At 32.7% G+C, this 288358-nt stretch overlaps 4 protein-coding genes and 1 non-coding gene across 6 annotated transcripts; 2 read left to right on the forward strand and 3 right to left on the reverse strand.

Annotated features, from left to right (window-relative positions):
- Positions 1-3993: 3993 nt before the first annotated feature.
- Positions 3994-222846, reverse strand: LOC132713803 (hemicentin-1-like). 2 transcript variants are annotated; one of them, XM_060696479.1, is made up of 13 exons: positions 222586-222846; positions 59196-59462; positions 52993-53280; positions 34597-34872; positions 31394-31699; positions 14104-14427; positions 11882-12199; positions 11599-11724; positions 10112-10139; positions 9739-9788; positions 9388-9406; positions 5203-5282; positions 3994-4499 (listed from the first exon to the last, which is right to left on the reverse strand). In XM_060696479.1, exons 1-13 carry the CDS (start codon positions 222836-222838, stop codon positions 4423-4425), a joined length of 2412 nt encoding a protein of 803 aa, XP_060552462.1. In that variant the 5' UTR covers positions 222839-222846; the 3' UTR covers positions 3994-4422. The 2 variants fall into 2 exon arrangements, with proteins under 2 accessions (XP_060552462.1, XP_060552463.1); XM_060696480.1 differs by lacking the exons at positions 3994-4499; positions 5203-5282; positions 9388-9406; ... (7 more) ...; positions 52993-53280; positions 59196-59462 and adding exons at positions 193545-194980; positions 195386-195419; positions 197821-198003; ... (3 more) ...; positions 202248-202535; positions 219747-220013.
- LOC132713807 (uncharacterized) lies at positions 113210-120570 on the forward strand. Its single transcript, XM_060696483.1, has 2 exons — positions 113210-113330; positions 119605-120570. Exons 1-2 carry the CDS (start codon positions 113270-113272, stop codon positions 119964-119966), a joined length of 423 nt encoding a protein of 140 aa, XP_060552466.1. The 5' UTR covers positions 113210-113269; the 3' UTR covers positions 119967-120570.
- A 13439-nt stretch (positions 222847-236285) lies between the features above and the next one.
- Trnaa-ggc (transfer RNA alanine (anticodon GGC)) lies at positions 236286-236361 on the reverse strand. Its single transcript has one exon. It is a non-coding gene; the product is annotated as a tRNA-Ala (tRNA).
- A 30780-nt stretch (positions 236362-267141) lies between these two features.
- On the forward strand, positions 267142-275103 carry LOC132713805 (uncharacterized). The gene is made up of 2 exons (XM_060696481.1): positions 267142-267965; positions 274637-275103. The coding sequence occupies exons 1-2, from the start codon at positions 267144-267146 to the stop codon at positions 274970-274972; spliced, it is 1158 nt and encodes a 385-aa protein (XP_060552464.1). The 5' UTR covers positions 267142-267143; the 3' UTR covers positions 274973-275103.
- A 1990-nt stretch (positions 275104-277093) lies between these two features.
- On the reverse strand, positions 277094-287897 carry LOC132713806 (G2/M phase-specific E3 ubiquitin-protein ligase-like). Its single transcript, XM_060696482.1, has 11 exons — positions 287569-287897; positions 285092-285766; positions 284481-284543; positions 284132-284212; positions 283568-283654; positions 283016-283110; positions 282246-282458; positions 280999-281239; positions 280182-280312; positions 278947-279182; positions 277094-278266 (listed from the first exon to the last, which is right to left on the reverse strand). The coding sequence occupies exons 1-11, from the start codon at positions 287671-287673 to the stop codon at positions 278019-278021; spliced, it is 2175 nt and encodes a 724-aa protein (XP_060552465.1). The 5' UTR covers positions 287674-287897; the 3' UTR covers positions 277094-278018.
- Positions 287898-288358: the final 461 nt, after the last annotated feature.

Consider the following 288358-nt stretch of genomic DNA (forward strand, 5'->3'; position numbering starts at 1 on the left):
AATTTCGTTTATAGCGGGATTTGGACACAGGGCGATTGTTTTAATGACATAAAAATAACAAACGCCCTGTGATAACGTGACTTTTACCTATAGGAGTCGGGGAAAAAAATCACGTGTACCGAAAAAAATGAGTCGGTGACCCACTATTTTGTTTAGTCATTTAGACTGAGTATACATTTTAAAGTACGTTTAAAGAAAAAAATCAAAAAAAATATTTCAGGAATTTTTTAATAAGCCGCTTAAAAGCCAAAACATGCGGCTAAACTGAACGTAAAATTTTACACAAAATTGACAATTTTCTTTCCATTTTTCAAACATTTTTCGGCGCAAAACAATAAATTTTTATCAGCTTAAAGGAAAAAAATAATTTACATCGAATGCTGTAGAATTTGAGATATTTTGTCCGCCAATGGCGTTGAAATAACCGTAACAGTTGCCAAGGATACACAAAGACGTCATGTTCAAAAAACGGGCTTTGATGGTCAACTTTGACGCCGTGTGTTCAAAAATTGGCTAAAACTATTGAAATAAAATCGACGGAACCTAATCAGAAATACATGTATAGTCAACTTTTTGCATGCCAATTTTCAAGACGCTACTCAAAAGTTCGCAAAGTGTCGCGTTCTACCTTAATGAATTATTTTACGCAACTTTCATTCCCGAAATCTGTTACTTTTATTCTGTCTTTATTAAACGTTATAATTTATGATTTGTTTCTGTAAAAATTGCATTTTTTGAAGAGATCATTAAATCATATAATTTGATTCTTTTGAATTAAGACAATCTAATTATTAAAATTTGTGTTTCTTAAATATAAGAAATAACAAATAAAAACAAGTTGTGAATGATAGATATGAAATATCTTTTTTAGAATCCGGTTAGACTATAACTAAACATTACTAATCAGTCTTTCGGATAGGCTTTAGTTTATTCAACACCGCTCTTCCTTGTTTATCATGTGTTTCTTTTTATTATAATGGTTCCCATGTCTACGAGTTCTTAAACACTTGGCACGCAAAAGAACCAGGAGAACCTGGAATTAATGGCATCCTTTTGTGTCTATATCTTGCATTATCCTCCAAAATCTAAAAAGTCTAATACTTTCTGGAGGACTCGCCAATTTTGGCAACCGATGGCGAGTATAAACTGAGATTGTCACAAGTGCCGTGCCGAATGACACTCGCTTCTTAGTTAATAATTTTGCACAGAGAGAGAATGTTTTAGATTATAGTTTATTTTTCAATTTCTTTTACCTATTTGTCCTACACTTATAAGATAAATTAAAGTTTGGATTTGAAGTTTTGCATGGCTTCTAGTAAGGGAAATATGTTCTTTCTCCCTAAGATTACTGAACTTTATTCAGTGAGATCTATCGACCTGCATTGTTTCATATTGATACCTTTGATAGTTTTCAACATATGTCCTTGACAAAATTGACATTTTAAAAATAAAAAATGCGCAATACAAGGCAAAGCAGAATTATGGTTCTTTTGAACTTCACTTCTTTTCAATGATATATGTCTACATACAAAGTTTCTTGTTAATACCCCTGTGGGTTTAGAGATATGTCTTTTAAGATGTTCAAAGTGTAAAAATAAACAAAAGGAAATAACTTCAAAATAAGGCTAGGCAGAGGGTCGGTTCCTTTTCACTGCACATCTTCTAAATGAGATTGACCGACCTACAAAAATTTTAATTGATACCTTTTATAGTTTCAAGTTATATTCCTGACAAAGATCAAAGTAAATAAATGAACAAAAGGCTATAACTCCAAAAATAGGCCAGGCAGAGTTATGGTTCTTCTGTATTGCACTTTTCCTAAATGAGATCTATGTTCCTACAAAGTTTTTTGTTTATACCGCTTATGGCTTTAGAGTTCTGATTCAGTGTAAAAATAAAAAAGGCAATTACTCTAAAATTAGGTAATGCAGAGTTACATTTCTATCGCACTGAATATCTACCCAATGAGATATAACTACCTACAAATCTTTAAATCACAAGTTATATTTTATGTTTAATATGAATTTGGCATGAAACATTGCCTTGTTTACATTTACAAATTTTTTATAGATCATGCTCCTGGGGTCAATAGATCCCCTGTCTAAGGTGACACTTATGGAAGCTACAATGTATTGATCATAGAGAAAAATATTTCACAACATGTTAATACATGGGTCTGCCCAGTAAGTTAGTGGGGTTGGGGGGGTAGGTCTCGCAGAATTTACACGTACATAGATTAATATAGCATACATGTCTTAAAAATATTTTTCTCCAACCTTCAGAGCACAGATACTTAGCAAATTGCGCCACTTTATGTGGTCGCAGAGCTAATTTTGTTTATTAGTTTGTGTCAATAGACCTGATTTTGATCAATTAATCCTTTTGATTAACAACTAAAAATTAATCCAGAACCATATATTCATTCCGATAAATATTATTTAAAGTCATATATTGGGTTTCCCTTCGATGAGTGAGAACAGGAACAAATTGCACGCCTCAACCGCTGGAAAGGCAGTAAAAAGGCAAAGCAAAACAAACTAAACTTAAATTCCGCAATATATTTCTATCATTTGTATCTTCTTTAATAAATACTAATTATTTTTAGTACGCCGTGGGTTATGTGTGTATTTTATTGCTGAGGAAAATAGTTTTATGTTTGTGCCTGAAACTGTTTTAGAAAATAATTAGTCGGGTAATATAGACTGCAAAAATAATGATATTGATCAGAGACTTATATTACAGATCAAATACAGCTAGATATGTACGTATGTAAGGGAAACTAGTAGGTAGTCTCCCTTCGCCATATGGGTGTATTCGATTTGCCGTGAAACATGTAACTGACATTTCAAAATATAAAATCGACGAAAGTTTTTGTTTTGGCTTATTTACAATTGTGTGTGTTTTTTATTATTATTATTATTATTTCTTACCATGATTAGCTGTTGATATTTGTAGAAAATTATTAGCATTTTATGTGAAAATTTACATACTTTGTGATATTTTAATATCATCCTTTTTACTGACTACTGTCAGAGACAAAGATAACATGTTATCTTCATCTCTGCTACAATAGTGACACAAACAGACCAATATTGCACTACTGTCATTTTGTAAGCTTTGTTTGTATTAGAATTACATTCCTTAATAGGTAGGCATTAATTAAAGCATATTTTGATTACATATCTGGCCCCTCTGTCATTAGTATTATTATGTTTAATTATGCTTATGTAATGGACAAAAGTACTTATTCTAATTGGAAAATGACTTGCTGCGTAGGAATGATTTGGTGAGGTATCTGTAATGAGCGCATTTATTTTGCGCGGAGGGGTCTAAATTGCTGCAACTCTGTCATTAGTATTATCATGTTTAATCATGCTTATGTAATGGACAAAAGTACTTATTCTAATTGGAAAATGACTTGCTGCGTAGGAATGATTTGGTGAGGTATCTGTAATGAGCGCATTTATTTTGCGCGGAGGGGTCTAAATTGCTGCAACACTTGTGCATAATGTTTTTTTTCTTCTTTTTTACTGTCTTGTTTAATATTATTTGCACGTTTCTTTATTATTTTTTTTTCATATAAGAACCAACATTATGGTTGTTTTTTGGCATGTATCAATGGTTTTAAAGCACACTTATACAAGTCATATTGCTCTGAAAAAGGGAAGATGACTTTGACTAACCTTAGATTTTACAAACTTCAAAAGCACCTCACCAACTGACGCTAAGAGATACAAAAGCCCAGTTATTCGAACCCGTTAAATCGCCTCGTACTATAACGCATGAATAACCGGCTGCTGCAATTCTTACGCCTGAACAGTGACAACTATACGATTGATATTTGACATTAAGCTTTGGTTATAATCATCTTTATTTGATATAATTAAAAATTATGGTCTTTGGGTAATACAAATAGGAACATAATTACATTACTTATTTCATTTTTACGAGATTATTATGTATAAGACATGAAGTATAATATAGATTATTATTATAAACGATAAATGCTATTGTTATAATTTTCGTATGATATGAATATACATGTATAGATTTTAACAGTCATGTAAACAGGAAAATTGTTTACCAAGCATCAACAATGAGTTTTTAGTTAGACCATACGTCGCACTAAGACAGTAATGGTCTTATATGTCGATTCTATCTTTACTGGTGTACCATCAGTGCATTTGTTCTGGCACGAACGGGAAACTGACCAGAGCCACAGATGATCCATAATTAAGTGATGCATATTTGCACACACATATATACGTGTTTATGAATATACACATATTGTTTAATATAATTGCAACATGATAGCGGCGGTATATAGAAAAATTCAGTCCATAATGAACCGCTGAGATGAAGCTTTACTTTCAAAGACAAAATTAATTATTTTCAACAGAATATTTGTTCATCAATACTCTATTAATTCATCTTTGAGCTTCCAATTTTCAGGTTTTCGTACATGTTCACATTGTCACTGGTATCGTACGTTTGAAGGGCTGAAAAGTAAAGATATTTTTGATCTTTAAGAAAATATATCACTAGGCAATTAAACATCAGTTTTTAAAGGTTTTAATAACAAACTATTTTTATCGTAACGATCTTGCATTAGTTTGCAACTTTGAAAACGAGTTTGATATCACTATATTGTGCTTAAGAAAAACTAATCCCTGTATTCTCTATATTTTCATGTAGCAGAAAATATATGTTTTTCCAAGGTAACTGAGTTTTGCTTCCGTAGAATCGATATTTATTTACCAAAATTGAACGTTAAAATTTTAATAATGAATTATATGAATAATACAGAATGCCTCATGGCCGATGCGAACATTTCAAAAAACATTTATGTGCGAATTGAACAAACTTCGGACTTGAGTTCTCAACAGGTGCAAATTTTTGCCAAAATGCTATTTTTTTCTTAAACTCAAATATTCAAGGTATGCAACTAATAAAAACTTAAAAAGTTATGCATGCACGTTATCTGTACCTGGTCCCTTTTTTCAAGTCGTTTGCAAAAATATCACCATGACGCCTTGTGAATGCATTGACAATCTGTATTCAAGTATTTATATTGCACACAACTTAATCACATTTTCAGGTTGACATACCCTTGTTGTGTGACTTGTGCATTGACTCAATTTGTTTAAATGAATTTTGATTAAAATATCATACTTTTTGGTTGTTTAGCATAATATTTCTTACCTATGTCATTTTTGCTGGTTGAGGCGGCTTGAAATCGAGAATCGTCCTTTCTTATATCTAAACTGTCATAGGTTTCTAATCTATGGAATGTATGTATTTAAACATAATAAACTTCTTTTGACAGCAGAGTACAAGATATTTGTTATAATTTCGAACAAGAATAATTAGAAAATAAATACATGTAAATAGAAATATGTTGGTACTTTTTTCTATTTTTTTTCTTTTTTTTTCTTTTTTTCTATTTTTGCTAAACGGTTAAATTCCTATTTACAATAGCATAACACTTTGTTACGGTACGTTTTATTCTGTTTAAGTATAGTATACGTTTGTAATGTAACTCTTTCAAAAATCGACCATATGGTTATGGACATATTGCATGATGATTCCAAAACAAGCTGTAAACAATGTCACCAGATTTAGCTTAAGATCCTTACAAATTTATTTCATTCTGAACAGCGCGCTCCACTTTTTTTCAATGCTGGATATTAAATAAAATCAACACAGAAAAGAGAACAAAACTCCGCAACCGTATTATCAGACTTAAACGGTTTTTGAGAAAAATACATTTGAAATAATAAAGAAAAATAGGTTTTTGGACTATCTCCCCTTATTTAATTTCATTTCAAATTTGATAGTGAACAAATTCTCCTCGTTAAAAGTGAATATTTTCACACTTTAAAGTATTGTAGCAATTAAACAACAGGGCCTTAGTTTGCTCACCTGACGAATCGAACTCATCCGAGCAATTACTTAGACAAGCATCCTGGTAATTGAGTAAAACATGTGACCACTAGAGTTTTAACAAAGTTGTGCCATATTTGGGCAGTGTGACCTAGTTTTTGACCCAAGGGGATGCATATTTTATCTAGACTTAGAAATCATCAAAACAAACTTGCAGACCTACCAATTTCCAGGATATTTGGATAACAAAAGTAGCAACTAGAGAGTTAATACGATTTCTCTATTTTAGTTTTTCAACAGAGATGACCCATGTTCGAACTCATACGAGCAATTAATTAGACAAGTATCCTGACCATGTTTGATGACAATTGAGTCAAATTGTGAACAATAGAATGTTAACAGGGATTTTGGATATTTTGACGGTGGTGTTGTGATCTAGTTTTTGACCCTATGTGACCCATATTTGAACTTGATCTAGAAATCATCAAAACAAACTTTCAGACCAACGTTCAGGATATTTGAATCAAAACAGAAGCCACTAGAGTGTTAACAAGATTTTTCAATTCTATAAATAGAAACACACAATTCTATAAATAGTAACATGCAATTCTAAAAATAGAAACACGCAATTCTAAAAATAGTAACACGCAATTCTAAAAATAGTAACATGCAATTTTTATAAATAGTAACACGCAATTTCAAAAAATAGAAACAGGCAATTCTAAAAATAGTAATACGCAATTCTATAAATAGAAACACGCAATTCTAAAAATAGAAACATGCAATTCTAAAAACAGAAACACGCAATTCTATAAATAGTAACACACAATTCTATAAATAGAAACACACAATTCTAAAAATTAATACACGCAATTCAAAAAATAGAAACACTCAATTCTAAAAATAGTAACAAGCAATTTCTATAAATAGTAACACGCAATTTCAAAAAATAGTAACATGCAATTCTATAAATAGAAACACGCAATTCTAAAAATAGAAACACGCAATTCTATAAATAGAAACACGCAATTCTAAAAATAGTAACACGCAATTCTAAAAATAGTAACACGCAATTCTAAAAATAGAAACACGCAATTCTAAAAATAGAAACACGCAATTCTAAAAATAGAAACAAGCAATTCTAAAAATAGTAACAAGCAATTTCTATAAATAGTAACACGCAATTCTAAAAATAGTAACACGCAATTCTAAAAATAGAAACACGCAATTCTAAAAATAGTAACACGCAATTCTAAAAATAGTAACACGCAATTTCTATAAATAGTAACACGCAATTTCAAAAAATAGAAACACGCAATTCTAAAAATAGTAATACGCAATTCTATAAATAGAAACACGCAATTCTAAAAATAGAAACACGCAATTCTAAAAATAGAAACACGCAATTCTAAAAATAGAAACACGCAATTCTAAAAATAGTAACACGCAATTCTAAAAATAGAAACACGCAATTCTAAAAATAGAAACACGCAATTTCTATAAATAGTAACACGCAATTTCTAAAAATAGAAACACGCAATTCTAAAAATAGAAACACGCAATTCTATAAATAGAAACAAGCGATTTTATAAACAGAATCACGCAATTCTAAAAATAGAAACACGCAATTTCTATAAATAGTAACACGCAATTTCTAAAAATAGAAACACGCAATTCTAAAAATGAAACACGCAATTTTATAAATAGAAACAAGCAATTCTATAATTAGAATTACACAATACTAAAAATAGAAACAAGCAATTCTAAAAACAGAAACACGCAATTCTATAAATAGTAACATGCAATTCTATAAATAGAAACACGCAAATCTATAAATAGAAACACACAATTCTAAAAATAGAAACATGCAATATACGTTGTTGTTGTTCTTTTTGTTGATGATGATGATGATGATGATGATGATGATGATAGCTATGTATAAATATAAATATACACACACACACCAATAAATATATAGTTATGGTCATTTAATGCACAAATCTGAAAAATTCAGAAATTTAACCTTCAAGGTCAAGGTCATTAAAGAGCCCAAGCAAATTTGGGTTTGATAAACAACAATGTTCCGTTATAATATGAAGTTGATCCCTTCAATAATAGCAAAGTTACAGTCAGTTACAGCCAAAACAATGAAAATTTCAATAATTTGACCTTCAAAGACAATGTCATTAATGAGTGAAGGTCAAAGTATTTCGGTATATTTTTAAGAGTTATCCTTGAAAATTATTATGTTCAAGTTTCAAGACAATCCATTCAAAAATAACAAAGTTACAGCAAATAATAGCCAAAAAAATGAATATTTCAATAATTTGACCTTCAAAGTCAAGGTGAAGGTCAAGGTCTGGCTGGTTATTTTTAAGGGATATCCTTGAAGATTATTATGTCCAAGTTTGAAGACAATCCATTCAAAAATAACAAAGTTACAGCCAATAACAGCATGAACAAGAAAAAATTGGACTTTTAACCTTGAAGGTCAAGGTCATTTATGGATGAAGGTCAAGGTTAGTGTGGTCTACTGAAAGGTCCAAGGATTCTTGTGGCCAAGTATGAAGACAATACACCAAAAAATAAAAAAGTTATGATCCAGGTACAAGTTTGCGGACGGCAACGGGAACGGCAACGGGAACGACAACGGCAACGCCGACCCGACTATAACAATACCTCTACTTAAAAAAAAAAAAAGTCGAGCTAACAACAAAAAACGCCAAACATATCGTATATCTTTCATTTTAAGGGTCGATTCACTAAGTTCTTCCCTTTTGTTATTTGAAAAGAGGTGTGTTGGAATATTATCAAACAATAAATGAAAGAAGGGTCGATTTACTACGTTCTTCCCTTTTGTTATTTGAAAAGTGGTGTGTTGGAATATTATCAAACGAAACAGAGGAAATGGGTAGTTACATTGAATAACTTATTGACTGATTGAAACCGGTATCAGTCCGTTTAGTCAAATATGAAGAGGGTTGAGTTAAAACTCGTAATATTTCGGCCTCTATCTTCGGGGCATCGTTATATTTTCAATAAAACTATCTATACACTATTCTGAATATTTGCCAAAAATGTTTACTAATGAAATATAAAAATGTCAGGCAAGCTGTTAAGCCATCTCTTTTACACACATTTCACAATTTCAGGGGTATAAATAAAACTACAAAATGTTTCTTAACGTATTAGTTTTGTCAAACTATTGACATCGAAAATCATAAACTAAACAGAACTAGAAAAAAGAATGTTCACCAATTAAACTAAGTTTCCTCAATAAGATTACACATTTCTTTTGATTTCCTTTTTTAAATTATCATTATTATTGTTTCTTTTAGCAAGCATGCAACATTGGCAAAGGAACCATTTTTTGCTATTATAACAAACCCTTATGAACTCATTTCTTAACAAAGCTTATAACATATTATTGTGTATAAACTGTGGTGATCTCAAAACAGATAAAATTAAACGGAATGTTAATATAAATGGAAATGTATAGCTTACTTGTTTGCATCCGTTAAACCTGTTTGTATAAAAATGGACAAAAAAAATCAATTCTCGATTTTCAAATAGAATGTAAAGAATGCTTTAACCATAATTATGTTTATTGAACTGTTATTGTTTCTTTTAAGTACGTACAGAATGTTTCAATATTTAGAAACTATGTATGTTTTCAAACACAGTTGATTTATCTTTACAATGCAAGATTATTGAAAAATTAGCGAATATAATGTTGTCAAATATTGTAATTCATAAATTCAGCAATTGATAACTGATCCATTTTCTTATTTTATCAATAACATATAAAATGATCGGTAGTTCACTTAGTGTTTTATCAAGTTTTTCAAGTCTTACCATGAAGGTCTTCATATTGTACATTTGATGTTGAATCAAACTGAGCTGTTCTGTGAAATATAAATGAATTCCCACAAGAGTGATTATCATGATACAAAATAAAGTACTAAATGTACATTCTAGTGAGTTAAAACTGAAACAAAATATATATGTAAATACCTTTAAAATATCTTTAAAGACTAAGGAAACGTGATATTATGTGTATATCGTTACATTTTCAACTATCTAAACAATATTCTGAATGTTTTCGGAAATAGAGGTTTACTATTCAAATATAAACATGCAAATCAATTCAGAGCCAGCTAAATAAATAAATCTTTGAAATATATTTGTATGTGAGCTCTGTTTTACGCATTAACATAAAAATACTTACGATTCATATAAATTTTGCATAGTTTGTTCTGTTGGGAAGAAAAGACATGTTTTATTAAAGGTGTCAAACATATATATGTAAACTAAAAATGTCTCAATAAATATTTATATAATAAGGTATATCGTGAACAAATTAAAATATATACGAGGGGTGTTCGGGAAGTTTAAGGACTTTTGATGTAGTTTGATAAATAATAGGAATTGAAAAGCAAGAAAAATACCATAAAATATTTAATTCTTTAACAGCCAGCTGTAAAAATTACAATGAAATACATTAAACAATAAGTAAATTACATATAAAACAAAACATACACCGAAGCAAACCCGGAGCACGCTAACTTCACGTCAGTGCTAAATATGTTAACGTCAAATTCCCCGATCGTCATATCGACTCACTTCTCGACGTAACCTCCATTCACAGCGATACATTTTTAATGCCTCTTGACTCATTTGTCGTACGTGTCCTTGTACCAGATGTTGTCGAATGACGAAACTATTCTCTGGGTTTCAATTGTAATTCCAACCCGGAATAAAAGCGTCGACCATGCAGCTGTGCTTTGATTTCCGAAAAAAAAAACAACGGAAATCCATCGGTCGACCGCATCGCTTGTCATCCTATATTGACTTTATTCCGTTTCGGAACATGCCGTGCCATCTAAATACTAGCGATCTGCAGCATTTCTTTGTTGTTCTAGATGCTTGAATCATTTTATACGTCTCCGTTGGTGTCTTTTCAATTCCTACACAAAACTTAACGATTTCCCTGACTTCAATGTGGCCTATTGACGTCATTTTTCTCTTGATTTGTGTAAGCACCAGTGATGTTAAAACTGTTGTTATTAAAACAATTGTAACGCTTTACAAGTAGAATTTTCAGAAAATGACATTGACGTTGTATTTTACGCTCGTGCTTTTTCGTGACGTTTTCAATTGTAATTTAAGAAAATTATTATCAATTAAATATATCGGAACCATTTACTTAAATACGATAAAATCGGAGTGCTCCGGGTATGCGTTATGCGGTTCCTAAATAAAACAAGTTTCGAGCGGTATTTGTCTATTCTTGATAGTGAGCGTTATACTACATATTGAGCACATATTTAAATTACATTTTGTGAAATATGGATAAAACCCACCATAAGGAATAAAATACAGCAAAAATCCTTAAACTTCCCGAACACCCCTCGTATATATATATTCAGAAAATCGCTCTATGATTTTTACTGTTAACGTACCAAACTCTAGCCTGGGATTCATGCGTTGATAGTTTTTGCTTATTTATAACAATTTTTTTTATTCATAACATTTGCGCTAAAATATTCCGTATCCGTTCGTTGTTTTGATACTACTATGTCGATTTGCAAAAACATAACAAAAAATCGACGGACTGGAACCCAGGCTAACCAAACTCATACATAATGCGTAACATATAAAACACATAAACATGAAATTGCTTACTCTGTTATATATTGTACAAATAATGTATACCTTTTGCTGTTTTTCTTTTCTTCCAAATGAAAATCCCGATGCAAATAGAGGAAACAATTAGTACAACTGAAATAATCACAGCCGCTATTACTCCAGTTCTATCATCTTGTTTGTCGCCCTCAAATTCTAGAATGTAAATTTATCACTTTAGTTTCCAAAGTAACACAATAAATTTAGATTGATTTCGGTCTTATTATAATCGTTTAGAACACGTAAGCACTTTAAAGGCTTTTATAAGAAGTAAACATTTTATTTTGAATATTCAACCAAAAATATTTGTTACCTGTTTCTAAAACAACATCAAATGTTGTTGCTAAAACAATATGTTCAGATCCTCCTTTTGAATTGAGAGAAAATATTCGAGCAGTATATTTTCCTGGTGAAAGACCCGTTATATTTACAGTATAGAAAGTACTGTTAACTCTATATTTACTGTCTATCTCGCTAACATTTAACAGATTTGTCCATGTTTCTGTACCCGCTATCGATGTTTGTATAATAAAATATTGTTGAAGTCCTCCATTGAAATCTTTTTGCCACACAAATTTCAGTATGTTATTTGCAGACAGGAACTGTAAGAATTTAGGTGGCAATGGTGGACCTGAAAATTTGAAAATAAATCTCCAGTTCCGACATGTATTAAAACACATATCTAAACAAATCAGACCAATAATATTTTTGAATCAAAGAAAATTCTCTCAAAACGCCGGTGTATATGACATTTATTTTATGTGACTCCGACACTATGTAGTTCGACATTAAGAGATATTATGTCGGTTTTAGAAAATAAAAGAAAACAAAAACGAAATAACAATTTAGTTTGCTTAAATGGTATAAAGTTATATCCTATGAAATATTAAATAAAACTAAAAACATATTATCAGTAAAATTAAATTGGATCCATTATCAAATGGGAAAAATTGTAACATAGAATATCCTTTATATTTAACACATATGAATATTGTTTAAATTGTCTAAGTAAATAAATGCTTGTCGTAGCAAACAGTCTTTTTCACTTCTAGAAGAAGACTCTTTTCAAGAAAATACGACTAACTGTATCTAACGTATACAACGATAAAGTGTAACAACAGATATGTTAATACACACATTTAATTATAAACAGATCTAACGGAAAATAATATAATATCGTTCAAAAGTCACATGGCCTTTAAGCCTTAAGCAGTACATCATGATAGTTAATTTTATTCGCACGGTATTTAGAGCTCCTAATTCAATCGGACATAAAACTCTTTAACCATTAACAACCAAAATGTTAAAATGAATGTTTTCAATAAAGAGTCATATTAACTAATCAATTATGTCGCTCTACATTGAAAAAGACAGTTAACATGTACTAGTATTGCGTCAATGTTATATGGATAACATTTTGGAACTCGATTTTGGTACGTTTACACATTTAAATTCTTAACGCAATGGCAGATATTTTTTTAGGGGGATGGCAGTAAGTGTAATGCAATCTTTTAAAATCAGACGTTATAAAAAAATAGTAGTTTTGTGAAAAGCAAACATACAAATAAAAAAGTCAGTGCTAAGTATTCAATAATTACTTGTTCCTGACAATTTTGCCAACCATTATACAGAGCATAAAAGTAGGTGTCACTTTCATAGACTCAATACTCTCATAACTATTTTCATTTTAGGACTTCGAAAAGTCTAAATTATCCAGGCTGTTGTTTTACTATCAAGCAATGAATAGTTGAGCACACTGTTCTTGTTAATAGATAAGTAGCGAGATGTAAAATTCTCTTTCGGATAATTTTCACTTTAGTTACAGTGCAAATACGCTAGAGCCATCGTAAGAAACAATAGTAAAGGTTGATCATCGCGAATTTTTTTACATATTATTTCTCGAGAGGATTAACATTGAATGGCGCAAAAGTTTCAATCGAATATGTATAATTTCACTTCTTTATCTATAAAAATACAGAAGGGCGACACAAGACTTTTGCAAAAAGAATGACACCGTATATTGCAGCTGCATTAAATCCAGACGGAAGATTACAGTTACTTAAGACGTCACTTTTTAACAGCTCTGCTGTCGTACAATCGTATAAAATTGTACACACCTTAAAGTATATGTAGTTACAGTTTTAACGTATAAATGAGATTATCCTTTTCCGAAAAAAAGAATGTCTCAACACAGAAAAAAGTACTTCGTTTTAGAAAAATGCACCTTTATATAATATATGACACAGATTTGAAGAATAAATATCTGCACTTCCATTTTGTACAGTTTTAGTTGATAAGACCATACCCAAACTTGCCTTTAAAAAAATGAAAAAATAGAAATCAAGTGACACCAATAAGGCGTTCTTTGGGGGTATTTTTGTTGATGTTTTTTTATTCATTTTTGCCAACCATTTTAAACACTTACAGGGGATAATGCTTACTTGTTTACCGCGGATGTAAGGAACCCCACATATGAAAATATTTAGGGCTTCATGGTGAATATTGATGATTGTAAATGAAATCATGTCTGCTTACCTTCCGCTATCACATGAAAAAAAGCCTGCGTTGTATCAAGAACATTTGTGATTATGAATGAATAATTTCCGAAATCTTCTTCCTTAGCATCATTCAACGTGAGATAAATTACATTCCCTTGTAGTGTTACATCTTTTCCGTAAAATTTTGTCTTTACAGAATCATCCATGACAGTAAACATATCACTAGAAATAGACTGACCGTCATATCTTTTAATTTCTATACTGTCAAGTACAGGATTGCTGTAAATTGGGATTTCAATATTTATTGCGTCTCCCGTTGAACCAGAAAATCGAAGATCATCTTTAAGAATCTTTGGAGACACTGTAATTAGAAAAAAAATATTATAATATACATCGATTACACAGGAATGTGAAAAATATTGAGGAAGTGTTCAGCAAAAACACGGATATATGGACGAAAGTAGCAACATTTTAAGTAAACGGACCAATATATCTAAATATATAATTATACAAACTTTCCTGTTTATCGCAACTAATCAATTAAATTCTTGATGGATAATAGAATTAAACCCTATCAAAAATGTTTCATGACCTTGCAAGTTACCTAAATACCAACTGTAGAATAATGTATTTTCTCTAAGTCATCTAAAGGTAAAATACTCAACAAAACTTTTCACTGTTGCTTTCAATGTTGTTTTGACAGAATAAACTGTATCAAAATATAAGAACAATTTAGCAAATGTGATCAATTTGAAAATTATACCTTGATTAACAATGCCAGTGGTTTTGGCTGGAGGCAAGGGCTTTATAAGAAACTGATGAAAAAATGCCGGTCCAAAAAAGGAGCAACTATTTTTGCTGAAATCAGCTCTAAGCAAGATTTTCTTTAAATAAATAAGACATAAAAATGCAAGTGTGCGGAGAAGAAAATGTTGAAGGAAGGTCGTACGGGTAATATAAAATCACAAAAACTCACACTAAAAACACCGACTAGCTTAAAATGCAAATTGTGTGTGTTTGAGCCTAATCATTGATAAAAGCGGTACGTGGAGCCACTCTCCGAACATCCGCCACACATTTGATTGGGTAATCAGAACTTGCACTTAAAATATGAAAACAAGAGCGATCACTGATCACGTGTGTTGCCTCATGATAGACAATTGCATTTATTGTGTAGCAGGTGACACAAAAAACATTGAAAAATGCGTTTTTATTCAAGGGTTATATTCAAGCGGAGAACCCGTGTAATATGCGCGACTTCTTGAGCTACCGATACATTCTGTAGAGTTCCATTAAAATTGCATAAAGGGTAAAAGAGGAATAGTCTAGCCAAATTCTAAAAAAATAAAAACATTAAAGGGTGATAACTCTGACAATAATCAATGAACCCATTAAGGTATGATCACCCTTACGCTAACTTTTAAAAACATACATTTTGTCATAACATGATATATCAGTTTTGTATAAGACATAAGATTATGCAATATCAATTAATCAGTTTCAAATACGGCCGCCCATTTGTCAATGCTCTTTAAAAAATCTCAATAAAAAACTAAGAAAATAAGATTGCTTTTGGTTTTTATTATCAGTATTAATGTTAGTCCTATAAAATTTATAAATGAGGTCAAAAATGCATTGGCACCACACATAAGTAATAAATTATCAAATAGATAAATACAGAATCCCTAAAGAAAGCCCAACACAGCAAAATTGAAAATGTTGCAGGCTCGGTTTGATTGAGCCTGTTCATGGACGGTACTGGAAAGTGCAAGTAACAAATATGTACACGCTCTATATTCAGATTCTCGTATTTTCAATTTCAACGTAAGGACTTCAAGAAAATGCTTTTCTGAACTTATTTTAAAGTCTTATTATTTCACACCTTAAAAATATAACCAATCTCAGCCTTTGAACCACTTAAAGTTCTAATAGAAATCATTGGATCCACTCTAATCAATTTAGTCTGATGTCAAAACATTGATATTAAATACATACCATACCCCATGTAGATTTGTTTTCATTTACAAAGTCCATAAAATCTATATCAAATGCATTGTCATAATCCATATAGCATTGTTTTCATTTACAAAGTTCAAAACATCTATATCAAATGCATATCATACCCCATATAGCATTGTTTTCATTTACAAAATCCAAAACATCTATATCAAAAGCATTTCCTATTTAGCCTCATTTCAATATTTATGACCAATCATTAAATATATTCCGTCTTGTATTTGAAGTAACAAAGTTTTGACAAAAAGTCAAAAAATGTGAAATAATGAGGTTAATTAACATTTTGTTGAGAACAAAACTGATTCTGGTACACTTAAACACAGCTGAAAAATCAGTATCAGACGCTGCTAGCGCCCCATCCAATATTGTTTGATAGCTGTGTACAATGTCAAACAGAACGAGTATTGTACCCGACAATGCATTATCACCCATAACATAGATATGAACCCCTGAGTAATTTTTATGGCCGAAATAAAAGAATTATTCGATATTTGTAAAATGGCTCCCTAATTTTGGGACTATTGTTTCTAGAATTTTTCCGAACATGTGTCACCCTGGGTTGCCCTTGACAATTTTTCATTTGAAAAACAATGTACAGTCCATCTTCTCCATGTCGCTCATATATAGTTTTTAGGTGAAATTTATTCAGTCCAGAACTAGCAATATTCTCTGCGTTGCACATATTCATGGTTAAATTACTTATTAGAGACCGTTTACAACCATGTCTGAATTATTTCGCATGCAGATTTTTGTTACCCTCTCAGCTGATGGTGAAACTGGGATCTTTGGTACCACAGACTTATCAAACTTCAACCCTGATCCCATGTCGTGTCCAGCTATTTGCATCAAATGTGGTAGTTGATCTCCTCTGACTGAAAAATCACATAGAATAATATGAATCTACCTATTATAAAATGTTACATTTTATTTTACAAATATATGGCATACGTTATAGAAAGGATAAGAAACGATATCTGTAAATCTTGATATTGTTAAAAGTTCTGAAAATTGAACAATTACAACGCGATGTAAAAGTGCTACATCACAAAAATGTCACAAACATCAAAAAATGTGATAAAGTTCTTTCTTACATATCTCAATATATAATCGTTTTAAACAGACTTGGCAATCTAGTGCATTTTTACATGAGATATTGACAGAAAAATAGAACAAAATGTTTACACACTATAGCACGTTTATAAGATTATTTCATAAACTATCCCACTCAATGTTATTTACATATTTCATAACTTTGTATTAAGATGTAACAATGGGAAAGGGTATACATTTTTTCCTGCATGTCTGTATCGAGGGGTGAAAGCGAAAAGGTTCTAACTCACTTGTTTTACAAAATTCACTTTTTTTACATATTTGTAACATAAACACCCATATACATCTTATGTCAAAATATATAAGATTTATTTAACTTATAAAAGGGTGAAATGAAAAATTGTCCAAAGGTTCTAAGTGAAATTAACCTTGTTTTAAAAAGCGAAACATTGAGTATAAAATGTACAGGATTAAATAAAAACAACTCAAACTGCATTAAAATAAGTGAAATCAAAGCAAGTTTGAAAGCTAAACCTTTTATTGGTATATTATTAAATAATATCACATAAGAAATTCATTAGTTTCAGAGGAGAATGTCTTGATTTTGGAAGAAATCTTGAGTACTTAGAACTGTTTCGCAGTTAACTCCACTCATGAAATTATCGATTTTTTAAAAGGGAAACAGTTCTAAGTGTACATGGCCAGTAATGATCATGCACTATCTTTAAGGGTTTTAAGTGCTTGTGAGAAATTGTGTGATGATATTAAAGGTAGGGCTATAGATGACGGTAAGAAATCTGATAATGTTACTGAAAGTGATGCTTTAGCTGGTTGTAATTAATCCAGGGACATAATTGAAGAAAATTTTAGCTTTAAGTTGTGGTCTCACATCCTGGTAGAGCCCTGGTAGACGTCCGGGGATGATCCAGGAACAACCGGGATACATTCATAACTCTTCCTGCAACGTCCGGGATGATCTGGAACATTCGGCATTCAACCCCGGATGGAATAAAATATTTAATATCACCGGAGTGATCCGGGACGGTATAGCTTTACTGGCTTCATCCTTAGCCCTGCCGGGAACGACCGGGTAACGCCAGGGAAGCACTGTAGCTCTGCTGACACAAACTAGGAATGATCTTGGGTATGAAATAGCTAGTAGAGCTACAGAAGAGCCCCGTTGAATGCCAGCAGAGGCCCGGGGAATGCCAGCAGAGCCCTGGTGAATGCTGGCAGAGCCCCTGTAAAAGCCGGCAGAGCCCCGATGAATGCCGGCAGAGCCCCTGTGAAAGCCTGTAGAGCCCCGGAGGATGACGATGGAGCTATCGTTGATCCCTGTAGTGTACCGGCAAAGCCCGCTTCATTTCAAAAGAATTACGGCAATTTGCAATGATTGCACTTGTTTGTAATAAAACCCTTCCCCATTTCCCTTCTGTCCAGTCTTGTATAAGGATTATTCAGAAAATCATCATGAATTACTTATTAAATAGGAGAAAATATCATTTAGAATTATATTAATGAAAATTATGTATCAACATCATCATTTTTGCAAGTTTTCAATCCACTGGGTTCGTATAACCGTGGCTCTGCCAAAATCGTCCTGGGTTCTGCCTGGATCGACTGGGGCTCTGCCTTGGTCAACTGGGGCTCTGCCGGCGTTATCCAGGAATGACCAGGTAAGCACCGGCATGAACCAGAGCTTCACATGGGCTCTGCCTGGATGGGTCCGGGGGCATCATGGGTGTTAGTTGGGAATTACCGTAGTGTTGCCGGGGTAAGTGTGACCGCAACATAAAATTATACCCTGGATCATCCCAGTTACTTACCTGGGTGGTTCTGGGCTCTGCCAGGAGTAAATGAGACCACAACTTTAGATGACAATACAATATCAGGTGATGTTCTTGAAAGTGAGACTACAGGTGATAGTGAGATATTTAGAATGGTTAAAGGCGATTTTTTTATGATAATCAGAAATCTGGGTATGATAAGGTAGGAAAGGTTATAGACAAAATTACAAGATATTATGACTTTGATATATTGGGCATTGCAAATGAACTTGGAGCTATGTGTGAGTCCAAGAAACTGAGTTGTGTAAATATAGCTGGTGCTATGTGTGACACTGAAATATTAAGTAACATGAATGAAAGTGGAGCTATGTGTGCCTCTGAGATATTGAAAAAATGTTAATGTTATGGGTGACTTTGATGTATAAACAATGAAAAAGAAAGAATAGTTATGGGTCACACTTATGCTAATGAAGGTGGCCTTCGGGACTCGGCCTTGAGACATATCATCTATTCTATGTATTGTTGCTACATAGGGGTGTCTCAAGTGTGTTACCCATATTATAAAAAAATAATGTGCAAGTTATTTGTAATGCACAATTTGTAAAATATATTTTCAGTTCAAATATATTCTGGGACGGTTTGTGAAACTGTTTATTGCAAAGATATTCTTGCACTTTGAATGAAGTTTCAGACAAGTCCAACAAGTTTTTCAGAGAATATTGTTCACTATTATATGATTTAAAAATAGCTGTAATCTCATTGGTTCAAACAGTGGTAATCAGAACAAAATTATAAAATCATATTCACTGGCTGAATCGGATTTTCCCTATCTAAATTAGAATCAGACTCATATCCTGAATAACCCTACAGCATGGGGATGCCAGATAAGTTGCGTCATTTGAGCGCATTTTATTTATGAACAGTATAAAAGTGTCATTTTGGCGCATTTTAAAATGGAACTATGGGCTAAGGATGACCTCATTAAGCCGCTTATAATATTTAAGTTGTTTAAAAATGAATGCATAAACTATTGTTAGAAAATATTTGTGGATGAAATTACATTATTTTTTTTCCATGAATAAATATCTTATTGAAGGTAACCATTTTAAATATGAAAGAATATGAATGTAACTGTTTTATTTTGAATATTAAAGAATATGACAGGAAATGCAAGAAAACAAGAGCTGTCACAGAAGACAGCGAAGCTCGACTTATCAAATACTGGAGTAAGGAAGATGAAACTATGAAAGAAAAATCAATTATGATATAAATATATTTTTGTATCAGTATCAAGAAAGCAGTCAAATGTTCTATATTTTGCACAACCTAATGATCTTGTCAATAAAATTAATGCTACTTTAATGGAAAGACAGCAATTTGAAATCTGAAGTCAATCCCTTCAAAAACAAAAATTATAAAAGCAAAGAGAATTTAAAGTAAATTATAAGTTCAAAGTGGAAACAACTCTTGAAAAAAGAAACTAGAATTATGAACCTTGTCATGCATGATGTGACTAATGACAAATAACAATTATTTATCTTAAGTCTAGAGCAGATACCATTTATAACAACAAAGCGGCATGGCCGAGTGGTTAACGCGTCGGACTAGTAATCTAAAACTTTAATCTGAAATCTGGACGCGGATGCCGGGGCAAGGAGGACAGCTCTCCATATACTTTGTATAGTTCACCTGAAAATGATTATCAAATTAATTGGCTTTTGTTTTTGTTTTTTTTCAGGTGTAATTAATGCCCATCATTGTCTTTAAAAGTTGTGTACACTATCAATCATGACCTTTATTTATATTTCTAATTTAAACACAGTCAAACTTAAAATTTCATGAACTTGAAAGTGGAGTAAGAGAATGTCTCATACCTAAAATATGAAATCAAAATAAAAAGTAAAATTTAATGCGAAACAGTCCTATCTGGCAATTTATACTCCATCTCTTACTGAATAATTAGAAATGCCAAAATGTTAATCTATCTTAAATTAAATAAGAAAAAAAAAACATGTTTTTGTTCTATCAAAATGTCACTTGGAACTTTTTCGCTCTAAACATAAAAATCAAAATATGAGAAATTTTAAGTGCGAAACAGTTCTAAGTTACATTTGATTAAATATCTTGTTTGCCAAGTCTTTCCTAGAATTTTTATTACCATTGACATGTTTCTTTAACTTTTTTATGTGTAAAATCAAAGTGTTGTGGAATTTTGCTATTTTACAAACATTTGAGACAGTTTTTTGCTTCTCCTGTAAAATTTTGGAAAATGCACTTAGAACCTTTTCGCTTTCACCCCTCGGTATGTAGAATTTAAAAACAAATGCATTACTTTAGAGCAATGCATTCAGAACTGATCTCTAGAAATGCCTTAAACAAGGAGTTGAAGAGGCGTTTGCATAATATCTTATAAACCGGCAGACACACAAAACAAATACTATATACTGTATTGTTTCAGAATAATTTTTGTGGATGATAAGCTAGTGACTTCTCGGGCATGCTTCAAATCATGTTTGCACTTCTCTGCATGTTTAACGGTGTAAACTCCCGGTGAGAGACCACCTTCAGTATTCATCTGAGTCAAAGCAAAACTATAACTTACGATAAAGTCCGAATATTACTACTGCATATAATTGCAAATATGACCAACTAACTTACAATCTAGGTGTCTAATTAATTATTAAATTATTTACTTAAAAAGATCTCTAAATATCATCATTTGAAACAAAGTACAGTATTAACATATATGTTTCGAGGGAACTAAATGTGCTCATGAAAATATTGCCATTGTTTTCATTTTCAATTTATTCACAAACAAAAGTTATGAAAAGGAAACAAATTTGTTTTTCTAATCTATGCCTATAAATATCAAATAAATTACTGTTTTCAACAAGATTTATAGTAACTTATAGTAATTTTTTTGTTTGTTTGCTTCCTTTTACGCCTTTTTCAACAGTATTTCAGTCATATAGGCGGGTAGTTTCCTAACCATCGTTCCTGGAGAGTTACACCAGTACTAGACTACCTTCCTCCGCGCTAAACTACCAAAGCATCTCCCGGGGATCGAACCCACGCCAGAGAGGTAACTGGATTAGAAGTCATCGACTCTAACCCCTCGACCACGGAGGCGGTCTACTTATTGTAATTTAAGAAAAATATGTTATATAGAGTAAGACAATTATCTAATCTTTATATCACATATAAAGCAATTACTTCCAAAGGTCTTTAGAACAGTTTATAAACAAGGCAACATCAGCAACAACTGTAAAAGAATAAAATTGTAACACATAACATAGGTAGCTTTATTAAACTTACAACAGAAAATAAGAATTCAACTAACTATGAATAACTCCTTAATAAACATAAAGAAAAGCAATGGTAACTGTTTAAATTCTTGAACAATTAATCATAAAAGAAGAAAAGCAACAACTTTTATTTTGTATTCATCTAACTATACCTTTGAAATGTAATTGCGTCCTTCATTTATGAAGTTGAAGTAGTATGAACACGAAAATGCAATGTTTCATTTTAACCATAATGTATGTTCTTGCGGGCTCTTAGTGTCACCTCACGACTTGCATGTTGACACTGTTGACTGCTGCCCAAGTCAATCAGCTGACCAACTTTGGCAATAATAGGAGCCATTATTTCATCAAGTCTTGAACGTAACTTTTCACCAGATAATTCATTTTACCAGGATAATCATAATAAATCAGTACATCTTGTTTCATCTTGTTACGTTTTCTTTTCTTTGTGTTACTTCATCGGCTGCGTCTATCTCTAGAAGCCATTTTACTAGGAAGCGTTCGATGGTATCGGTCTATATTGTTAAACCTTTATACCAACACCGGGAACCAGAGCCTCGTTTTCGTATTCATGCGGAAAGAAGGGAAATAATATTCGTGTGCTTACAGGAAAAAAAGACGGATAATGTCGAAATCCGACGGAAAACTACAAGATCGACAGCGGCGAGTAAGGATGATCATACATTGAAGTTGATGATATGCAAAACTAGACATGGTATTGATCATTACTTTCAGTTTTGATGATTGCAATAAGTTTCTTTGTATACGTTACTTGCAAAACACGCAAAACACCTTTTTTATTCAGGCCATAACTCTGCCAAAAACCATTCAATGTTAAAACCCGTTTTATATGCACAAGTACTTGAAATGCAGATAAATTGTAGAGTTTAATTGCAACTGCATTATTGGTTTAAGAGGAGCAGTTCGGACAAATTTAAAAAAAAATCACGAAAGGTTCATAACTCTGACAAAACTATTGGACCAAAAATGCCAACGATATGCACAACGTAATTTTGTACTGATTACTGATTACTGATTTGTTCTAAGTTTTTGTGGAATAGTCCGGACAAGTTTAGTGACTGACGTAAGGACAGACAGCCAGACAGACAGACTACGGAGAAGAGAGTGTACGTTGCCACTACTCTGTAGAGGCGGCATAAAAAGACCTACTGCAGAACTAAACAGATTCAATTTTGAACGGGTATCAGAGGGAATTAAATGCCAGAGTTCACAAAGAGTTGAACACAAATAAATTTTTGTCGCTTAAACATAACTCATGTCATGTATTTAAACTCCAGGCTTTGTAGATTCTGAATAAGAAATGTAAAGCATTTCCTAATGTATAATTGTTAATGTTAACAAAATATCCACCATAACCTCTCACTGCGTCATTTATATATCTTTCATACGAGGAACGTTCACATACGTATGCATCTAGAACGTAATATTGTTCGGTATTGCAAAAGCACAAAGAAATGAAGGTTACTAGGTAGATTTTAGCGTTACATTAACAGCAGATTCAAATTAAATCCGACTTAGTCCGTGTTAATATATCTCGCTATTACGGTGTTCCGTTTGGACAGTCGTGATTTTTTATTTAGTCTGTTACCGCGATGCACGATGGTACGATGGTGAAAACGAGATGACACGATGGTACGATGGTGAAAACACGATGTTACGATGGTGAAATCACAATGGTACGATGGTGAAATCGCGATGGCGCGATAGTACGATGGGGAAAACGCGATGTTTTCACCATCGTACCATCGTGATTTCACCATCGTACCATCGCGTTATCACCATCGTACCATCGCACCATCGCGCCATCGTGTTTTCACCATTGTGCCATCGCGTTTTCACCATCGTGCCATCGCGTTTTCACCATCGTACCATCGCACTTTCACCATCGTACCATCGCGTTTTCACCATCGTACCATCGTGTTTTCACCATCGTGCCATCGCGATTTCACCATCGTACCATCGCGCTTTCACCATCGTACCATCGCGTTTTCACCATCGTGCCATCGCGATTTCACCATCGTACCATCACTTTTTCACCATCATGCCATCGCGATTTCACCATCGTACCATCGCGCTTTCACCATCGTGCCATCGCGTTTTCACCATCGTACCATCGTGCATCGCGGTAACAGACTATATAAAAAATCACAATTGTCCAAACGGAACACCGTACGCTATACATTGTCTTCTCGAATACTGTAATACAACAAAAACCATCACAGGGCGGGGGCAACCCTTGTCTTTTTTACGTTTACTAAGATAATAAAATAAATGTAAATAAAATCTATAAAAAGAAATTAAAGAGAAAAAGTCGATTTTCTTTTTTTTAAATTCTGACAGATTGGTCAGTTCATACATATTGTTTTGTCAAATTATACTTATTGTTTCATGCAAGTACGGATTATTTCAATAAATAAATAGCAAATTCACAATATAAGCCAAATGCATTTTCTTAACTTAACAGAAGAAGTCATGTAAAAGTTATGGTCATATTTAAATTATTCAACATGTCCATCCGGTTACAAGTGCAATGTTTCTACACATATAAATGATATCCGTTAATAAATAACAAAACTATGACAACTTAACCAAATATAAAAAAATGACATTTAAAGTCAAAATCATGTAAAGATCAAGACCAGTTCAACCTTTAAGACTTGTTGGTTTGCTTTTAGTTGTCCAAGTATGAAGATAATTATTTAATTAATTAATTACAAAAATATAAATATCAGTGAACATAAAATAATTTGACGTCGACTGTTATTTGTGTAAAAAAGTGAAATATTTGTTTCACGGTGCATATCCATATCGGTACCCTCTTTGCGAAATTTGCTCAAACCGGTACCCTCTTTGCACATGCATAGGTCATTCTCTGCTATAAACAAACCAGCGATAAAGAAAATCCAAGGAAAGGAGTACATGTATATAGGCTTTATTTCAAATGTATTGGGTGTCTTTTTCCTGAATAGTTCATTAGGTAGAGCGCAGGACTGACAATCTCGAGATCGCGGGTTCGGTACCTACTCATGCCACTATCATTTTCTAATAATTTTATTTTGTTTATATAAAGTTTAGTGATATTCTTTCTCAAAGTAGTTTAGTATTCTAGATTGTTCATCGATAGTATATATATGATGAATGTTTGTACTTCAGGGTGTGTGCTAATTTGTGATATTGTGTGATGTTTATATACTGATTGTGTGCTATTATACTGTTATATATAAGTTTTGATTCTGTAATTCTGTGTGGGACATATTGGACACTTCGGGCATATTGTGATATGTTCTGCTGCGGACATTGGACAGTGTTTAAATTTGAGTTGTGGACAATTTAATTTCGAACTGCGAGTTGAACTTTAGGACATTTATTTAATTCGAATCGTGGATAATTGTGAGTTAAACTACTTTATTTTTATGTTTTTTTTGTATTATTGTAAATTATTGTTTTTCTTTAATTAAAAATTATTTAAATTTGTTGCTGTGTTATCTTCTTTGTTGCGTTTAGCTCGTAACAGGAGGTATGACACTATGGAAAGATGTATACCACGGAACACTAGACTGTTTTATTTATGTGCTGATTTGTCATGTTCCCTTTTTTCAAGTACTGCAACTTCATAATAAGCTACAAAACATCTACATGTCTTGTCTCGCCCATCACCTCGACATATTTTTCGGGCTGAAATGAACAGCGGCACGGGCTACCTCTCTGCTTTTGAATTTTTATATCACAGGGACCCTCTCATTTTTAACATACAGGTACCACCAAAGCACAAAATAAGCTTTCATTTGCATAAATTGTTAAGTATGTAATATTTCTTTTTTATGTACGTATATATACTATAGTGTAATGATACGGAGTTCTTTTATTCACAAATGTGTATAAATAAAATAGAAGAACACAACTGTAAACTTATGATGCTTAAACTTAGAACTGGTCAGTTGCAATAAGAACTGCCGATTCAAGCATTCATGGAATTATACTGCATGTAGAGGTCAAAGTAACGAATCAGATTAAACTGATGTTTCATTAATTTACAAGGTATGCAGATGAGAACGCCAATTTGAACCATGCTTTATAACATTTAACTAACTGGTTAGTGTTCATGATTAATGTCACAAAATATAAAAATTCATATAGTGACTAGTGTATGAATGGAAGTAAATCTAATATGCCTCCCTTTCAGTATTTCAGGAAAACCAACAGAATATTGCCAGCTTGCTGTGTAGCTTCCTTACATAACAAATTGATCCACTCAGGATTTGAATCAATGTGAGCTTCTATCAATAAAACTGCAGCAATATAAATCTATAGCACTAATAAAATATTGCACGACAGGTGCTGTTATCATATAATCGAATCGAACTCGTTGTCAACTTATGCAAGCGTTTTCCCCGGTTATGACATTTTAATACTGTGCTGTTACCAAGACAGCACAATACCACGATGACCCATATGAAGCGCCGTAGTTATAGGAAATATTTTATACTTTTCAGATATACGTGAGTGTGTGATGTATATGTTATAGCACGGTGATTTTTGTGACCTTTTTACATGTTCTTTCATTGGCCTAGAACCTAATCAATATTTTGCTTCAGTATGTTGCTTACAGTTATAGTATTGTCCAACAACATTGACCTGACACTCTTGCATTTGACCATTTAGTCGGTATATTCCGTAAACTTTACGATCTACTTGTAAATCGACATGAATATAAATATCCAATTGTTAAAATAATTTAAATCAAAACTCTATATTATCGCAGTTATTAAAGTAAACCACTTGCAGATGTAGACGTAAACGTGTAGGTTCAAATCCTATATCAGCGTTTTCTTGTTGTTTTTTTTAAATTTAATTTTCAAATTGCCACTTTCTTAAAAATATTGCAAACATTTTTGTGGTATATACTATAAGTGTAGTATTTTTAATAGCCGCCTTTAAAGCGTGTATGCGCTTATGCATATACAATTGCATAATGTCACAAAGAGAACCGTTTATAGATAATGTAATGAACTAAAAAATATAAATGTGTTAGATAACTACTTAATTAATATGTTTTCTAAAACTAGGTGTAGTAAACGATTTCAAATTAAAACTTGCAATTAATTGAAAGGGTCACAACATGGTGTTGTTAAGAAATCGAACCAAAGACCTTCAGATTCGTAGTCCGACAATTTTACCAGTACATCACACCTCTTTGACGAGTGAAGTTAGCAAATATATAATTAGATATATTCGATATTCAATAGAGACTGGTCAGTGTTTCTTTAAATGACCTTTACGAAAGTAAATGAAGTGCCAGGAAAATAATTTAGTATTTTGTAGGGAAGTAAAAACATTACATTGTTAAATACATGATGGTGCTATTATGACAAATAACTGAGCATTACTTTCCCTCACCTCGGACATTAGAAAAAAATAAGATTCATACTGTGCTGCTTTATAAGTTTCATCAATTTTTACTTCCGCTTATGATATATTACATGTATATATAAAGTATTTGCACTTGTTTATTTATTAATTTGTTTATTTATCTATTTATCTTAATTATTCATTTATTCATTGACGAATAATTGCTGTCGAATTCCGACTACCTGTATCATTAAGTCTTATTCCATCTTTTGCGTTACTTACTTTTTTACTTACTGTGCTAAATCGGGTACCGTGTATCAAAAACATTGACAACTGGTTCATTGCAACCCGAAAAGAATGTCGAGGTAATGGGTGAGACAAGACATGTCGATTTTATGTAGCTAATTCTGAGCTTGCGTTAATTGAAAATGGACACACTACAATAAGCACTCTAAGATAATACATTCTACTGTGCCGTGGTATACATATTTTCCACATGACATACGTCCTTGTGTCAGTTGAAGGAACATTAGCTGGATTGTTATCAATCTTTGGTTTGCTTTAAGCAAAGAATAGCCTTTGCATGTGCAGAGAGGTTACCGTTTGAGTAGATTGCGCAAAAATGGTACCGGATATGGATATGCACGTGTGTTTATTACGAGTATTTGAACGGCCTTGGTCACTTGACTATACTTATATGCAACTCTTTTTTTTAATTTTAACTTTATAAATGATTTTCATTTTAAAGTTGTAAATCAAAATTAAGAAAGTAGGTAATTAGATTAATATTTAGGTCATTAAATATCGGATTTGAGTTTCATACCTTAATCTGGACACAAAGTCAAAATGTTATAGCTTCATGTAAGAAGCTTAAGTAGGCCACTTCGTCAAAATCTATGTCAGCTGATATCACAAAGTTATTTTTTTCATTTAAAAATGCGCACATGGTGCAAAATTCATAGTTGTACATCACACGAAAAGAAAGTACGCAATTTTGTCTTAATGTAGGTCAGCTAATATCAATATCTATTGTCACCTATAAATCTCTGTACATGGTCTAAATTTTATAGCTGTTCATCAAAGGACAAGAAGTTAGGTACTGTCATAAAATAATCTAGGTTACATCTTAAAATGTGTATATGGTCTTAATTCCAATTTGAAAGCTCTTCAACAAAAGTTTTAAATAGGTCACCTTGTCAAAATCTAGGTCAGCTAATATCAAAATTCAACATTGCAACTAAAACCGTTCACATGTTTAACATTTCATAACTATCGGCCAAAACAAAAGATTCATTAATTTAACCAAGACGGTCAATGTCAATTAAAGGTCAAGGTCAGATCTTAATTAAGTGTGTTTGGTAGCAAGGCTTCTTTTTGTCAAAGTACGATCGTACATACATAACAAAATTATAGCAATTTAGGAACATATCAATAGTTTGACATTAACGGTCAAGGTTTTATGAACGTCAAAGTCAGATCAACATTTTAGATGGTCTTGTCGAAAAATTGTTTTGTCGAAGGATGAACATTACTTAATTACGACGTTCCAGTCAATTAAAACAGAAAAGGTGAACATACAAATATATTTAACCTTCAAGGTCATAAATGGACCAAGGTCAATCTAAATTTGATGTATTTGAAGGTCGTATCCAAAAAAATGTTGTATCTGAATATGAATTCAATCCATTCATTAAAAATAAAGATATAGGAAGTAACAACAAAAACTAAATTAATCATTTGACCTACAAAGTGAAAGTCATTTATGAGTAAAGGTCAAAGTTTGTTTGGGTAACTGGATGGTCTACCTTAAAAGATTAGCCATCAAAATTTGAGCAAGATTCAGACATTTCACCTTGAATGTCGATGTCATTTATAAATGAGGACAAGGTTATTCTGGTCACTTAAGGGTCTTGTCCGAAGGGTTGTTGGGGCTAAGTTTGAAGACAGTACACCAAGAAATAAAAAACGCTATGACCAATATTAAATTTTGACGACGGCAACGCGGGAAGCATACATGACTATAACAACAACTCTCTTTTTCTTCTTCGAAAACAGTCGAGCTAAAAATGGTTGGTTGTCTCCTTGGCATGTGGTGTAAGGACAATTTTTAATTATATCTGTTTTGTTTACTGACAAAACGAAATTACTTTTTTACTTCAGTTATTTGTTAGTTTAATGAATACACGTGTGTGAGTTAATAATGGCTGAAGATGCACGCCATTCCTATCAGCCTAAAACAGCATTTTTATGACAAAAACAAAAATTACCAACACAATATTTGGGCGACAAAAATCTGGTAAAGTACCATGTTTTGCAAAAGAACGATTAGTTAGGTAATGTATCAAGAAGGTAATGTATGACAATTTGTTTACAATTCAGGGTCCTAACATACAGGTTTTAAGTTTTTGAAGGGAAAATGTACAAGACAGAATTTTTCCGACAACTAAACAAGTACTTTCGAAAAACGTCTGGGCAATGTCAGATTTGTGCACGCCAACGCGTCTATAGTGCAATTTTCTTTAGGCAGAAAAAAGCGTTGCGCTATCCAATACTCAAATGATTTTGCTCCTTGTGACTTTTTTTTTTTAAAGCTTAACAAATATCTTTCATGTCAATAATTTGTTCAGCGCAAAAATTTTACTTCTGCAAAATCCCGTATTGAATTAAGCGAATCTATTTTGAAAGATATTCATTGCACGTGAATGTAGGGTAGATAAGATACCCGCGAAATTAATAACAAATATACGGTAAATTGAAGTAAATGTATATTACGGGGTAATTTGTAAGTTTTAAATGTCACAACTTTATCAAAATATTTTACTACTGTATATTGATTATTCTTTATATTAAAATGGAAGAATTATAATAATACGGTTCTTTGATTTTGGTGATATATCTATACATATAAAAAAGATAAATACAGAATCCCTAAAGAAAGCCCAACACGGCAAAATTGAAAATGTTGCAGGCTCGGTTTGATTGAGCCTGTTCATGGACGGTACTGGAAAGAACAAGTTACCGTCCACGCCCCCTAGCACCGGCTTAAGCAGAATTCAACATTTAAACGTGAAATAGTAAAATTTTGAATTTAGAAACATCCGTAGATGTGTTCATACGGCGGATATCATGGAACCTTCAATGTGGCACTTCCGTCCCATTCCATGAAAAGCGGCGTATGGTCCCCAAGTAATAAAAAGCGTGTGCCCTAAACGAGAAAACAATGGTCGGAACTAAATAAAATGGAATTTTGAAAGAGGATCAGAGGTTATGAAGCCTGCGTATCACAGATAAGACGTCAAAAGACAAATTTAAAAAGCAGGCAACATATCCTAAGGGTGATTCAACATTATTCAAGTAGGAATATTGGAACCACCCAACTAGAAAATGCCGAAAAGTTGAAACTAAAAATACCACAAGCACAACAATAAAGTCGTGCTGAACGATCTTCAAGGATCGAAAATAAACTTCAGTATATTTCTTCGTTTCTTTAAAAAGGATTAATATTATTGTGAAAATTGTGAAAATGAAATTTGGAAGTCTGTTGTTTTTGCTTATTATCCTTTAAGATAAAAAAGAAATAATTTTATTCGTATATGTGTTATTGTTCAACAGAGTTGGATAAATGCAATAGGACTACAAATATAATTTGTTCGGGAGGTACAAAGTGATTCCTGTGGACCCTCCCCCTTCTATGCCCTCACACATACAAACACACTTCTACAACCAACTATATTGGTAGGAAGCATGTATGCATATCAATAATTTAAAAAAGAATTTTCTTTTAAATCATTGAGTTTACCTTGAACAATTAACTCCCTTGTACCACTTTGGTCAAGTATTCCTGATAGGTTTGATATTCCATTGTTTAATGTACACGTGTATGTCCCTGTATCGTCAAGTCGGAGTGATTTAAAGTAAAGAGAGCTATACTTCTCTGTATCATCTACAGCTGTATTGTTATTTGGTATAGCAACATTCTTCCAGCTTTGAAATAAACTTGTGTAGATATAGCTAGATGGTACACCATGGCTGTTACAGTATAATATAAGACTTTCTCCTTCTTTTACACTTCTCGTTGATAGACTAATATTTACATCAGGGGCATCTGTATTGAAGAAAGTAAAGAATATCTTAAACATGTATGATTTACAGTAATAATGTTTTTTCGAATACATAATAGTTCACATCAGATACGCTCCTACGTGTAATGTGATATGACTAGTTGTCGGCAAAACTATAATAGCGTACATCCATTCAGCAGTGAGATCGGAAATAAAAGGCTGGACAAATTCGCTATATTTAGATTCGCCCAATTATAACAACCTCATATGCTTTACATCAGGTAGATGATTTTTCTTATTTTGACTTAGATTTTATAATCATAATCATAGATATTTGTGAGAATAGTAATTATTTGTCTTTACAATGAATGTGTCAATAAGAAATGAATTTTGTGTTTATATTGCATAGAACTGTGTTGCTATGAGCATGTGAAAGTGACGTTGCTTTTTTGTACACAAAAGGTTACAACCTTTATCCTCTCTGAACCGGTAAAACAGGGTTTTTAGAAGTAGATATCATATAAGGTAAGAAATAGAATTTGAAATGTAACGATGGTTAAGTTGGTAAAGTCAATGCCCGGAATTGTTTATCAATTTTCGTCATTTAGTAGCCTGTTCTGTACGACGGCGTGATACTAGAAAAAAAACCCGGATGAAAGAATTACGTGATATAATCAAAGAAGGTATTTCCCGTTAGTGGAAATGCGAACTGTTTGTTTTCAGAGCAATAATATTAAATATGTACATTTTGAAGTGTCATTTTGATATCTTTCAACTATATAATGTTTTAGGGGGGGTGAAATATTAGCAAGACGGCAGTTTTTCTGCTATTTTCTGGAAGTCAGCCGCTTTAAGCTCTTTAAAGTGACATTATGCTCATATTCCCATTGTTAAGTTGAGCTATATTGACTTTATATTTCAAAAGATTGACTGTCAGAATGGTGTTTGAACAACAGTTGATATAGTTTAGGATAAAATTATAAATCTGCCTAAAATCGAAAAAGACTGCCCCACTTTTTACATAAACTAAGCGTTATAGGTAAATTATAATGGATCTTTACAGAAATTTCATTTGGATCTGTGTGTTATTTATTGTTCATGCGAGCTTAGTTATTACATTGAAATGAATTATGACAAAATGAAATTCTATTTAGATCCTCACGCGTAAACTCACTATATACCCTTGGATGGGCATAATGTCACTTTAATTATTACTAACAATATCATAGTTAGTCCTGTACATTTGCCTCTCGTCTGTTTTAATCTTCCTATTATAAATAACATTTTCTATAAGATCAAAGAAGAACTTCAATAGCTCACTTAATTTTTTACAAGTAGGTTAATAATCAGATAATAGATATTTTTTAATCTCTGTTTCCGCAACAGGCAATTCGGTTATTAATTCTTCTAAAAATATGTCACGGATTACGACGTTAGAAACCATAAGTCTGTCATCAATATCGAAATAAACAACAAAGAGTGTAGACATATGCTGTTTTATATAACAAGACGATAATAACATTAAAACGACGAGCAAAAAGGGTATAACCTTAGAAATGAAGGAAAAACAGAAGAACCTATAACTTAACTAAATTTAAGCGGGTAATAATTCCGTTTTTATGTGAAATGATGCTACACAAATAGCGTACAGCACAACAGGCAGCATCTGCAGTGAACATTATAGTACATTGAGCACATGATGGTATACCGACAAAGAGTTAAGAAAGTATGATTTAAGTCGAAGGTTTCTTCACAAATACTACTTAATATGGTACAATGTATGTTATTTTACCTCAGATAATAATGAATGTCTGATTCCTTTCATTTTCATGAAATGAAAATGCGTTTTCAGTATATTTTTGTATTGTATTTCAAGAGCCGCACAAAATATGCTTCTATAAGTTAGTGCACTGCAAAAAAAGAGGTTTCGGCGCTTCGGAAAGTATTTTCCAATTCAACGTTTCGGATTCCTGAGGTCAATTAACTTGACCTTAATTGGGCATACATTGCAAAAATGTTACCTACATTACACACTGACGACATTGTACATGTACAGCTAAGTGTGCGGAACAAACAAATTATCTTAGTAGCTGTAACACTATCGCATTGGACAGTTCACCGTTTACAAGCACAAATGTTTAAAAATATTAATTTATACAGACGCACACAAACTGAATTTGCTTGGTTACTGTTTTTAAAAGCTCGTTACTCATAGGTAATGGACGATTTTCAACGAAGGTGTATGATTGCGTGCGTGCGTGAGTGCTCTGGGATTTATATAACGCATTTTGGAACAGCATTACTTTAACAGGCCTGTGCTTCCAAATACAACCAATGAACACATAGAAATGTCGAATTTATGAAAAAGAAATTAACAGTCACTAGTGCCTATCGCGGACGTGTATTGTGTTCTACGTCAACGCAATACAATCTTCCGCATAAGCCATCGCTTCTTGATATCGCAACCAGATTGTATGCGTTCACCTATGTCGACACTGTATTGTATGCAAAACTGATTTTGTCGAATTTGAATGCAGATTGTACTTCGATGAACTTGAGATGTTTTATGAACCATCATGTGACTGCGGATGTAAAAAATAGGTAATAACCGCTTGGTAGGGAATTGGAAATTAAATAATTCGAAATGTTATAAGATATAACATGAGCCTTAATTGTAAATGACCTGTGTTTTAAAAACAATCTACCTTTAACACAACATTTGTTTTTGTAAAATAGTAAATTTTAATAGGGAGATCACTCATTATTTGGGATTAAATTTAAGTAGGACTTTGAATTTCAATAAATTAAGTACAGCTGGAAGCACATTGGATTAAAATATTCAATATCCTTGAAATCACACCCCAGTTTGAAATACGATTTTAAAAGTTCTGGAATTAAAACCCTATTTAATCATGCATTTTTTAATAAAACAAAAGCTTACATTGAACAATGATTTTTATAGTTGACTCTGCAGACTTTGAGAACTGTGATGTTGCTGTATTGGTACTAATGCATTTGTAATCTCCAGCGTTCTCTCTTAACACAGTGTTTAGTTGAAGCACACGAGAAGAAGTAATAACAGAGGAACTTGTACTTTTTGTCCACTTATAAGAACAACCAGGATAACAATCTGAAGTACATTCAATTTTTTCATCTTTATCCCCTTCTGTTACAGTGCGAGGTGATGTCTTGCCGAGAACTGCTGAATCTGGTCCATCTGAAAAGTGTAGTTAAAAATATGACATAGATAACTTGTGTAAATCATGTTTTTTAAATTACTTAAAAAGGTGCATCTGAATAATGTTAATCATTATTTAACAATAACCAATAGTTTAATAAGTCAGATTGATGTTGTGTACTGAAACAAGTTTAAAGACGTTTTCGGTAGTTTTTTTGTGCGCATCGTTATGCGCTTCCAAGAAAGATAATCACGGATAATTACTCTTCAAAAAGAAGGTCAAGTTGAATAGTACTCGGATAAATGTTTAAATTTCGGCTATAAGCAAATAATGAGTAAATAATACAGAATGTTCAGGAGGAGATCGGTTCAAAAGAATAAGAGGTTGTTTAGACAACATCAGATAAAATATTTCTCTTAGCATTAGTACGACAGCATTGATGATGATTCGGCGCGCGTTACCCCACCCACTTGTGGTATAGTGACGAAAATGCGTCGCCACTTGATTACTGGCAGACAACTGGGCAAAGAAGTTTAAAATGATATATTTTAAAAGTGTTGAATAAAAAACAAAAATAATATCTAAGAAATATTCCGAATTTCATTATTTGCTTTGTAAGTTTCTAAATACTAGCTTACTGTTCGGGTATGTTAGTCGAGTGAAAAAATAATATGGCCCTATATAACCTGTTTTGAAAACAAATTCAGTATCATTTACTTAATATAACATCAAAAGAAAAAGACATTTTTATTACAACATGTTTTTGTTGTATATATGGCAATACATTTAGTATAACACTGATATTTCTTAAGAAAGCGTGGTAATTTTGACAGTTGGCATATGCGGTAACAATTCGAACTAACACTTCAACATATATTTTTAGTTCTATTGTTTAATCCACCATAACATTTTACTTGATATATCAAAAATGTAGAAAATTCAATGAAGAAATGTGTTATATAGCTTTAATTTTTTACAGAACTCATGTTTATTTTTCTCATTTTCTGTTTAGTTAAAAAGCATGAAAAACTCTTTTTTTAAGAAATATGTTCCAATTATCGTTTGTTTTATACAGAACCCTAAAATAAAGCAAGCTTGTATAAGTTTATGTTTATTGTGTGTGTAATAAGCTGTCTTATACATTGTTATAACACAGTTTGGCTATTTTGACAATTTTGAGATGTACGGTTACCATGGAAACTGCCATTTTTTAAAAAAACCAACACGTCAACATATATTTTTCTTTCTATTTTTGAATTTGGCATTAAATTTCACACACCATACAAAAAAATTTAGAAAATCCTATGAAAGAAATTTTTCAATATCTTTAATTATTCACATAATTCATGTTTTTTTTCTCATTTTTTGTTCGGTTAAGGAACATGGAAAACTCATTTTTTAAAGAAATATATTCAGATTATCATTTGTTTTATACAGAATCATTATTGTTGCATAAAACAATGCTTGTTGTGTGTATTAAGCTATCTTATACATTTTCTTTTTGTTTTAAGACAGTTGGCTTTTTTGACAGATTTGAGATATACGGTTACCATGGAAACTGCCATTTTTTAAAGAAATCCAACCCGTCAACATATATACATGTATATATATATATATTTTTTTATTCGCCATTAAATTTTACATATCATACAAAAAAATAGGAAAATTCTATGAAAGGATTAAATTTTCATAAAACTGTAGAAAATGTCTTTAGGCGGAACATGTTTGCTTATAACATTAAACAGATATTAATAATATTTATCACACACGCGTGCCGATTTTGCGACTACGTAAATATGGTATTGCACGGCCGTGCACATATTTTGACGTGACGTCATTAGCGTTATACAAACATAGTGTAAGGACGCGCTAAATGTTAGCGTTATACTATAGGCGCGTCAAAAAAAAAACTGACTCTTATTTCCCTTTAAACGGTCTTTATTTTGGGTATGTGATATATAAAATATCAAATTCGTCTAAATTCATTACTGAATTTATTGCACTCGTTGAATAAAGTAATATTATGCTCGCCAGAGGCTCGCATAATATAATTTTATTCAACTCGTGCAATAAATTCAGTATTAAACTTACACTCATTCAATATCCTCTATTTTGTATCAAATAGTAAACTAATAAATTTGACTGATATTTCATGAATTGTGTCTAATTATCAAAGATAAGGCTAACACAATTGTAAGAAGTATCAAAGTACAAAACCCTAAAATTATCATCCATGCAACTTGGTGGCAAAAGTTTTGTAAAGGTTTAATTTTATCAATTGAGAAATGCAGGCCACCTGTTTAAATTAAAAACGTAATATCGTTTTTCACAAAACGTGGTTAAAATCTATTACACCCTTGAGAGTTATTTCGATAAAACTTCTTTTCATATGCGCTTTTATGTTTATTGTACTTACTTACTTATATGCGCTAATAATGTTTGTGAATACGCTTATAGACATTTTTCTTGGCTATTACTTTCAACACATTTATAGGAAAACTCAGTGCTTACGTAGGATGAAAAAAATATATCGAATACAGTCTCATATAAATCATTCATATAATTGCACATATACATAACTTGTAGCATAATTAGAATAATAGATTTCTATCTAACGGATTGTTAAAACACAGTTTAATTGTATCATTATATGACTTTAATCGCAGTTTCTACAATTATAGTACACAAGCACTGCGTTGGACATGAACAGATAACGGCGGATCGTTGTCGGTATTGCACTATGGCATGTTAAACGTTGCAATATTCGATAAATTAAATTTTTGTTCTATATCCAATATTTATATTGTATAACTCTAATTTTATATTCTATACCATAATATTTATTCAATCCTGCTGAATATTTGTTCATCATAAAAAATATTTGTGTGCGATAATTTTCTATATGTATGTTCTATATTTGAAAATATATATTGTATAATTAAAATATTTATTGTATAGATCTACTGAAAAATATTTATTCAATAATTTGAATCATGGGATAGAACACTTAGCATACTAAGCCCAGCCTATAAAGTTAGCACGAATGTCTCATAAAGCATTATCATCCTGATTAACTAGACTATAGTGTAGTGGAAATGATCAGCGTCCGTGTGAAAGTCACTTGTAAATAGTGCATTTTGCTTAATCCACCTTATGAATGTATATGTATATGTAGAAATGGAAATAGATTTTAAAGTCTTCAGGACATACAATCGTATAAATAAAGGATATTGAATGAGTGTAGGTTTAATACTAAATTTATTGAACTCGTTGAATAAAAACATATTATGCGAGCCTCTATAGCAATTGACGCGCTTACATTAGCGCGCTTTAATGCTAAGTTTAATGCAAATGACGTCGCGTCAAAGTGTTATTACACTAGTGCAATATCACTTGTATTATTAGGTAATAGAAAAAGCATCGAAATACGAGGCTATCTAATTTTTAAGAGGGGCGTAACCCCAGAGTATTAATCAGATTGCCGAGTGTTTTGATGTGCTTTCTCTTTTGTATCAAAGTCAAACATAAAACACGTTCCCTGTTGTCACAATATGAAACCCCCTGGAAAAAAATAACAAATGAATGAGCATCTGGATATGATATTTCTGTCGCTTTCAGTTTCTCTGCCGTCACAATAAGTAAACCCCAGCAAATGTGAGCCAATCAATGGGCATGCTCTGGAGTGCGGATAACTAATACCTGCACTCCAGTTAACGCACTTTGCATGTATATGAATGCGATTTAATTCTGACACATTTTCAACAGAAAGGTCCCCAATCTATGATACAAATGGCTTTATTACACTCCCGCACCGCAGGTTATGTAATAATAATGGTTTTTCATGTGCCTAATAATTTAACCACGATATGAACCTATGTGAGGATATCATGTAAGATGCATTTACAGAAAAATACACGTAACATAAATAGGAAAATATCCCCTATATGAAACGTAAAATACCAACAAGAAACATTAACAACTGAAAATGTTATGCCGTTAATGATTATAAATGAGCTCTTGTAATGACGCAAACTTCCGTTCTTTCCCTCTGTTATTTGATTGCTGGAAAATCGCTCATGTAATAAACTATTATATGTCTTATATTAATATAATTTTGTTGCATGATAATGTATCATACATATGAGAAAATAAAAGAATAATACAACTAAGAACAAAGTTATGATTATTTAAATAAAATATATAACGCATAACCAATTTTGAACGGGACTGTTAAATTGTAAAAAATTATCACGATAAGACTATTACGAAGAAAAGTAAAATAATTTATTGTAAACCAAGAACATAATAATCACACTGGTCATAGCTTTCGCAGAAGCGTTGGGTCCATCGAAGCGGCGGTGGAAATTTCATCGCAGAAGCGGTGGATAAAATATGGCCGTTTGCTTTTGTCGGTTAGTTTATAACTGAATTTTGCTTTATACTTTAAAGTTTTACTAGAAACACCTAGTTACACTGGAGCCCACATGAGTACTTTTCCAACTTGTGTACAGTTTGACGAGGGGATGCCACTTTTGCCTAATTTTGTTTAAAACACGTACACATGTGTGCAAAACGACCCCTTAATACGCCAACATTACATGGCATGTATGATTAATGTTCAAAATAAAAAAATATTTTGGAACTTTTGAAAATTGTTATTGCGTTTTTAAAGAAGACTTGACAAACATTGTTTACAACGCAGACGGCGGCCGATTTGATTGCAACGCAGTGCGTTCGTCCCGATAATTTATTGTCTATTATGAGGGTTTACTTGACATAACTCATTTTACAATTTAGAACAACCACTTTTCTTACTTTGACATCAGATAAAACGTGTTTCTTAAGTATAATTTAAAAGTATGATTATTTTTGCAAATAGATGTTTGAGTTGCGCTTCCATTTTCCTTCTATTGTAATTCCTTTAGTAGAATAGTAAACGTTCAACCTTGAGTAAAACAAATATATAAAAGAAATTCCCGTAAAGATTAACAGAACCTGCTTCTTAGATATGAAAAACAGTCTCAGTTTTGAATGTCACCTTGTTATATTACCATACTGAGAACACCAATTCATACTTGTATCATAGTTTGGGGACCTTTCTGTTGAAAATGTGTCAGAGTTCAATCGTAAACGTATACAGTCATAGTCCGTTAACTGAAGTGCAGTTTTACCGGCAGCCAGTGTAAGATTCTTATAATATATAATCATATTGTTTTAAACACTAAAAGAAAGCGTTTACTGATGTCAACGTAAGAAAAGGTTTGTTCTAAATTGAATAATGCGTTATGTCAATTAAAACCCTCAAAATAGACATTAATGGTATCGGGACAACCGCACTGCATTGTAATCGAATCCATTGCCGTCTGCGCTGAAAACAATTTTTGTCAATTCTTCTAAAAGAAAGGCAGTAACAATTTTCCAAAATTCCAAATTATGTTTGTTTTGGTGCAAGAATTATTCATATGATGTAATGCTGGTGCATTAAGGGGCCGTTTTGACCACAGGTGTACGTGTTTTAACCTAAAATGAGCAAAAGAAGCGTCCCCACGTCAAAGTGTAAGCAAAAATGGCAGTGAATTGCAAAAGTGTGCGTGTAATAAGTTGGAAACGTACACATGTGAGCTCCAGTCTCACTAGGTGTTTCCGGTAGAACACTCAAACATAAAGTAAAATTCAGTCATAAACTTACCGACAGCAGCAAACAGCCATATTTTATACACCGCTTCTGCGACGAAATCTCCATCGACACTGCGATGAACCAACCGCTTCTGCAAAAGCTATGGCCAGTGTGATAATAATTGCATTAATATTTATCATTTCAAATTCCTAAAATAGAGTTGATTGCACAGTCCCATAGCTACTGTCGAACATCATTTATAATGTCCGCTGTCAATCGCCTGTCATTTTTCAACGGCTCTCTCGGCGATTGACGTCACCAATGTCCTGATTATTTTTCTTTCTGCCTTTCCCTTATTTGTCTCTTTTCAATTTTTCAATCACCCTTTCTCAATCAAAAACTGTGCTGTGGCTACCTTATCGTTTACCCCTTTTCCATTAACCCTTTCTATGTTTAAGACAGTTTCTTTACTTACTATTGACACATTTTTTTAGTTTTTTCTTTTACAAGTGTCATATGAATTTTGATTGCAAAGATAAAAGTGGTTTAAATGAAGTCATTTTTTTTCTGACAACGTCAAAAAAGCTCATGACGTTTCGTATTTTAAATCTAATTGTGTCATTTTGTAAACTATGCCTTCATAAAGCGCCTATTGTCAGCTCAAATTTATGCACTGCGCCGGGTGTGCGTTGCCATAGTTTTTATTTGTTTGGGTCGTCAGATCTGTGATTTGATTTAAGTTCGCTGTTGAGTACAGTCTATTTGCGTTATCAAATTAGATATAATATAGTTTTCCGATTAATTGTGATCTATAACAATAAGGGAAAATTATTCAATTGGCAGTCCCATTCCGGTTTATATTCGATCATCCCTCGTATGTCCTGAATACTTTAAAATCTTTTTCCATTTTTAGACATAAATATATATGCCAGTCCAATTACGGCACAGCGCCTAGCAGAAGGAGAATTAAGCATATGCACTATTCACAAGTGACATTCACAGAGACGCTGATCATTTCCACTTCACTCTCGTGATTACTTTATAGGCGGGGCTTAATATGCTAAGTGTTCTATCCCATGATTCAAATTATCCATTAAATATTTTCAGTACTGTATCCAATAAACAATTTAAATTATACAATATATTTCAAATATAGAACATATATATATAGAAAATTGCCGCACATAAATATATTTTGATGAACAAATATATCCAGTAGGATATGATAACTATTGTGGTATAGCATATAACATTAGAGTTATAGACAATACAAATATTGGATATAGACCAAAAATGAAATTTAATGAATATTGCAACGTTTAACATGCCATATTGCACTATCAGTCATAATTTTGCCCTAAATTGGTAACTTCCTTTCGTCCTTTTTGTTATTACAACATTTCTTGAATTCACAGAAGATTTTCGGTAATTTTAAATATTTACAAAAGCGCAAAATAAGACATAACTTTGGTCATAGTTTGAATGATGAATTGATTAATTCATATTGATACAACTAGAGGAACATTGACAATGAATTTGAATGCTTCTACTGTGGGTTATGCATGTGTACCAGATGGGTGGTAAATGTTCCATTGACTGATTGTTCTTGGGTAAAATGAAAACTTGTACGGATCTTTAGATAGCTATGTTGGCAACTTCTTATGATATTAGATCTGTTATTTAGGACATGATGGAACATAGAAATAGCCATATGGAACATAATTTACCGGTTACTTTGGATTTCTTGTGGTTGCCAATTAAGATTATTTATCATACTGATGACAGAATGTGTGTTGTGATATTGATATTTGACATCTTTGCAGTTTTCTGTTTTATTTGTTTGATTATTATCCTTGGGATTTCAGAAAGCTCAAGCATATTGAAGGATGATGTTTAGATATTTTGCAGAATTTTCTTATCTAAGTTATTGAGATTTGAAGTCCATCAAAGAGTCTTGGTTCATGGTGATATAAACATTCAGGGAAATCATCGATTTTGAATGAGTAGAGGATCAATCCTAACCCCGTGGCATTGGCGTCGCCTCACCTAGTGTTACAGGCATTACTATAGGTACCTTGTCCTTCAACTCGACTGTCTGGGTCCTATCCTCTTAAACAAATAATTTATTACATGTGATGTCATAAATTTCAATTTTTGTAAGATAAGTGTATTAGGCACCTTGGCAAATGCATGTAAAATCCATTATAATTATGTTTGACTTGTTATTTGGTTTTATAAAGAGCAACTAATTTCTCTAAAGGAAATTAGTTTTGCAAGATCGGGACGAATTTAATAAATGTTAAACGTCATACAAGATATAAATCTCTTATCAAAGACAAAACATAAATTTATATTATATATTACTTCATGTATGAAAACAGATTTTAGGTAGATTCTTCTTTTAGGATCTTTCTTGGTAGGAATAGGAATATTGAATAGCATATTTTCAACGTGTTTTCAATAATTAATATACATTTGTATTTTATTTTATCTCAGATTTAAGGATTTTACTTTTTTATCATTATGTTAATTGTAAGGTTTGAAATACTTACGCTTACATCTATTCATTTGTCTTTTTAGTTCATTGAAAAATCCAGATAAGATTTTCATTTCTTTTCTTGTTTTGGAAAGTGAGATATTGGTTTAGGAGCTGCAAGCAATTACACGAAGAAGTTCTTGGAGATTTTGTTATGTATTACATATAGAGATGATTTTTGTTCAGTCAATATTGCGTTTGAGAATACTTTACTAATTGAACTGCCTACTTGTCGGAGGGAAATTTTCTCATAAGGTTGGTTGTGTAAAATAAGCATTTGATAAGCGTTTTCGGATTATACAGAATTTGTCTTAGTTCGATTGTGTAGGAAGCTGTATGCACACACTTTCAAATCCGTTCCTGCAACCAACCGATACTGAGCAATGAATGTAAAGTTTCTTGCTCAAAGAAACAACTACTTAACCCTGACGTGTTTGGACTCATTCGACAAGCGATTGATTACTAATGAGACGCGTTCAGCCCTCGGCTAGGCTGCCACTAAATAAGCCTTTGTGATATTCAGAAGTGTTTCTTGACCCAGACTTTTTCAAAATTGTTAATTTGGTAATAAAATTGTACTGAGAAGTAGATATTTTTATAAGCATGGATTGGCCATTCTAAATTTTGGTATTTTCGATTGAAGGGTTTCGAAATAACTCATTTCCAATAATCATAACTTTCGAAACCAAGTCTATAGGGGTATCTTACTCTGTCTTTTTGGTTCTTTATTGACTGAAAGATAACATTTTTAACTTTAAGATGAGTATTTACACATTTTATTGACATTGAGACAGTCTGTAGCCAATTTGTTTGCAATTTGTCTCGGGGATCGTGCGATGTAGATTGATATTTGAAAGTACTTAATATGAAGAAAGTAACATGACTACCAATTGGAGTGGTTGGCAATGTATCATAAAAAAGCTAGAAACGTATCGTAAAATAAAGAACGAAGAATCCGTAAAGAACGCCAAAAAAGACGATTCTGAAAATGCTATAGAATAGGTTTGAATGTCATGGACGGTACTGGAAAGTGCAAGGTACTGTTAATCACCCCCATAGCACCTGCTTTCCCAGAATTCAAGATTTAAACATAAAAATGTTAAAAACAACATTCCAGCTGAAAGAAGAACGGACTTATAAATTCAGGAGTTTGAAAGTATATGGATTGAACATCTCCTACAAAACAAAAAAATAATTCTTTTTGACACATTTTACAGACCACGAAACTCTTCATCACTTGTTATGACAAATATTGAGCATTCTATAGGGTTAGCATTTGATACTAATATTGACAATATATTGATCACGGGTGACTTAAATTTGGATATGTTTAAGTCTTCCACAAGCACAAAAATAAATAGAATAGCTTCACAATATAACATGACGTAAGTTATCAATGAGCCAACACACTTTACCGAATCTTCTCAGTCTCTTTTTGATATCTTTCTTTTATCATCAACGTGCGAGGTGACTTTATTTGGTGTAGGTGAACCGCTTCTTGCCCAAAATGTAAGGTATCACTGTTCTATCTACTGCTGTTTAAAAGCTTCGAAACCCCATCAAAAATGCTTCAAAAGGTCAATTTGGAAATTCGATCAGGGCAATTATAATAATTTTAAAATTGATGTGTGTACTTTTAACTGGAACTCTCTTTTCCATGAAGATATCAACATTTACGCTTCAAATGTAACTGATAAAATTTTAAAACTCTCAGAAAAACATATTCCTCATAAATCAATTACGGTTAGGCATTCTGACCCACCTTGGATGCACAATGGTCTAAGAATATTCATGAGAAAGCTTAAAAGAGCATATGACAGAGCAAAAAGAACACAACAAGAACAACACTGGGACATTTACAAACAATTAAGAAATAAAACTACTGAACTTCTAGGAAATGCCAAAACAAATTATACGATAAAATTTGCAGATAAAATAAAAAAAATAAAATATAAGCTCATCTGATTATTGGAAACTACTTAAACAATTTATTACACCATCCTCACATAACACTGGAATAAACACGCTAATTGACTTTGGTAAACCTATTACCTAAACTTAGTCACATCTTTATCACCATAGATGAGGTAACTCTAATATTAAAATCTTTAACATTAGGTAAAGCGTCTGGGCCAGATACCGTCAACAACAAAATACTAAAGAACTTGCTGAAGAATTAGCAAATCCTCTCTGTAATTTTTTTAATCGTTCCTTATCTATTGGACAAATACCTTCTCAGTTGAAGTTAGCACATGTTTGTGCAGTATTTAAAAAGAGTGACCCTCAAGATGTATCAAACTTTAGGCCAATATCTCTTTTTAGCACTATCAGCAAGGTGTTAGAAAAAATTATTCACAAACATGTCTTCAATTTCTTCGTTTCAAACAACTCTATAACTTCTTTGCAATCTGGATGTGTACCTAATGATTCTACTACAAACCAACTCGTATCTATCTATATCACATTCTGTCAAGCTCTTGATGTTGGTAAAGAAGTTCGTGCCGTCTTCTGTGATATTTCTAAGGCGTTTGATCGTGTATGGCATCGAGGTCTACTGTATAAATTGAAGTTGACTAGTATAGCAGATCATTTACTTGATTGGTTCTGTGATTATTTGTCGGAGAGGAAACAGAGAGTCGTACTTCCTGGAGCCATGTTCAGATATCATCAATATTTCTTCTGGTGTTCCACAAGGTTCTATTCTTTGTCCTCTTCTTTTTCTTGTCTATATCAATGATATTGTTTGTGATATAAATTCCACTATTAGACTATTTGCTGATGATACAAGTTTGTATATAATTGTTGAAAATCCGATTACAGCTGCGAATATTTTGAAGGATGACCTGAATAAATTCACTAATTGGGCAAAGAAATGGCTGCTTACATTCAATCCTAATAAAACTTAATCATTATTAATTTCTCGAAAAGTTGCTAAGCCTATCCAACTCCTCTAGAAATAACCGGTACTCAAATATCGGAAGTTACAACTCCCAAACATCTTGGTATTACTTTTACAAATGACGGCACTTGGAATCATCATATTTAAACTATCAAAGCGAAAGCATGGCAACGAATCAACGTCATGAGAAAATAAAAATTTATTCTTGATAGAAAATCTCTAGAAATCATAGATATTACGTTTATAAGACCACTTCTTAAATACTCAGATGTCGTATGGGATAACGTAACAATACATGAGGAATATGAAATTGAGAAAATACAGCTTGAACCTTTTAGAATTATCACTGGGGCCAGTAAACTTGTTTCTATTTCAAACTTATACACAGAAACAGGATTTGAACCGCTTTTAAAAAACCAAGAGAAGAAATCATAGACCTACTTTATTTTATAAGATGAAAAACAACATAACTCCGTCGTACTTATCCAACTTAGTCCCTGATAATGTTGGCGATACTACTACATATAATATCCGTAATTCTGCCAATTCTAGAATTATACATTGCAGCAAATTCTTATTCTTTATTCAAATTCTTTTCTTCTATTTACTGTTTCTGAATGGAATCAACTCCCAAATGATTATAGAAGCTCTTCATCCTTAAGTAAAGTAAGTTAAAATCAAATTCACAAAAGATCCCAAAGTACTATTATATTGGTTCGAGACGAAAAGGTTTGTCTAAATAATGTCCTTTATTCTCCTATCTTCCTTTCTATTATTATTATAATTATTATTATTATTATTATTATTATTATTATTATTATTATTATTATTATCATTATTATTACTATGATTATTACTATTATTATAATTTAACATAGTACTAAAGATGGTGGTAACTGTTGCCTTTGACACCTGTGCATAGAGCTTATCATGATGTCGGGGGTTCTCCTGGATCCCGACCACCTCGCACAAACTGGAACGCGTGTCGTCGCAGGAAGACCTTGGTCCCAGTTCGTGCTCTGGTTGAGGTCCACGAGAGAGCAGTCAAAGGCAACTGTTTCTAACCGATCTGAATTTTTGTTTTGCAAAATAATTTTCTTTCATTATGGTAACATTTCCGTACTGAAGTATGCATGCAGACGCTTTCACAATGCATATCAATGAACTTGAAATGTTACTTGAATCTGGAATTTGGAATATTTTATTTATCTTTGTGTTTAAGATACTTTGTAATAAATTTACAAGGTATTAAGCAAGTAAGGCCGCTCTTCATTTCTTTTCGTAAGAGTCACCCTTATCTTGCTTCCATAGCTTTTATTTTATGTGTTTCCTTATCATATGCTATAATAATTATAGAATATTGTCACAAGGAAACTCATTACTGTATTACTCATAAAGAAGTCATTTAAAGTGTAAATTCTTGGTAGCTAAAAGATTTAATTCTTGTAATTTTCTTAAATAGGACCTACACTTTCCATTATATCACAGTGAAACCACACCCCCCCCCATCCCTTCTACTCCACTTTTTGTCTCCATTCTGATCTTTTTTTTTTGTCTATTTATCTCCATTTCCACCATGTCGAAAAGTTATTTAAATTTGATATAGACATTGCTATACACACTTGACATGTTCAGCTTCTCTTTATGATCGTTATTACAATTTACGTCATACGTAGTAGATATTTATTATCTCCTTGTAAATATATGAAAGGAATTAAATGCAAGTACAATGAATTGTTGCTACAAAACTATGTCATGTTGTTACTGAAATAACTTGTTAATGTGTTTTTACAGGAAAGGTTCATATAAGCTCTAAGCTTTCTACTCAATACTGAATGTAATTTATATATTATAATTTTGTATGTGCCCCCTTCTGTTTTGGGTGTTTGAAGGGGGCGGTAGTCCCCCTCATCGCCAAGAAAATTTTGAACTTGTGAGAGGCTAAAAATGACCTCAGATCGATTATAAGGTAATGTGTAACCAACGCCGAAAAGCTTTTGACTCTATCTCAATCCCTTGAGAAGTTGCAGCACTTTGAAATAAATTTTGATGGAAAAAGTCAAGGCAAAATAGTGATTTTTGGCAATTTTTAGACGTCGCCTCGTTTCCATGGTAACAGAAAATTTAAGACTGAGCATGTCGTTACAAAGGCAATGGTCCAGTTAACATTTGTGCCAAGTTTGATTAGTATCGAAGCATTTTTCATAGTTCTTAGCAGTTTGAACTTGTAGCAGGAGACTTTTCAATGAAAACGGCCATTTTTCACAATATGCACATAAGGGAAAGGGTTAAACCAAACATAAAAATGATGATGTTTTCATAAAAGTAGCTTTGGCGGTTGCCAATAATATTATATAAAGAGTTAAACATACAAATGTATAACCCTGGTATTAAAAGTGAAACCATGTTTTCAGAAATCACACACAAGTTCAAAAGATTTCAAAGCGACATTTTCACTACAGAACAAACAAAGCCATCTAGGTGACCTAATTCCGTGGTAAAATTCCTTATAATCAACAAGTATGTGATATTTATATAAGAATAACATAAACAATGCAAAATGTATGCCTGCGCCATGACTTTTCAATTTTGCCTTTGTGGAAGACATGGATGAACTATTGAGTTCTTAAGTTATCTATATCATCTTTAATTGTTAAGTTTACTATTTAACAAGAAAATTTAGTTTATAAAACATATAATCAAAATTTTATGGTTCATCTTTGCTATATTTTAGTAAATTTTTTGGACAAAATTCCAGCATTTTTATAGTGATATCAATATACATTTTTCTAAACAGACGGAAATACAATCGAACAGCAAACATTTAGACACCTCTTGTAGTAACCAATCAGTTTATAAATATTTTATTTCTCACATTTTATATAAACATTACAATTTACAATACAATATAAATTTTACAATTTTCAATGCAAACAAAGCATTTTAAATATTCTTTAAAGATAGGATAAGAATGACAGAGAACGTGTTTTATGAAATTCTTATCCTAATAACCAATAAGTTACAAAAAATGACTAACATTATCTCTATGTTGCTATATATTCGTATGTCAAGTTTCATGGACACAATAACGGATACATTTAAAGAATAGCAAAATTCAAGGATTGCCATTGAAAACAAAACTATGTATTTATAAATCAAATTCTATTTGATATCATAACAACCAGATTTTTCATAAAATAAAATGATGTGCATAATATTCATACTGCCATCTGTCTATGAGTAAACTTTTATGAAAATGTTTTGAGTACATCGTAAGTTAAGTTATATGAAATTGTTTTGAGTACATCTTCAGTTATCATAGGATCCTGCTCCTACGAATAGGTAAACAGACGGACAGAGGGCAAATCTTAAGTGACGAGAGGTCAAACTAGAAATCCATTTTATGAGGTTTAGGATGTATTCATTTGTCAAGTGTCAAGTTTCATTAAAGCAAGAAATATGTCAAAAAGATACGGATGCATTCACACTCAATTCGCTTTCTTGTCAGTATACCGACGTACAACAGGACAGTATGAAAGAGGGAAAGGCAAAGGACTATCTTCATTGCTCTACCTACCTCTAAGTCGTTAGGGCATTCAAAAACGACATCAGTCATTTTCAAAGATGACCTCTTGATTTTTTCCCATCATTAAGAATTACAAATCTCATTTTAATGTATGCTTAAAATATATAAAGAAATAAAGGCAAAACTCAGACGGTACAACTAATTATGTAGACGGAAAAATTTCTATTTCTACATCAAAACCTTTTTGAGTTACGCAATACACAAGCTGAATATTGCAAATATTTTAATAAGTCAGTAAGGGCAAATACTCTGAAATTCTGAATTAATCCTAAACCAAACACCTAGGGGTATACTTTAACATGAACAGTTATCTAAAGTTTCATGACTCCAGGTCAAATACCTTATTGGATAATGTTGTAAATAGAAAGTTTATATTAAGTCAGATGCTATGACTCTAACAAAACTGAATTAATCTTCACGAAAAGCCTCAGGTGCACATCGTCTCATGTTTATCAACATTCCTTCAAAGTTCTTTTTATCAAACATAAGCATTTTCAGTGGGACACATGACACGGAACGGTTTTTCAAAGACAAGGTCAATTACTTCTCAAATTCTGAAATAATATACAGGTAAAGCCTAAATGCTCACATTTCTGTAAAATATCATAATTGTAGGTCAAGTAATAGTTTGAGTACGCGCAACAAAAGGTGAACATTACAAAGGGAAATTCACCGACAAGTATTGTATACATTAACAAATTCCTGAAGTCTGTTGACTGTAGCTCAAGCAAATTTTGAGCTACTTTTACAAAGCATGGCAACGCACAAACGAACGCACGCACACGGGAACGGACGAAAGGTTAATTGAAAATTTTTTGAATCAATTTTTTTTTTTGCTATTAATTTTGCGAAACTTAACAACAAGTGTTTGTGTGTAACCAATTGAATGACTGTGCAAACTGAATTATGGAATTTTACATCTACATTTATATATTTAAGTTATGATTTGTAACAATTCTTTATCACATATAATGGTAAAATCATTTAAATTAATGCCATGTTTATCCTGGCGTCAATATCTGTAGTCATGTTTTTCATTTGTTTTTCTCAAAAAGTCAGTAATATAGTCACAATGTTAAAATTACATTTTTCCCGTTGAAAAATGTTGTAACCTGACGTGATGTCCATGTCAAAATGGAGCTTATCAATCAAGCGCGTATCTTACAAGAAAACCGCAACGCGTCGTAGGTAAACGGTACACTAGCTTGAAGACTATGAAAATATTCTTCTACGACCTCTCTAGTAAACTTAACAAAATAGCACTTTTATATTTTTATCATACAGTTACAAAAAGCATATAATTAATTATTTGCTTATGTTAACTTTACTTAATTTTGTAGTCTTAGATGTGTCCATCAATATATATCAAATCTTAAAAATAATTAAAATGACCAGGTCAGATGAGATACAATACGTAACCTTTTGTATTTCGGGGGCGATGTTCGTTCGCTTGAAATCGCCAACAAATACTACATTATCATGCAAATCTGTCAACAAATATATATAGAAAGGGGAACTGATTCACTTTATTTACAGCATTGGTTTGCATGTATCCACAGTCTACATAAACTAGGCCCCTCGCTAATGAGAGAACATGAACTCGTGCGCGGAAAAATGTAAATTATAAGAATTTGCGAGCAACCAAACGTTGGCCTACACACTTTAATTCACCCGTAGGGCACAAAATGGGCACAATTTAACAAAACTATTGCCATTTGTTACAAGCGTAACACTAAGTAACACCTACGTAACGCATGTGAATTCAGTAACATTTGTAACAAGTTTGTTGCTTGAATTTCTTATCTGTGAAATTTTCATTTCACTATAAACTCTCGTAACATTTGTAACAATGCTGTAACAATTCTGTAACAACCTTGTAACATCTATGTAACCTTATTAATTCCGATTTTTGGTCATTGTCAAGGCTTGTTCTGTAACATTTGTAACAACCTGTAACATTTGTAACAATTATCTCGGAAATTTTCATTTCACTCCAAATTCTTGTAACATTTGTAACAATGCTGTAACAATGCTGTAACAACCTTGTAACATTTATGTAACCTTATTAATTCCGTTTTCTGACCATTTTAAGGCTTGTTCTGTAACACTTGTAACAACCTGTAACATTTGTAATAATTATCTGTGAAATTTTCATTTCATTCTCAACCTTCGTAACATTTGTAACAATGCTGTAACAACCTTGTAACATCTATTTAACCTTATTAATTCCGATTTTTGGTCATTTTCAAGGCTTGTTCTGTAACAATTGTAACAACCTGTAACATTTGTAACAATTATCTGTGAAATTTTCATTTCACTCCAAATTCTTGTAACATTTGTAACAATGCTGTAACAATGCTGATCAAAGTTCATAAAATGTAATTCAGGAGTTTTTAAAGTCAGAAATAGGATTTTCTGAACTGGATAGAAGCTTGTAATAAAGAGATTTTCCGAATGTGAAATTTGTGGTAGAAAGATCTATTTAGAGATTAATCGATATTCTTCTCCGCTTAAAAGTAAGTGCAATTTCTATTTCATGTAACTCGATGTTCTTGTTCTATTATTCATTTTTTTAAAGTTTTGCACCATGTATTGCAACCTTGTAGATTTAGCTTTGTAAAATAATCATGAAACGACCCCGAGAACTTCGTGTTCATTTTACAAACATGACACGTGCTTTCTCCCGTTCATCTTCAAATGAAAGGTACTTCGGCAATAGCTACGTAAAATAAACAACAGAGAATTGCCATAGAGAATTCAAACTTTGCTTTTACAAGAAATGTAGATACTTTAGAGAAAAATTCTGAACAATCTCGACGGTGATTTTTTTTTAGTTTACAAAAATGTTTTTTTTTTTATAAATCATACCAGGCAAAAGATCAGTTCCATTTTTAATGGGACAGACTATAGGCCATTAGGACCGTATTATAAAATAAAATATCAAAGCCTTTCCGTTCATTTTAATCAATTATTAAACCGTTATAAATTACAAGATCGAACGAAAAAGCTTCCTGAAATTAATGAGTCTTAGGTCAATATTGCAAAATAATATACAGCCATTTTTTGTTCAAAACAACGTATTAATGATATTACTTCGCTTAAAGAATAGCTATCAGAAGTATGATTTTATTTGATTAGCGCTTATATTCGAATATGCACTTATTTACAAGATTCTACAGTAGTTTGTTTTCTTTGTAAATAATTTATATTTTGTTATTATTTATACCTTTCTTATTTCCATAAAAATCTGAAAATATATCTGGTTAAGCACGAAAACAGTTTAAAACTTTTGTTCATATGCAATAGTGATTGAGGTATCGGAATTGAGATATGCATAAATAATTCCTCATTTATTGCTTTAGATATGTACCTGAAAACAAAACAATTACAACATTGTCAGCTAACTTACTTCAATCATATTAAGTGTGTGAAATTTCTTACTGGCGCTGAACATTAATATTGATAATGAGACATAAAATCAAAGCCTAGTTGTGACAAAAAAATAAGACAGTCTACTTACATCTTACATTGACAAGAGTTTGTATTGTTGTTGTTGAAGATGAAATCTTTTCAGGATTTCTAGCTATACAAGTGTACAATCCAAAATTTTCACGGTGAAGTTTCCCAATAGATAAAACACTTGTACTACTGACTGTGGTTGTCTGCTCTTGTCTTGTCTTGCTCCATGTGTATATGCAATCAGGATAGCACTCAGCAGTACACGTGATATCATTTAGACTCTGTCCTTCATTTTTGGTGTAGTTTTGTGTTGATGGTGATAGTTTAGTTGATGACTGGTATGGTCCATCTTAAAGTGAAATAAACGTATAAAAAGGTTAATGCTGTTTCCATTTGCATGCTATATCCTTAGCCAAAAATAGCTGATAGTACCTACATCATAGTATAATACTAATAATAACCAAAGAATAAATTTAAAGAACTAAGCCATTATTTTTGTGTTAAAATGTTACATACTTAAAGATTATACTGTAAAGTCTTTTAAACTCATTTTACATCTAGACTAAGAATATTTAGTTTACTGCAGACACGAAAGCACCTGATGTAGCAGTGCCATATATAAAACAACATAATGGTAATATATCTGTAATATATTTCGGACTCACTCTCAGTTTCATTATCCATTCAAAAAATAGTTAGTCCGATAATAGTATGATAAATAAATAACTTTTGCGATTTCAGCTTAATCAGTCATTTTGGTTTTCAGGCCACGTAGGAATAAAAGGAAGTTGCAAAGTAGATACTTTGGCTAAAGAACCCACAAAATCAAAAACATAATATTAATAGCTACAAAATAGATATTCAACACTGAATAAGTAAACTGATCTCTTTTGAACTGTCATGATCAAGCTGTTTTTCTAAGACGTAGACTTTCATATATTTTCATATTTTCACGAAACATTATAGTTTTATGATATAACTTTATCATGTTAAGCGAACATGGTCCATAATTTATTAAAAAAAAACAAAGAAACTGCTTATTTGGGTTTACCAACAATTATTTAAAAAACAAAACAATAAGTTGTTTACGAAAAATTCATTTGCTACGTCAGTGCGCAGAAATACATTGATTATTCATAGTATTTATAACTCACGGAGGGTGAAGCCAATATTGATCTCAAAACTGAGCACCGGTAAACAATAAAGTCAATAAACGTGAATTTTCGCTGATGCTAAATTTTGATATTCATCTTAGAAGTATCATGTGGGTAAAAACACAATTCAATTTCAAAAAACGCGGCGAAATTTACAACGAAAACACGTCCCGCCACTCCACCAAGCGAAAGGTCGATAATTAACATGTTAAAATTGCTGGGGCGCTGAGCGAAAACATGATAATTAGCATGGGCGCGGGCAAAAGTTTTAGAAATAAAACTTTGCCCATCGGGAGTGCGAGCAAGATTTAAGAAATAAAACGGCGGGGTCGCGGGACGAAAACATGATAATCAGCGGGGGCGCAGGGCGAAGTTAAATAAATAAAACTTTACCGTGCGCCCTCGCTAATTAGCGTGTTTTCATCACATGGCCCATCGTCGGATACCCACGGCCGAACCATTAACATTTATCAGCCGTGGGATTTTTTGCCGATATTCAGTCGATTAGAGGTGTGTCAAAGGCAGCTATTTCATTGGCTGCCTCACGATTTCATGAGGCGATCAAAACCAATCAAAACGCTCGTTCTGTACGACGTTCGGTATTACAAACAATATTGCGACAACCATAGACGACGTGAAAAGTTCAACATCGAAAAATTAAACGATTTCCACCAAGAAAGTATAACAGCGTGATGTTTTCCTTTCTGATTGATATCTGCTTGCAGAAGAACTGATTTGGCGATAGTTTTTGCCATTGATTTTAGCAAGACACGTGCTAAAGTGTTTAACCGTGGGCGCTGCCATTTTTTTTTCTTATTGTTTTTTACCTCCGCTGTTGAAGAATATAGATTTGTTAAACGCAATGTCATTGGTAGATATTTTACGCACCTGTTGCTGTATATCGACGCAAATCGATTCATTTTACCCACGGTTGATTGCATGTTATGTGACATGTTTATCAATCGTGGGTATCCGACGATGCACATGGCCCGGCCAAGCGAAAAGTCGATATTTTACAAGTTAAAATGTCGGAGGGGCGGAGTAAATTACGCTAGTTAGCGGGACGCTAATAAGCGTGTTTTGCTCCGCGCCCGCCGTATTTTTTCTTTTAAACTAGCCCCCAACCCCTCGGGGCGAAGTTTTATTTATTAAACTTCGCCTCGCCCTGTCGCTAATCCCCCGTTCACACAGAGCTGCGACTTTAGGACGATCATGCCGATCAAGCCACGATCTGAAAAATTATTGGATCGGGGCCGATCGGCGTCGAAATCGAACAATTTGACAAATTTTGGTCTTCATTACGACTGTACTACGATGTTCCCACGTCAAACGCGCAGCTGACACGCTTCTACTACGATGTTACGCTGACCGATGCCGACCAGCGTCCGCGTTTACTGCGTTTATACTACGCTGCCGCTACGTCATTCAGGCTCGCACTACGACGCTACGCAGACCTAGAAGACTGTACGACGATATCGCTACGACGGTGCCGATCATTACACGCTTGTAGTACGCTTCTGGTACGATTTTGGCGATGATATATATATCTTGGGTTTCAAAAATTATTTTTCATTTACTTCCAAACTTCAAACATGAACGGACGTATTAATGCTGATCTGATTCATCTGGCTTTACTTCATCAAGAAAAAATATTGGTTGAAATTGAAATTGCACAGCTTGTTAACAGGCGGAGGCGCAGAAGGAGGCCAAGAAGATACTGCTATCTGCAGATAGGAGGCTCCAGTTTTGAAAATATGATACACTGATGAGAGAACTCCGAATGGAAGACACCACTTTCCTAGATTATGATTGGTCGAATAGCAGCGCTATAAAAATAAACTGCTACCTGACAGGTCTTGGTATGATCGTCGTAAGGTCATGGTAGGTCCTCGTAGGATCGTCATGAACGTAGAGAGATCGAAGTGGGAACGTAGCAAGAACATAGTGGGAACGTTGTAGAAGCGTACTCGGTATGTTCCAGACTGTACTACGCTTTTACTGCGCTTTTACTACGATCATGAAGAACTATCCACGATGCTTCCGCGCTGCTTGTACGATTACGGCGCTTCTTCCACGCTCTTTTTACGACTTTACCCCGATTCTTGTTGGCCACGATCCCGCTACGCTTGTTTTGAGCACGTTCAAAATAAACGTGGCGAGAGCGTAGAGCTTTCTGATCATGAAGACGCTACCGCGATCATACTGCGCTTATGTAGACTCCACTACGTTTCTCCTGCGATTTGCCACGATCGGCCACGTTTTCGGCCACGCTTTGATCGTAGTAGAAGCGGCGTCTATGTGTGAACGGGGGGTAATAAGCGTGTTTTCGCCGCGCGCTCCCGCCATTTTAACTTGTTAATTTTCGATATTTTGCTTTTCGGGGTGGCGGGACATGTTTTCGTCCTTAATTTCGCCGCGCGCCCCCGCTAATTAGCGTGTTTTTGTTTCGCGACCCTGGCACAAATCAGCCACCATTAATATTCCCATACGCATTATATCATTATAAACTCTAATAACTCTTTAATAACTCTTATAATTGTCAGTTGGAAACTACGGTAAGGATAGAACAAAATCATATTTTTTTAACATTTATGAGTAATAATGGTTAGCTCAAATTGATTACTTGTTTTTAAGACATTTCTGGAAGACTGCTTAATTTTTATATTGTGCACCTGCTTTTCGACTATTTTGGAACATTGAAATTTGGAGTAACTGTTATGAAATCGGGAAAAAACAAAGTTGGAATTTGATATCTTACATATGAATAAAATTAAGAAAAAAATAAACTTATAAATAAGTTTTATTTCCGCATGAAATCTACTACTTATCAATACTGTTAGCTTCATTGATTTTTATTATTGTGTGAAATTAATTTTGACATTATTAACATTTTTCGAGTCTGAGTCTTAAGTACTAATGAAGTAAGCACACATTTTGCTTAAACTTTTGAAATTGTTTGTCACAAAAACAAAAGTAACGAATCCAAAGTAATCGATTATGACTATATAAAATGGAACGATGATGATAAAAAGTAATCAGAGATGTTATATTTCCGATCCTTAAGGATCGTTCAGCACGACATTATTGTTGTGCTTGTGGTAATTTAGTTATTTCTATTTGGCTATTTTCTTGTTGGGTGGTTCCAGTATTCCTCACTTAATTACTGTTGAATCATCCTTAGGATATGTGGCCTGCTTTTTAACTTTGTCTTTTGACATCAGCGATGTTTGTGCAGTGTGGAGGCTGTAAAAAGTCTCCCCGTACATTCAATCACAGATGTTATATATAATTTTACTTGGGGACCATATGCAGCTTTTCGTGGAATGGCACTTACGTGTCACATTGAACGTTCCATGATAACCGCCATAAGAACACATCTGTGGATGTTTCAAAATTCAAAATTGTACCCTTTCATGTTAAATGTTGAATTATGCCTAAGCCGGTGCTAGGGGGCGTGGACGGTAGTTTGCACTTGATAGTACCTTCCATGAACAGGCTCAATCAAATCGAGTCTGCAACATTTTCAATTTTGCCGTGTTGGGCTTTCTTTAGGGATTCTTATTTTCTCTATTTTATCGCCACATCATCGTTGTTTGTGCCGTGTGGAGGCTGTAAAAAGTCGCCCCGTACATTCAATCAGAGATGTTATATTTCCGATCCTTAAAGATCGTTCAGCACGACATTATTGTTGTGCTTGTGGTAATTTAGTTCTTTCTTTTTTTTAGCTATTTTCTTGTTGGGTGGTTCCTGTATCCCTCACTTGAATACTGTTGAATCACCCTTAGGATATGTGGCCTGCTTTTTAACATTGTCTTTTGACGTCTTATCTGTGATAATGCAGGCTTCATAACCTCTGATCCCCTTTCAAAATTCCATTTTATTTAGTTCCGCCCATTGTTTTCTCGTTTAGGGCACATATATTGTTTAACTTGGGGACCATATGCCGCTTTTCATGATATGGCACTTACGTGTCACATTGTAGGTTCCATGATAACCGCCATATGAACACATCTGCGGATGTTTCAAAATTCAAAATTGTACCAGTGCATGTTAAATGTTGAATTCTGCTTAAGCCAGTGCTAGGGGGCATGGACGGTAGTTTGCACTTGACAGTACCGTCCATTTACAGGCTCAATCAAACCGAGCCTACAACATTTTCAATTTTGCCGTGTTGGACTTCCTTTAGGGATTCTTATTTTCTCTATTATATCGTTCTCTTTTAATATTTAAATGCTATATGTCTGACATGCGGTGAAAATATTGTAAAAAGTGAAAACAATACAAACAAAAACAATGCAGCAGTTGATATATATTTTAAATCGACATAAAATATACCAAATAACTCAAGAATATGATTTTTAATGTTTATTAAGTAATCTTGGTAAATTGTTTTCTAGCACTCTTGTCAAAATAATAACTGGATTAAAGTGCAAATGACAATTTTTTCAAAAGCTCAATTTGATTGATTTTCTTTTTCTTTTCTTTTTTTCTAAGATAGCTCTTCTACTGATGCTGTATTTATATAATTGAATTACATTTCAAGCAGAATAAAAACATTACAACGTTTAAACAAGTTGTTTTGATTCGATAAACATACATGCGCTTCGGTTTGATTGTTTTAAGATGAATTATGCTGTTTTGAAGGGTAACGATTATTTAGATAAATTAGTAGTAAATACAGTTATGTTAAATCTCTGTTAAATCTCGTGTTTTAAAGTGATAGTATATATTTATTTATATTTGTATATTTGTACATTTGTTTCTTGAGCATATAGAACTTTGTTTGCAAAATGATTTAAATTCTGGTAAACTCTTCGATATGTCATAGGGAGTAACCATCAATGAAAAAATAAGAATAAATACTGTTTTGTTATTTCAATCTTTTATCCTTTAGTGCAAAATGGAATTTTCAATAGGTTAAACAGCAACTTTTCTCACACAATGCCCAACCATACAACAATAATTCAATAGCAAATAGTCTTGTTATCCTATTGTAAACCCTTTTCATAGGATGTACCTACTGTTCACAAACGTTTATACAAAGTGTTATTATCATCATATATAATACTAGTACCAAATTTTGAAACAAAATAGGATGACATTTACTTACATCTAATGTAAATAGTGACCTTCTTTTCCTTCCATCTAGACTGGCTGTCTCCATTAGTAGCCCTGCATGTATAATTTCCAGCTGATGATGTTTGCACTTGGCCCAAAGACAGAGTTTCTGTATTGCCAATATTCTGACCATCTTTGGTCCATTTATATGTACATGCAGGAAAACAGTCAGCCTCGCACTTTATATGTTGTAATCTTGTTCCTTCATCGACAGTATATACGGATTTCCCATTTGTTACGTATATAGAATCAGGACCAACTGTAAAACAAGAATTATACTAGCGTAATGATTGAGTGCCTGGTACATTGAAATAGTGGGGGTTATCCCTTTTAAATCAAAAGATCAATATCGGAATTTGTTCTTGGACTTACAAAAAGTAGCCATTATTGAACATGGTGGATATCGAATATCATATATGATAGCAATATCATGAAATATAAAGTTTTAATGTTAAACAAATTTGCAACCAAGTGAAATCGTTTTATACTCATTAGTTTGTTTTCACTGGCAAATTTCGTAAACGAAATTAACGCAGTAAACAGAAACAGATACTTTATGGCAGATTATCGCAGAATTCCGTTGATAAAAATTTGTGGTTTTCTGTAACTACACATGTTTAGCAGAAGGCAACAAAAAAAATGAAAAAATACAAATATCAAAAATTGTAATTTGTTCAATTAATAAATCAAACAATGTACCTCCTTGCGCGTTTGTTTTACATATTTACTCTCTGAAAAACAAATGTAAGTAAAAACAGTGCCTAATATACGCTCAAAGAAACTTAAAATGATTAATTGCGTCACCATGTTCAGACAGACATCAATTTCATAATAAATAGATATTCATAAGTTGCTCTGTAAGTCTATTAATTGAAAAGGCAGTGATTAAGACACAACGTTAACACAGTGTCTTTTTAACAAAACAGAATGAATCTTACTCTTTTTTATTTGACGTGTCTTAAAATTGATTTTCAAATTATTGGTGATGAAAGTTTAATGTATATCAAACAATTTAATAGTCAAATTACTTTTTATAAAATGTTTGTTATAATCCCCCCTCTCTCTCTCTCTCTCTCTCTCTCTCTCTCTCTCTCTCTCTCTCTCTCTCTCTCTCTCTCTCTTGCTCTCTCATAGAGATATTTAACGTTTCATTACCTGCTATAAAAAGCACAAACTCAATCTTAAATTTCACCCGTTGGTATCTTTATCGATTGCATTTTATGATTATCATTACTCATTTTGCAATTAAGTATATAATATTAAAGAGATAATGTTTAATGGTGTAAGCTCAATATTTTATTTATTGAACAATTAGTTTGTATCCAACATTACTATAATAATATTTCTATATTAAGATGTTGATCAATACAAACAATGAACCACCACTATACAAATATCTGTTCACGCAAATACTTTACATCAGAACTGGTTACAGTCAAACAAGAGAATTAATCACAAAATCAGGCTTTAGATGTTTACTATTTTTTAATTACAGGAACTTCGACGAATAAGACAAAGTATAGTCGTAATTAGAAAAACAGTACGTATGTAAAATATCAACTTACATCTAACTTCAAATAGCAACTGTTTTGTTTGTAGTGGTTGTTGAGACAGTCTTACGTTTCTAGCAGCACATGTATATATTCCAGCCATTGACTTTGTTAAAGGACCCAGGTTAAGGACTGCTCCAGGAACACTAAATGAATTTGGTCCAGACCAACTGTAGCTACATTCCCAGCAATCAGCTCCACATGTGATTGGTGCTGGGTTATAGTTTTCATTATGTCGATATGACACATCATTTGGATTGAAAAATATATTCCTCGGTCCATCTGTAGAAATATAATCAATTATTCTAATTATCACCTTTCTTTGTCTTTTTCTCTTTCTTACTAAAAATCTGTCTTATTTTCTTTTTTTCCAATACAAATGAGAGTGTTAAATAATATCATATATTATAACACGTTAGATATGTGTTTTGTTTTAGCTATTTTTGTATTATATATAAGAATAAGTTAAACCTATAAATTATTATCCTGGAAAATTATTATTGGTGTGATCAACTGTCAAAGTTCTCTAGAAAAAGAATAACAAACACAGTAAAAATAAAACACAGCCCGTCACAATATATAGTTATCATACCCCAATCGACAGTATTTGCTATTTTCATTCTTCCTAACAATAGAATATTTCATCACTGTAAGTGATAATCTTATACAAACACAGGCTTTTTTTTCTTCACATATGGATTAACTACATTGTTATTAATAAATGTAATAACGGACAAAGTGAAAGGTAAGTAGAACATAATTAGTAAATATTAATTACATTTTCATTTAAGCGAATATCATTACAATAAAAGAATACCATAGTATTACATTTCTATCATATATATTTAAGAAAAAATGTACACAGCAAATTATTAGAGTTATAATGACCGATCAGTAAAGTCCGTTAACATTTAGCAGATCGAAGCAGAAATCTAATGTCAGTTCTTTTTTAGGACTGACTAGGGGTTCATTATAATAAGGTCAAAGGTAGGCTTCTGTGTGGTATTTCTTATATTATATTGCACTAATAACTATTTAAATTCACTCAGAAAGGAAATTATGTTTTTTATAACAATTACTGTTGCCGTTGCTTTTGACGCTGTTGTTCTTTTTTTTTTCTTTTTTTTTTTTTGTAAAATGACCTGACAACGGTTAGTATTGCTCGTTTGGTAAATTATCCGTTAAGAGGCCCGACAAACACGTAATAGTGCCCTTTCATGCGGTCACTTTACTTTTTGTCGTTCTGCTGACGTCATCGTGAATATTATACTATTTAAAAACCGACATACACTTACATAAATAAATAGACCACATTAAATTTATGTAATGCAACATTTTTAGAAAATATTGATTCATAAATAAGGTAAGTAAGATAAAACTGAATCAAGACGCATCTTGAATATTTGTAAAACGAATAGGGGGCGTATCATTAATACTCGAACACTTTGCACCCTTTTATTTTTACACGATTTGTTGTCACATTTTGCATTGTTATTTCTTAAAACAGATATAAATTGGTATATTCATTGAAAAAATTGTTAGTTGACTCTGTATTAATATTCTTTTTAGTTTCTTTAAAGAAATTTGAAACAAGGTTAGCTTAAAAGAAGCTAGTAACGGCTCGCTTTGTCACTTCTATTACAATGTGTGTGTTTAAATGTCAAATTGACAGCCACAACTTGGATAAATATAAAATTAACAAAGATTACTATTCCATTTTTATAAGGGAGAAACTGGTCCTAAAACGGTCACCTGAGGACCAGATATATCAAGGTGTATCTGCATAGAACGAATCAAGTCTCTATGTATACACACTTTCCCTTTATGACCCGTTGAAGTTTTGATATATCAAGTCCCAGTGACCTTGACATTTTGACCTGAAAATGTATGTGATAGGTAGAACCCATCAAGGTGTCTCCGAATATAAGTGTTGGAATAAGTGACAAGTCCGATACACGTCTATATAAATCAAGTACCCCTTGGGTAAGCCAAACGTATGGAGTTCCCTATAAAGTACATCATCCTAATGCATGGATTGTTCGTATAAAATGCATATGTAAAGTGGCATTATCCTCCAAAATAGTGTAATTAGTGTTATCTTTACTTGCATACTGTCGTACAACTATTGCATGGAAGCACTATGGAATGTTTGAGATGAAGTTATTTTGCAAAGAAAATTTGACGGCTACCCCTATAAAACAAGATCATTTTTATGTGTCAACCATTTCACTCATGGCAAAATTACCTCTTTGACAAGATAACTCAACTTAGACCATTTCTCATACTGTAAGTCTATGGGAAAATAAATACGTAAGTCTGCCCATTTTTACGAAAAAATAGCGGGAACCTACACATCGGAAAGTGAATTCACTAAATACCGGAAAGGATAAAATGTGCCGATTTTAATAAAACACTGACACAAATGCGTACAATTAGATAAAAAAAAACTTATGTTAATTAATCAAACGAAAACTTACTTTAGAGAAGACAGGTGAAATAAAGTAAATCAAACGTCAGCGTAAACATGATTGATTAAAATGAAATCATTTAAACTAACTTTTTTAATTTTACATGATCTTATCTTTGCGCTTAAATCAATCCTTGCTACTTTTTAAAAATTGCGTTAAAATTGAAAATTTTTAGTCCCTATGTAAGATCAAATTTGATTGGCCAAATAAACGTTTGAGTCCAGCTCAGACAGGATAATCATGTAAATAACTGGAAGCCAAGCCTCGGTTAAAGTTTGGATAGATTTTGAGTTTAAGGTTGTTCTTCCTAAGTAAAATCCTTACGTTAAACCGCGAGCCGACACAATACTTATGAACGAACTGCTTTTTAAACAAGCTCATTATATGAATCAATGAATTGAAATATCAATATATAAATTTCCGTGTCTATGCTCTTTGATCTAATGGCCAATATAAATGACCTTTTGGCCAGAAATCGGGTGTCGGAGTTTCAATTTATGAAGGTGTATTGGTGTACATTCTTGTTTTAAAACACACGTTTGATTTTATACTGCCTGTCTGATGTAACATACATTCGTTGTATTGTATTGTTTTAAATTTAAATGTACATTTTTACCAGCATTCATCCATCCGTAAGTTCATCCTTCGATTTAACATTTTGTACTAAAATGTAACTAACACAGCCGCAAACACCGACGAGTTGGTCATTAAAAGAGATGCGCATTTTATTCAAAACTGGAGCTTCTATACCAGCATTACAATTTAATGTTCACTAAAAAAGTTAAATGTATACTTACAGATTACGTTCACAGTTAAATCTTTGCTTTGTGATGAACCACCAGGTCTTGTTGCTGTACATCTGTATGTTCCAGCATCTGAACTCTGAAGACTCCCAAGATTTAATAAAGCTGAGCTACTAACAAGTGTTCCTGTTTCTGTCTTAGTCCATGTAAAACTACATGTAGGATAACATGATGCTGAACAAGTTACTTGATTCAGACTTTCATTTTCACCTTTCTCATAGCTTGTATTACTTGGACTAAATACAACATTATCTGGACCATCTGAAAATATATTAAAATGTATTTACACATTATTGTAAACTTATTAGAAATTAGCTATTAATATTAGCTTTTGCAATATTTGTTATATTTATAATCATTGATTATAATGGCAACAAATCATACAAACATCATTTGAATCAGTTCTTGTTTTAGGATTCTAGAGATTGTTACTGTCTTAGTCCACGTAAAACTACATGTAGAATAACATGATGCTGAACAAGTTACTTGATTGAGACTTTCGTTTTAATCTTTCTCATAGCTTGAATCACTTGGACAGAACGCAACATTATGTGGGTCATCTGCAGATATACATTTTCAAAATTTTTTTGTTACCATTGCTCATTACCCTTGTATTAGGGTAATTCTGAAACATATAGAAATGATCTAGTCTAGAACTACATAAAAGATGACTGGTTACAAATCTCTTGATTAAAATTCTTATTTTCATTTCTCTGATAGACTGCATCACTTAATGGACCATCTGATATTTATGATATTAGTCATAAAGATTTTTGACAGGTTATAAAATTATAAATAATATATATAAATGGTTGTTTGGAAAAATCACCTGAGTCGCCAGGCAAGGGCTATATTGCAAACAACAGCTTCTTTACGGCCATATAACCTGTCATGATTATTTATAACGAATTTTAATAGAGCATGCATATTCTTTAGAGAAAAAAGGTAAACTTTCTTCTTAAATTGACAGCACCCGTGTATATATAACTATATTAACTTCAAGAGTATTTAATGAAAAGCGGCGTAACCAACGAGCAGTAATATAACAACAGATGTGCAAGGGTTTACTAATAAACAATGCATAGTTCCAGTTAATGTTTTTTTTTAAGTTTAGAAGAATTTAAAAGAGATCCGACCCGTGATTGTTGCTACTCTTTTTATGCCCTTCATACTTCAAAATTTAGGAACTCATTAAAAGTATTTCTGGTGCAACTGATAAATATCAATTCTTCTAAAATCCGGAAATTGGACACACAAAAAAAACAACAAAAACATGAAACATTTTGATAATACAATTACACATGGTACTGTAAAATCTGCAAATGATAAATTACAATATGTAAAGAACATCTTGCTAAATCATTTTTTTTGAAACACTTCAAAATTAATATCATGTTAGTTATAGGTGAAATCAAATTCAATTTACTTGTTAAGAAAATATCCTAAAATTGTGTCATTTTATACTATCTTATAAACTACATATATTTCAGTCACATCTAAACGAAAACTGAACTTCTTTTTGTTCACTAAAATCCAAACTTCTGACAGCCGAAAACTGAAAAAAAATAGACCAGTATTAATAGTTCCACAGATTTCTTTTTAGATGTTACACTTATGGATATGACGCTTGTTCTTTATAGGTTGTATAATAGAGATGACAATAAATTGTAAGTAACAATACCTTTAAATTTAGAATAATTGCCTAACTTACAATATATAACCCAATAAAATGAATGAAAAGCAAACTTGAAAATATATGATTTTACTTAATTGGGATGTCTCAATATAATTAATAATAAATAAATATGTACTTATATAATTATCATTTTGTTGTTTTTTTTTCACTAACAAACTACCAACATAAGCGATCATAGTGAAAAAAAAAACACTTTTTGTTTATCCGGCAGAATTATCTACTAAACTGGTGATAGAAAAAGTTTTCACACCGGATAGAAATATCTGCATTTTTTTTTTAAAATAGAGGTGCTGCAAAATCTTATGTTGCATATAAGATATGATTTTCTTGCAAGTTGATTATTCAAACACTATAAAAAAAAGAGTTGCGAATGAAAAGACATCAATATAGTATTACATGAAAAAATGATTAATTGAGGTAAACAATTGAAAATATATGTGTTAATACTACCAATTAACAAAGCAACCGTGGGTAAAAATGTGAAATTGTTCAAAATGCACTAACTAAAACTAAACTAAATGTTTAACCTCATTTGACCCTGATTTGACGCCTCCAGCATATAGAAAACTGTTTAAAATAGAATGGGTGGAGTATAGGAAGCACATTTCACTTATCAGTTACGCCAATCAATATATAAATAGCAAAGGTATGTCTGCCCATAATTTACATCGAATACCGCTGAATTTTCTAACATGTTGCAATTTTCGGGGGAGTCCAACGTGAATGATTTTGTGATATTAACCAAAGCCCTTCCCTTTATCATTTTGCTGCTTAGGGATTTTAGGACGATTTCATGTGAAATAAACTTAAATAATTCATAAACAATGTGAAAATAGGGATGAAAGTATGAGCTTCATGTCCTCCATGTATGCTTCAATTGATTATTTTTTCAATCATCATCCAAATGTTATTTATGTTTATGAATGTTAGTTCAAAATGACCAAATGTTTCGGTTTTTCTATATTATCTCCATATAATTCTAAAACAAAACGACCCGCCATAAAAAGCGGTAATTAAAAAATTTTATAAAGAAACATGGACCTTGTCATCGCTTAGAATTTTACCAATATCACATCGTTTTTGTTAACCAGACTTTTTTCGGCCTGACTTGTTTCTGTCCGATGGGCAGGTACCCTCGGGACGGATATTCCGTTTCGAACCGTAACATATTTTCGGGATGACATTAACAGCTGAATATGAACGTCTGGTTTCAACGAGTGTATTTTCAACTCTCAATTCAAATGTACAAAACATAACAAAAAGTGACGTAAACGTCACGTCGCGGTAAAATGCTATGTACAGTAACAGCGCCAAAGTCTATAAGACGTTTAATAATTATAAGACGCGTAATATTAAACACTCCTGGCCGCGAAATAAATGACAATTTAAAAGAATGTTTAAGTCTACGGAGTACTAAATCACTGGTTTTTAAAACTTTACTATAATGTTTATCAATGTATGAATTTGCAATCGCGAGCACCGGTTAATAACAATTAATGTTCATTACACGTTTCCATTGGATACAACTGGAAATTGGTCGGATAGGCACGCCATTACTTGTCCGATCTCTAACAGCTCTCACCAAGCCATCTCCGCTAGTAATAAGGTCCTGTATTACTGTCCGAGGCCATTTCGTTATGTTGGTACTATCGTCCTGGATAAGCACAACATCTCCTATTCTGGGTGTGTCGTGTTGACAATTGTGGAGTTCATGGTATTCTCTGAGGGATGTTAGATATTCATTCTTCCATCTTGTCCTGAAATGTTGTCATGTTTTTGATTTAAAGTTTGCCAACCGTTTGACTGATTCGTGAGTAGGATCATCAGGAATAAAAGTTGGCCTGTCGTATAGAATTGTAGGGGAAGTAACTCTTCGACCATATAGAAGATGGGATGGTGTTAGTTGGTCTTCATCTAATGGATCCAATGATACGTATGTAAGAAGGCGGTCATTAATGATACACTCTACTTCTTTAATAAGCGTCTGTAGAACTTCCAGGTTTACAAGTGATTTTCCTAGTACCTTCTTTAAGCATGTCTTAGTCAATCCAATTAATCTTTCTCAACAGCCTCCGTACCAAGGGGAACGTGGCGGTATGAACTTCTAAGTAATGCCATAATCTGTACAGTGGGTCTTTAAAATGTTAGCGGTTGCGATGTAAGTTAATGCATTATCTGACATCATGATTTTTGGTGTTGATTCCCTACTGATAAATCGACGAAAGGCTACAATGAAAGAATCTATCGTCATATATGGTACAATTTCCAGGTGTACTGCTCTAGTATTCGCACATGTAAATAAACAAATATATGCCTTTCCGATAGTTTTTACATTTTATATTCAAAGCTCCCGAAAATATAACACCAGTCACTGCAAATGGAGGTCCTCCCTGTACTCTATCTTTCGGCAATGGTGGGACGTTGGGGACATGATAAGGTTTGTCAATAATGTCTCTGCAAATAATACACATGTGTATTATTGTCTTCACTTTTTGACGTATACTAGGAATCCAAAACTTTTGTCGGAAGAAGGTTACTGTACTCTCGGTTCCGAAATGTATTCGCCTTCTATGTGCGGATGTAACGATCAAATAGGTCAATTTGTGATCTTTCGGTAACAGAAAAGGAAACCTAATGTTAACGTCTAAAGGTGCATTTGAATATGACCGCCACAGCGTATAACATTCTTTTCATCAATATATAGGTCTAGTTGTTTCACGATGCTGGATTTTTTGTTCAATGTGTCATTTAGGTAGATGTCTGGAAAGCATGTACGCTGCGCATCTTTTAACCATATGTATAAGGCATTCTCTATTTCTTCTAGTATTGGTGGACCACATCGTTTCTATTTCTACAGTTGTATGCAAAACGCAGGACGTATGCCGTAACACGTAGATGTCTCTGGAAATTACTAAACTTCTCTATTCTCATTACATTCGATATCAGGAACGTATTCTTAACTGTAGCTTGGGGGACTTCAATGGGGCTTTAAAATGTTACATATAACAGTGTCATTGAAGATAATTCGTGAAATACTGGTAAGGTATCTTTTGCAGATCACCACTCCGGGCCGTGCATCCATAGTTTGTTGTCTTAAAACTTAGTGAATGTAACTCCTCTAGATAGTAAATCAGCCGGATTCGAATCTGTGGGACAGTATCGCCACTTGAATGTACTTGTCAACTCATGGATTTGCTTAATTCTATTTTTCACAAAAACGTCAGATTAATTTGAAGGTACAAGCCAGCTTAAAACTACTTGGCTATCACTCCACAGTGTCACATGTTCACATTCCAAACTCTTTGTAATATGATCTGCAACTTTTGCTCCAATTAATCCCGCCATCAACTCTAGTTTTGGTATCGTCCTTTTTTTGATAGACGCAACTCTGCTTTTTGTCATAATGAATGAACTCTCCTTCCCGGAATCGATGTATGTGCATGCCCCTTAGGCCTTCATACTTGAGTCTGTGAATGGCACGTGCATGAGTGTGGTTGTTGTCCGAGAAGTAGTATCTTCTTCTTTCCATAGTAAGTATTCCTTGCTCAATATCCGATTTTATGCGAGTCCATTCTGCAGTAACATCTTCAGGTAAGATCTCGTCCCACTCTAACTCACGTTGCCATAGCGACTGTAAAAGAAGTTTACTTTTAACGGTGAGTGGGTTCAATATTCCTAGAGGGTCGTATATGGAAGCAGACTGTTTCAGTAACTCTATTTTAGTCAAGGGGTGTGAAATACTAATCATATTACTTCTGTGTTGAAAGGTAAGTATATCATTCTCAGAATCCCATCGACATTCCAATACCTTTTTGTCTTGTGTTCTTCATCAATAACATCGTATCGCAATATCTTCGTAAATTTCTCGTAATTTGATTGCTGAAGGCCGTTAGATTAAATCCTGCCCTCTGGAAGAGCTCCCTACTACATCAAGGTTTCTTCATCAGGTACACTTGATATTATGTTATCAAAATATAAATCTTTTGAAATTTGTTTTGTGAAGTCACACTTTACTGTAGACAAATGCTTGAGAATGGTTGCATTTAGTATGAATGGCGAAAAAGTGACTTCAAATAACACTGATTTAAACCGGTAATTCTACAAGGCACTGTTAGGTTTGTCTGGATCTGACAACCAAAATAATCTTGTGACGTCACGGTCGTGTACATCAAGACCAATATTCAAGAAGGCTTTCTCAACGTCCGAAGTAACAGCATAACGATTTGCTCTGAAGCGTCAGGCCGTTTAATATTTGAGGTGTACTCTCTAAACAAGCATTTAAACTTGCGGAACTAGTTGAACTTTTGCAACAGCAGTCGAATACAATTCTAATGGGCGTTGTTGATGAATCTTTCTTTACGGGATGGTGGGGTATATAGTGTAGCTTATTGGGAGTGGTAACGTCATATGGTACCTTTTCTATAAAGTTACGGCGTTCCTGGTCTTCTGTGATTTTTCCATAAGCTTGTAACAATATTGGTTCCTTCTGGATTCTGTATATAACATTCTGTGTTCTTCTGCGGGCGATATATTCATTTGTCGGGAGAGGGGGTTGATCTTTTTCCATGGCAACCTGGCGATTTATTTGTATTCTTCATTACTGTAGGCGATACACGAATTCTGGTCATTGCTTAAATATTCTCCTTAACCTTTGTTCTGTTCTGTTGTATCTATACCTAAGCCCTCCACTTTCCAGAACTTTTCCAGATCTACCTCTTCCTTGATATGTGTTGTCATGAGATTCATAACGGATGTATAGGAGGAACTATTTTCAATCCGTTTGTGGAGGGGTCCTGGTATAAGATAACCTATTTTTGACTGTTCTGCCGTAGGTCGATTTCCTCTGATCACTTTATCCTGCACGATCTGCCAGTAATAATCAGCTCCTAAGAAAAGGGTGATGTCAAAAGATTCGTCTTTGTACAACGGATGAGCTAATTTCAGTCCTTTTTAGTATGGGATGTCACGGATTCTTTTAGGGTATGTTTTCAGCGGGACGGCGATTTCTGGAACAATCAGTACTTTAATAGGTATAATGTCTGTATCTGTTTTTTAAGATATGGTAGCTGTTTGTAAATGACGAACCTTTTTTATTTTATCTCCAAACCGAGATAAAAAGTGCGACTCTGTTTCTGTGGGTACAATGTTTAATTTTTGGGCTAAATTCTCTGTGATGAATGATTTTTGAGCCCCTTCGTCGAAAAGAATATTTGCGTCACAGCTTGTGGAGTTTGACTGTACGCTGGCTATAGCTGTCTTTAGATGTGCAGGTTCAACTGTATGTGTGTTTGCGGAGTGTTATTTTGACGCGACATTCTTTAATGCTTTCTTATTTGCATTGGTGCTTACTTCTTCTTTTCTTGATCATTTCCGCTTTCAGATTTCTGCGAACACAGACTTATATGATGGCGTCGTGAACAATGTTTACAACTTAACTTGGATTTGCAATCAGCGACTCCCCAAACAATAAAAACACAATTTATCACGTTTCACAATGTCATTTCTTTCTTGTTTTTATTGTGACACAGGTTACACTGGGGTGATTTTTTTGCAGAATACGCACTCTCGGTGACTGTATACCACGGTGATAATTTGGCTTGTAATTCGTAACAAATGCCGCAGTAGCCGGATACTTCATAGGGGTTTGTATTTCATCTGCAATTGGATAAGATGCTGGACTTTGCAATTCATTTCCTGCCTCAATGATGGTTGCCTCTTTCAACAGAAACTTTCTAACATCACTTTAAGACCTATTGGACGAGCCATGTTCACATGTAATGCTCTTTTTTATTTCGACAGGAAGTTTATTCAGCATTACAGGTACTAATAAAGATCCGTAAGTATCTTCACTTTGTCCCAATAAGTCAAGACCTCTAATATAAGTTTCGGTTGCGTCATAGAAGTGACGTAGAGACGAAAATGATTTCACGGGGGCGGGAACATCAAGTAGGGCTTTCATGTAAGTTTGGATAATTTTTTCACGTTGCCAATACCTCTCGTGCAAAAGTGGACTGCTTTCTGGTAATAGGCATTAGTTAGGCTAAAACCTATAAATGTATGAAGCGATTTTTTTCTCTTAGTAGTGATCTGAAATTCTTAAATTTCTGTTCATCCGTGAGTGAGTGAGTGATTTGTATGTATTGTCGAGTCATATTAGTACAGAGTGCCTGCAATTCAAGAATGTTTCCGGAGAAAACGGGAATATCTAATTTCGGTAATTTATGAAACACTGAACTGTATACAGAATTGAGTGAGTAAGAATTCATACCTGACTGGTAAGACAGAGCAGTAATATTTCCTCCGCCGGCGTTTAGATGTGCTTGGTTTATCACAAATAAGGGTGCATTTGTTCTTAGACTGTCACGAACGTAACTTGTGTGTTCGAAAAGTTGTACTGTTGAAGTTAAATTAGAAGTTTTCACCTTTAAATTCTTCTTGATCTTGTTAGTTGTTGACTGCAAAATGTAACTATAATCGTGCTCTGTGATCACCTCCTCCTCTGTCTCGCCTTCATTATCCGTCGAAAGTACATCTAAACCTTGATCATGAAGATCGTTGATAATATTCTGCTTTTCTTCCAAAGAATGTAAAATATTCTCCATTTCCTCAACATCGTTGTCTGATAGTTTGGCAAATTTTGAAGTAAGTTTTGTGACGGCTGCTTTACTTCCCTTTATTAGCGCTCGAAATTTTGACAAATTCAGATTAGCGGTATTTTCATTCCATCTGATGTATTTTGCTTGTTTTCGCTATATGTGTATCCGGTTCGCGGGACAAAAATGCTTGGATGACATTAACAACTGAATATGACGGTATTTTCAACTTTCAATTCAAATGTACAAAACATAACAAAAAGTGACGTCAACGTCACGTCGTGGTAAAATGCTATGTATCGTAACGGCGCCAAAGTCTATAAGATGTCCAATAATAACGTGCTAGGACGTGCTACGGCCGCGGTTAAGACGTAGTTACACGCGGTAGGACGCGAAATTTTAGCGGGTAATCGCGGGTAGAGCACGGTCATAGCACGTTTGTTCCGCGTCTGTACTGCGTTGTTATCATGTGCATTAGCGTGTGTACCGCCTGTAAGCACGGACAAACGCCTTTCTCCGCGTAAACAGCGCGCCCCAATACCGACCTAATCACGTTCAATGGCGTCTTGTACACGTCCCAAAAACGATTGTCAACGGCCTAATCAGGTCCGTACAACGGCTGATTTTAGGTATTAAACAGCGCAATTTGCCGAGCATTCGTCAGTTGTGCTCCATACGTCAAGGGGTGAACATGGATCCCCGACACCGTAATGACCCCGTCTTGCTGCTCCAGCAGCAGCAGCAGAACCAAGTGGTACAGGTCCATCAGCTCCTCATTGACAGAAGAAGACGAAGGAGGAGAAGGAGGGAGGTCCGGAAAATCTGGGTGCGCGACTCGATTGGCAGGTACGATTGTCTCATGGTGGAGCTCCGTAATGAAGATCCAAGGGCCTTCCAGAACTTCATGAGAATGAAATTTTGCAGAGACTGACACCAGCCCTTACCAAGGAGACCACCAACTGGCGAGCACCCCTTGATCCAGGCCTGAAGGTTGCCCTCACCCTGAGGCACCTTGCTTCTGGCGCCAAGTACCGTGAGATGAACTCGGGCCGGGGAACTCGACGTGGGATTTTTCTTCGGTGCCATAACTTGATCTTCACGGGACTGTGTCCTGAGCGGTTATGATTTCTACCGCCCGGTTCGGCTGCTTTATTTTACCCGTGGTAGGCCGCGGTACCGCCGCGCTTCACCCGCGATAAGGACGCGGAACAGTCGCCGGCGTCTGTTCCGCGGGCATACCACGGGGTTTTACACATTTAGTTTTCACATGTGCACTTTGTTTTAATCAAAACTATCAATTATTCGACTTTTTTGCCCGTATATTCCGTCCTGTGAAGTGTCTTGCTTGGCTTTTTGCCGGTGGTTCTGTATTTGGGTGGCGCTAATTGAATGTCTCCATCCCTTGTTGATCGTGTTTTTGTTTCTTTTGATATTTTGATAAATACCTATACACATAAGAAGTCTATTTTTTAAAAGAAAACAGAGCTATTTCATTGTTAGGCAAATAATGTTGGACACAAAATGATGAAACATGATACAATATGTAACAAAATATCTGACAGGTGTTTGCGGCTCAGATTTGAATATCCGTCCCCCGGGTACCAACCCATGGGTGGCATAACGGCCAGACTTGTTCCTGTCTGATGGGCAGGTACCCTCGGGAAGGATATTCCGATCCGAACCGTAGCATATAACACAGACACTTGGTTGTGGAGCTCAAAATGCGTTAAAATCCAGATCAGTTGCATATTTGTCAATCCTACCACATAAACCGGTCATATGTATCTAGAAAACTTCATTTAAGCTGTTTAAAAAAATGAACGTTTACAATAACGTTTACAAGATAAAAGTGTTCGCTGGAAAACATCCACACACCTTCACTCCAATTACCTAGTATTTTATACCATTTCCAATACTTACACAAAATCGTTTGGTCCATCGGTGGAGCAAATATAATTAGCCACGATAAGGGTCAGTTTTAAACTTTATCTTCAACATAAACAATACAACCCGCAAAAAAACATAAACACATTTCCGTTTCACTTCATTTACAATATCTTTCAACAAGGACAAAATCAAACGTGGCTGCTAGCTTTGCCAAATACAAAGGCACCGCGCTTTGAACGTGAGAACCAGTCTGGCTATAGTCGGAGCCATTCGGTAATATGTTGGTACCCAAAAAATATGATAAACAAGATCAACAAGGAAAGGCGGCGTTACATAAAAGTTAGAAAAAATGTTTGATATCTTCACTTTTATTGTTAATTATCTGCCCTTGGATTAAGCCAAAAATTTCTATTCAGGGTATGATTACTCAAAAACAAAAACGGTGATACATTATGCTTTCGCTTAAAATATTCTTAAAACATAGTTTAAATAAATTCTATTGTACAAATTTAATGTTGCCTATACATGTATGTCTTTATGAAAACTTCTGAAAATATAACAGTAAATATTTTTCACGATAAACACTCACGTTTATGTAATGGAAAACTCTCTTTTGGATGAAGCATCTTATTTGAATTTATTTTCATTGAATACTCCAAATTCACTGGATCATAATCTTATCTGTAGAACATCTTAAAAAATGTAAACTATAGAACGCCATCCAACGTCTAAATGCAAGAATGTGCAAATAACGTACGATTCGTGCAAAAAATGGCAGTCGTATGCGGTTATTCCTTTTTTTTCAGTTCGGTTAAATAAAAAAATATATTTTGACCAGTTTCCTTACTGCGTTGGAAATCCTGTCAGGTATCAGGCGTTTATCGGACATTCCTGCGTTAATTTTTGCATGAATCATGCGTTATTTTTACATTCTGGACAGCGTTAATGGATAAACACGGTGATCTACAACAAAAATAGTAGAACTTATATTTTATTAAATTTCATTTGTGGTAAGGTGATAAAATATTTAATCATTTTGTTTGGAAAGAGAACTGGGAAATCCGAACCCCTGTTTGAGCGACTTGGGATTTATCTATCGTCTATCTTGCCCAAAAATAAATTATATTATTCGCACACCTCATGTAATACAAGTTGCGTCCTTAAAATGACGTCATTCACGCGCGCCTTTTATGAATGACTAGCGTTTTTATGATTTCCAATTTGTTTCAACTATGAATGAAGTCCATACGCCGACTGTCGTCACAGAGGGTGATATCTAGCTCTGGTTTCACTGTTTATCGGCAACTGATTAAATTATATTTTACTTTATTTTATGCTTATCAGTGGATTACTGATTTATCCGTGAAAATTATATTTGATAATTTCACAGTGAAAATTATCAAAATATAATTTCACACTTTTCAATGACGAAACTACTTTTTTTAGATTTTTCCCATGTGGTACCTCAATTTTATTTTTTCTAACAATTCTGACAATGTCAGGCTGTTTAAAGAAAACGCAAAGCTGAAATTGATAATCAACTTAAATGTCAAAAGTAATAAAAAGAAGAAAACTTACTTCTATTCATTCAAATTCCAATCACCAAATTTCATCTCTAAATTTTTTGTTTCATTTTTACAGTCTGACAAATACATTCCTCCCACATGCAAGCTGCTCTTGATGACATTTGGGCATATTAAAGTATCCTACGAGCAATAACTGCCGTATGCTTTATGAAAAATTGAAAAGCAATGACAGTTATCACCTCGAAGAACAATTAAACCACCCAGCGTTCCGAGCAAGTTCCAAGTTTTCCATTTTCATAGCTGCTTTTTTTCATGTTTTCACATCTGTCAACACTTATTTTTTGTCTGTTTCAATCCTCAAATATGTTTTCTTTCTTTTAAAAAAGGTGTATGACTAACAAATCCAAATGTTATCCCTCTGAATCAAACACAATTATTTTCCTCCCGTGAAATACACAACTTTAAAAAATGGCTGCCGCTTACATTTAACAAAGCCAGGTCTAATATAAATACGCAGTAAGTAACAGAAATATGGATGGATGGTTGGAATTTTTCTCCTACAAGAATTGTTTGTTTTTATTATTAAAACAAGCGATCATTCATATTTTTTTAACAAAATAAATAATATCACTGTCATTTAACGTTGATTGTCGGACTTATTTTACAGCTCAAGACTTCTTGTTTTTAATGAGAAATTCCGACTAAATGGGGCTCTCAATGGGGAAAACAGATTTTAATATTTACGTTAATATTATGGAAATTTCGTTTTAACTTGTTTTTTAGCATAAAATAAAAAGAAAATGTGTTTGTTTGTTGTGTAAGATATAATTTTATTTCATCTCGTGAACTTTAAAAACAGTATTCTCGTGAGAATACTGTTTTTAAAGCCCACTCGATGAAATAAAATTTCATCTTACACACAAACAAACAAATATCCTCTATGTAATATGTAACTAATAATATTCACAGAAACATAGGTGTTCGAAATTATAAAAAACCAAAATGGTCGGGCCAGTGTTCTTTGAAAATAAGCGAAATGTCCCTCCGAAGCTTTGTTACCGTAGTTAACAGTTACCCGGGAAGGTAAGCTACAATGCAGCTACTTATCATGCAAACAACTCAGATGTTGTCAATTACAACTTGCATTGTATTGATTATTGATGTTGTTGGTCATTCAAAATTGTTTCTTTTCTGTTGATTTATGTGTACAATAAAATGTTATTTTCATTGCATTTTGTTCTATTTGAATGGAAAAGTTGGTATATTGCAAATGCTTTTGTCGAGAATACATTCATTCTTTAGCGGCACGTAGTTATTGTGACCTCCCTCCGTGCTCTCTTAAACAAAGTCCTGCCTTCTCTTAAACATGACTATAAACCAGCAAAATGACATTAATAGTAGTGAAACAGATTCTTCTAACAAATAATTGCAAACGATATTTGTGTTTCTTATAATTTTAGTAAAGAAATTGCCTAAATGATAGATTAAGGATTGTGCACAAATTTGAAATAATTTAAATCTTAGATGCACAGAACTTGCCATTAATAGAAAAAGTGTTACCAGAACAAACAAACATTTAATATTATCAGTGTGCCTATTGTTAATATCATTAAGAATGAATAACAAAACCTTGACTTCAAGGTTCAGTGTTACAGGTCGCCACAAACCTATTCGTTTGTTATTTATTTTCCAAAACCCATCATATGACAAAATATAAAGGTTTAATAATATACCAAGTGTTAGCTTGGCCTTAAGGATAAAAAACTTCTTAAGTACCAAATACTTTTGCCAAATAACTTCACAATCTAAAAATAATGACTCGACTGGAAATGATCAATGACCATATTAATGACTTTCACAGTTATCAATGTCAAGCCAGCTTAACTACAAATGATTTTAAACATGCGCATAGTTTTACAAAAGTATTTCTTAATCAATCTTAGAATCGTTGACTGGAAACCAATATTAAGCTTTTAAAGATATAGTGTGAAGCGCTTTGATGTGACGCCGACTTTCAAACTACAAACATTGGTCTTGCATTCGACATATCGTTTTAATACATATTTACCAACACTTGTTCAAAATATCCCCATCAATGCTTAAGTTATATAAAGGACAAACACCTACTAACAGTTATATCATGTCTTTATAAAAAAATGAAATGTGACTTGACATGAACACTAAATGTTGCAGGTAATTAGTCTTGGAGTTTCAAATTTATTCATTAATGAACTTCCATGCGGAATATCTCAGAAGATGCTTATTATTATTTATTTCTAAATAACAATCGATAATAATCATTTAAATATGGCACAAATAATAGGCTTAAAATCATTGTTTTTAAAGTCAGCAAAGCATAATCATATAAAGGTCTGAAAAATGAAAAGTGTCAGCATTTTTGTTATGTTTTATGTTAACACATTCTAAAGGGGCTCATGCTAAGGTCATTTAAAATTAAATTGACTTCTATTTTACAATTTGGTCATTAAGTCAATGTAAAATAGATGCAGCGTAAATACTGATTTATTCAAATATTATTTTCTGACATATGATTATAATAAGCATCAAATGTAAATTGATCACTTCTGTTTTATGTATACAACAAGTCACAAAAACATATTCTGCCTAATTTATAAGATAACCTTACAATAAACATCAAATGAGAATGTTTCAATTCTGTTTGTTGTATAGTATAAGTAACATAAGATATACTTACAATAAACATCAAAGAAAGATGTATCACTTCTGTGTGTTTTATATTAAAAGTGATATAGGATATAATTACAATAAAGTTTTACATCAAACAAGAACTTGAGAATGCATCACTTCAGTTTGATGTATAGTATAAGTGACTTAAGATATACTTACACTAAACATCGAATGAGAATGTATTACATTTCTGTATTGAATAGTATACGTGAGGACACAAGATATACTTACCAAAAACATCAAATAAGAATGCATCACTTCTGTTTGTTGTATAGTATATGTGACAGGAGATATACTTACCATAAACATGAAATGAAAATATATATCACTTCTATTCGTTATATAGTATAAGGAAAAAAAGATATATTTACAATAATTATCAAATAAGAATGTATCACTTTTATTTTTTGTATAGTATAAGTGACCTAAAATATACTTACAATAAACATCAAATGAGAATCCTCACATTGTTTGTTGTATAGTGTAAGTGGAATAAAGATATACTTACATTAAATCAAATGAGAATTATCACTTTTGTTTGCTGTATAGTATAGTATTAAGTGACATAAAACTTACTTACAATCATGATCAAATGAGAATGTATCAATTTTTGTTTGTTGTAAAGTATAAGTGACATTAGATATACTGACAATAAACAACAAATGAGAATGAATCACTTCTGTTTGTTGTATAGTATAATTGATTAAGTGATACAGGATATACTTACAATAGACATCAAGTGGAAACGTATCACTTCAGTTTGTTGCATAGGAAAAGTGATATAGGATATACTTACAGTTAACATCAAATGAGAATGCATTACTTCTGTTTGTTTGTAAAGTAATGGAACATGACTAAGAATAGTCGATAAACTTACAATAAACATCAAATGAGAATGTATCACTTCTGCTAGATGTATATCCACCAGTGACAACTTCTGTAGCTGTACATGTAAACTGTTATTGGCATCTTCCTTTTCAATGTTGTTTACAGTAAGTTTATCCTTACTAGAAGTGTATGTATATTTGGCGCCTCCTGGATTGTCTGTGTTGTCAAATCTCCAGGAGTATGTCAGACTGAGACTATGATTACTGGGCGTGGTTGTTGATGTACTGCTACATGTTAATGTTACACTGTCTCTACTGATGGTGTTTTTATTAACTGTTACTGTGGGCTTTCTTGGTGTTCCTGAAATTATTTTTTGTTTTACTTTTGACACAATCTTTCCCCACGTGATGACATGTAGCATTTTTCTAGAGTTTAAAGAAAGATCAATCTTCAAAATATAATTATATACATTAAAAATATTAAGCTTGCTTAATTGGGACACAAGGTTAGCTTTTAAAAAAAGCTAGTAGCGACTCGCTTCGTAATTTTTTTCCAGGGGTGTGTGTTTAAATGTAAAAATGACAGTTTTGTTAGCTGAATTGACTTCAGCGAACATCAAAATAAAAGTTACATATGGAAGCAAGTTTTACAAAGAGGAATATGAGTATATATGAAGATGCATGTAAACAGATAGACAGAAGTCCCTATGTCTATGCACATTTACTATATGCCTGTTGACCTTGACGAAAAAAAAAGTTAAAAATAGGTAAAATTCATAAAGATGTCTCTTTTTATACGAAGTTAAGTTGTAATATGTTATTTAGTATTGGAATGAGTGACAGACACAAGTCCTATACAGGAATATATTACTGAAGAACTCTCTTTGGTGTGGGCGAATTTAGATTCATGGGGCTTGATTAACATTTGATTTGTTACAAATTCTCAAGTCTCGTAAAATCCCGGTCAAAATAGACCGGGAGAGACCGGAAACGAACCGGATCGGAAAATAGTATATACCAGTAAATACATACACTAAATACGCGGAAAGGATAAAATGACGGAAAAAAGAGAAAAAGAAAAAATATGCACAGAACCAGATGTACACTTATTTTTAATTAATCAAACGAAAACTTACTGGCAGAGAAAACAGGTGAAATCGCTAAATCAAAAGTCAGTGTAAATATGATTTATTGAAAAGAATTCATGAAAACAAACATTTTAATCATCATTATATATTTGCGCTAAAAGCAATACTTGCTGTTTTTTAAATTGAAGGTTTTTTACGCTATGTAAGATTAAATTTGATTGACTAAATAAATTTGGATTCCAGTTTGTATGCAACAATAATACTGAAAGTATGGATATTTTTGAACAGATTCTGTGGAACTTTCGGCTCACGGGATGCGTGTTGTTATGTTTATGGAAGAAGGGTATTCAAGTAAAAATTCCATTCATGTAAATTACTGTTTTTACATTGTAAAGTAAAATCCTTCATGTAAAATACTTATTATTGCGTGTACACTACAAGGATACAATGCTAAATTTATATTCTAATAATTTCTGATGCTTTTTTTGTCCCAGTTTCTTATTTCTATGTCCCATTTTTCTTATGTGTTATATAGAAAATAAAAAAAAACAACACTTTGCCCGTATGGTTTAAATACTTAGGTTATTTTTAATTTGATCTGCATAAGATGTGTGTACTTTTTATCTTGACAGTTAAATACCATGCTAGACACGTATTCGTTTTTTTTCCTATTTTTTATATATTTGCTATATTTTAAAATCCTTGTATAACTTAATCCGTTTACGTGCCGGCATAATGTTATATTGTACATGTATGTTACGTTATATTGTATGTACATGTATGCTTCATTATTTTATATGTGCACTATGCTGCATTATTTTATATGATTGCTTTATATGTACATGTATGCTGCATTATTTGTGCACTATGCTGTATTATATGTACACATGTGTTGCATTGTTTTATATGTGCATGTATGTTGCAGTTTAACGTAACGTCATTTTTCCGCCAACGTATGTTACGCTATAATTATTACATCATTATTATTATCTTGATGAAGGTGTTGCGAAACGCGTCGATAACGAAATAATAATATTCGAAAAAACTGCACGTGTTGTTGTTGTTTAAACGTCGTTTATGGAAAATATAAATGATAGTGAAAAACATCATTTTGTCACACAAATCCTAAACGCAATATTTATTGTACATAGTTTGTAAGTTTAAACTTTGAATGCTGATGTTTTATCTTTTTACCTTTTATTTCCTTTCTTATGCGCTAATTTGATAATCACTAAATGTGATTTTCATACGACTCTCTAGAAATGATATATGTAGTCTCATTATTCGCTTATTATAACTTAACTTAGAAAATTATACATCAGGTGTACATCTACACATGCTGACCAATATTCCTGTAAGGTTTCATGACACCAGGCTTAAAACTGTTTGAGCTACGTGCAATAATTAAACATTATGTAGGGCAATAACCAACATTTATGTAAGTAAATTTCCATGACTCTTGGTAAGATACTTTCAGGGCTACGAGCGACACAATTTGAAAATTGCAAAATAATACTTGTTACTAGTAGAGGGCAATTACTCAACCAACTTTCAATAAATCCATAAGCGAACCTAAAAGTGCATAACTTCAAATGCTGACAAACATAAATAACATCTATAAAGTTTCATGACTCTGGGTGATATATACCCTTTGCGCTATGCGCAAAATAAATTGTAAATTGCAAATTTTAATTAAGTTAATGGCAATATCTTAAAAAAACGACTTTATCCACACGCTAAAAGGTCAAACGCAATAGCTTAACATGATGATCAAAGTTCCTGTTCAGTTTGCTGATTTCCAGCTTAAGCACAATTTGAGCTACACGTGTCAGAAAGTTTATGAACGGACGCACGTACGTACGCACAGACGAGAGGGCAAAACTAACCACCCGCATTTTCATCTAGAGTTAGTGCAAATAAATAAGTAAAAGATAATGCGAAAATTACTCTCTTATTTTTGAGGGATTAACACTAAATTCATATGCCCGCATAAAATACTTCATGGTTAATTCGAATAATCTGAACTATTTTTTAGCAATTGCAACAGTTACTGATGTTAAAGAAGGTCGTTGCTTTAATAAATCTTACAACTTATAGCGTCAGATAGACCAATCCTCTATCAGATTTCATTAAACGTCTAGCAAATGCAAACCTGTAATTTTCATAAACGCATAGTAAATTTATCATTACAGACTATACAGAGGATAAAAATGAAATATAACAGATTGATTTTACGTGGTTATATGATGCAAATAAAACATTTAAACGGTAAAACCGCGTGGGGTGTAAAATCATTCACTACCTGACTGGCGGACTTTTCTGTCACTTCGTGTCATCATTATACATAATAGCTAATAGAGATACATTGAACAGAAACTAAAAGTTTATGTTCAGAGTAACACTTAAATTTAGTTTTTCTGTATTCAGATAAATAAAAACGATGAAGTATCCATACATTTTAGCTTTAATTACTGCACTAGTTAATCAATGTCGGTAACGATCAAATATTTTAAAATTTAATTATATAAGCTCTCACATTTTTCTGTTGAATATTACCCAGTGATTTACCCACAAGTTAAATATGTCCTCTAGCTAATACTAAATTTGTTATACCTACCTAAGATATACAGACAGTTACATTTTGTTGAGAATCCTAATGTTATCAATGTGTAAATTCCAGCATTGTTTTGTAGGACATAAGTCAACGTGACAACTTCATTGCCAGCAGTTTTTCTGTTATACTGCCATCTGGTGCTGCAGCGGGTTTGAACTCTTGTTACCTGGTAACAAAATTTTAGATCGGACTCAAGTAAGATAAGTTTTACCTACCTAATATATACAGACAGCTACATTTAGTAGCAAACCCAGTACTGGTCATAATGTAAATTCCAGCATTGTTTTCTTGGACATTAGCCAGTGTAACAACTACATTGCCATCAGTATCTCCTGTTATACTGACACCTGGTGCTGCACTAGGTCTTGAACTCTTGTCTGGATTGTATGTTATACGAGCTTTAGCACTACCATCATAAAACCCGACCTCAAACAGTCTTGGTGTAGTTAGATCTGTTAGGTCAGCCACAAATTGAAGAGTTGCATTAGAGTTAACACGACTGTAAGCTTTTCTGATTGATGATTCACATGGCCATGATTTGACTGAAAAACAAAACGGATTATTTATAGTATAAACGAATTGCCTTTCAGACAACAAGTGTAAATAATAAAACACATTTATAAATTGCTCACTGTTGATCGTTGATCCTTGTATTTTTTTCAATAATAATAAGATATATGCCATTTAAATCAGAAATAAGTTTTCATCCATTTTTTTTTGTTATATTGATTTAAATTGATAGAACAATTATAATGTACTTACAGTTTTCTTGGCCGTTTTAACATGCTATGGATTATTTGATTGAAAATGTCATAGTAAATATGCAATGATAACTGTTATAGTTTATATAGAAATGTCTTTTTTTAATTTAATTAATGCCGCAAGATTCGCTTATATTATAATTGAAGAGTTTAATACAGGTGCATTCTTTGTCTTGTTTACAAGTTTCTTGAGATTTGTTATTGCAGGCCTTTAATGACATTTACATTTGTTTTTCTTGTTTAAAAATATCTGATTTCTAATACTTAGTTTGCACGGAGGCAAATTTACACGTGTGTATAGTTCAATTTTATTGACCATATAATTATGAATACATTATACATGTAGTGATCACTCATTTGAATGTTTGATTCAACATCGGCTCTGAGAATTAATATTGAATATAAAAGTGTTTTTATGATTGATTTTATGTTGATTGGATTAATGATATTTATTTTTATTGATATTACTCAATGTTATATAATTATGTATTTTACCAATATATGAAGTATTGAGAAAAGATTGGACGTTCGTGGCCGAAAAGCACTTGCTGTGAGAATAGGTTCATAATATAATATTAAAATAACACAATACAAACAATATTGAACAACAATAGATTCACGAGGTTCTTGACAAGTAGAAATAACAAAAAACATGTGTTACCCTATTGTACGAAAGATTGCTGGGGACATTTCAACTTCGTGAATTCACGATTTCAACTTCATGAATTCACGATTTCAACTGCACGAATTCACGATTTCAGCTTCATGAAGTTGTAATCGTGAATTCATGAAGTTTAATACGTGAATTCATGAAGTTGAAATCGTAAATTCATGAAGTTAAAATTATGAAGTTAAAATCGTGAATTCATGAAGTTGAAATCGTGAATTCATGAAGTTGAAATCGTGAATTCATGAAGTTGAAATCGTGAATTCTTGAAGTTGAAATTGTGAATTCGTGAAGTTGAAATCGTGAATTCACGAAATTGAATTCGTGAAATTGTAATCGTGAATTCATGAAGTTAAATTCGTGAATTCATAAAGTTGAAATCATGAATTCATGATGTTAAGATTATGAATTCGTGAATTTGAAATGTTGAATTCGTGAAGTTGTAATCGTGAATTCATGAAGTTTAAATCGTGAATTCGTGAAGTTTAAATCGTGAATTCATGAAGTTAAAATAATGAATTCGTGAAGTTGAAATCGTGAATTCGTGAAGTTGAAATCGTGAATTCGTGAAGCTGAAATTTTGAATTCGTGCAGTAATAATAATAAAAATAATAATAAAATCTTTATTTATAGAAGGTAACATCCAAAGTTTACACAGTAAGAAGTATACTTATTTTCAGTATCGCCTTCTGATTTAACAATAACAAAGAATAAAAAAGTAGATCTATACAAAATTTAAAATCTTTTTGTATAAATATATATATATATATATATATATATATATATATATATATATATATATATATATATTATATATATATATATATATATATATATATATATATATATATCTTTATATATATATATCTTTATATATATATATATATCTATAATATTCTTGAATGTAAAGGTTAGATATTTTTATTTATTCATCCGACTGACACTCATATTAATTAAAGTAATTGTAGATAAACTTGTAGTGATTTATAAAAAGGAGAACAAAGAATTATATCAGCATTTACAACAATTAAAATATAAATTGGTCAATTTTCATCATGTATCTAACAGTATAAGTTGAAATAAGGAATTCACGGAGCTGTTATCGTGAATTCGCGAATTCCGTATGTTGCAAACCAGGAATTCAGATACTTATAAAAGTGAATTCATTAAGATGAAATCAAGAATTCATGACGTTGAAATGGCCCTATCGGTCTTTCGTACATTTTTTTACTTGATTCAAAGACTCAATTGATATATGACATTGAGAATTTTGCAACTGCTATGTATCGGATGAGTTTTTTTATACCGGAAGTTCAAAGGGGGTGGGGCATAGGGTAACACATTCAAAATAAAAGAGAAAGAAAAAAGAACCGAGTGAACCGTATGATGCTCCCCAAACAGGTTTTTGACACAGAGAAACTACTTCTTGTTGATATATCTTGAAGTTTCAGAGTTATGTCCCGGACAATTGCAAAGCACAACTATTCAATAAAATCAATCTACCTACATACAAAGTTTCTAAATGATACCTCTTGTGATTTCACAGTTATGTTCCGGACAAAGTCCAGAATGTTGGTATGGAAGACAAAACTGTGAAAGAAAATCAATTATGTATAATTATGTATTAAGTTATAGTAAAAAATAACATTTGTTAACATATATTCCATAAATAAGTTCAGGGGGGGGGGTGAGTAATTCTGGAAATTGTCATGCTAAAGTTATGAACCTTGTCACATAACATGTGGTTAATGATATTTAAAGTATGAAGTGTATCTCTTAAAAAGAGATAAGTAACAGTATATAAATAACACATGGGTTTGTGGGTAACAGTAAAAATATCATCCCGAGGAAAATACTGTTACCCGAGGCGTAGCCGAGGGTAACAGTATTTTTACGAGGGATGATATTTTTTTCTGTTACCCACAAACCCATGTGTTATTTATTTTATTACCCCGAACAAATACTGTGATGATCTGAATTTGTCAGCTAAATCTAACTATAACATAAATAAACCAAGAGAAGCAATAACTAAACTGTCCTTACCTTGAAAGTTTTAAGTGTACTGTAGGCCTACTTGAGCTGGTTTTCTTTTATTCTTTAGGCAAGTGATGATATCTACCAGTCATTAACATAAAATAAGCTGTGTTTTATTTAGAAAACAAAACACTAACCCATTTATAAGGTTATGATCTGTGAAATCTGATCCTTCTGCATACAGAATATTCTTCGCATGGTTTTTGACAAAGTGCATTTAGAAAATAACGATGATATCCTACAGATGTCTGTCCACCAACTCTATCTGTAACGTTTCAATGGTTAAAATTGTTAAACAATCCTTTGCTGCATGCTTTAATCGTCTGCATGTTCCAGTTTGACACAAAATTATTCACATTTCAATTGCTTCCGTTGAAAACGGATGTTTCCTTTTGACTATTCAACAAAAAGATATTTTATACGCGAAAAGAACTCTAGGGTGCAAAGAACTAAATTTTATGAAAGTAATAGTTACTTCGGCGATGCCCTATCGTCGAAAATAAGAATGAATCGAGAAAAAAATGGCGGCCATTTTATTTCATTTTATTTAGAAAATAGACCACGTGACCAGATTTTATACTGTTAAAAATACTGTTACCTATGTAACAGTACAAAATTCTTAGTCACGTGGTACACTTGCATTAACAGTAAGAATAACTCCCAGAGGCCTATAGGAAATTAACATTACGAAAAAAGTGAGGGGTAATAATAAAAAATAATATTTTCAAGGAAAATTCTAAGTTCAAAGACAGATAAATCTGAAAATATTGGAGCAAGAGTTATGAACATTGTCACGTAGCATGTGGTTGATGATAAGGAACATATATTTGAGGATTGAAGTTACCTTAAGAAATATAGAAGAAACAGTAAAAAATAAAAAACAAAATATTTTTAAGGAAAATTCTAAGTTCAAGGGGAGATGACCCTGAAAATATTTGTGCTAGAGATGTGAATCTTGTCAAATAAGATGTGGTTAATAATAAGGAACATATGTTTGAAGTTTGAAGTTGATGCGTGACTTAAATAATTCAAGGGCTTACTCATCCAGTAAGATGGAAAATTGCCATATGACCTATGTTATATTGATGCGACATTACCCTCCCCCAATAATAAAACAAAAACAATAGATCAAACATTGTATATGTTTGTAAACATTTGGTTAAGCGTAAATGTTCACAACACTCAGGTTCAGTATGATGTTAATACAATTAAATATTAATTTGAAATATTAGTGTTTAAATGGTTCAAATTTCATTATTCCTGTAATTGAACTCTGAGATTTTTAAATCACATATTTAATGCTAGTATGAATCGATTAAAGTTGATTAGTCTATAATGGATAAGTATGAAAGAAATTGAAAAAACAATTAAATTTTGTCATTTGTATATTCTAATGAAATATAATTTGAAAAAAAGTGCTGATAAGTTCTGATTGATTAAGTATGTTCATTTAAAATTATGATGAATAATAATATTTTGTTCTAGAACATTTTATTATCTGAATATATGTCATTTCGGATCCTGTAACGCGCACTTGCCAACCACATCTAAACACAATCCTTTTGTTGTGTGTTGTTATATCTGATACTGAATACAATCAACATAATATCTATGTTATTAAAGACCTTCCATTATAGACCAATTCACTTTAATATTCATACTTCCGGGCTGTTATGATTTACATGTACATAGCATCCTTTCTGGGTGATGTATTATAATGGATGGCGATTTCTGCAGTTTACCCTCCGAATCACGGAAGTAATTAAAGTGAGAATAAAGATCAACAGGACAAAGCGACGTTCACAGAACGAAAGTCACGTTAAACACCTTGAATTCACCAGATCACTGTTATTTTTAAATAAACGCTTCGTTCTTGGGCAAGCTGTCAAACAATTAAGTAGTACTCTATGCCTTTACTTTTGCAAGGAACTGCTATTATTTTCTGTACTTGCAAGGGGAGAGATTATACAGTTGAAATGACCGAAAAAAGAGAAGAAAACAGACATGGGTCGTCCTCGGGTCGGCTTCACAGTCAAGTGCTCTACTAACAAGTGTATCATTGCGGATTATCACGTGACTGAAATCGTACATTTGGCTCTAACAATGGCTGCCGGGTCGCTCGGATAAAGTTCTTAAAACGAGGAAAGCATATATTAAACGGTAAATGTAAATATAAAACGTGACAGCATGGAAGCCCTGTATTAATCATATACGGTCCGGATTTTGTTTACTTCGTGGCTCACTCTGTTAACTCCTGAAAGTCGAAAAGTTTGCTTAAGATGTCTAGAACAATTAGCGAGCAGGCATATATTGTCTTGGTATTCGGATCATTAAATGTGTTTATAGTAATATTTGCAAAATCAAGAAGTGCATAATTGTAAATTTGCCCTTGATAAAAGTTTCCAGTTGTTTGTAAAGTTGCATAATAAAGTTGCAAATATATTTACAACACAAGCACAATGATCAAAATAGATGAAATGAATACAATGGTCGAAGGATTGTATTGCATATCTTAAGACTTTTTTCAGATCCAATTGATTGTTTTTTTTTTCTTTTGAAATTTAAAGGTAAAATATTTTTTATCTAATTTATCATACTGAATCAATAACACGAGTGTACATCATATTAAAATATATGTTTGCAGAATTCATTATCCTAGCAAATTTGTGTGGCAACATTTTATGTATAAATCCATTGTTTAATGCATGCTAACCTAGGTTGTTTGTGCCGCGTTCAAAAGTCGCCCGTACATAAAATCGGATATCTTTGATGTTCCTTCAAAACGACATTATGATTATGATTATGCTTGTGGTATTTTTTGTTATTATTTCGTTTGATTTTTATCTGAATGGTGGTTTCAGTAAACTGTACTTAAAAAATGTTAAATCTACGGTATACCTATTGTGCCAGCGTGTTTATATTTCATAATCCAGACGGCGACGGCAAAAGTGCAATGACGACAATCCGATAATTCGACAGTGCGATGACGACAATACGACATTGTAATGACAACAATGCGATAGTGCGATGGCGACAGTGCGATAGTGCGTTGACGACAGTGCTATGATGCGACAATACGATAATGCGATAGTGACAATGCGATTATTCGATGGCGACAGTGCGATAACGCGATGACGACAGTGCGATAATGCGATGACGACGGTACAATAATGCGATGGCGACAATACACTAGTGCAATAATAATGTCATGTTGATGCCATCGCGCTATCGTACTGTCAACATCGCACTATCGCATTGTCGTCATCGCATTTTTGCACTGTTGTCATCGCGTTATCGCACTGTCGTCATCCAACTATCGTACTGTCGCCATCGCGTTATCGCATTGTCGAGCAAGAAAGTAGTCCGCCAAGACGCAATTTAAAATACGGAAAATTTGTTTCACTTCAGTGAAGAACAAATGTTTGCAGTGTAAATGCGGAGAATGAAAATACGCATTTCATTTCAAATATAAAAGTTTTATCTACAAATCGAAATATAGTTCATTAATAACTCTAACTGGTCAGCTTTGTTAATATAAAATACTGTTATTTCTTTTATATTTTTAATTGGTCATGAGTGGTTTTGTTGTTTTGTAAGATGTAGAATTTATCATATTTAATAAGTAAACAGTGTAAAGAAATGTACGTCTAAACATAATTTTCTCTGTATATCTAAAAAAGTGGTTAGCAATTTTCACTGTAAGTTTGACTGGTCAGCAGATCCTTCTATATGTTTAACTGGTCAGCGGATTCTACAGTACGTTTAACTGGTCAGCAGGGCTTTGCATGATGTGCAGTACGTTCAATCTGCTGACCAGAATAAAAAGAAAATAAGGCAAGAACCACTTTAGCAATTTCTGTTTTATTTTAGTTTCTCAGCAGTGGTTTAATTGGTTTGCGAGATTTTGAATCTATTGTATTTACTAACATTACAATATAAATAAGAAATTCAAGGCGAAATAACGTATTTTGCTAGATAATTAAGTGGTCAACAGCTTTTACTATATGATAACCGTTTACCTCATATAGACGCCTTTTTCAACCAACCGCTTTTGAGACCTCAACTAGTGAAAGTAATATCGTATTTAATTCCTAAAAACTTGTATTCGTATAAGAAATGTTATTAAAAATGTGCCCATTCTTTTTCGGCGCCGCCCTCTTATCTAATCTAAAAGATACATCGGGGGTTCCAGCGGGAGTGTGTGCCTTCTGCTGCATGGGGGTTTGAAGGGGGACTGCCACCCCACTCAACTTCAAGAAAATTTTGGACTTGTGAGAGGCTCAAAATGGCATTAGGTCGATCTTAACGTAACGGGTAACGAACGCTGAAAACTCTTTAACTCTATCCAAGTCTATTTAAGTCTATCAGTTTTGATTGAAAAAAAAAATCAACACAACATAGTGATTTTGAAATGTCCCCTCGTTGCCAGGGTAACAGGACATTTACGATTGATCGTTGCATTACAAAGGCCATGGTCCAGTAAACATGTGTGCCAAGTTATAAGTAGTAAAGCACTATTCTTTATAGTTTTATAGCAATTTGATTTTGCGGTTATAGGTTTACTGGTCAGCAGATTCTACTATCCTTGTGTACGTAATGTACAGTACCTTAAATCTGCTGTCCATGTAGTGGAAGAAGAAATTATGGCATAAAAATCCAAAATATATTAGTGTTTCACGGCAAATACCATTTTACTCTGTACATCAGCAGTTTCTCGGGGTTGAGCTAAAACTACTTTGGCTATAATTATATAAAACAAGTGGCAGCTGGTAATTCGAGCTTTGCATGATTTCCCATTTAAAAAATCAGTAATTATTTTTCCCGAATAAATATAATGGGTATACGATAGCAAGATAGATGTGTTATCAAACATTGAAACACCTTGTCTCAATATGCGCACAAGGCTACAGTAGAATGTGCAATCCAGTTAAACTTAGAGTAGAATCTGCTGTTAAGTTAAATTTACACTTAAAATTGCTGACCACTTATATAGATATATAAAACAATACAAAGATATTACTTAAGTGATTTTAGCAGTATTTTTACAGTGACAAGTACTGACAAGTTAGATTTATTAATCATGAACTATATTTTTATTTGTCGGGAATACCTATGTATAACTGATCAATTAAATATAAGGAATCTTTTTATATTTTTTTTAAACAGACTGCTCAAATCTAAATTATAATCATTATCATCTTCCATTACACATTTTTATTTTTATTCATATTTTTGTAATATAATCTATGCATATAATATGTTTGTCTTTTTTATAAGTAATAAACAATTATTTTATTTCTTTGTGCATCTTTTAAATGTGAACATCTTTTAAATCTCAACATAACATCATTTCCATCTATATTGAAGTTTCTCACAATTTATTACATTTTCGTGTATGTATACTTTTTAAGTATTTCCCATATCTTTGGATATAAAATGTTACTTTCTTATTAATTCATAATTTTATTTAGACGTTTTAGTATACAGAAAAGAAACAAACAAAAAATTAATAAGGAAATGAAAAAAACAAGAAGAACAGAAGTATTGACAAAAGTAAATTTATTTTCCCTTATTTTATACCTTCAGCTTATTTGTCAGCAGTTAAGAATCGCCTACCGTAAGGCGATAGTCGACAATGCCATAACGCGATGGCGACAGTGCGACAATGCGTTGGCGACAGTGCGACAAAGCGTTGGCGACAGTGCGATAATGCGATAACGACCGTACAACAATGCAACAGTACGATGGCGATAATGCAATAGTGCGATGACGACAATGCGATGGCGACAGTGCGATAGCAATATCGCCCTGTCGTCATCGTACTATCGCGTTATCGCCATCACACTGTCGTATTGTCGTCATCGCACTATCGTAATGTCGTCATTGCACTGTCGCAATATCGAATTGTCGCCCTCGGTATTTTAACGTATAACAACGATGGCCTTAACGATATTCCGTATAAATCACATTCAGGATATGTTGTCTGCTTTTTAAGTATGTCTTTTGACATTTTGTCATAACCTCTGATCCACTCTCAAAGTACATTTTATTTACATTCGCCCTACTTTGTTCTCGTTAAGGGCACAATCATTTGTTTAAATTTGAGACCTTATGCCGCTTTTCACTCACATTGAAGGTTCTCCGATAACCACAGTATGAAAACATCTGCGGACGTTCATTACTTCATTTTTTTTCCTTTTCCGTTATTAAATATTCATTTCTACTGAAGCCTGTGCTTTAGGACGTGAACAGAAACTTCCACTTTTCAGTAGTCCTTGAACAAGTCGGCAACATTTACAATTCTTGCCGTTTTGAACTTTCTTTAGGGATTCTATTTTTCTCTTATTAACTTCGATTTTAGTATTTTATCCGAGTGATCCGGCAGCCACTTAATGAGCCCTTTGTAAGATTTGATAACGTGATCATCTGAAGTGATGTATATATTGTTAAAACATTGACACGTTTTATCAGTTGACATTTTATTTGGTCAATGATATATTGTGAATATAATGCCAAATCAACATTCGTTTTGTTAACATGTATGGCTAATCTGTAATATATACTATTATTCAACAGTGAATTAAATCGATTGAGGTCAGAGCTGAAAACTCGTTTTATGCGCCCCGAATCGATTGATTCAGTTGAATATTCTTTTGGTGAATCTGTAAGTCATTTTGTCTCTCAAAACAACAATTTACCTGGCTTATAAAATTATAAATTTTCTACAAAAGTCATTTAAAAACGGATACGGACAAAAGCCCCCCCCCCCCGGAAAAAACCCGCTTCTAAAAATGACAAGGTGGACAAAAGCCCCCCCCCCCAATGAAATTTACAAGTAGGACAAAAGCCCACCCCCGTCAAAAATACAGGAAGGACAGAACCCCCCCCCCCCAGTCCATCAAACAATTGTTATTAAGAATCTTGTCAGTTTAAATTCGGAACTTGATGTATTGAGACAAGACAAAATCGGTATGTTTAATTTAACAATTAATTGTAACTGGTTTAAAGATTAAGATTTAAATTCAAAAGTACAAAAGTTCCTATTTGATTTATTGTGTAATTCGTATATAATTTATTGATGATATGAATGTTTTTATGTTTATCATATATTGTACAGTACAAATGTAAATGAATATTTTCAGAGAATTGCTTATCAATACTGACCAAGGAAATAAAATTTAAAGGCGCATATCCGTTCAGATTTATTTGAAGTATAACCCAAGTTCCAAAACACTGGGCGTGTGAAAAAAAGATAGTAATCAGTCTATTAACATAAGGGGACTTTTGTTTGATGGACTGGGGGCCTTTGTCTTATCTGTATTTTGGATGGGGGGGGGGGTTGTCCTATGTGTAAATTTCATTTGTCCAGCTGAGCTTTTGTCCAGGGGGGGGGGGGGGGCTTTGTCCTTCACTCCATTCAAACATCTCCCACTATTTGGTGTTTCTAGGACAAAGGTCAAGGAACCTGTGACTTAAATCCATTTAATGTAAAAACAATTCTGTTTAGGGTCTTCAAATTTTCGGGACTTAAGATATGACCCACCTAATGCATTACCTCCACATTGAAGAGTATTCAAATAGGCTAGTACTACTGTAAACTGCATTGTCACTGGGGGCACGGGTTCAAGCCCCAGAATATGCAACTTTTTTTTTGAGAACATCAGATCACTCTTGAGAAGAGAAAAGTGTTTCATTTTAATTTTAAAAATATTTTTGGTATTTATTGGCTAAACTGTGCCAAATTTACTATTAAATATGGTACATGATATTTTCAAAGTCAAATAAAATAAAAACTAGATGGTAATAGTATTTTATATTTGACAAGCGCAACCAATATACGTTTAGGAAAATTTATGCAAACTTTGAAAACTGCCCCTGATTTGAGAAAATTTTAGGGGTATTTTGAATAAGGCCCTCCAAGTAGCACAAGAGCACCGCTAGGCAAAGCATTATATGGCCGAAAGTGATGTTTTGTTAAGATGAAGCATTTGTAAGACATGGGAATTAAATAAAATATTACCTCCTTCAAATAACAATCCTCCTATGAAGTTTGATTATTGTGGTTATGCCCCGGAAACTGGTTTTAGTTTTGAGGTAATAGTGACTTTGACCTCTGACCTTGTGACTCCAAAATCAAAAGGGCTCTTCTACCTAATATGGACAATCATCGTATGAAGTTTGAATATTGTGGGCCAAATGGAACTTAAGTTATGCCCAGATAACTGTTTTCAGTTTTAAAGTAATAGTGACATGACCACATGACCTTTGTCTTGTGACCCCAAAATCAATAGGGGTCTTCTTCCCAATATGGACAATCATACTATGAAGTTTGAACACTGTGGGTCAAATGAAACTTAAGTTATGTTCCGAAAACTGTTTTCAGTTTTAAGGAAATAGTGACCTTGACCTTTGACCTTGTGACCCCAAAATAAATAGGGGTCTCCTATCCAATATGGACAATAATCCTATTAAGTTTGAATATTTTCGGCCAAATGGAACTTAAGTTATGCTTAAGAAACTGTTTTCAATTTCTAAGTAACAGTGACCATGACCTTTGACCTTATGACCCCAAAATATATAGGGGTTTTCTACCGCATTTGGACAATCATCCTATGAAGTTTGAACACTGTGGGTCAAATGGAACTTCAGTTATGCCCAGGAAACTGTTTTCAATTTTAAAGTAATAGTGACCTTGGCCATTGACCTTGTGACCCCAAAATCAATAGAGGTCTTCCCTCCAATATAGACAATCATCCTATGAAGATTGAACACTGTGGGTCAAATGGAACTTGAGTTATGTTTCAGAAACTTTTTTTAGTTTTAAGGTTATAGTGACCTTGACCTTTGACCTTGTGACCCCAAAATCAATAGAGGTCTTCTACCTAATATGGACAATTATCCTATGAAGTTTGAACACTGTTGGCCAAATGGAACTTAAGTTATGCTCCGGAAACTGTTTTCAGTTTAAGTTCATAGTGACCTTGACCTTTGACTTTGTGACCCCAAAATCAATAGGTGTCTTCTACCCAATATGGACAATGATCCTTTTAAGTTTGAATACTGTGGGCGAAATAGAACTTAAGTTATGCTCCGGAAACCAAATTGCTAACGGACATATTATTTCGGGCATATGAAAATTATCAAACAACTACTTAAAATGGGTGGGGTAGGGTAACATTTATAAACATATTTCAAACATTTTGAGTAAAAACAATAATTTTGCTGGGTCATTTGTTAGCTGAATGCTATTATTTGTTCCTTATGTTTTATAGGAAATCATTTTTTCATAATGATTAGAATATTAAGAGTTTCCCATTTCTGAAAAAGAGCCCTTCTAATAGCCAATTTTTACCTTTTATTTTATAGTTCCTTATAAGGTCCATTAGGGGGCTCATACCTTAAACAAAACGCCATCTTACAGTGACATCTCTATGTATGACAATGTACATGCTTTATGTGTTGACAATATGTTTACGGATGCAGAAATAAATTCAATTGTGGGCAGAGTAAAAGTACACAAGCGGCTCAAGCGTTGTTGACACGGCCAAGAACCACTAGAAAAGATATCGGAATGGGGAAGGCCGAAAATCGATAACTAGAAAAGAATATGTTGCGTCAATGACAATAAACGAAAACTGGCAACCATGCGAAATTCTATGACCTTGCACATGAAAGCTATTTCACTATACAGATTTTATCCGAAGAGTTTAAGTGTTACTTAAAAGAATCGCAACTATTATTTGGATGTAAGCTGGGGAGTAAAACCAGTCGAAAAGACCATATCAACACACATCTGAAGACCATTTTACGTGAGAGCAATATACTTAGCCAGGAAGATGACTATGATGGTGACAGACTACTCATAATATTACAATTTTGTTTATGCTACTGATTTTTTTCATAGACATTGTGAAATGTTAATATCATTCAACATAAAATGACTTGGAGTCAAGGAAAAAATTGTTTAATATTTTGAAGAATCATTTACCTCCAAATTGTTAGACGAGATCTTATAAATTCACTTCGTGAAAAACGCCCTTAAAATTGCAGCGTGAAAACCATTTATAGAGCTTATAGAATTAAAAATATACGAAAGCATTTGATTTATTGTTACATGTCACCTTTTAGATTTTCTTAATGAACTTAAGAAATTTATCAACTTTTAAGTATCTATTAAAACAAAAGATCTGGAAACAAGATTGCATATAAGCAAAAATGCTATGCAACCGCATTAATAAACAAGTATAAAATTATGTTTGTTTCTATGCCATTGAACTTTGCCATAATGCAAAAGTGTCCAGTAAAATTGGTGGTCAATGTCATATTTCAGCATGTCAATGAAAGACAATGTGCAGATGTGTCTAATGTCTGATGATACAAATGCCATAGTGCAATAATTGATTCAAAAATACATTTTTTTTCCTTAACAAAACGATTAGTTATTTGATTATTTCATAGCTGCATTAAACATTGAATTGCAGCTAGAGATACTTTTTCTTAAATACTATCTTTTGAATTAAGCATTTCCAAATTCTAAATACATAAAAGAAAAGACATTTACTATTTAAAATCATCATTTAATATATGGTGTGAATCATAATTTCCTTATAATATGCTCAACTTGTTTCAAAAGATACTCGTATTCCTGAAAAAATTAATTTGAAAACAGAATGAATTTCAACCAGCATTACACAGATTTGTTTTAAGCATCCCTTCGTTTAAAGCTATCAGATAGCAAAAACACTGAACACGTTAAATCATATTTTAATGCGGAAAATACCGTATAAGTAACGAATATCAATAAAATTTAATGTGTACATTTGTAGAAGTACATTTAATGAAATAAAACTGTAAATGTGTGTACAGAAAAAAAACGGTAGATATCATTCAGCGCCTAAACAATTATCCTTATGAGGCATTCATGTGCTCTCGTGCTTATATCTGATTCGAGATAATCCACAGGTATAACATGAATAATAAAACAAAATCCCGTCAGCTAGCTGCTAAACTTTCTCACATAATAATGAGCATTTGCGACATTCCTTGAATCTTAAAAGAAACATGGGTTTACGAAGCTACGTAAAAAAAATATTGTTAACGGTTTGGGGTTGCCGGCATATGGTTCTTGAATCCAACAATAAGAAAATAGCATAAAAACACGGAAAACGGACAATCCCCCGAGACAACAAACGTAGATAAGCTAAATAAAGAATTTAAAATGGTTTACATGATGTAAAAGGCAATTTCACACCAGACACTTTATACAAATATACATTGACACGGTTTCTTAGAGGTATACATTAAAAAAGTTAAATACATCGACTCCGCTTATAAAAAACTCGTTATAACGAATTATCGTTAATAGCGTAAAACTGAATTTCACGACCGATTCCTACTTTATTTTATATTAGATCACATCGCTTAATACGTACCCGCTTAAAACGAATGTTCGGCTATAGCAAACTATGTTTAGTACCAAACGGCAAAAACACGTATATTCGGTCGGTTAAATCAAACTGTTATAATTGAAATATCGGATGCACTCGATTAAAGATTAGTACATAAATACCGCTGTCCGATTATTGTTCAATCGAGTGACTGCACAGATAACTTATGGCTCAAGGGAATAAAAATGTTGGTAAACTGTTCTCACAAAATATTGCAGTACAATTGCTCTGCTACAATCCAATAACTTTGTAACATTACAGTGCAAAATAGCAACGACACCAGAAACTGGATTGAAACGAAAGGCGATTCTTTTGATACTAAAACTGGAGTTCCTAATGAATAGACAGTGCCTAAATCAATGTGTTCATGTAGTTAAACGTTTTATTTCAATAAAATACATGTATAAATTATGCGTATTAACTGTGTAACTTTCGCCTACAATAAATCAAATACATGTACATGTACATAATATATTGTTCCATAAAATGGCCCGCATAAAATTATCACTCCCGTAAAATATCGATTACACCGGTGACCTGTGACAGGTATGGCTTTTTTGCAAGACAAATCTGCCAAACCAAACAAGTGAGCAGAAGTTGTTGCTACTTCACTTTTAGCGAACTTCGGATATAACGAACGATATTCAAATATCCCTTGAGTTCATTCTAAGCGGAGTCGACTGTATACTGTCAAAGTATATTGTTTATTGCATGCAATAGAAAGAAGTATTGCAGCTGAAGGTTAATGTGACGCGGGTACAAAAAATCTATGGAAAAAAACGAAATGGTAGAAAATACAATCTTTTGTAAAAAGTTTCAGGCAGATGGATTGAATTCAGCAATACATACAGGAAAAATATGCAGTACAGATACTGGAGATATGGGGCTTATTGCGTATTATTTAATTATTCAAAGTCACATATTTAAATACAATGCACACAAAATTCAAAGAAAAAGAAGTAAAGTACCTTCTATTTATGTTTAGTTTATTTAACCCTGTTGGTATTTCTTTACCAACTAGTTAAAAACACAGATATAAGTAAAATAGCACTCAAATTATCAGTGGCATCATAAATATAGCGATAAAAATGCAAAAGTGCGCAGGATCATGTGATAGTAAGTAACATTCAAGTTCAGATTCAAAATATGTGGCTCTACCAAGCAAAGCTAGGGGTAACTCGAGCCATTATTAGAATAATGCATTTCCATCAATTGAAAGCTCCATTTGAGAATATTTAACTGCAATGTTAAGTCTTGTCATGGATGACCATAAAAGCGATGAAAAATACACCAAAATGTAAATTTGTTTAAGTCTGTCAATAAGGGTAGAAACCCAAAAAAGAAACTTATCCGAAAAAAAGAAGGATGATGCACTTTTACATAACCCTCATGTACAAACTCAATCAAACGGAGTTTGTAACTTATGTTGCAGATAAATCACAAAGCTTGTTTTGTCTAAATTACTCTTACGATACTATATGACCAAGGTAAAGGCATTTTATACAATGTTATATGCCAAATATAGAACAGCCAAAATAGAGGCATTGCATTTTTCCACAAACAATAGGATGTGCTTTCCTATACCTTAGTCTATAAAAACGGAAGTGGCCATTTGACCTGAAAGTGATGATTAATATAAAGTATGTACACATTGATGCTACATGTCAGAAATCAAAGCTCAGGCCTTTGTAGTTTCACACAATAAGACTTAATGCCTTTCCCTATCTAAGTCTTTATGAATAAAGTGATCAAGGAACGAGCCAATACTGATTCAAGAAAAATTATAATAACAGTTTTGCAGAGGTTCACATTCGGTATTGTTACATACTTAATATCTTAGCTCTTTGTTTTTTAGTTTCTCAAAATAACACTTAAATGTTTTTTGTTTCTTATTTATATATACATTAGATGACTCCCAAAATATCTTAGCTCAGGACATTATAGAAATCTTTATAAAATGTGTAGTCCCCGGGGATTCGCAAATTATGTCCCCAATGACATGATTTACACCAATCTGGAGAGGTTTGCATGAAAAACAAATAAACTCTAGGCATTGTACTTTTACATAATATTACTGAAATGTTTTCCCATACAAAACTATATAAATTAGGTGATCCCAGGAACTGGGCAAATCTTGAATCAAGTGATATAATTAATATCAGTTTTGTAAAGGCCAATATATGCATGGTGGCTAATTTGGAACGCTTTTGTGCGTCGTGTTGTCGCTAGCGAAAGCAAGACAAAGAGCGTAACGGCACGTTGTAGGATTTCCGTCTTGTCGTACTGTCGCTTACGATGCACGACAAACGGCGCGTTTTATGCGGCGTGTTGTCTCGATGTCACATCTTCGCTCGGCTCAAATCGCAGGATTGGCGACAGGGCCAAGTGACCGGGCGACATCGCGCCCCTTGGCGTGCTTCGCCAGAGACAAGACGACAATGCGACAACGTCCCGTTTGGCGCGGTTTGCTAGCGACAAGACGACACAATAAAAAGGCAATAACGATATAGGTTGTGTTGCCGATATCGACAACCCAATGCGCAAAGTGTACCAAATCAGCCATCATAAATAGGACAATGCTACATGTTCAATATCTAAACGCTAGGCATTGTAATTTAACCTGACTAAGACTTAAATGACGTTTCCTATGCAAAGCTATGTTAATTAAGTGATCCACAAGGTGTGGCCAATAGTGACTCAATGGACATGATAAATAGGTATTTTATTGCAAAATGACGTTATTGGTCACAATTCTTACAAGTAGTTTCATTTTCCTTTCACCGGTCTTAAAAATAAAATCAGACCAGACACAAAACTGCTAACACACGGACGGACAACCAGGTGCATAACATTATTCGCCGAAATTTTTCTGGCGGATGAAAAAGCATTATTTTAAAGACTATTTCTCTTATCGATTATCTGGTTAGAGTTTATTTCAAGCCAACGAGTAATTTAAAAGTGACTCATTCAACCCCGATATCCCCTTGTTTATGTAGACTTATATCATAAAAATACCTCAAAATTTCTTTCTTCTTCTAAACTACAATGCGGAGAAAATTTGGCATGTTGCATCAGTTGGTAGAATTCTAGAAATTTTATATTTATCATGGCCCAGAGATGAAAATTTGCGATGCTCTTGGGGTACATACTTTTTATAGACTGATGTACAAGAAAACAAATCTACTTGTTTGATTGAAAACTACAGTGCTCAGAGCTTGTATATAATGCCTAGTATAGTAGACATCTACGAAAGTTAATAAATCATGCATATAAGGTAAACAAAATCCGTATTTTAACTTGTGTCTTGGACTTCATTCTTCTAAATTAGCCGATAAATAAAAGTAAAGGGCAAGTCTTTCAAATTGTAATGTCAAAAATAGAAAATTTATATAATAATACCGCAACTATGGCATGTTAAACGTTGCAATTTTCAGTAAAAAATTGTTGTTATATATCCAATTTATTCAATCCTGCTGAATATTTGTTCTATATATATGTGTGTGTCCTATATTTGAAAATATATATTGTATAATTAAAATGTTTATTGTATAGATCTACTGAAAAATATTTATTCGATAATTTGAATCATGAGATAGAACACTTAGCATACCAAGCCCCGCCTATAAAGTAAGCACGAATTTCTGATAAAGCGTCATCATCCTGATTAAACAAGACTATAGTATAGTTCAAATGATTAGCGTCCCTGTGATTATCACTTGTAGGTAGTGCATATGCATAAACCTCCTTATAAATGTATATGTATATGTAAAAAAAAGTTTTCATAATCTTCAGGACATGCAATCCTATAATAATGGTTTTTCATATGCCTACTAATTTAACCAAGATATGACCTTTGTGAGAATATCACGTAAGATGCATTTACATAAAAATACACGGAACTGAAATCGAAATTTATTTTATCTGAAACGAATGATACCAACAAGAAACATTAACAACTGAAAACGTTATGCAGTTAATGCAATGTGCATGTTAAGCGACCCGGCGCACGGTATAAAATTTGACATTAACGACGTCGCAAGCGTATTGTATTTAACGGAGCAGCTCTTTACTCATTTACAAAGTAGGCCAATACGTGTTTCACAGTCATGTTGTTAATTGCGGCTGATAAACTGCCTGTTATATATACGTAAAATTCCGTGTAATAGACTGTATGGTTATTAATGAGCTCTTGTAATGACCCAAACGTCCGTTCCTTCTGTAACTTGATTGTTGGAAAATCGCACATGAAATAAACTATCATATGTTTTATATTAATATAATTTTGCTGCATGATAATGTATGATACATACGAGAAAATAAAAGAATGATACAACCAAGAACAAATTGTCATTATTTAAGCCACTTAACTTGGCGTGACTTTTGACAAGAGGCAAACATGTAGATCTCACATAAATCATGTAGAAGGTAGGGCTCGGAAGAAACTTGCCATCATGCGTAAGCTAGCTGGAACAAAATGGGGAGCTAATGAACATATACTCAAGACAATATATCAGGGCACAGTGAGACCCACCATGGAGTATAGCTCATCAACTTGGGCAACAACAGCCATGACAAATCAGCAGACCCTAGACAAGGTACAAGACCAAGCTCTACGTATCATATCAGGAGTCACAAAATCTACACCTTTTGCCTTCATGGAAAATGTCACCGGTATACAGCCCCTACAGGAAAGAAGGCAGGCCAAGATTCTTCTTCAGGCAGAGAAGTTCAAGTGTATCCCTGATAGCCCCATGAAAAGCAGACTGGCAGGATATACAAAGAACAGGCTCAAGCGAAGCAGCTTTGTCCATGAAGCCAAGAAACTGGACAGGAAGTTTGCACCAGAGCTAACTATACCTACCACTCCCTTGAGCAGAAAACACATTCTAGACCCGTTGACAAATGACTTGTCTGGTATTAAGGTGAAACTCGACATCCCGCAGCTTGAAAGTGGTAAACAAGAATGTGAGAATATCAAAAAGAGTCTTACGCTTGCCATGATCAACGAAGACTACCCTAATGACAAGTGGACCCATATCTACACGGATGGGTCAGCCACAAGAGCAATCAAAGACGGAGGGGCTGGTATTCTCATCATACACCCATCATGATATCGAGAAACACAACATATGGCCACTGGAAAGCACTTCAGCAACTTCAGAGCAGAGACTGAAGCACTCAGAGACTGAAGGCAGTCTCCATGATCATAGACTCGTCAGAAGCTGTCTTTTCAGTGTTCTTTCTCACCGACGCACGATCAGTCCTAGAAGCCCTGATCAACAACAAATCACCAGACCTAGCCAGAGCAATGAATGAACTCAGCACTATTTGCAACGTTACCATACAGTAGATACAAGCACACTGTGGAATTACTGGCAACGAAGAAGCTGACCAATTGGCTAAATTTGAGTTTGAACAACAAACACATAAACAAAATTCCTGTTAAGATTAACAGAACCTGTTTATCACATGAAAAGTAAATAAGATCCATTTTCTTATTTTTAGTAGCTTACTTTCTCTGTATGTGTAACTAGTAAAGAACAGAATATTGAGTTATTCTTATTTTGATTAAATTGTGACATTCGTCGAAGAAAATTTTAAAGAATTAAAATTACCTCATATGAAAAAAGTAACAAAAATAGTTTATGGATTTTTTTTCATGGATTTTTTTGTTGAAAATTTGGAAAAAAAATATACTGAAAAACATTACAAAAGGAAAACAAAATTCAGATGTATGTATAAGTTATCTGCCCCCTGAGATAAAAGTCGATTTCCATTGGATTACCGTGCAGTAATATTAGTTATAAAGATTTTTGACCGTTTTTTTGACAGGTTATATTGCCCTTTGTTGCCGAACCGCTAAACTAAGGTTTTGTTGCAACCGTTAATATACGGCCATATAACCAGTAAAAAATCTTAATAACAAATTCATATCAGTTTCGTGATTTTGTTCTGTAAATAATAGATATGTAATATGCAAGAGAAAAGAATCAAACACCGGCTGTCGGTACAGACGGGAATATCATGCTCTCGGGTAACTGTTTAGCAGCAACTCGGCAAAGCCTCGTTACCGCAGTAAACAGTTAAACGTGTTTCTTTAGTTTAATTATAATGATATGATTTTTACGCAAATAGATGTTCGAGTTGCGCTTCCCTTTTTCTTCCTTCCCTTTTTCTTCCATTGTAATTCTTTTCAACCTGGTACGTAGAAAGACCTTGAGTTTGAACAACAAACACATAAACGAAATTCCCGTTAAGATTAACAGAACCTGTTTATCACATGAAAAGTAAATAAGATCCATTTTCTTATTTTTAGTAGCTTACTTTCTCTGTATGTGTAACTAGTAAAGAACAGAATATTGAGTTATTCTTATTTTGATTAAATTGTGACATTCGTCGAAGAAAATTTTAAAGAATTAAAATTACCTCATATGAAAAAAGGTAACAAAAATAGTTTATGGATTTTTTTTCATGGATTTTTTGTTGAAAATTTGGAAAAAAAATATACTGAAAAACATTACAAAAGGAAAACAAAATTCAGATGTATGTATAAGTTATCTGCCCCCTGAGATAAAAAGTCGATTTCCATTGGATTACCGTGCAGTAATATTAGTTATAAAGATTTTTGACCGTTTTTTGACAGGTTATATTGCCCTTTGTTGCCGAACCGCTAAACTAAGGTTTTGTTGCAACCGTTAATATACGGCCATATAACCAGTAAAAAATCTTAATAACAAATTCATATCAGTTTTCGTGATTTTGTTCTGTAAATAATAGATATGTAATATGCAAGAGAAAAGAATCAAACACCGGCTGTCGGTACAGACGGGAATATCATGCTCTCGGGTAACTGTTTAGCAGCAACTCGACAAAGCCTCGTTACCGCAGTAAACAGTTAACCTCGAGCTAGACATTCCGGTCTGTACCGGCAGCCAGTGTAACATTCTTATAAAAGATAATCATATTGTTTTAAACACTTAACTATAGCGTTTCTCTGATGTCAAAATAAGAAATGGGATGTTCTTATTTGAAAAATGTGTCATGTCAAGTTAAACGATCACAATAGACATTAATGGTAGCGGGACCACCGCCCTGCGTTGCAACCGAATCCACCGCCGTCTGCATTGTAAACAATTTTTGTCAATTCTTTTATAAAAAGGCAATAACAATTTTAAATTGCTCAATCTCCATTTCTTAATCGTTTATTTCAATCAAAAACTGTGCTTTGGCTACATTAACCTACATTTCCCTTTTTCCATTATCCCTTTCTTTGTTTTAGACAGTTTCTTGACTATTAACACAATTTTTATTGATCGAATTTCGTGACGTTCCGACGGCATAATTTTAACACGAGTTTTTCTTTTACAAGAGACATATGAATTGTGTTTGCGGAGATAAATATGGTTTAAAAGAAGTCATTTTTTTCTGACAACATCAAATATGGCTCATGACGTGTCGGCGTATTTTGAAATCTTATTGTGTCACAATGTTAAATATACGCTTCATAAAGCGCCTATTGTCAGAGCAAATTTATACACCGCGCCGTGTGTGTGTTGCCATGGTTTTTTAATTCGCTGAAACTTACAAGGTTATCAAATATGGGTTATCAAATAAGATATGGTATAGTTTTCCGATTATTTGTGATATTTAACAAAAAGTGATAGTTTGAAAATTCTTCAAATGACAGCACCAGTCCGGTTTATGTTTGATCATCCCTCGTATGTCCTGAAGATTTCTAAAATCTTACTCCATTTTTAGACATACATATATATTTAGAAGGAAGATTAAGCATATGCACTATATACACGTGACATTGACAGGGACACTGATCATTTCCACTACACTAAAGTCTATTAGGATTATAACGCTTTAACTGCACTACACATTGAAACAGGATCAACATTCGCATAATTATATAGAGTTTGTTCTCTGTTATCATGTCTCACAAATCAACGATGATATTTTTATTGTCTTCTTCACTGATTGGGACCAGAGAACTATATATCTATTTCCGAAAGTCAACTGGATCCCGTAAGATCAAGTAGATCCGTAGGGTACAATGAATTTACGCAGATAAAGTATATATAAAGGGATATCATTAAATTCAATATGGTTATACTTTCCCCTACGTGGGATCAGATAAAGATACAAGTGTGCAGATAAATTGTTATAGAAATGGGAGAATATATACACACATACCACCACATCGATATGCCAGTCCAATTACGGCACAGCTCCTATATATATATTTCATATCGCCTACCTTTTGATATAAAAGGTCACTTTTGTTAATTTATAATTTCATTTAGACGTTTTCAGTATACAAAAATAAAAAGAAAGAAAAAAGAAGAAAAAGTCTATTGACAAAAGTTCAATATTGTAACCTATATTGTCAGCTAATTCGTCAGCAGTTTAGTGCCGCTTAATCAGGATGTTAGCTTGTGTACGGGAAGGCGAGATTTGACAATGCGATAACGAGAGGGCGACAAATCGATAGTGCGATTACGTCCATCGTGAGGACGGCAGAGCGATAAGCGATAACGATACTGTGATACTGCGATAACTTGATGACGACAATGCAATAATGTGATGGCGACAGTACGATTCCGCGATGGCGATAAAGTGATAGTATAATCGCACGATCGTATTTTCGCCATCTCGTAATCGCACTATCGCTATCGCACATTGTTGGCATCGCATTATCGTATTGTCGCCCTCTTGATTATAAAGTATTACATGTACCACGATGATCCTAACGGATTACATTATTATTCGAATACTTTTTTATCGATGATATATAAATAGATAATGTATTTGATGTACGGTAAAGAGGTTTTCCAGTTTTTTTTTAAAGTGGAAAAATTCCCCTGCATGTTCCATACAATAATAGGGCAACTGCTCATAGACAGTATAAAGCACAAAAAAATGTGCTGCTCTATTGCGTTAAGCAAGTTTAACCAGTGACTGTATTATCTCTGTGTAGCCATCAGATAGCCATCATGGTGAGCAATGTGCAAAACATCTGTCAACTATAGAAAGATCCATTGCAATTTAATTTAAGTAAACGTAACAAGTTGAAATTCAGAATAAAATTTCTGTCATAGAGCTTATGTTAGGAGTAAGATATAACAGGACTTAAGACGTTAGTTCTACGAAAATTGTAAAATGAAAATATAAGTTGTTCAGCTTATAAAATCTGGACACATAAAACATATACAAAAAATGAATAATATACAGTATACAACCGTTGCAAAAAATGAAAGTAATGGAAAAAGTCGATAATAAGATAAATAACATATTTTTTCTCCAGCTTAAATAATAAACTAATGAAATTAATCTGATATTGATAAAACTTAAAACCTTCTTTTCTGTTAACTTATATGGTCCTTTTCGTATGGTGGCTGATTTGGAATGCTTTTGCGCGTCGTATTGTCGCTAGCTGAAGCACGACGTCGTAATATGACCTGATTTGTGTTAATATGTCGTTAAACGAAACAAAACAATATGTGGTCGATACTGAATAGCAAATTATGTGCAAATGTATCATAGCAGTGAAATCCTTTTCCTTTTCTCACCGTCATTTTAATAGAAACACAAATCGACACAAACGACTAACCAATGCACAGGTGAAATAAACCACAAATATTTTATCTTAACACACTTTTAAAATAATACGTAAACTTAATGTCACAATATGTAACGAATTGAAACTTAATTATAAAAAATTATTTTGAAGCACTTACCGGTAACGATAATTTCCATGACAATTATTGCAGAAACCAACATGCTGTAATCTTGTTTACTGTATAAATTAAACATTCCTTAACGCAAAAAGGAAGTTAACATATGAGAAATATACGTTTTTCACTACGTGAATGAGGAATTACTACACCTGGTATATTTAACTTTAATATTTATTGATAAAGTTTTTGCATGACTTTATCAGTAACTTTATTATTGATCGGTAAATAAATCTTGGGATTTTAGCGACATAGATGAATAAAACATTTTTTAAAGGACATGTGCATTGAAAAATGCTTATGTTTGTGTTTAAATATTTTGTAGTGGGTACACACTTTGAGTAATTCTTTAGATTATACGATCTCGACTTGTATGTGTCACATGGAAGGTTCCATGATAACCGCCATATGAATACATGTGCGGATGTTTCAAAATTGTACCAGATCATGTTAAATGTTGAATTCTGCCGGTGCTAAGGGGCGTGGACGGTTGTTTGCACTTGACAGTACCGTCCATAAAAAGGATGAATCAATTCGAGCCTGCAACATTTTCAATTTTGCCGTGTTGGACTTTCTTTAGGGATTCTTGTTTTTTCTATTTTATATTCTCATCAAAGTTATTTTTGAAGTGTGGAGGCTGTGAAAAGCAGAGATGTTGTAATTATGTCTGATGCTTAAAGATCGTTCAGCACGGTATTATTGCTGTGTTTGTGGTAATTTAGTTATTTCTAATTGGCTATTTTCTTTTTGGGTGGTTCCACAGTTCCTGACTTTAATACTGTTGAATCACCCTTAGGATATGTGACCTGCTTTTTAAATTTGTCTTTTGGCGCTCTCTTATCTGTGATATGCAATTTTCATAACCACTGATCTCTTTTCCATTTTATTTAGTTCCGCCAATTGTTTTCTCGTTTAGGGCACATGTATATTTTTAACTTTGGGACCATATGCCGCTTTTCATGGAGTGGCACTTAAGTGTCACATTAAAAGTTTCATGATAACCGCCATATGAAACACATCTACGGATGATTCAAAATTCAAAAACGTACCAATACATGTTAAATGTTGAATTCTGCTTAAAGTGGTGCTAGGGGGTGTGAGCGGTAGTTTGCACTTGACATTACCGTCCATGAACAGACTTAATCAAACCGAGTCGCAACATTTTCAATTTTGCCGTGATGGACTTTCTTTAATAATTCATATTTTCTCTATTCTAAATATATCAGATAAAATAACACAGGCATTATGACATTTTAGTTTTATCACCTAAGTCACTTCCCAGTAAAGAACTCTTGTAAAATCGAGTTGGACGTAAAGAGAGGTTCAATACTTTTTTAAAGGGATACTAAGGCAAATCAATGACATAAATATTAAAATGATTAAATTACTCAAGTCACGCTAAAATGACTTTTTTAAAGTCCCGTCATGGATTTCTGTATATCAAGCGTAAATATATCTAAATATAGTGAAGGAAACTTAGACGCCGACAAAATGGCTGAGTAGTTTGAAACAAGCCATGTGATGTTACAATAACAGATATCGTGAATATTGAATGATTGAAACAAGATTGACATGTCCTTAAACGTGTCCAGAGTTCACTGTGGCAACTATTGTGAAATCTTAACTCTCTTACCTGACACACGTGGGACAAGTTAGGAAACCACCATTTTATTCTTTATATTAAGGAGTAAAGTTTTGTTCCTATGACTGCCTAGTGTACTCATTTTGATTATATTTACAGATTAATGAATGAAAAAATTAAAACAAAGAATTGAAAATTTGCCTGTGTCTCCCTTTAAGCGAGGTGAAATTGAGAAATATGACGGATTTTAGGTTGTAAACACACGTCAGAATGAGTATGATATTAAATATAGTAGAGTAATTTACTATTTATAATTTCAAATTTTGTGTGAATCATGTTGGGCTCTGACCTACACGTATTTCCTCAAAATCATAAAAATTTGGCTTCAGTCGTGAAAAAGTTGATGAATTGGCAGTAACTGATTTTGTGTCGGTGAAAAAGGTTATACGATTTAAAGCCCAACCGTAAATGTAGGTAGCTATTTCTACAACTTATGCACACTACAAAATGTTCAATAACTTGATAATAACTAATTAAAACTATTACCAAAAATAATCTTTTATTGACTTAAAGTCTTATTTAAGAATTGCCTGTGTTTTTATTGTTCCGTTTTTGTTTCGGACGGCATTTTCGTTGCTTATACGTCTAAATAGTGACATGATTCTGTCACTTTCCATTATTTTAAGAATTGCCTCCCCCTTTGATCTGAGACTTTTTGTGATGTACTTTTACTCACTCTGCAGACTTTCACTTCTTTCTATCTTTTTACTTAAATTCTATGCAGTATATAAAAGTGCAGAAGAGAATTTTCATTTGACAACCTACATTTCACTCCTCTTGTTTATGTTTGACACTTTAAATTTTTCTTCGTATTTAGTAGATAAATATTATCAAACTTGAATTATCATTCTCCTTAACTCAAATATTTTACCATTTTACTACCTTCTTGAATGTAAATATTTTGATCACCAAGGAAAAAATACCTACAATCCAATTATTTATTATACAAGTTAAATGTTTGTGCTGCACATCAAAGACGCCGTCAAATAATGTAAACAGTCACAGGTAATGTAAAATCAGAATTAAAAATCTTTTGCTATTACAGTTGAATATCCGAACCACTTACCATTTTTGCAAATATTTGTGATACACTTTAAAATAAACGTACTTTTTTCACTAAGTTAATATGTTTTATAACTTAAATGTTAATTATTTTAATGAATTACATGTAGCACACGTTTTGCTTGTTTTGCAAACAGAAAAAATCTCGTAGCGCCACACAATCTCCGGTGCGTATTTTAGCCATACCCTTGTTCCCTGATTAGACTATTGAACTGCCTTCGATTGCCTAACCCGTGTAAGTAGTGTCGATACCGGAAAAGCTCATATGCGCATGCGTACCTTTAATAGCAATCGAACAAGCACGAGTTGATCGGGTTGTAAACAAATATGGCTGCGCCCAGGGAATTATTTGCACCTTTGGGCGGAGGAAATAATGCTTGAATTACTTTAACTTTTATATAAATAAATAAAGTAAAGATAAATTCAAAGGCTATATTAGATTCTATTAACAAACAAAAGCAGAAAAACTATAAAAATCCTCTCTATTACTCCTTTTCAACGTTGTTGGCCGCCATTTTAACACTTATGACCCAGCTGATAGGCAGTGTCCAACCCGCGTAACTCAGGTACGCAAAACTGATGACGTAATACTCAACTCTACCTTGTTCGATTGTTACCCGTGTCGAAAGTGTTTAACCCGCGTTAGCAATCGAAGGCAGCATAGAAGGGTTTGTGTTGAGGTAGAACCACCTCTCTGATAGTGGGCGTGGTTAAGGTTTTGTTGATTGTAATTTAAGTATTCGTCAAGTGATATTGGTCATAGTTGTCCTGGTCCCTTCCCTCGGCCAACGAAGACTAAATGCTAGCATATAGAGTATCATATTAAATTTGGCGACAATTTAAGGCGGTGTTGTGCTTCAACAGAGGCGAGAAAATTGAGTGAGTGACACTGCCTGAGTCGTTACCTCTCTCAACGGTTAAGTTTTAGAACAATCGACTATGGACTGGCTCATTGGCACGTTATTTATTAGTTAGATAATAAAGAAATTAGAAAATGATAAAAAGAATATGATATTCAAACATGGTACTATCACTTCAAATAAACGTTTATTTTAATTTTAATTGCTTAAAACTCTGTGACATGTTGTACATTCTTAAAACAGTGTGATTTTGTGAAATCAAAATAAAGTACACAATATCAAGTCTAAAATTTCCCCCATTGCTGAATGAACGAATGCATTTCTACTAGACACCGCGTGCACGCGGCGTTCATATTAGACGAAACATTTATTCTTCGATAAAATTATGGATTTAAACAACCATATCACATTTGAATATTAGAAATTATGGCTGTATATTAAGGATATTGTTGACAAGTTCATATAATGAAAATTGAATGCATATAACACGTGTAAATATATTTCATGCACATGTTTTGTATGCTTAAAGTACTTAAGGTTCTCTCCCTCTACATGAATTGTGTATGCAATTTTTTTTAATGTACCCAATTGAGTCTCGAAACATTGCTGATATTTATTTGCCTTACGTTGTCAATACCTTGGCCTGAGAGAAATAAAGATATTTGTACTTGTATTTTCGCAATATAATCCTTTGATTATCTCGACTAAAAGCTTTTCAGAGGTGTTAACACAAAGCGAACGGTTTAATAACACATGTAATAAATCTGGAAAAAAATCAACAAATTTATAACTTCAAATACGTAACAATGCCAGATCAATTACTTTCGATTTAAAAGTAAATTTAGATGCATTATGTCGTATTAATTCAGATGAAAAATGATTTTAAAAAATGGCCGCTTTAACTTTGCAACAATCCTTTGAGCCGTAAATGTGAATTTTTAATATAATATTCGTCTTTGAATTACTAAACTTGCCTTTTTATGTCATGTCTACGACAGAAAATCTTCTTTGACATTTTGAAGACTATATTTTGGTATATTTTAAGGTTTTCTTAACTATTTTAACGAAGCCCTAATGGTTAAATTTCCGTTGGTTTATTGAAAAATATTTAGCTATAATTTGCTTTAAAAATTATTTTCTAGAGAGATACTCTTGCCGCATAATGAAGAAAAAGTTTTACAACGTAGATAAAGGACGCTCTCTTATTTCATCATAAATACTTTCTTATTGCGATGACTAAATATGCCTTCTTCTAAACGAAGGATTTGGTGATATATAGTACCGATCATTTGTAAATACAATTTTCTAGCCGAACTGTAATCTAAGAAACCATAAATCATTTTGATATTATGTGACGTCTATACTTTTTTTTAAATTAAGTTAGATAATTTGATTCCAAGTCCGTACTTGTCATAACCTTACCTTTAATAACTTTCAAGCTTGTAAGCATTTACTTAAATCTGTTCATTGAATGAAACCCAAAGACATTTTGTTTCATAAACAACAGGAATTTTGAACCTAGCCGATATTTTCGTAATCGGCAAAATGAACTCATTGGGTGGTATTGTTAGCATTCATTCATTTGACAGCATAAAAAGCGGTTTCTTAGTAAGGACCAAATATCCCATACTTTAAGCATGTAGTTCCTATGTTTTAAGTAATTGCCCTACTATTCATTTGAACGCGAATTATGTCTATTTTGCATCTTTGGTGCCAGACAGTTATTATACTTGTTACCCCTTCAAATAACTATGCAAACAGCTAACTTACGAAATAAACTGAGATCATACAATTTACTCTACGGTGCACAAACGCATCTTGCAATTCTAATGTCATTTTTTTATTGTAATTATAACATTTGAAATGGTGCATGATTAAGAATATATTAGGTTTTCATAATTAAATACCAAAACGCTGTCCAAATGCGGTATAAACAAAGGTGGTTTTCCATAGAATACTAGTTACTCTAACTGCTTGGCTACCGAAACATTTTTCAAATTGATAAGTATGATTCATTGGTGATAAAGCGACATTCATTTGTGCATGCCATTTTCCGAAGCAAAGTTGTCATTTCAATACCAAGTTAACAATTATGGCTGGAACAAATTTTCTAAGGACCATCAAAGTTTTAACATGGATTTATTTGGAGTGCAGTAAGTATTTGCTATTAAGATGACAAGTAAATGGCGTATTTACAAGATTAATATTGTTTGCCAAATGGTTCATTGTTTTGAAATAGATAAAATAAAATGTTCCTAATAAATATTTCACAATAATTTTTCGTATTAGACAACACAATTAATTCCCAGATATGAATCAACATAATAACTATTCATGATTTAATATAATTAAATATTTTGTCGGCTAAAATATCTCATTTGATATGTGAATTCATAAAATATTCATTTAAACATGGGCACTATCATCTTGTTGTCTACGATTGCATTTGCTTAATTTTTTTCATAAAAGTGATGTAGTTATCATCAATCAGTTGTGTAAACAAAACTTGAACTTTTACAATTTCAAAGTAAATATACAATTTTGCTGATGCCGGTGCTAGAGGCGTCGACGGTAATGTACACATTATAGTCTATAAACAAGCTCAATAAAACCGAGTTTTGAAAAAATTTGTCATTTCGGTCATTCTATTCTTATTGAAAATTCATATTTTTGTTTCTTCAATTTTATTGCCACACCAGCGTTGTTTGTGCGTCAGGAGGCTTTACAAAGTCACCCGTACATTCAGTCAGCTATATTTCTGATCTTATAGAATCGTCCAGCACAACATACTTGTCCTCTTGTACTTTTGGTTCTTTCTATTTTTTTTTACAATTTCATTATAAGTGTTGTACTGTGCATAAGGACTTGACAAAAGTTTGCCTTATTAAGTACCGTCCGTGAACAGACCGATGATGCAACTGTTTCTACCTTCGGTTATATTATTTGTGATTATTCTTTTAGCTCATTTGTCAATCGCAACTACTCGGCCCTTTCCGTCAGTCTTCAGATAAGGACCTCGAACACAATAGTATGAATACACAGAACAGATGCGGTATTTCGGTCTAACCTACGCTAAGAAAATAAACATGTTAACAAATAGTAATTTAATGCTGGGAGTTGTTGACAAGTTTATATCCAATATATTTAGTAAATGTCCACCTAAAATAAGTGAATTCATAGGTACAAAAGCAAACAATGCATTATTTATATATTTATCATTATGGCTGTAGAAACCGAAAGTTCAAAAAACCAACTGACATTTAGTCGGATTTGTTTAAAATTGAACATCAGTAATATTTAAATATACATATTTTCAAGCATAAGAGTACCGGAACAGACATTAAATGTCAAATATATACATTCGTTTTACATTATCTCTGTTTCTGTTTACATCTGAAACCACGTGGTAGAACTACTTTAAATCCGTATTGTTTCCGAGGTTATTATAGATAATAGCCGAAGCAGTTCCGAATGGCTCATTTGTGTAGGATCTGTTGCCTTTTGTACTTTACACTCTGTTTTTTAACATTAGGGTGTTAACAATTTTGTCTCAATTATCACGCAACGTTGTCAGTATGATTGTATAAATAATTGCTGGGACAAAAATAGAAAATATTGTTAGCATTCTAGAGGCCACTGTTTTAATCCAAATATTATCAAGCTCAAGTTATATATGAATATGGGGCATTTGGGGTCAAAAGCTAGATCAAACGTCTAGATCATTGTAACTCTTGTTAAAACATGGTCAGACCCAGTGACCTGGAAATTAATTCTGTATATTTGTGTTTATTTAAACTCGCCACCGGTTGCCCATTTGAGCGAGCCTCAAGAAGAGTATTAGTAATTTTAGATTTTGGAGGATAATGCAATTACAGGTACAGAAAGGCGACCCTATTCCAGAAGCTACTTTAGCGTGCCAAGTGTTTAAGCAACCATACACGGGACCTTGATTTAAAGTCTCATCCGAAAGACTGAGTATTAATTTTAGCTGGCCAGCCCGGGAATCAAACCCGCAATGTCGAGATCACAAGTCTCGCACTCTAACCGATTGAGCTATGAAAATTAATTACAAAAGTTGTTTTTCTGATTTATGGCTCAAAATTGGAAAAATGGTCGTCTTGGTTTAAAAACTAGGTCACAAAACAAAAACATTAAATATACCTTGATAACACTCTAAATGTACTACTTTCAGGCAAAACAGTTTTGATTAATCTTGTTTAAAATTGCACTTTTTATATGTAGACATGAACGTTTAATATGAGTGTAAAATTTAGACTTAACATGGTGTACCTTTCATTCATTACATTTGTTTGTTTTCATTGTCATTCAGAGCCTAAATAATCAGGTGAATGATATAAGGCCCGTCATGTTCCTCTGGTTCTCTCTATTTACCGCCATATAAGCGTTGTTAATGCCGTAGAGATGCCATAAAAAGTCACACCGTACATTCAATCAGAAAGCTATTTTTCCTTCATTTTCTTTTTATTCTGCAATTGGATTGTTCCAGTATTCTTTACATGAATACTGTATAACCATTAGGACTAGAATACATTGATTTTTTAAATTTGGCTTTTTACAAATTTGTGATATGAAGGATTCATTACCTGTGATTCCTTTCAAAATACTATTTACTAATAAAAAGAATAAGAAAAGTGAAACACACGAAACAAAGCGGGTCAGGCTTCTATAGTTTTATTAATGACCTACATTTCGGCTATTCAATAGCAATAGCCTTCATCAGGGTACAGATATATCAGAAAATGCCACTTATAAATTTGACGGTTGTTTTTGTCAAGTGATCATATCTTTTTATAGAAGTTATTTTTAGGTGGTTCTTTTGTCCGTATATAGTTATTTATATGAGGAATTATAACATAATAATAATAATAAATTGTTACAGTTAATATGGAGTCATTGTTATTTATTTAAAAACACCATAGATCGAGTAGATCTTTATGTCCATGTATTTTGTGTAGACAAACTCGTCTTTTTCATCTTGGCATATTGTTACATCGCTGGTACTTTCTGAGATGTTGTGTGTCGGCGAGTTTTCATTGGATCGAAATGGAGACTGAGGTAATGTTGATAATGGTTCTCCCAGTGTCATTACCTTTATCAGTTATGTACAATTTAATTCAATTGTAAACGTTTTGGCTAGCCATTGTTTTTGTCCTTGAACAATTCTGAATTTTTTTATGGTTGTTGGTTTCTTGATTAAAGTGCATTCAAAAGGTGGTTGCCACGGTTTTACTGTTTTTTTTTTTGTATCTGTGCATTTCCATGCCGTGTATTTTACGGCAGTGCCTTTTAGGAATGTCTCTTCTTGTATATTCTTGATCATAATGGAAGCATATAAACATCGTAATCGTTTTCTCATGTGTTTTGTTGGTCTGTTGAAGTTTGATTTAGAGCCCTTGATGAATTTATTACTTTTTAAACATTGCCGTAAATTTTTTTATATTAAGTTTAAATGAATCCGCCGGTGCTGGTACTTGCTTATAATAGTTTTTCTTATCTGTTATTTCCATTTTTGGTGCAAGTTAAGTCCGTTTGGTGATTTCGTTTAAATAATTCAATGTAGGTTTCTTCTGTTCTAAGGCGGATGTTTATGTTCCTTGGTGTCGTTGTTAGAACTGTGACGTCGACGTCGTTTATGTTTTGTCCGTTGGCGGAAACATGTTAAGAGACAGGTATCACATCATTTTATTACGTATATCATTAATATGTTCATACACTCGAATTGTGTTACCCGACTTGCCTATAATTTGGATGCCGCATTTTAGGCATGCAATTAAGTAAATGATGCTGCTACACATCATAAGATCCTTTAATTTTGAACGTTTCTCCAGTTGTGGTAATTTTGACTCAATTTTAATGGTTTTGGTTTTAAGAGCGAACATGCTATACAATTTCGGTAGCGTACATTGGAACGTGAGGGTTGTGTTACCATTTTTGAATCGGAAGATCTCATTAAGATGTTCCTAAGGTTGTCAGGTTTACGATAAACTGTTAAAATTCTATGCTTAGTTAAATCTGCTAGGTGAGAGTCGGGTTTCATTAAATGTTCATACTTGTTAATGATTTTGATCATGTTAGGTAATCTTGGGTTGTGAGTGACGATTAACGGTATTAGTTTGTGTGAAAAGTGGTGTTTGGTGTCATTAAGATGGTTGATTTTCGCCTTCTTGATAGCTTTTCGTATAAGTGCTTTTGGATAGCAACGTGCATGCAGATTTTCGGTTAGTAATTTGCTGCATTCCAGAAATGATTCTTCAGTGCAGCATATCCTTCTAATTCTGAGTGCTTGACTATATGGTTGATGTTTCGGATGAAATGATGAGTAATGGCGGTACATATAAGAATCAGTAGGTTTATATAATGTGTTGGATAAGTTCCCTTAGGCATCTATTCTGACAGTCGAGAATGTGGCCAATCAAAAAGACGTCGTTTTTAGGAATGTTTGTTTAAATTCGTGCATGAATAATATTGTTAAACTTGGTGGTTCCCGATATTTGTTCGTAAGTATTTCCGTTAAATTTAAAGCATGTATTCTTTAGTATAAATTGTAAGAAGAGTGAAAGTATCCAAGATTTTTGGTTCTTAGAGATAACGTTTTTCAAGTGCTTGTTTTACTGCTTATATAACTTCTCTGTGTGGAATATTTGTGCATAAGGTTGTGACGTCAATAGTAACAAGTAGAGCATCTTTGGGTACATTTTTTATTGTCCTAATGCATTCTAGAAAATGATTTGTGTCTTTGATGTAAGAAGGTATGTCTCTAGATAGAGGTTATATAAAGTAGTCGACGTATTCAGATAGTATTTTGTTGGACTGTTGCATGCTGATACTATGGGGCGTCCAGGGTTGTTGGTTTTATGTATTTTTGGAAGTAAATAAAAGATAGGTGTTCTGCAATTTTTAGCAGAGAGATATTCAATGTGTTTATGGTCAAGTAATGAGTGTTTTTTTAGTTTAAGAAGGAGTTAATTTCTTCACATGTTTTATTAGTTGGTCAGTAGTAATTGATTTATACATTGTTGTGCCACCCAGTTGTCTGTTTGCTTCTGCGATGTAATCAGCTTTATTGAGAATGACGACGGAGCCTCCTTTATCTGCAGATTTGATTATGATTTCTGTGTTGTTTCTGTGGGTAGTGATAGCCTTGTATTCATCTTGAGTCAGGTTGCCCATTGTTCCGGTGCCCGTTGTGTCTTGAGTGTATCCTGTTGCATTATGGTACGAAATGCATCTAGATGTGCAGATATCCCCGGTTGTGGAGTCGTCCAGCCTGAATAGGGTTTGAATGGGTCTGTTGGTGTTTTTCATAAAAAAAATGTTTAAGTCTCATGGGTCTGTCAAATAATAGAATATCGCAGTGTAGTTGTAATTTATCAATTTTAAGTGGTGTGGGACAGAATGTGAGTCCTCTGCATGATATCATTTTTTTTTGCAAACTCAGGTTGATAACTAGAATGGGTGGTTAAGTATTTGGTGTAATTCTTAAGTAGGAGATCACTTTTGTATTTTTCAATCCGTTTAAATCGTCTATTTGGCATTATTTTGTGTATTTAGTTGTTAGTTAAAAATTACTATTTATTCAGTTCCGTCTTCACGTAGAGGATGCATGTGTTATTTTATTTTGGATACATGTGGCGCTTTTAATGAAATATAAATAACATTAGTCGGTTAAGGTTCCATGATAAACGCCGTATGAACACATCTGTGGAAGTTTCTCAATAACAAACAATTTCATAGGAAATATTGAATTCTGCTAAAGGTAGTACTTGTGTGGCTTAGAGGTAGCATGCACTTTCCAGTACCGTTGGGATTTCTTTAGGGTGTCTGTTTTCTGTATTGCATTGTCTCATCAGTGTTATTTGTACCCTATGGCGGCTGTTTAAAGAATCCCTGTATATTTTATATGCTATATTTTCGATTCTTGACTATCGTTCAGCAAATTATTGTTGTAAATGCATGTTTTGTGAACTTAAATTTCTTTCCAATTAAATGTTGTTTTTCATCGGATGGTTCCAGTTCAGCTCACTTAAAAAACTGATTAATAACCCTTAGGATATGTTGCCTTCTTTTTCATTGTCTAAACTTTACCAGTTATAATTGAATGTTGAATTCTGCCTTTTAGTAAGCCGATGCTAGAGGGCGTGGATGGTAGCTTGCAATTATATTCCAAATTGTTTCGTTAGACTATGATATATAACATTGTCTTGTTCTTTCCATGATTCATTTTCCACATACTTTTGGAATTACAGGTATGATATTACTGGCATCATAAATATACATAGCATCGTATTACTTATTTATATGTTCAAAGTGTTGTAGAAGTATAGTAGAAAACACAAAGACATAGATATTGTAATCTATATTAAGATGAAAATAATCTTTATTTGTTGATATCTCGAATCATTTTAGATGCTGCCATTTCTCCATTAGATGAGGCATATACAGCATCAGTCGGGAGTGATTTCACAATTCCATGGACATATGACAATGAAGCAGACATGTATTTTGTCACCTGGACATTTAAACCTCTATTATTAGCTACACCAACAACAATCATGTCAACATTTGGAACTTCTGCTGCAGTCAAGAACAATAACTTCAACGTACAGCATGTCTCAAACGGAAAAATTAAATTGAAGTCTGTTACTATTGAAAATGCAGGCATTTACTATTGTACAGTGGATTATTTTCTAGCATCTGGTCTTCCATCTTGGACAGGAACAGCTACGATTTCAGTTACAGCTTCAATGTCCCATGAGGGAGGTATTTAATTACCTTATCGCACGTCTGCTCGTCGGTATCTGTATCATGCAATTTAAAGACATTTTCTGCAGTTTTATGAAAATTTAACCCTTTCATAGAATTTTCTTATTTTTTAAGTATGATCAGTAAAATTTAATGGTGAATTCAAAAATAAAAAGAAAACTATATGTTGACGTGTTGGATTTCTTGTAAAATGGCAGTTTCCATGGTAACCGTTTATCTAAAAACTGTCAAAATAGCCAAACTGTGTAATAACAAATAGAAAATGTATAAGATAGCTTAATACACAGAACAAGCATTGTTTTATGCAAAGATAACCTAATCCAATGATTCTGAATAAAACAAATGATAATCTGAACATATTTCTTTAAAAATGAGTTTCCCATGCTTCGTTAAATGAACAAAAAATTAGAAAAATAAACACGAATTCTGTGAATAATTAAAGATATTGAAACATTTCTTTCATAAGATTTCTAAATTTTTTGTATGTTGTGTAAAATTTAATAACGAATTCAAAAATACAAAGAAAAATATATGTTGGCGTGTTGGATTTTTTGAAAACTGGCAGTTTCCATGGTAACCGTATATTTCAAAATTGTCAAAATAGCCAAACTGTGTTATAAAAATGTATGTATAAGACAGCTAATTACACACACAATAAGTATAGTTTTATACAAAACTTGCTTTATCTAAGGGTTCTGTTTACAAGTTATAACGGGCAGTTTCCATGGTTACCGCACTGGAGCATATGCTAATAGTCAAAATTACCACGCTTTCTTGAGAAATATTAGTGATATACTAAATGCATTGTTATATATACAACAAAAACGTTGTTATATAAAGTAATATTTCTTTTGATGTTTTATATAGTAAATGATACTGAATATGTTTTTAAAACAAGTTATATTGGGCGGTTATATAAGGCCAAATTATTTCTTTACTCGACTAACATACCCGAACAGTAAGCAAGTATTCAGAAATTTACAAAGAAAATAATGAAAATTGGAACATTTCATTGATATTATTTTTGTTATTTATTCATCATTTTTAAATATATCATTTTAAACTTCTTTGCCCACTTGTCTGCCAGTAATGAAGTTCCCATGAACTTTCGTCTCTATATTACAAGTGGGTGGGGTAACGCGCGCAGAATCATCATCAATGCTAACGTACTAATGCTAGGAAAAGTCCTTTATATGAATTTGTCTTAACGACCTCTTATTCTTTTGAACCGATCTCCTCCTAAACATTAAGAAATAATTATTCTGTATTATTTACTCAATATTTGCTTATAGCCGAAATTTAAACAGTTATCCGAGTACTATTCAACTTGACCTTTTTTGAAGAGTAATTATCCGTGATTATCTTTCTTGGACGCGCATAACGATGCGCACACAAAAAATACCGAAGACGTCTTTAAGAACAATTTGGTAGTGTTTTTTTGTGCTCATATTTTTGTTCAGTCATAAAAATACATAAAATACGCAAACATTACATTAAATTGAAGTATATTTGGGTCGTGTTAGAAATTATTTCGTTTACATGTTATTTGTTGTGTTGTATAACAGTTTTTGTCATCCACTGCACAATGTAAAATATTTCCAATTATGTGCGTTTTTAGAAAGTGTCATCCGTTGTCAACATTAAGTTAAAATTCTTATTTAAATTATGTCATTTAAGCACAATTGAGTGGTTTATATGTTCTTGACATAATAGTAAAATACATAAAATGCATAGTTATTACATTAAATGAGGAAATGATTGCGTCTTTTTTATTATTATTTTGTTTAGATATTAATCGTTAAAATTGGCACGAAAACATATACATAAAAAGAAAATATCTGTGGTAAAATGAGACAAGTTGTTCAGGTAATAGTTTAAATATATACATGTATATTGTCAAATAATGTTCGAAACAGTTACAAATAACTTTTCATTTTTCAAATGTACTTAAACAAATAAAAGCAGTGAAGTTAAAAAAAATATCATACTTATATCAAAATGTAATTAAGAGTGGAAAAACTTTGCATACTGAGCTTACTTGTGACACTTCATATATTATATAGTTTTAAGTGAATATCTGTTCTAGTTTCAGAAACATTTAAGTATTAATAGTTATACCAGACCATTTTCTAAGCCTAAAAGGGGCATGGCTTGTTTCATAATTCAATGGAAATGTAGAATTTTCGTCATCTAAGCTTGCTTGTAACCATTCAAGTAAATATCTGTTCTGGTTTAAGAAATATTATAGTAAATAAATTTAAATCAAAAAATGGACTTAACTTTGTCAAAATACAATACAAAGTTCTCCCCACTTGTTCTAGTTATGAAATTTGACCTGCATATCTTACTTGCGACACTTCGTATATTTTTGATGTTTCAATTGATTACCTGTTCTAGTTTTAGAAAAATTCAAGTACATGTTAAAATTTCAGAACATTTTCTAAGTCAATTTTTGACCTTTAACTGTGGCATTGACCTTAAGCTGGCACAAGGATAAGATAAGTTCTGCACATTGCCAAGTTGGGGTTAACATTTGAATCAAGTTTGAAGAAAATCCTTCCATTAGTATAGAATTTATAGAGCGGACACGTCATATTGTCTAGTACTGATTGTATGCAAATTTAAAGACTTAAACAGGGCCATAACTTTATCAAAATGCAATACAGAGTTAAGAAACTTGACCTGCATATCTTACTTGTGACACTTCATATATCTTTTAAGTTTCAAGCAAATACCTGTGCTAGTTTCAGAAATATTCAAGTAAATGTTAAAATTTAAGAACATTTTCTAAGTCAATTGTTGAAGTTAACATTTTAGTCAAGTTTGAAGAAATTCTTCCATTAGTATAGGATTTATAGAGCGGGCACGTCATTTTGTCTAATATTTGATTGTACAGTTAATTTCAAGTTTCTGCCGTCAATTTCCTACAAGCAATACGTCTAATAATTCTGATACCAAACCACACAATCTGGAAAAAGAAAACACATTTTGTTGAGAATATATATGGAAATCAACAAAGAAATCATCCCATCTCATGATCTGCAATAGGCAGGCAGTCAAAACAGTTGCAATTCACTCCGTTGAAGCCCAAAATCTACAGTGGCCCGAGACCCCAAACAACACATTCCGTCCCTCTGGCAAAAAAAAAATACCTGCAAATATACAAGCTAAAAAAACACCGTCTCTGCTTTAGCAACTCCCTATACATGCAAAATATCACAAAGAAACTGGTGCTCAACCTTGTTGATTTTTTGCTACTGCTAAAAGTTTGTACCCCCCTGTAAAATGACTTGTTTTTACTGTGCATGCTGTTTAAAAGCAATGTTTACAAAAAATGGCGGCCTTGACATTGATAATCAACAGCATGTCATTTCTGGCCATGTTTTTGAATTTGCCAGTGATCATATTAGATGTCACAAAAACAAATTTCATGCTGGAAATGCACTTTAAAGACAACCAGTCATTTAACCTTTTCCCTTATGTAGACGTGTTTTGACGGCTTTTTGCCCCCCCCCCTTTTTTTTGAGACCTCAAACAGTGAAAAAAATGCCAAGAAAATTTTGGACATGTGACAGGCTAAAATGGCCTCAGGTCGATCTCAGGGTAACTAGTAACCGACGCCGAAAAGCCTTTTACTCTATTTTAATTCATTGAGAAGTTGCAGAACTTTGAAATTAGTTTTAATGGAAAAAAACAATGCAAAAAAGTGATTTTTCGCAATTTTGAGACGTCCCTCCTCTGCCATGGTAACAGAAAATTAACGATTGAGCAGGCTGTTACAGAGGCTATGGTTCAGTCAACATTTGTGCCAAGTTTCATCAGTATTGAAGCAAATTTTCATAGTTTCATAGCAGTTTGAACTTGTAACAGGAGGCTTTTCAATGAAAACGGTCATTTTTAGCTTGACTATTTGATAAGAATAAGTAGAGCTATTGTAGTCACCCGAGCGTCGGCGTTTACGTCGGCGTCGGCGTAGCCACTTATGTTAAAGTTTTTGTAATACCTCAAATATTTGCACACTTGTACACCATCATGACCCCAACCTGCAGACTTAGAATTTACGTTAAAGTTTTTGTAATACCTCAAACATTTTCAAAGTCCATTGACATATGGCTTTAAAACTTTGCACACTTGTTCACCATCATGACCCCAACCTGTAGACAGGAGAAGGTAACTTTATCAAGCTTTTTGACAGAATTATGCCCCTTTTTCGACTTAGAATTTACGTTAAAGTGTTTGTAATACCTTAAATATTGACAGGAGGAGGTAACTGTATCAACATATGGCAGAATAATGTCCTTTTTTTCACTTATAATTTACTTTTTAGTTTGCATACCAACTCAGATATGTTCATATTCTATTGACATCTGGCTTTGAAACAAGTTGAAATTTTATACTCTTCTTTGAGAGCATAATAGGACTCTCTTCAAGGCTTATTACTGTTACATGGATTTAAACATGGATTTAAACATGGAAAACATTTGCCCTTTTGTTAACTTAGAAAATTTTACATTATCAAGCACTAAGAATAGTCGAGCGTTGCTGTCCTACCGACAGCTTTTGTTCACAATATGCTCATCGGGTAAAAGGTTAACTATATCCAAGAAATCCTCCCTGGCTATTCGAAGCTGTGGCTTACATTACTGTGGTGTGCTACCTATAAACTTGGATTAAATCGCCGCGTAGCATTGTATCCTCACACCTTGCGCTCACGGAAAATACCGAAGCGATACATGAGTTATCTCCCGTCTTTAAGATTTTGTGCTAGAATTTTAGGTCTTGTACCCAGCTAGGACACAAAAAGCAAATATTAATCACGTGGTTTCTAGTTTTTATTTGTTCTGCTGTTCTTCTTATTGAAATGAGTCAGTGTTATTTCGCTTAAGGCTGTTTAATGTTAATACTTTCATAAAGTTAGAATATGGATAAATCTCTATAACAACAATTCTAACTTAAGCGAATGAAAACAACAAGTAGAGTACTCTAGTCAAATAAATTAATACCCAAATTCTGCTCCATAGTAAAACCTCTAGATTAAGTAATACTAAATCGGTGATTCATCGTGTTTATTATAAGAATCTTACACTGGCTGCCAGTGTGGCGTGAATTTTGTCAGACCCGTGAGAAACGTAAGACTTTACGTTCTGCGCATGCGCAGGTAGTAGTCGGACGGGGCCGTGAGAAATGTAAGACTTTCTGGTACAATTGTGTGTTAACCTCGTTTAGAAGCTCATTAATTAATCCAAGTGCAGTTCTTCCTTTTATTCATGAGCATAGAGATATTTGTCTTGCATATCAAACAGGATTATCTAACGTTTACACACTCTATCGGTGCACCCCTAGAAGTTGCGTGTTTTAAATGGCGTCATTGAAACGAGAGCCTTTTATGAATTAATTGCGTACTTAGGATGACGTCACTTAACCGTTATGAAAGAAGTTGTAAGTTCAAACGCTACTATAAGAAAAAGTGCGTAATGAGAATATCCTTTTTTGTAATTTCTGCTCTGAAAATAATTGATATGTAATATGCAAGAAAAAGAATCAAACATCGGCTTTCAGCATCGAGACATAAAATATAAAGTCACATTGTGTATTCCCTTGTTTTATCAGGAATGAAAACTTTGGAAATATTTCTGATGTAACAGTTGCTCAACCTTATGACAATGAATCAACAGCATTACCTTGTCCTTGGTACATTGTTCCAACGAAACGACAACATGTGAACGCTTACAGTATTGACTAAAGCGTGCACGTTCTGTCACAGTATACCACGTGTACATGTACGGACGTAATGAAAATGTCCATGTCATAAAACTTCCCCTTTAATTTCAATTTCTTTACGTAAGGTATGCACAGCTGACCATTCCTTCGCAGCCACTTAAGGCATTCGTAAAACCTTGCTTAAAGTTTTTGTTGACGGGACGTAATGTGTCAATATTTTATAATGTTATTTTAACTTTCAAAGCATGCGTTTTGTTATTTTGTGTCAAATATGAATATTGCATATTTTAAACTGTTTAACAGAAGTGCTAAAGTTTCATCTTTAAGAATTTGTTTTAATCTTACATTATAACATGTATTTGTTTGTACAAGGTAAGGTAATCCATGTTACCTTTGTATGCTATATCTATTTGATAGTTTCCCTTCGACAGGAGGATAAACAGATTGAACTGACTTTCTATATCCAGAATGACTTGCTTTTGATGAATACATTACAATGTACTAATTAAATTTGCTATTTTTTAAATGTTATATGAGAGTGTGTCCAGTCTTTTAGTATTAATGCTATCTCTAATATATGAGCTTGTATCTAACCGCGTAACAATGATTTGTTATGTTCGGTCGATTTTGCTGTTCCTAGCAAGTAAGGCACAGATATGTTTGATTCATGTATTTAAGGCACATTATGCTTCAATAACCATACTCTATTTTTTCCATACAAGCACTAATTCACCAAAATTATACCAATTGCTAACAGAGGAACGAAAGCAAAAAAAATAAATAAATAAATAATATTCATGATTCATATTCAACAATGACTAACAGAAACTTTGTTGTTTTTTTTGTGGCGAATTACCATGTGCCACAAAAACAGCATTCAATAAGGGACAACGCCGTTCATCGGCGTCGCAAAGAAGTCAACATGGCAATGTAAAATTGTCTTTTGGGTAAAAATATGTTGTACAGGTGGCATGTATCCATAGATAAGTTCTATATATTTTCTTTTAATATGAATTTGGATTCCCAGTTATCATAAAACTGTATCAGACTGTTTTTAAACCTGAATAAAATCACTCAATCAACTCAGAACTTAAGATATTATTTTTGTTCAGCATTTCCAAATCATGTATTTTTATAATCATTTTTGTTTATTATTATATTTATTCAAATCTGTAAGATATCTATTTCAGTTAAACATTTTTTTAGATATGCTTTCTTTCTTCTTGGTTATTATTATTATTAATATTAACTTTATTATAATTATTATTATTATTATTATTATTATTATTATTATTGTTCCCTTATTCTATTATCATTATTATTATTATTACTATTATTACTATAATTACTATTATTGTTATTATTATTATTATTGTTACCTTTATCATTATTATTATTATTATTATAATTATTATTATTATTACTTTTATTATTATTATTTTTATTATCATTATTTTTATTTTTATTATATTATCATTACAAACCAGACCGTTATTGTCTGGCAATGATATACATTAATCATTGATTATTATAGTGACTATCCTTTATGATATTCAATTTGATACTCCCTTAATTATATGTTTCCTTTTTACTTCACGCGCTCGTATATGTGAATTACGCATCTCAACACAATTTTAACTCTTTTTGCAGTTGAAAAAGGAAGAGGGAAAGTTATCTTCTTTTCAATAGTTAGGTACATCATTTAAATTCATCCGGGTTATGAGTGTATAGTTAGGTAAGTGGGAAGTTTTCACAGTAGCTTAACTTTATTTTTTTTGCACATGCATTTTTAACTAAATAACCATGAATATATTGCAATCATATACAAAGTCATTTGTAATTTGCAAATAACTTGCATAAAACATTATAACAACTCCGGTCTTTTGTCATTTGGTTATTCATAATACAAATAATATTGCTTGAGAAGGTCCCTGATTAGTTTGAACAAAATTGAAAAGCTTCGGTTAGGCATTTAAAAATTTATGTTGCGAAAGTCATAAATCAAATTTGGGTTACTTCCTGATTAAGAAGGTCGATCAATATCGTGATAACATTGTTGAGGTATATATAGTACGCTGTTTGTTGATCTAGATACGTATGTTAAGATTAATGAGGTAAAATTTAAAAAAAAGTCAGATTGTACGTTGATATTTACTTTACCTGTTTACATACAATACATTTATATCGAAACGTCTTTTTTTGTTGATAATTTTAACAATTGAAGTGAGGCTTTAACGATGACGACTATTTGTTTATTATGTCCGAAACGTCAAAGTGCTTTTAATAACCTGCAAATATGTAAATAAAATGCTCACCATTATGTTTGCCTGAGTTCTAGATGTATTCTTTTATTAATCAGTCTGTTTGTCGCTTATAATTCTATTTATTAAAATATAAGTTATTTAGAACAAAAATCAATCTATCTTTATGAACTTAAAAGGTATTTTCAAAGAAAATGAGGAAGTGATCGCAATGATCGCAATACGTTTTGTAACAGGTCGGGTTATCATGGTACATTCACTTTTATACGAATACATTCAACAGAACACACACACACAATACACACAAAAGTTTCAAAATATTATTTCCGACATTTCCATTTTATAAAACACCATGTAAATTTCATTTTATATAATTAATAGCTGTAATTGTCCTTGTCTGATATAGATTGATCTACGTAACGATTTAGCTTTTTCATAATTTTGAATTAAGCTTCTAAATATGCTCAATAATTTTTGCCATTGTAATGTGGATAATAAGGCATTATTACCATTTTAATTTTTTGTATACGATGAAAGGTCCTTCCGCAATCTGATGTTAATCTTTAGTTCGGTAATATTACAATTTGTTTTTGGTCTGTGTGAAAGTTAGTCTAATGGGGTAGTTTTCAAACCTGATTAAATTTATCGCTTGTACGTGCATTTTTATTACTTTTTCCATAGATAAAGTGAAAAGATATCGTTGAATATTGAATATTTGCTGTTAACTGTCATCAAACAATTTACCGACAGCAATATTTGATCCTTTTTCCGATTTATCAATCTTTAGTTTATTGCTTGAAAAAAGTCCCCGTTTCAGTTGAACATATTTTATAAACTTTAGTTAGGTGTTTAATATTTATATCGTCTCCTTGTCAAGTTAAGTGTAAGTTGCTTCCGTATTATGAAGGTCAATTGACATCATGATAAAATGTCAACTGTTCTAATGATAAATATTATATATTTGCACTTACATACGTGTTGTTTCATGTCGACGACTTCCTTGTGAAATACATTTATTGAACAATATTTCAAGAGCACATGTAGATGAAGCGGGGGAAACTATTTTGTGTGTAATGCTTAAATGTGCGACAGGTTAAGTATTCTATTCCAAGCTTACCCGCGAAAAGGTTTAATTCTATTCTTACCAGTGGATGCATTTTCATTTGCAGCTCCAGTAGAATACTGTGATTTATTTTAAGCTAACCAGTGTAGCTATGCCAATGTTTGATTCTTTTCCTTACATTATCAATTGCATAATCATCATAATTGAATTGAAAAAAATTTAAGCGCCAGATGAGCTTCGTACACTTTTCAAATGACGTCATTGAAGCGTTTTTCGAAAATCCCATGTATAGGATAATGTAGTTTTTGAACAGATAAAATGACAATAATTTCTAAGAAAAATAATTTGTTTAGGTAAACTATTTAAAATATGGTACAATATACAGGAAAAAGATTTCTGCACGCTTCTACGGTTCCGACCGGAATATCCGTCCCTTGTGTATCAACTAATGGGCGGCACTCGGCACGGTACTGTCAAGACGGATATATTTCGATTCTATTGAGGGCTTTCGTTGCCAAAATTCCAGACATGTAAAATGTTCCTGTTAAAAATTACTTTTGCGAACTTGTATGCCTACCATTTTTATTGTGCCCGTGCATAGCACATAATATGGCTCTTAATTCAATCTTGTAATTGAAGGTTCCCGCCTTTATATAACAAAGTTTACATATAGATCGTAACAATTACCTAACATGGAATACAACAACAAATTTACAAGTTCGTTTCTTCCATTGCATGCAATACATATGCAAGTTTGCACACTTATAGATCTGAAATATACATTTGAAATGTAAAACTCAAATATAAAAAATAGAGTTTAAGAAAACGTGTTTTTAGTTGTAGAAATACAAGAGTACGTTTACACAGTAACATGTTTAAAATGACAAAAGTAGATTCACAAAGTTAACCGATTTTAAGTCAAGCATGATGCCCCGCCCTTCTCTGAGTATTTACGAACAGGTATAAAATGGCATCTCTCCCCTATTTCTAAATGAGACTGAAGGAAAACATGCCGCATTTTTCCTAACATATATTTGTAAAATTTGTTACAAAAGTTTTGTCACTAGCTACATCACTTTCAAAAATGCTGATTTTACCATTTATTTGATATAAAATGATGAAAATAACTTATGCACTAGCTTATTATTTAACCTTGTGTTTTCCTAAGAAACATCGGCGATTTGGAAATTTTTAGGGGAAAAACCAAGTTTAAGAGAGTAACTTTATTCATAATCTGAAGACCATCCAATATTTGTATTGGTATCATTGAAAAATGTATTGTCACAAATTTCATTTCCAACAAAAACTAAGCAAGTATTTGAATAAAATAAGATTTTAAAGCGACCACCAAGATTTCCTTTCCGAAATCAAGAAAATACTTATCCGTAGCACATATGTGCAATCATAAATAAGGTTTTTTTCAGTATAAATAAATACTTTTTAATATACTTGTTCAAAGCTTATTGTCTTAACTTTCATTCAATATTCATTTTCTATTTTAAAAATTGATTATTTTATAAAGTATCTAAAGGGAGCGACGTGATTTCCTTGCCGAATATATTAGTGGTGTTAAGAGAAAAAAAACAAACAACGATAAGTTTGAAATAAAATTTTTACTTCTACGTCATTTTTATTTTTAAAGCATCCCTTGAAAGTTCATGAAGGATTCTTTTACATGACTCTAAAATTATTAAAATCGATCAAGAAATAAAAAAGTAAGTAAGGGGCGCCATGTTTTTCTTATACTGAATTTCAGAGTGTGGTTTACAGTAAGTAACATAATCAACTTTGAAACGAAAAGTTTATTACTTCTCTTTAATTCATTTTTATTTTTAGGCATTATATAATTGTATATTATAAAACTTATGAAGCACATTTTTATTTCAATCCAAAATTATCAAAATTGATTACGAAATAAAAAAAAGGAAGGGACGCCGTGTTTTTCTTACCGAATTTGAGAGTGTGATTTTCAGAGGAAAAAATGACCAAGTTTAACACAACACTTTTAATACATCTATTTAATTCATTTTTGTTCCTGAGGCATTCATAGAAAACTTATAGAGTAATCTTTCATTTGGTACCAAAATTATTTGACTGTATAAAATAAAAAAAGTTGAAGGGACGCCGTGTTTTAAGAAATAGGAGAGAGGCGCCGGGTATTATAGCTGTCCGTACATTTCCATAATAGAAGTTCGTTAATACTCAGAGAGGGGCGGGACGTCATGCATGACTTGAAATCGTTTAACTTTGTGAATCTACTTTTGTCATTTTAAACATGTTGGTGTGTAAACGTACTCTTGTAGTTCTACAACTGGAAACACGTTTTCTTCAACTCTATTTTCTGCATTAAATTTCATGTGTATATTTCAGGTACAGATAGATACCTATAAGTGTACAAACATGATTATGTAATATATGCAATAGAAGATACGAACTTGTTTATTTGTTATTGTTTACACAGTATTATGTTTAAGATGACAAAAATAACCGATTTTAAGTCATGCATGACGCCCCGCCCCTGACTGACTATTTACGAACTTTCATTGTGGACAGGTATAATACCCGGCGCCTTTTCCATATTTCTTAAAAAACATGCCTCTTTCTTCCTAACATAGTTTTGTTTCAAAAGTTTTGTCTTTAGTTGCATCACTTGAAAATTGCTGATTTTACCATTTATTTGATACAAATGATTAAGATAACTTGTGCACTAACCTCATGTTTCCTGAGAAACATCGGCAATTTAGAAATTTTTAGGGGAAAATGACCAACTTCAAGCGAGTAATTTTATTCATAATCTGAAAAACCATCTAATATTTGTATTGGTATCATTGAAAAATGTATTTGCACGATTTCATTTTCAACAAAAACTATGCAAGTACTTGGAACTAGGATTTTTAAGTGACCACCGAGATTTCCTTTCCGAAATCATGAAAATACTTATCCGTAGCACATAATTATGTGCAATCTTAAATAAGGTAGTTTCAGTATTAATAAATTATTGTTAAAACTGATCAATGATCACGGAATAAAACAGTTTATTTCAATCCAAAATTATCAAAATTGCTTACGAAATAAAATATGTGTTGCGGGGACCCGTGTTTTTCTTACCGAATTTGAGAGTGTGAATTTCAAATGATAAAATTATGGAGTAATCTTTCAACTGATACCAAAATTATTTAACTTAAGTTAGAAGGGACACCGTGTTTCCTTCACTTTATTGAGAAATAGGAGAAAGGCGCCGGGTATTATACCTGTCCGTACATTTCGGTAATAGAAGTTCTTAAATACTCAGAGAGGGGCGGGGCGTCATGCATGACTTAAAATCGTTTAACTTTGTGAATCTACTTTTGTCATCTTAAACATGTTACTGTGTACACGTACGATTGTAGTTCTACGACTGGAATCACGTTTTCTTCAACTCTATTTTCTGTATTTGAGTTTTACAATTCATTTGTATATTTCAGATACAGATATATATCTATAAGTGTGCAAACATGTCAGTTGTTAAGATGTACATGTAAACTTGTTATTTAAAAGCGGATGCCTTCAATTAAGGGACATATTATTTGCGGTGAATGAATACAATAAAAAATGCTAGACATGCACCTTCGTATTTTCAAAAAAGGTTTTCAAAAGGAGCCCTTTACATGTCTGGAATTTTGGCAACAAATGCCCTCAATAGACAAAGGGCACAGGGAAAGGGGACAGGAGACCGGGTGAAGGGAGGGGGGTAATCAAAGAAATAAAATCTAGGGGTAAAGGGGGAAATACTTACCGTAGACGAGAAAACAAGGGACACAAGCAAAAGTGTCACCAAAACAGTATGAAACAACATAGACATACATCTGAAGAACACACAGGGGCGCCGACTTGGAACGGTCAGCAGCATGATAACAACACATCTGTGTCTCTTAGACGCAAATTGTAAACCCCAATACCTCAGGGTTTTTTCCGGAGATTTTTATGCCACCGCACCATCTGCGATGCAGTGGCAAATAGCGATTCACCTGTGTGTGTGTGTTTGTACGTGTGTTATATAGATTATATAGTGAACTTTAAAAATCCTCTTTTGAAAAACCACTTGTCCAATTTCAACCAAACTTGGCAAGATTGATCCTTGCGTGAAGGGCTTCCAAAGTTGTTCAAAGAATTTCATACCATGCAGAAATCTGGTTGCCATGGCAAAATGGATTTATAAGAATAAATTTAAAAAATCTTCTTGTAAAGACCCACAAGGCTTAGAGCATAGATATTTTGCATAAGGCATCGTCTGGTAGGACTCTACCCAGATTGTTCAAATTATAACCCTGGGGTCAAAATCGGCCCCGCCCCGGGGGTCATTGATTTTCACTATATGTACATATTGTAAAAACTTAAAATAACTTCTTGTAAAGACCCAAAAGGCCTAGAGCTTAGATATTTTGCATAAGGCATTGTCTGGTAGACCTCTACCAAGATTATTCAAATAATAACCCTGGGGTCAAAATCGGCCCCGCCCCGGGGGTCATTGATTTTCACTATATGTACATATAGTAAAAACTTAAAATAACTTCTTGTAAAGACCCAAAAGGCCTAGAGCTTAGATATTTTGCATAAGGCATTGTCTGATAGACCCTTACCAAGATTGTTCAAATTATAGCCCTGGGGTCAAAATCAGCTCCGCCCCGGGGGTCATTGATTTTCACTATATGTACATATAGTAAAAACTTAAAATACCTTCTTGTAAAGACCCAAAAGGCCTAGAGCTTAGATATTTTGCATAAGGCATTGTCTGGTAGACCTCTACTCAGATTGTTCAAATTATAGCCCTGGGGTCAAAATCGGCCCTGCCCCTGGGGTCATTGGTTTTCCTTATATGTATATAGAAAAAACTTTATAGTAAAAAAATTTCTTCTAGCAAATGCTAGAGGTTAGATATTTTGCATGAAACATTGTGAAGTGAACTTCTAGCAAGATTGTTCAAATTATAGCCCTGGGGTCAAAATTGCCCCTGCCCCGGGGTCATTGATTTTCAATATATACATATAGTAAAAAATAAAAAAATCTTATTGTCTGAAGGTACAAGGCTTAGAGCTTGAATATTTGTTAAGTGATATCATCTATAGGTACTCTACCAAAGTTGTTCAAATTTTGCCTCTTGTGTCAAAATTAGCCCCGCCCCATGGGCCATAGGTTTTCCTTATATGTACATTGTATATAGTAAAAACTTAAAAAATCACCTTCTCTAAATTTACAAAGGCTAGAGTTAAGATATTTTGCATGAAACATTATGTAGTGAACCTCTAGCAAGATTGTACACATTATAGCCCTGGGGTCAAAATTGGCCCCACCCCCAGGAGTCATTGATTTTTACTATGTACATATAGTAAAAAAAAAAAAGAAATATTTTTGTCTGAAGGTACAAGGCATAGAGTTTTGATGTTTGCTCTATAATATATTCTATGGGTTCTCTACTAAAGTTGTTTTAATTATGCCCCTAGTGTTAAAATTGGCCCTGCCCAGGGGCAGTGATTCTCATTATGTTCACATAGTAAAAACAGAAATTAAAACAAATCTTTTCTGAATAGGAGAAAGCTACAGCTTAGATATTTGACTTGAAATGTTGTTTGGTGGACCTGTATCAAGATTGTTTTGAATTAAACCCTTGGGTTCAAAATTTTGCCTTGCCCAAGGGGACAGTGACCTACTTTCTTGTCCTTTAATGTACAGCAATGAAATTTTGACCATGTGCACAGTTTTAGTTGTAAAATTGTACTTTGATATCAGGTGAACTAGATTTTGATGATGTGACCTACTTTCTTGTCCTTTGATGTACAGCTATGAAATTTGAACCATGTGTACAGATTAAGATGTTAAGTGAACTTTGATTTCAGCTGACCTAGATTTTGACAAAGTGTCTTACTATGTTGTCCTTTGATGTAGTCATGAAATTTAGGCTGTGTGAAATATGACCTTCACCACCAAATTCACTAGACTCAAGTGCATTGATATATTCCTACTCTGATCTTTTATTGAGTTAACAACAGATTTAACCACTAATCTGATAATAAGAATTAGATAGGTCAGGGATCTATGCATTATGACAATCTTCAAAATTGTATAGAAACAAAGAAAATCTGTTCCTACACTACTATTTAGTGTTGTATTAATGCGGTGGCATAGCATTTTTCTCAAATGCAATCTTGTTTAGTTTCAAATTAAAAATACTGCGGTTTACATTGTGTTGAGAGGTAGGAGGGTTGTAGAGTGGGTAATGGGGGGTGTTAGTGACCAATCAACGCGTCTCACACCTGTGATTTCATCCACACGATACGTTGTCACAGCTAAATAAAGTAGGTATCGTAAGAAATGACTTTATGCTCATGAATAAAACGAAACCTACATTTTGATTTATTAATGAGCTTCTAAACGAGGTTCAGACATAATTCTATCAGAAAGTCTCACATCTCCCACAACCCCGTCCGACAACTATCTGCGCATGCGCAGTACATTAAGTCTTACCTTTCTCATGGATCTGGCAAACTTCACGCCACACCTGCTCTGGAAAAGTTTGTTTCCGTTTCCCGTCGCTACGTAACTTTGATAAATATTGTTGCCATCATATAAAATGGATAATAGTCTATTTCTAAGCAATTTATTTATATGAACTAAAGTTGAGACGAAGCAAACAAAGGGCAGCCATTTAATTTCTTATTAACGTTTGGCCACCTCCTACACGTTGGTCAATTTAACCAGAAATTTACGCTGGTTAAATTTACCAAAATTTTGTACAATCGGTTAACCAAAAATTAACCCAAAAGTTAACTTAACCATTGATCAAACCCAGTAGTTGAAATTTACCAACGTTTATACTATTGGTGTCTAAGATAAATTTTCATTTGGGTATTTAAATTAAAAAAATGAAAATAATGTTTAATAACATTAAAATGCGACTTCAATGAACGTAGCAAGTAGACCGGTGATTTTTTGTTTGTGTCTTAATAATTTTGGATATTGTTAAATAATACTTCTTTTCTACACACCATGTTTGTATTAAGTGCTGATCAATACTTTATAATATATGTCGCTACGACTCGACATTTATTCATCGTAAATCCAAATAATGGGTTAATGACATCACGCACACCATGGCGCGCCTTCTGATTAGTAGAAATCGGTAATTTAGCGATTTAAATTTTGTTGTCATGCATTTGATATCATTATTTGAACGCAGAAAATTTGCATATTTACTATTTATAGTATTCTTTGTCTGATATTAATTTTCATTTTTACATTGCCTTTCCCTTTTACACCAAGTATATCCTGTAACGCCGGAGTGTGCAAATAACGCAGGAATCACGCAAAAGTAACGCAGAATTGTGCAATTTAGTGGCTAAAACTAGCAACGCGATATGCGAATGGATCGGTTTTACTTTATTTTACACCAAATTGGAAGAAATGAATTAGCGCATACGGTTGCTGGGACATTATACTTTAAACCTCATCAAAAACATTTCCATGACAAGGTTTATTTTTCAAGATCATTCGTGAAAATGATGATTGGTGTATTAATGGCGATTTTTAGTTTCGTTGATATCTCTAATTACAATAACATACATATTAGTTTATGATTTTTTTATATTCGGTGTACCTGAGACATTTTTCAATCTACTCGTATCATATTACACTAAAAGCAGATAAAACGTAAATGAGAACAAATTCTTATTTTACCAGCTTTCTTCTATTGTTATACGACACTTGTAGTTTGACAAATGTCCTAGGTATACAGAATATGAAAAAATAATGTTTTAAATATGTTAAATGTACATATTTTTGACGAAATACAAGAGTCACCTTCAAAACGGTAATCATGTTGTGTTTCTCACGAATGAACTTAAGAAGTAAACATATTACTGAAAACAATTGTAATGCTGGTTAAAGTTTAATATCGTAGCAGCCTTATGTGCTTATTATTTTTCTTTAAATTTATTTAGAATAAATATTTTGGTTCGTTTACTTACTGTGTTTTTCGGTTTGGCAATAGCGTTGCACAGATTCGGCGTTATTTGCACATTCCTGGATATGCACGGTGTTTTATGTCGAGTAGTTTTAACAACAAAAAATGTTTCAACCTCATAATTATGGAATGTTTAAACTGTCATGAAAGTACATGTATTATTTCTGAATAGGGTATTTAATTTTATTCTTTTTTAACTTTCCCGATTGAATAAGTTCCATACAAAATAATGAGGTGTATTGATAAGAATGCTATCATATTTTTTAAAGTAATGTAAATCATTATCCATGCATTCTCTCTAACACGGCGGTCCTTAAGTATGATTTAGCAGAGCAGAAAAATTCAATAGTTATACGACGTGCTTTTCTGCAATGGATATTATTCATGATTAATAGCTCGATTATTTCCCTTTAAATGTGTATCAATGAAAATAAAACAAAACTGTCTGTGACTACTATATAAAGATGGACCAGTTAAGTTTTTTCTTGCCTTTAATTTATTTTCCATCATACTTTATTTTATAAATAGTATCAATGATGAATAGAGTACGTATATAGCATTCTTTCTAATTAATCTGTTTTGAAAGAAAAGAATGTTACTCTGTAAACAGCGTGTTAATTACTGTGATTGTAGCATCTTTACATACATTTATAACATTTATAACATGAGTTTCTTTGTCCTTTCAATGGATGAGGAAGTGTTGATTTTGTCTTCGAAAAGTTCGGAAATAATTTGATATAAACAAAGTTAGCCTGAGAGAGGGAACATGTCAAACGAGGTAACAATACTATCTACTAAGTGTTTTTTCTAACTATAGAGATAGTGTGTACTAGATAAAGTTTGATACTACGTTCCTTGTTTATGTCATACCAACTTTAAAATCTTTATTTAGGTTTTTACAATAAACAAACACATCCTGCTCAACTTGTTTATCGATACCTTCCTGATTATATAGGTTAAATTGGTTTCACATTTTACGAATATAAATGAATATTGGTTTGGGGGAGAGATATTACTTAATTTTAGAATAAATTAATATTTGATTATATTCATTATAAAAAACTTTTTTGGCAGTTTTGAACGCCTTTTCAAACTTTATCTCTTTTGAATTATGTTAAACTAGACAACTTCTTTTAAACTGAAAGGTCCTAATTGAAAGAAGTCATATTCATAGACATACTGAAAATTGTAAACGTCGTTTCTAAGGTATCTTATCGAAAAATTCGTTGTCATGGTCACAGGCATAGACGTTCTTGTTGTGGTAGAATTGATAGCAGTCGTCGCTGTAATAGTTCTATTCGCAGTTATTGCATTGTCGAAATCGTGGTCGAAGTCATCGTGGTCGTAGGTTAACGTTTAGTCATTAAAGTCATAGTCGTTGAAGTTTTCATAGCCGTAGTCGTAGCTGTGGTCGTAGCCAAAGCGAAAATGGGATGAAGATTACTTTGGTCAACTTCCATAAATGACCTTAATATAAGCTTTACTCTGTTTATTATAATACACAGTCTATAATAATCTGATATTTAAATCAACTTCAAGTCAGATATTATCAGAAACAGAAATCATTTATAAAACGTAAAAATGCTCATTTTGTTCTTATTGTAACTATTATACACGTACAAATACTTGAGTCTTTTTATTTATTTTATTTTCTATATTCAAGATAAAATGCATTTTGCTTTTCAGATTTTTTTTATAATGATATTCAATATGTTTTATGAGTTTTTAGTAATTGGCTGTATAGAGCCTATTAGCTTATATTCTATAATTAGTAACAAGGGCAGCATTGTCACAAAATATGCCCATTACAAAAGCTTTTGACAGAGATGTGGGTATTATAGATATGCATATAGGAGATATGCTATTGGCAATATCTGGATATTTTATCATCTCCATTAACCTAAATTACACGTGTTGCACTTGTAGTCATGGTATTTATTATTTGTGTTACAATCCGCCACTAAATGATGACATAATGGTCCTTGAGTGGCGACAAGGCCAAGTGGTTAAAGCTTCGGACTAGTAATCAAATGATCGCTAGCCGTGTAGGTTCAAACCCAGTCAGGAGCAAGTCGTTGTTTCCTTGAGCAAAATCTTTATACTCATTGCTCAGTACTGGTTGGTTCCAGGAACGGTTCGAAAGTATGTCTATAAGCTTATAGCTTCCTACACAATCGAATTAAAATAAATTCTGTATATAAATGGTCCTTGTACACATCTTAACTTTGACCTCTCTATTTGACATTGACTTTGGTAGCAAGGACCTGGATAATGCGCGCAATACTTAGCCTCAAAATGTTGTGCCAAGTTATATTGAAATCCCCCGATGAATGTATATTCGGCTCCGAGCAATCATTTATCAATGACCGCTGGGGCCATGTTTTAAGCTCTATAACCAAAGTGTCAGTGTCTGTGAAAATAGTCACTCTACCAGATATATAACGCTTAATTCACCGACTGAGAACTAAAATAAAACTTACAATACAATGAAAATAAATTATATTAAATACTTGGTCGGCAGACACCCTTCAAGTGATGTGGCGCTTGGCACATCAAATCAAACAAGAATACTTAACATATAACAACGATTATGAATTACGAATGCATATTGTGTCCATCAGGCTTAAGTACAGCCAATACTCTTAAAACGGAAAACATGCGCGCCCATCTTAAGACTGATTTGTACATACAAATAAAATGTGTTACTTTTATGATGTAGTTTTTAAAACACAATTACATGTCTGTATATGTTCAGTTATAATAGCTAGATTTGTTGTTATCAAAGTAGTTCATAGTGAAATAGGTGGTGAGTACATTCTATACTTCATAATAAACTATTTTAGGTTACAAATCCAGAGAAATATCCCGCTTTGTACTTTTAGCACATAAAAAACAGCAAATAAAGATCAACAATTCATAATGCGAACATTATTTTAATTAGCACATGTAGTACAACATTTTCACAATTATGAAAATTTATTTTATTTTCGCTTTCGGCATTCTAAGAAATAGTTTAAAAGATTGGCTTAAAGCAACACACCTCCAGATTCATGCTAGTTTTCATTTAATTTTGAGAATGTATTTAACAGTATAATATTGTAATGCAATTTACACATTATCAATGGCACTTACAACCTATGTAAATTACTATAAAAAGGTCAAAATATGCAAAAATAGCCCTTACTGCGTAAGTTACTTAGTAGAAGTGTAGTTATACATACTGAAATAGGTCATTAATAGCACATAAAATGTAATTTTTTTTTAGAATTTTGAATCTTTATACCTTTCCTTAAGTCTTAGTGCCTTTTCCTCAGGTTTGATTTCATCGAAATATTTTTTGCTCCTCTGAAGGCGTACAGCTAAACAATACATTATATATTGTTTACAATTTGTTACTTTTATAACAGCAATCATCATTCTCATTAGGTGATGGGCACGCAATGTGATCTAATGATCTAAAACGCACGTTTAAGTGTTATAAAACACATTCCTAAGGTGTTTTTATTTTAAGCTACCCTACATTGTCTTATAAATATGTTTTTTTCTCTTTTTTTTAATATATATAATCTTGCATACTTTGGAGTCTGTTGAATGATATTTCACCAACAATTAGCTCAAATACATGTTCAATTTAATTAGAAATATAAGTGAAACAATGCCCAGGTGGCTAACAGGCAGAGATAATAGTCATTTTGGTACAGACGTTTTGTACATATTCACTCAATAGCTTGTAGTTTTCCTAGGACATATTCCTAAGATAAAAAATCCGATAAAAAGACAAAAAAGTATAAAAATGATCTGTTTTTTATCATTTGCTGAATCTTACTATGTGTTTATATGTATTTAATATTTCACCGGTTTTGGGATATTCTTATTATTATTATTATACAAAATTGAAAAAAAGAAACCAATTTTTGGCTAAATTGTCATTCCAAATTCACCTGTTATATCTGGAAAGAATGCTCGTGCATGCCGGTCAAGCATACGGAAAATATGTGTCAGGTATAAGTCCGAGTTGCCTAATCTTATCGGTCAGTCATGTTCACCATGATGCATATAATGGTCTCATTGGCCTCCCGTGCATCAAAATTGTATACTCACAAAAGTCGACTTGCATACATATTTAGTATTACTCAGTGAATAACTGAATTCAAAATTTATAGGTCACCTTTTAGTTGATAGTAACATTTAAGAACATGAATGGTGACATGTCCGGGGTCCGTACTCTCAATGTCTGAAAGGGCGGATGGACCCACATTAAGCCTAGAATACATACAAATATACATTACATTACATAACATAAAAATACATTACATTACATTACATTACATTACATTACATTACATTACATTACATTACATTACATTACATTACATACATACATACATACATACATATCCATTACATTACATTACATTACATTACATTACATTACATTACATTACATTACATTACATTACATTACATTACATACATACATACATACATACATATCATACATACATACATACATACATACATACATATATACATACATACATACATACATATCATCAGTTATTGACCAATTGTTTTTGTCGATGAAATATTGGCAAAATTAAATTTTGTGTTACTCCATGTTCTGTCATTACTCCCAATTATAACACTTAATATTTTCCATTTACATGATATTATATAATGGAGCTGTGCTGAAGTACGTTTAAATCAATTTAAGAAAAATATCTTAACGCGTATTTTGAGTCATTGGACAACATTTTCAATCTAACATAATCTTAATTGTATACATATTTACAAAATATGTTTTGATTCAGTATAATTTAGCTTGTTATATATGTTACTAAACTATTTTAACTTAAAGCGTATGAACTGCGTGGTAGATAAACCAGAAAATAAAATCAATAGATAAATTCGTAAAGTAAGCAAATATAGACAGTTGCATTACATTACCATATTTATTTATAACAATCTTTTATGACGTGATACGATAATGGTCGTTGAAGTCTTTTAATCACCCTGATGAAAGATTTATTATAGCTTCCTGGTTATAAATTTTATATTATAAAAACATTCAAGAAAGGACAATGGGGAGATGTAATTTTATACATGTGCTTATCCTTGGAATTTTTGTTGTTCGGAATGCTGATGAGTTGAATATATGACAAAACCAACTTATAAACGTGTTACTGTTTTTTAAGTTGAATTCGAAACCATTTGTTTTAGAAAAAAGATGATAGCGGCCTGGTCAGTTTTATTAGCTAATCAAATTCAGTTAACTGCGCAGGAATAGACCATATAGAGAAATTTCATCGAACATCAAAGTTAAGTCTAAGATTTTCATCTATAATTAAACCTCGGGTCAAAGTCATGTCATACTCGGTCTTTATGTATCTATGTATCTATATAATGTAATTTCAGCTGTTTTAACTAATTAAAGGAAATTATATCTGTTGAGCAGGCATTGAGATGATGTGCAGAATCCACTTTTGGTCTTCTCAGATCACAAATAACCACGATAGGGGGGGGGGGGCACTTGATTGATAAAACTGTAAAATTTATTATGAATACGAATGAATAAACCTTTTTAGGTTAACAGTTGGGCGTATTTTGTTTTCCTTTTTAGCCATATATTACAGTCGAAACTCTGGTCAAATGAGTCTTAGAAGAAAGATATCGAAAGTCATCGGTACTTTGACCTGTAGAATATTTCGTTTACACCAGTTATAATCAGTGACAGTAAATGTCGCTATCTAACAAATGATGTGTGGACAAGAATTACCAATTCAAATGGTATTATAAGCCAGGGACAAGTTCATCTGAGGCAGTTTCATCTTCATAAAGTGTGTCATAACAAGGACAAGGTTTCCTTTACATCTGGTTTGGAACGTGGGATTAAATTAGAAAGGATGGAAGATTTATCAGTATCAGTCTTAGCAATAATAAAGATAAGGTACTTGAAAAAATGAAGAAAAAATCAAAATGAAGAACTTCAGGATTTTTCGCGTTTCAAAAAAATATTAAAATTGTTTTCATCAAGGTACGATGTAATTCAATAAAACTGTTGAATAAAAATAAAGGGAACAACAAACTGTCAGATTTTTATGAAGATAATTATTTTGATTTTGATTGCGCAACATTGAAGTAAATTAAATTATATATGGAAAATTGAGTCAAATAATTTGGATGATCATTTTGAGGATCAAAGTAACTGTTGCTTTAAGTATTGATTTGATTATGTTTTGGTGGAAGATGTTAAAGCTCAATCTCATTTTGAATATTGTCTGACATCATATTAGAAATAAACAACATTAATATGTCATTCTCTCCCTTACAGCCCGCTCCAAAGTAAATTTACGGCCATAAATATATCAATAGAAATGTATTGCGAATAAGGAAACCTACCACATTTGAGACCCTAAACGTTTTCAATATTACATTCACGTAATACGTGTTCAGATGTGTAGTGTCTGTTTCAATGTTGAACTAGTTTGTTCTTACATAATAAAACTATTTACCGTATTTTACTTTACTGTCACAATTGAAGATACTCTTAACATAAATCAAAGGACATGTTGTTTTGGACGCTGTTTAGGAATTCTGTTTTCTCTTTTTGATTCTTTGATATAAGGTTGATGTATCCAAAAAGCCAGCTTTAAAATCTAAACGTTTGGTCACCTATGCACGATCGTTTAATGAAACAAATTAAACCTTGGCACATTTGATTGCGTGTCACATATGCAACTTTACCGGGTATACTAGAAAGTTCATTTATTTGACAATGCAACCTTCAGGAAATTTGCTTTAATCTAAAAACTTTAAGGAATTTTGTTATTTGTTCAAATAAACATAACACATTATTTTTAAAGTAAATGATACACTAAAATGTAATTTTCATTGACCCTTTGAAGGTCATTTTTGAATAAGTATCATCGTGTGTGAAAACTAGGTCACACAATTGAATTATGGTAAAAATATTATTTATATTCTAGAGGTAATATTTTCATCGCAAATGTCTTAAAATATAAAAGGTTATTTTGCTGATTTCTAGCTCAGTTTTGACCGTTCACATAGACCAAAAACTGGAAAAAAACTTATCACTCTTGAGGTTATAATTTTAGGCCAAATATCTTGCAAATTGGTCAGGAATGTTGTTTGTATGATTTTTGTTTCAAGTTGAATATATGAGCCGTGTCATGACAAAACCAACATAATGGTTTTACGACCAGCATGGATCCAGACCAGCCTGCGCAACCGCGCAGTCTGATCAGGATCCATGCTGTTCGCTTACAAACCCTATTACAAGTAGAGAAACTGATAGCGAACAGCATGGATCCTTATCAGACTGCGCGGATGCGCAGGCTGGTCTGGATTCATGCTGGTCGCAAACGCACTATGTTGGTTTTGTCGTGACGCGGCTCATATTATATAGTATAGCATATAATGCTATAGACAAAATAAATAACTTTATAGTGTGTTTAAATACTTAACTGAATGTGTTTTCTCCAAAATTTAATGACGACATTTAAAGAAGTCGTAAACGAAAGAGGTAAGAGTTCGTTATTCCTTTGAATTCAGTTTGCTAGGTGAGGTTGTACATCTTAGTACAGTATTAGCTAAAGTCTGGTCTTCTTCATTACTGCAGCACATCAAAAGGTATTGTGTTAAAGGTTAAAGGTATCTGTTTAGTGCATTCGTGTCGGTTACCGTAGTAAATGTACTGCCACCTACGAGTATTGGCAACTTGCCATGTTAAACTGTCCAACTCTTAACACGCTACAGAATGCATGTATCGTTCACATAAAAGTATTTTAACGTATGTCAAGGATTGAAATAATAGCCAATCATATATTGATATCGTTTGAAGTTTAACAATTTTAATACAATATATTTTAATTAACCTTCCCCCCAAAAAAGCACCATGTGGCAAACAAAACAAAAACACATATCTAGCTCAAAGCGCGAATGCGATTCGACAAGAAAACGTTTGTATTATGTAATTGTTAAGGTTTAAAAATATAAACTATACGGCATGAATATTCACCAGAACCTTATATAAGGTAACCAGTACAGATAATTTAAAATTCAACAATTGTAAATAAAGGAACAAGTGTTTTACAGTACCTGATGATAATATTCTTTTATCACGAGCTTTTAACAAATGTCTAAAATGATTTTTTCTTTTAAAACTATCTTACCAATTATTGTAAAATTGAATAATTCCCTCACAAAGAAAACTAAATAACTATTCAAGAACTTCAGGTAAAAGTATCGGATTATTTTATTATCTTTACTCTAAGACAATACTGAGTCTTAACAGTTTTATATATATAACTAAAAATATTTATTACAATAATTTCACGATAATGAGTCATGAGGCGAGCATCGCAATCACGTACACCTAGTTATTGATTAGTTCTTTAACTAACATTGTAACAAAATAATAAGTCATTAGTGATGATTAAAATACACCCTCAAAATATGATACCATACATGAAAATGTCCGCCTTTTTTTTCTTAGTCAGTTCTCTTTTAAGCTGTGCGTAACGTAGTATTTGAAAGAAAACATATCAAAAAATAATGAAAAATACTGATAGAGCAACAGTACTGAATTATTTGTAATTTTGTAAACCCATTATTATATCAAAATTGAAATTTTCATTTTCTGTTGCCTTCCTAATTGTTTTCGTTTTTAATGTTAATAATATGATTGGATTTACCTGTGGATCCTGGATACTTATTTCTGTTTATTCTGTTTATTCTATATGCAGCCATAATGGTAATTGCTTATTTTAGGGACAATTTTATTTGTAAAAATGTTAATGACAGTAATTTGTTGTTTATAATTTCACTTGTATACTTTAAATTTTTTAATAAATTTGAAACTGATATAATATCTTCGGCGGACCATTTGGTGTAAATAATGTCTTAAATAGCCAAAGCCAACCTAAAATTATATGTTTGCATGAAAACGACCATGTTTCGCACGTTAACTCCTAATTCTCTCATGGTTAATAGAAATTTTAGAAGACTTTTGAGATGTCCTGTTTTAAGCCGTCTATTGGCATACAGCAGTTGATTAAACTTTTGTGTTTGTGTGTTACAGTTAACTCTGCTATTAACGAACTCATCGGGTCAATCAAAATATGTTCCTTATATCCTAAGTTCTTTGTCAGCATACAGTACCTTGTATCAGGTGTTTTTATAGCGAACAGATTTACATATAACAAATTGATTGTTTACCAACGTCCGCCATATTAAAGAGCATTTGATAAAGAAAAAATAGTAATTTATTTGTATTTTAGACACAATACTGGAGAGCGTACTTTTTGAAATTTGAAAATCCTTTGCTATTTCAGTTTAAATTTTACTCCCTTTCTCAATTTCTCATAAAATATCATATTTTTTCGTTTTCTTTCTATGATTAAAAATAAACAAGATTTTCGATTTTCCTTCCTTTCATATTGAATATCTTCTATCATATTTTAAGGGTAACATTTACTAATTAAAGCTATAGATTTCATACGCTCCCTTCGCAGCTTACTGAATACACTCCCGTTACTTCAGACCGCTGCTGTAATACCCGTCGATTCATGATATTGACCTTTACCGTGAACTTTAAACGACCAATGAAAGTTTTCCAAATTCCAAATCAGCCTAAAATCTTTATACGCATTTTCATTGGTTGAAACAGATGACGTGTGTACAAAATTATAAATAGACGGGTATTTCCTCAAAATTATGTAAACAAGATACAAGAAATAGCGTAACCGGCGCCAGACATCATTACAGAAGTTTGTTTTTCGTGCAACCATTGAACAAAATTTGGATACATTTGATTGTTCTCAACATGGTCATTTAAGTAACTTTGTTTTTCAAGGAAAAGCGCACCTTCATCGACATAATTTGCGAGAGAAACCAATTTCCGCGATCTAGATTTACAGTACGTCAGTAGCCTACTGTACATCGGAATTAAAGACATTGACAGGACAAATTTGTATGTCTACTGTACTCTGATTCAGACAACTCTATATCATGTTTGAGGAAGATGCACCTATAAGTGATGTTGAAGAGAATAGAGATTGTATTGTATTTGATAAAGTAGCCAATAGTACACCAGTCTGATCTGCAGGTGTCAAGACAGTTCAGGTGTCAATATGGTATGAATTTTGATTTATGTTAAAACATTTGAGTTTGTGATAATGTGTTAGTAATGTGACATTATTTTTCACTGTCCAGATTGTTGCAATAGACAGAGTATTTGAATTGTGATTGAACAAAAATTAATGATAGTTGATCAGTGAATCCTAAATATAAAAAGACTGCCACACTACTTTAATAAAATGACAGCCACACTTTTTTAATAAAATGACAGCCACACTTTTTTAATAAAATGACAGCCACACTTTTTTAATAAAATGACAGCCACACTCCTTTAATAAAATGACAGTTTATGAAGGATATTTACAAATATTTTTGTGGTTAATGGGATTTATTTACTCAGTTATTTTAATTTAAATGATCACAGAATCATGACAAATGCATACCTACCAAAGAAAAACATGATTCAGCACCCTTAAATTAGCATTACTAAATGTGAAATTTGTCAAATTGGCCAGATTATCTTTCAATATGGACTAAAGCATTTATCAATTTGAAAAAGACTGACTGAAAAGTGAATAGTGCAGACCATGATCAGATCTTACAACACAGATGTGCCTCCACAATAGTTTCTATAATTCTATAAAGTGTTAAAATTGTATAAAATATGTAACCATGCAGCTAAACTGAAATTTAATCTATGTGTGCATGGAATATAGAAAATTAAGTAGCAATTATTTCATACAGTGTTTGATTTCTCTTAAACTCTTTTACAATTGTTGTTTTTGTTTTTGTTTTTTTTATTGTTTTTTTTATAAACAAAATACAAATGTAATTATATTTAGAAATTCTAAAATATTCACTATATTGATATTCATTTCATTTTGTTAACAAGAATATGTGAAGCTGTAGATGATATGTTTTGAAATTGTTACATATTAATATAAACATTTACAAGATATCTTCCAGATTTAACACAATAGAGTAATTTATGTGGCTTTTAAATAAAAAAATCTTGTAACTGTTATCATAATTAATATATTGATTAATATAAAAGGACCATTACAGTTATCAAAATTGATTTATTAATATACATGTCAGGGTTATGCAGGAGATTAATGCTTTTCATGTATTAAAAAAACAACTTATAATGAGGGCCCAGTGGATTTGTTCTTTACTTGAAAGTTGAAAACACAAACCTTTTTTAGGCAAAGACTGTTAGGAGTGTTTGGCATATGTGTGTATATTTATTTGACCTTTATAGCTGAATGGCTTAAAGTTTAGTATTCATTTGTCTAAATACTAGAACAGAACATTGCGTCATGGACAGTCAAAGTTCTTGACAAGAAATGTAAATAAGACATATGAGCCGCGTCATGACAAAACCAACATAATGGGTTTGCGACCAGCATGGATCCAGAAGAGCCTGCACATCCGCACAGTCTGATCAGGATCCATGCTGTTCGCTATCAGTTTCTCTACTTGTTATAGGGTTTGTGAGCAAACAGCATGGATCCTGATCAGACTGTGTGGATGCGCAGGCTGGTCTGGATCCATGCTGGTCGCAAACCCATTATGTTGGTTTGTCATGACGCGGCTCATATATATCTTCCAAAATCCATAGGTCATTTGATATGTAAAGAGTTTGTTATAGTTATATTACTCTTGGGAGAAGTTAGGCTCAAATATCTGTCTTATAGAGTGTTTAAGGTCTATAAATTACAGGCTGCCTCAAAAACAAAGTTACTATTTAAGTTTAGACATGATAGCTACAGGGATTTTACTATTCCCAAATGTAAGGTGCTTATGGGGTATTGAAAGTATAAATTAAATAGTAGCTCAGAAGGAAATATTTTAGGAGATAATTTAATTTCAAATTTTAAGTTTCTGCATTTTGACAGATTTCTGTAGATGTTTAAATTGATCAACACCATTTACTTGTTATCCTCTTCTGAAATTAAGGTGGACTATATTTTGACATTTCGCTCATTCTCAATAAAACACAGCATTTGATGTTCCACTGGGTAGCTCTTATACGAAGGTTTTTCTTGAGGTCAAAATGTCGTTAGAAAGGTGGCTGCCACTTTGTCTAATAGGGACATTCTCAGTTTTACATTTCTATCTGTTATTTTTCTTTTACTAGTACCAATAATGCCCTAAAATGTAACATACGTTACTGTCGCCACCTAGAATTTTCAACTTTGAAATTGTGTTTCAGAAAAATAAGTTCCAGAATAAACGAAACATGTGCAATTAGTCATTGATGTGTGTATATGCACTTTGATTATTGGTAAACATTATATTTGACTGTTAAAATCTCATTGGTATAATGGATGATCAAATGTCGCCAAATGCATATAAATAAATAGTGACAAACCTAAAACAATAAGAAGTGAAACCCAAATTACATAATTGAATTGATGCATGCTTAATAATACAGCATATATATAATTATAAGTAAAAATAAGCTTGCAGCCTCTCAAATATCATTCTATTTTCGGAAATTTTCATTTTTCATTCAAATTTTTTCAACAGCACTTTAAAAAGAAACATACGTTACCATTATTTAAGAGCCAATCCATTCAAAGAAGAATCCAAACAAGAAAGAAAATTAATATGTGTGTAACTCTGATATATTAACCACAAATTATGGCGGCTTAAACGGTCTTGCGTCATTTTTAACCCACTTTCAATGTAAAAATGAAACATACGTTACAGAAACATACGTTATCAACTTTTTAAAGTAAGTTTATCAAAAGGAAAATTGAAGTCAGAAAGCACGTATTACATCAACATTAACTTCTATTTGACATTAGTAAGTAAATTTTGTTAACTTTGGTCGTGTTTTTACTTGTTTAAGTAACCACAGTGAAACAAACGTTACTTTTATCAAACAGACTTTTTATTGTTTACACATGTATATATAAAAACATAAAATCGCATTTTTATGACAATAGAATGATGTGCATTTGATTACTAAATAAAAAAGTCGATTTTACATGTTAGTTTAAATTCCGTGATAAAGTTCATAAATGAGCGAGTGTGAAACATACGTTACTCCAACTTACAATTCAACAATTTTTGAAAATTAAAGATAAAGTTGGGATGAGCATGCCTGTTAGTAACGGTTACCTTGTATAAGATGTAAGAAGACACAAAATTGTTTTTACAAAGGAAAGATATGTTAATAATATGTTGATGTACAAGCAGAAATGTTAAAAATATATTACAAGATATTGATGTTCTCAGCAACAACTAATTCGTTTCTGCAAAGAGCTTACTGGCCGTATTTCATTCTATATATAATAATGTTAAAATAATATCCATAAATATAAATTATTTTACAAAAAATAAAATTGTTTTCTCAACCTTTACTTGCATTTGAATAAAATGAAACATACGTGACATCCTATATGGGGATAAATATCGAATTGCTTAGTGCTAAATTTTCCAAATATTAAGAAAGTGGAAAAGTGAATGTTTTGAAAAAAAATTGCTAATACAAAATTTGTGTATGCATTCGACCTCTCATATATTATATATGATATATATCCTTTGAATGAAGACATAAAATAATCATTTCCAAAATTGACTATTTTTGCTTTCTACGAATATTTAACTTTGAAGAAATCGACTGAAAATCAGCAAGGTACCCAACTTCTTAGAATTTTCCTGGGTTAGAAAGTCCCTCCAGATAGAGAATTTACAGACTTTGATATATTTTACAGACATTGTTATTAATATGCAGCCAATATGTTACATTATTAGATCTGAAATCTACGTTACCGAAGAAATACAGTGTCATTACCGAAATAAATGCCATCCTGTTATATCATAGTTTCTTGTTCAAAATATTTCTGGCAAACTTGCAAAATACCCTAAACTTTTACTTCAGCGATAAAAAATGACACAATGACAACATCAAATTTTTAATATTTTTCAACCTCAAATGCTTTATTTTATTGAGAATGGGCGATTTATTAAAATATAGATGGTTATTTTCTTTGAACAACAGGACTGTTACTGTATAATTAAATGATGTTTTCATACTGTACAATTCTTATATACAGTACTCTATACATGTTTATAATTGAATTAATGTCATAACTTCTGTTTTTTTAGGGTATATGACCAAAACCAGAAAGATGTGTTTCATCCAGTGTTCACTGTTCACAGGGGTTGAAGAGCTTTGCTAGCACTTACAGATACAGCTAGTCCAACAGATTGTGCCAAATAAACATTGTGTACTAGGTACATGTATAAAATAAACATTAGAAATAATACAGTTGAACTTGAAGGCAGAAAACATAAAAGAAATCAGTGATCAAAGTATCTGTGGATCTAAATGTGGGAAATAAATGTTATGAACAAATGACTTATGTGATTAACATGCTTTTACAGAAGATAGAATAAGGATTTTGGACCTTTTTTATTTATTTTTAAAAATAAAATTTGGGATGAAGAATTATTTGACATACCACTAGACCAAATATCAAATCAAGTCATCAATCAGAGTCAAATAGCAGTCTTAAAGTCTTCATAACTGCAAAAATGTTGAAATATGGTTAGACTACAATACTTGGACAGTATGGACCATCATCAGTATATGATCAGATACCTGCATTCAACATATTGATTAAGTTTAAGTAACTTAGTGTTGGAACACTTCCTCATGGAATTATAGTATAGTGTGTAATTTCAGGTCAAGGTTTTGTCCAGGTTTTGTCCAAAATGATAAGTTTTTTGAAAGGCAACACTGTCACACATAATCCTTTGCCAAATTCATGAAAACTACACATGTATTGGTGCTGCAAGTTGTGACATTTGTCAGAAAGATGTAATGATGGAAATTGTAAAAAATTATTTTTACTGGTATTATGAAATACATGTGCATGTGCAATTTAAATTTTTACACAGTTATATAATCAGAATATTTTAAGTTTCCTTTCAACACTCACATCAAATGGCTGTACATAGGTTTAAAATTCTGGCATCATTTTCCATGAAATTTAGGTCTTTTCTTATACAATTTTGTAATTTTTGATAAATTTTAACATTAGCTGATTCTTAAACTTTAAAATTTACTGTGTGAGATATTGTGTAATACATTAAGGATGTAACAAGTTGAATTTTGTTGACTTCATTTTCTGCCCACATCAGGCACCAGTATTTTGTGAATGATATCCCTTTTATAAATTTGAATTTATAGGGTATCGACAGTATCTATGTTATTACTGTTGCTTATTTATAAATGAGATAGCACTTTTAATTAATTAACAATGAGTTATGTCTATTTTTTTCATAGTCTTGAATAAATGTAGATCTGCAGGAACCTATGTTATAATTACATTGTAAATGATTGCATTTGAACTGGGGACATTTGTTTCACATTAGCATCATATCATAAAGAACAAGTTGCATAAATCCTGCATGATTATATTTGTTTAGGAATATGGTTCCTGTTCCCAAGTTAGATTTTTTAATTCAACTTGTAATGTCTGAACTAACAGTTTTGCTTTAACATGAAATTATTTATGGGATATTTGTCATTCATGACAACATAATAAGACCTGCAGCCTTTCTTTAAATGCCTTTAGATGTTACCTATATGATTTTGAATTTTGCAAAATGTAAGCATTGATGCAAAATTATATCAACCCTTAGCCTGTAGAGTTTATAAATGGACATGTCTGGCTTTCATATTTAAAAGTGTTTATTATCATTTTGGGTACATTATTCATCAGGATGAAAAGTTATAGTTAAGTGAGACAACAGTGTGGAGCCTGTTCAGTCTCCATAGCCTGGCTTTATACTGCTGGCAAAGGCTAATCACTTAGCTTATTTACAATGAAGCATGAAAATAGCCAATTACACTGTCCTATGGATAATGCTAAATTACAACAAAATAATTATGACCTATTTTGAGTAATAGCCTCATAAACCAGATACTGTTCTGGCCTTCTTTTGGCAGTTGTCAAAATATTTATATATATAATTAGCTCACCTGTCACAAAGTGACATGAAGAGCTTTTTTGATGTAACAATGTGAATGGGTATCATAATTTCACTGAACATAGTAACAATATGACTGGGTATCTGAGTATTAAACCAGTGCTGAAGGCACAAATTGTACTTTAAAACCTGAAATATCCAAACTAGCTTAAATATACATTGCCTACTCAATAGCTAGATTATCCCAACCTATATATATTTAGTGTTCTGGTCAAGTTTGATCTTGTTTTTCTATTGTTACTATTGGCTTAGGATGTTAACTTCATAGGAAAAGATATTTGTCAATTTATCCCTGTGATTGTGAGTGACCTTACAGCCAACTTATGTACTCTTATTTTTGTTATGTTTATGTGATCAACCCTTGATACATTATATTTTAGGACTGTGGTATACGTGTATGTTAAATCAATAAAATATTGCATTTGTAATTTCATATTACATATTGTTTTGAGAATGAAGACTTACAGGTGTGAAATAAATTCATTGATGATCTACAGTGCAGTTATTGTTTTTAGCTTAAATATTTGAAGAAAAATGGGGCTATCCTTTACATCTGGAATTCTTCATCAGTGTAACATCTTAATGTTTTTCGTGCAACTAATGGCTTGCACTTCACCTCGGTTTGAAATCCGCAAGGAACATTGGATTCTTTCATGTGTAAAAGACTTTGCACACTCTGGGATCACTTTCCAAGGCCAGTAACTTTAGCATGGATTTTGACAGAAGTATGACCCTATAAACTTCTGATTTAATACAGGTGAAAGTTTTACCTGCAAAATTAATCTTGAAACTTAATAATAGTATACCTTGGGCATTACTGTCAAAGGCTCATAACTCGGGAATTTTAAATGAAATATGGCCTCATGGGAACATTATATGTAAATAAATGAAATATTCCTTTAAGTTAGTTAATTCAAACATTTTCCATCAAATTCTGATAATAGTTGAATAGAACAAGTGTTCTATTGACAGCCCTTGTTGATATTAATGGACAAGCTTGTGGTTGCTGTGGTAGTCTCCTGATTGACTACAATATTATTAAGTAGAATAGCTGAATTTCAAATGAGTAACCAATGCAGTTTTACTATTGATGTGTAAAATAGTGTTGGTTGAGTCTGCAGATATCTGTATGTAGTATGTATGTCATTTTGCACATACATGTATATCATGACTTACAAAACCTGCCCATCCATGAAAAAACACAGGGTAAGAAAGTACGTCAAATAAGATCTTGGATATTCTTAAATGGCCATCATTAAAGCTAGATGATACTGACTTTGTATGTACTGTTCTATATAAGATCAGTCAAATTAATATTTTTTAAATTACTTTTTGTGCATAGTGTACACCTGGTGTAATGTTGCAATAGCATGTGATAAATTCTTCCGCTTTATTCATACTTGTATATAAGAATTGCTGTTTTTCGAGGGATTGGTTAAATGCTACTGGTCATCCGAGAAAATATAAGAAAAATAATTTTAACGGCCTGACGTGGACTTTCTTGCAGCCAGAATATGCGGACCATTATTCGTATTGAGCTACCGTTTACGTAGACTCCATTACAATTGACTATCCGTAAATAATATATCATCGCGAATTTACCATTTTGGTCGTTTAAAACAAACAATTTTAAGTAAAGTACAAATGAACACGCATTGTTTACATTACAGTGCGTCAAATTCAGGTATGTGACAATTCGTTACAAGTAAGCTAGTCACTGATTGGCTGAAGTGTAGACACGGATTTTCCTGTCTAAAAATAGAAATATCGGTCTGAACCTACAATTTTAGCAGAGGTAAGAAGTGAGCGATAGTGGAACATTCGACCGATGCGCAGGAGAGTATAGATTTCAATTCATTTCAATCAAGAGTACTTGTAGTTTTCAATGGATTATGCTATTACGTATTGCTATACAAATTCATTTAAATACATGTCTTGAGGTACGTACAACAATAAACGGTTTATCTTCGCGAGACTCATTCACGCGATATTAGACCAAAACAAAATAATCTTGTGGTTCCAGTAACCTGACCGACCCTGTATTTCGCACCTAACCTAGAACATTTTATTGCAAAAATGGGATATCCTATAGAGTATATATCTGACATACAGTTAAATTTTGATAAAATACTAATTAAAAAAATGTTTTTCCGACCTACCTACCCTATTATTTTTCAACATGTTACCAGAACTTCGAGATCATCATACAACTGAGTAAAGACGAGTGACATTCGTCTGGTTTTTGTTTAAATTTAAACTAAGTAGTAGGGAACGGAGTTATCTAAAAAGTATTATTTTACTGTCGACAATTCTTGTATGTTTTCTATTTAAAAGATTAATTGATTATCCCCATTTAGATCTCGTTTCAATACATACCTTCAGTTAAGCGTTTAACAGTTTGTGTACTCCATATTGAACTGAATGTAGGTTACTTCCTGGTTGAATATGTACACGTCAATTGTATGGAAGATAGTTAATGTAAATTTATTTTGATAGAATAGTACTATATTTACATTCCTGTCTATTGCCGTATTCAGCTTAATCGAATTTTGAAAGTCCCGATTTCCTTTTTTTACCTATATTGGATATTTGTTAATCTCGAAATTTTATTTCGATATTTTTAGTTTCTCGAAGTAAAACTAATTTTTTTGCATTTATTTTAATAAATTGTTTATTAAACACTTCGAATACAAAGGTTATGGGGTTCGTAAGAGGTAGACAAGTTAAATACAATTTCACTGATAATAAGGGAAATATCGAAATTGTCAATGAATGCAAATATATTGGTAAAATGTTTAGTAGGTCTAGAACTTTTAAATGCAACAAAAAATCATGGAGCTAAACAAGGAACAATTGCAATGTATAATTTAATGAAAAAAGGCTAAATCATTAAACTTACCATTAGACATGTAAATAAATTTATTCAATAAAACTGTTCATCCAATTTGGCTGTACGGATGTGAAATTAGGGGCTATGAATATATTGACATGATAGAAAGATTTCAACTTATTTTTTTAAAATACATTTTATGATTAAAATCTTCTACCTCAAATACAATGGTATGGTGAAACAGGTGTGACACCGCTCTCAGTAGATATAGAATCAAGATTAATTTCTTTGGGGCTGATATAGTGGTCCAAAAGACGTTTAATCTAACACAAACAATGTAGTACTTTACTCTTTATACGTAGTGGTAATGTGTTAGATGCACAACAAAATAATAGTTTTAAATGGATAACGTGTATTAGAGATATACTTATCAAATGCGGCATGAAAGCTGCTTTTCAAACTTTTTTTAAGTGTACAAAATACAAGGTATTTAAACACGAATTCAAATTTAAGAAGTATATCACAAATACACAATCCTAACTTAGATATATGATAAGATTTAGAACAATGAACCATAGACTACCAGTATAAACTGGATCTTGGCATGGGAAAGAACTTAATATGAGAAGGTATACATTATTCCTCAGGTAGGGACGAATCTCACTACCTTCTAGAATGTAAATATTTTGATCATCAAAGAAAAATATACCTAGGATCAAATTATTATATTAGACGAAACATTTATTCCTTGATAAAATTATAAATATAAACAACCATATCACAGTTGAATATAAGAAATTATGGCTGTATATCAAGAATATTAATGAAAAATTCATATAATGAAAATTATATGCAAATAACACTTGTAAATGTATTACATGCACATTTTTGTATGTTAAAAGTACTCAAGGTACTCTCCCTCTACATGTATTGTATATGCATATTTTTAATGTACCTAATTGAGCCGAAACTTTGTTAATATTTATATGCCTCATGTTGTCAATATCTTGGCCTGAGAGAAATAAAGATATTTGTATTTGTATTTTCGCACTATAATCCTTTGAGTATCTCGATGAAAACTTTTCCTTTACCCCCTCCCCCGCCGCAGAAGTTTTAACACAAAGCGGACGGTTAAATAACACAAGTTATGAATATGAAAAAAAAGTCCTTATTATTATGCTTTGAAATATGTAACAAAGATTAATGGCTTTCAGTTCAGATGTAAATTTAGATGCATTAAGTAGTATTAGTCCAGATGTGAAACGCTTTTGCTTGTAACCATCCTTTGAGCCTTCGGTGTACATTTCAATAGAATATTCCTCTTTGAATTTTGAAAATTGTCTTTTGTATGTCCACGGAAGAATATCTTCTTTGACATCTTGAAAACTATTTTTTGGTCTTTTTAAAGTTTTTCATTACTATTTTAACGAAGCCCTAATGGTTAAATTTCCGTTAGTTTGTAAATAAAAATTGTCGCTATTATGTGCTTTAAACATAATTTTCTAGAGAGATGTGTATCAATTGATGATACTCTTGCTGCATACTAAAGAGAAAATTTTGCAACGTAGATAAAGGGGGCGCTTGAGTTTCAGCAAAATGATTTCCTCCTGGCGATGACGAAATATTCCTACTGCTAAACGTAGGATTTGGTAATGTATAGTACCGATCATTTGTAAATACAATTCCCTAGCCGAACTGCAATTTATAAAAAACATAATTTGATTTAAACCTCATGTGACTATTATGTCTTTTTAGAATTACGTTGGATAATTTGAAATAAATTTCAAGCTTTTTAGCATTTACTTAAATGTGTTTGAATTGAGAGTTTCCTTTATCAAATGAAACCCAAAGACATTTTTCTTCATAAACAACATGAATTTTGAACTGAGCCGATGTTTCCTAATCGGCAAAATGAACTAATTCGGTGGTATTGTTAGCATTCATTCGTTTGACAGCATAAAAAGCGGTTTTATCAGTAAGGACCAAATATCTCATATACTTTCAGCATGTAGTTCTTTTTTTCTAACTAGTTGCGCTATTACTTGTGAACGCGAATAATGTCTTTTTTGCATCTTTGGTGCCAGGCAATTATTATACATGTTACCTCTTCAAATATCTATACAAACAGCTTACTTACGAAATAAACTTAGATCATACAAATTCACTAGACAAGCGTATTTCTACAGAAATCAACAAAATGAAAAAAAAAAACATGTTGACGACAAGTTAGATGGTGTTATAAGGGAAGTGCAGCGGGAGTGTACATCAAATATTGAGGAATCGCAGAAAAACATTCAGGAACTAATGCAAAATCTAGATCTCCATAATTCCAAATCGACCGACATTTTTAACAATATTGTGCTAGTAAATATTAAGGAATCTAGAAACGAGAATGTATTGGACAAAGTGAACACCTTTTTTGGAAGATGTAATACATGTGTCTGTGCGTGCAATACGTGCCGAACGTAAAGGTGCAGAGGGCGCTAGAGTCATCGTTGCTACAATGAAGAGTCAGGAAGACAAAAGTGAGGTGCTTAAAAAGAAATCATGTTAACGTCGCAATAAGCAACACAGTAATATGTTTATATCTAGTGATAGGTCGAGGGAAGAGAGTGTACAGGCAAATAACTTCAGGAAAATTCCTGGAGGCAGGGGAAGTATCTAATCTCGAGATGCGTGGTGCTCATATTGTATCAAAAGTGACTTTCGAGACCGTTCTCGACAAAGTAATTCTAATAGTGACGATCGAGACCGTTCTCGACATAATGGTGCAAATAGTGACGTTCGAGACCGTTCATCAACTGGACAAAAATGGTGTCCAAACCGGTGACCCACACACTTGTCAAATGGCGTCACTAATTTAGTGGCTTTGAACACTACAACATGCAAAAGCCCGTTCAAGGAGTCCTGGAACTGCGTCGGTATGGCAAAGAACTATGGTTGCTTTTAATCAAAAACAGCAACGAGGCAAAAACCACAAAGATAGGTAGTTTGCGAGTTTTGGAACGTGCAAAAATTTGGAACCACAACATTTTTAACTGTTTAATCATAAATTTAAGGTAGGAACATGTGTAAAAATTTGTATAATTATGACATATTAGGTATTGCAGAACACATCTTCGTGATAAACAAATTAATGTAGAAGGCTATACATTTTTATGGTTCTTATAGAGGGAACTTGCATAAAAAAGCAAAAAACTTTGGTCAGGGAGGTGTTGCTTTTTTGAAAAAAAAATGCCCTTTTTTAAATGTTTTTAATTGTTATATTTTAACAATGGTTGAATATTTTTGGATTTCTTTGTCATGTAAAAATGTCATTTATGATGATATACTTGCTTGTGTTTGTTATTTGCCATCGAAAACTCTAGTAGGCAGATTGATGTAAATGAATTTTATGACACGCTTCTTTGTCAAAAGAAAAAACTGTATTATATTTGTGTGGTGACTTTAACAGTAGATGTTCTGACAATGTAGACTATATACCTGGTATTGATCAGCTAACAGCTAGAGATGTAATAGATTTTTTTTCAAACCAATTTGGAGACATCTTAATTGAATTTTTAATTAATGTAAATTTTTGTATTATTAATGGTAGGAATACTATAAACAATAATTTTACATTTGTTGGACCTCAAGGTGCATCAGTTGTTGATTTTTGTTTTAGTCTATATGAAAATTTGTCAAAGTTTATTGACTTTGAAGTACTGAAGGTGTCCGATGTTTTAGATTCTACTAATGGGTACTCTCAGCTTAGTAAGCTCACAATACCAGCCCATTCATTGCTTAGATGGAATATATGTTTAGAAGGTCAGGGAACAAATATTAAACAATGTAATTCCCAGTCTAGTATAGAGTATACCAAATTGTTATATGAGACTAAGAATGTAGGTAGAGAGTTTTTGACAAATCCAGATGTTCAGCATGAGATTTTTGATACTATTAGTCACTTGGAAAGTACAGTGATTTCACAGGTTGGTCTTAATGAGGCATATGATAGGTTTGTTAATATAGTAATAGTGAGATGTCTTCTAAACTAGAACATAGAGTTGTAAAAATTTCTTGTCACAGAAAAACTGGTAAGAAATTTAAAGTTAATAAACCTTGGTGGTCTGATTACCTTACTGTCTTATGGACTGACTTATGCCAAGCGGAGAAAATGTGGCTAAAATGTAAGGATGGTAATAGACAAAACCTTAAACATGTTTATGTACAGAAAAGAAAGGCATTTGATAGTAGTGTTCAGACAGCAAAGAGGCAATATGTTTATCAAGCCCAGTCTGTATTGGAGGCGGCAGTATCTTCCAACTCCAGATCATTTTGGAAAAGTATTGGAAATATTGGTATTGGAAATGAACGTTTAAAGTATATTCCGTTTGAAGTGAAAATGTCCGATGGTTCCATTAGCTCTGATCCAGAGACTGTACTTAGTAAGTGGGGCTCTGATTTTGAAGTCCTTCTAAACTCAAAGAACACTGCATCAAATTACTTTGGCAATGACCAGGCTTCTGTTGATTAAGATCAGTTTAATGTTAATAGTGTTGATGAAATAGAGAATGAACACTTTGATAGCATGATAACTATTGATGAGGTATTGAAATGTATTTTACATGCAAAATCTGGTAAAGCACCGGGTTATGACAATATACCATGTGAACTACTAAAAAATGATTCTGAGTTAGCTTTGCTACATAGTCTTTTTAATAGATGTTTTTTAAGTGGTACTGTTCCTACTGCATGGTCTAAGAGTATAATTTTACCTGTTCCCAAGTCTTCAACCACAGACCCACTGGATCCTTTGTCATACAGGGGCATTTCATTGGCTCCATCCATGTATAAAATATACTGCTCTGTTTTAAATAATAGATTAGAAAAATGGACAGCTAGTAAAAATATTATAAGTGATGAGCAAAATGATTTTATAAAAGGTAAAAGTACAATTGACCAAGTACAGTCCCTAACAAATATTATTGAGACACGTAAACTTAAAAAGTTACAAACATTTACTGCTTTTATAGATTTCAGGAAGGCGTATGACCTTATAGACCGTACATCACTGTGGCAAAAGTTGCACAAGCAGGTGGGGATAGGGGGCAGACTGTTTCAGGCAATTTCATCATTATATAAAGATGTTAAGTGCTGTGTACGCTTAAATGGATTTGATACATCCTGGTTTGATGTAAAATGTGGATTGAAACAAGGCTGCCCCCTGTCTCCAATGCTGTTTAACTTGTATATTAATGATTTAGTAATGTATATGAATAATTTAGACAAAGGTGTTTACATTGGTGAAAGAAAAATATGTATTTTGCTATATGCTGATGACATAGTTTTGTTGGCAGAAAACGCCAAAGATCTTCAATCCATGTTAGATGCTTTAGCTTTATGGTGTTGTCAAAATATAATGACTGTCAATTGTGATAAATCCAATATTGTTCACCTTAGAGCCAACAGTATTTCTTAAACTGAACATGTTTTGGATTCAATTCAGAAAAACTGGAAATTGTTCATAGTTATAAGTATATTGATGTCGTACTAAATGAATTTTTGGATTATAATGAAATTGCAAAGACAGTTGCAATGTCTGCCTCTAGAGCACTTGGTCTTGTTATATCCAAAAGTAAGGCATTTGGTGGTTTTCAGTACTCTACATTTACAAAACTTTATGATTCAATGGTATGGCCCATAATTAATTACAGTGCCCCGATTTGGGGTGATAGATCTTACTCGTGCATTTATGCAGTTCATCATAGGGCAATGCGTTACTACTTGGGTGTTGGAAGATACACTCCGAGTGTGGCTGTAAGTGGAGAGATGGGTTGGAAACCACCAATTGTTAGACAGTGGGTGCCTGTATTTAGACAGTATTTTAGAGTTATGAATATGGATGATAATAGAATTAATAAGTCTGTATATATTGTGGTCTAAAGCAAGTAATGTCAAGAATGGTTTTACCGACTTAAGAAACTTTTAAAAGATATTAATAGTAATCACATACTAGAGGCTAATATCGGGAATGCCAAACCTACCATATCAATGCTAGAATCTAAACTTATGGAAATAGAAACAAATAAATGGAAGTTATTATTTGAGAGAGAAAATGCCATTAGAGGAAATGGCGGGAATAAATTAAGGACTTAACTTAACTTAGACCCGGGGCTATCTGATTCGAGTGGAAAGATATTACGTGATCACTTTGCCGTCATTTTCAACGCTCATCTATATAAGCCACCTCCAATAAAGAAAACTGTCTCTTTCCGTAAATTCAAATCGATTAACATTAAAGGTTTCAGAGAGGATATGAAATCATTAGATATATTAAATGCGAATATTTGTATTTCCGACCAAGACGAATATGTGGAATCTTTGAACACTGGTTTGTCAACCCTTATTGGTAAACATGCTCCGCTAATAACAAAAACAATCGTCCTCAGACCGTCTAATCCATGGTTTAATGACGAACTTCACGAGGCAGAACATTCCAAACGAAAGCTGGAACGAAAGTGGAAAAAATCTCAACTGACAGTTGATCATGAAATTTACAGAAGTCAATGTGCGTATGTCAATAAATTACTCAAACGAACACGTATTAGCTTTTATGCCGAAAAGATAGAGTCATGTGGTCGTGACCAAAAAACTCTATTTTAAGTGACAAAAATTCTTCTTGGAAGAACCGATGAGGTTGTTTTACCAGTTGCTTCATCATCAGCAGACCTAGCTCAAGAGTTCAGTGATTTTTTCGTCGATAAAATAGATAAAATACGTGACAAGATTCGATCAGAGACAAACATTCAAGCTGTACAAGTCGACACACAAGAGTGTATGAATAGTGAAATAGATGAGCTAGTTGAATTTACACCTGTAACTGAAAATGAACTGAGAAAAGTTATATCAAAATCACAAAGTAAATCTTGTGAACTAGATGTGCTACCAACATGGCTGTTAAAAGAATGTTTGGACGAATTGGTCCCGTCATTGACAAAACTGATTAACTATTCATTAGATCGTTCATATGTTCCGAAATCATTCAAAAGTTCCCTGATCAGACCGCTCATCAAGAAGCCAGATTTAGATACCAACATTCTAAAGAATTACAGACCTGTTTCGAATCTGCCATACTGTCTAAAATTATTGAGAAAATAGTTGACTCTCGTCTGGAAGGATATTTAACAGCAAACGAGCTTCACGATCCCCATCAATCTGCCTATAGAAAATTCCATTCAACTGAAACAGCACTAATAAAAGTTCAAAATGATATATTGAATTCACTAGACAACAACGATGTTACCATGTTAGTTATGCTGGACTTATCAGCTGCATTCGATACAATCGACCACTTTACACTTCTACAGCGCCTTAACACCAACTTTGGCATTTCTGGAAAACCGTTAGAATGGATACGTTCATATCTAGGTGATCGACACCAGACTGTCACAATAAATGGTGAACTGTCAAACCCTGTCAAATTGAGCTACAGTGTGCCTCAAGGATCCGTTCTGGGACCAAAATTTTTTACTATGTACACTAAACCTGTTGGTGCAATATATAAGAAACATGGATTGGAATACCATTATTATGCAGACGATGGACAACTGTACCTCTCCTTTAAACCAACATGTCCAGTCTCTAAGAATGACTCTTTAGATCGAGTTCAAAGCTGTCTTGCGGAAATAGTAACATGGATGAACAATAATATGTTAAAAATCAATGCTGACAAGACAGAAGTAATTATATTTACATCTCAGAGAAACCAACAGCATGTTGAGACCATAACTGTGACTATCGGAGATGAAAACATAAAACCATCAAGTAGTGTAAGAAATCTTGGTGCTGTACTGGACAACAACATGACCCTGGAAAAGCACATTAACTCAGTTTGTAGATCTTGTTATGGACAACTACGCCAGATTGGTCATATAAGGAAATACCTAAATACTGATGCAACAAAATCGTTAGTGAATTCTTTAGTCACCTCACGCATGGATTATTGTAATGCACTTTTATATGGTGTACCTAAAACGACATTGAATAAACTACAACATCTTCAAAACACTGCTGCCCGCATCATCACAGGAACATCCAGATTTGAACATATCACTCCAGTATTGAAGAAACTACACCGTGTACACTGGATTCCTGTAGTTTATCGAGTAGATTTTAAAATCCTTATGCAAACTTATAAAGCCCTACATGACCAGTCACCAATTTACCTTAAACATTTACTGGCGCTATATCAACCAACAAGAAACTTAAGATCAAAGAACTCTTCAAAGCAACTTGTTGTTGCCAAAAGTAGGACTGTAAGATATGGTGAACGCAGTTTCTCTTCGGTGGCACCTAAACTGTGGAATGCTCTCCCAGACAGAATCAGAGACTCAAAAACAGTAGATGTTTTTAAGAAATCTTTAAAAACACATTTTTTCCAGAACATTTATAGTAACTAACTGTGCTGTATTTGTCATCACTATGAATTGGCGTGCTGTCTTTTGTTATGAGATATCTGGGTACACATTTGAAATATAATAGTCTATTTTTGAATCACATTTCCATTACTAATTATTGTTTTCATCAAATTGGATTTAGATTTCAGTTGTCTTATCTTGATTTGTGTTTTTTTATTAATTTTAATAGTTTAAACGTTTCTCTTTGTTTTATTTTCAAGTCTTAGATTATTCTTCATATACATTTTTTTATTTGATCGACTGAGTTTTAGACTTTTAGATTAATCATGGTATATTTTATACTTTGTAAATGTATACATTAATGTGTGTTATTATTTTTATTACTTTTTTTTGTTTATATTGTCATTGTAAATGTATATAATTCCATTGTAAAGCGCCTTTGAACATTTTATTTTTTGAGAAGGGCGCTATAGAAATGTGGTAATTATTATTATTATTATTATCAAGCTCAAGTAATATATGCACATGGGCATTTGGGATCAAAAGCTAGATCAAACAGATCAAATTATTGTGACGCCTTGTTAAAACATTGTCAGACCCAGTGTCCTGGAAATTAATTATAAAATTTGTTTTTCTGATTTTCTGCATATGAAATAGGTCGACCTGGTTTAAAAACTAGGCCGCAAAAAATGAATATACCTTGATGACATAATATTTTGGGAATTTGCCAAAAATTGGATTAGCTTTTTTTACAATTGCATTATTTCATATGCAGACATGAACGTTTTGATATAAGTTTAATATTTAGACTTAACGTGTACCTTCATTCGTAACATTTTTTCTTTCATTGTCATTATGAGCCTTTATAATCAGGTGAGTGATATAAGGGCCTCCATGTCTCTCTGGTTCCCCTATTTATCGCCACAAAAGCGTTGCTAATACCTCGAGAAGTCCATAAAAAGTCACACCGTACATTCAATTAGACAGTTATTTTCCTTGAAGATTGTTTAGCAATACATTACTGTTGTGCTTCTTTACTTTTTCAATCGGCAAAACGAGTTCGTGTCTGGAGTTGAACCGCTAGGCCGAAATTTTAACAAAATTATCCCAGTGCCTGCTCTATTACGGTTATCGCGCAACTCAATCAAAAGGCGATATTTTTTTTAGTTATGTACAGCACTGTTTTATCGTTGGGCATAAGACTTTAAAAGAAAAAAAAACACTTTACTGTGTTTACCTTACTTATATAAAGTCAGGAACTTAGTTTCAAAGCCTTCTTTATAAACATTACCAAATCTCTCACCTGAAAACCCAGCTTTTCACTTTTGAAAATTTCTCAATTTCACAAAATGCCACATAATTTCCCCAAATTAAAACCAGGGGCATTTTCTCAAAGTAACTAAATGTCCATGAATGTTTAAAATCAAAGTCATTGTCACCGTGTCCTGTGACTACTGACCCAAAAATCAAAAGAAGTCATCTCCTGGCCAGGCCCGCATTGGCCTCTTACCTCACTAAATAAAAAAGGCACTAAATGTCATTGGTATCGAGTTATTGAGCCGGAAAGAAAGAGGTTATTGCGCCTATTGTGAATCCGTTTTACCACAGGATTTATTTCTTTAAAACGAACATAGTATTTTGTGTTTATAAATAAATGTTTCGTATTTTAAAATTGTAAATGTTTTACGAGAAACATCTAGTGATACATGAGTCCATATATGTACTCGTACAACCTATTACATGCACACGATGCAATTCTTGTCAATTAATGCAAACATTTCTGTACAGTTTGGCGAGTGGACTGCATTTTTCCTAACTTAAAACACGTACAGATGTTGCTGTCGGTAAGTTTATGAGAGAAAATTACTTTATCTTTAAATGTTTTACTGGAAATACCTAGTAAGATTCTTTAATCTTTTTATGATGTTCGGGGTTATTTCAGGGCCAGATAGGTCTGAAAAATCTTTGATCTTCTAGTTATTTTTTCCAGTATTTTTGTTTTCACAATTTCAAAAAAAAAATACACAAAAAACCCATTAAAATCCATAGAGTATTTCTGTGAAATTTTCATTCAATTTCTTTAGAGGGACATTGTACCTTTAATTCTATAATATATATATATACTATTTTTGAATTCATTTTTCTTTGATAAATGTTACAATCTTAAAAAAACAAGAGCTGTCACAGGAAAAAGCAAAGCTCGACTAATTAAATACTGGACGCAGTTAGGAAAACAAACAATGAATGAAAGAAAAATCAAGTATGATTTAAATTAATTTCTATGGTGGCTGATTTGTGCCATTCGTGTTTTCGCCCCGTGACCCCGCCAAGCGAAAAGTTGAAAATTAACAAGTTTAAATGGCGGGGCGCGCAGCGAAAACACGTTAATTAGCGAGGGCGCGGGGCGAAGTTTAATAAATAAAACTTCGCCGCGCGGGGCTGCGCCGCGAGATTTAAGAAATAAAACAGCGGGGGCGCGGAGCAAACACGCTAATTAGCGCCCTCGCTAATGAGCGTGTTTTCGCTCGGCGACCCCGCCTTTTTAACATGTTAATTATCAACGTTTCGCTAGGCGGGGTCGCGGGACTAAAACAAGCTAATTAGCGAGGGCGAATAGCGAAGTTTTATTTATTTAACTTCGCCCCGCGCCCCTGCTGATTATCGTGTTTTTGTCCCGCCACCCCGCCGTTTTATTTCTTAAATCTCGCTCCGCGGCCCCGCGGGGCGAAGATTTATTTATTTAACTTTACCCCGCGCCCTCGCTAATTAGCGTGTTTTCGCTGCGCGTCCCCGACATTTTAACTTGTTAATTTTCGACTTTTCGCTTGGCGGGGTCGCAGGGCGAAAACACGAATGGCAACAATCAGCCACCATATAGTTCACCTTATGACAAGCAGTTATAGTTATAAACATGAATTCCAAGTTCAAGGGGGAATGAATCTGGAAATAGTCACACTAGTTTTATGGACCTGGCCACACAACATGTGTGTAATGAAAAGAAATATATCTTTGAAGTTTGAAGAAAATACCTTAAAAAATAAAGAAGTTATAATATTGGTGCTAGACTTATGAACCTTGTCACATAAGATAAGGTTAAAGATAAAGTTAACGATAAAGAACATATATTTGAAGTTTTAAGTTAATACCTTAAATAATGAAAAAGTATTGTGAAAAATAATAGTATTTATTAAGAGGGAAATAAGTCTGAAAATATTAGTGGTAGAGTTATGAACGTTGTCGCATAAGATAGAGTGGATGGAAAGGAACATTTATTTGAAGTATGAAGTTGATCGCTTAGGAAATAAAGAAGTAACAGAAAAAAATAATATTTGTTGAGGTATTACCATCCTAATGCATTACCTCCGCTTTGAAGAGTATTCAAATAGGCTAGAACTACTGTTAACTACATTGATAATGAGGGCCGTGGGTTCAATCCCCAGAACGGTCCTTTTTTTTTCTTTTAACGTTATTTATGTTTCTCTCATCCCCCATTAGGAAAGAAAAAAGTGTTATTTTGATTTTTTAATTTAAATATGTATTTATTGGCTAAATTATGCTAAATCTAGTAATAACTATGGTACCTTATATTTTCAAAGTGTAAAACGTCAAAACAAGACGGTAAAAGTATCTTATATTTAACAAGATCAACCAATATACTTCTATAAAAAAATTAGGGAAACTTCGAAAACAGGCACTCATTTGGTTAAATTGTAAAGCTTTTTAAATAAGGCTCCCTAAGTAGGACAATGGTCAGACACGTGGTAAAAATGGGTGGGTAGGGTAACATTTTTATACAGATTTCATACATTTTAAGTAGAAACCATAATTTTGCTTATGTGGATTGTTCGCTGAATGGTACTATTTGTTTCTTACCAAAATTAATGTGAAATTTTTTTTCATTAGAATGTTATTGCAGATTATTTAAAGGTTCCTAATTTCTAAAAAAGGACCCGCATAACACTCTAGCTTGAATTCATTAAATAGCCATAACTTGATCTCCGTACGGTAAAATTTGTTTCAATTTTGTATACAGATGTACTTAAAGGTATACATCTGACCTATAATGTCAATTATTTAGTTTCTGATAGTGCTCATTAGGGTGGTAATACCTAACGGAAAATCTAAGTTGAAGGGGAGATAAATCTAAAAATATCGGTGCTAGAACTATGAACTTTGTCGCACAGGATGTGGTTGATAATAAAGAACAGAAGTTTGAAGTTGATACCTTAAGAAATGAAAAAGTTATAGTAAAAATTAATATTTTTAAAGACAAAGATAAATCTGAACATATTGGTGCTAGAGTTATGAACGTTGTCACATAATATGTGGTTGATGATAAGGAACATTTATTTAAAGTTTGAAGTTGATACCTTAAGAAATGAAAAAGTCATAGTGCAAAGAATATTTTACTCCACCAAAACTTAAATCTGAAATCTGAACGCCGACGCCGGGGCTAGTAGGACAGCTCTCCATATACTTCGTATAGTCCAGCTAATGAAGAAAAAAAGGCTAATTATCGCTCATATTTTTTAAAAAAATTACAACAGATAGAAAACTTTTTTCTTGAAATAACACTTACGCTATAAAGATAAAATTTCAATATTGTTATATAAAGTTTATAAACGTCATATATATGTATTTATTTTATATGAAATACTGTTCACTAATACAACACAATTGCTTTAACAATGTCTTTAACAACTTTACAATTCTTATACAATACTTAAAACAATAAGAATTAATACCAATTGCGTATTTAGCATAATTTAACCTTAAGTGAGTGAGTCTGCTTTAACATCAAAAACTACACTAAATAATCAAATATTTCGCTCCCCTTATATACTAAAATACTTTACGCCTAAGATTTAATAACTTAATAATTCATAGAGTATATATGCATTTGTGGACAGCTAAACAATTAAATAACCCATTATGTTTGCACAGTATGATGACATAACACGCACAATGACTTTCAAGGTTCAGTTTGTTCTTTCTATTCAAGAAACATGTTCTGTTAATCTTGACGAGTATCTCTTATATTTTTGTACGACAACTAGTTTGTTAAACCTGGAACATACAGTCCTTTAACTTTAAGACCTAGTAACACATTGGCTATTCCATGATAATACCGACCAAAAGATGTTTCAATGGACGGAAAATAGAAGCGGAACTCGGGCATCTATTTATATATATGTAAGAAGGAATGTAATGTGTGTAACCAATGATTTCACGTTAGCCCTAACCAATTCAGGGATTTCACATAATCCTTGGTGAACTTAGGGAATATATCCTGATTTCGCTAGAGATAACATGAAATCCCTAGAAATGCTGTTTTATTTTTACAAGAATTCCCTGACTCGATTGCTGATACAGATCATGTTGATTAACGATGACATTCTCACAGTCAATGGCACTCACGTAGACAACTCAAACACTTTAATTATTAACAACAACAATTTTAAGCAAATGGCCAACTGGGTTAAAGTTGTAACTATTAACTGGGCATTACTGCTACATCATTTGGATTGCGTTGTCTTAATTCACATTTCTCACATTGAGCTTTTAAACGTTTTACTGAGTTTTCAGTTATGTTCTTATACTTGTTTTTCAGTTCTTTTAGCATTTTGTCATGTTCAGCATGGTTTAGTGCAGTATGAGTTTTTTCATGATGTCGAATGTCTCTTCATTTCACACAGTATCGAAGAAATTCAGTCGATCCAGTATCGTTTCGAGTTGTAGTTCGGGAAGCAACATTTTTTTCATTTTTTCATTATATCACTTGTACAATTCCTCAATATTCATTAAACTTCATTAAAATCCATGTTTTTTCCATGTGTGCACATCAACTGAGGTGCAATGTTTCATTGAGATTTTCAAATTGGTGTTTTTACTATTTTCAAACCAACAGCAATTATCTTAGTGTATGAAACAATCTTTGTAGGCAAAATAGACACATATAATTATACTGATGCTTTGAAAACCCAAGCTATAATACTATAATTGCATTCACATAACAAAAATATCAATGCACAACAGTGAAAACATTTAAATAGTAATAATTTGCAGCACAAGGAATCATATTTACATTTAAAACATGATAACTTTGTAGTCAGGGAATATGTGTAAACATTAAAAGAAAATCAGGGAATACGTGAAATCCCTAGAAAATTTCAGGGTTTACACATCATGTTTATCCAGTAACACAGGCATGTGCAAATAACGAAGGAATTGTACAAAAGTAACGCAGAATTGTGCAATTTAGTGACTAAAACGAGCACCGCGATAAGTAAATGGACCAGTATTTTTCATTGTAAACCAAACTGGAAGAATTCGGTTAGCGCGTACGGTTGCTGAGACTTTATACTTTAAATATCATCAAAAATATTTCCATGAAAATGTTTATTTTTCAAGATCATTCGTGAAAATAACGACCTGACTAGCGTATTGATGCAATTTTTAGGTGTGTTGATATCTTTAAATACAATAACATGCTCAGGGTGAGCTTTTAGGATCGATGATTGCCGTCGTCCGTCGGCCGTCGTCCGTCGTCCGTCCATGCACATGAAACATCAGGTTCAACAATGTGTCCCAATATTTATTGAAATGTGCTTTCTGCAAGTAAGTAAGGACAAACATTTCTTTAGGCGGCCTTTAGGAAAATTCTCTTAATTGACCTACAAATAAACCTTAGAATGATGCAATACCCATCCAAATTCTAGGGCACAAACAGAAAGACCTCAAATTATTTCTAAAGCAAACAGGTCATGAAATTAAGACATTCAATATTTTTAATGTATAACATGTACATACATGTGAACTGTTTCAATGTTCAAGAGGGAGAATTTACTTCAAAAAGAGGGAAATTTTTTAATCGACAGGAAATTTAAAAGTGAAAAAGAGGGAGATTTCTTTAATTTCTTTTTAAAACACCCCTTATTCCAAGAAAAATATTTAAAAATTTGACAAGAGAAAGAGGGTGTCTCCCTCTCAAATTGGAAGAGTTCACATGTATGCATGTACACATATATAGAAACATTCCAACATGAGTTATTTTCCATTCATTATTAAACTATAATTTGAAGAAATGCCATGGCCCAGGGCATTTGAGCTATAGTTGCTTTTAATATTTTTAGCTTTAGCGGCCCCTTAAAGGAGCTTATCAATTTAATAAAGCAAATGTGATAAAAGACTACCAAAGAATGCTACAAACAATATCTGATGATCACCATCAAATAGTTCTGACGAAGCAGACTTTTAAAGATATTTCTATTTTTAGCTATAGCGGCCCCTAAAAGGTGCAATTCAATGAGCACATTTAATAAACGACTACTTAAGAATGCTACATACAAAGTTTGGTGATCATCCATCAATTAGTTATGTAGAAGCAGACGTTTAAAGGTATTTCTATTTTTAGCTATAGCTATAGACATGAGCAAATTTAAGTGTGACTGTCACAAGGATGCTACAGTACAATTTTTTGGTACATCTGCACAGCAGTTTCAGAGGAGAAGACGATTGTTGACGCATGACGACGGACGACGGAGTATCCCCTTTGATACTTATAGCTCACCCTGAGCCTTTAACACTCAAAGCCTGAAATGCATATTAACAGAATCAAAGAAAAAATGAGGTACAGAGAAGTACATGCATAGAAATATGTAAGTTTCATTTAAAAATGCTGATATCTTTATAGTTATGCTTTATGTAGGAGGGATATCAATTTCTTTTGATATCGTCGTACACATTATCTCCTTTATCACGTGAAAAGTTATCCAGATCTGTATAATGTGTTTTACTTGGATCGTCTTTAATAATAGCATTACTTTCAATGTGGTGTTGTAAAAATTCTTGTCCGCCCTGGTCGTTTGATGCACTGGCCACTTTGACGTAAGTTCTAGGAAACAAAGGATAAATAAACGCTTTACAGCGCACGGACATATATAATGTAGTGTACATAAAACGGATGCAACAAAAATGAATATAAAGATAATAGAACTAGTTAATGTTTTATTTATTGAAAATGAATATTACAGAAGACAAAAACTATACCCCATCATTATCGTGATAATATTTGTGTCAATGCGTGTTAAATGCATCTCACGTAGGATTATAAAAACGGGTATTTATCGTTGTTAATTTGGTTATTACAGAGAACTTTACGGTTCTTGAACAAATCGGGAAATCCTATGCTTCGACGTTTATTCTCCAATTTGATATTTAAACAAATATCATGTTTTACATTGAATTGTAACGATGGTTTAACTATTAACAACATAAGCTAGATATGTAACACATAATTCTCACACAAAAAACTAACGTTTGTCCATGTAATTGAATGCCCATTTCTATGCCTTTAAAACAAACATTTTATTTATTCATCATAATGTTATACTATAGAGGTTATAAAGATTATGTTCACTTATTGCTAAACATAGCTGTAGTGTAATGCTAGTTTTCATTCAAATATATATATATTTATCGAATACAGTATAAACCATAGTAAACAATAATTACGAACCAGAAATATGATAACAAACAGTATGAAACAGAGCTCAAATGTTTGACATAATGCCAAACAGAGAGTTAACATCCAAATTTTTGTCAGTGTTGCGATGTCATGTGTAGTAGCTGGTATTCACTAGAAACAAACACATTGTTTCACGTTTTGATATCTGCATTTGTTTTTCATTTGACTTTTTGCCTCTTTAAACAACACTTATTTCAAAACATTTATTTTCTATTACAGTTCACATTTCTGCTCCAAAAAAGAGAGTATATTATGTTAAATTTTAATTTGATAAGTGTTATATAAAGATTCTTGCATTTCTTATTTATTTATTATTATTACTTTTTTTTGCTAAAATACTTATTTCTGAAAATTTCAATGTTAATTCACCCAACATTTTTCCATACAATGTTCCATAAGTAATCTGAAAAGCATGAAGCAAATTAAAGTATTTCAAACTGAAATGTTGTTTTTAACTGAATTACTTTAAATTTTGTAGTTTCGCTCAAATGTATTTGTTATATATATTGCTTACTTATTTTTTTCATGGTCATTGTGGTACTTTGATTCTTACTGGAGGAGACATTTCGTTTCCATAGAATTGATACTGATCCTGCGTAAATTGTAAGGATAAAACAGATGGTTTCTAATACTATACCAATTTTGAGTGTGTCACAACTTGTACAGTCTTCATGATTGACCTTTGGAGAAGCTAGTTCTAAAATGAAATAAAAAAAAACAGCTTGCCATTTGTCAGCGGATAAAAAGCACTGAACGAACATTATCCTAAATATCAATTCAATTTTATTGATCTGGAGATAAAATAATATATCTTTTTGGGGCTCTCCTTTATCTGTCATGTGTACAATTCCTGAACTTGTTTACAAAAATAAAAATAAAACATATTGTTTACTGAGAAAAAATAAAACAAAAGAGAATGGCATTGTTTTAGGTTGACACCCTCTGTTGCCTAGCTATGATTTTAATTGTCATATTATCAATATGTCTGTATCATTAAAATAATAGACATACATATTATCAATGCTACTGATTTATTTGAAAATGTATACGAGTCGGGTAGATAAAATATGTTCATAAATAATGTTGAGATAGTCTAGATATATGTCCACACTCTTCAGATATGTTTGTTAGATATTTTAAGCAAATATGTAGCAACAGTATCTATTTGTATCGTCTGATTGATTAAGAGGAAAAATTCTCTGATACGCTTATTGTCAAGAGTGATAAAAACGACTTCCGGTATAAAGCAATTTGTATATTTCAGTTACTTACCATGCCTAAGAAGATAAAAATATTGATTGTAAGACCCGAAGTCGTTCTCAGAAGTCACACGATATTGGCCACAGTCATTCTCAGAAACGTTAAATATTGTGATATTGGTCTTTAAACCGGACGAAAATATTTGAAAATCTTCATTTGTTAAAATTTGTAACCATCTTGTTTCTCTTTGCTTGTACCAAGTAAATCCTTTCGGATCAGGCGCAGGATACGCTAGTGCTTCAAATGTCAATGTAACAGGTGCATCTAGTACACTTGTGATATTTTCTCGAATCTTCCGGACAGGGCGTGGTGAACCTATAATATTAAAATGAAATTGTTCTATTACTTGTCTTTTATATTAATAATTGTGTATTACGTATTTATCAAATGATTAAGACAATGTAATAAATTATGAGTGAGAAGGTGACTTCGGCTGTATTTTTAACAAGAAATGTCTCATAAAGCCATAAATGCGACCCCCCCCCCCCGCATGCAGTCAAACTTTCAAATGTTATCCAAACTTGTTTGCATAAACATTTTGTTTCATTCTAAGTTCAAGGCACTTCAATTATTCAAAAATAACACGAACAATTCTTAAATAATGTTCGAGGCCCTGAAACTTTTCGGTGTTAACCAATTGCAAATTGCATATTTGTAGCCAAGATAATGATTAGAATTTGTGAATTTGTAAATATTTTCCAAGTTAAATGCGAATACATTTCAAAAAACATCTGACCATGACCAAATTAGCACTTGGTTTTTGTATTTTCTGGTAAAATACAAGCATGTGCAATGTCAGCCTGGGACATTAATTGCTACAAAAATGCTAAAAAGAGCAAAAACTGAATTTTTCTTATTTTTTCTCAGTTGAACAAGCGATTTCAACCTTATACATACATTTTCATTAAAATAATAGTGCGGAAATTGAAAGTTTCATTTTTTTCTTCGAACGTTCAAGTGGAATAACTGTGTCCAAAATCATCGAATAATGACCAAGTTCAAACTTGACCTGATTATTCCTATGATGTATCTATATGTCATTATTGAGTTGTGTGTGTAAACATCTAAAAAAAACTGTACATTTCCTTTATTTTTCCACAGTTAAAGAGGGGTTTACTTTGTCAAACACAATTAAACCATAACCACATTCGAACTTGACCCGTGTATTCCTACATATATTAAATTTGAGTTGAATGTTTACAACTGCTAAGGAGATAATGAACGGAAACTGAAAATTTCTTTTCTAAAAAAGTATAAGGGGCAAAACTCTTCAAATATCATCCAGCCATGACTAAATTCGAACTTGACCTGGTCATTTCTTTGACGTATAAATGTGTCACATTTGACTTGAATGTGTATAACTATTTGGGAGATAATTATTTGAAACTGAAAATTTCTTCAAGGGACATAACTCTGTAAAATTCATCGAACCATGACCGAATTCAAATTTGACCTCCATTTTCTTTTGATAAAACCATATGTTAAGCTAAAGTTGAATGTTTGCAACTTTTGCCAAGAAAATGATGACGAATGATGACGGAATGACGGAACAGGGTAACACTATATGCCTCAGTCTTTTTATGGCCAGTGGGTATAAAAAATAAGTATATGTCTGCAATTGATAAAATTGTACCTACAGAGAAGTGTTTGTATAACATTTTTCTAAAGTATCAATTGATTAAGATCGAAATATATACTGATGCAAAAAGAAAAAAAAACTGCGCACTTGGTTATTGCTATTATTTTAGGTTAATCTGGTAAAAGCCTTTAAAAAGTTGGAACACCGAAATCATCCGCAACATGATGCATTGTGTTCTGTCAAAATCAGAGATAAACATCGCAATGTGTATGTTTTAATGTGTGTGTGCTTTTGCTGTTTTGTTTGGGTTTTTTCACGTTAAATGCATTAATTTAGTGGTCAAATTGAAATTCTTATTTTTTAAATTGTCAATTTTCTGCAAATGTCTTGATGATTCTTATTGGAAATGTGTTTAAAATTTCTTCAATACTCTTTATTAACACCTTTGCTTTGAACCAAAACAATAATTCTCAACAGGGTCGACATAACGTTACGTCAAATGATGAATATTAAAAGAGCATTCCATTATTGGACAAAGGCAAGCGTAAGGTCACGAATAATAACGTGATTTCCTCTTGCCCTCTGTCCAAGGAGTTCCCGTGTGTGCTTAATGGGTTTTATGTTAAGTGAACAAGTCGATCATGAAAGCAGTTGACGTTTTGCCTTGCGAGGTAATTTTGCGAAAACCTAGGAAATTAACTTTGAGATTTCTTTAATTTAAATTGCGATGCTGTAGTTTTCAACTGTACTATGCAGTAATTTCTACAGTAAATTCTCAAGAGTTGCTTTCCTTATGTGAATCAAGAATCAAGAAGCTCTATTTACGTATGTTCACGGAATGAAATTGTAGCTAGTATTTTTTTAAATTCATTAAAGCTGTGTTTGTAGAAATAACGCTATGTTCTAATTATAAAATCAAGCTATTCGTGCTTCAATCCTACTTTCACTTTTACAGGTAGCTGTTTTGATGACAAAAATTATGACGTTATTGTTTCATTTTGTGCACGTATTCATGTTCAGTTGGCCGATTATGATTATCAGTTATCGGCCCCGGGTCACTGACTGAAAATCGGGCTTTTTGCACTCATAATCAGTTGAAATCATTGGCAATTGTGCTATTAAATATAGTAGCAAGTGTATTTAACATAGTTATACACATTTTGTTTGATATTGTCTAAACACTTTGCAACGATATGAGTTTTAGTTTTGACAAGATGCGCATTGAGGCAAAATTGTCATAACAAAATCTGATAATTGTTTAACTTTTGTAAATTGCATTTCAGTTACCTAACGTTTCACCTTATATACAAATAAATCTACTATTTTTTTTCCAGCTCTTCAAACCCACGATACCACTGACAATGTAAATATGTACGAAAACCTAAAAATTGGAGGCTTCAAATAAAGAATCATTGGTGGAAAAATATTCATTAGTAAAAGATTTCAACGTTAAAAGTGACAATGTCTCTAGATTGTTTATATCATGGAATCTGTTTCCAAACGGAAAAGATGATAAAGGTAAGTAGGATTTGTTTTATATCAAAACATGGACATTTACCTAGTTTTTGCTCAAAATAAGTTATGACATGCCGAGCACATAGAGTACAGCTACCTCTATTATTGTCTTATGCAATGCATGTATAGAACGATCTTTGGGTATACAGGAATAAGAGATTAATACACGACAGAGTAGGGCGGAAGGTGATAATTGGCCCGCAAATGGAGTAATGGGCCCGAGGGCTTCAGCCCGAGGGTATTATTCATTTCAGGGGTGATTATCACATTCTGGCCCATCTATGGCGTCTATTAATGTCATCAATATACTTGATATATGTAAAAAGTACTTTAATATTTCTTTAATTGAAATTCCCATCTCTGTAGATTTTAACTGTACTATGTAGTAAATTCTACAGAGTTGCTTGCCTTATGTGTATGCAACAGAATCCAGAAGCACTATTTATTTTCACGGAATGAAATTGTAGCTAGTTTTTTTTCTTTAAATTTCAATAAAACTGTAAAAGCTGTGTAGGAATTACGCATTCTTATTATACAATTAAGCTATCGTGTTTCAATCCTTCTTAGCTGTTTTGATGACAAAAATATGACGTTATTGTTTCAGTTTGTGCGCGTATTATGATTATCAGTTATCGGCCCCGGGTCACCGACTGAAAAATCGGTCTTTGAGTACTCATAATCAGTTAAAATCATAGGCAATTGTGCTATTAAATATAGCAGCAAGTGTATTTAACATAGTTATACACATTTTGTTTTATATTGTCTAAACACTTTGCAACGATATGAGTTGTTGTTTTTATTTTTGACAAGATGCGCATTAAAGCAAAATTGTCATGACAAAATCTGATAATTGTTAAACTTTTGTAAATTGCATTTCAGTTGCCTAACGTTTCACCTATTGACAAATAAATCTACTCTTTTTTCCAGCTCTTCAAACCCATGATATCACTGGCAATGTAAATATGTACGAAAACCTAAAAATTGGAGGCTTCAAATAAAGAATCATTGGTGGAGAAATATTAATTAGTAAAAGATCCCAACGTTAAAAGTGACAATGTCTCTAGATTGTTTATATCATGGAATGGCGTCACAAAAATGTTTTGATACGAAACAAAACTTTGTTATTAGTTTTAGCAGATTTTAATTAAGATCGGTACAAAATAAAGAACGTTCTCTATTTATGTTATTTAGAGTATAATACAATGACAGTGTAAAAATGAACTAGAGTCTATATGATAGACGAACAATGACATTGCTTAATTATTCATTTTTTTTTACATGTTCGTTGATATTGATTCTTTATTCATTTCTAACTTTTTGTAACAAAGATTCAAAAATGTCACCTTACTTTCACACTAACTTGCAAACAGCGAAAACAGTAAAAGTAAATATTGAGACTGCAAATGATGGCTAGTTATTTAGAAAGTAGTTATCAAAAAAGCCTCGTATCATTTTATCGATCTAGATTCTTTCTGTTACTAGCGTATATATATATATGTATACATTCGTACAATATGATTTGAAAAATACTTGTAATTGCTTTACACAATATGTTTTTTTCAACGTAGACACAACAATTTTTAAGTTTCATTATTTTGCAAATGTTTACCAATGGAATTGACTGTTTTGCTTCTTATTACAGCATTCATTCACTCAGTCCTGTGATATAAGTTATATGCTACAACGTTACAATTAATGTGCTTAAGAGTCTTGGAATTATGGTCTAAATATCATGGGTAAGTATAACTTGGCAAGAAAGTAGGTCACTCAGTCAAAATCTAGGTCAGATGATATCAAAGCTCAATGTTACATTTTAATCTGTAAACATGGTCCTCATTTCATAGGTTTACATCAAACGACAAGAAAGTAGGTTACTTTTGTCTAAGTTAGCTTATATCAAACTTCAATTTACATCTAATCTGTGCACATGGTCCATATTTCATGGCTTGACACCGAAAGACAAGAAAGTAGATCACAACTTTGGTAGAGGACATATAGATGATATTTTATGCTAAATATCAAAGTACTTTGTCATGTACATTGAGACAAGAAAATCATTAAAGTTTTTACAATATGTCAATTAAAATTGTCTAGGAATTGTTGAAAAAAATATCATTAACAATAAAAAGGTATGACTCATAATTTAAAAGCTTCGGTAAATTATATAATCAATATTTTTGATTATACCATTTCTGGAGCTAAACAACCTTGAAGTGATCTTTTGTCCATCTTTGTGTATTGGTGATTGCATAGATAAAGTTAAACATTAACAAACTGCATTTCCCTATTGTGTTTTTATTTTATTTCATTTATTTTTGTTTTTTTTTTTTTTGTATTCTACTTTGCAAAATAATCTATTGCCCTCGCAACTCGTGAAACAGACTATGTTCAATTGATTAAAAGTCATTTTATTTAGAGATGTAAGATTTTATCTTTAACCACTTTTTATGCCCCCACATAGTGGAAGCATATAGCGTTGCACTTGTCCGTCAGTCCGTCCGTACGTCTGTCCGTCCGTACGTCTGTCCGTACGTCCCGAAATCTTGTGAACGCAACTCCTCTTAAACCGGATGGCAGATTTTTCTTAAACTTTCAGGGATGAACAACCTTAATGTGTAGATGGTAGTTAAGGAAGAAATTTTCGCTGCGACGAAATTTAACTGAATTATGGCCCTTTGTTGATTTTTTCACTCTATACTATGTAGAAATTTTGTAAACGCAACTCCTCTTTAACCGAAGGGCAGATTTTGCTTAAACTTCCAGGGATGAACAACCTTAATGTGTAGATGGTAGTTAAGGAAGGAAGTTTTGCTGCGACCAAATTTAACAGATTTATGGCCCTTTGTTGATTTTTTTCACTATATACCATATAGAAATTTTGTGAACGCATCTCCTCTTAAACCGGATGACAGATTTTGCTTAAACTTCCAGGGATGAACAACCGTAATGTGTGAATGGTAGTCAAGGAAGGAATTTTTTCTGCGACCAAATTTAACAGAATTATGGCCCTTTGTTGATTTTTGTTGATTTTTTCACTATATACCATATATATGTTGTCAGTTGGGGCATCCGTGTCCTTTGGACACAGTTTTAGTTTAATATTGTTTTTTGTTCGATGACCTTTATATATGTTATTAATCGATATCAACCTGATTACGAAATAATGAGGATGATACAATTTGAATTGACATATAATTTGCATACATTTATTGCCCAGCTCAAATTGCCATATTAAATATATTTGTACATATGTCATATTGAGGAATAAAGTTAACTCGTCTGCTATAAAGATCAAATATTGTTAATTTTATTCATCACATGCTTTAGTAGACAGTGACATTACATTTTGATTTTACAATTAGATTATTAAGTATAATTCTCATAGTAGCCGGACTACTTTTGAATACAGATGAATCATGAATCAGTTGAAATATGGTAAGAAATAATTCTGTCACAAATGAAATGAGTTTGGTTACATGAAGCACATGGAAACATTCATATATCATTTTATAAGTGTTATACAATTCGTGAAGTTTGAAAAAATTATTTCTCAACAAGAACAACGTGACGTCATTATTTCATGGCGTCATATATAAGTGCGCATTTCGTTATGCCTAAACAATGTGTTAAATTCACAGGAAACCCCCAAAAGCCATGGATTATATAAAAATATATATCTCTTTTGAGAATGAAACTGTTTCATCTGATATTCACTCTTTGGTAATTATTTCGGTTTTACAAAAAAAAACATGCACAAATCCTCTATGTAATTGATTCTTACTTGGAGAAGCAATACAACATAAATTATATATATATCGCAAAGACTGTATGTTGAGTTTTCTAATTAACTATCGACCTTAAAGCGACCTAGGCTAATCAGAATCTTTGGTAATTGGTATTTTTGATTAGCAATATTGACCTGAGTCATTTGAATATTCAATGACCCTTTTGTTGGTAATTGTCGGATTCAAAAGTAAATCATACTAATTTTAAAGTATGGCATAGCGGTATACATGGTTTAGGTATAACACAAAAATGCCGACAAAACACTTGCCTTACTAGCCTCAGTGATAAGGAAAATAGATAAATATAGAAGCCCACTCGACAAAATTGAAAATGTTGCAGGCTCGGTATGATTGAGCCTGTTCATCGAAGGTACTGGAAGGTGCAAGTTACCGTCCCAGCCCTCTAGCACCGGCTTAAGCAGAATTCAACATTTAAACATGAAATGGTAAAATTTTGAATTTAGAAACATCCGCAGATGTGTTCATATGGCGGTCATCATGGAACCTTCAATGTGACACTTACGTGCCATTTCATGAAAAGCGATTTATGTTCCCCAAGTTATAAAAAGCGTGTGCCCTAAACGAGAAAACAATGAGCGGAACTAATTAAAATGGAATTTTGAAAGGGGATCATAGGTTATTAAGCCTGCATATGGGAAGGAGTCAAGACTTTTAGTTTCAAATTGAAGGTTGTTGGTTCGAAACTTTATGGACATTATTGTTTATGTTGTTTCGTTTTTATTATATCACATACCACTTTATATCAAAGATATATATATATATATTTTTAAAATGAAAGGCACAAGAACTGAACTTAAAAAATGATTCAACTTCTAATGTTGTTTATAATTAAAATAGGAATAATTAAAAAAACTGAATTATTTTGGAGGATTCGATCTTGCAACTTCGCGATTGCCATTCACTCATAATTACTACTAGGCCATCGGGACTTTAGTACAAAATTGGTAGCGAGAACTTTGCTATAAATAAACATCAATGCATAACGGAAACTAGCGAATAAGATTTCATATATTCATTTACGGAAAATAGCGAAAAAAACTTACGAAAATTAATGAGTCTCAGGTCAAAATTGCCAAACAATAACTTGGATGATTTATTTATTGATTTATTTAAATCGATTTCTCTGTTTTTACTGACTTAAACTATAATAGTCTTCTATTATCATGTAAGGCTGGATTCATTTGTATGCAAACAAACTTGGTTCTTTGTAGTGTAAGGGAGCTAAACATTGACATTTTGCAACATAGGTATGAAAAAGATATCACAAACACAATATTACACAACAAAAATTATCATAATTAGGAAGTGATAATTATTCAGCTGAGCGACCAAGGATCATCAAAACCCACTAGTCATATAGAAATTGTTTTGCTTGGTACATTGGCACAGTCCGAGTTTGTGATTAGAGTAAAATTTGATTTAAAAATTCAAACTCATTTTGTACAATTATCTACGGTGTTCTATGTGGACAATTGTGATTTTTTATTTAGTCTGTATCCGGTAAAATTGCGATGGCGCTATAGCACGGTGGTGCAAACTCGATGTGACATCATCACCATCATACCATTGTGATTTCACCATCGAACCGTCGCGTTTTCACCATCGTACCATAGCACTATCGCGCCATCGTGTTTCCGTCATCGTACCATCGCGTTTTCACAATATTGCCAGCGCGTTTCACCATCATACCATCGTATCTTCTCCTCCATAGTGTTATCGCGTGTTCATCATCGTGACATCGCGCTTTCACAATAATACCATCTGGCTTTCACCATCTTACCAACGCTTTTTCACTATTCCTGATTGAATGTACGTGGCGACTTTTTACAGCCTCCACACGGCACAAATAACGCTGATGTTTCTTTACCGAAAAAATGACAAGTCCCCTCTTGAATGTCGGGACGGCCATTCCGAGGCGAAACGCAGCACATGAAATATGATCTTATTTACATGACTGCATAAAAATAAATAACCGTATCCATTTTTTGAAGTTTTTGCGTGTTCGAAATCCTAAGTTAATTTCAGTGTATTGAACATGTGGAAACATACATATATAACGCTTCTATCACGAGACCTTGAAATAGCGGGTACTTTTTTAAAATTTATACATGATCAAGATTTTCAGTTTCGCGAAATAAAATTTGTTAACCTTTAAATTGCTTTATCTGTATCTGGGCAACCAATGTTTTCTTTATTATTTCAGCATTGGAGTTTTTTTTTCTTTATAAACTAACGCCATATTTGTGTTAGTTTAAGGGAACAATTTACAGTGCACTGAATCGTTATATATTATTTCAAAAAAGCAGACCATTTACTTCGATTTACTTTGTATACTTCTCTCATATTTACGCAATAGTACGAAAGCGTCTCGGCGCCATTTCATAATGTTCTATAAAGAAATAAATCCTAATAAACTTCTACCTAGGTAAAACAACATCCTAATTAGGAGTTTAAAACTCCTATGTAGACCTTTTACACTCCTACGTAGGACTTTCAAACCCTTACGTAGGAGATGAAAAAACAAATTAGGAGTTTAAAACTCCTATGTAAGACTAAATAACTCCTACGTAGGACTTTGAAAACTCCTACGTAGGAGTTTAAGAAACCAATTAGAAGTTTAAAACTCCTACGTAAGACTTTGAAAACTATTACGTTTGAGATAAAAAGCCTAATTAGGCAGTTTGATTTTAAATGTTGTACACATTTCTGCCACTTTTTACATCAGGATTTTCCTGTGGAAAAAAATTAAATGGTATACTAAACTTGTATGGTTATATACATGAACATTCGTTTTTGCATATTGGTGAAATATTTCTATACAAAGTTATTTTTCACGTTGTAAGAAATTGAATTTTGTGAATATTAAAGCTCCTAATTAGGCGTAGGTTTTTTTTATATCTCAGACGTAGGAGATAAAAAGTCTTATTTTCGAGTTTTCAAATTCCTACGAGTAGTCATTAAGTTCAACGTAGGAGTTTGAAGTTTATAATTAGTTTTTTTAATCTTCTATGTAGGGCTTTAAAAGTCAAACGTAGGAGTTTAAAACTTTTATCTAGGTTTTATTTTATCCCCTACGCAGGAGTGGGAAAAAGATCTTTATAGAAAACTCCTTATTAGGCTTTTTATATCCTACGAAGTTATAAATTTCTTCTTAGGAGTTTTAAACACCTAATAAGGTATTTTTATTTCTTTTGTAGGAGTTTGAAAGTCCTACGCAGGAGTTTGATTATCATATTTAGGAGATTTTAACTCCTAATAAGGCTTTTGTTTCTCGTACGTAGGAATTATAAGCTCCTAATTAGGATTTGTATTTTTGTAGAACATTATGAATTGAACCAGGACGCTTTTGTACAACATAGCAACTATGTCTCTAATACAGCTGTTTGTCACCTCTTGTTTTAATTAAGCAACGCTTCTTCCTTCGCTTTAATAATCTACTTAATAGTTTCAAAGAACGTCTTATCAAATGAAATCAAAAAGGAATGTATCATAGGTGTTCATCAATTTGAAAGATTTTCAACTACATGAATTTTCGGCTTTGCTCAGATTTATCTTAATAAAAAATGTAATAGATATATATTCATTTGTTTTTTTTCTTCAAAATTTCAGGTCCACCTTTGACACCTAAATTCTTACAGTTACTGTCAGAAAAAAACATACTGAAATTTGTGTGGCAAAAAGACTTCAATGGAGGACTTCAACAATATTTTATCATACAAATCTCGATTGTGGGTACAGAAACATGGACAAATATGTTAAATGTTAGCGAGGTAGACAGTAAATATAAACTAAACAGTACTTTCTAACAGCAAATATAACGGGTCTCCCACCAGGAAAATATACTGCTCGAACTGTTTCTATCAATGCGAAAGGGAATTTGGGATACACAAATTTAGCAACAACATTTGTCATAGAAAGAGGTTAGTTGTTTCAAAGCTTCGGTTCAGTTTAATGGAAGCAAGTAAAAACTTGTTGGCCTGTTAACTATGGGGTATAACTGAATATTTAGATACAGCATTAAATTGTTATAAAACATTTTTCATAAATAATATATAGAGAAAGTATGAATTAAATATGTCACTGCAAAAATGTCAGTAAAACATGGTGTTCTAGAGTTTCAGGCTCCCATACGCTTTCACAGAACTGGAACTTTTGTCGCTGTCATTATAACTGTAGTACTAATTGCTGCCGCTATTTGCATCGGGCTTTTTATATGGAAGAAAAGAAAATCGGCGAAAGGTATGCTTGCCTTATATGGTTACTAAAATATACATTCGATCTGGTAATTTTGTGAAATATTTCAATGCAAGTTTTTTTCCCGTTGTAAGAAAAAGAATTCTGTGGTGGTGATTTAATCGTTAAGAATATTAATGCCTATTTACTAATTTTAACATAATGCATTTATGACTAAAAATGAAAAAAAAATATGGTGTAAACATTCTTTTAAACATGTTTTGCAGATCTGTATATAAGCTCCTTGTGTTTAAATTGAGCAAAAAATAAATACGGTAGATGTTATAAGAGCAATAATATGTTTTATATATTTTTTTCCAAACAGAGCTAGCTATTGGAAATATATATGAATCGTAAGTATTTTTATTTCACAATTAAAAACGTTTTAATTTGTACTTTCACTATCATAGTTTAGAAGACGAAAAATGATTGTAAACACTTACCTTTCGCTATAAATGGGAAATCTTGTATTTAATTTTAAGAACATTTATCTCATTCATCCTTTATGAAACTATTTGCTTTCTTATTCAATTGATCAAATCATACAAGTTAAAAAATAAATAATTTAGTTGTCATTCAATTATATTTTGTAGAACATCACGGTCTGATACAACAACCCAAGAACCGTATGAAGTCTTACACAGTAAGAATCAGATATGAATATATAATTAATTACTTTTAGTTTCCTGTTCAATTAATTATGTTATCTTAATCAGCATAGTACCATCTATGTAACTGGACTTACTTTAATTTAAAGATCCTATATGTTTTGTGACTGATATTGTTACTGTGTGAATACATCACTTGCAAAATATTATATAGTATATAATTATGCAAATTAAACAATTTTGGAACATCGAAGAATATGTAAAATGTGTACTGCAAATATTTGTGCACATTATATTGAATGAATTAATTACATGCATTCTTTTCTTATTGGAAAATTTGACCTAGAATTTATAGAAAATAAATTTCTAATTACCTCCCTTTATTTACATGAAATGTTAAATTGGGTAATATCTTTATAAATAATGCTAATTGGAACTTACAATATTGACAAATCTTAATTTGAGCATCATATTTATGAAATAAAACCATGAACAAATTGTGTTACAGGATCTTTAATAAATTGCCAAGTCTTGCAATACAAAATACTCAATGGGCTTCAAAATATTTTATTGGTAATTAGCAAATCAATGTTGAGCAAACATGCAAAAAAGCAATATATCATATAATTTGATTTTACAGAACAAATTATAAGATCACATGATACCGCAATGCAGTTGACGCTTCGTTATGTGATATTATGTTAATGTGTTTCCATTTCAATTTATCACCTCTGTAGAGGATATTTTGTTAATGTCAAGCCACCTACTTATACGAAACATACATATATTGTCTTTTGAAATTTAATTTTGATAATTAATACACCTAGAATTATATTTTTTTCCTGATTTATCAAAAAGAATAGCTATCCATTTTAATAATTTAAAATAAAATCTACTTAACACAAAAGCAAAAACCTCAACATGTGAACGCCTTGAACAACCTTAAATAACCAGGGTTCTTATGATCGTGATATGATCAACATAGTTGGACGCTTTAATGTTTTAAGGTTGATTGAACAAGGAAATAACCTGAGTATAAATCTTGAAATGAAGTGAAACACCAGTGGTTAATATTGAAAAAATCTATAAAATACTGAAAAGCAACAACATTAAATGAATAGTTTTAAACATATCATTTTAATTGCAGTGGAAATCCTTCAATTACTTTTTTTTCATTACACAGGTTTCGGAGATTCCAACATGTAAGCTATACTATTTTGTATTATATATTTTTTTTCTTTAAGAATTATGCAAATTTTCCTCAACATCGGGCCAATACTTAACAATAACGGGCCTTTAAGAAATTGTAGACAAATGCTCTATAGTAAGCATTAAATGCTAGCAAAGACATATTAATCTGTTCTGTAGTCGTTTTAAAAGTTTAAATATTAAATTTCGTATGAATGCAAACGCATGTACTGTTATGCTGAAAAGAAGTCATGTATGTATCAAAGTTATATTTGCTTATTGATTCATACTAGAATTAGAATGTTTATATAGATATGTGAAACCCGAAAAAGATACGTAGGGACCAAGTTATGTGCAAAGTGTAGATTTCCATGGGAAATATCAATATTTTAGTTTAACATTATCGCGGACAAGAACATCACAAATATATTGCCGGATGTTCATGAATATAAAGTTTATTGACATTTCAAGTCGTAGTAAGATTACAACAAGCAGTATTACTGTTTTCAATAAATTGTCTTAGTAAGTATTTAATATGTTGTAAACATAACGCAGGAATCGTTATTAACTTAAAGAGTAGCGGCATTGCATCCTGAAGATAATGATAAATTTTAGAATGCAGACTCCAGGTAAGATCAAATGGGCGTGAAACTAAATTACAAACTAATAAATATAATATTTAAATTTAAGATTGTAATACCAAAATGTATACCATTTAGTATTACAATAAGTAAGGTATAGTTACGTCATGTTTTAACGAGAAGTATATCATACAATTATTTCAAAGGTCAGACACCTATGACAGTCTAAGTACCAAAGAAAGCGATGCTCGAATTAATCTGTTTCCAAACGGAAAAGATGATATAGGTAAGTAGGATTTGTTTTATATCAAAACATGGACATTTGCCTAGTTTTTGCTCAAAATAAGTTATAACATGCCGAGCACACAGAGTACAGCTACCTCTATTATTGTCTTATGCAATGCATGTATAGAACGATCTTTGGGTATACAGGAATAAGAGATTAATACAAGGCAGAGTAGGGCGGAAGGTGATAATTGGCCCGCAAATGGAGTAATTGGTCCGAGGGCTTCAGTCCGAGGGTATTATTCATTTTAGGGCTGATTATCACATTCTGGCCATCTATGGCGTCTATTAATGTCATCAATATACTTGATATATGTAAAATGTACTTTGATATTTCTTTAATTGAAAGTCCCATCTCTGTAGATTTTAACTGTACTATATAGTAAATTCTACAGAGTTGCTTGCCTTATGTGTATGCAACAGAATCCAGAAGCACTATTTATTTTCACGGAATGAAATTGTAGCTAGTTTTTTTCTTTAAATTTCAATAAAGCTGCAAAAGCTGTGTAGGAATTACGCATTGTATGTTATGTTCTTATTATACAATTAAGCTATTCGTGTTTCAATCCTTCTTAGCTGTTTTGATGACAAAAATATGACGTTATTGTTTCAGTTTGTGCGCGTATTCATGTTCAGCTGGCCGATTATGATTATCAGTTATCGGCCCCGGGTCACCGACTGAAAAAGCGGTCTTTGAGTACTCATAATCAGTTGAAATCATAGGCAATTGTGCTATTAAATATAGCAGCAAGTGTATTTAACATAGTTATACACATTTTGTTTTATATTGTCTAAACACTTTGCAACGATATGAGTTGTTGTTTTTATTTTTGACAAGATGCGCATTAAAGCAAAATTGTCATGACAAAATCTGATAATTGTTAAACTTTTGTAAATTGCATTTCAGTTGCCTAACGTTTCACCTATTGACAAATAAATCTACTCTTTTGTTCAGCTCTTCAAACCCATGATATCACTGACAATGTAAATATGTACGAAAACCTAAAAATTGGAGGCTTCAAGTAAAGAATCATTGGTGGAGAAATATTAATTAGTAAAAGATCCCAACGTTAAAAGTGACAATGTCTCTAGATTGTTTATATCATGGAATGGCGTCACAAAAATGTGTTGATACGAAACAAGACTTTGTTATTAGTTTTAGCAGATTTTAATTAAGATCGGTACAAAATAAAGAATGTTCTCTATTTATTTTATATAAGTATAATCTGACTGTGAAAAAATGAACTAGAGTCTATATGACAGACGAACAATAACATTGCTTAATTATTCATTTTTTTACATGTTTGTTAAATAAATATTGATTCTTTATTCATTTCTTACTTTGTCACAAAGATTCAAACGTTTTTTTTATTTGTTTGTTTTAAAAATCAAACAGCGAAAACAGTAAAAGTAAATATTGAGACTGCAAATGATGGCTAGTTATTTAGAAAGTAGTTATCAAAAAAGCCTCGTATCATTTTATCGATCTAGATTCTTTCTGTTACTAGCGTATATATATATATGTATACATTCTTACCATATGATTTGAAAAATACTTGTTATTGCTATACACAATATGTTTCTTTCAACGACGAAACAACAACATTTGTTTAAGTTTCATTATTTTGAGTTAAACATAGAAGCAGTATCAGGTATACATCAGAAGAAAAAAAGAGCAATAGAGAGAACAATAGTGTATCCACATAATTACTGTCCTGTGAGAACTTCCGTCTGTCCGTCCGTCACACTTTCATGTCTGGTCCATAACTTTGTCATTTATCAAAGGAATCTGAAATAACTTAAGGTAGACCATGGGTAATGCATTACCTCCACTTTGAAGAGTATTCAAATAGGCTAGAATCGCTTGTAAACTACATTGAAATTGAGGGGCGTGGGTTCAAACCCCAGAAGGGGAAACTTTTTTTTCTTTCTTTTTTTCTTTTTAACATTATTTAGGTATCTCTCTGATCCCTTATGGAAGAAAAAAAGTTTGATTTAAATTATATAATTATTTTAGGTATTTTTTTTTGTTAAATAATGCCAAAATTTATAGCAAATATGATACCAGATATTTTCAAAGTTCGATAAAATAAAAACTACACGGTAAAAGTATTTTATATTTGGCATGATCAACTAATATACCTTTGAGAAAATTTAGGCAAACTTTGAAAACAGACCCTCATTTCGATAAATTTTAGGGATATTTTGAATAAGGCATTTTAGATAGGGAAATGGTAAAATTAGTGTTAAAAGTGGGTGGGGTAGAGTAACATTTTTATACATATTAAGAACATTTTGTTTAGAAACAAACATTTTGCTTGTGTAATGTGTTACCTGAATGTTATTATTTGTTTCTTAACAATGAGCAATAGAAAAACATTTTTTATAATGATGATATTACAGATTATTTACAGTCTCCTCATTTCTGAAAATAAGCCCTTCTAATGGCAAAGTCTTAGTTCAGAAATATATCCATAACTCATAAACCACACGGTAAATTTTATTTAAATTTTGCATACAGGTGACCTTGAAGACATATAACTGTCCTATGTTGTCAATTTTACAGTTCCTTATGGTGCCCATTACCCATGGTCTACCTTAACACAAATCATGCACAACAACCAGACCGCTATCTCAAAGGTCAAGGTCGCACTTTCTCATTCAAGGTCAACATATTCTATTTGAGGTTATATGTCGTGTCCGGTCTATAATTTCTTTATCTTTGAAGGGATTTTGTAAACACTTGTCACAATTGTTTCCAATAATGAGACAATGTGTCATGCGCAACAACCGGTCACCTACCTCCAAGGTCAAGGTCACACTTGGAGGTCCAAAATTAACATAGTCTGTTAAAGGGTATATTTTTGTGTCTAGTTTGTAACGATTTCATAGATCGAAAGATTTTGTAAATACTTGCCACAAATAGTCACTATAATAAGACAATGTGTCATGCACAACACCTGCATCCCTACCTCCAAGTTCTAGGCCACACTTAGAGGTCAAAAATTTACATAGTCTGTTTTAGGGTATATTTTGTGTCCGATCAAGAACTTCTTCGGGATTTTAAAATAACTAGGCACACAAAGTCACAATGAAAAGACTATATGTCAAGTACAACACCTGTACCCCTACCTCCAAGGTCAAGGTCACACGTAGAGGTCAAAGCTTAACAGTCTGTTATATGGTATATATTGTGTCTTGTCCATAACTTCTTCATAGATCAAGGGATTTTGAAAATACTTGGCACAAATAGTCACAATGATAATATAATATGTCATACGTAACATCTCTGTTCTTACCTCCATGGTCAAGGTCACACTTAGAGGTCAAAGATTTACATAGTCTATCATTGGGTGTATTTTGTGTCCGATGTATAACTTCTTCCCAGTTCAAGGGATTTTGAAAATACTCGGAACAAATAGTTACAATAATAAGACGATATGTCATGCTTAACACCTGCATCCTTACCTCCAAGGTTAAGGTCACAATTCAAAGCTTTACATGATAATTTTTTTTAATTATGTGTTTTATTTCCTTTCTTTAATAAATTTGTTGTTGTATTTGCCGATCTAGCATTGCGTATAAGTTTTGACTGAAAGTCCTGAGATCCATACCTCAATCTTTTGAAAAAGCACAATTTTATGCTTCGTATAAAAATTCTCCGAGGCGGGAGACGTTGGTAACTCTGTTACAAATTCTTGTTTAAACAAAGATTGTTTGTGAATGATAGCGATATATGCAAAATACCGTCCCCCCAAACCTTCCCTGCCCCTGTGCTGGCCTAAAGAGTAAGAACATAATTAATTTCAAAATACATCTAGCAATAACAGCAGATGTCTTCATACGGCTGTTGATACAGAACCCTCAATGTGTCACTTTCCAACAAAGATAACGAAGGTGTTGAATGAAATTACACAATGAACTTAGACTTAAACTAGAACAAGCATGAGCGTTTGAATAGTGCTATTTGAATGGAATGCCAATTTCATTATCTAGAAAAATGTCGGTTTTAAAACTGTTAGCACAAAATGTTCATGAGATGAACATAAGTTTTTTTTCTACTTATAAACATTTAATTTTATAGTGATAAATGTTTTAAAAGGGCGTCCAACCATGTCTTTATGTCTATATTTTAGAGCTTTCAAGAATTAATAAATGACTGTGAAGAAATGTTCCATGTAATAGAGGATAATGTAATTAAGAGCGAACAATATTTCATTTATTAAATTGATACAATCAATTCAATCAATAAAAATGGCTTATTACCGGTCATAGTTGTTACGGCACTGGCAGGCGACGTTCCAATAAGGAAGTCAGGCCCCGGATTCACAACAATATCGATTGTAACGATATAAAGTCATAAACCTACACATTTTGTGACTTTAACCTTACAAAACTTTTATCATCTCATTACGCGTATAATGCTCAAAGCTTAACTTGAGTATCTAATTTGAGATACCTTTAACGTTTAAAGTACGACTGGCATTTTTTTATATGCATAAAATATACCCGGAGACGTCAACACTATAAACTAATACTATATCACTTCAAATAATTGATTTGTGTTCATAAAAGTAGCTCACACGTCCACCTGACAAAGACAATGCGCAGCACGAAGTCACCATTATTTAAAATTTTAGTAATCTCATGTTTGCCCTTTGTTTAAGAAGGAAATATCAACTCTTTGCTGATGTATAATGTATAAATTTTGTTTACGTTGGAAAAAAATTGTGTATCGTAAAGTAAATGACATAATATAATAAAACAAAAGTGCGGACAGGCAATATGATTGATCATGGAAATGGCAGTGCGAAGGTGCCTTTTTAGTATCTCAGTGCGATGAACCTCATATTAAATCAAATTTTCCAATGAAATTATCTTTAAATTTCAAATGTATGTTCAATGGAATAAAAAGAATGAATACGTTATACATGTTGTAGTAACAAATGAAAGCTTTTGGAAAAAATGCTTGAATTTAAATCATGCAGGACCTTATTATATTCAGCGGAAGAGGAACAAGTGTATGCATCAAACTATGCCATTTTCCAGAGACTTTGTCGCATTTTAACACAGTCGCCTAATATTCACGGGGGTATTGACAGAAATAGCATAAAATGTGATACTCAACATTTCTTTCCTTCAAATGAAATATCGTTGGCCATAAGTTGATAAATCTTTTTATTTTACTCCCATATTAAACGTACACTACTGGAATTAAACGTTATTAGCCTTTGTTATCAGCCAATAGCTTAACTACCGTCCAAATGTATTGCAAACATCCAAGATCCAGGCAAGATTTATATTCCTGCAGTATGACCATGCTCTTAACTGTTGAGTGACTAATGTCTTCATTACAGAATCCTTAATCGAAGGGCAACAAATTACATACACAAATAACACAAACAAACAACAAGAAACAAGACAGTTAAACGTCCCATATTTAGTCTTTAAAGTTTTATTTTTAAATAAAAAAGATCATTTCCTCGACATGCGCACAGTAACAATTTTTTTGACACTTATTCAAAGAAATCTCAATATTTCTTATGTAAAAGAAAACAAATAATTCAATCCACAAATTTCGTGTCTAACATTTTACCTGTTATTAGACTCATATGTAACATAATAAGATTCTGGTACGCTGCTCCCAAAACAACGATCACCAATGCTACAGTAAAATAACAATGCCTCATAATCATTAAGGTCTCTGCATTAGAAACAATTTAGACGTGAAAAAATGCTGATGGGATATACATCAGAATATATCAAAATGATATGTCCCGGGGTACAATATTTTTAATATTGATAAATTCTAGTCACTTTCTATGACGATTGATAATTAGGAAAGTAACGATACCTTAATATCAATTATTTCATTTCTAATTTCCAAATTGGTGCATGAAATAGTCTTACCTTCAAGTAATTATGGTATTAAATATTCAATTGGTTGTTGTAAGTTAAATAAATGATAAGTTCAGTGATAATGGAATTGTTATGTTACAATCCATTACTAAAATGGTAGCATTCATACTAATAAATCATCGGATCGAAACTCATTGTTCTTCATATCAAGAAACACTTTCTTTTATTGTTGATCTTTTTCAAATGCAATAACTACAAATTTAAACCATTTTTAGTTTGCATAATATTGTTTCTGTTTCTTTTTTTAAGCCGGTTTTAACACATTTTAGTCATACATCAATCCTAATAACCGACTTATCCGGATAATTCACTATAAACAACCAATTTCTTGGCAAGTGACCCATGATTTTTGAATCTGTGGTAAGAGACAAATAATCAAAAGATTAACTGTCCGAAATCAATTGTCACCGAGAATTTTCGCCTCGCCCGAGGATTGAACTAGCGACCTTTGAATTACCATGGCTATTGAGCTCAGCAGGCGGGAGATATAAATAATAATCGCAATCTTTCCATCTGGTGTATAGATATAAATAATGACTTTTTGTTTTTTATAAACACTTATTTTGATTGTAATACTACAACTTCCATTATCATATTTTTAAAAAAATAATTATTAGTGCACTATGTTAGACGTAGTTGCACTAAAATCACAAGTCATGACTTGCGACTTTTTAACAGCAACGGATTTAGTAAATATAAGATGAAACTATAAGAAATTTATTGTTGTCAATTTGAGCTGAATTATCCACTATTTGTGTTATAATGTATCACAGCACGGCTGTATTAAATATTTCCAAATATACAAAAATGCAATGTTAATAGTTATGCTTTATATAGTAATGGTATCGATTTCTTTTGGTTTAAACATATTTTTATTCAAGGTAATATATACATGTTAATAATTTACAATTTAAGCAGAAAGGAATTGGACCGAGAGCTACAATAGCTCATGGTAGTCATCTTCTTAATTAATTATCAATTTCTTTTGATAGCGGCGTACACATTATTTCCTTTATCCCGTGAAAAGTCATCCAGATCTGTATACTGTGTTTTACTTGGATCGTCTTCAAAAGTAGCTTTACTTTCAACGCGTTGCTGTACGTCCTGGTCGTTTGATGAACTGTTCATATTGACGTATGTTCTAGAAAATGAAAAATATGCCGGAAAATATTTGTCTACAGGAAGGGGGCATATATACGTTAAAAACACAAAACAAATACAACAAAAGGTGCATATTATTAAATCATTTCAAAACTAAAGTGTAATAGTTTTAATCAATCAAATGATTTATTTGGTATAAACATTTAAAGAATTGTCTTCTATGTATTATGAAAAAGGCATGTATCTTATTTGTTATCGTTATTATACAATGTTTTACATTTTCATTATCAATCTATAGTACATAAGCTAAACTTTCTCACCAAAGTAATAGAAAAATAAATAATTTATTAAAATAATTAATAAGCAAATAAATAAATAATTTAATATATAAATAAATAAATATAATAAATTAAATAAAGAAGAAAAATAACAAAAAACTACTTACGTTTGTCCCTGTAATTCATTGCGTCTGTCTATGCCTTAAATACAAAACAATTTCTATTAAACAGAATTTGCAATACATGCTATTAAGGTTATGTTCTATAATTTCAACATACTTGAAATGTTACTCATATTCATCTAATAGATATAAAATGCACCTCTTGTTTGAGCACTTGTTATAGTAAACACTAATTACTAAAAAGAGATCTTACAAAAACAAAAGAGACTAGCGATAGATATATCGACCAATGTTATGCATAATAAAAGGGCGATGCTTTTGTTAAGCATTATCATATGCAGATGCACGAGGACGTGCGTAAAGAACGGGACAAAGATGGACTTCATAGACCCGAGGGCTTCTGCAAATGTAAATGCCCGAACAAAAAAAGATCAAAAAAGTATGCGCTCCGCGTTTCGTTCTCTACTTTTCATTTTCAGTGTCGGTTTTTAAGTTCCAGTGATATGCCATGTCGCATTTTCTTTTGATAATTTGGTACCAGGCAAACCGTTGCAGTCAGATGTTTTACATGGCGACCTGAGTCACAATTTTAGTAACGTGCAACAACGACTCTTCCAACAACGAATTTATCCAACATAATTCAAAACAGAATTATACAAAGCTATTGAAACTAGGACTATCACTAAATGTGATTAATACCCCCGCAAGACTGCTTCGGAAATGAGGAAGTTACTAGAAACAAAACACCTTGTAAAAAATAAAGATTGAGTTATGGTTATTACCATTAATTTTCAAGGTATGCATTGGGCAATTAAAAGTAACAAAGGGCAAACACTCTTAAATATGTCAAGAAAGAGTAATGGTTTCTGTGCATTGTGCTTCATCTTAATATACTTGACCAGTGTATGAAATTGTATTAAATTCCAACTAGTAGTTTTCAAGTTATGCTCTGGACAAGAAAAAAGCAATGGAAAAGTAACAAAAGGCATTAACTCTATAATTACTATGGATAGAGTTATTATTCTTTTGCACTGCACTTCTTCTTGACCATTGTATGAAGTTGTTTTGAATTCCATCCACTACTTTTCAAGTAATGCTCCGGACAAGTAACAAAGGGCAATAACTGTGTAATGAGTCAAGATGGAGTTATGATTCCAGTGTACTGCACATCCTCTCAATGTGCTTGATCATTATATGAAGTTGTTTTGAATTCCAACTATTAGTCTTCAAGTTATGCTTCGGACAAAAAAGCAATGGAAAAATATCAAAGGGGAGTAACTCTGTAATTAGTCAAAATTGAGTTATGGTTCCTGTGCACTTCACTCACTTCCTCTTAATGTTCTTCACCCTTGTATGAAGTTAAATTGAATTCCAAACATTAGTCGTCAAGTTATGGTCAAAACAAATGAAAGCAATTGAAAAGTAACTAAGGGCACTAACTCTTTAATTACTTTAGATAGAGTTATGGTTCTTGTGCACTGCACTTTTCCTTTATGTGTCTGACCATTGTATGAAGTTGTTTTCAATTCCTACCAGTAGTTTACAAGTTATGCTCCGGACAATGAAAAGTAACACAGGACAATAACTCTGTAATTAGTGAAGACGGAGTTATGTTTTTTGTGCGCTGCACCTTCTCTTAATGTTCTTGACCATTATATGAAGTTGTATTGAATTTCAACTATTAGTCTTTAAGTTATGCTCCGGACAAGGAAAATGCAACGAACCGCTAGACCGACCGACCAACCGACCGACAACCGGGTGACTCCTATATACCCAGGGGTATAAAAAGTAGCTTTTTTAAGTTTTATCATATTTTTTCATCTATCAACTATTTATAGTGGATATTGAATGAGTGTAGATTTTATACTAAATTTATTGAACGAGTTGAAAAAAATCATAGTATGCGAGCCTCTGGCGAGAATAATATTGTTTATTCAACGAATTCAATAAATTAAGTATTTAACCTACACGAATATGCTATTCTATTTATCACATAATTATATAAAACAAGAATGACAAATTATTAAAAAGTGTATTTTTTCAATGACATGCCTAAATTGTAACAGTAGCATTTGTGCTTTAACGCTATGTATATATATCGTACAAATGACATCACGTGTTATTGGTGAAATAAAAAAATCGTATTTTCATATTCCGTATTTGATTGTAAAATCATATTTTCTGTAGTCTCACTGGTGTCTTGCCGGACAACCTTTTCTAAATTCAGCCAATACACAAAATGTAAGGGGAATACTTTCATAGTGTAATATCAAATAGAATTATGTATATAATAAACAGATTTTTTTTTCTCTGAATACAAGATTTATGTTCAACTGGTGCTACCGCCACTCATGAAATATTTATTTTCATACCACTCGATGAAAATAAATCATGTATTTATAGGAAAAACTGGAATATGATCTATATATTGTAAATTTTCAATTAATACCGCATAGTTATTTGTTATACATGTTGCTTACCTATATTTTTCATCATAAAAGTGGTACTTCGATTTTTACTGAAGGAGACATTCCGTTTCCATAGAACGGTTATTGAAGTTGCGTAAATTGTGAGGATAAGAAAAACTGTTCCTATAACTATTCCAATTGTCAGTGTATCACCATCTTTACAATCTTCTTTTCTTACTTGTGGTGAAGCCGGTTCTGCAATGGTTAAGTTCGTTTGTAAATTGCGTTTGGACAACATTATTACATACTGAACGAGTTAAAACCGTAATTATGATTTCCAGTGTGTTTGTAGCTGTTCTGTTTGTATTTGTCTTGTCATTTGACACGTGTGTAATAGCTTAACTTCTTAATATCGAATAAAGAAAACACATACATCTCGTCAAATGTTAAACTATAGTGTTACTGGTTTCAGTTTATTTTATATCGATCTACATTTTATGATCTTATTTTTAACATTTTTTATTTGAAACATATCAATTACAGACCTACTCGTATTTTCCAGAAACAGTTTTTTCAATTCATTGCATTTATTTGCCAATTGATTGCTTCACCAATTGTATTTACTTTATATGAATCTGCAGTGTCTTCTTTGTAAACAGTCTTCAAACATTCATATGTGTTCCTCTATGTTTCGACAAATTGTAGATCTTCTATGTCAATGACCAAAAATATGGCAGTAAGCATATATTGTTGAGAGTTATAATATTGTTTTTCAATAAAATCCAATTTCTTTTTGATGTATCTATTTATATCATTTAAATGGCTAGGACATACGATTTAAATATAAATAAGCAGTGTCAAGTGTTGCCTGTTCAAACATTTTTCAAATATAATACCATCAGGGTTTTTAAAAAAACTTACCTTGTTGTAAGAGAGAAAAATACTGATTATATGTTCCAATACTGTTCATTGTAGTAACACGATATTGTCCGTAATCATTCTGAGAAACGCTAAATATTGTGAGATTGGTCTCTAACCCCAAAGAAGAAATTTGAAAATCTTCATTTGTTAAAATTTGTAACCATCTTGTTTCTCTAAAATTGTACCAAGCAAACCCTTTTGGACCAGGTTCTGGATGCGCAAGAGCCTCAAATGTCAATGTGACAGGTGCGTCCAGTGGAACAGGGAACTTTTCTTGTATTTTCCGTACTGGGCGCGGTGAACCTATATTATCAAAATAAATTGTTGAAGTATTAATAAAACTAATAGTTTTCAAAAATTGTTAAGAAATATAGACACAGCTTAACAAGGGTAAGTCGGACGGAGGGAGGCTCCATGAATAGGTTTAAAAAACGTAGAAGTAGTTTCTCGTTGATACCTCTGGTAGTTTCAGAATGTCCCGGACAAAGTTCAAAGGTTAAAAAATTAAACTCCAAATTTAGGCAAGGCAGCGTTACGGTTCTTATGCACTGCGCGTCAATCAATAACATCTATCTACCAACTAAGTTTTATTTTGACACCTTATGTGTACCCGGAAAAACGTTTAAAGTATAAAAATGAAAAAAAGGTAATAACTACAAAATAGGCAAATCAGAGTTACAGTTATAATGCAGTACATTTTTACTCAGTGAGATCTATCTACCTACTAATGTTATTGTGATACATCTTTTTAGTTTCAGAAGTTTGTTCCGAACAAAAAATTCGGACGGATGCATAAAAAAGACGGGCGGACAGAGTGGTGACAACATGCTTCCCCTTCCGGGAGCATAAATATTTTGATTAAAACGGCGCACTCGGCTGAAATTAAAACAATATATCTTGGCATTATATAAAAAGAAATGAATATAATTTCACTAGGTTAACTACAATCATAATGTTAAGCAAGCAAATTCGTTGAATTATATAAAATATCCTCCGCCGATTACTAGTTACTACAAACACAACAACTGAAGACACAAGGCTTTATTTATATATTTATCATAGCGTAAAAAGTAATATTCTTTGTACATAATAAATATTCAGGGCAATAACAAAGCCTTAATTAACTCGGTGTTAAATAGTTATATCTGGGCATGACAATGAGGTGTAAATTGCCTTTTTGTATCTATGGTTCCCATAAAGTTTTGTTGAATTCAATACAGCAGTTGCAAAGAAATAGCAATAGTTCTCTATATGCATACTACATAGCTTATCAAGTGCCATAACTCTACAATGAAGGGTCTGATCTGAACAAGGTAACAAATTGTACACATCTCATCTTAGTATAAATGGTTCCCATAAAGTTTGATTGAATTCAAGCCAGTAGTTGCAGAGTAGTAGCGTGGAAACAATTATTGCTCTATATGCATACTTCATAACTAATCAAGGACCATAACTCAGAGTTAGTGTGTGACCGGAACAAGGCGATGAAATGCGCATCTCCTCTTGGTATTGTAGGTTCCCATAAAGTGTCGTTGAATTCCAGCCAGTAGTTGCAGAGGTAGCGCGTAAACGATTATTGCTATTTATGCATACTGTATAACTAATAAAAGGCCATAGCTCTGAGATAAAGTGTTTCACTTGAACAAGCCAATGATATGCGTATCTCTTCTTGGTACATGTATTAAAGGTTTCCATAAAATTTCGTTATATTCCAGCCAGTAGTTGCAGAGAAGTTGCACGGAAACGATTTTTGCTATATATGCATACTGCATAACTCTGATTTAAAAGGTCTGACTGGAACAAGCCGACGATATGTGCATATTGATCATTCCCATAAAGTTTCAATGAACTCCAGCCAGTATTTGCAGAGAAGTAGCGCCAAAACGAAATTTGGACGGACGGATGAACGGAAGGACGGATGAACGGAAGGACGGACGGGCGGACAACGCCAAAACAATATCCGCCTCTCGATTCCATCGGCGGGGGATAATTAGAAAAACATGTTAAAATTAAAAGTTAAATTCGTTTCTTATAAAATCAAAATGCATAGTCTCAATTTAAACAGATTAAATCAAGTGCCATAAACTAATGACGTAACAATGTTTATACATATGTTTATTTAAAGAAATTATTTCAATTCATTTGACATTATACCAAATACATCTATTAAATATAGACTTACAGTTAACAAACATTGATACATTTCCGCTTGATACATTCATGTCCCTATTTCTCACTTCACATTTATATTCACCGCTATCATAACAATTCACTGTCTTGTGGATAAATTTCAAAGAGCTTGCATTTTGTTCCTCTTTTAAGATTTGTCCATGATGAGTTATTTTGATGTTTTCAGCAGAATCCCCACTGACTGTACATGTAAATATTATTCCAACTTCCAGCTCGTCCACGGTAACAACTGTCGTATTGATATGACTTCCAATGTAGAAAAATTTCAAAAACGTTTGTTCTAAAATTAATTGACAAAATTCAATTATCTTAACATTTCCATATTTCGCAATATATATCATTATCACATCTAATGTTTAAAAAGAATCTGTTATGCAATTGTTTATGTTGTTTAACTTTTTAAAACATTTTACATGTGTTAATTAAATGAGTTTATACCTTAATAATTACACTTAAAATAAATATCAAGAAACCGAAACATAATAACTTTACCTTTTATATTAATTGTTACAACAATATCTGCAGCTTTCACATAGATTGAAGCATCATTATTTTTAGCTTCGCATTTATAATCTCCTGTCATATATTTGTTTACTGTTCCGATATACATTACAGCACCTGTGGTATTCATCATTAAACCACTTGTTACATTAACCCATGTGTAGGAGCATCCAGGATAACATTCTGCCTTACATTGTATAATCAGAGATTTTTCTTCTAACACATCATATGGTGATGTTACGTTTAAGCTGACTGTATTTGGTCCATCTAAAAGCATTAAAATGATTTACCCTCGTAAATGTCTAAAAGCTTTTTACAAGGTTATAAGATATTCAAAACTAATACTACATTAAAATGATTTACCCTCGTAAATGTCTAAAAGCTTTTAACAAGGTTATAAGATATTCAATACTAATATTAAATACTCTAATTGAAATCTGTAATTGTATATCAAAATCTGTTATACGGAATCGTTCTTTAATCAAACAATGCAAACATTTTATTTCAAAATTCGAGGTACGATGAATCATATACATATTTATTTGTGTTTTATAATTATCAAAGTCTTCAATAAGTCGTTTTCTTTCTTTGTGCGGTAAAAGAATCCTTAAAGAAAGTCCAAAACGGCAAAATCAAAAATGTTGCAGGCTCGGTTTGATCGAGCCTGTTAATGGACACCGTTCCCTAGCACCGGCTAATATAGTATTCAACATTTACGTATGTAATGGTGAAATTCTGTTTTTGAACCCGTATTCAACATCAACCCCATAACCGAGGCTGTTTTTTTATTCAATCTCTTTTTAACGCATTTTAGTATCTAAAGAAAGTATTTCTGTTATATACTTAGAGATAATATATAATAAAATTCATGTTGATAATATACTTACATCTAACATTGACAAGAGTTTGTATTGTTGTTGAAGGAGATGAACTCCTTTCAGGATTTTTAGCTGAACAAGTGTACAATGCAGCCTCTTCACGGTGTAGTTGCCCAATAGATAAAACACTTGTACTACTGACAGTAGTTGTATGCCCTTGTCTTGTCTTCCTCCATGTGTATGTGCAATCAGGATAGCACTCAGCAGAACACATGATATCATTTAGACTCTGTCCCTCATTTTTGGTGTAATTTTGTGTTGATGGTGATAATTGAGTTGATGACTGGTATGGTCCATCTTAAAATGAAATAAACAGATGAAAAGCCTGACAATAACTAAATACATCATAACGTTAGAAAAAAGTCATAAATTTAATTGGACATATGCATAGTGCATCTATCATCATAATTCGGTGTTATATAACAAAAAAGGTAAATGCAGTTTTACCTACATACAATATTCTTATAAAAAAGAGCTTATAGCACCTATATCCTAGTTAACTACTTATTATAATCAAGGAATATATGAGAAAAACTTAGCCAATATTATTGTGCGTTAATGTAAAATAATTTAATTTTTAAGAAGGAACAAAACGATACTAAAAAAAATAACTATTGATTAAAGTGAAAAGAAAATCAGTTAAATAGAAAAGTATAGTATGATATGGTATGGTATGGTATGCTATGGTATGGTATAGTATAGTATAGTATAGTATAGTATAGTATAGTATAGTATAGTATAGTATAGTATAGTATAGTATAGTATAGTATAGTATAGTATAGTATAGTATAGTAAAGTATAGTATAGTATAGTATAGTATAGTATAGTATAGTATAGTATAGTATAGTATAGTATAGTATAGTATAGTATAGTATAGTATAGTATAGTATAGTATAGTATAGTATAGTATAGTATAGTATAGTATAGTATAGTTGGTATGGTATGGTATGGTATGGTATGGTATGGTATGGTATAGTATAGTATAGTATAGTTTAGTATAGTTTAGTATAGTATAGTATAGTATTGTAATAATAATGTCATAAATACTGCTATTATGTTGAAGTTAATATACAATGTCATAAATAATGGTATTATATTGAAATTGATAGACAATGTCATGAATACAGCTATTACATTGAAGTTATTAGAAAATGTCATGAATACTGTCTTATATTGAAGTAAGTAGACAATGTCATGAATACTGCTATTATATTGAAGTTAATTGACAATGTCATGAACACTGTAACAGTTATTTTGTTGACGTTAGTAGACAATGTCATAAATACTCCTATTATATTTGAGTTAATAGACAATGCCATGAATGCTGCTATTATATTGAATTTAATATACAATGTCATAAATACTGCTATTATATTGGAAAGAATAAACAATGTCATGAATACTGCTATTATATTGAAGTTAGTAGATAATGTAATGAAAACTGAAAACTGCAATTGTATTGAAGTTTGAAGATAATATCATGAATACTGCTATTATGTTTAAGTTAGTAGACAATGTTATAAATACTGCTATTGTATTGAACTTTTTAGGCAATGCCATGAATACTGCTATTCTTTTGAAGTTAAAAGACAATGTCATGAATACCGCTATTATATTGAAGTTTAATAAGACAATGTCGTGAATACTGCTTTTATATTGACGTAAATAGACAATGTCATGAATACTGCTATACACACAGTGTCTATTCTCGTTTGAGGGGGGGGGATTCACCCTTTTTTGAAGAACTTCACCTTATTTTTTTCCAAAGGCAGGGGAAAATTTAGAATACTGCTATTGACAATGCATGAATACTGCCTATTTTATATTGAAGTTCAATAGACAATGTCATAAATATCTGCTATTGCATTGAAGTTAACAGACAATGTCATGAATACTGCTATTGGTACAATGCCTTGAATACTGCTATTGACAATGCCATGAATACTGTTATTATTTGAAGTTTGTAGACAATTTCATGAATACTGCTATTATATCATGTATATTGAAGTTAGTAGACAATGTCATAAATACTGCTATTATATTGAAGTTAGGAGACAATATAATAAATACTGCTATTCTATTAAAGTAAATATACAATGTCATGAATACTGCTATAATTATATTGAAGTTAATAGACAATGGCATGAATACTGCTTTTATATTTAAGTAAGTAGAAAATGTCATGAATACTGCTGTTATATTGAAGTTAGTAGACAATATCATGAATACTGCTATTATATTGAAGTTAATAGAAAATGTCATGAATACTGCATTTTTTTATTGAAGTTAATAGACAATGTCACAAATGCTCCTTTTATATTGAAGTTGGTAGACAACGTCATGAATACTGAATACAGCTATTATATTGAAGTTATTAGAAATATCTTGAATACTGCTATTATATTGAAGTTAGTAGACAATGTCATGAATACTGAATACAGCTATTATATTGAAGTTATTAGAAATATCTTGAATACTGCTATTATATTGAAGTTAGTAGACAATGTCATGAATACTAAATACAGCTATTATATTGAAGTTATTAGAAATATCTTGAATACTGCTATTATATTGAAGTTAGTAGACAATGTCATGAATACTAAATACAGCTATTATATTGAAGTTATTAGAAATATCTTGAATACTCTGCTATTATATTGAAGTTAGTAGACAATGTCATGAATACTAAATACAGCTATTATATTGAAGTTATTAGAAATATTTGAATACTGCTATGATATTGAGTAGTGGACAATGTCAAAAAATGAATACTAAATACACTATTATATTGAAGTTAAGAAATATCTTGAATACTGCTATTATATTGAATTAGTAACAATGTCATGAATACATAAATACAGCCTATTATAGAAGAAATATCTTGAATACTGCTATTATATATTGAAGTTAGTAGACAAATGTCATGAATACTGAATACAGCTATAATTAAGTTATTACAAATTATTGAATACCTGCTATTATATTGAAGTTAGTAGACAATGTCATGAATATTTGTTGATATATAAGACATACCTATTACAAATGCTTGATTATCAGATATATATTTTGGGCCGGAGGCCTTTAATCATGAAAATAAAAGAGTTAAGTTGAGTTGAAAAAATAAATTTAATGATAACTGATCATACTGCTAAACTAAACGAAAGCCACAACACATTTATACAGGAATATTATCACACCTCAATCAACACATTTCTGAAGATTTATAATAATTTGTCTAATTATACTTATAGTTTTATAGTGTCATTGCTGATGTCATATGTTTAATAGCATAATGGACATAAATTTGTAATTTTTTTCGGAGTCACTAATTTTCATTACTAATTAAAAATAGAATGTCCGATAATATAATGATTAAAAAATGATTAACTAATGTTGCCATTTCGTTTTGTTAAGCTAAATTAGTAAAATTATGTTGGATTTCGGGCAATGTAGGATTAAGGGAAATAGCAAAGATCACGTGTTGGCTAAAGATCCCTTAAATTCTCAACCAGTAGCTTTATAGTTACTAAATAGTAATTCTTAACCCTGAATGAGTAAATTTTTCTCTTCTGAACCGTCACGATCAAGCTGTTCTTCTTAGACGTAGACGTTGACATTATAGATTTACAAATTCATACCTTTGAACAGGAGATGATGCTCTATTTTTATGTCTTGCAATGTTTGCAATATTTGACTGTCACACATTTCTTGCTTGTTTGCCATGATCTTCCACATGTTTGAGATATATTCAATCAGGTCAATTCACAACGAGAACATTTTCCTCAGTTCTTTTAAAAATCCTGATCGATTACTTAAAGGACGTAAAAGTATTTAAAGACTGCACTTACTCACTTGCACCTTACTTATTACAGTGTTCGGCGCAATATAATCAGTAATGTGTCAATGTCGCCCCGTTCAACCAAACTAAATGATACTAAACAATAATTCCCTTGCATACGAGGGATGATCAAAAATAAACCGGACTGTGACTGTCAATTGAAAATTTTTCAACCTATCAATTATTGTTATATATCACACTTAATCGGAAAACAATACCTGTAAACTGATACTATATCTTATCTGATAATGCAAATAGCTTGTCCGTAACAGCAAATTCAAAAACCATGGTAACGCACACCCGGCGCAGTGCGTAAATTCGCCTTGACAGCAGGCGCTTTAAGCTGCGTATATTTAACAATATGGCACATTTAGATTTCAAAATACGCCAAAACGTCATGAACCATATCTTTGACGTTGTCAGAAAAATTAACTTCATTTAAACCATATTTATATTTGCAATCACAATTCAAACGTCACATGCTAATGAAATACTCCCGTTAAAACAATGTCGTCGGAATGTCTCGAAAATCGATCAATAAGAAAAAAAATGTCAAAAGAAAGACAAGAAACTGTTTAAAACGTAGAAAAAGATTACGGCTATCAAGGGAAAAGTTCCAGAAAGCCACAGCATATTTTTATTAGCATAAAGAATTAAGAAGGATAATAGAGAAATAGAAAACAAGTAAGGGAGGGACAGAAAAAAGAAATTTTCAAGGACGTTGGTGACGTCAATCGCCAAGACGTTGAGAAATGACAGCCGATTGACTGCGGACATTGTCAACGATGTTCGACAGTAGCTACGGTACGGTGCAGTCAACTCTAAGCATTTTAAAATGATAATAGTTAATGCATTAATTACATATATTGTATTCTTGGTTTACAATTGTATCAATTATTTTCTTATTTCACGCAGTAGTTTTATGGAGAAATTGTGTCAACAATTAGACAGTCACTGTTCAAAATCAGCTAGGCGTTTTATTTATTTTAAAATAATGACAATTTTGTTCATAGTTGTTTTACTCTTTTATTTTTTCTTATGTATGATACATTATCATTCAGCAACATTATTTAACATTATTTGTAATACATAATATGGTTTATTGCATGTGCGTTTTTTTCCAACAATCAAGTTAACAGAAGGAAAGAACGGAAATTTGCGTCATTACAGGAGTTCTTTATCATCATTCATTATTTTACAATACAATATGATACCCACTTGTACAGAAATATATATAGGCAGTGGATCCGCCGCATCAACAACATGACTGTTCCACGTATTTGCCTACTCCGTGAATGAGTAAAATGCTGCTCCGTTAAGATAAATACGCTTGTGACGTCGTTAACGTCAATTTCAAAGTTATACCGTGCGCCGCATTGCTTTACATATACATGCCAATAACAGCATAACTTTTTTCTTTGTTTATATTTCTTGTTGGTATTTTTTGTATCATTCAGGGGATAGATTCCGATTTATTTTCCGTGTATTTTTATGTAAATTCATTTAACAGGTAAAGAATCATTTACAAAGTCCGGTTAATTTTTGATCATCCCTCGTACATTTAATACAAAAGATAATTATAGACTTTATCCGGGTTCAAATTTATGTCCCCGCAAGTCATATTTAAGAGTCTGTTATCGGAGAAAACAGTACCTGTTATAAATATGAAAAGGTACATGTTTATATCTTCATGAAACATATAACTTTATCATGTTAAGTGAACGTATTCAATAATTCAATAATAGCAAAAGAAAAATTTATACGAAGTTACCAACAAGAATTAAAAAAAAAAAAAAACAGTTATAAATTAATCATGAATTACTGAGGCTTAAACATATACAGTATGAATTGAGCACCGGTAAAAATATATACCGGGAAAAAGTCCACGTGTTTAAGTAAAGATATAGTTTATTAAAAAATCAAAAAGTCAAATTAGTTACATATATTCGGGTGATCGATTATGTGTCCGATATAGCAAATTTTACCGTGATTTTAACCTGCTGAACGCAATTTTCATGTGCACACACGGATCAGTAGATGCATGTATATTTTATGAAACTTTTCAGTGTCATTTTATGGACTTCCATTGCAATAAGAAAATACGTTTAATTTATTTTTAATTATTTTTGGTTTGCCTCAAATTCCGCAAAAGTTTACGAACGTACCATTGGCATGCTTAATGCCGTCGCTATAAATATCGGATGTTATACTCCAGCTATTCTACACTTTAAGCAACGTTTTCAAGCAACAGGCCTATAGCAGATCGTGGACTTCCACGTGTCACGAGCCGAAATCAACACGCTGATACGTTGAATGTATTTAGGAGAATAATCAAAAGTATATGCATCTTGATAACATGTTTTTATATGACTGTTATTTATCCATGTATGTTGATTCCATTCTTATTATAATGACTTGCTTGTGAATATTTCCTACTGCATGTATAGTCATGATTTTTTGCATATTGCTGTTTATTTGTTTGATTTAACATTGCAAATACGAATACATGAAATTGCTTCATTGCACAAGATACTCAAAAATGTTATCTATGTCTCTAATTGCACATCAATTACTATTACTTCTTTTTGCATTAAAATGTATGTATATACGCTTTTACTTCATTACACATTCCTGTATATTCAACATCATCATTATTTCAATTGCATGTGTGCTATTGCACATTTTTCCCACGTCGCAGAATTCATTTAAATGATTATGTATTATAACTACGTGATGAAGTTGCTCTATTGCTACTGCCTCATGATATTTTTCTTTCATAATTCTACTACTCACTTTTCTTGAAACGAATTCAGTCGGTCATATTTAATACCAGGTGGCGCTTTGACGTGAAAAGGCGAAATAGTTAACGCATGCTTTTATCCGGGATCCTTATATATACATAGTTAATCCAAAAACTGAACACTTGTCATAGGTGTCATTGATAAACTATCGATTACCTTTAGCTCCTGTCTAGTACTGTAGTAGTCTGAATTTGCAAATATAACTGTTACATAACTGGCCTACATGAACCCAACTCCTTACCTTAATTGACTTGAACTTGATACGTTATTTTTCTTCTAAGCTTTTATAATGTGGACAAGTTGGCATTCACTAGCCATAAAATGAGCTGCGTTTTACATAAAAAATTAAAACACCAACCCATGTATACGGTTTATGATTAATTTATCCTAGGTTTTTCCCATCATGTTTTCTTTTAGTTTGTTTATCCTCCATTTTTATGATGTGCAGCTTAATTATACTTCTAAGGGGAATAGTCACTTTCACTCCGTACTTGTGATTATAAATTTGATTGTAATTGATTATAAATTATTCAAGTCACTGTTTTTACTTTCACTTTCACACTTCAATGTGCAATTTTGATTTGTTTCCGGTTCGTTTCTAATGACGACCAGCTACAGCTTAATTTTTGATTTTCTTATTCGAAAGAGTATTTGTTTAAAACGATGCCTTAATATTGTAACATAATTTTTGGTGTCCATTTTTATTATTTCATAGGTCTAAGAGTCTATGTAATTCAACCAATATGTTTTGGCCGAACCAACCAAATTTGGGTTTTAACCACAACCACTTTGGTAAACCAACAACTCCAACCACTTTATTTTGGTTGGGCTGTATTTGAGGTGTAATTTGATTATAAAAGGGACCAGATTTTGGTTGAAGAGCTCAGTCTTGACCAGAACTTCAGAGGCAAAACCACTTTTGATTTACAATTTTGGAGGAAAACAGCCGTCTGAATCATTATGGATAAAATAATTAAACTGTTTCTTATAAAATACGATTAATGTATTCAGAGTAAACAGTTCTGAGCTATTTTTTAGAGATTGTTTTTTACTACACGTCTTTAACAATTACATCTTGAGAATAGAATATTTAAATGGTGTTTTAGTGTGTCAAGGTTCACTGGTACGCTATTTTTCCGCGCTGAATAATAAAGGTACACGCGTTAAGTCTGACATATTTGCAGATGTTTCTAAATTCATAAGTTCACCATTGTCGCGTTTAAATGTTCAATTCTGCTTAAGCCGATACTAGGTGGTGTGGAGGGTAACATGCAATTTCAAGTACTGTCCATGAACAGTCTCAATTAAATCGAGCCAGCAACATTTTCAATTTTGCCGTGTTTTGTCTTTCTTTATCGATTCTGTTTTTTCTCTTTTTTTATAACTCGATTTTACAATTATAATTTAATAGGACTTGCAAATTTTTTATAATTTTTACTTTATACATTTTGTTTACGCTTATTGATATCTTGAATTTGGTGGTGATGCTTAAAGACATTATGTTCATTTGTTGACAATTTATTTTGTTATGCTGTTTTTAACTCAAATAAACTGGCACTTTACTACTGGATTAAACAGTATTGAAACGTTACAGTGATTTCCTTGTCCATGTATAGTTAGTTAGGTTTCCTTAAAACATGCTTGATGATTTATAAGCAAAATGATTAAATGAATAAAGTATAAATAGGATATCAATCTCCATAGAAGTGAACCATGTTCAACCAACCAACACAGTTCATATACCCCTATATACCTCTACTGAGAGACCACACTACCAAAGGTGTTTATCTTACGGTCTAGACCGTGTTATACATTGTATAAAAGTGAAAAAGAGAAATTATCATCATTATAAACTTGTACAGTATACTACAGTATTGTTTGTGTGTGTATTTGAGTTTATCCAAAATGAAAGTAATGGATTGCCCATCTTTCAATCGCAACTACTCGGCCCTTTCCGTCAGTCTTCGGATAAGGACCTCGAACACAATAGTATGAATACACAGAACGGATGCGGTATTTCGGTCTAACTATCGCTAAGAAACTAAACATGTAAACAAATAGTAATTTAATGCCGGGAGTTATTGCGTGTTTATTTCCAATAAATGTAGTAAAAGTCCACCTAAAATAAGTGAATTCATAGATACGAAAGCAAACAATACATTATTGGGCGCCAATTGTAACAGGGTGAGAAAAATGTGCAGCCTGACCGGGATTCAAACCCGGGACCCTCAAAGTACCATACAATAACTTGACCGACTGAGCTATATGGTCACTTACACATGTTCTCCCCTAAACAGTGAACAGTTATAAACCATGACATAATCCTACCAATTAAATACAAATACTATGTATTCAAAACCTTCAAGAAAAGTTTTGTTAATCAACGAATAAATGCAAATTAAGTAAATGGAAATCTTATCCATAAGGGATGTGATCTGTTGTTGAGTTGTAACATCTTGATCTTGTGATCTAAGGATCATGAAATAGCTAAGATCCCATCTTTATCATGATAAAATTTGTCAACAATCTTACAGATGGGACCAGACTGCAAGGACCAGGGTTGCATCTGAAACTAGGCAAACTAGGCAACTACTGTATATCATTTTTAGTTCCCTGGATTCATGCTATATATCACTCTTACACTTTATCTAGATCTTTTCTCTTACAATAATGATATCAATGCCAAATAATGTGTTTTACTCTATTATTATACACCAACGTATTTTTCCAGGAAGTTGTGACTGTTATGAAATATATTTAACTAACAAAACACAGATTTTTAACAAATCAAAGTCATTAAAATTAATGATTACACTAGAATTAAAATATCATTTAAACAGTTCTCTCTTAACATATTTTTTGTTCATGTTTTTAAATTTACCAATTTTAAAATTAAAAATAATAAATTTAAATAAATACAGTTACTCATTCATCTTTGAGTTTTCTTTTCTGATTTAAAGTCCCATGAATGATTCAGTTTATATTTTTGAATCATTTAGCCATGCATGGCCAAGCATCATGGCTTTATTGATTTGGCATAAATATTATTTTATTTTCCACTGAATCCACAAATAAAATATTTATTGAGTCCTGAAGATCTTTATGATGAAATCTTAACTGATAAACCTGGTTTAAATGAATAAATATAAAATTACTAGCTGCAACAAATAGAAAAAACAAGTTTATAAGGTTTATAAAGTCATTCTAAAAATAATATTTATATGCATATTCATCATTCCTGTACCTCCATCTATTTGATGAACTTCTTAAACTGGTAAATTTTCCATCTTATTCTTTTCAATTTATAAATATAAAAGATATACTTTTGTTAATATACATAATGACTAAGATAGACAGATAAGAGAAAACAAACTAGTAAACATGAGTTACATCCCTTAAAAAGAAGGAAAACCTGAAACCGAAAAGAAATGGCCATGAACTTTTGCCGTTTGAGGATCCCGGTCAAACATTGTTCTTACCCTGTGATATTTGGTGCAAAATGATATATATAGCTTATAAGAAGTATACTCTGTTATTCAGGAAATGAGTTATGGAAAAATTTCAAAATGGTAGGGATGTCACAGTATATTAAGCTGTTCAATTATAAATAAGGGTAGAATATATGTAATGAAGAAACCTTATATCTCAGTTGGTAGAGCTGTGGAAAGGTAATCAATGCATGACAGGTTTGAGCTCCAGTCAAGCTGCACTTTCTCTCCCTGTTACTTTAAGGGTCCAATATGAAGCTTATGGTGGTCAATTCACTTTGACACTCAAGTGTTCCAATGAAAAAAAGACAAATTTCAATATAATGTTGGTTATGTCAATGTAAAGATGAGAGAAAATCTTTAAGCTGTAGACCTGCAGTATGGTATTCCAAGGGTTCTGGGCTTTTTGGTAGTGCTGAGGTATGGTACATGTATTCTGAGGGTCTCTGGATTGAGTCTTAGTCAGGCTGCATTTTTTTCTCACCCTTGTTGTGATATTGATAAATATTTCCTGCATATATTAATGATTTATAATGTTTTAAGTCAATATTGTAAAATATTCAATTATTGCTATGTATTTTTATTTTTGATAATACATTGTAACAGTACAACTACTTAATTTGACCTTTTTTGTATGAGAGGGAGAAGCCCTTAATTAACTCCTCACCAGTGAGTTTTAAGCTGCGGTCTCCCTTACTCCCAGCAGAGCCCAGGACCACTGCGATAAGTTACCGGGATGATCCGAAAAATCCGGGGTGAAATTATTGTTGCGGTCACATTAACCGCGGCAGCACTACGGTAATTCCCATATAACCTCCCAGGATGTGCTCCGGACCATCCAGGCAGAGCCCAGGTGAAACTTTGGTTCATGCCGGTGCTTCCCTGGTCTTTCCCGGATGACGCTGGAAGAGCCCGGTTGACCCAGGCAGATCCCCAGTCGATCCAGGCAGAGCCCTGGTAGAACCCCGGTGGATTGTAATCGCCCAAAAATGATTACATTGATACATAATTTTTGTCCCCGGCCTTTTCGAACCATTCGAACCAAAAATGGGGATATAGAAATAGACTCCATCCGTCTGTCCGTCCGTCCGTCACACTTATGTGTCCGGTCCATAATTTTGTCATTTATCAAAGGAATTTGAAATAACTTGGCACAAATGTTTGTTATAATAACGATGTGTCATTCGCAACAACCAGACCCTACCTCGAGGGTCAAAGTCGCACTTACTCATTCAAGGTCAACATTGTCTATTTGAGGGTATATGTCGTGTCCGGTCTATACTTTCTTATCCATGAAGGGATTTTGTAAATACTTGCCACAATTGTTCACAATAATGAGACAATTTGTCATGCCAAACAACCGGTCACCTACCTCCAAGGTCAAGGTCACACTTGGAGGTCAAAGATTAACATAGTCTGTTATAGGGTATATTTTGTGTTCGGTCCATAACTTTTTCATGTATCAAAGGATTTTGAAAATGCTTGGCACAAATAGTCAAAATGATATGATGATATGTCATGCGTAAGACCAGTGTCCTTACCTCCAAGGTCAAGGTCACATGTAGAGGTCAAAGATTTACATAGTCTGTTATAGGGTATATTTTGTGTCCAGTCCATAACTTTTTCATAGATCAAGGGATTTTAAAAATACCCCTGGGGTAAATATTTGCCCCGCCCTGGGGCTCATAGGTTTTCCTTATATTATATAGTATAAACTAGAAATTTTCTCCTCAGAATTGACAAAGGCTAGAGGTAAGATATTTGTCAAGAAACATTGTGTAGCGAAACTTAATTTACCAAGATTTGTTCAATTTATAGCCCAAGAGTCATAATTGGTCTCGCCCCTGTGTTTATATATATAGGATTTTGTTATATGTATCTTGTCTGAAGGTTTACGGCTTAGATGTAGATACTTGATAAATAATATCAGTAGATCCCCTACCATAATTGTTAAAATGTTGGCACTAGTGAATTTGCCCCAGGGTGTCATAGGTTTTCCTCATATATATAAAATGTAAAAACGTAAAAAATCTTCTCCTCTGAATATACAAAGGATAGACATTAGATATTTGGCATGAAATCTTCACTTGTGTAGACCTCGACCACCATTCTGCAAATTTAAGCCCTGGGGTCAAAATTGGCTTTTCAAGGGGGTCATAGGTTTTCCGTATATGTACATAGTAAAAACAATGGCATGGCATTTTTTCCAGTGTGTGTGTTTAGCATGTAACTTTTAGTATTGCTGGATGATTCAATTCCACATTTTTATAGACTTTTATAGTAATAGAAAATAACACTGGAGACTCCATTTTACTTTTCATATATTGTATACTGTAGGTAAAAGACAGGTGTTTCTCAAGCAGATTTCTGTATTGCTCATCAGTTTTGAAAACCATTTAGTCTAGTATCTTAATTGCCTGGCAAAATACAGCCCTAGTCTGTAGGAACGAAACCTCTTCCTTGTCCCATTAATATCTTGAAAAGAAATAAGCCTAGGTTTGTGTAACTTGTAAGGGACATTGACCGTAGCCAGAAGATAACGTCTACTGATTTTGAGGTCAGTCGATTAAAATCAACATGGTTTTGATGCCGTAATGACAAGCAAATGTATACTTCAGTGCTTGCAGTGCTTTGATTTAGAATATAACCTGGAGCACTTTATCAAACTGCACTAAATCAAATATCTTTTAACGTCTGGTGTTTTTTTATTTATAAACAGTTAACTATATACCAGAAAAAATAAAAAAAAACAACAATTATATGTATTCATATGAAAATGACGACTTATATGAAAATTCCAGTAAAATTTGCTTTTTTAATACATTCCCGCGTTTCGGGCAAACATAGCATTAGCACAAAAGTTATACTATTAGATGCGGAATTTATTTTGGAATAAAATGGTATAGCCTATATTTCGTGTTATTTGGAGTGTATATAAGACCATACGTGTGATTATCACAGCACTGCTCCCAACCGTATGATTATAACGAAGCGTGGTAATAAAACAAATTATACAAATAGTAGTATTCTAAAAAAAATTAAATACCATTAAACGCTGAACTAGTTTTAGAAGAAAAATATTTATCATTCGGATAAAACTGATTAATCATAAAGTCGTGTATGTGATTATCACGGCACTACCTATAACCGTGCGCTTATATAACACCGCCACATAATAATCAAACGCTGGTCATAGAACAGACCCACTTAATAAATTGTTAAAACTATTGAACAGGTAAAATTCAAATTGTAAAATTTGTGTCAACATTTCTTGAATAGTCAATAGAACCCCGTGACCTTAAATATCTATTAATAACCTTCTCATTGTACTCCCTTCCCTTTTACGTATGTATTAACATGTTCCAAGCACTATATATATAAATATAACTTTATATATGTATACAATACACTCGTGACAAACTTTTTCAATAATCAATTATATTCAGTTCTATTCAAAATAACAATTTTGGCTCATTGGTACATATATTTTTACCGTTGCCCATTTATCATCCTAATCACAACTGTGTTTTGTCTTATACTTAACCTGTTGGATGCGAATGTGTGTATACAATGTTTTCAAATAGAATTCACGGATTGTTGAAAAAAAAACAACTAAAACAAAAAAGAAATGTAAAAATTGCCTTTTCCAGTATCTACACCCACAGAGCACTACGCTATTATGCTTATAAGAGATTTATCATGCAACTGCTATGGTAACTGCCCGATAACACTTGCCTGATAATTATTTTTGATATCAGGTCAGTAACCTTGATATTAAAAATAAGCCCCGCCCATTTTAACGGACTTTTTTTCAATTGCTTATATTCTCATTTTCATCAGCATGTGAGTTCTACAATGTAATCTCATACCCTTACAAGTCTTGAATCAAGATGTGATATTTATTTATTTATTATTTCGATTTCAATTACGAATAAATTAGATAGCGAATAGTTTTAGCACCAACTAAATGAAGTGACGTCATAATTTATATTGCAAATGACATCATCGATGTTCACGTCATACTATACATGTAATCATAACAAACAGGCTAGACGATTTTCTTTGAGAACTTGTAAATGTTTACTTTATTTCGCCGGATTATTATTTCATAAATGAACACATTGTTTCGTTTGAAAAATAAGACGCATGTTTGTGTAGCTTGTGTTTGATTGCCGATTTGACTTTTCTTTGATTGAAATTATCGTGAACTTTTGAATTTGACAATTCAAGACAAAAGTTGCAGTAAAGTTAAGTTTATGTGATTCTTAGTGGATTTTTGGATCGATGTTTAAATTAAAGGTAAGAATTTTATCGTATTAGGCCTACATTCTGTTGTATCTTTTATCCGAGTCGAAAGAAAAAATGGCCGCCATAACAAATTCTAAGTTTCAGGGGCGGAAGAATTTGTTTTCAAAAATTATTTTTTTGAACAAAATCCCCCTTTTTACGAAATTCGCTATTTAAAAGTAGATTATTTTGTTATTTTGACAGTTATTATGTGTTACATGATAAATAGAAAAACATGCTACTGTCTTTTGATATCAATTTTATCAGGCTCGGCTGATATGGGCAGAAAGGGCTCGGCAAGCCTCGCCCTTTCTAGCCCATATCAGCCTCGCCTGATCAAATTGATATCAAAAGACAGTAGCATGTTATTCTCTATTTATCAGGTGGTAACAGATTTAGGCGATAAATAATGTGCTTTGTTACAAGAATTATCGATACGCCTATTTGTCAATTAATTGATATAAGGAATGGCGAACACTTCAAACAGTATGTTTCGTGTTTTAGTGCATAATGTTAACTTTCACGCCTAGCGAATTTAAGAGAATTGACACCTCCATGCATCAATACGTATTATGCATATAACTAACCGTATATGACACTGATCATTTCAACCTAGGTAAAAATATTTCTTTATCATTAAATAATATTTTTCGACATGAACAAGTATAATTTATGTGAGAAAAAATAAAACAAAAATTATGAATAGACGCTTTTTTCCAATTCCCTGCAATTACTTTTTTCAAGATGCTCCTGTGTGTTGGATAACAAACATATATGTAAAAAAGAAGGACACATATTTGACACAATTCATTTTGGAAAACAATATTATTAATTCAAGTATGTTTGGTTAAATATAAAACACTGTCTTGAACACTAATTGAAACACGATAAATATAACATTCAAAAAGTAAAACTAAAACTTTTTTAAAAAATACTTATTAGAACACAATTATAATTATTTATAACGAAGATTGTCATAATTATTTAAAAATCGCAGCAATACATGCTTTTTAAAACACTCCCGTGTGTTAGAAAATTAATAAATTCCCACAAAAATTATACCATTAGATGCGGAATTCATTTTAAAATACAATGGTGTATGATTTAACTATTGTGGAGAAAATTTAAGACCGTACGTGTGATTCTAACGACACTACCCCTAACCGTGTGATTATTACGCCGCCGCGTAATAACCACACGCGTGGAAATATTACCACGCGTGTGATAATTACGCGACACCGAAATATTTTATTTTTTCAAAGTTTATGAGCATTGTTTTTATAACATTCAGATATTCTAGGTAACATGTCTTTTACGTGATAGAAACCAAATACTTTTACTGTTATTAAATTTTATAAAATTATTTTATCAGATACAGGTCTATAGAATTTAACAATGAACAAGAACCAGTGTTTTTTTTTCACTTTTTGGGGAAGGGGGTCGGTGCCCGTTTGAAGGAGAAAAATGCAATAAGAGGGGGAATTCAATTTGCTTTTTCTTGATAAACGGATCTTAAATACTGAAACATCTCACGTTAAACTTGTTGGGACACCGGGAGTAGCTCCCCTTACCTACCTGAGAATGATTTGTTAACAAATTAACCTTGCTTAACATTCAGTGTTACAGACATAAAATAAAACAGTTTTCGGCAGTTAGTTGCAAAAAAAAATAATGATTTTCATTGCAGGCATATTCTGGCTGCTGTATAGGGGGAAATTTCGGCTTTGAGGTCGGGGGGGACATACTATTTTGAGGGGAGAATGAGACCAAATTTCGCCGAATATATTGGTGAAAAAAAAAACACTGAGAACTGTCGGAGGACAGTAACGCTCGACTGTTAAAAAAAAATTGTCACAAGGGTGTTTCATTGAGTATAATAATGCTTACCTATATGAATACATAAAATTGTCCGAAAAGGTACAAAGGCTTAGTATTAAGATCTTTTATTGAGTAAATAACTGCTTTATTATTATAAATGCATAAAATTGTTCCAAAAAAAGGCACAAACCCTTCAGTAGTTATGGAGATACCAGCTTAAAAGCAAAACCTTTCCCAAGAATTTCTAAGACGAAAAAGTGCCAAAATTATGAAAAAAAAACACATCAGGGTTATTGGACTTGTGCCAATCATGTTATATAATCACAGAGAACAAGTGTGTGAAGTTTCAATCCATTCCTTTCAGTAGTTATGGAGATACCAGCTTACACGCAAAAACTTAACCAAGGATTTCTTATTTGAAAAGGGGGCATAATTAGGCAAAAAAGCACATCAGAGTTAAAATGAAACTTGTGCCAATCATATAAGATAATCACAGAGAACAAGTTTGTGAAGTTTCAATCCATTCCCTTCAGTAGTTACGAAGATACTTGCTAAATACGCGCAAAAACTTAACCAATAATTTTTAAGTCGAAAAAGGGGCATAATTATGCAAAAAAGCAATCAAAGTTATGGGACTTGTGCCAATCATGTAAGATAGTCACAGAGAACAAGTGTGTGAAGTTTTAAACCATTCCCTTCAGTAGTAATGGAGATACTTGCTTACGAGCAAAAACTAAACCAAGAATTTCTAAGTTAAAAAAGGGGCATAATTATGCAAAAAAGCAAATCAGAGTTATGAAACTTATGCCAATCATGTAAGATAATCAAAGAGAACAAGTATAATAATGAAGTTTCAATCCATTCCCTTCAGTTGTTATGGTGATGCTTGCTTACTAGTAAAAACTTAACCAAGAATTTCTAAGTTGAAAAAGGGGCATAATTATGCAAAAAATGCAAATTAGAGTTATGGGACTTATGCCAATCATGCTAGATCATCACAAAGAACACGTGTGTGAAGTTCCCATCCATTCCCTTTAGTAGTTATGGAGATACCAGCTTACACGAAAAAAACTTAACCACAGGGACGATACGCCGACAAATGGGTGACTGCATTAGCTTTCTGCAAATAGTCTAGCTAAAAATGAAATTACTAGATACAATATTATTATGAACATAAATTGATTCAATGTGTAAGAAGACAAATATTGAAATACAAATATCTTGTTAATAATACAAATTCCTGATTTTCAAAAAAAAAGACAAGATAAATACTTACATCTAACATAAATAGTAACCCTCTTTTCCTTCCATCTAGACTGCATGTCTCGATTAATAGCCCTGCATGTATAATTTCCTGCTGATGTTTTTTGTACTTGATCCAAAGACAGAGTATCTGAATTGCCAAAATTATGACCATCTTTTGTCCATTCATATGTACATGCAGGAAAACAGTCAGCCTCGCACTTTATATCGTGTAATCTTGTTCCCTCATCAACTGTATATACCAATTTCCCATTTGTTACGTTGATAAAATCTGGACCAACTACAAAGCAAAATTAATAATATGTAAATACCAGGATAAAATGCCTCCATTTTTAAATGGTTCATGTCAAAAGTTCACAATATTTTTTTTATTTTAACCATTGTTACAAACTAGGTGCCCAGAGGCAACATCTCAAGCCCGCTGTCACATATCGCCCTGGCCTGTCATAAAATTCTTGCATGCGACATGCAGTCTTATGATGATGAACATTTGTGAATATAAGCAGCTGTGATAAAGTTATGGTGAGGAAAAGTTGTTTGCGAACATTTTTCGGCATTTGACCTTAAAGTAAGACCTTGACCTTTGACCTATCTACACAGTTCTTGCGCCAAACACACCATCTCATTATGTTAAACACATGTGCCAGATTATTTGAAATTCACAAGCAAATGATAGAGTTATGGTGCAAACAAGCTGTTTGAGACCATTTTTTTGCATTTTACCTTTCTGTATATACTTGACCTTTGGCCAAGTCACACATTTCTTGCACATGGCACTAAATCTCATATGATGTTGAACAATGAAGTGGGGTTATTTGAAAATCAAACAGCTAGTGATAGAGTGGTTGTGTGGACAAGCTGTTTGAGACCATTTCTTTTATTTGACTTTTAAGTATCCCCTTGACCTTTGAACTAGCCTCAAGGTTCTTGTGTGCAACATGCCATCTCATGATGTTGAACATTTGTGCCAAACTATTTGAAATTCAACCAGCTAGCGATAGAGTTATGGTGTGGACAAACTGTTTAAGACCATTTTCTTTCTATTTGACCTTAAATCAGTATGTCCTTTACTGCCAACTTGCCCCACAGACTTGCTGGTGACAGACCGTCTCATTATTGTGAACATCTGTGTTAAGTTATTTGAATTTATGCCTTCTAATGACATATTTACAATCTGGACAAGCATAATCCGGACAGACAGACTTAAGAAATGGCACTTTCGTTACTTTTCTTTTAATCGTTTTTATCATTTTTAGTCACACAAGGCCTAAAAGAAGAGCTGTCACACAAAAGTGAAGAATGCCCCTGAAAGGTTTCTAAGCATTGCAGAAAGGTATGATGAAAAGAAAACAGAATAAAAGTAACTAATTGCTTAATATTGTTGTTGTCATTAAGTCAAAATAACATCTAATTAGCTCTTACACGGATAAAAGCAAATATATAAAAACAAATAATATAAAAAATACAATTTTTTTTTTTTGGTATTTCTATTTTTGCACAGTCAAGTTTGAATCATGAACACAAGTAAATGAAATATATGAACACCAGTATCAGAATATATTAGATTTAATGGATCTTATTTTAACTATGAGCCCATATAGTGCTGACGCTGAAAACATATTTCAGTGATGAAAGTTCTAAAAACAAAAATTCGATCAACATTGAGTCAAGGTAGTTTAAATGACCAAATAATTACTAAAACACATGGTCCAAAAATTGGAAATTTTAATCAAAGTGAGACTGTTTATCTATGCAACAGTGAGGGATACCTCACTTAAAGAGTGGACTTTAAAGACATGTCAGCAAGTTAAAGAAACCAAAAGTGTTTACTCATATACCAGATGTTGTTGTTCCACAAAAGAGCATTATAATTTATAAGGCAATTCCTGTTTCAAAAGACTTGGAATTGGTCCTGAATTAGACAAGATATGCTCAGGATAAAAAAAAACAATGGAAAATTAACAAAGGGCAATAACTCTGTAATTACTTGAGATAGAGTTATGGTTCTTGTGCACTACACTTCTTCTTATTGTGCTTGACCATTGTATAAAGTTGTTTTGAATTCCAACAAGTAATTTTAAGTTATGCTCCGGACAATGAAAAGTAACAAAGGGCAATAACTCTAATGTCAAGATGGAGCTATAGTTCTTGTGCGTTGCACTTCCTCTCAATGTGCTTGACTATTGTATGAAGTTGTATTGAATTCCAACCATTAGTCTTCAAGTTATGCTCTGGACAAGGAAAATGCAATGGACAAAAAGACCGACTAACCGCCTGATCACCGGGTGACTCCTATATACTAAAGTTTTGGCGGTATAATAACGGTTAAACAGTCACTGGTTTGAGTTTGTAGCACACTAACAATGAGAGATATCCTGAATTTTCCAACAAAACCTAAAGGCTCTTTTATAATGGTATGAGATCATAATTATTCGCCCAATTGGTCAAAAAGTATTGACCTTATATCAGTTCAGTGCAAAATGCTTTTTTTAAAAAAATTCATATATTTTTCATGTTACACTATTGACCTGTGCCATATGCTCATAACTATGTTTGCTAAGATATGCATGTGGTGTCCATAATGTGTTTGTTATAACATTTGTTTCCTTGTAAAGAGAATATATTACACATTTATAAAGTGTCTGTTATAAATTATGAACTTTTAATAAAATTATTTAATTCATGGCTTAATTTAGGGTATTTCTGGATCATCCGTCATATAAGTAGGCATAGACAGTAATCACTCTGTTGAAATATTCATACTGATTCATACATAGTGTTCTGTAAGCATATACAGGCAATTTTTTCTGAATTATTTATATAATTGTACAATGAATAAAATATCAACTTACATCTAACTTCAAGTAGCAACTGTTTTGTTTGTAGTGGTTGTTGAGACAGTTTAACGTTTCTAGCAGTACATGTATATGTTCCAGCCATTGACTTTGTTAAAGGACTCAGGTCAAGCACTGCTCCAGACACACTAAATGAATTTGGTCCAGACCAACTGTAGCTACATTCCCAGCAATCAGCTCCACATGTGATTGGTGCTGGGTTATAATTTTCATTATGTCGATATGACACATCATTTGGATTGAAAAACATATTCCTCGGTCCATCTGTAAGAAATTTATTCACTTTTTTTCTCTTCATTACTAACACTCAGATTTTTTTCCAATACAAATGAGAGTTTCATATAATATAATTTGTTTTATTACCCCTCACGTTTTTCGTAATGTTAATTTCCCATAGGCCTCTGGGAGTTATTTTTACTGTTAATGCAAGTGTACCACGTGACTAAGAATTTTGTACTGTTACATAGGTAAAAGTATTTTTTAACAGTATAAAATCTGGTCACGTGGTCTATTTTCTAAATAAAATGAAATAAAATGGCCGTCATGTTTTTCTCGATTCATTCTTATTTTCGACGTTAAACCCCGATATGACATCAATTTCTTCTCTGGAGTACCTATGACATGCTGACGATTTAAGCATGCAACAAAGGATTATTTAACAATTTTAATCAGTGAAACGTTACAGATATGGTGGAGAGACATAGGATATCATCGTTATTTTGTCAAAAACCATACAAAGAATATTCTGGAAACAGAAGGATCAGATTTCACAGATCATAACCGTATAAATGGGTTAGTGTTTTGTTTCCTAGATAAAACCTAGCTTAGTGTATGTTTATATGACTTGTAGATATCATCACTTGCTTAAAGAATAAAAGAAAAAGAAAACTTCTCAAGTTGGCCTAACGTACACTTAAAACTTAAAAGGTAAAGACAGTTAAGTTGTTGTTATTCTTGGTTTATTTTTGTTACAGTAAGATTTAGTTGACAATTTCAGATCATCACAGTATTTTTGTTCGGGGTAATAAAATAAATAACACATGGGTTTGTGAGTAACAGTAAATATATCATCCCTCGTAAAAATAATGTTATCCTCGGCTACGCCTCGGGTAACAGTATTTTCCTCGGGATGATATTTTTACCCACAAACCCATGTGTTATTTATATAATAACACGTAAGATAAGTGCGCTGTGTATATTATTTCTAAGCATAAGTTAAACCTTTACATTATTGACTCGTTTTCTATACAATAAGTGTTTAAATGATAACATATAGAATAGTACCTATCATAACATATCCATGAGAAAAAATAAAAAGTTGTCTCATATACTGTTGAAACAAATGTCCTCAAAATATATGATTTTTAGATAATTAATAAGATTAATTTTCGCAACCAGTCTATTTATAAAATCAGGAATTAGTCCTAAAAGTTTCAGTATTTACACAAACGAAGCATTATAGCCAATCAAGTCTAATACATACCACTAGTCGAAACAAACATTGTAATAGTTATTTTATTAACTTCTCAATAGTTGTGTTATTCAATATGTTTTTTACCGAACGTTTAGCTCTATTCGAATACACGTTATTTCATTGTTTTAGTTATTTGATCTGTAAAACATAATAAAATCATGACGCAGCAATAAGCTTAAGACAATCGACATGACATAATTAGCATTTTTGCTACGCATATCTATACTTACAAATTACATTCATAGTTAAATCTTTGCTTTGTGGTTCACCACCAGTCCTTGTTGCTGTACATCTGTATGTTCCAGCATCTGAACTCTGAAGCCTCCCAAGGTTTAATAAAGCTGAGCTACTAACAAGTGTTCTTGATGGCGTCTTTGACCACGTAAAACTACATGTAGGATGGCAGGTTGCTGTACAAGTTACTTGATCGAGAGTTTCATTTTCATCTTTCTCATGGCTTGTTTCACTTGGACTAAACACAACGTTGTCTGGACCATCTGAAGATATACATTTTCAAAACCTTTTTGTTACCTTTGCTCATTACCATTCTGACCATACATGTCTCAACGTATAGAAACGATCTATACAAGATGACAGGTTACAAATCATTTGATTAAGATTTTTATTTCCATTTTTCTGGTAGACTTCATCACTTCGAATAGATATAAAACAATCTTGACCATCTGATATCTATGATATTAGTCATAAAGATTTTTGACAAGTTATGAATTATAAATAATATATTGTCAAACAGGTACATGTTTACAATTACAAATTGCCTTTATCGTAACAAACAATTACTGGTTTATAGCTTGTACTTCATTAAACATACTTTAGTCTTATATTTTGAAAACACTTTAAAATTAAGATCATGTAAGTTATAGGTGGAATCAAATTCAATTAACTTGATAAGAAAATATCCTAAAATTGTGTCATTTTATACTATTTTATAAACTTAATATATTTTTAATCACAGCTAAATAAAAAACTGAATTTCTTCTTGTTCACTAACTTCCAAACTTCTGACTCCCGGAAACTAAAATATTAGACCATTATTGCTAGTCCCACTGGTTTTTATATTTTAGAGGTTACAGGTAAATCTTATGCATACCACGCTTGTTATTTATAGGTTGAATAATAGGAATGACAACAAACTTTAAGATACAATATCTTAAATTTGGAATAATTGCCTAATTTACAATATATAATCCAATTAAAGAAAAAAATAACACACTTAAATATATATGATAAAACTTAATTTGGATGTCGTCAATATAAGTAAAATGTTAAATAAATATTTACTTAATCATATTTTATTTTCATTAACAAAGTACCAACACAAGCTGTAGTGGAAAAAAACTCTTTGTATATCCGGCAGAATAATCTACCGCTATCTTTCTAAACAAAATGATTAAATATTTTTATCACCTTAACACAAATGAAATTTAAAACTACTTTTGTTGTAGAACACCGTGTGCATCCAGTAACGTCGGAATGTGTATATCACGCACGATTCGTGCAAAAAGTAAAGCAGAAATGTTCAACAAATGGCAGTCGTATGCGGCTATTCCTTTTTTTCAGTTTAGTAAAATAAAAATAAAAATATTTTGGCCCGTTAACCTTCCGCGTTGGAAATCCTGTCAGGTATCAGCCACATTTCTAAGTTACGTTTTGAACGGATCGTGCGTTATTTTCACATTCCAGCGTTACTGAATATACACGGTGTTCTACAACAAAAGTAGTTGAACTAATATTTCATTAAATTTCATTAGTGTTAAGGTGATAAAAATATTCAATCATTGGCGTCCGCGCCGAAGCGCGGCGCCCTTATGGAATGAAATCAGATTTTGTGAAAGGGCGACAGCAACTTCTCGAGCCTTTTAGTCGGTCATAATAAAAGCCGATCTTTCCGATCGGTATGAGGGTGCTTGATTATTAATTAAGAATGAAATGTCGCGATATGTTACAATGAATAGCGAACTGGAGAATTTCGCAATGCAAACATTTTCAAATGAAATAACCTTTTCCGTCAATAAATCGCGCTCTTCGGGTTTTTTTATTTATCATTTTGTAGTACACAGTGGGTTATCATGGTATGTTATTGTTGTACATGTATCCTAGAAAAATCAGTTGATGACCTAAATATTCCAAAAATCTATTTATAGATATATCTATTTATCACTCCTATCGGTAATTACCGGTCTCTCCCGGTCTATTTTGACCGGGATTTACTAGTGACCGGCGAATAGTACCACACGTTTATTGTCCGGTCTCTCCCGGTTTTGGAGTAGATGTTTGATATCGTTACAATTAGAAAAAAAAACAACAATAGCATGTTTCATTTTTTTATCTATATGAGATAAAAACAATAAATATGTACACGGATTTATATGTAATATAAATCCGTGATATGTACAATAATTGAGAAAAAGGTACATTTTTATGGTATTAAAATGACATTATCAACTTTGAAACATTTTATTTAATTTGTTATCCGTGTTTAGTAAAGATGCCGAGGAATTATTCAAAGTTACAAATTAGATTTTATGAATTATTCAATTGATTGATAATTTAAAACATGATAAAGAAAAATACAAATGTACATGTACATGGTTTAAAAATAAACAATATTATATATTAAAAGATAAACCATAATTTACTGACTTTTTCCAGTTAAGCTTTGACTTATAAAATAATCGTCGGTCAATATGACAATTGAATTCTTAAAATTTATTTTACAATTTTAATAAAAAAAGAGTAGTAAAAACTCAGTATTAAAATAGCACATAAAACACAAAAAAGAAAAGAAAACAATATTCATAAAATTTGTATTTTTTTTATTAAAATTAATAGATATTACAATTATTGTATAATAAACAATTATGCTCAACATGATCAACATGGATATATATTTACTAACTTAAAGTGTGAACAGATACCTTAAAAGGGGGTCTTCGCTAATAGCGATAACATAATAAGGGACAATTACAAAGGTGTGGTACGTGTTGATCATGCGTTACACATATGGATTATAAATGATTGCATACATGTATATCCGTTGCTATTAATAACCACGATTATAAAGAAATAACAAGTAATATTCTAATCTCTAGCATGCCAATCAAAGTTCATAATGAACAATGTCTTTCGTCCGCTCATTCATAAGTGATATACATTTCTGGTAGTTTATAAGAATATCTTGTCATCATATGTGTACTAGTTCATCTTCACTTGCTGCATTTCTTGCTTGGACGCCCTGTGATGCTTTGCATCAATGCATTTCTTGTTTTGTTTAGAAAGAGAACTGGGAAATCCGAACCCTTGTGTGTGCGATTTGGGGTTGATTATCCTCTATCACGCCTGGTAAATGATAGAGCTACCTCTTTCGAAGATATACAGTAATTCGCTCTACCGCTTCTTCCGAGCTTATACATGTCGATAAAATCAAATGTCTAGTGTTTTCATTTTTTAAATATTTAATAAATTCTACACTAAATATCGAAAATCGGAGAATGCTATGCCGTGTAGATTTGATTAAGGTTTCCAGAAAACGTAAAGTTGTTGTAATTGTGTTTGAAATATAGTTGTTGTGGCGTTTCCCATTTCGCGAATTTAGAGTTAAAATGGACCGTTTCATGATAAAACAGATTATTTTTCCTCAAATTTTCATCTAAACAGCGATTCAGATTAAAAACAAATACGTTTCCAGTAGATAGGGTCTTGAAATGAAAATAAGATTGAAATCAGATCAAAACATTAATTTAGTTAATAAAGAAAGTGTCTGATTGTTTGTTGAATGTTTGTGTATATTTTATTAAATAAATTATATTTATCACGGCACAAAAAATTTAATAAAAACAAAATTATACTAATGTAATTACTAAAAACGTATATCATGACGTAATTTGCATAAAACATTAATGTTTACAGCATTCAAATTGTTATATACTCATTTTTTTCAACTGTACTGTACACAACTTTTACTTTGTATATGTGATAAACAGCATACTGTATTATCTCTATTTGTGTAGTATTAAATGAAGTATTGAACCTGCGCTCATTCAATATCCTTTCAGTTTATACAGACATAGTCACTTTTCCACGTTACATAAAGAACCTAACTTAAAAATACATGTTTTAAAAGATTTTAACTTTTTGTACAGAACTAACAAAACATAAACAAAGTAATTTTTTGTCCGTTTCAGAATTTACATCGTGTATATCATGGCACGAGTAGTTTTTTCTAATGTGTCGGGTATACCAATATCAAAATCCATAAGGAAATATATACGATATTGTACGAAACTCAAAAGTCACATCGAAATTCTCAGGAATGATCTGGAAAATTAAAAATTGTCATGAAAATATTTTTGATGATTATTTAAGTATAATGTCAAAGCAACCGTATGCGCCTTTTCACTTCTTTCAATTTAATGTACAATAAAGATATTAGTTCATTTTTTCCGTGGAACTTGTTCGGCCACAGAATTGCACGATTCTGCATTACTTTTTTCACAATGCCTGTGTTATTTGCACCTCACTGTGTTACTGTATATTCAAGATTTTGAAAGGAAAACATGATCATAGATTTCTGACTAGCTGGAAACAATGTAGATACTAAAGTACGTTAGCTAAAATGGCAACTCACTGGGCATTCGAAATAGAGAACAAAATAAATGTTTCAGTAACCTTTAAAAACAAGAACACTAAACGCTCAATATATATTTCTCGTCACAACTATTGATTTCATATTACTATTCTCCCGTTTGAACGGTTACTATGTGACGCTTCAAACATTTAGGCATACTAAATAGTTTTGAGTTATGTATACATTCTGTGTTCTTGTAAGGTAATTGTTTGTATATTTGAAATGTGAAGCCACAGCTTGTACACAGTGTTCACATTTGTACAGCCTACTGCTCATCCTGAAGTTGTGATAAAAGTAAGATCACTTTGTGAATGCTATAGCAGGAATAACTGCTAATATAAAACAAATATTGTCAAATAGTTGATTTCTTTCTTCATAATGATACCCGATTGATCAACATCCTAAAGATCTTTTTCACCGAAAACTTTTTACATTCTTTGTCAATATTATTTTGGTCCCCTTTGAAACCAAAGAGCTATCTCCTTAGTGACAGGACTATCTCCTTCACGACAGAGCTGTCTCCCAGAACAAACATTCTGCATTTTCTTTATTAACTAATGTTTTGATCTGATTTCAATCTTATTTCATTTCTAGACCTTAGACTTTTTCTGGAAACCTTAATCAAATCTACATGACATAGCATTCTCCGATTTTCGATATTTGGTTTACAAAATATATAAATAAATGAAAACACTCGACACTTGATTTTAGCGATTTTTGCATTGGCTCTGAAGTAGCAATAGAGAGATTTACAGTATATCTCCGAAAAAAGGTACCCCTATCATTAACCAGGCGTGTCTATCTTACCCAAAAATAAATTATATTATTCGTACCCCTCATGTAATACAAGTCGCGTCATTAAAATGACGTCATTCGCGCGCGCCTTTTGTTAATGACTAGCGTTTATAAGATGACGTTTTTAGCAGCTATGAATGAAGTCCATACACCGGCTGGCGTCACAGACGGTGCTATCTAGCTCTGAGGTCACTGTTTATTGGAAACTAATTAAATCATGTTTTACTGTAATATGTAAATAATAATGTTCACAGATACATAGGTTTTCGAAGTTATAAAAAGCAAAAGGGTCGGGCAAATGTTCTTTGAAAATAAGCGAACGGTCCTCCCGAAGCCTTGTTACCGTTGTAAACAGTTACACGGGAAGTCGGTGTAAGATAATTGCAATCTTACACGCAACGTGCAATACTTTTGTACATAGAACGACGCGTTAACGAAACGGACGTATGCTACAATGCAGCTCCTTATTATGTAAACAACTCACATGTTGTAAATTACAATTTGCATTGTATAGATTATTGATGCTGTTTGTCATTCAAAATAGTTTCTTTTCTCTAGATTTATGTGTACAATGAAATGTTATTTTCATTGCATTTGGTCAATTTGAATGGAAAAGTTGGTATATTTTATGACCAGCGAATACATTCATTCTTATGCGGCACGTAGTTAATGTGACCCCCTCCGCACCTCATAAACAAAGACCTGCTTCGCCTCTTAAACATGACCGTAAAAACCAGCAAAATAGCATAAATAGTAGATTCTTCTAACAAATAATTTCCAAACGATATCTGTGTTCCTTTTTAAAAGTTTGAGTAAAGAAAGTCCCTAAATGATAGATTAAGAATTGTGCACAAATTTGGAAAAAGAACTTGTAATTAATAGAAATATGTTACAAGAACAAACAAACGTTTAATATTCTCAATGTGCGTATTGTTAATAGCAATAAGAATGAATGACACAACCTTGACTTCAAGATTTAGCGTTACAGGTCGCCATATTTTTGTTTATTTTTCAAAGTCCATCAGATGACGATACAAAACGGTTTGATGGAATACCAAGTGTTAGCTTGGCCTTAAGGAAAAAGGAATAGTTCTTACGTACCAAATACTTTTGCTAAATTACTTCACAATAAAACAAAAAAATGACTCGACTAGAAATGATGTATGACCATATTAATGACTTTCACAATTATCCATGTCAAGCCTGTTTAACCGGTTCCTGTGTATTATACATCATTTTAAACAGGCGCATGGTTTTACAAATGTAGTTATTAATCAATCTTAGAATCGTTGACTGGAAACCAAAATTACACTTTTGAAGATATAGTTCGAGACGTTTTGTCGTGACCCCAACTTTTAAACTACAAACATTGGTCTTGCATTCGACATATCGTTTTAATGTACCACATATTTACCAAAACTTGTTCAAAATATCTCCATCAAGGCTAAAGTTTTATAACGGACATATACCTACTAACAGTTATATCATGTCTATACAAAAAGTGGAATGTGACTTGACATGAACACTAAATGTTGCAGGCAGTTAGGCTAGGATTTTCAAAACTATTCATTTATGACCTTACATGCTGAATATCCTCTCAAGATGTATTTTATTGTGCTTATTTATTTTTAAATAACAATCAATAATAACCATGTAAGTATGTTAGAATTAATAGGCTTAAAATCAATTATTTTTAAAGTCAGCAAAGCATAAATAATTATGATATAAAGGTCTCGAACATGAAAAAGTGTTAGCATTGTTTTGTTTCATGTAAAAACATTCTAAGGTCATGTAAAATTTAATTGACTTCTATTTAACAATTTCGTCATAAAGTCAATGTAAAAAGGATGCAGCGTTAATACTGATTTATCAATATACTCTGAGATATGATTATAGTAAGCATCAAATGTAAATTAGTCACTTCTGTTTGATGTATACAACAAGTCACAGAAACACATTCTGCCTAATATATAAGATAACCTTACAATAAACATCAAATGATAATGTTTCAATTCTGATTGTTATATGATATAAGTGAAATAACATATACTTACAATAAAAATCAAATGAAAATGTATCAATTCTGTTTGCTGTATAGTATAAGTGACATAAGATAAACTTACAATAGACATCAAATAAGGATGTCTCACTTCTGTTTGTTGTATCGTATAAGTGACATAAGATATACTTACAATGAACATCAAATGAGAATGTTTCACTTCTGTTTGTTGTATAGTATAAGTGACATAAGATATACTTACAATGAATATCAAATGAGAATGTATCACTTTTGTTTGCTGTATAGTATAGAATACATAAGATGTACTTACAATAAACATCAAATGATAATGCATTAATTCTGTTTGTTGTATGGTATAAGTGACATAAGATAAATTTACAATAGACATCACATAGGGATGTCTCACTTCTGTTTGTTGTATAATATAAGTGACATAAGATATACTTACAATGAATATCAAATGATAATGTATCACTTCTGTTTGTTGTATAGTATAAGTGACATAAGATATACTTACTATAAACATCAAATGAGAATGTATCACTTTTGTTTGTTGTATAGTATAAGTGACATAAGATAAACTTACAATAAACATCAAATGAGAATGTATCACTTCTGTTTGTTGTATAGTATAAGTGACATAAGATAAACTTACAGTAAACATCAAATGAGAATGTTTCACTTGTGCTTGTTGTATAGTATAAGTGACATATGATAAACTTACAATGAATATCAAATGAGAATGTATCACTTCTGTTGGTTGTATAGTATAAGTGACATAAGATGAACTTACAGTAAACATCAAATGAGAATGTATCACTTCTACTAGATGTATATCCTCCAGTGACAACTTCTGTAGCTTTACATGAAAACTGTTTATTGGCATCCTCCTTTACAATGTTGTTTACAGTCAGTTTATTCTTACTAGAAGTGTATGTATATTTGGCTCTACTTGGATTGTCTGTGTTGTCAACTCTCCAGGAGTATGTCAGAATGAGGCTGTGGTTACTTGGTGTGGTTGTTGATGTACTACTACATGTTAATGTTACACTCTCCCCTACTGATGGTGTTTTATTTACTGTTACTGTGGGCTTTCTTGGTAATCCTGAAATTAATATGGTTTGACTTATGACATGATAGCATACAGACTCTGTTTTATACTGGTAACAAATCGTATACTTACTCCATTTACTTAATTCGTGGTTACAGTAATGTAACTTTGCATAACATTTCATCAATTTACTTGCTTAGAGATAAAATTGAACTTCTTACTCGGCTTAAGGAGATTCGAATAAATGGTAAAAAGAGAATAAAAAGGACATATAAATGTTGAAAAGGAAAATTCTACTCTATAAACAGTGTGTCAAAAATTGTCTGAGGGTTATCAGCTATGAACATATCTTTTCTCTAGGTTTCGTAGCATTAACCTGTCTATGTAATGAAATTAATGATAGTTTCATGATAGTCTATGCACCATAAATTATTCTAGAATGATTCCTTAAAGCCACTGGCCTCCAGATGGTAAAATGAAAAATATGAAATAAAATTTCAAGTACAAGGTAAATACTGATCTAGTTAGGTTTTTTTGTGTAAATTTATTGTTACTGACATCTTAATTCAAGAAAAAATGTTGACATAAGTGTCAATATACCAGTATTTTGTTTTCCTTTGCGTAATCTACTACGTTACTAACGCAGTAGCCAACATAAATAGAAGATAATTCATTTAACATGTCACAACAATTATCCGGAAAAATCCTGGCACTAGTATTCGGTATCCGGTATGCCCGGGATCGTTTAACAATTTTAGCCATTGAGTAGGCCCCTATCATATTTCAAGCTAAAGTTTAAATCGATAAATTTGTCATTAAATATATGCTTTAACTAATAAAGTAGAGTTTTAGTGCCACAAAAAAATTACAAATATCAAAACAAAAACAGTTATTCGTTTCCCTTTAAGTTTGATACGATTCCGGATTCCGTGTGTTCCTAACCACAGGTCGTGATATCAGGTGGTACAAGAAAAAACAGGATGAAAGAATTGTGTTGTATATTAAAAGAAGGTATTTCCTGTTGGCAGGTAAGCTTCAGAGCAATAATGTTAAAATATGAACATTTGAAGTGTAATTTCGATGGCTTTCAAGTATATTATGTTTTAAAGTTTGAAATGCTTTTAAAAACGGTAGTTTTATAGGTCAGCTGCTTTAAGGACCAAAACAATTTTACAATAATGGGACTTCTTATATAACCTGCCTCATAACGCTAAATTTCTGCTGTTGTGAATTTAAAATTCTGGAAACTGTATATTCTTTCAATGCAAAAAAAGAACATTATATTTCAATTTCAGTTTCAGGGAATTTTTAAAAACAAAAAACAAAACATAACACATAAGCCATAACACCAGAGTGTCAGGTATTCAATCTTTATAACTTGCGTTACTACGCAGCGTTAGCTGTAACGTTGGCAACAGACTGCCAAACATCCAGAACAAAATCGTTTAATTTGATTACACAGAACAAAATATGAGACAAAGTAGAATCGCTATACGACACACGCTCTAAAGCCCTAATAACGTTTTATCACATACCCTTGCCGCTTATGCGACTGGGTATAAATGGTATGGCACGGCCGTGCATTTATTTTGACGTGACGTCACTTGCCTTATACAAACATAGCGTTAAGCGCGCGCGTCACTGAAATAAGGGCAACATTTCCGCAAAATACTCCATACTAAAAGCTTTTATCGCATGGCTTTTAGCTTTTTCTTTGTTCTTTCTAACCCATTATACTCTGTACACTTCTATTTTGGATTTGAAAACTGTAGTATTGTTATAGCAGTGATTGATATATTGATAGCAGTGCAGATTTTTTCCCACTTGATTCATATAGGAAAGAAACCAATTGATATATACCAGTAGAGTTATTTTCGCACCTGCTATATATCGTTTTTTTACGTAGGTTAATAAGGGACATAGGGATAAAGGGTCATGGGTAACACATTCAAAATATATATAAACTAGAACTCTGCGAGTCGGATGTGTCGCCTTGTGAACAATATAGTTTAGGAGAAATGGCCAGGACAAAAATGACATTTGAAAATCAACAAAGGGCAATAACTCAAAAAATAAGAAATGCAGAACAGCAGTGTCTGTACACTGCACTTCTTATCAATATGATTTATCATCCTATTAAGTTTCAAGACTAAAGCTTTTATATTTTATGAGAAATGGCCTAGACAAAAATAAATTATGAAAATTAACAAAGGGCAATAACTAAAAAAATAAGAAATGCAGAGTACCAGTTCTTGGGCACTGCACTTCTTCTTAATAAGATCAATCATCTTATGAAGTTTCAAGTCCATAGCTTTAAATTTTTAGGAGAAATGGCCCGGACAAAAATAAAGCATTCAAATTAAAAAAGGGCAATAACTCAAGAAATTAGAAGTGCACAGTACCAGTTCTTGTGCACTGCACTTTGTGTCATTATAAGAAGCATGCATACCAAGTTTGAAGTCAATCCGACTTATTATAAGTGACGTATGCTCCGGACAAGCTTAAGGGGATGCTGACGCCGACAACGATGCCGACATCGACGCCGACGACGACAACGACGCCGACACCGCCGACAAAAGCAACACCTATATGTCGCCTTTTTCAAGGCGACACAAACAATAGAAGACAAGTAATATAAAGAGCATCGGAACATGAGGCTATCTGATTTTATCAGATTTACGAGTGTTTTGATGTTCTTTCTCTTTTCTATCATAGTCAAACTTAAAAACACGTTCCCTGATACCATTATGTGAAACCCCAAAAAGTAACCAATGAACGAGCATCTGAATATGACATTTCCATCGGTATCCGCTTCTCTGTCGTCACAATTGGTAAACCCCAGACAAAATGAACCAATCAATAGGCATGCTCTAGAGTGTGGGTAACTTATACCTGCACTCCAGTTAACGCACTGTGCATGTATATGATGTATACGATTTTACTCTGTCACATTTTCAACAGAAATGCCCAAACTACGAAGGAAGAGCAGGTTGAACTGGGTTATGCTCCCCGAATAGGTTTATGACACAGAAAAACTTGTTGATACCTCTTGTTGTTTCAGTGTTATGTCCCGGACATATTTCACAGAGTTAACATTTACAAAGGGTAATTACTCCAAAATTAGGCAAGACACAGTAACGTTTCTTTTGCAAAGCACATCTACTCTATGAGATCAATCTATCTACAAAGTAATTTTTATTAACTCTTGTTGTTTCAGAGTTTTGTCCCGGACAAAGTTCAAAGTGTAAGGGCAATGACTTGAAGGGCAATGACTTCAAAATTTGGCAAGGCATAGTGACGGTTCTTTTACATTGCACATTTACTCAATGAGATATATCTACCTACAGTTTCTTGTTGATATCGCTAACAGTTTAAGATTTATTTCCCGGACAAAGATCACAGTGTAACAAGAGCCACCGCCGGGCGGATGCAACGCTCGACTCGAATTTTTACTTTTTCTAAAAGCAAACAAAGAATATAATTATATATTTATTTCTAATATACAAATATATAAATGCTTGTATATATATATATAAACAACCACCACCAACACCACCCCAGCAACACCACCACCACATGCGTATATATATATATATATATATATATATATATATATATATATATATATATAGAGAGAGAGAGAGAGAGAGAGAGAGAAGAGAGAGAGAGGAGGGAGAGAGAGAGAGAGAGAGAAATCGCACGAAAAATCGGCACGCGCAGCCGGGACTCGAACCACGGGTCTCTGGATTGCCGGTCCAGTATGCTAACCACTACACCACAGCGGCCGTTGGTTTTCTTCGTGCTACTTGGCCTTATATATTTAAGTAATTTTTAACTTTATTGTGACGTCATCATTTTTTTACCATAGCGGCGAGCTATTTATAGCTTCTTTTACCGCAGTTGGCTGACTCAATCACTATTAATTTTCTTATTACAAATATCTTATCGAAAACGCATTTATTATTTTATAAGACCATTCCCGCCCAAGAATGAATATATATGACTTTTTTTCTTTCATATATAAGCATGTGGTGGTAGTGGTGGATGTGGTTGTGGTGGCGGTTGCGGTTGTGGTAACGGTTGCGGTTGTGGTTACAGTTGTGGTTACAGTTGTGGTGACGGTTGTGGCTGTGGTGGTGGATGTGGTTGTGGTTGCGTTGTGGTAGCGGTTGTGGGGGCGGTTGCAATTGTGGTAGCGGTTGCGGTTGTGGTGACGGTGGCGGTTGTGGTGGCGGTTGTTGTTGTTGTTGTGGTGACGGTTGTTTTCGTTGTTGTATATATAACACAAACACACACACACACACATATATATATATATATATATATATATATATATATATATATATATATATATATATATATATATATATATATATATTTCTGTAACAAAAAAAATGCGATAAAACAGTTATAATATATGAAACTCTAAGTTACGGGGTATAAGAGTGGCGGGATGTTACTGCAAAAAACATTGTCTCGGCCTGACGGCCTCGACATTTTTTGGACTTTCCTCGATGTCGCCCAAGGCACTGTTATGAACATGTGGGCATAAAAAATTGTATAACAATTAGCTCTAAATGGGACATTGACCTTTTAACTTGATCATGTATGAAGCAATACATTAAATAGCGGTGAGCACCTCTATAAAGTATCATTACAATTCTTCCATGCATGTAGAAGACATGCTTCAGATAAGATATTTCATCATCTTTTAGTGACTTTGACCTTGCATAAATTGACCCTAAATACAAGTGCTATAGGGTTAGTCATGATAATGACCATTTGTATGACTACCCCTCTATAAATAATAACTAAATGGTCCCTATACACATCTTCATTTTTTATCAGAAATTTGACCTCTTCGTGTGACCTTTACCTAGCCGTAGGGACATGTATTTTGGGCCTGGCATTCTTTGCTCAAGACAAGCAATTTTCAATGACGTCTTTTTGTGACTTTGACTTACAGACCTGGTACATTGGCTCGCCATAGCTTCAGTTTCATTTAAACCCCTCGAGGCGTTTAAGAAATAGGTTTCAGACAAAATCCATATTTTTCATCATCTTAATAACCTTGATCTTGAATATATTGACCTATATTACAAGTGTCATAGATTTAGCCATAAAAATGGCCATTTATGTTACAATCCCTCAAAAAATGATGAACTAATGGTTACCTATACACATTTTCATATTTTTATCTGAACTTTGACCCCTGAATGTTCGATCTTGACCAGAGGGACCTGAATATTGCACACAACAATCTGCTTTACAAAAGAACAGATCCGTAACTCTGCCTTTACGAAAATCTGTCCCTTGTTCAACTGAATCCCTCTATGCATATTTACATACTTTTATTTGAACTTAATGTGACCTTGACCTTAACAGCTGGGACCTGAATGTTGTGCACGGCACTACACCTCCCATTTGTCAACAGTAAACATTTATGCAGGTAATATTGAATCCCTCAATGCGTTTAGAATTTTTGCTCCGGATAAGCCTTTTTCAATGACTTCTAAGTATGACCTTGACATTTGAAATAGAAACCTAGAGAATACCCGCTACACAGCTTCTGGACAAAATCTTGATATTTTATCATCTTCAGTGATCCTAACCTTGCATATTTTGGCCATAATTACAAGTGTCACAGATGTTGTCATGAGAATGACCATCTATGTTACAATCCCTCAAAAACTGAAAACTAAATGGTCCATATACCGTTTCATAATTTTATTTGAACATTGTCCCCTGGATGTGTGACCTTACCTTAGCCGCAGGCACCTGACTTTTGCGTGCAACACTCCGCCTTACAATTTAAAACAGTTGTGCAAATTAATATTGATATACCTCTCTGCGTGTAGAAGGTGTTGCTCCAGACAAGCATTTCTAAATGACCTCTACGGGTTATTTTGACCTTTGACCTCGAAACGTTGTTCATGCCCATGACATGACTTCTCATAGTGGTGAACATTTCTATTTCTATGAAGTTTCATAAAAATTCTCTGTGCGTGTAGGAAAAACGACGGTCAAGAAGGGCAAAAGCTTGTGTGAGAAAGACAGAATATATCGTGACAAAGGTGAAGTAAATTATCGATCCGCTGCAGATGACGACTACGATCAGAGAACGAAGCGTTAATTAATCATACATTGGATACCGGAAAGCAATTAGAAAAATATTGTCATTGAAGGTCACTCTGATAAATCGTATGACTTGGTATCTGTTTCTAATAATGTAATATGTTATTAACATACTGAATCTTCATAAAGATTGTAAAGTGTGTTGAAATCATTGCGAATTATTCGTTGCATGAAATTAGAATGTTCATCTTAAGAAACGATTTAGATAAACAAAAATGTTTACACTATGTACAAAATAATATCATGTATACAATATATATATATATCAATTGCTCTGTATTCACTTTTCATAGCTGCGTTTTATTTTGCCATATATCCATCCATTAAGAAGCACCCTTAGAAAATGCTGTTCTGATCTAGGATTTATGTGCAACTTAATATATAGTAAAAGTGTCGCTTAATACGGGAAAGTCAAAGACTGGCGTTTTGTATGCCCGACTTCAGACAACACGTGTTAACTTAGTGAAATGAAATAAAAACAATTATAATATAATTTATATATATATATATATATATATATATATATATATATAGAGAGAGAGAGAGAGAGAGAGAGAGAGAGAGAGAGAGAGAGAGAGAGAGAGAGAGAGAGAGAGAGGGAGAGAGAGAGAGAGAGAGAGAGATTTCCATACCTATCAGTAAACTATTTTCAGGGTTTCTTCTAGCTGGGCGTTGCCATTTTTATTGTAAATCATTGACAATCGGCGATGTATTCCGATAACGGAACAGCCGCAACTTTTCGACTTGAAATAAGTGTTGAGGTGTTCCGTAAGCGGTGCATGAAATACCAAAAGACACATTTAATACGAAAAAAAAGAAAATAAATAATCAACGGATTTGTTATCTGACTACCCCGTTTGTATGCTTTGCCTACTTTCATACTATAACCAGCAATTATTTACTATCATTTTCCAACAATATATTCATTTCAATGAGAGCGAGTGATTCTAATAATCACAGCGATCATTTTGTTTTGAATGTAGTTTATTAATAAATGACTATATACTTTTTTATATTTTGTTAAACTATGCTTGACATAATTCAATTTTCTGGTGGTTTTACTCTGTATACTTATATATGTTGAACAATATAACAGTCACAGCAAAAGTGTACGTTATTTTGGACAAGCCCTCGTGTTTTGTATTTATTTTTGCCAAAGTATGGAAATAATTAATTGTATTGAGACATTTTGATAAAGTTATAATACGAGGATAAATAACACGCTGCTTTTTAAGTGATACGGAAAAGCGTTTTATATTCAGTTATTTTTTTTTTTTGGTATTTATCACAAATATAACATACTGTATTATTTCTTTTTAAATGTGATGTTCTTTTTTCTCAAAGCAATACGAATTTTCAAAACATGGACTTCTTCGAGATTTTCATTGTAAGATAGGAATCTTACTTATTAAAGGGTATTTATTCCTTTCCTAGTGTGATCCATATTTTTCTTTCTATATAGAATAATCTATTGGCTAGAAAAAAGTTGAAATGGATGTTTATAATTATATTATTGTTAGAAAGTTGAAGTATAACCTGTTTTAGGAAATTTTCCTCATCACCATGTCAAGTGTTCCACACTCTTCAAACCACACCAAGTATTGCGATAAATGAGATACACAAATTGGTAACTATTAAGAAACTATAGAAGGACTAGAATATTATTTCGAGCTTGATATTTAACAAATATATATTTGTGTTCTCAATTTCTAAATTATTTTCCTCACATACGATATTACGAGGGTCCCGGGTTTGAGCCCCTGTCAGCTTGCATTTTTTTTCACTAAATGACAGAGGATTTCTTTTGAAAACAAAATATATCTTTCATGACTAAATAAAACAAATCATTATTCTTCATTTAAACGCATCGCTCTGGTGATTTAAGCAACATGAACGCAGCAATTGCAGTTCATTTTACGTAAATTTTGTCGAGCTCTAAGAACGGTGAAATTATTTGTATTTATGTTTTTAGATATACTACAGAGCTTGTACGACATATACAATTCTTTAGAGGTATAAAATCCTATCATATGATAGATATGGCTTTTTTTGCTTCTTCGTATGCAACATATACCGAAGTATGAAACAAAATCAGGCACAATTTATAAAAACCCTTGGCATTTGTTACAAACGTCAATCAAAAAATAACTTTGTAACACTTGAACATTCCCGATCTTCATTTTTAAATTAAATTCAAACGCTAAGTGTAATATGGTAATGTGGTACTATTAAAATTAAATTGAAACTTTTTGTTAATTAAAAGTCAATTGTACTATACCGTTGACCTAAAGTGCGTATATAACTCCACACTGGTAACTTATATCGCAATTTTATAACCTGTCATACTTTTTCAAGTTACCAAAAGGTTCAAATTAAATTATAATAAATAGAAATGAAATATTTAATTTTCAACAAATAAATAGAAAGTCTCGATTTAATGAGTAAAACTTTGTTATAATATAACATTGTAATTTCACCACAGTGACCAATAATTATCCTTGGATTTACTCGAGATTAACTGAATATTATACATTTGCATGGCGACCTACTGAATAAAGTCTTAACCAGATTTATTTTACCTATACTAATGAGAAAATAACGTTAAAATGACGTAATAAGGGAATAATAATTAGATTGTTTGAAGAAAACATATATAGGATATTGAATGAGTGTTAAACCCCTGTCACACTAGGGCGGCGTTCTCACGGCGTCCAAAGAAAATTCAGAACGCCGAGGTGAGCGCAGTAAGATCGCAATCATCGCCGCAGCATCGCCACAGCATCGCAGTGACATCGCATAGAACGCCGACCGACGGCGCGCATTTTGAGCATGCTCAAAAACAAACGACGTCACTCGGCGTTCTGATTAGAGCGCAGTGGGATCGCAGTAAGGACGCCGTAGCAACTCAGTAGCATCTCCTACAACGCAACATGAGCGCCGTGAAAGCGCATAAGGATCGCCGAATGAACACAGTGGTTAGCCATGGCGCTTGTACGGAGATTGTGCAGCGTCTCTTCCGCGCTCATAATGCGTCAGTACGGCGCTTTTACGGAGCTTTATGTTTCTAAAACGCTCTTACTGCGACTTTAAGGCACTGTCACGGCGACTATTGCACACTCGAGGCGATTCTACTGCGTCCATCCGAAATTGCAGAATACGGTTCAGTAGAAGCCCTACTAAAGACCACCCCGAAATAAAAAACAACCCTTTATTTACACCAATTTTTAAAAGAACGGAATTTTCGGTTCTTTATGTTAATGGTAACATGATCCACAATTAAGACCATCCCACTAATTCGTTTTTAAGACCACCAGTTTCAGTCCCAATTCATTGTTTCATTTATCTGTCCCCACTATGATAACAAGTTTGTTGTTATTCTTCTACTTTAATTCTCTAAAGCATGACAATTGATGAAACAATATGTGATTGGAAAAGGCGAGAAAAACTTCCGATTGGTTTAATTTTACTTTCTTCACATTTATTTTGTGAAGAATTAATTTCTTAATTAATAGATGAATTACGTACATGAAACAAGACCTATGAAAATTTAATCTATATTTCAAATATCTTTAGACTTATGGTTAGTTTAGGATTACATATTATAACATCAGTTGATAGTAATATTTGGAGGTTATAATATAAGTGTATAAACATGTCTATACATAATAATTCAAATAGAATGGTCATGAAATATATGTGCCTTGGTGATTATATTCGCAATTAAGATCACTTTAAATCAGTCTCTTTGATGATCTTAATAGAGGGTTTTCACTGTGTATATAGAACGCGTTTGATGTAAATGTCCTTGGATGATGAACGGCAACAAGCTGGAATATTAATTGCTTGCATGCAGGTGCAGCAGGTACACGACTATTCAGAATGGGTAATCGCTGGTATATGGAGCACGATTTCAGCGCAGTGTGAGCGCCGTGTGAGCGCTGTGAAAGCGCAATAGAAGCACAAAAAACGCAATAGAAGCGCAGTCCGAACGCAAACAATCGCCAATTAAAACGCGGGAAGAACACATTGCAACGCCGTGGAAACTCCGTAGCAACGCCATTATCGCCTTAAGGTCACTGTGAAGACGCCGTGAAATCTCAACCTCATCAAAAATATCAGATTTTTCTTGCGATCTCGCGGCGCTTTATTAAATTTAAGTTCAATACTAAATTTATTGAACGCGTTGAATAAAATTATATCATGTGAGCCTCTGGCGAGTTCAGTAAATTTAGTAATGAACTTATTTAATATTCTATTTATCATATAACAAAAATAAAATCCATTAAATGGAAAAAAAGACGTTTTAATTGACGTGCCTTCAATATAATGCTAACATTTAGCCGTCTTTACACTATGTTTGTATAACGCAAGTAACGTCACGTAAAAATATAATTATGTACGGCCGTGTAATATCTTATTTACGGAGTCGCAAAAACGCCACGGGAATGCGATAAAAAAATAACGTTATTTACTTACATCAAGGACATAAAACAGTCCATATACGTGAGATACGAAATGCTACAAATGCGACAGTAAAACATAATTTTCAAACGTTTTATACATGTTATACATGTTTGATGCACGCATAATTGTATCTTCATCAGACTTTACCCCCCCCCCCCAATCAATCATAATTGTTCTTATTTATTGAAATAAACATTACAAATTTTCAAAGAAAATAAAATTGTTATTCTTTTCTTTCTTTTTTTTTGAGGGGTGGGGGTGGGTGAGAGGGGCTGTTGTTGTTCAAAGATTTACCAATGGTGAAAAGACAATACCATAACTTAGTTTTAAATCACATTTTTATTGGCTCCAACATGAAAGATATTTAGATTTTTTTGCGTGTAACCTACCTAATATGTACAGACAGTTACATTTTGTAGGGAATCCCGCAGAATTCATTGTGTAAACACCAGCATTGTTTTGTTGAACATTCGCCACTGTAACAACTACATTGCCATTAGCATCTCCTGTTATATTGAAACCTGGGAACGCTTCAGTTGTAACAGTCTTGTCTGTATTGTATGTTATACGAGCCTTGATACCAGTTTCATTATAAAACTTGGCCTCAAACTTTCTCGGTGAATTTAGATTTTTAAGGTCAGCAGAAAACTGAAGAACAGCATCAGAGTTTTTACGACTGTACGCTTTTCTGATTGGTGATGCACATGGCCAGGATTTTACTGAAATAATAAAGTAAGAATGGTAGAAGTCGTAATTATAGTACTCACAAAAATCTAAACAACAAATGAATAGTAATTCCTAGATTTTATAAAGATTTGGTATTTGAATTTAGATTTGTGAGGTCATCCGAGAATTGAAAGACAGCGACTGATTTTTTTTTATTGGAGAAACACATGGCCATGATATAACTGAAAATATAAAATCAGACATATTCAAAAGCAAGCGGAAATCATAAATATACATTAACTGCACACTGTAAGTCCAAGAATGATTAGTTTTTTCTCATTTAAACCTGCGTGTATAAAGGATACACATATTTTGTATAGGTATTTTATGCTGCATTTTAATATACAGGATTTTAAGAAGTTTTAAGGTTGTTTGTATGTTTTTTGTTGTAATAAGTACCCCGTTACTCATAGTACAGATAAAGTGAAGCTGGCCGGGTCAGAAGCTGGATAACAGCGGGAAACCGGGTCAGAATTTGCATTTACATGAAATGTCGAGAAATTAGACAAAAAGTGCATCTTTGTTTAAAAAATTGACCTTTCCCGAATACAAGATGGTCTAATATTATACATTGTTGGACACAGAAATCATTTCTGAGTCGATTGCAGATCATTTTGTGAAAATTGGTTGGAAATTAAGGAAGATTTAGGACGTGTGATAGTACTAGTTCCGCCGGTGAACCTTTCATTTTTTTTATATTTCATTTCTGAATTTAAAGTATACACGGATAAAATTAAAAGATCACTTTTTTGTTGCTTTACTGAAAATATGATGTTTAAAAAACATTTTGAAATAAAATAATATTTTATTCATTGGAAAAGTAGGATTGGTCTTGTACATGATGTCATGTATACTATCAAAGCCACTCACGGCTGCCTGTGAAGTATACATAGTTTTGTGTTAATTTTGTATGTTACCTTCTCTAAATAAGGATTTTACTAGTAATATCATTATTATTATTATTATTATTATTATTATTATTATTATTAATTATTATTATTATTATTATTATTATTATTATTATTATTATTATTATTATTATTATTATTACTTTTTTCTTGATAACAACAAGGGCAACATTTTCGCAAAATTAGCCCTCACAAAAGCTTTTGACAGAGATGTGGGCATTATAGATATGCATATAGGAGATACGCTATGGGAAAATATACGTACAATATCTTGATATTATATATTCCCATGTGACCTTGACTTTGCAAATATTAACCTAAATTATATGTGTCACACTTGTAGTCATGAAAGTTATCATTTTTGTTACAAGTCATCCATAAATGATGCTTAAATGACCCCGTACATAAACTTTGACCTCTTTATATGACCTTGACTTTGCTAGCAGAGACCTGAATTATGTGCGCAATACCAATGGTGAACATTTATGTTAAGTTACATTAAAATCCACCGATGAATGTAGAAGTTCGACTCCTAACAATCAATTTTTAATGACCGCTATGTGTGACCTTAACCTTTAACCTAGATACCTGATTTATGCACGTGGCACTGTTTCTCATAGTGGCAAAAACTTCTATGAAGTTTCATTAGAATCCCACAATCCATCCACAGTCATTTAAATCTCTCAATAACTGATTACTAAATGGTTCGAATACATATTTTCATATTTTTGTCTGAACTTTGACCCCATTGTATGACCTTGGCCACAAGGACCTAAATTTTGCATATGACACTTTGCCTTTTAATGTTGAACGTGTGTGTAAAGTGATATTCAAATCCCTCTTTGCATGTAGAAGTTTTGTTCTGTACAAGTGTCACGGTTCAGAACTGTTCACTTCTAAGGGGAGAAAGTGTTTAAGCGGCCGGATAGCTCAGTCGGTAGAGCCACGGTACGATATTCCGAGGGTCATGGGTTCGAGTACCGGTCAGGCTGCACATTTTTCTCACCCTGTGACATTTGTCGTCCAACGGGGGACCGTGATGGTATAAGCTCCGAGTTCAATTTTACATTATTCTCTTTACCCATTAGAAATTCGAGGACGAATTTCAATATAGCGGGGGAGTATGTCACGGTTCAGAACTGTTCACTATTTAGGGGAGAAAGTGTGTAAGCGGCCGGATAGCTCAGTCGGTAGAGCCACGGTACGGAATTCTTAGGGTCCCGGGTTCGAGTACCAGTCAGGTTGCACATTTTTCTCACCCTGTGACACAAGCAATTTTCAATGACCTCTAAGTGTAACCTTGATTTTTGACCTGGAGACCTAGCTTATATTGGTGAACATTTGTGTGAAGTTTCATTAGAATCCCTCCATATGTGTAGGAAATATGCTATATTCATAAATTGATGTTCTTTCTCATTTTATGTATGAAACAACATAAGAATTACAAGACTTTGTTATTCTGAGCGATTCACCGAGACTACCTACCTGTCCTATCTGACTTCTAAAACTACAAAGGGATTATTACCGACCAAATGTTTTAAACAATTACAAGATGACATATTTTTTAACATTTTATGGAAATGAACTTAAACTGATTACAAACGAAAACTAATATTGTACGTTATAACAAAGGCTGAAATATCATTCAGATACTACTGCAACATTGTTACTGCCACTGCTGTACTTCTGCTGCATGGAAGGGTATTAACGCAAAATTACATCTTGCTTTCTTACGTTACATCTTGCTTTCTACCTTGTACATCTTGCATTCTGACTTGTACATCTTGCATGCTGACTTGTACATCTTGCACTCTGACTTGTGCATCTTGCATTCTTACATGCACATTATGCTTTCTGTTGTGTGCGTCTTGCTTAATTGTATGTTGATATCGTTATTTAACGATCAAATATTATTCATGTGTTGATCTGGTATATTAATCCAATAACTTCACCTTTGGGTCTATTTACTCAGCTTGAATGATGAATGTCATAAGGTTAAATGACGCATAGCCAAACGCCGAATGCAGCAAGCAAAATACGACGCGACATCTGGTGTAATAATATGTGACACCCAAATTATGCTAACAGTTATATTCTCGGTAAAGTCCGTATTGCGGTTACTAACGCAGTAGCCAATATAAAAAGGAGAAGATAATTCATTTAACGCGGTCACGTGTCACAACAGTGATCCGGAAAAATCCCGGTATCCGGTATGCCCGGGATCGTTTATCAATTTTCGTCATTAAGTAGGCCCCTATCACATTTCAAGCCAAAGGTGAAATCGATAAATTGGTCATCATATAAATATGAAATAATTAATCAATTATAATTTTTAGTGCCATGAATTACTACAAATATCAAAACAGATGCAGTTATTCGTATCCCTATATGTTTGATAAAATCCCGGTTTCCGTGCATTCCGGAGCACAGGTCGCGATATTGTCCTGTACGATCACGTGATACTAGAAAAAAAACCCGGATGAAAGAATTCCGTGGTATAATAAAAGAAGGTATTTCCCGTTGGTGGAAAAGCGAACTGTTTGTTTTCAAAGCAATAATGTTAAAATATAAACATTTTGAAGTGTCATTTCGATTTCTTTCAACTATATAATGTTTTTGGGGGGATTTTGAAATATTAGCAAGACGGCAGTTTTTCTGCTATCTTCTGGAGGTCAGCTGCTTTAAAGCGAAATGTGCCAGTCATAATGCAAGATGTGCAAGCCAGAATTAATTGTGTGCATGTCATATTGCAAAATGTAAGTCAGAAAGCACAATGTACGTAAGGAGGCAAGATGTATTTTTTGCGTTAATACCCTTTCATACTGCTGTGGGTGTGCTACTGCTATTTTTGAGCTACTGTTACTGCAAAATTCACGTTTTATTATTTTGCTACTGCTCACTGCTATAGCTAACTTCTTAACGGTCTATGCACTGCTACTGCTAACTTCCTACCGGTCTATTCACTGCTTCTGCTAACTTCCTACCGGTCTATTCACTGCTACTGCTAACTTCCTACCGGTGTATTCACTGTAAACTTCCTACCGGTATATTCACTGCTACTGCTAACTTCTTATCGGTCTATGCACTTTTACTGCTAACTTCCTACAGGTCTATTCACTGCTACTGCTAATTTCTTACCGGTATATTCACTGCTACCGTTAACTTCCTACCGGTTTATTCACTGCTACTGATAACTTCCTACCGATCTACATAAAACCTTAGCCCTTCTCTGAAAAACTATATGCCACCGAGCGATCGAGGACACTATTTAAATATACTGAAATAACCCGTAAAAAGTGTGAGCACAGGAATGAAACTTTTTTTCTTTCGTGTGCGTACGTATAACTTTGTGCATTTCATGTACATGTAATTGATAGTTGTTTAAAAATAAACATAGCCCTTTTGGTGATTTATATATGTTCGTTCTAAAACACCAAAATGTTTGTGTTTGTAGATATTTTCTCCATGGAATTATAAACAGAACGACCATAAAACGCGGTATTTTATGAAGAAACGTTGACTAGAATTTTACCAATGTGTCGTCGCCCTAGGCGGGGTAGTCCAACTAATTAGACTTGTCAATGAGACACCGAGATAATTTTGGACGGGCGCTGTCTTTTTCCAAGTCCAACAACGAACTGCATTTTTATGCACGGACGCTTCCCAATTAGAAGTTGTTGAGGGCGAAAACTAGAAAAGTTTCAAAGAAACGGCCTACAAAGAAAGAAAAAGAAAACCGTTTTTTTATGCAAGGTTCCAAATTATCATACTTCAAAGTCGAACAGTAGTCAAAATATTCCACTTTATTTCTTTAAATCGTTGAAAATTATTGAAAGCGGCCATATTGGAAATAAAGAAGGAATGACGCAAGCGGTGTCATGGTAAAATTGTTAAATTTTCATGGTGTAACACAGGTATCGGCGGCAATCGATTGTATTTGTCAAGCTTTATCATACAATTTGTTTATGTTATTGATGTGAATTTATTGCAGGAATAACTCTTATATTCACACACGAATATTTCAGCATTAAAAATAAAATGTTAAAAGGAAATTCTGATAACCTTACTTAGAAATTAAATAGTTTATGATGTCCGACGTCAGATCATACTGCATTTAAGTCCGTTTAAATTGTCAAATTAGAAATTATAAAGTTGGATTTTTCAACATCTGTGATCATAAGGTAAAATTTCTAAACTGCCTTTTTTATTTTATAACTCTGCCATTATTTCCCACATATGAAAATACGATGTAATTGTAGGTACATCTTAATGAATTATAATTATAGAAGAATTTCAATTTGTACAAAATTACACTCCATATCAATTCCTAGTATATTATCTTAAAAACAATATTGAAGACAGTTGTGTAGGGGAAGAAGTTCAAAACAACCAAAAATAACTTTAAAATTCTGAAAAAAAATCTTAAAATTTCAAACTATAATATGGATTCTCAGACTGGCCTTTTCTCCAGTTAAGAAATTGCAGTCCTCAGTAAAATGCAATTGTCGCATTTATGATAAAAACGCAGCAAGCGGGAATTTAGTGACCGTAATTAAGACGTAGAATAACATAACAATGAAAGACAGGTGGGAGAAATAGTCTTTTTTAATGACTGTAGTCGTCTGTTAGAACGACTGTTGCAAAACGACACCAAAACCTCTGATACCGGGTAACCCGTTTATAATACCATGGTATTTAGTTCCCGCTTTTCATTGAACGGCACCTCAAATGTGTCAAATTGAAAGTTCCATGATAACCGCAGTATTTTGTACACATCTGTGGGTGTTAATTCAAAATTTCAGCATTATTATGTTTAAGTGATGAATTCTGTTTAAACCGGATCAAGGAAGCACTTGCACTTATCAGGGCCGTCTTTGGCACTCCTTTGTATTTAGGTTTCGGTTTTGCAGATTCAGGCGTTTTTTGGTGGGGTTTTTTTTTTTGGAAGGTGGATGGGTGGATAAGTTTTTTCTGTTTTCTTTAGATTTCTTTGCTTGCTTGCCGAACCTTGTATTGATAATCATTATCTGTTTGTTACGGTCCGGTTTACATGTATAAAATATGATAAACAAGATGAACAAGGAAAGGCGGCGTTCAATGAACGCAACCCCCACACGACCCAGGATTAAGGACCATTGGCAAGAAGCCCAGGAGAATCCTAAACAAAAACAGGACAGGGCGCAAGGGAGAGCACGGTAAGGCTTATCACTAAAATGATACATATGAAGAAATAATAGTGAACGACAAGGAAATCAAAATCAAAGAAAATAAATAAATGAATAATTAATAGGACCACTAAGTAAACAGGCACATGTGAAAGGGATAGGAAATTCGGGGAAGGGGGAGGGGGTGAAATAAAGAAATAAAACTAGGGGCAAAGGGAAGATACTTACCATAACTAGACGAGAAAACAACAAGGGACACAAACAAAAGTGTCACCAAAACAGTATGAAACAACAAGACATACACTTTATACATGTATAAGTCTCTTAATCTGTTCATTTGAAAATTCTGATCTTCTCAATGATTTTTTTTAATATCTTCTACTTAAAATTTATTTCAATTAAAATATGTGACCCTTCCCTTATAGTTACACAGCATATGGCTGGATCACAATAAAGTTCCTTTTTAGTAACTTAATAAAGTATGTCAAGAAGACATTTAACCTATCAGTATGTTTAATATGGTATTATATATCGGCAATCGGTGAAAAAGAACTCTTGAAATATTATTTGTACAAATACTGAATAATTTGAAGTGTATTTCAAATAGTTTCCTTCAATATTTCTTTTACGTTCTTAATTGTCATATAAATATGCTTGTATAAAAGAAGTCAGTATTTATTGATTTTTAGAGGACATTGAAGTTACTTTCAGGTTTAAGCAGTAAAAATCAGTCCGAACTATCGATAGTGTTGCCGGTAGATTTTCCGTGCGTAAAAATGAAAGATAAAATTAGGCGTAACGGTTTGACAGTAAGAAAAAAAAAGTATGTAAAATGGGTCAAACCGTTTACGCCGAATTAATTAGGCTATAGGCGGGGCAACTACATTTTATTAACTCATGCGCACTTCGTTCCAATCTCTTATTTATTAAGTGTTCGACTCAATATATAAATGGCAAAATTTGCCTGACTATACAATTAAGAAGACATTTTAATTTGAACAATGGGATATATTTATTGGTCGGCAAATGATTTTAATACTTAGTACTCTTAGGATGAATCCTTAAGTATCAATTTATATTCGTACTTATCAAATGTCGAAATAAGGTATGAGAAACTTATATTAAATATATTCATATGGTGACATAAAGTGATAGAATATAACAGTATTGTTTTATGAATCATTTACTCAAATCAACAATTTACACGAACCAGAGGGAGTTAGAGAATTTCACACTGAATTCACTGAGGTACAAAAAAGTTTTCATTTTTTATAATACAATGAAGCAGAAACGATCAACACGCATTTCTTTTTTATATTAAAATAATAATGTAAAAAAAATGATTAAGATTTGACCAAAATGAAATTGTCTTCTTCGATATGTATGGATTTCTTAGTATCGAAATAAATCTCTTCTCATCTGTTTCCCTGTAAGTGTTCGAATGAAATTTAAAATATCGATACAAATATATTTCAATTAAATGTCTAGGTTATATCGAAATAAGAAAATACATAGTAAAAGTATTCGATTAAAGACTATTTTGTCAAATTATTGCTTAACTTATACCGATAATTGTCATGCAACAAGGTAAATACAAGGGTTAGACTCGTCTGCATATAGTGAATTTGAAACAGCAACAGTATGCATGCATAGGATATTCTTTTTTATAATTTTTCAAGACTTGAATAAAATACGCCTATAACCTTTCATGCAATGACATATTAAGTCTTTAATACACATTGTTGCGTGTCAACTAAACCGGGAAAATTACGTCATTTTGACGAGTAAAATGATTTCCATTCACAGGTTTCGTGACATGAATTGATATGTTAATCATGTTAATAGCTAGTTTGGTGAATTCAATTTCTTATGAGTTTTGCAATCCTTTTTTATACAGCTTTCCACAAAACTAAAACATGTGCTCTTCCACTGAGCCCAAATTAATATTTAAGAAAGAATGTTTAAACAATTGCATATCTCTCCCTACAACTAAGGCGCTCTTATTACGTTGAACAGAAGACAGGGAAATTAAGTTTTGAAACACTAAAGATTACAGTTCTAAATATTCATAATTTTACCATTGCCTAAATGGCCGATGGTCAGTTATCACCAGAACACCAGTGAATAAACATAACTTAAATTTTAATGCGAAAGCATATGTTTACATTCTAAAGCATTCTATCAAACTGGTATCAAAGAGACAAAATAAACCGAGTTAAATCCACGAAGAGAGTATATTATATTACACAACGATAACATACGAACCTAGTTAATTTTTGTACATGTCACATTTAGATAAGCTCTTAACATATAATCAGACACAATTTTTATTTGAAGGTCTTATTAAGATTGCCCAGAATTTATACCTTTGTCTATTTTAAAACTATCACTGTTTCTATAAAATTCGGAACAAAAAGGTGTAAAAATATGCATTTAACTAAAACATTGGATTTAATGAAATGTATACATTTAAAAAAAATTGAAAAACAAAATGTGAGAAAAAAATAATTTAGGCTTATAAATTGATTCAAGTTCTTTAATTGGTGAAAGTTATTCACTAAACAAGATCATTTAAAATCCATATTTATTACTTTAAAACACAGACGATTTGTTTTGTTCTTCTGTACTTGAAGAGGAAGACATTGACATATTTTTTTACCATTTTATTTGGTGGATTTTTTTAGGTTACTGATAGACGGGATAAAAGTTTTTTTCTATGAAAACAGATAGTACCATTAGAATATTGTCATATGTTAACTGCACATCAGGTCTGATGATATTCATACTCTAACGAAATTTACAGGTCATGTACACTGAATCAACAAAAAAGTCAGAAAATAATTATAATGTCACTATCACACCTTCGGAGCACGTGTAATGTGTCAAACCGTTGTTATCAGCATCTTGACAGCCAAAATGTTGAAGAAAACTAGAACGTGTTCTAATTTGCTCACAAATAATTACTTATTAGATAACACAAATTTTATCATTAACAATGATTTCAGGTAGGGTGTCTACATTATGCAAGGCAAGCAAATATGATACTGGCATTCAATACTTGACTAGGTGTAGACGCCGCCTAAAATACGGGGTAATCTTTTCCAATAAAAAGATAAACATGTATTGCTAAATGCTAAAGATGCTCCTCGAACATTCATATTGAATTTTCATATGCATTTACAAATTTCAAATCAGCCAATATATAGCCACTAAAAGCGAAATCTTTGAAAGCAAATTTCTAAAAGTTGTTGGTATTTCTTACGTATTTAAGTAAAAAAAAATAAAACTAAAAAAAACAAAAAAAAAAAAAACAATAAAAATCAAATTTTAGGTATAATGTCAAACAAAACATATTGTTTATTCATGATCATTTAAGAATCACGGTTATAGAAAAAAAAATTATTGCATGTGTTGTTTTTTGTTTTTCGTTGTGAAACGTACAATCTAAAAATCGAGTGAAAGATATCAATATGACTTTTATGCTCTGCTATATACTATATCACACATAAACTTATGCAAATTGAACATGTGAGGCGTTACAAAAATTATTTATCATTTTCAGACCCTAGTTTCAAAACATATCCGAATTGAAGAATATCCGAATAACATAGTAAACTAATCAAATTAACAGGTTTTGTGCCTGATCTTCAATACTTGGCAAAACATTTGATCTAAAATACGAAAAAGCTTGTCTTAGTCATAGTTTTACATTTATTCTAGTATGCAACATTGATTATCGAGTAATAACACATTAAACAGGAAGTACAAATATGATACAATAAAAAATCGTGGTAAGGATGAAGCATTACATTCATCGCTTTTATGGGGGTTTAAAGATTTATAAAAAAAACTTTGGAAAGAAAATGCGGCAAACGACTTTTATATACCCTGATGTACATGTTAGTACAATCATTTAGAATGTCATTTACTACAATTCAGCAACATTTTAACAAAATCTGTCGGCTAATAAGAAAGAAAATCGGAATTAAAGTATCGATTCGACTTGAAAGACGTACATTAAACATGAACTTAGCATGAACATATTGTAATTTAATTGATATCCTTTCAGTAGTTTTTTTTTTGTAAATATTACCTAAAACATAAAGTCAATGCGGTTTCGCTTCGACTTTATAACGACATCTACTTTATGTCAATTTGACGAATAATATATTCGACTTTTTATCGGAAAGATAAATATATATACGTTTTGTCTTTTTGTATAGGTAACAATTATTTTATCATTTTCTTACATCTTTTAAATGTCAACCTAACACCATATTCATCAAAAATCATTCGACTTTTAATAAAGTTTCGCACAATTTATTACATTTTTCCATGTATGTTAAATATAACTCTTTAAGTATTTCCCCTACCTTTTAAAATGAAAACTTATTTTTTTATTAATTTATAATTTCATTTAGACTTTTTCAGTATACAATAAGAAAAAAGATAGGGAGAAGAAGAAAAATGTCTATTGACAAAAGAAAAATTATTTTTCCATATCGTAACCTATATTGTCAGCTAATTCGTCAGCAGTTTAGTGCCCCACTATTAGGATGTTAGCTCGTGTACGGGAAGGCGATATTTGGCAATGCGATAACACGATGGCGACACATACGATAGTGCGATGACGACAACGTGACACTGCGGTAACTTGATGACGACAATATGATAATGCGATGGCGACAGTACGATACCGCGATGGCGATAAAGCGATAGTATAATCGCACTATTGTATTTTCGCTATCTCGTAATCGCACTGTCGCCATCGCACTCTCGCATTATAGTACTGTCGTCATCGCGTTATCGCACTGTTGCTATCGCACTATCGCATTGTCATCATCGCACTATCGTATTGTCGTCATCACACTATCGCATTGTCTAATTGCCGCCATATTGATTATAAAGTATAACCATGATGGCCCTAACGGATTACCGTATTATTCGAATACTCTTGTTTTTTTTCTCCACGATATATAAATAGATTATGTACTTCATGTACGTCAAAGGGGTTTTCCAGTTTTAAAAGTGGAAAAGTGTAGGGCAACCGCTCATAAACAGTATAAAGCACAATAAAATGTGCTGCTCTATTGCGTTAAACAAGTAATACCCATGTGTGTGTAGCAATCAGATAGCCAGTGAGCAATTTGGAAAAGATCTGTTAAAGGTCCATTGCAGTGTAATTTAAGTAAACATTACAAGTTGAAATTCAGAATAAAATTTCTGTCACAGAGCTTATGTCAGGAGTAGGATATAACAGGACTTAAAACGTTTGTTCTATGAAAATTGTAAAATGAAAAGATAAATTGTTAAGCTTATAAAATCCGGACACATTAAGCATATGCTAAAAAAATAATCAAAAGTATACAACCGTTGTAAAAAAAGAAAGTAATGGAAAAAAACAATAATGAGGTAAATAACACTTTTTTAATATAGCTTAAATATTAAAATAATGAAATTAAGTTGATATTGATAAAACTTAAAACCTATTATATTATTATGTTGTATGGTCGCTTTCGTATGGTGGCTGATTTGGAACGCTTTTGTGCGTCGTATTGTCGCTAGCATAATGCGCCAAACATGGCGTTGTCGGACATTCGTCTTGTCGTCCTGTCGCAAACGATGGACGCCAAACGGTTCGTTGTCGTGCGGCGAGTTGTCGCAATTTGATATTGTCGCTCGGCACAAATCGAAGGATTGGCAAAAGGCCAAGTGACAGGCGACATCCCGCCGCACGACAACGCGCATTTTGGCGTGTTTCGCTAGAGACAGGACGACAAGACGACAGTGCGACAACGCCATGTTTGGCGCATTATGCTAGCGACAAGACGAAAAGGCGATAACGAGTCTCTATCGACAACGCAACGCGCAAAGTGTATCAAATCAGTTACCATACTTTCGTCGTAATATGACCTCATTTGTGTTAATATGCCGTTAAACGAAACAAAACAAAATTAAATGGTCGATACTGAATAGCAAATTATGTGCAAATGTGTCATAGCAGTGAAATCTCATCGTCATTTTAATAGAAACACACATCAACACAAACGACTTACCAATGCACATGTGAAATAAAACCACAAATATTTTATCTTAATACACTTTCAAAATTATACGTAAACTTAATGTCACAATATGTAATGAATTGAAACTTAATTATATAAATAAGTTTGAAGCACTTACCAGTAACGATAATTTCCATTACAATTAAAACAGAAACCAACATTCTGTAATCTTGTTTCCTGTATGAATCAAATATTCCTGAACGCAAAAAGGAAGTTAACATATGAGAAATATACGTTTTTCACTACGTGAATGAGGAAGTACTACACCTGGTATATTTAACTTTATTTACTGATATAGTTTTTGCATGATTTTATCAGTAACTTTATAATTGATCGATATATAAATCTTGGGATTTTAGGGACATAGATAAAATAAGTTTTTTTTAAAAAGGACATGTGCAATGTTTATGTTTGTGTTCTAAATATTTTGTAGTGGGTACCGATATATATATGTAAATATTCTGTGATATGCAGCCTCAAAACCTCTGATACCTTTTCAAAATTCAATTTTATTTAGTTCCGCCTATTGTTTTCTCATTTAGGGCACACGTATTTTTTTACTTGGGGAACATATGCCGCTTTTCATGGAATGGCACATATCACATTGAATGTTCCATGATAACCGCCATATAAACACATCTGCGAATGTTTGAAAATTGTACCAGTTCATGTTAAATGTTGAATTATGCTTAAGCCGGTGCTAGGGGGCGTGGACGTAGCTTTCACTTGACAGTACCGTTCATGAACAGGCTTAATCAAACCGAGCCTGCAACATTTCAATTTTGCCGTGTTGGATTTTCTTTAGGGATTCTTATTTCACGTAAGCCACTTCTTGTAAAATGGAGGCGGACGTATAGAGAGGTTCGATACCTTTATAAGCGAGGTGAAATTGTACGATATAGAGTTATGACGGATTTTAGGTTGAATAGTGAAATAAATGTAAAACCTCTTGTTTAATTATATAAAATTTCATATTAAATCGCTATATAAATTTTAATGTATTGTTTTCTCTCTCAATGTCTGGCTAACTGATGGAATGTGCAGTTAAATAATAATGCCCTTTGCTGTTGAATATCATACTACATCGTTGTTATACATATGTTAAACTCAAGTTAATGAAAATGTACCAACACAACTGGTGTTTGAATATCTTAGGTACTGAAGGGAAACTTAGAACATACTCTTTGTTTAAACAAAGGTTTTGTAGAGAAGTGTACTTTAGACATATTAAGGACAAAGATATAAGAACTTTCTTCACCAAGTTTAGAGTAAGTGCACACAGATTGAATATAGAAACAGGCAGATATAAAAAGATCCCAGTAAATCAAAGGTATTGTAACTGTTGCTCTTCCAATCTTGTAGAAGATGAAATTCATTTTTCCATGTGTTGTACATAATTTTGATAGTAATAGAGAACTACTATTTAGACAAATTGAAATATCAAATAAGAACTTTTGTATGTTGAATAATAAGCAGAAATTTGTTTGGTTAATGTCCTCGGAAGACCCTAGAGTCTTGAATGTCTTTTCTAAATACCTACTCGAAATTTATAATAAAAGAAATCTTGTTAGGTAGTACTATTAGTAATAAAAATTTGTCAGACCATTGAATGTATATTATTGTACTTGAATATCGAATGAGTAATTAGTGTGTTTTTTTGTTTTTTTTTTAATACTGTTTTATTTATTTACTTCTTATTTTAACATTACTATGTCTGTGTTATTTGTTTTTCCAATAATACGAATTAAGCCTTAGTTACTTTATTGTCTTCATTTCTACCATACAATACACAATTTGTTGGTTGATATATTTTGTTTCATGCCTTGTGTTTTATGCTTGTAATTATATACCATTAGGAAAAGGAAAGGCATTTAACTTGCAGTTATTTAGCATTGTTTTTCTGACCAGTTTTAACCATTTATTAAGCAGTTTTCCTTGACAAATGTGATTATGTAGAAAGCATTTAAAATGCAGTTAAAATGCATTTAAAATGCAGTTATTTAGCATTGAAAAAGCATTGAAATCAGCCGAAATATGTAAATGAGATGACATCATAAAACTGCCTCCAAATATGGAGATAGCATTTCCAACCATTTATATGACCTCATAAATAACTGCCAAAAAATTGTGTTTGCATTTTCAACCATTTATATGACATCATTAAAAAACTTTCAAAAAACTACTGAAGCCTTTATATGACCTCATAAATAACTGCAAAAAAACTTTCAAAAAACTGTTGCATTTATTTGAGCTAATATAATACTGTTAACAACTGTTCGCATCTGAAAATAAATGTACATGTACATGGAATTTCTATTACATTGACACATATGTATGTACATAGATTTCTTACAAATCACCAAATCCCCTAACTTTTCATGAACTCAAAAGCATTGCCCTTTTAGTTTCATTAGGCAACCAGTTTGATTACTGTGTGGACTTAAAGTTTTGGACACTTTTTAATGTATTTAACTCAAAATTAACATTAGAAATTGTTAAGACGAACAACTGACATATTGAACTGTCAAAAATCTCACAATAAGCCTCTGGATCTTTTGAACTTTGAGATTAAAGGCCATATATGCGTTTGTAATGAGCAAAAATGTTAAGTACAAAAATCTTATCCAATGACATTGTTATGAACAAAAACGAAAAAGAAATCATAGTATTTCTCTTCTAAAATGGTCAAAATGTTGAAAAACACCACATAATTCTTGTAACGCCTACAAGACGTTACACCAAATAGTGCTTACATTTTAAAAGCATTAAAAGATTGGATAACATTTTAAAAAAGTTATTTTATTTCTTCTTTGATGGTGATATCTTTTATATTCTAAAGGCCTAGCTGTCTAGTGTACATCATTTACGTTATATTGCAGACTATCAAATTTCCATAATCAAAGTACTGAAGGTACTAACGATACAGAAACGACTGGGGTTTATTAGTAAAAAACAATATACAAAGGCTAAATATTTTGACATTTGGTGTCAAGAGGTAAAACCCTTTCGATACAGAATTCTTAAGAAATACATGGGGCTTTAAAGTCTAGCTTAAACAAAACAAAAAAAACAAGATATACAAGAACTGTTAAAAGTGGACATAAGTGATTCATGCATATGTCAGCTATAAAGAATCGTTTTAAGTGTACATAATGAGAAAATGAGGGGACATAATTATTTTTGAACAATTGCCATAAATAAGATATCTATTCTCAATCTGATCCTCCAAATATCAGAAATTTTATATTAATACATGCTGATGTCTAATGCTGACTAGATTTAACTATAGAGCAACAGATAAATTTTAGAGCTAGTGTCTTTACTCCCTATTGTTTTTTTGGAAAGAGTGAGTCACTCTCAAGACACAAAAAAAAAAAATTTTGTTTTACAATAATAATAATAATATGTAGGACTTCATAATGTCTTTTCATACCATTTAACTTGTCTGTCAAACATGCTTTCTTTCATTTACAGTGAAAGTTCCTATTTTCGCGGTACTAAAACAGCTAACAGTAATTTTGAAATCAAAGTTATATACTATTGTATAGTATTTTGCAAAGCTTCCTTTTGAAAGAAAATTGAAGAAAAGAATGCTGTAGAAATTTTGTTTTGGTTTGAAATTACGTTACCGCAAGCAGTATAATTTATAAAATACAACAGCTAGTGTCTGAGTTTCAACTCTGTCGCAGGCATTGTAAACTACAACCTTCACATTGTACAGACAAACTATCTGGCTCATGAGTTTTAAAAAAAAAAAGAGAAGACGACAGGGTTTGTTCATGTGATTTCTTTTGCTGCCTCTGGACGGCATGACTCAGTTTGAAAGTAAATTTACACCCCACACCGGTGAGGTCTAAAAGCCAGATCCCGTTACCATATATTTCAATGCATATTTATTAATTTTAAATATGTAAAAACGCATTCAAGCTCCTTATCTGTTGCTTTGTAACTTATTGTGCACAAAAAATGTAAATAATACAAAGTTTGACAAGATTAAACAAATTTTCACAAAAAATGTAAATACCATAAAGTTTGACTAGATTTCAACTGACATCATCCATTAACAAAATTTATCAGTTTTAAAACATTTTAACTAAATTTTGTAACTTTATTTGTTATGTGATGTACCTTACATGTACATGTACTTTTGATGTACTTTTGATAGTTATAATATGCTAAATTATATATACAAGTTGTACACATACAATATTGCTATGATGCACTACAAGGTATTAAGTGAATATTAGTGTGCATGAATTATATTTTCCTAAAAGCATTTAAATAAAACTTGTAAAAACTGCAGCTTCTGTCACAATCTTTTAGCTTAAAAAAATGGTTCAAGAAAATAACTTGTAAAAAATGGTAATGTAAGTATTGTTTAACATCACCATTTATTTTTAAATGTTGAAAAACTGGTAAAAAATGCTGGACACAAGTTTTTTAACAACAAGTTTTTACCAGTTTTTTAAGAACTGCTGTTTAAATGGAATCCTACAAATTAAGATGAAGGGCAAAAAATTGTAAAAAAGGCATTTATTTGAAAAAACTGCTAAATAACTGCAATATAACTACAAGTTAAATGCCTTTCCTTTTCCTAAGGGTATGTCATATAGTATGACCCTTGATTGGTGAAATAAAATTATTCTATTCTATTCTATTCTACGGGCTTAGGACTACACTCAGGCAAGATTTTCGACAATTAGGAAACACAAACAGAAGGCTTATACATGTTATATGCTCAACCACGTGTCTGTCCAACAGATCCTTCATTAAATAGGGGGTTCACAAACATTCCACAATCTTCAGTATGAAGCTTTGTCTCTAAATAACCTTTGAAAAAAAAACACCACAATTATTTTACTGAAAAAGGAAATACATGTCGATTTAGATAGTCGTCCAAAGAGTTAATTAAATATTTCTTTCTATCAGAGCATGGAAAACTTCGTCCCTAGTCAAAACTGTTCGTGTATCCATTTTTGAATGTTATGACCATACTACATGTATTTAAGCATTATACACTTAAGTGTTGTTTCATTATTTACCATATCATACCATACCTGTAACTAATTGCAAATGCAGAGAGAACACTTATCACTCGGTCATGAAAATTCGTCGTAAGGAAACAAAATTCGTAGAAGTAGTTTATCGAAACAATTATCATGCGTAAAGTACGAAATACGGAGATATTGTAGATATATGCTATATACGTAGATGGCAAAATGTTTTCGGACAATTAGTTCTGCTATAAATTTTGTTTGTTTGTTTTGGGTTTTACGTCACATCGACACAGTATAGGTCATATCGCGACGTTCCAGTTTTACTGGTGGAGGAAGACCTCAGGTGCCCTTCCGTGCATTATTTCAGGCACGAACGGGCACCTGAGTAGAACCACCGACGTTCAGTAATTTGCTATAAATAATAAACATGTTGGTGCTATACAAAAACATTTGTTACTGATTTCTTTTTATAAGTGGTCAGGTTGCCGGTGGCATTTGAAGTAAGAAATACCTCAATAACTTTCTTTTTTCTTCTTACTATGAAATATATTCATTTATTTTGACTATAAAACGTTCGACCCCCCCCCCCCCCTGTAATGTCATGAACTTTGCTATTAACACAATTTTGTTCACCAGAGGCAGGATATTTTCTGTTTATCGATCACTGCTTCAATACAAATTTCTCATTTTTTCTTCTTGAGGAGTTGTCTTGAATGCAAATTATTCCTAATAATTATTGTAATATTTCTGTAAAACTCAGATCATTTTGCTGTCATAAAAAATGAGAATGGAAAAAATTTGTAAGTTTATTTTACTGAAAGCGAATCGGGCAGGCGTGAAATTTTCGTCAAACCGACAAGAACTAGGTGCAGAATAGTTGTTTTGCAGGAATGTTTATTAGTTATAAACAATACATGTATATCATATTTGAATTGAGTTGAATTGAATTGAATTTCATTAGACCAGGTGGTCACGGATAACTTTATAAAGTGTAAGTCCTTACCTCAGGAAACTCCAGAGACAGCGGAATTTGGGAACCAGTCCCTAGCTCTTATTGAATAGACCTCTTGGTTGTTGTACGGGCCAAGTGTATAGCACTATATATACTAGGATTTTCATACCCGTATACCTCTAGGTAGATGGGAAACACTGAAAGTGTCTCTGAAATACCTCAAGAATGTTACCAAGGATCGAACCCGGAACCTCAGGTGTGACAGTCAGTGTTTTAACCATGTGAGCTATCGTGACACCTATTACATAGAAATTCCATGCAACAAGTCTATCAAACTACCATTGGGAATGAAAACACCATAATGTAACAGATAATTATCTAAATTATATATAGCAATTATATTATTTATCAGATATAGCTTTGTGCACAAAAATAATTAACTGAACCACATTTATCTTAGTATAGTATTTGAATATATAATATCATAACCGCTTACTTGTTTGTAATGATAATTTCCCATAGGCCACTGGGAATTATTCATAATGTTAATGAAAATGTACCACGTTACTAAGAAATTTGTTCTGTTACATAGGAGACAGTACTTTTTAACTGTTTTAAATCTGGTCATAAAAATGAAATAGAATGGCCGTCATTTTATTTCCTCTTTTTTAAGTTCACCACGATGGGAGACTCGTTGGGCATCACCAGAGTGACTATGACACTAAGAAAATTTAGTTGTTTGCAACATACGTTTTAAGCGGAAGTTATTTCATGGGAATTATTACATGTATATGTCAAAATGGAACAAGCAGACAGTTAAATATGTAACATTTAAATCATTTAATCCACGAAACATGACAGATGTGATAGACAGATGTAGGATATCATCGTAAATGCACATGGTCAAAAATCATGTGATGAATAGGATCAGATTTCACAAGTCATAACCGTAAAAATGGGTTTGTGCTTTGATTCTAAATGAAATTATAAAACACAGCTTATTGTATGTTTTTGGAAGATATCATCATTTGCTATCAGAATAAAAGAAAAACAACATTTCAAGTACACTTACAACTTGCAATGTATGTCTACTTGGGTTATTTTCTAGTTATTGTTACTCTTCGTTCCATTTTGTAACATTATCATATAGGTTGAAATTTTCAAATGATTACATTATTTGTTTTTGATAATAGAAAAAATGACACATAGGCTTATGGGCAACATTAAAACAACCAAAACTAGTATAGAAACTGCTGTCGCCTTGGATAACTACGGAATCCTGTTAGGGTCATTCATAATGTCGCCGTCGCATTTCCATAGTCGACACACGGCAACGCAAAATGACAAAGCGATATGACGAAGCAACACCCGACAATCGCAAACGACGGCGACAATCCCAAAAGACAATGTCGCCATATCCACTTTAAAATGTCACCTATAAAAGCACCATATATCGCGATGTTGCTTCGCATTGTCGAGTGTCATATCGCATTGTCGCTATGTCACTTTGCGTTGTCGTGTTTCGACCCTGCAAATGCGACGGCGACATTATCAAACGACACGCGACAATCTCAAATGACGCTCGTCAGAAAACTCACTTTCGCTTTTTTGGAAACAGGTGGAGAAGAGGCTACTTTTTACCTTTTACCTGTAGACGGGCCACATGCGATACTATATTATCTAAAATGTCGCTTCGCATTGTCGAGCGTCGTTTGAGATTGTGGCATGTCATTTGAAATTGTCGCGCGTAGACCCTCAAACTAATTCACGACACGCGACATACGAAATGACATAAGGAAAATTCGAATCGCACTGTCGTGCGTCGTTTGAAATGGTCGCATGTCGTTTGATAATGTCGCCGTCGCATTTGCAGGGTCAACACACGACAACGCGAAGTGACATCGTATAACGCGAAGTGACATAGCGACAATGCGATACAGCACTTAACAATGCGAAGTGATATTGCGATATATTGTGCTTTAATTGGCGATATTTTAAAGTGGATATCGACAATGAACGAAACAAAATCCATCGCTGGGCGGGACAATCATATTTTTTTCTAAAAGCAAACAAACGGTTTAAACAAATCTTAAAGTAAGTAAAAAGTGATGTTAAAATTTGTATAGGTCTGTCTAGTCACACTAGTTTTGACGAAGAATCCTTTCCATAAATAAATGGCAATGGGGGCCGGACAATATTTTCCTATTTTAAACTCTGGCGGCTATTTTGTGCAGCCAAGCGGAAATTGCCGGTATCGTGCACAACTAGGGATGGTCCTGATCACTCATGTAAAGTTTTGTTGAAATCCCACCAGTTGTTTGACCTGTGAAGGGCGGACAAGATTAATGCGGGCGGACGGACGGACGACCGGACGGACGGACAGACAGACAGCGAAGGCAAAAAATGGGAGACATAATTATTCCACATGTCTGTACTAATCCACCGATTAATTACAAAGTAACAGCCAATTATCAAGTGTAAAGGCCAAGCAATTTATACCAAACACCTTTCTGATACTTTATATAAGATGGTGGGATCTGTGACCTCTGTCCTCTTTGCATAGGGCTCATCGTGAAGTCGGTGTACTTATAACTCCCAACCGCCATTTGGAAGTCGAGGGTCGGGAATGCACGTCACACGGTCTGGGGCGCTTGTCATCAAAGGAAGACCTTATTTGAGCATCTATGCCCGATGTCGTGTTCTGGTTGAGTTCAGGTCCACGATAGAGTTGGCGAAGACCACCAGTTTCCGCCGATCTTAAAACCTTTCTATAAAATACATTATGAAATATATTCAATTCACTTATTGGAAAGAGATAATCTATTTTACCTAACTTTAACTAAAGGGAAGTAAATGCAACTATATCTGTCATGTAATATTTTGTTATCTCCTTTCATCTGCCATGGGCACCTTATTACTGTGACAGTATTCATGGAACTTCATGTAAGAGCAGCTATCGATATTTGAATAAGCAATATCTAGTAATAGTATAATTTAAGTGTGCATGTATAAACATTCTATAATGTGAGTCAGTATTAAACCTATCATGCTGAAATTTTCCATAAATACAGTTGATAGACATGGTATGATATTCAAATTATTTATTTTCACAACAAATTCAAATTTAACAAACATGCCCAATAAATGTGATGGTTCGTAAACAGTACATGACGCAAAATTATTACATCTGTGATAAATATTGTAAATCAACGTATGCCTACATTGACTTTAAAATCAACATTACATTTTGATTGATCCGTGTAAATTTAATTTTGGGGTAGATTTTAGTTTTAAGAAATCTTGGCTCGCTACTGGGCGATTGTCTGTTGCACTCCGCAGGAAAGTTCAGGCCGACTTTTGTCACTAACAATGTGTTCATTAACAGTAATCTCAGCGTCGACCATAACCAATATGATGAACCTCAAATTTAAAATTTATCAATATCTCAAGAACAACATAATGTTGTAATTTCTACAATATGTCATACACATGTCCAAATAAGCGCCAAAAATCTTTTTGAACATTTACAAACAACAACCTAATGGAATATAACCAAAATAGCTAAATGTAGTAGAAGCTATACAGGGTGAAATGAACAGCCTGATAAGAAGTTCTTGGTACAGTGCTACAAAAATCGTCCACGATTATGCGAAAAATATCCAATAGTGAATAAATTAACTGCAATATTATAAAAAATATTCGGTCACATCCATACGGCAACGCTGTCTGGTTGTAATCAACATTCAGGGCAGGCATACATATACGAATAATTTTCAATGAAACATTTCTTTTGTGACATTTGCTTATAAGGCAATATTACATTTATTCTGCATGTTCATCAAATTTGTGTTTATTGTGAAATTTAATATTTGAAATAATATATCATGTCTCTCAACTGTATTGAAAATTCAAGTAGGATCTTACCAAAATTGGCACACATATGACACCAGTTATACATGCACACTTATAAGATTTATTAAGTGTATGTATTGACCATTCCCACTGCTAATAATCTTCTTAATAAATGTGCACACATGCTATTTCAGAATTTCATGTTTTGTAATTTAATAGTTTGTAATCTTTGTCTTCCCAATTAAATGATGTTCTGTCTTTCAAGTTCTTGGAATAGTGGTCAGGTTCTTTGAAAGTCAACTCACTATTAGCGTTATACATTATCAGGGCTCATTAGATTCATATTAATATACTAGACAACAAAAGCAAGAAAATACAATTTCAAATTTCTAAAACATTAAAGAAGTATTCTAGTTTTTTTTTCATTAAAACAACTCGATTTAATATGATTTGATTTCGATTCTTTTTTAGTTTAGATATTTTTCAGGTTTATAAAGTAAAAAATAATCGTTAACCAGAGTAGGTACGGTACTTTGCCTAACCGTACTAACGAACAATGCCAAATCCAGCTTATATAAATCATTTAGTTATTATAGCAACTATTTGTTTGGTTTACTATTATACTGTTTATTATGGAAGCGTCGTAGTGCCAAACCTGAAATATTTTTATCTCTTAATTAGTAGATACTAAGTCATAATTAGTAGATAGTAAGTACTAATTATTAGATAGTAAGTGCTAATTAGTAGATAGTAAGTTATAATTAGTCGATACTAAGTCATAATTAGTAGATAGTAAGTACTAATTATTAGATAGTAAGTGATAATTAGTAAATAGTAAGTACTAATTAGTAGATAGTAAGTGCTAATTAGTAGATAGTAAGTTATAATTAGTAGATACTAAGTCATAATTAGTTGATAGTAAGTACTAATTATTAGATAGTAAGTTATAATTAGTAGATACTAAGTCATAATTAGTTGATAGTAAGTACTAATTATTAGATAGTAAGTTATAATTAGTAGATAGTAAGTACTAATTAGTACATATTTAGTAATAATTATTAGATAGTTAGTACTAATAAGTAAATGCTAAGTCATAATTAGTAGATACTAAGTCATAAATAGTAGATAGTAAGTGCTAATTAGTAGATAATAAGTCGTAATTAGTAGATACTAAGTCATAATTAGTAGAAACTAAGTCATAATTAGTAGATACTAAATCATATATAGTAGATAGTAAGTGCTAATTAGTAGATACTGAGTTGTGACTATTTGATAGCGAAAGATCAGTTTCACAACATTAAATATGGAGGAAATAATACGTTCATATTTCATGTGTGGACTTAACTTTTCCGAAATTCTAACTTGTTTGTCAAATAATGATGGAATCGCAATTAGTATGCGGACATTGAAGAGAATTCTGCAAAGATTAGGTTTGTTTCGCCGCAAAAATTACAGTGATATTGTAGATGTTTCGTTGTTTTTGCTGGAACAAATTCAAACATCTGGAAGACAACATGGATACAAGATGATGCACCTGAAAAGTATCCAAAATGGTTACGTGGTGACACAGGAAACCATCAGAGAACTTTTGCACATTTTAGACCCAGTTGGAATAAAAAATCGACAAAGACACAGGCTTTCTCGAAGGATGTATTCAAATTTTGGTCCAAATTACCTTTGGCACATCGATGGCTATGACAAACTAAAACCTTTCGGAATTTGTATCCACGGTGCTATCGATGGATTTTCGAGGTACATCTTGTGGCTCGAAGCATATACGACCAACAATGATCCGAGGGTAATCTCTGGATATTACATTGGCACAGTGGAGTGTCTTAAAGGTTGCCCTTTCAGAATAAGAGCAGACATGGGGACAGAAAACGGTTATGTTAGAGATATGCAGATTTTACTAAGGAGTTTAGGTACCGATGGAAACGACAGCAAGTATTATATTGCCGGTTCTAGCAATCGAAATCAGCGCATAGAAAGGTGGTGGGGGATTTTACGGACCCAGAATGTTCAGTACTGGATAGAATTCTTTACAATGCTGGAGAATATGGGCAGTTTTACGGGCAATTTTCTAGATAAGTCATTAATCCAGTTCTGCTTCATGGATCTCATTCAGGTAATACCGAAAACTTAAATAACATAAATTATGTATGTTTTGTTTACAATATATTTGAACAAAAATTACCACAAAATTGCATAAATTTTACATTGTAACTGAAAATAAATAAAGTTGAATTAATCCTTGTCATACAAAAACGTGGCTTTACGATCAGAATAAATTACGATTAGCCTGTATATCAAGACTTTATATAAACATCGCCAGTAAACAAGAATACGGGATAGACTTGATATAACTGTTTATTAACACGAGCACAAAATGTCTTTCTTATGAAATACAAATGGAGAGCCAAAAACAAGGGAGACAACTCCCTTACATATTATGTGTAGTACAACTAAATGTTCATAGGTCATTGACCACTATAAATATAGTGGCGTGACTTCTTTTTCCTTTCCCTAGGAAGTACGGATACAATTATGCAACATGTTTGACTAATGGTTAATTTAAGCAACATACAGCATCTTAGTATTAAGCAAATTTATCATTTAAAACATTTAAAAATAATGTTGAATAAAACGAACTAGAATAACATTGACTTAAGAAAAATGTTCTGGTGTTATAATGTGAAATCAAGTATTAAGACAAATCATAGTCATTGAGGTAAGTTGGAGGCTTTCGGACCCTTTGTGGTCGCTCACTTGTATTAATGGTGCGGAGTTCAACATTAGAATGACTAGAGTTTATATCATGCTCATCAACTACTTCTGTAGAAAGGTCCAAAGATAAGTTATTTTCAATTGGTTGATTTGGCAGTTCATATGCTGGACGAGACAAAGTGTCCGGAATGTTAATAACTTCTGGTATCGCGTCTTCGTCCTCACTTACATGATCATTATCACTATAATATTTCACTTGATTTGGCAAACACTCAGTAAATTGACTTGGAACTCTGTAGCACTCACTAAGTTTTATTTTGTATGATGTAGCTCTTAACTGTGAACCAGAAAATTTCTTAATGTAACACCATGGACTTTCAATAGATATAATTAGATATCTGTCACGAGCCTTGAGCTTACTTTTCTCATTAACAAGATAAACAATATCGCCAACTGATAACTCTTGACAAGACAAGGGCTTATGTCCCTTGATTTTAGATTTTTCACTGTATGGGTGATTACGTAGGCGGTTTTCATGCTGACTTAAAATGAGAGCTCTATCCGATAAAGGTAACTGTTCATTTGTAAACTGGTTTCGTTGGGTCCAAAGTTCTCGTGATGATAAGCCACAATTACGAATACGTGAATTCAGTCTTGCAATAACAACTGACAGTCCTAATTCTGAAACTGGACCGCCAGAGGGATCATGGCGAAGTAGTTCGTTTTCAAACTCAAGAATTGCTTTTTCTGCAACAGGGTTCTTATTTACATTTTTCGCGCAACCAATTTCAAGTACAATCCCAAGTGACTTGAGTTTTTCGTCTTCTCGCAAGGCTACAAATCCTGGAGCTGCATCACATCTGATGATAGCACTTGGACCCTCAAGTGGGTGTAATCCGAGAATAAGTTTCAACAAAGCGACACGTAGTGTATCATGTTTTTCATTTTCAATTATACAAGCTGAGGTATATGAGCTTACAGTTTCACGAAGCACAAGTATCAATTGTTTATTTCGTTTTAAAACATCAGTTGCAAAATAAATTCCCACAACCTCTGGTGGAGGGCACGTTGTTTGTTCATTTAAAGTATCTGGATACTTCTGCAAAGAAGTACAAGTATGACATAATTCACAGACGCTGTCAATAGCATTATTTAAGTCTAAAGCATAAAAGTGTCTTTTCATTACAAGTTGCATTTGATGCTTTGTCGGATGGTTTAATTTCAGATGAAGTGCTGTCACAAGTCCGTCTATGACTGAGCGAGGTACAACTATGAGTTCATTGTAAGGTGTAAGCGGATCATTTTTCGGTACAACTAATAGGTTATCCTTAGCGATAGAGACCACATTAAGATAACGTTTAACATCTTTAATATTAGTAAGTTTTTTTGAAGGGCGAGTGCCTTGTTTAAGATGAGCATGAGTTCTGCGAAGGTCAGGGCAGTCAGATTGTATATCTAACCATGCGGAGCGGGTTGTGAAAGGTAAATTAGTCAAATTATTCAGAATGTCATTCACCTGGACTGATCGGACAACAGAATCTTCAGTTTCTATTATAAAAGAGCAGATCTGACAGTGCGGTTCTGTGCAGTCTGGGGCATTGCGACTAGCGAAGTCTGATGGTATGTTTGCAGATCCAGCTAAATGCCGTATGTTAAGATTATACCGGCTGACTAATGACAAAAACGATGTCAATCTGGGACTAGCAGAAAACTCTCCCCTGTAAAGTTTCTCAATAGCTTGAACACATGGCTTGCTATCCGTCAAAATACATGACCTATGCTTAGATTGAACAATATACGGACTGAAATGTTTAATAGCAGCGGCGATTGCTAGCGCTTCGATCTCACAAGGGAGCCATGTAACTTGGTGTTTTCTTAATTTGGCACTAAAAAAACCAGCAAGTGAAAGTTTGTTGTTTCTTGTTACGTAAAGGGTTGCACCTATGCCATGTTTGACAACAGACCCATCTGTAACAATCCACAATTGATCTGAAACTCTAGGGAGAACGATAGCCTTATGCGTGTTTATAAGTTTCTGAGCATTAGCAAAGTATACATGTAAGTCATCAGTCCACTCCAGCTTTTCCTGTGAGGGTCGTCCTGCAATTTTGTCATCAAGAGGGGCAAGTATAGAGGAGCAATTAGGTATAACCCTTGCAAGCACTTTGTAAGCACCAATGAATGACCTAAGGCCACGCACCGTTGTAGGGGGTGGGCAAGTAGACAGTACAGAAATGCGGTGAGCATTAGCAGTGATAATGCCGTTTGACCATGTCCAACCCAGAATTGTTGTTGAAGTTGGAGCAACGACGGTTTTAGAAGGTGACAGTCTCAAGTTTGACTTGTAAAGGGCTGTAAGGACACGTTTCCAATTGGTGTACAACTCATCAGGTGTGTTGCCACCACAATATAAGTCATCAGCCAACTTAGCGACAATACCGTCCTGAAGACAGTCGCCTAGAACTCGACACATGAGTTCCTCTAGAGCTGTCTCAGACCCTGGCATACCCATAGCAGTGCGAGTGTACACTCGCACACCTTTAAAGGGTGTAGCAACCCCACAATATTTCATAGAATCTTTGGAAAGTGGAATTTGGTAGAAAGCACTAGTAAGATCAGTTTTAATAATGTACTTCCAAGGAGCAATAAGGCGAAGAATAGAATCAACATCAGGCATAAGAGAAGGTTGGGGCTTACTGTACCGACCAACATCTGCAAAATCAGTAACTAGTCTATAGCCACCCTGGGGTTTTATAACTAAAAAGGATGGGTTAAGATATTCAACAGATATGTCAAGATCTTCTGGTCGGCAGAAAACACCTTGACATTCAAGTTCATCAAATTTATGCTGTAACTGAACCAACTTATCACGATTATATTGGGGTACTCTCCCCTTTCGTTGGGGTGGTTGTACAGGGCCCATGTTGACCTTAGCCTGAAAGGGACCTACAGCTCCGTTGTAGCCTCTTTTTATGTCACTACTAAAAACAACATCAAATTGGTCATGTAGGGACTGAAATTCAGAGCGAGACTTTGGTGGAAGGATGTTGTCAGGATCTAAGTTAACAGTGCCCGAGTTAGCAGTGTGTTTGTCATGGGAATTCTTCACACGAGTCGAAGCAGGGGATAAAGTAGCATCATCTAAAGTACTAGTGACAGTTGTGACGGGAGAAGTTAGTCTTACTTGACAAAAATGGTCATGCTTATGAAGCTTTTGTGGATCGGCGGAGTCATTAAGTATGCGAATTTTGCCATCAACCGCCTCTATTAACTGAGGTGGTGGCCAGTTCCCAACCGTTTTGCTATAATCATATCGTTTCTCAATGGCAAGGGTGGCATCGGCATGAGCATTATTTAAAATATCTACTTCGATGTATTCTCCGGGCCAAACTACAGCAGAAGAGGTAATACGCAAAACGAACGGTGGAACATGACGGATGTTAGTGTTTTCAGTTTCGGATTTAAAACTACTATAGATAATCTTCTGATTATCACCGATATTGATTTCGTGTTTTGAAGGCCTGACTGAGATATCATTGTAGGCCATAAATGAAACGCCGGCTAAAATATCAACATCAAGGTTATCAACTACAAGCGCATCAAGTTTGAAGTGATTTTTGCCCCGTGTAAGCATGATATGAGTCTCCCCAGTAATATTAAGAGGAGTTGACCCATCTGCTTGAAGTGCATTTTGACTGGTAGATTGAATAGTTGCTCCAATGTGTTTAGCAACAGAACTCTTGATCATGCTAATTTCTGCACCAGTATCAAGCGTGACAATTAATGCGTAATGCTTATGAAAAACTTTCATCGTCGGCGATTTAGTAGTACTAACCCTACGCGAAGATGATGTGACAGGGGTATAATGTGTCGGAGGGATATCATGCTCATCTTGATCATCTTGGTCATCGGTTTGACAAAGATTCTCAATAAATTCGTTATCTTCAGTGGTCTGTCTCACCCTGGAATTCAAGAACTGTTTATCAGAGTCAGGTAAAAAGTTACATTTGCTTAAATAATGTTGGTAGCGTGTTCTGCCAGCTTGTTTACAAAGTGGGCAGGTTGGTGTGCGTTTTGAACTTGGCGGAAATCTGGATTTGAATGAAGTCCTAAGAACCTTTGATTCATTAATTGAGTGAATTTCATCCAGTAAACTGTCTAACGCCTGAGAGATCTCGGGTTTAATTGAAGCAAGAGTCTTCGACCGGAGGTCAGTTCCATAACGCTGCTTGACAAGAGCTGGAAGATTTGGGTGAATCAAGCGAAGCCATGTCAGAATGATGAAATTTTCCATAGATGGTGTAAGATCTTCATCGTCAGTTGGGGCATCCCCATGATGTGTAATATTGCCACCTGCCTTGAGAAGGTTGTCTTCAGCAAAACTAATTAATCTCTGATACAAATCCTCAGGGCGCTCATCTGGTTCTAATTTAATGTCATTTAAGTTTAAAAAGTTTGCTCCTGACCGCTGAAATCCATAATGAAGTCGAATTGCCTGCCAGATATTTGATAAGGATGTTGAATTCTTGACAATAGTATTTCTTGAAATAACTGGGCAATAATTGGCAATTTGTCCCAGCATCAAATCCAGGTGTGTAACTTTTTGTTCGGCGGTACGACGTTTTGCCTCTGGGACTGCTTCCCCATCGTCGGTTAGGCCACGAAGTGGGTTGCCAGATTTTTTCAGCCATGTAAACCCGTCAACCAGAAAGGGAGCAAAATTTGAGTCTAAAGACAGGATATATTGCAGGTTTTGTTGCCACGATTCAAACGATGTTATTGTTTCGTTTTTAGATAATGTCCATTGTTTTGGAGCACGATGCGTAGCCATTTTGAATTGAGTCGTGTTTCAGTTACTTGTCACGTCCCGGCCGCTTTTGGCTATATTTTTGTTACCAGTTCGTTAATGACGATACTAATCACGTATACTGGAAGTCTGGGTTTTTATCCGACAGCTGCCACCACGCCAGTCAACAAGAATACGGGATAGACTTGATATAACTGTTTATTAACACGAGCACAAAATGTCTTTCTTATGAAATACAAAAGGAGAGCCAAACACAAGGGAGACAACTCCCTTACATATTATGTGTAGTATAACTAAATGTTCATAGGTCATTGACCACTATAAATATAGTGGCGCATAGCACAATTTTTAAATGACGAGTATAGATACTGATAATAGAAATTGTTGTATATATATGTATCCATTGCAAAAAAAGACTATACAGAAAAAAATGTTGCTGTTTTAATCAGAGAAATAATATTTACCCCCTTTACTATGAACATCATTACGCAAAAGACGTTATTTAGTTTCTAACTGAAGGTCAGTTTTGTCAACTATATGGTCATGGTCAATATCAACAGAAAGTGTGTCCAAACCCTTTTCAAGCAAGAACTTATAATAGATTTTAATCTTAGCGAAAAGCCTAAAACAAGATTTAAATTCCTTTACTAATAAGAGTTGATAATGACTTGGATGCTGAATGTGAATTAATACTTGAATACGTGCACCGTAGGGCGGAACATTTAATCCCCGAAAGATATTTTGGTCCGTTTAAACAGCTAATATAAAACAATTGTAGGTCTCAAACACTTCACATATACAACAGCTATAAGTATCAAGCCAATTTGATGGACCGGGGTTTTCAATGTTTAGGTCATGTACTGACTTTGACCATTGATTTCAAACCCCTAAAAACCTTCATTTCATGTTTGTTTCCAAAAAGAACTTTTAAAGTTTACCTCCAGAAACTCCATTTGCTAGCGGTCTTACAGACGTACTGACAGACGGACGGACGAAAGGAGCATAACATATTATGCCTTTACGCTTATAAAAAGTGATACCATTTAATCAACAGATTTATGAATTTGTCTCTCATCTAATCAGTTTGTCAAATCTGCAGCTTCTTGCCTAATTGTTCATGAAAAAAATAATTTGTCGTCTTTGGCATTATTTGAACAAATCTTTTAACGGCACGTGTGCAGGGCGTGTATACTATATATGATGCGACAACAAACTGATTAGTTTGATGACAACTTATATAAAAGGAAATGTTTTGTCTTTTTCAGGAGGATCTAAACACAGTGCGGCAACTTTGGAACAATCATCGCATAAGACGTATCAAAAATCAATGTAGTCCGAATGGGCGACCGGCGGTTATGTACACGTGCCCAGAATTATATGGAACCCAGAACTATTTGCGCCCGGTTGATAGGGTAAATATAGCTCTGTGCGCAGAAGAATGTGTGAGAAAGGACAAATATTGTTGTGATGAAACTGTTTATGAAATCTGCACAATGATTATAGAAGACCACGGTCTAACGATGCCAAGAAGTGCAGAGGATGCGGCTGTATTATATCAAGTCCTACGCAGGGAAATTCTCGAAGAACTTGCTCTTCAATAAATCAAAATGCCGACATATCACTTTGACAATAAACCAGTTAAGATCAACAACTGAATAACTCTAATACGAATATAAATGTAATTTGTGCATTTAAATATGAACATGTTGTCTTAATTTCCTCACCTCCTGAACGAAAAAATGAAGATAACTTTTGAATGTTCGTCTAATGAGAATGAATTATTCCAATCCTTGAAATCTAACAAGAAAAGATAAAAAAAAAAGAAAACAAATATTCCCATACTCAATTATAATCAAGTTTACTTTTTTTCAAAATAGTTTTTATTTTTGGAAAGCATTCCATAGACCTAAGATGTCTGCACACAATGTTAACAATCATATTCGGTATTCTATATTGACACGTCAATGAGTTTTCCATCATTGTCCATATTATTTAAAGTGGCCTGTGCACACAAACTCAAAATACACAGTCGCAGAGATATGAATATGGTCGATTTTCTCTTTTATTTGTATACATGTATGTATATATCGTGAATACGAAAACATGCTATATGATATTAAACAAAGGAGGTCATCACCCCACGATATGTAAAATGAGAATGCAAAAGCACGGTCACAATGTGAAACATTTATAAAGTATTGTATCGAATTGCTTGCATCTAGATCCCACACAGCATCCGTATCTTTGGTGGTAAAAAGCACATAGTTGGTTTTCACGACGTGGCACAGCTCCAATATAAAACAAGAGGACCATGATGGCCCTATATCGCTCACCTGTTCACCTGCAACAGAAATTTCTGATGAAAACTATAGTCTCTATATTGTCTACACAAGGTTTTGCTATAATTTGACCTGGTGACCTAGTTTTTGACCCAAGATGACCCATATACAATCCCAACCCAGATTTCATCAACACAAACATTATGACCATATTTTCAAAAAATCTGATGAAAATTATGGCTGCTATTGTCTACACTAGGTTTTTCTATAATTAGACCTGGTGACCTAGTTTTTGACCCCAGATGACCCATATACAATCCCATCCCAGATTTCATTAAGACAAACATTCTGACCAAATTTCATAAAGATCAGATGAAAAGTATGGCCTCTATCGTCTACACAGTAATTGTTGACGCACGCACGCACGCACGTACGCACGACGGACGCCGGACATCAGACGATCACAAAAGCTCAAAACAAGTCCTTATGAACCGGAAACGTATCCCTAATGTCTGATCTGGTTTATATTTAATAAAAAACGATTTGTCCAGTTTCTTTTTTCAAACACAGAGATTCTCACCAATTTGTCTTATTTGAACAGAAACTGTGTCCTGGTAACCAGCAGCCAAATTAAATGGGAAATCCCTTGATGTATTTTGAAGAAGTGCGTCATTCAAAAGCAAAAATGTCTAACCTTCAATACTACTATGCTGTCTGTCATCAATTTAGACTGCTCACAACTTAAAACAAAAATGTAAAAGAGCAAATGGGCAAAGATCACACTGAAATGCTAGCATAAGTGACGTAAACAAGAGGCTCATGATGGCCCTGTATCGCTCAAATGAGACCATTGCTCTAAATTCATTAAATACTTCACATTGATTATCTAAGCTCTAGCCCTTAGATATTAAGATATATAAGTTTTCAATATATGTATTTACGGAAAAACAATGACCCCCGGGGTTGGGCCAATTTTGACCCCAGGGCAATCATTTGAAGAAACTTTGTAGAGGTCAACTAGAAAATGTTATATGTTAAATATCTCAGCATTAGCCCTTGTGGTTTTGGAGAAGAAGATAGTTTAAGTTTTTTCTTTCGGTTGCCATGGCAACCAGAGTTCTAAATGAATTCTTTGAACAATTTTGTAAGAGCTTCATGCATGGAACATTTCTGGCAAGTTTCATCAACTTTGGTCTAGTAGTTTAGGAGGAGAAGATCTTTAAATGCAAAGTTTGACGTCGCACGACAGACACAGTGCAATTCTAAAAATGTATAAACAACCTTGACATGACTGCTGCAAACCAATATCTCAGCTGACAATTTTATAATTTTCTAGGCTTCTTATAACGTTGGTGTATAGCTCCAGTCATTCAGATGTTATAATGGCTTAATACATTTTATTTGGAAATACAAAGCAATCAACACGAAAGCTTGCATTGCATGTAAAAAGTTTATTAAAACACAAATTTAACCAATCATCGGTGGAACATTCCTTGACACAAACAATAACAATAACAATCGTCTATTTCAGAAAAGTAACTTAATTAAATGCTCTTTACTAAAGATACCCTTTAATTTTAGGCATTATTTGATGCAGGGTATAAAAATGAAAGTTAACATATATTAACAAAAAGAAGTTTCATAATTTGAATAAAATATCCTCAAATAAAATATCATTAAGTATGCCAATGTCCCAATATTATTCACCTAAGTACAATTGCATATAAACTGCTTTTAACAGACTAGAAAATGCTTCGAATAAAATCTCAGCTCTAGGTGTCTTCTGGTACTAAAAGAGACTTAGATTTTCCAGTATTAACTGTGTAAAATGACTGCTTTGGCAGGGTTGATTTAGACAAACTCGATTAACTTCCAATAGACAATGCTACATATTAATTAACTCAGTCCTTATCCTTCTGCATCCTTAAAAAAATTAGTTTGTTCATTGTGGTTGCTATGACAAACAGAGATTTACGGAATGGAATTTTTCAAAACTTTTGGTAAGGTGCCATCCAATGTACATGTTTGTGATGTTATTTTGTAACTAATTTAGGAGATATAATTTTCATAAATTATTGAAGATGACAAACAAGAGGTGGCCAGTGATCAAAGAATTTGAAAACATAACCCACTAAAACTTAACATTTAACATCACATCAGAATGAATCAGATATTTGCTTTAAAAATGTTTTTTTTCCATACCTATTTTCATATAAGAATTTTATTATTCGTTGATATCTGAGATTGGCTTCAGGCTTAGAACTTGATCCTTGGAGGAGATGATAATTTCTTTATGATTAAAATCTTTAAAAACTTAAAAAATAACACTAAAAACTAGAACCCTACAGAAACAGGTAACATGTAATGTCTATGCTAGATGAAATTCTCCTCCCCATTGAAGTGCCTTTACCATACGTCCTCTGAGGTCTTCTGGTCCAAGTCCACGTGGTATTTCAAGCACCATTCCACAGGTATGAGCAACTGGCAAATAGTTTGCTTGCAGGTTATCTCTAATAAATGATATCCGTAGTTTGTTAGGGAAACCGGCTGGTGGGATATGGTCTGCACCTGTCCAGAAAACCAGGACATCTATCAATTTGCACTCACATGATCCATCTGAAATAGTTTGGTAATAATATAATTATAATACTAGAGCAATAATAAAACATGCTTAGAAACCCTGCCTGCCAACTTGATACTAAACATATATATAAGTAAATGAATTACTCATATTTATATCAACAGTCACCCCAAGTAATTGAAATATATTTGTATTGGAAAACCTTTCATTTTTCTTAAAACTAGACTTACACCTTTCTGACCCAGTAAGTCAATTTGAATGTCAATAAAATCTTATTTGAAGTTGAAATATGTGAGTTCAATCCTAACCCTAGACATTTAAAACATTCATCTTAATTATTTTATGTATACTGGTGTAATTATCATGCTTCTATGATCATGTCTGTCTACACAATATCAGGCTCAAATAATATAAAATAAGCAATTATTTATTATATAAAATTTTCATGTTCAAGATGACACAGGCGCCACTTTAATATTTAAGGTGTTAATATTAAAAAAAATAATTTGAAAATGAGTACGCATTTTTTTGTACTACATTGCGATGCATGTTGTTCTATATATTTATGCAATTTTTTGTCCAATAAGTATGATTAGACCTGAATACCTTCTTTTCATAAAAGCTTCACAGTTAAAGCAATAGATGCTTAATTCATAGTAATAAAATAAAACAGTAAATGCAATGAGATAATTATGACTTATACAGATGTAATTACCTTCACAATCTTGCAAAAAGCATTCAAATGCATATATAGTGTCTTCTTCTTGCTGTCTAGCATTGGAACCTGCATCACTGAAATCTACAGTGTAGATAGATTTGAGAACTCCAGCAGTTAATGGTGTCACATTCTTCACTAACAAATTCTTTAAAGATTGATATTTCTGCATTAAACCCAGAAGACCACCGATTGCATCAAGACCATCTCTGAACTGTTGTGCTTCAGCACTTACTCTGTAAATATTTATAAAATTTTAAAAATGTAGTTTTATTAAAAAAAGGATTCATAGGAGACAAGTGCCAACACTCATCCACAGCTGTAAACTGGTGGTCAATTAAATCCACATGCAAAACTCAATGTTCACAACTACACATGCTGACACTAAGTCAAAAACTTTTTGAGTAAAGCATGACACAAAAGTTTTTGGACAGATGAAAAGCCAGATAATCTATATTATAGTGGTGGCACAAAAAAATTTAATGGTAGGCTAAGTTCAAATGAAACTTCAAGAAATATTAAAGGTGAAGTTGGATAATCTTCAAGCCTTTTTTGAAATTAAACCAAATATAAAATAAAATACTGAATTATCTGAAATTTATACAACTAATGACAAGCCTATAAAGCATTTGCCAACATGAGGAAACCTAGGCAATTTAAACAGGATGGAATGTGATTGAAGTACTTTACATTTATTAAACAAGGTAACATGGGTCAATTGGTCCTCTAGTTAACATAGAAAAAGATTGTTTATTCTTCTTTTACCAACTGTTGGCATTATGCCAGTCAACTGTGAAATAGTAAGCTGGCAGCCATGTTTCTATACCTAATGTGCAATTTACACCATCTGTGACTGAGCATAACTTTACCCTCAAAGGTTACTCAAATGCGTAGTAAAGAAAATTTATGTGAAAAATAAATGTGTAAGCTCTGTTTATACAAATATGCTAGAATGTGTCTCATTATATAGTGCTAGTTCAGAAGTGAAATGCTCTCAGATCTCTGACTTGTAGTTCTAGTAAGATGATAATAATGCAAGATCTTGTTAACTCTATCAAAAAGCTAAATTAAATTTTGTTAAATATTAAAGATATATGGAATGCAACAAACTTTAATTTCTCAGTGAATCCTTCCTAAACTTAATATTCTTATTTATTTGTTCTAAAATCTAAATTTTGTTTCATTGAAAAGAAGTGATTACTAGCAATAATACTGGTTATTTTCATCTGAATTACCTGTAAATTACTGTGTTCTTTAGAATCATATCCACAATTTCCTGTCTTCTAGACACTGTAATTACCCCAGTGACACCTTGATCAACAATCCAGTCTGTGTCAAAAGCAGATATATCACTTGCTTCAAGTGTCTACAATATCAATGAAATATGTGATAAACAGGTTGCTTTATGCTTGATGTTCATAATGTGATAAAATTTCAGACAATATTATCAGCAGGCAAAGACTTCCTTTTAGGATTTTCTGTGACCTTGAGCTATAATCTAAAGGTCAAGGTCAGGACATGTTATCTTATAATAAACAATTGTGCCTTATTATTTCTAAATCCTTCAATGAAGGACAGATTAATATATAAAACATACAAAATTTTGACCTTTTTTGAACTCCATCTGTGACCTTGCACGTAAAGCCAGCTGTCAAAATAAGAGGTTTTATGGTAACATTTGTGCCAAAGTATTTCAAATCCCTCAATTCATGACAAGTAATGGACCAGAAAAATTATTAACCTGTAAATGTGACCTTGACCAAAGTAGCAGAGGTTTTGGTCATGCACCTGACACAGAACTTCACTCGTGTTGTAGTAAAGCAAAATTATTTGAAAATCCCTTGATGTTATGGTCCAAAAAATGTTTTTGATTACAAATATGCATGGATAGTACGACAGACAGACAGATGTGACACTGTATGCCCTTCCCTATTTATCCAAGAACAATAACTAGGTCTATATAAATGAAAGAATTTTCTAAAATGGTTGAAATGAATAAAACAAACACAATCAAAGTTCAGTTATAACACATGGTATGAATAGGAAGTATACCTGTGCAATCTTTTGTCTTGTTTCTTCATCTGTATCTTCCGTTGAAGGAGTGGTGACAGTCCCACCAATAATATACTCTGCTACTGCTGGACAAAAGACAGGAAGTCCAGGTCCCCCATTTAAGATGCTCCAAGCAACAAGTTTACCTGCCATCTCATACATGTTGTCATCCAGTTTTTGAACACTATGCTGGAATGTACTGCCATTCATAATTTGTTCTTTCATAGCTTGCATAAGGAGCCTGAAGAAAGGGAATGCAGATAGACAATAATTAAAAAAATAAAGGGTAGTTAATACACAATTATTGTGCATTGAATTATTGTTTAATGTACTTCTCTACTGCACTTTTCTCCTGTCAAATTTCAAGCCAAAAACTGGAAGACTTTTTTCATATGCTTAAGACAAGAAAATGCTAATGGACAGAACTTAAAAAACTTTCATGTGGAAAATCTTGAAGGCATGAACATCCAAGATTGGTGACTGAAATTGGTATGACATTTTAGGAAAAAAGCATAGCAGTTTTTTCAGCGAATTGCTGACATGATTATTTTGACAATATGATTCATAGACATACATAATGAAGGCCAAACTAGCAAATATAAAGTGATATTACTAAACACTGCCCTACAAGGTAAACTAGAACTATCACTAAATGTGATTAATACCCCCGCACTGCACTTCCTCTTATTGTGCTTGACCAATGTATGAAATTGTTTTGAAATCCAACCAGTACTTTACAAATTATACTCTGGACAAGGAAAAGTAACAAGGGGCAATTACTCTGTAATTAGTAAAGATAGAGTTAAGGTTCTTGTGCACTGCACTTCCTCTCATTGTGTTTGACAATTGTATGAAGTTGTTTTGCATTCTAACCAGTAGTTTTCAAGTTATGCCCCGGACAAGGAAAAGTAACAAAGGGCAATAACTCTGTAATTAGTCAAGATAGAGTTATGGTTTTTAAGCACTGCACTTCCTCTCAATGTGCTTGGCCATTGTATGTAGTTATATTGAATTCCAACAATTAGTCTTCAAGTTATGGTCCGGACAAAAGAAAGCAATGGAAAAGTAACAAAGGGCAATAACTCTGTAATTACTTCAGATAGAGTTATAGTTCTTGTGCACTGCACTTCCCCTTATTGTGTTTGACAATTGTATGAAGTTGTTTTGAATTCCAACAAGTAGTTTTCAAGTTATGCCCTGGACAAGGAAAAGTAACAAGTATCATGTTAAAATTTATCAATGCTCACCTGAAATATTCTCGTTTTGGTCCACCTAGATCATCACCTAATTCACCTGCGAATACAATCTTGACCTTTTTGTAGAAATTAAAGTTTGGTCTACTTAATGCTCGTTTTGTTGAATCAAGAACTTTCCTTCTATGTATAATTATATCAGTGTAGTCTTTAGACAGAGTTTCCTCAGCCCATGTAATGATCACATTTTCTGTTGTTGGCTCAGCACTGAATTAAAAAATATTTTCTATTTTTTCACACTAAACAATACAAGTGGTAAGGCATACATAAAATCAGAATGTGTATATAGAATAGATGCTTTATATCCTGGACAAAATTATAACCTAAATAGTGACTTAACATAAAATTTAATGTATGTTTACTGTTAAATAAGATTTTAAAAATTATGGTATTTCACAGCAAGCATAACATAGCATTCATTTTTGATGTGTAATATTCCATTAAAATAATCAAATCAAGAGCACTTAATGTCTAATAATTTGAAATGGTGTACTTAAGCCTGTGTACTCATATAAATTTGTACATATAGAAACAACAAAGAGTAATAAATCAAAAATACAAAAGCATTATGGTTCTTGTTAACTGCACTTCCTCTAAATAATATCTATCTATGTTTGAATTTAAGTACTATATGGTTGGAAATAGGCTATGTACATAAGTGATCTCATAATAAATCCCATCATTTGATGAGCATGTAAAAAATTACATAAAGACCTTCACTGACATATTTACAGATCTAAAGTTTGTTTAAAATATCTACTCACAATTTGCTTTCTATAACTTGTACTACTGCATCTGAATGTTTTGAAATCGTCCCAAGTGGAATAGTAGATATGTCCTGATAAGAAGCTGTTTTCCTCTGCAAAAGAACCCTTGAGATTTCATCACAAATCTTAAATCAGGACTAAATTTAACAAGCAGTGAGCATTTTCTTATTTTAGTAACAATGACCTTGAAACCTCTGAGTATAAATGCATGCTTTCTATATATGAAGTTTCATCACAGCACTTTATCTAGCTGTCTATGCTTTTGCATGGCTCATAGTTTGACTTTAACTTCAAAATCTGTTAATGAACAGCAATTATTGAACAAACACAAGCACATACTAACACAAGTGCTCATGCAATGACAAATAACAGATGACTTCAGTGGTGGGAGAAATATTAAATATTGCAATATTACAATCAGGGATAAAATCAGCATGTCTTCTTTTTAAAAAAAAATTACATTGATGCATACATAAAGATGTACATTGATATATCCTTTTTACTTCTAGTAAATAACGATTATAAAAAATCTCCTCAACAGAAATTTACCATAGACAGGTTTCGTCTACTTCTATATTGAATCTTAGGTAACTGGAAGCTGTCATCATATAAAACCACACTGTCATCATCCATAGGCTGAAAATAAATATTAACATGTTTAAAAAAATTTCTGCAAAAAAATCTGTATGTCAAGTCAGTCGAATGGATAGATTTTGTTTTGTGAAAGGTCTCAATGAAAGGATCAACAAGTGACTTAGTAAAGTTTTGTAAAAGTGAGACAACAAATGTTTGCTGATGATACCTTGTCAATGTCTCATAAAGTACAACTCTAGATTTATGATGAAATTTTAAGGAAAGTTAGGAATGCTCTGAACTAAACTTCAAATAGCAATTGTTTTGAAAAAAGTAGCAATTTAATGAAAATTAAAAAAAAATGCAAAGCTTAGATTATAATTAAACATATTATTTTAATTCTAATTTAAAAATTCCTTTATCTTTTCTTTGCTCATATAGAGTTGTTCAGACTGAAAAATAGTAAGACATCCTCCCAGCTTTCTAATCCTTCTATACGCAATAAAAATAAATTAACAACAAAAAAAAAATAAAACTCACATCTGCTTTTGAGTCATCTGCACTACTGTCATGATGTACATTACCTTCTTGTGATGATCCAGATGGAATGTTGAAAGTCACCTGTAAAACATACAGAAAATGTTAATTAGGATAAGAATTAAAGAGTGCAAGATATTTCTTTATTTTGATCCACAGCTTTTGTTTTTATGTTTATTTTAAGCCTTATAATTAAAATTATGCCCTTTCACATCAGGAAATGCTTTGCAATAATAATGGCTTCAAACTCGTAAAATTAAGCCATAAAATTGAAAACAAGTCAGACAGATCTAAAAGGAAGAGCACCGTTCAAAGAAGGTACTGTATACAAATAAATGAAGCGTTCACATACCGTTGGTGTGCCCGTGTCCATCATAGCTGTACATGCATCTGTCTGATATGTACTTTCTGAAGTCTAATAGAGAAAACAAAGAGAATCAATAAATTAAGAATTTCTTTCATAAGAAATAATGCATTTGTGATGAAAGGAAGAAATTTTAATCATTTTTGGATAAGTAAGCAATCGTTCAATTTGATATATCTACTAAGAACTGTTAATGTCTATACAGCCTTCATTTTCTCACTGCATACATTGTTAGTTTGATCTTTTCAATGTATGCAACATATATAATAGAATAATAACCTAACATACTAAGTCTGAAATCTGTAAGATGGTGAGTTTGTGACAGCTGATTATATTTTGTCCATTAGGTAGAACCAATCGTCAACAGTAATCTACAGATTTGGAAACCTTTGAAAAAAGTGTGAGTAATATTCCTGAAATCAACATGAACCGCCATATTATAATCAGATGACCAACTTCAAGACAGAAAATATCTATGCAACAATATAAAAATCTATATCTGTTGCTGTATCAGCTATTTGCATTGCATGTACAATAAAATTTCAGTATTAAGATCAGCAACAAAATAAAAAAGATCTCTTAACATCTTCATTCTATACCTCCTGCTGAAACTGATACTGAAGGATATTGTTGAGCATCATTTCCTCTGATGTTAGAAATAAACTTGGGTCAGTATTGCTTGCCGGCAGTAAGTCTGATGATTTGGTAATTGTAGATTCACACGCAAATTCATCAGGTGCTGAAGTTGGTGATTCCAGTACTTCCCTGTCTGTTGTATTTAAATAAAAGCTAACAAGTCCTGTTTTGAACCTGTCATAGCAGTCATTTAATGTTACATTTTCAGGCAACGGTGTTTCTTTAAAATCCAACAAATCAATATCAAACAAACTGATATGTCCTTTAGGTGACAAACCTCCCGGGAAGAATAAGTCCTGTGCCTGCCTGAGTAAATCAGCTTTAACTGACGTAACTGGCATGTCAAGTTTTCTTGTACCACCTCCAGATCTTTTCCTGACTTGTTTTTTATTGTGAATCCAACCTATCTCACATTTTCTGCTTAATTTCCTGGGCTTTCGACCAACAGGTTCTTTGCTCGAATTTTCAGATAGCTTGAATTTTAATGTTTCAAATAATTTAGATTTCTTTGTGGTTTTACGTTTCTTTAAACTGTCTTTCCTTTCACAAAAATTGCGGATAGCAATTCTGTCACCAAGTTTTTCTATATATTTAGCCAGCATTTCATCCTGCATACAAATAATGGTATCTTCATCAATCTGAAATGAAGATGTTAATGCTATACATGACAATGATAAATAGATTATAACTGAAGACAAGGCTTATCATCAAATTAACGCATTTACAGCCACATTAAAATCTTTTGAAGATTATCTCGCCCAAATTTTATATTTAAAAAAAATCAAATGCAACATCATCTTTATGAAAATATTATATACACATTGTTCCCATACACACAGAATATTTAGACACCATAGTATAGTCCATAAGCAGAAAATAATAACTAACAAAAGGAGTACTCATAACTGAGGGAAATAACCAAAACATGCATGAAGACTATGGGCGTTAAAGGGAAGCTACTGTGTAGTTACTTAAAAATTATCAGTGTTCATACATAATAATAATATACATGCAGGCCTCGACATTAGCGGTGGTCCGTTGGTCCGAGACCACTTGATTTTGGCAAGGACCACCTAATTTTAAAACCCACTGGTCCGTCGGACCACTTGAATTTTCTGGTTGATGCAAGGCTCATTTGGGAGAATGGCGATTTGGTCAAAAACATGTTATATAATTTTGTTTAAAATCTATGTCCGATGTGCATGTATATGGTTCATTTGTGATATAAATTTAGGAACAAAATTCATTCAAATTGTGCTAGTAATTATGCATCGTCTGATAACCACGGCGGAACCATTAACATTTATGTTAATCAACCGTGAGTATCCGATGATGGTAATTATATGATATTGGCTAAACGTTAATTTCAGATACTTGAATAACGGCAGCAAATGAAGGGAACTGGAAAAAATACATCTAGTAATTCTATGCTATTTATCTTTATTTTAACTGTTTAACGATAAGAGATCTGTTTCTTCTAGAGTTAAAAATATTTTAAAAGGTTAAAAATACCCAATGCCAAAAATGAATATCAAGCAACAAGCAACAGGGAGGTAAAATTAAATCTGCGAGAAAAATAAGATAAGTTATAGTAAATAATAACGTTGTCATTAGTTTAATAATTTAGATATTTCCTTGTTTTCAAAGACAAGAATAAGATAATTTATTAGTTCCATTAAAAATGTTAATCTATAAAAGATACTATGTTATTACCATGATTATAAGACGTACCACGTATCAGCAATGAATATTTATTAACAGTAAGAAAACAACAGACACAAATGGTTTCACTATTCCCTAACTTGAGTTGAGGGAGAAATCACTTTAATATGAAAGTTAACATAAATAAGAGCTCTGTTGTGTATTTTTGACTGAGATAAAAACAAATAAACAAATAACTCTACGATAAAATACCTACTGACTTGCTCTCCCTTTTCTGATTAGATGAAAAATATATATCTAAAATATCTGTTTTCTTTAAAGGTTAATAATACATCTTTGTCATAAAGTTAAAACATTTTTTTCTACATTTGCAGTAAAATGATATAATAATGATAACTGACATCCTGACTTCTGGAAGGACCACCTAACTTTCAAATCTAGTGGTCCGGCGTACAACCTGCTAAAAAAGTTAGTGTCGAGGCCTGTACATGTATATGTACTAGCGTAATATGAAAAACACCTTTTCATCGAACCTAGACCTTCTTCGGACGTTAGTTACATATTTAATTATATATGACTCCTTTTCCTCAGCAAAACATAATCATGATATTTTTGGATCATGTAAATCTTATTTTGTTCAATAATTTTTATCAAAAGTTTTCAGCATCCGTTTCTAAGGTGCCTATCCGGATATTAGTAATCTTTCAACTATCAATGAAAATCCGTGCAAACAAGAAAAGTAATAAATGTTTTAAAAGCATTCTGGATTCAACATCACCTTTTGGTCTCTGAGCTCTTTTATCACTGATTCCGAGATTTCCCGTGAAATCAGAAATGCTTCAAAACTGTTGTCAGATTGACTATATTCCTCGGCATCAGCCATGTTAACAGAATGCAAGCAGCGATTACAATATTATAACTTAGTATGTACTAATTAGTACTTACTATCTACTAATTATGACTTATTATGTTCTAATTAGTACTTACTATCTACTAATTATGACTTATTATCTACTAATTAGTACTTACTATATACTAATTATGACATAGTATCTATTAATTAGTACTTACTATCTACTAATTATGACTTAGTATCTACTAATTAGCACTTACTATCTTATAATTAGCACTTACTATCTACTAATTATGACTTAGTATCTACTAATTAGTACTTACTATATACTAATTATGACTTAGTATATACTAATTAGCACTTACTATCTCCTAATTAGTATTTACTGTCTACTAATTATGACTTAGCATCTACTAATTAGCACTTACTATCTACTAATTAGCACTTACTTTCTACTAATTAGCACTTACTTTCTACTAATTAGCACTTACTATCTACTAATTATGACATAAAAACATTTCAGGTTTGGCACTAGGACGCTTCCATAAGGTTATTTTCATGTACGTCAAATTTTCTATGTTTTAGCAGATATCTTAATTAAGCAAATCTAATTTTAGGGATTTTCTTTATGTTGTTGTTCTTTTTGTTTTTAGCGGTTTCTGCTGACGAAGAGAGACCAGTCTTTTCATCACTGATTTATTGTTTTTAGGTAAAA

The sequence above is a fragment of the Ruditapes philippinarum genome, unplaced genomic scaffold, assembly GCF_026571515.1.
Source record: "Ruditapes philippinarum isolate M1 unplaced genomic scaffold, ASM2657151v2 ctg701_1_1_1_1, whole genome shotgun sequence".
Classification (NCBI taxonomy): Eukaryota; Metazoa; Mollusca; class Bivalvia; order Venerida; family Veneridae; genus Ruditapes; species Ruditapes philippinarum.

What these genes read in the sequence shown, in the direction of transcription:
- LOC132713805 (XM_060696481.1), top strand. Translation starts at nt 267,144, where the DNA reads ATGGAGGAAATAATACGTTCATATTTCATGTGTGGACTTAACTTTTCC. An exon ending in GCTTCATGGATCTCATTCAG is followed by an intron (nt 267,966 to 274,636) that starts GTAATACCGAAA and finishes TGTCTTTTTCAG; the next exon opens with GAGGATCTAAACACAGTGCG.
- LOC132713803 (XM_060696479.1), bottom strand. Translation starts at nt 222,838, where the DNA reads ATGTTTTTCAATCCAAATGATGTGTCATATCGACATAATGAAAATTAT. An exon ending in TTTTCATGTGATAGCGGAAG is followed by an intron (nt 12,200 to 14,103) that starts GTAAGCAGACAT and finishes TCAAATTTTCAG; the next exon opens with GTCCACCATTGCCACCTAAA. An exon ending in ATGCAAAATTTATATGAATC is followed by an intron (nt 9,789 to 10,111) that starts GTAAGTATTTTT and finishes TATATTTCACAG; the next exon opens with AACAGCTCAGTTTGATTCAA.
- LOC132713806 (XM_060696482.1), bottom strand. Translation starts at nt 287,673, where the DNA reads ATGGCTGATGCCGAGGAATATAGTCAATCTGACAACAGTTTTGAAGCA. An exon ending in CAAGACAAAAGATTGCACAG is followed by an intron (nt 280,313 to 280,998) that starts GTATACTTCCTA and finishes TTGATATTGTAG; the next exon opens with ACACTTGAAGCAAGTGATAT. An exon ending in AAGAACACAGTAATTTACAG is followed by an intron (nt 279,183 to 280,181) that starts GTAATTCAGATG and finishes AAATATTTACAG; the next exon opens with AGTAAGTGCTGAAGCACAAC.
- LOC132713807 (XM_060696483.1), top strand. Translation starts at nt 113,270, where the DNA reads ATGGCTGGAACAAATTTTCTAAGGACCATCAAAGTTTTAACATGGATT. An exon ending in ATGGATTTATTTGGAGTGCA is followed by an intron (nt 113,331 to 119,604) that starts GTAAGTATTTGC and finishes GAATCATTTTAG; the next exon opens with ATGCTGCCATTTCTCCATTA.